We start from the raw sequence: 263364 nt of genomic DNA, 5'->3' as shown, positions 1-263364 counted from the left end.
CAGGTGAGCGAGCAGGAAACGGGAAGCAGGAAGAAGCAGGAGGCTGGCTGTAACAACGTGATGCTAATGGGAAGGCGGCGCTCGGTGCGAAAGTGTTTTATATGAATTATTCGCTGGGAGCCAATTGGGAGCCACGTTTACGAGCACAATTGAAACTCAACACCGTCGTTGGCCATCGAACGGGCGCTCCTCGATTTGCTGCCTGTCGAAATGCCGTAATTTGTTGTAACTGAATGTGGGTGGCACCGCAAGTGTGTGTGTGTGTGTGTGTGTGTATCTTTGCTGGCGCTTTTTAATAGCTGCTCGCTCGCTGCGCTGCCAGCGACTGTTGCTGCTTATTATTGCTGCTGTTATTGTATCAGCCAGCCGTCCCCTGCCACCCCTGCCACCCTCTGCTGAGCGTGCTGCATGGTAATGTGTATTTAATGACGCCATATCATGTACAAGCTGGAGCATAATGCTGCCCATAACTGGAACCCGGGCCCGCTATCCTCAATGGCCCCCAGCTCCACGGCCCAAAAAGCTAATGTCCAGCTGCTTCTCGCAGTCCTGCGACTCCTGCCAGCCCGGCCACTCCGGCCGGCTGGTGCCAATAAAGCAGGCGGGTGCGCCTGCTGCTACGCATTTCAAATTTTTCACTCGTATATATATCTCCTTTTTAATATTTTTTCAAGTGGCCCCCATTAAACGCGCAGCGCTGGCCTAATTGACGCTTCACTCCACTGTCATATTTACCTGAGGTAACGGCGCTAATAGCATTAAGGGATTATTTATAGCTGCCCCAACGAGTCTTTTGCATCGAGTAATCGCATCTAATTGTGGTCAAGTCTGCCTGCAGTTGGCTCTCCACTGAAGTGCTGCATTATTTACATAGAGCTCTCGGCTTAACGAGTTGATGTTTGCCTTCGATTTGTGTGTGGCTTACGTCGCCCCTTCAGCTATGCCTGGCCAATTATACGAAATTTTTAAGACAACAATCGTTTTTAATGGCCATCGGAACTGAAGCAGGCCCTACAGGGGCAGGGGCAGGGGCAGAGCACATAATACGCCTGATTGCCTGGCGGCAGGATACTTGACTTGGCCTGGACGCTTAAGCAGATTGAAACAATCTCCGGTGTGTGGGTGTGTGTGTGGGTGGGAGCTGCTGTTGAAGCGGAGAGGGAATGTTTTTTCTTATGCGCTCGTCGCTCGTCGCTACGCTCCCACTTCACCTGTCAGCCGGATAATTTATAATGAAGCTTCCTTATTGACAGTGGCAGGCGGTGCAAAATGGCGGCTCTGGCACTTCCGCTGCATTGATTTTTGGCTGTCATGCATGCAGCTTGGCTGACAATTGGCATAAATTATGAACAGCAGCACGAGCAGGAGCCGGAGCAGGCGCAGGAGTGGGGTAACTCGCCGCTGAAATTGAAAATTACGTGGCTGGCTAAGTGGAGCGGGCAGCAGACGTCGCTCGAGTCAAGTAAATAACAATCAAAATCACTTTCGACCCCCAGACGATTTATTTGGAGGGACTGAAACACCATTAGAGGAGCGCCGTGGAGGCGGAGTCGCCGGAGACATCTGAAGGCATCAGGAATCACAACTATGAGGCCTTAATCGCTAGGGCCAGCCTCGTCGTCATCGTCAGATCGTCAGAGGTTTTGATTTATTGCTATTTTATTTGCGCATATCCTTATTTGCCTTGTGTCGACTTAGCGAACAGCCATGCCTGCCCTCCGCCCTCAGTCCTCAGTCTTCAGAGCTCAGCCGCTCGTCTGTCAGCTGCGACGGCCTAAGGCTATTTTATTGTTCGATAAGTTATCAGCGGTCGAGCAAACAAGCAGCCGAGCAAAAGCAAACGTTGCGGCTAAAACTTGACTGGGTCGGCATGCCGGACTCTGACTCCGACTCTGGCTCCGACTCTAGCTCTGACTGTTGGCCTGGCAGTGGGACTCGAGCTGGGACTGGGACTGGGACTGGCTCGCACGATATCATAATTTCACTCGCTCTGAGAGTAACTATGTTTATGTTTTGTACGAGCTGCCAGCCTGTCACAATGCGCTGCGGCGCATAAATCTAAATTAAATGCCTTTTGAGCACAACAAAAAAGAAATGAGAGAGAGTCGATCAGACAGACAACGAATAACAGTTACCCTTTTGATAAAGTAAATGTAGGTTGTATGGGAAAAGAGTTGGAAAGATGAAGTGGGATGATGATACATAAATGTTCAAATGTTAATATGTACATATGTATATAGAGTACTTAAAGCAGAATATATGCAAAATATCAACTAAAATATTCTATCAGCCTTTATTGTAAAATATTACTATACAAAAACTTTTTTCTTTCTCTCTGTTTTACAACTCTCTCAAACCACAATAGACCAAAGTAACCCACACAAGTGACCCACAGTCCGTAGAGTATCTGTGAAAGCCTTCAGCACGTTGTCACTCGCTGTGTGAAAAAGGACTTGGACTTGGTCTCTGAATCGGACTCCGAGTTGGACTCGGGGCGGCCACACCCACGCGTTATGGGCTGTGTGTTTGGGCGCGCGTTTCGGGCAGCGCAAATAAATATTAATCATTGTGTAATAATTTTCTGCTGTCAGCTAAATTTAAGCAAAGTATTCATAATCCACAAGTGAAAAACCACTTTTGACAAATCGTTTTGTGCGTCTTCCGCATGCTTAGGGCAACAGCAGCTGCTCGAAGAAACGAGAACGAATAAGAAAGAGGAAAACGAAAGTAAGAGAAAATACACTTTTAAAGTTGTCAAAGCTGATTTGATTGCCCGAATTGTATTTCACACATTTGGAAAGGACCTCTTGGCAGCAGGAGCAGCAACAGCAGCAGCACGAACAGGAGGAGAAGCAGGAGCAGGAGCAGCAAGTCCTTTGCGGCGGTTGCCAAGCAAATGGGTTTGCAATAATGAAAATGTATTAAAGGGCGATACCTTTGTGCGCTGGGCTCTAACTCGTTTGGGTCAAACGAATATGTTGTGTTTATGCAGGACGACGGTCGATGGGAGGCGTGGCTGGGCAGGGCAGACATTGTCCGTGCGGTTGCCGCTGGCTGTTGGCATTCGATGCACGTAGCGCATTGTTTGAATTTCATGGCGACTTTATGAGTTTTGTAATCAAACAAAGGCACGCACACACACGTTGATGACGTTGTTATTGCTGCCGTTGTTGTTGTTGTTGTTGGTTTAACCTGCACATTAATATGTCAGCTGCTTGCAGACGGCATATTTGGGCCAGCTTGGCGCTTGATAATGCTAATGAGGAACGCCAAGCGATCAAATATTAATGCCAGAGACTTGGCAATGTCGTCGACTTTAGTTGCAGCAGCAGCAGAGGCAGCAGCAGCAGAGGCAGCAGCAGCAGCAGAAGCAGAGACAGTGGCAGAGGCAGCAGCAGCCGCCACTTATAGTGTCTGCTGAAAATATTTTATTGCATACTCTCGGGCGCAGACATTACCTGTGCGAGGGAGGCGGGACACACGCAAAAAGAAGAAGAACAACAGCTAGGCAAACGTCGCTCGCCAATGTGATTTATTTGTGCTGCAGCACTTAAAAACTAGACGTACACACAATGCCGGCCACACCCCCAGCGACACGGCATGTGGGCGTTCGACTGGAGTTCGTAAATTGAAAGGCATTGCCGGAGCGCCGTTCCAGGACTTGGTCAACAGACGTGCGGGCAAACAATGGCTGCCCTGGCCAGAAATTAACTAAGCAACAGTCGCTGGCCACCATGAAAAAGAGAGAGAGGGACAGAGAGAGTGAGTGAAAGAGAAAGAGACACAAACTAACAAAAAATAAAGTGAAAATAGAGGAAAGGAAAACATTTGCAGGCACTCCAACCCGACCCACAGAGAGAGAATGAGAGAGAGGGAGAACGAGTGCAAATAGCTGGATGGATGGTCCTTTGCATGCCGGCAAGGAGCATGTCCTGCGGCTCTATCGGTGACCATCTATTGAAGGCCTGCTCAAAAGCATTAAATAAATATTTGCTTGCCTCTGCAGGAATTTTTACAGCACGTACCCAGTAAACGCATAAAGCACAACAATGCTGAGCATAACACGCAACACACACACATACACATGTATAAACATTGATATATGTATAGTTTGTAAATATCATATCATCAGCAGTTTTCTATAGAGTCCTCATTGGTCGGCTTTTTGGGGTTGACTCTCTCCGTTGGACAGTTCAGTGTTTACCATTTATTTTTGATTTGGGTATTTAAGGTGCGGACGGACAGGACTGTAATATATGTATTCATGTGTGTGTGTGTGTGCGTGTGGGTGCAAGCGTGCGTAAGGGCGTGTGTATTCAGGGCAGGGTATTCACCAGGGTGTTGACAGCTTAAGTGACATTTGGCAGCTCGAGCATATCTAATATCTAATAAATTGTGACAAGCCAAATGTAGAAAAATGTTGGCCAAGCACAAATCAATATGCAGTTAAGCAAATAAACCTGGCTCTAAAGCATTGTTAGCTAGCATAGATAGTGTGAATGGAAGTATATAGGCATATATGTTTATATATATAGACATATATAGCAAATATTATTGCTGTTGTGGTATAGCGTTTTATCGATATAATATATATATGTGTGGAAGTTAGTGTTGTATAATTCGCTTGAGTGGGCCTTTAACAACACGAAAGTGGAGCTAGATGAACGTGATTGGATGACGTGGCAGGAATAAAAACACGTATTGAGCGAAATGAATACTGAGAATAAATGAAAAATATATAAGAAAATCTCTACTTTACTACTGTACCCATCTGGCAACCCTACAAGGTTGACCATACGGACCCATTATTATTATTATTTAAAATTTTTTTTTTATATCATGATCATGATTGTGTAATTTAGTTCAAGTATATGAATTGACATCACTTTCTGAACATAATATCTCTCAAATATTAGTGTGTCCTTCTCTGTTAAATGATATAGGGTTGCCAGAGGAGTGTGGAAGGCACTATATGTACAATTATTGATATATGTATAAATATATTACATACCTATTTTTGAAATTTTTATACTTTATCGCGCCGCACCGCTCTATGCATATATGCTAAACCTAAAATATACCTATGTATAAGAATTTTAAATAAGATGCATCACTCTCTCTCTCAATCATAATATCAACTCTCAATTCAGCATCAAATTTTCATTTCATTTCCAGCATCACACTAAAATATGTGCTGTCTCTCCCTGCATTAATTTGCTAAAATATTACCACTAACAGTAGTTTTAATTTGCAACACCTCATTTATTTAATAATCTATTATTCAATTTGTGTGATAATTGTTTCGTTTATGCGAATTGCAGTTGGTTTACAGTAAACGAAAACGTGAGCACAAAAGCATTTGAAATGGATGTTATTATATTCATAATTGGCAAGGCATATCTAATCAATACACACGCACATACATAGATGCAGTCACATAGATGTGTGTATGTATATCTATAAACATATGTCGCAACAATAACAAAATGGTCTCGGCGTGCCAAACATTTGAATTTGAAATAATTAACTCACATGCTAATTAGTTGCATTATCAATACAAAGCTCATTATTGACATTAGTTGCTGCTGCAGCTGCTGTTGGTGTTGTTGCTGTGACAGCAACATGAAAGTGACCTTAAAGAGAGTGGCACAGTTGGCTTTTAGTGTCAAAACGTAGCGCTAATGGCTATTTATGGCAGACATAGATATATTCATATACGATGAATAACAAGTCATCAAAAGCGCAATATCAGCAAGTGCGCGGCAAGTGCAATGAAGGACCTCAACATAAATCATCCAGCACACCCACACACACATTCACACACACACACATGTGCTCACAAGTGTCGCCTGGTGCCTTGGCATGAGTTGAATAAATTTATTGTTGTGCATTATGTTGCCTAGATCGCAGCTCCTTCATGTGCACACACACGCACACTCACACCCACACATACACATGTATATATATTACGTATGCGTAATAAAAAATGTCCATTATGAATATGAAATGCATTGCATTTAACCATGGCAACGAGCCAGTCGCCTGTTAAATAGATGGCTCGCAACGTGTAAATAATGCCAAACCGCGACTCACTTAATAAGTATGAATATTAATTGGTGTGGGATTGCGTGTGTGTATGTGTGTGTGTGTGTGTGTCGTCCCCTGGCAGGCTAATCGCCGACAGCCTACACCAAATAAACTCAAAAACTAATGGCGCAAAAACAGAGTCTATGAATAAATCACAGCAGATTAACTCGCAAATTATGCGAAAAGGGATAAGAGTGCTCACCCCTTCGCCCCTTCTCGCTCACCCACTCTATCGGTGTCAGATCCTAAACAAATATGCGGCACAAGCTAAACCCAATGCCCCAAAACACAAAACATATTCCGAGCTACACTCAAATACAAACAGTTCATGCTCGAATATACATATATATGCATAAAATCGCATCGATTTGCATAGGTTGATATTCGGGTTTGAGCAAAAGACAAAGCAGTGAAAAGCTAGCCAGGGAAGCTGAGCGCTTTAAACTTATGCAAATTATTGATTTATTATAAATAAATAAAGTAAAGTATAAAGTATAAAGTGTAATCAATAAATAAAGTAACGTCTCTCACAATTTGTCCAAAGTTGCTTAAATGAAAAACAGGGTATGTGCTGATGTAGCAAGTCCAACTCAGCACAGTTGCTTGAGTAGAGTAAAGAATATGAGCCAGTCGAGTGTGCCCAACTCTTCAGAGATGGAAGACAGGCAAAGTTCTTAATAATCGCTTAAATCAAAAACAGAGTCGAGCATACCCAACTCCGAGTCGAGTATATCCAACTCCGAGTCGAGCATACCCAACTCCGAGTCGAGCATACCCAACTCCGAGTCGAGCATACCCAACTCCGAGTCGAGCATACCCAACTTGCAGTAGCTTAAATAGTGGTAGCCGAGCAGCTCGTAAAAAACAGGGTATGAGCTGTCTGATCATGGCCAACGCTTCATAAATTCATCATGTGACAGTCGCAAAAAAATGAATCACAGGGTTTTAATAGTTAAGCAAGACCAACCCTCCTGAGCTGCTTATACCGGGTATGTAGTAGTCGAGCATGCACAACGGCTCAGAATAGCCGAACTTGGGTCATAAGTAGTAGTAGTTCTAGCAGAGTTACTTAAACGGAAAAAAGTGTATATGTTAGTCTAGCATGCCTGGTTGCCTACAGTTGATCTATTCACAGGCAGGGCATTTGATACTCCAGCAAAGTCTTCAAAGTTGAACAAATAAACAACAGATGCGTAAGGCGAGCATGCCCTACAAGGTAAATCGATGCTTCAGAGTAGCTGGAATGGAAACAGAGTATATGCTAGTCGAGCATACCCAGCTCAACAGAGCAACTTTACTGCAAAACAGGTCAACATCTCGCAAAGCATGATCAAATCTTCACAGTTGTAGGAAGGGCCATGAGCTACAGCGCCGCTCTAGCAGTAAACAGACTATCTGATAGTCGAGTATACCCCACACTCTGCTGCAATTCATTGCCTTTTGTTTGTCTGTTAATGAAACTCTGTCATTTTTCTGCCAAAGAGCACTCAAAAATTCTCGTTTGCTTCGAGTGCCACATGGCGTATGCGTAATTTTTGCATTTCCATGGCTCTGCCACGCCTTCTGCTCGCCTGTCATGTTCCGCTCGTTGTGTACACTATTTCGAGTGCTCGTTTAGTTTTTAGACAAACTATTTTCACTCTCTCTCTTTTTCTCTCTCTCTCTCTACACATGTATAAATTTAGAATTTGCAATTTATGCAAATTTTAATTGCTTTCGAAATTTATGAGCCTGCTAGAATATATTCGATATGCTCGTATGTATCGATGATTAAGCAAAGCAATTGCTTGTTTATTGCATATGGCTGACATAATTAATTAAAATAATTTCAAGGCAAACAAATGTGAGCTCCCAGAGTTTATTTGCTTTTTGTAGAATTTTTCTTTGGCCTCAAGTTTTGGGTTTAATATTAAAATGAGCTCAAAAGTAAATAAAGACGAGTAAATGTGCATGTGATATGATATGATATGATATGTCTGTATGTGTATTTCTGTTTAGCTGTAAATGTTTATGTATGTCTGCTTGTCTTGTCGACTGCTACAGTCATAAGTCATGCGCCAAGTTTTTGAGCCAATTCAAAAAAGTCATTCCAAAGATTTGTCATCCAGGCGGCGCTGCTTTTGCTTATTGACATCCCAAATAAAATGTTATTAATGTGCGCTCAGCAGGGTCAATAGACTGCGTTAATTTATGCCAGGCCAGAGATACGCAGCCAGATATTGAATGACGATTGGTTTCTTAATGGCTTTCGCTCTTATTTATGTTGCGCTGGATGCACTCTTAACGGTTTTGGCTTAGCTCAATCAACAGGCGAGATACTCATCTATTTATATAACGGCATCTCAGCTTGATTTAGCTCTCGCTGGGCAGTCTGGCGAGCTAAATGACTGCAATTATCGGGGCATTGTCAACGTGAACTCGCTTGTTTATAGTTCATATATGAGCTCTAAAAAATAAAAAATAAAAAAAAAACACTTAGGGGCTCCATAAATCGCATCGCTTGGCACAATAAATTCCATTTCGCGTTGCCAAAACTTGTTAAAATCTCTCAATTTCGATCAGAATTTTTCGTGCTGAGGGGGGCGTGGCTGGCAGCTGGCAAATGTTATGCATTTGCAATATATTTTATGTGCATCGATTTCTGCTATATTGGCAAAATAAAAATTGTTTTTGATCTAAATTTTTTGCTGCTCCTGCTCCTGCTGCTGCTGCTGTTGCTGCTCCTGCTGCGGCTGCTGCTATTGCTGCTGGCAAAGGAAGTCATAAATAAGCCAGCAACTGACGCTGACTGGACAATCAAGCCCGCGTCTTCATTGTCCTGCTGCCCATTCTTGTTGATGCGCACTTTTTGCTGACTTGAATGCGGGGCGTGGCCTTTTCTGCTTGCATCTGCGGCAATTTAGCCCCCCAACCCCTCAACTCTCCAGCCAATTCGCCCGCATTGTGAGCAAATCAAGTTATTACGCCCAGGGCCATAGATGGGTGTGCATGTGTGTGTGTGCGTGTGTGTGTGTGAGGGGGTCACATATGGCGCGCATAAATAGTTTCAGCATTTTCTATTTTCCATTGACTTTGTCGCGCCAGCCATGCGACAGTTGGGGCCAGCTACAAAGTTTCTTTATGCGCTTTCCATGAACATTTCGTGGCAGGTTTATGTATTTAATGGACTTTCCACAAGTTTTTGTTGTTCTTTTTGCTGTTCTTTTTCTTTGCCTTTTCTTTGCATTGCTTTTCTTTTTCTTTCCTTTCATGCTGCTGTTGCGCCAGCAACAACAACAATGTGAATGTGGATGTTGATGACGAAGTCGCATTATGTCCATTCGCAAAAGTTTTGTGACGCCAGCATTTATAACCGTTCCAGCGTCCATTTTGATTATTAGCTGCCCACAAATGCACAAAGGGCGAGAGAGAGAGAGAGAGGGAGAGTGGGAGTGGGAGAAGGCGTATGCCTTTGCTTGCATTTTTGGGAACGGCACATGACGCATTTTATTATTCAATTATTTTCCAGACAGACAACTCGCAAAACCGCAGCTCATTGGCTCCGGGCTAAATCTGTGGCGCCAACTCACCCATAAATAGTTGAATGCCAGAGCGCAGCGCCGCAGCAGTTGCGCCCTTTAACTGGGCCTCTTTCAATCAGCCAGTCGCTAAATTTAAACAAAGCCCTAGGCGCTGCTCTTGACATTTCGCCTGCAAAAGGTTCAGGGCCAAGCGCTCGACTCGACTCAGCTCAGCTCAGCTGGGCACTGAAAGGCAGTCAAACAAATTTGTTGCCTGAAAGGGTTTTCAGTCTAAAAAAACACAGCTCAATGCCAAAGTTCAAACAAAGAGCGTGCGCTATGCATTGAGATGGCCAAGAGGATTGCAGCCGCCATTAACCTGGGCAGAACGAGGCACAGAGTAAGCAAACTAAAACATGTTTACATCTTGCGTGCAACGGGGCGTATTAGTAGTGTGCATAAAAATTGAATGCCCATTGAGCAAAGTGGGCGTGGCCCAGCATAAATCTCAAAGATGCCACTGCAAAAACTTGGCCAGCCTCGAGACAGCTCGAGAGTCGCTCCGACTGCCCGCCCGGCTCCTGCTCGCCCGACTCCTGCCTGCCTGACTCCTGCCTGACTGTCAGATACTTTGACTTTGCCGCCCTTCGCCTGGCAGCTGTAATAAAGTGTTGTCATGCATTCCGTGCAAACAGTATATCATATTTGCAGCAGCAGCAGCAACACCAGCGAGTGGCAAAAGTTCTTTATATATCATTGCAATTCAGGGAATAGCACTGCATAAGCACTTTATGATGGGGCTGAAAACAAGTTGCACAAACCAAAAAAAAGAAGAAAATTGGAGTAAAAGTACGAAATTGTTATAACTTCATTTAAAGTGTGTAAAGTGGAAAAACAAATAAATTTTACTTCGCCAAAAAGGATGCAACTTGGCTAATTAAGGATTTCATTATAACAAGTTTACGCTATACTGAAGGCCCATGGACCCTGCGTTGCATGGATTTTGGGTCTGATGTTGGTATGAAATTTCGAATGAGATGATTTACTTGGCTCGCTCTATTTTGAAAGTGGACTTCACATATTCTTATACTCTCTCGTTTTTATATTCTTATAGTCTTATATTCTTATATACCTATATTCTTTTACTCTAATATTCTGATATTCTTCTACTCTTATGCCATCCCGTTTTTATATTCTTATAGTCTTATACTCTTTTATACTTACATTCTTATAATCTTATATTCGTATACTCTTATATTCTTTTATTCTTATACTCTTATAGTCTTATAGTCTTATATTATTATACTTTTATACACTTAAACTCTTTAAATTCATTCTCTTATACTCTTATATTCTTATACTCCTATACTCTTATATTCTTATACGCGTATATTCCTATACTCTTATATTCTCATGCGCGTATATTCCTATACTCTTATATTCTCATTCGCTTATACTCTAAGATTCATATGTTCTTATCTTCCTATATTCCTATCTATGTTTTTTATCCTGCATAATTGTATAGACTTCCATCGAAGCTTCACTGTACTTGTATTGTCAGGCATTTCAGTATTCAGCTTTCGAGTCTCATCAGGGCTGGCAGACGTTAAACCAAATGCCATTAAATTTGTATGCTTAAACGGAGGTTGAATCTTTTTTGGGCTGTTGTTGTAGTTGTTGTTGTTGTTGTTGTGGCTGCAACTGCTGCAGCTACAGCTACATTTACAGCTACAGCTAATGCAACTGCTGCCGCAGCTGTTGTTGCTACTGCTTCTTCTTCTGCTGCTACTGCACTTGTCTGTCTCACACTTAACATCCGCCTCGAATGTTCCTGTCTGTCGCCAATTTGATTTGTTATTGTTTGCGAGCTGACTGCAAAGCCAACACGTCTGTCCGTCTGTCCGTCTGTCCGACCGGGTGACTGTCTGTCCGTCCGTCTCTCTGTCTATCACTCACTTGGCAAACATTTTATGGCGCTTAATTGCTGCAATTGTCCACAGATTTTCCAAAGTGAAAGAGATAGGCAAATAGCTAAAGTGCCAGACGCTTGGCTGGTCGAGATAAGTGAAAACCATGTGAGCTGAAGTCAAATTGAAAGCAGTTGACAAAATTGAATGATATCCCAGGCATTAAAAGCTCATCAGCTTTAAGTGGAATGCAGATGAATGAATATGTAGACATGTGAGTATATGATAGTAAATAGAGCTACAGTAAAGAAAGAAATACTTTTAGTATATCTAATAATAGATATGAGTATATTATAGTATGGGGAAATAGAAGAAATAATTTCGGGAGAGGTTATTAAGCTACGCAAACGAAGTAAATACTATTTCATCTGATGTACTTATAAATGACATATGAGCATATTATAGTATAGAGAGATAATAGAGTAAATACTTCTGGTATTTCGATATATGGGCGTAGTAGATTATATAGAGCATAAACAACAAAAGAAATATTTTTCGTATACCTCAAGAAAACATGTTCATGCCAGTCTTGGAGCCAAGCCTACTTAATTTTAGATGAAAACAGTTTATTTCTTCTTTCTTTTGGCTAACATAATTAAATGTTGGCTAAAGTGAGTGCATCAACAGTTGACTGAACAGCAAGCGCGCTGGTCATTCAAAACAAATGCGAAATTGATGAGCTAGGCGAATGACAGTCCATGACACGCCCACCTCGCCAATTCCATTACAAGCCGAACGTGCTGTCCTCATCAACAACAACAGCAGCAGCAGCAGCAGCAGTGATGGCAGCAACAACATCATCATCCTCAGCATCAACATCATTATGACGTTTGCATAATGAACACGCGGCGAACTGTGTTCGATAAATTGTCGAAATTCGTTTTGACTAAAAGTCAATAAAAGTCCACTTAAGGCTTCATTGTTGTCCGCAGCCGGAACTCGAAGCAGATCCAAGGGAGCAATGGCTACAAGTTGTCCACTGAATGTTGCTGCTGCTGCTGCTGTCGTTGCTGTTGCTGCTGTGCATAAAAATTGTTTTTTAATGCGCGCACATCAATAGTCAAGCCAAATAGTCCGCAGCAAATTTAACTACCAACATTTTGTTGCTCACTTTTCGCTCTGTTTGGCTGGCATAAAAAACGCAAGCAGGGGTTGCTTCTGGGGCCAGCTTGGGGGTGGCTTTTAGCACCTAGGCCGGACAGCAGCAGCAACAGCAGCAGCGCTGACAGCTACAATAAGAGTGCTCTCAACTCTGGCAGACATTAACATAGTTTCTAGCTAGTTTTCGTGCCTCATTTTTTCCGCTTTGGCATGCATGAGTCGAGCCCTTTTTTGTTTGAAATTAGCTTTCGAAACCTTTCGAGGGCTGGGGCTTATTTTGGCCAGACAAACAATAAATTTAACATGGCTTTCACTTTGCTAAGAGCGATGCGCAGCTCATTAGCCATGTACTCGTATACCTTTAACCGGCTAATGCGACTTTAACAACAAGTTTTTGGCAGCTCAAACTTTGCCTGCTGCCGGCTGTGGGTGGGGCGGGGTCAGGGGCAGGGGCTGGCAGCAGCAGCAGGAGGCGTAGCTGTTGTTGCGCATAGTAGCAGCTCGTATGAGTGTGCGTGTGTGTGTGTGTGTGTGTGGCTAATTAGAACACATTTCTTCAATTTAACCTGAACAACCCGAGCTGACAAAAGGAGCCAAACAGCAGCCAGACGAGGGTGAGGGCGAGGGCAATGAAGCTTGAGTTCGATTTAATGAAACACATTACGCAGCAAAGTGGAAGTTGTGAGTGTGTGTGGGAGTGAGAGTGGGAGGGATGTTGGCATTCATACAGCATGCGCATTTTTGTTAAATCATTTCCAATGAAAACGCTTAAAACTTTTCGCATGAATGTTATTGTTGCTGATGCGGCTGCTGCTGCTGCTGTTACTGCTGCTGCTGCTGTTGCTTCTGCTGCTGCTGCTCTTATCGCTGTTGTTGTTGTTGTTGAATTTGACAAATATTTATGCTAATAAAAGTGCCAACAGTTTTGGCTTGGCAACATTCGAACTTTGTTGTTGCTTCTGCTGCTGCTGCTGCTGCTGCCGGGCCACGTGTGTGGCAAAAACTTTCCGTGTTTCGTTGCCTGAAAGGGTTGAGCGTGTGGGGTGTGGGAGCGGGGTGTAGTGGCCGGGTGCTTGGGTTGTTTTCGGTGGTTCCAACTATCGTTGAAAGCTTAACGACCACTTAGAGCACCACAGCGCTGTGGTGCGTGATTATGCACTTTCAGTTTTAGCACGGCTTTGGCCAGATGAACATATGTGGCTCGGCCTTGTAATCCCTTTATGTAGTTTCGAAGCTTTGGCTTGATTGCCGTTAGCTGGCATTGCGGCATGTCTAGTAAATATAATTATGTTTTTTATAGTTTTTACAGGTGCTATTGAAGTTGATTTTCTTTTAAAATAAGTAGTTTAATTCGGAAAAATGAAATCAGTAAATATACAGTCGGTACTCGGTAATGTGTATCCCGATATATAAAAAATAGTTATAAATCGGAAATTTCTATCGTCCTTGAGAGAATCGCTCTCAATAATTCTCGACAGTTTGAATTTCTGTGTAAAAAAGAAACTGTTCCCCTTGCCATTTCGAGCTATTGGTATTCTACTGTACATGAAAGCCATTATATATTTCGCTCTCTCTCAAACTCTGTTAGTGATTTTTTGCATACAGATTTATTCTTTATAATTTAGAAACTATAATGTCTTTTTCTTTGTTCTAGGCTGTCTACTTTGTATTATTTTTATACCCTGAACCCATTGAAAATGGGAAATCAGGGTATAATGGTTTTGTTAAAAGTATGTAACAGGCAGAAGGAGGCGTGGCAGACCCCACAAAGTATATATATTCTTGATCAGGACGACAAGCTAAGTCGATTTGGCCCTGTCCGTCTGTCTGTCCGTCCGTCCGTCCGTCCGTCCGTCCGTCCGTCCGTCCGTCCGTCCGTCCGTCCGTCCGTATGTATGAACGCGTCGATTTCAGAAGATATAAGAGCTAGAGACTTCAACTTTTTTTTAAAATGTCCGTATATATCACGCGCAGATCGAGTTTATCACTAAAAAACGATAACTCATTCCGATATTTTTTTATCGATAAAAAACCTTATCGAAGATCACTTTAAAAATTATATCTCCTACATCTTTCAAGCTAGAGTCTCCAAATTTAAAATGTATATTAAGATAAATTTTATACAATTTCGGTTTTTGTTAAAATTTACCCCCACCCCTAAATCCACCCCCTCACCCTTATCTTTGTAAAAGTCGTATATCAAATACTAGAGACTTGAGCTGCGGTATACACATACATTTTAACATTATGATTACGTTCTGAAAGTTTCATTACGATCGTACGTCTAGAAATTAAATTATTCAACAAATAAGTTTTCATTATATTGCCAACACTGCAGCGCAACCCAAGCGCAATCGCCTGTATATGTGAGTGTGTGTATATGCGTGTGTTTGTTTGTATGCGTGTGTGTGTGCGTGTGTTTGTTTGTATGTGTGCGTGTGTGTGCGTGTGTGTTTGCTAATTCTTATTGTAATATCAGTTGCTTGTAGGGTTCAGGGGATCTCGTAGTCGAGCAGTCTCGACTAGAGCTTTCTTACTTGTTTAAGATGGTAAGATTTTCAGTTAAACTTGAATACTATATCTTGATTTCTACTGAACTTTCTTTCTAATGATATCTCTCTCTCTCTCTCTCTCTCTCTCTCTCTCCCTCTCTCTCTCCCTTTTTCTCTCTTTCTCTCTTTCTTCCTTCCACCCTATATCCTCGTTACACATTCCCTCTCACTTTCATACAGATTCACTTTCTGCTCTCCCGTTCAATTTCTTTGATTCCTTCTCTCTCTCATTCTCTGCACGTCTCTATTATCTCCACCATTGGATTATCATGCAATGTAATTTAAAGAGATTTAAGATTCACATATCGATTCACATTTCGGCACTGACATTTGTCATTCGTCAACATCAAAGTCTGCTGATGGCTGCTTGGCCATGCTTTTAACTTGGCTCAATTAGAATTGCCAGAGGGCCAACAGCGACTCCCGGCCGACTCCTGCCACGTCGAGACTCGAGAATCGAGAGCCGCCAGCCAGAGCCAGAGCCATAGCCACAGCCACAGCCACAGCCAAGCGGACCGAATTTGACTTTATTAAATTAACGTTTCATGTTCGTTTAATGAACAAAGTAAAGACGAAAATAATGATGCAGTTAGTTAGCCCAGAGGGGGTGGCTGGCTGTGCGTGCGAGACGAGACGAGTGGGCCAGCAGAGGGGTGGGGGAGAAGTAAACGTGTCGCTTACACGAAAACAAAAGACGGCAAAGGCGAAAAATGCCGCAAGATGTTGCCGCATTTTGTTGCGTTGGCAGCGACGTCGGCGCACGGCGCACGGCGCACGGCGTAGCGCTCGGCTGCGGCTTTTTGCGTAACAAGCCACTCTAATGACAATATTGGCACTTACAACAATAACAACAGCAGCCGCAGAACAGCAACGGTAACGGGACCCCCTCAGACTCTGGGCGCTGAAGCTGGCCAACAACAACGGCAGCAGCTCGAACAACAACAAGAACCGTAATAATTTTTGTGGTTATTACCAAGATTACAACAGGCAACAACCAAGGCAATGGCAATGGTAATGGCAATACACACACACACAGGCACAGACACACGCACACAGATACATACACTCAGACGTTAGCTAAAACATGTCGCACACAGGCATGTTGACACACAGGCATACCTACACACACACACAGACACACAATTACATATATACACATATGTATGTGGCAACATTTATGGTCTGCTTAGAATTGGCGACGCTTAGCAGACGCCGTGCGAGCGGTGCGGGGCGGAGGACTTCAAGGCGCAATGTTTTCATTTTTAATGAAAGCACGTAAAATGCGAAAAAGTCTCGCACACAGTCACACACATGTGTGTGTGTGCATGTGGCATTCATAGATTTGCTTTAATTATAATTCTAGACGCGTTTATCACATCAACAACAAAACAAAGCACGCACACACACACACACATGGGCATTTTTTTTGGCAGCAGTTCAACTGCGTACTTGTACTTGAAATATTATACACTCACACACACATGCATGCACACATGTATACAATGTGCTCTAATGCGTGCGTGTGTGCCCACAAAATGTGTTTTTCATCAGCTAAACCAACATAAAAACTAACAGACACACTCACACACACACATACACACATGTACAGTTGCCTGGCAAACAAATTTCTGTTTGCCATTTTTAAATATTGTCTGCATCCGAGCAATTTTTCAATTTACTATACGTTTTATTATCGCATCGTGTATTAAATTCCCAATTCTTGTGCATTCGCCGAATATTTGCTGCCCCAAAAACTCACAAATATTTGAATATTTGAATATTTTGTTAGCAAATATTGAAAAGTATATTAGAAAATTTATGGCAAATGGAATGCATCGATAATTGAATTGCTGCCGCATTCCAGATAGTTTCTGCTCCATGTGGCATTCGGGCTTAAGGTATGTGCTCTTCGAGCATTTGTAGTTTGCATATTTCCGCTCACCATCGTATTTATTTATTTTTTGAACAAATTTGTTTTTATTCTTTTTCCCCATTGGCCTTTGTTGCTGTCAAGTATTGTTGTGTGTCCCTTGTATGTGCCTCAAATATTTATGAAATGTACTTAAAATTCTTGATGGCATCATTTTTCAAATCATATTAAAGCATGCCATACAAAGCAGCATCAAGGTGCCCCAAAAGTTGGCATAAACAATTTGAGTTTTTTGCTTGTTGAATGTGAAATTTAAGATTATGAGCTGAAAAGAGAATTTGTGGCATTATAGAGATAATATAAACAGTTTTATATTTAGGGAATAACTAAATAATTGCGTAGGCAATTTATGTTGCATACTTTTAAGGGCATGCAAAATGGGAATTTCAATGCGAACAAATTACGAATGAATGGGGCTTACATAAAAAGAGCGTGTTCTTTGAGTGTATATAATAAAATATATATAATAAAATATAAAATATATTATTTATTATATAGAGCTTTTAGCCCAGTTAATAAGTTTATTGTTATTTTTATTAAGAGTGCAATCCGTACAATGTACAAATATTATCTTTTTAATACATCTTTAGTGATGGAGCCTGGAGTATATACCAAACCTCATGCAGTTCTCAACTAGACTCAGAGATATTCATCCAATGGGATAGAGAAACTTAATAGTTGGCCCAATCGTTTTTGATTCAAAAAGCATTTCCTTCTTAAAGACCTGTTCGTAGAGGTGTCCAATCAATCTGATTTCGATGCGATCTTCGAATGTATATGTAGACCTTCCAGCTTGTATATAAAAATATGATGGCATGGATCTTTACTATGGTAATAAAACAGATTTTAGTATATCAACAAAATTATAAATATGACCGCTGTGATGACATTGCATGTGGAATGAATCCATCTTTTATTTTAGCAGAACAGACGTCGATGAATTTCAAAATATTTGCTTTGGTTTCAGCTGTGCTTCTAAGCTCTAGAAATTTTAATAATTGTTTCTCTGATATATATAAGAATATGTATTTTAGCCATGGTGATTCAAGCTTTTAGCTGCACAGTAAAGAAACCAAATATGAATTTTCCATTGCCTCCAATATCATCTGAACAAACTTATCAAATGAAACCCAAAATTCTCTTGGCATGAACTCTGATTACAGTTGGTTATCATTGAAACCAAATACTAACAGCAGGTAATAGAGTTTTTAAAGTGAACATTTTAGCTGCTAATTAGAATAGCCGGCAGCTAAGCAGCTTATTCCCCACGCACATGACATCAAATATGACTAATTATGCGAGCTTTGAGTATTTTAATAAAATTTGTATTCGTTGTCGTTTTTTGCTTCATTTTTTGCGTGGCTTATTTAAATGTGTGTAGGCATATGCCAGGGCGAGCGAATAATCCCAATTAAGCCCACTCTGAAACTAAAAGCAGCTGTGCTGTGCCAGGCCCACCTACAGGCGGCATCAGCTATGAAGGCCACATGAGCCGCTGCCTGACGTAGGCAACAAATTATGTGTTTTGGATTAGGGGTAGAGTTTCGCAAATTGTTATAGTATCTGCAGAGATAGCTGAGGTGAGACCGGCAGAGCAACAGCTGGGTCAATGACATGTCAAAAGGTTAATACACTGACAAAAATAGATAGACAAACACAAAGGCTGCTCAGGCCAGGGCATATGAGATATGCAGATAGAGATGTATGCAATGGGAAATGTATATATGTATGTGTGAGCATGGAGAATAATATTTATTTGATGTTTCCGTTATCATTGACAAAAGCAACAGCAGACAGAGAGAGTGAGAGAGAGGGAGAGGAGCAGCACTCCAAGTCCTTTGGCAGTGCATTTGCCCGTCTGTGCTTGGGCATGCAATAATCTAATGTGTAAATACATATGAATTGTAAATGTGGGCGTGGCGCATGCAATATGTTACATGCCACTAAAAGAGGCGCACAGCCAAACGGCAAACGGCAAATGGCAAAAGATTTGCCTTCAGCTGCTAGATGAAGTTTTGCCTAGTTGCTTTTATTGCCCGAATAGCTTCATCTGGTTGCATGCCAACAATTGCCGGCGAGCGGCTAGACGCCGGCACGTGCACTTGACTGTGGGCCCGGACAAAGCGCGACGACAGCTACACACACACACACACACACACACTCACACACATGGGCGGAGAGATGCCAGCGTCGCCAAAAAGTCAATAATAATAGGTTTGAAAGCGAGCGAGGACGAGGGCCACAAAAAAAAAAAAGAAACTACGCAGACAAATTCGTTTGAGAAGGGTTAAGGAATGTAATAATACTTAAAGAAAAAAATTGAAATTCGACGCTGCCAAAGGCGTATCAAACGACAACAACAACTACAACGAAGAAGACGAGGCAAGACTGGAGGCTCAATGCGTGCGGCTCGACACGGGGCGTATGAGTTATATTCAAAGTTGCCGTAAGCCGTTCAACGATCTCGGCGCTGTCTGCTGGGCACGTCTTTGGCTGTTAGTGCTTGCTGCTTGACTTTTAAGTGGTATTTACTCATGTTGCTGCCAAACCACCCCCACCCCCCAGCGCATCCACATATGCGAGCCGTGTCGTGTTGCAGTCAGTTCGTTTTGATTTGTCATTTCGCTGCCAGACCAACAGACAGACGAGCGCGTGAGCGAGTGAGCGAGACAGCAGCAGCTCTCAATTCTTTGCATAGTTTTGTGTGTTGAATTCGAATTCAATTTCTGCTGCTGAAAGGTTTTTAATCTTGTTTTCTGCCCACCCAACCGCCAACACCTTCAGCTCAATTGAAGGCAACTCTTCTTCTAGTCGTGGTTGTTGTTGTTGTTGCTGGCCTAAAGCAACCCTCGTTAGATTTGCCGGCCAGTTGATTAGCTCAACCAGCTCTTGGCCTTGTGGCTGCCTGTTTGCATAGTCGAGCGGAAAAGTCTGTCTGTGGAAAATGTTTTAGATAAATGAAAGAGCCTATTCATTGCCAGGGCTTGATTAGCTGGAGCTTTTATTCATATACATCCGACCAGGCGTACATCTGGCACCTGCCTAACTGTGACATGTCCGAAAATATTCAAGCATTTTAATTGCATTTCGTTTTTCTTCAGTTTTTTGTCACGTGTTTCACAAGCGGATTAAAATCTGCCAAAGGGCGTTTGTCTTCGTTTTATTTTGTTGTCTTTTTCTCTGTGAACTGTTGCGCGATTTTTGGATTTTTGGATTTTTAATTGATTTTTGAACAGTGGCACGAAATTTGTGAGGATTCGCGTGACATGCGTTCAACGAAAAAATGCCCATGCATTTTTAGCACTTTTACGAGAGACAGAGAGAGATAGAGAGAGAGAGCAAGATAAAACCGAAAAAGCAGAAAGAAAAATAAAAGTGAAAGTAAAACAGGAATTTCGAGCAGAACATTTTTTCGGTAACACCAAAAAATGCTCTAGCCGTGCGTGTGTGAGTGCGTGCGTGTGTGTGTCTGTGTGTGTGTGTGCCGTTAGTCTGTGCACGCATTTTGCAAATTTACCACAAAGCAACCCAGCATCCAGCCACAGCGCCAGCTCTCAGCTCTCAGCTCACAGCTCTCTGCACCGGCAACGGCTCAGGCTTTGGTGTAGATTATAAAAGTAAACTGAGGGCCACGTAGCAAAGGGATATAAAGCGTAAACTCACGCACACATTGCGAACAATAAAATAACACACAACAACAGCAAAAAAGAGGAAGCAAATCAAAAGAATACTACAACGGAAGAGACGAGAGCTGCGTCCACGTAACATTTCAACTGAGAAAAAAAAAAAACACAGTGAGCGAAAAAAATCACACGCACCCGAAATAAAACACATTAAAAATGGCAAACAAAATGGCGGACATATTTCTCTCAGCCGTCTGCAGAATGCCGAAAGGTAAACTGCTGCGTCCCGCCTCCCGCTGCCCCCGGCCACCTCCTGCCGCCTCCTGCTGGGCGCACGCGAAAGAGCTCTGCCAAATTTCCACATTTGTTTAGTGCTTAATGCCAGCCGCTTTGCATGCCAAACAGGTGCTATGTAACTTATCAGATTGGCCCGCAAAGCAACACGGAATGAAACTGATTTATGTACTAGCGAATGCCAGTGAGAAGTGCCCCAATTGTGACTGCCATTGCGTATGTCGCTCTTCCATGCATATACCCTGTAATCAGCGGAGTGAGGGGCGGAGGGGGGAGAGAGTGAAGGAGTGAAATATGAATTCTAAATTTGGTGTGTGGTATGACATATATGACATGACGTACTACAATGCATAAAACATTATTATCAAATATTTTAAAAATTTATAGCAAATAAAGAGGAAGAGAGAGAAAGACAGCGAGAATGGGTTAAATAGTGGAATGATGGAGATAGAAATAGGTAGAAGGAGAAGGTTTATATATCATACTTATTATTACTATGTTTAGAGCGAGAAAGAGAAAGAGAATCAGATAGATCAATAGAGGGAGAGTGATATATTGAGGAAGGGTCACATGTTACACAAATCATTTCCTCATATCGTTAGCATTTTCCCATCATAATATTTAAGAGAGCAAAGGCGAAAGAGAGAGGGAGAAAGGCAGATTGAAATAGAGGGCGTGAGAGACAAAAGAGAGCAAAACTAAAACAGATGGAGTAGAAAGCGTATACAGGATACAGCCAATAGATTATAATCAAATCGTTTCATAGTCAATATAGAGACAGAGAGAGAGAGAGAGAGAGAGAGAGAGATATAAACAAACAAAGAAATAGAGAGATAAAGTGGTTCATAGAATGAAAGTCAGAGGACTTATATAATCATAATTATCAATGAATACTTACAGGGAGAGCAGAGACGAAATATATATTTTCCAATTAGCTTTGCTTCGAGTGCCGTAGAAAACACAGAGTATAATATATCAATTGCAGTTGATAATATAATTTTTCATAAATACTTCCCAAGACTCCCTTCCCCTCTCCAGGGTATCTAGCACTCATCAGACCCTAGCCGCTCTCGCCTACCTCACTTTATTCCACTTTGTTTTCAACTTAAGATCTTAAGTAGCCCAGACAGGCAATGCCGCATTGGTTGCGTCTGCCCAGACACCTGCGTGGTCCATTCACCTGCGCCACTCACCCCCTCCCTTCCCGCCCGTTACGAGCTACCTGGCACTGCGAGCTGCAATCGCGATATTTGCCATCGATTTAATAAATAAGCCTGTAAACAGACAAATAAAAACCAGACACTGATGGCGCCAGCGTAATTTGGGTTTATAGTCGCGGATCTGTTAATGCGCTGGCTGCCCGTCGCCCGTCGACCCACACCTCTACCCGCCAACAGCATCAAGAATGACGCCCATAAATAAAAACCAACGAGGCTTGAATTTTGCATGCATTTCATTCAGTTTTTCAGTTTTTTCATTCCATTTTCGCTACCCACGAGAAAAAGCGCGTGAAAATTGCCTCCCTACAAATAATGGGCGCCAATGGAGCACCGCCAGCACCTGCCCCACCCACAGTGTGTGCCGCTGCATTATAGTGTTTACTGTTGCAATTGCCTGTAGTTATTTATGGCTCCGCAAGCACTTATGTGAAGCTCTATTAACAAATCGTTAGCGGAACTAACAGATATTGTATACCCTATCAAAAAGCAAACTTAAAACTGAATTGAATGTTCCACTTTGGTGGCCTTGATATGGCTTACAAATTTTATATATTATACATTTTAGTTTTAAGAATGATATGCTAAATGCATAGCTTGATCATATGCTAATATGACAATTTATCTATCTTTCTCTCTTTCTGTCGCTCTGCCTTTTCGATTTCTTCTCTGTCTGTTGATATTTTTCTTTAACTCTCTCTCTCTCTCTCTCTCTCTCCCTCTCTCTCTCTCTCTCTCACCCTTATACTCGCTTTCTCTTTCTCTCTAGCACCGTCTCTCTATCAACCTATCTAGAGAAATAGATAGAGATCTATACATATATCTCACTATCTCCCACTCACTCAGTCTCTTACTCTCTCTCTCGCTCTGCTTGACTCTCTCGCTTTCTCTTTCTTTCTCTCAGTCTTTTCTAGTTTTTTCTTCTCCTCATTCTATCTGTTCCCCTCTCACTCTTTTTTCTTCCCTTACTCTCTATCTCGTTCTCTTTCTTCCTGTCTCGCTCTCTCTATTTTTTTTTAATTTTCTCTCTTTCTCTTCATCTGTCTCTCTCTCTCTCTCTCTCACTCTAATCAGTCACTCCCTCTATCCCTCTCCCGCTCTTTAATCGCTCTTTAAGTGTATTTGCTATTCACTATTCCAGCAGTTTTTTTTACTCCAACTGCCAGTTGAGAGCTGAGCCAAAAGTTGAAAAGGTTTCATACAAATAACTATGCCCAGCAAAAAGGTTTCATTCAGTTAACTATGCCAAGCGAAAAGGCCTTAAGAATTATGTTAACTATTTAAGTTGAATGCTGCACAAACTTTATTTTAAGTTAAGATCATATTCTTGGCATTCTTTATAGCCAGGCCAGGCCAGGCCAGGCCAGGCCAGTCCGAGCCGGGTCAGACCACGCCCACGCCCACGTCCACGCCCACTCTCACTCCCTGCCCGCACGCAAAGTGGCTGCAATTTCGTTGGCAATGGCCAAAAAGCCCAAAGCCCAGAGACAAAAGCCAAAAACTTTCTTTCTTTCTTTCTTGGGCGCCGCATGAGGCAAATCATCGAAATTGTTAGCTCCACGCTTTTGGCCGCATTCAGCATGGCAGACCACATTTTGGCTCTAATAAATCCAGACAAAGGCTGCCTTTTGGCAAGCACAAATTTATGGCCGGCGCAAACTTGGCGATTTGTTCGGGCTTATAATTCACGCTTTAATTGGTTAAGTCAGTGGGCGCTGAGAGGAGCCCCAAAAACAGTTGCGATTTATTTATTGGACCTTAAATGTAAAATATTTGGCGCAAAATCAAAAGCTGCGTCCCTGCTAAATCATATGAGTTATTTATGTGGCCGATACAGCCAGCGCTAGCCCAGACACTTGGCTAATTATTGCTGGCCAGGGCCAGCAGCAGGAAGCTGGCCTTAAGCGCCTCGCATAGGCTCTCTAAGCCTTGGCTACAATCAGCTCTGCGCCTGCTGCTGTCAGCTCAAGGAACTCTCCCCCAGGGCACAGCGCACAACAATACCAATTAGTCGGCTTTTCGTCTCCGCTGTCCAGTCCAGGCCGAGTCTCAACCCTCATCACAGCCCTAACAGAAAACGTCCACAAAATGTTGCTTAAGCCGCTTCAAAGAATTAGACTTCCAGGGTGCTAGAAAAAAAAGGGAAACTAAACAAATTTGTATTTAAAGCCAATTTCTAAGAGAGTGCAAACCCACTTCGAGCCTACTTAAAGCAGCTGAGGGATAGAGCTTAAAATCCATTCTGGGAAGTCACTGAAAATATTCATTTATTTTTATAACTATTGTATATAATTAAAGAATACATTTGAATTATGGTTCATGGATTGATTTTTCATATAAAAAAAAATTCAAATAAAATACTGCATATCGCAAAGAATATATTCATGATATTTGCTGAGATTCAAGGCTGCTAAAGATTTCTGGGATAGCAGAGCTTGAGGTGTCGATGGGGCAACTTGAAGCGCAAGAATTTTGATAAATTGAAAATCATTCCTCAATACCTCGAGATAGTATATTCTCATCCATAATGCCTGACTAGGCGTTTTTGAACTATAGCCAAGAGATCTGGTAGCCTCAGATTTGCTCCATATATATATTTACATAGGAGTATATCTATTAGGGTTGCTGAAAATATATCAAAACATGCATATATCGATATGTTTTTCAACAAAAAATATATTTATGTCAGAAAATGTTGTTTGCCAAAATATCGATATATTTCCGATATCTTTAATATATTTCCTGTAATAAGTGAACCAATTGCGAATGTACAAAAATTGAATTTAGAATGCGGAAAATAAATAATAAGCCCTCAACTATACCATCCAAACATATTTGCAAAGACTATTCATATTCATATTCCCTGTGTATTGTCTGTTTATATACGTAGAACATTGGCTTTATCAAATTTCAGTTAAATCGAGCTAACTTTGTTTATATTCTTCACACGCTCTGCAACATTTTAATTAAGTTAACTCTAGATAGTTACAAAGCAACTTTGTAGTTGTTCATTCTGCTCAATTCCGCACGGATTTCAGTTTTTAACACTTGAGAAAAAAATCTGATTTTATCTGTCTTTGTTTTACTTTGATTTGGCTGCGAAGGCGGTAAACATATTTATTTTATTTTTTTTTTTTTTTTTTTTTTTTTTTTTGTCACTGCACAAAGTCGGCAAAGGTTGTTGTTATATATATTTTTTTGTTTTTTTCTCGCAGACAAGTGTTTTCGTTAGCGCTCTGTCTCCATCTCTCACTCTCTCTCTCAATGCTTATCGCACGTCAAAGACGCTTTTTGTCTTTGCCCAAATCTGCTTCAATTTGAGCTCTGCTTTGACTTTGGGTAGCGTGTAAAAAGTTCTGTTGTATAAACATTGTGTGATTGTTAGAAAAACATGTGCCGCTGGCATACAAAAACAGTCACACACACACACATACACACCCAAATGGAGACAAAGACAAACTCATCAAATAGCGCCATCTTCTGCATATGCGAATGTCCTGAAACGCCTCTGCTTCTGCTCCTACTTCTGTTTCTTCCTCTACCTCTGCCTCTGCCTCTGCCACTACCTCTTCTTCTACTTCTCTCTCCATCTACTTTTACTCTGCTTCTTTTCATACTCAATGTGCTTTATGACGAAAAATCGCATATTTTTTCTGCACATTTCACTGTGTATCCAACTCATTGAGTGTACGTGTACGTCTGTGTGCGTGTGCGAGTGTGTGTGTATGTTGATATAAACTCGCTTTTATAGTCCTCAGATTAGGTTAATCCTTTCGCTGTTTGCCATTGAGATCTCTGACGGCCTTTTGTTCTAATGATGAGCGCATCGTTAGGGCGCGTGTGAAAAGCCCGGCTATAACTCTTTTAGCCCTGCTCTGCTTGTTGGCCTAATGAAAGCAGTTACAGTTTATCCACACACACACACACACACACATGCAGCTTTGCTGTGCTTAATGAACTCGGGCTGCTGGCTGGCTGGCTGGGGGAGAGCGAAAAAAAGGAGAAGAAAATCAGCTCAAGACTTGATAATCGAGTTGACTGAGGCAGTTACCGCGTTCGCCTGCTGTCAACTTCAGCTTGCCGCGTGGCCTTTTGTATGGCCGCCCGCCCACTTGCCAGCCGCCACCCACCCCCCTCTCGCAATCCACACCGCTGCAGCTGAGTTCAACATAATTTACGATGTATTAAGCGATTTTAAACATAAACTTGTTTTTGTTGCTACTTTTTTTTTTTTTTTTTTTTGCTCAGATAGGCCGAGAGATAAAAAGGTGTGGCACACACACACACACACATACACATACACCTATACACTCTGCAGTTGACATGTGCGTTGATGTTGATTAAATTAATGAAATAAATTATGAGTTGCGTCGCGTCGTCCTTTTTAAATTGAGTGTGCGCCATCTTGAAATTAATAAAGTGACTGAATGGGCGTGGCGGGGGATGTAGGTGTACATATGTGCCAGTGTGTGTGTGTGTGTGTGTGTGTGCAGCCATTTTTGTGTCTTGCGTGTACTTTTTTAATTTCGCATCCAAATAAATTAAGTGCTTAGGCCAGCGACGAGGCGACGACGACGACGACGACGACGACGATGAGCTGTCTGACAGGTGACGTTGTCTGGGCACCTGATTTATGCCGGGCCATAGATGAGCTTGTAACGTTGGCATTATGCATGCCACAATTTATGCACGTGCTTAACGCGATATGCATTTCATTACGCATACGCCACATTGGCCAAGCGACGAGCGAGTGCACACAAGAGGCAGAGTCGTCTGAAAGCTGATGAAGTTTTGAATTATGAATAGAGAGAGAAAGAGAGAGAGAAAGGGAGAGGCAGAGAGTGAGAGAGTTTAGTTTATGCTACAAAGTAATTGAAATCTTTTTGCAGTAGACGAAGCCAGAGAAAGTATTTCACATTTTCAGTCTCACTTTCTATGGGCTTTGAGTGATGCTGCCTAATTGGATCTTTATTTTACAATCCTTCTATCTCTCCACAAGCAATACACGATATTCCCATTTGCAGCAAAAATTGGCTCGATAAGAGAACTGTCACAATGATTTTTCAGGCCGGAATTGTTGTTGTTGTTGTTGCTGCTGTTGTTGTGCTGTCGAGAAATGCAATAAAAACGCATGATGGGAATGCAGGCCGTTTACAGTGCGTAACCCCAACAACAGCAATGACAATCATCTACAGTGGCTGCAATGCAATGCGACTAAGTACGACTTACCACGCCCTCAACCCTGCCAGCCAGCCCTGTTGTCTCCGTGCCGGACAATGTCTCCGCCTCCTGCTCCGGGCCAGGGGAGGTCAACAAATTTTGAATGCTGCAGCCGTGTCGGGCCAAACGAAAGCTGGACATGAACAGTAATGGATGCAATGCAATGTGCAATGTGCAGTGTGCAGTGTGCTACTGCTGCAGCTGAACAATAACAGCAATGCCAGTTGCATCAACAAAAGCCACCAAATTAGCCGACATACAGACGCGCTCCCACAAAAGACTTTGCTGAATGTCCTGCCTATGGCTACGTTCGAGGCGTCCACACAATGGAGCTCTACAAATTGTAAGCTAACATTACAGAGCTAGAGACAGAGGCAAAGATACAAAGAGAGAGATATAGAGAAAGAGAGAGAGAGAGAGAGAGACAAAGAGAGTGAGCGGCATAGCGAGACGAGTTGAAGCCAAATGTCACATATCCTTTAACTGGCAGACAGCTTGAACCGCAGGCTGTTGAGTGACTTTTGTAACCTGCTCAGCAGCACCTGCACTGGACAGGTGTGTGTGTGTGTGTGTCATTGTGTCTGCCGCATTCTCAAACATCCCAACAAAGTGTGTTACCTCGCACCATAAAAACTCACTGCTGCCACTGTCATTGGCAAGGCCCAAAAATGAATGAGCTCGAAAAAGCAGAAAGAGTTGACATCTGAACTGAGCTGTTCTTGGCATGAATGTATAAATAAGTGATGAAATCAGTTATTATAGAAATATATATTTATATACGCGTATTTACAATGTGGATGCTAAAGTCTTCAGCCCATTAACAATCTCAATTTTTAAGCAATGTCAAACGGGAAGGATTATACGAAATGTTTGTGTTATTTATAGGAATTACAACAGTAAATGGAAGGACGAACGAATTCATTGACGAAAGGAAGGACGAATGACTCAACGAAAGGAAGGGAAAATAAACAAACGTCTGGATAGATGAATGGATCGACGGAAGGACAATCAGACAATGGAAGACACAACTTGACAAATAGAAGTACAGAGAGCTCTCAGTCCTGATCAAGAATATATATACCATATGCAGTCTGCCACGCCCTCTTTTATCAGGTTGGGTGGAGAAACAGACAGACAGAAGCATCGAAGAATGGACAAACAGATGAACAGATGAAGAGTCTCAGAGACAGACGAGTGAATAGAAGCATATATAGCTCCTCGCACTGATCAAGATTATAAATACAGTAGAGTGCGGTTATAACGACTCCGCCTAGACCGCACGATGATTGCGACGAAAATCCTGATCCTCAGACAAGCTTATATGAGCAAACGTATACGCTTGTAGCGTCTTCCGGGTATACCGACGGTCCCTTGAACGTCGTTACAACCGGTTTCTACTCTACTTGGGCATGCCATGCCTTCTTCCGCCTATTGCACACACTTTCCCAATCTATATATCTGGAATTCACGATTCACCGAGATCAACGTTGGGCTCCGATCTACAATATCACGAATCATAAAGCCAAGGTTTAGCAAGTTAATGCAACACTTTTGTATTTATCCTCTAGGTTCATTACATAATCATAGTAACAGTTGTGCCATTATTGCATCTGAGCTTTCAATTGGTTCACACTCCCGCTCCCCTCTCCCCCCGCTCTAATTTGGTAACCTTCATTAGCCTTTGTTGCTGACATTCACATTGTTCATCGTTTCTAATCAATGTCCATATATGTATGTAGTATGGAATGCAATATGCCAATCAAGTCGTAACTGTTCAATTGGCCATCTCTGCAGCTGGTTAGCTGAGTATTGAGTGCACATTGAGGAGGGGGAACAACAATTTCAATTAATTCGCAGCGCGTTATGCAAGCTGCAGTGTGACATTTATTCAATAGCAAAATCAGAGTTCTAAGTTAATTACATTCTAGAAATCATTATTCGTCGTCGTCGTCGTCATCGATGATGGCCAGACGACGTCGCTTGGCCGGCTCGGTGCTGGCTGGCTTCTTGCGTGCCAGAAAATTGATATCCTCGTCGTCGGTGTCGGGCTCATCGCGTCGTTGTCCATCCTCCTGCTCATTGTCGCTGCGTGGGCGTTTGTTTGTCTTGTAAGCAGGCATGGCGCCAGCATCATCATCGTTGTCGCTATCCGAGTCAATTACATTAGCACGACGTGTGCGCTGCAAGGACGACGAGGCGACACTCACGGAGGCGGAGGCAGAGGAGTTTGCCTTGATTGTGTTATTCGCCTGCAATGTGGCATTCTCTTTGTCATGCTCCGACTCGGCTGGCTGCTCTTGCTCCTGCTCTTGCTCCTGCCCTTGCTCCTCCTCTTCGAGCTCTAGCAGCCGCGCCCTAAAGCCCTCCGAATTGAACTCGAGTGCATCATCCTGCTCGTCCGGCTCCTGCCCATCTGTTGCCGGCTCGCTCGCCTCATCGAGAACCATATCCTTCAATTTGATTTTAGTGGCGCGTTTAGCTTTCAATTGTTCAAATAAATCATCCGTGTTTGGCTTGCCAGCCAGCTCCAGCTTCTGCTCCTGCTCCTGCTCCTTCTCCCGCACCGTTTGAGCTATCCGTTGTGTCTCCTGCTCTGCATCGGACTCCTCGCTGGACACATCAGGCTGTCGCCTTCTGCGTGCCAATTTGCGCGCTATTTCATTGACTTCCTCCTCGTCCGAGGAGTCCTTTTGTTGCAGCTTAGCCTTCGCTTTGCCCTTCTTGGCGCGCTTGCCCTTGGCCCTTGCTGGCGGCTCGCGCTGCTCGGCCTCGTCGTCGCTTTTGTTGAACGTCAGGCTGTCCAGCTTGCGCTGTTGTTGTTGCTGAACTGATATATTCTGAGCCGCCGCCTGCTGGCGCTCTCGGCTGCGCTTATCCAAGTAGTCCTCCTCCTCCTCCTCCTCCTGCTCGCTGTCGCCCGCTGGCTGGGACTCCTCCTCGCTGTCGTTGTCGGGCTCGACCTCCTCGCCGGCTACAATCTTGGCGCGCATCTTCAGATCTGCCGCATTGAGATAGCTGGGTATGCGCCAATAGTTCTCCATGCCCACAATGGGCGGCTGCATGCCCAGGGCAACGAGTACCTTCTGAAAGTCTGCCTGCTCCATGGCAGCCTTTTGGCTATCGAGCAGCGGCAGCAGCGGCACACCGTCGTCGTCCTCGCCCGCCTCTTCAGCATCCTCGCTGGCATCTTCCAGGCACTCCCTGAGCCAGTCCAGCGCCTCCGCATCCACCTGGGCGATCAGAGCGCGCACCGTGCCTACATCCAAGGGCGTGCGCACACGAGCCCGTGGCTTGGACTTGGACTTGGCCTTTGACCTAGGCAGTGGCTCGCCAAATGTCGGCTCCTCCATGTAATCCTCCTGCTCCGACTCCTCGTCACTTTTGCCGCCCTCCTTCTGTTTAGCTTGCTTTCGCTTGCCCTTGCCCTTGCTCGCCTTGGCTGGCAGTATCTCCGACTTGTCCGCAATCAGATGCAGCTGCACCATTCGCTTCAGTATCTGCTGCTTGTTCCGTCGCTCCCCAAACGCATCCACAATGCGCTGCAGGCAGTCTGTGTAGAGAGACAAGGTTAACTTTTAATTGCAAGTGGGAGGCAGGAAATGGCGCACCTGGCTCCAGGCGATGCTGATCGTATAGGCCGCTCAGCTCCTCATCCTCCTCCGGCTGCCACAGGTTCTTGCCACCCAGCGCCGCCTTCGTCGATCGCTTTGTGGGCGCCTTGAACAGCAGCCCCAGCTCCTTCAGTTTCTTTAGCACGCCGCGTCGTGTGCGTGTCTTGTCTACCAAATTGTCCAGAATCCAATCAATCACATCTGAAAGAACACAAAGCACACACGCACACTCGACTTGATTAAAGCTGTTGCTCTGCTTTTTTGTGGTGTTAACTGGTTTCTGTTTTCTATTTCTTTTTTTTATCTATATACTCTAGTTGAGGTCTGTTGGCTTACTGATGAGAAATGAAATGTTGTATAAACATATGTATTTATATATTTTAACAAAGTCATAGATGTCTAGATCTCTAGACATTCAGCTGTCATTGTATAGGGCTTTATCCATGTCAAGAGTAGTTTTGCTGTAAATCCAAATACATTTTTATATAGGTCAAGAAGTTACCTTTTCTTATTTCTCTACATAGTGAAGAGAATATAACAAAGGAGATATACATATATAGAATATGGATATGGACTATAGCTTATAGTAATACTCTCATATTATCTATCTATCTCTTATAGAAATCTTGACTAAGACTTTTCGCTTAGGTCAAAGTTTGCTACATCAACGAAATATTTAAATAAAATTTGCTAAGTCTTGATTTGTTAAGCTATCTCAACATATTCGTCTCTCTGTATAAGAAATTTTCATCTTTTGTTCCTCTCACACATCATCAAGGGTATTTATCCTTCGCCAACAGGCAGGCGACTATTCAATTTTGTGTTCTGTTTGGCTGTCTTTTTGTGTCCCGCTCTTGTGCCACGAACGTTTTGATTGCTTTCATTCATTTAGCGTAAATTGGGTTTTAATTTACAGGCTGGGGCAGTTGTGGCCCCTAGTCGAGTATTTGTCATAGTTACCCTTATCGGTTTCGGGATTCCGTTGATTCTCCTCGAATAGGAAGCGCAGCTCCATCTCCTGCTCCTCGCTCCAGGCGCCCTTGGTGCCGCTGCAAAGACCGAAATGAATGGAAGGCTACAGAACAAGTTCTTCAAACTGGACGCCCAGCATCATTTATCAACGGTTGCCAGCCCCCCAGTCCCCAGCCCCCTCCCAGCCAGGCTGACTACTGAAACTAGTCGCAGCAGCTAAACGACAGGCGCAGACAGCCTCAGCCAACGACTCAGTCAATCATGTGCCCATTGTGCTGATGGGCCTTTAACCCCAATGTGACAGTGCCACCAAGCCAGAGTCCCCAGTGCCCCTTTGGCCCTTTGCTCCGGCTTTGGCCTTTCGCCCCTTCGGCCCGCCCATCTAGTCCACCACTACTCACGCTTCATAGGCATCACAATAGCCCGTCTCGAGCTCGTTGGCCTCCCGTACGGTCTTGTAAAATAATAACTCTGCATAGATTTTTGGATTAGTTGGTGCCACTTCGACAAATTTGCGGACCACATAGATGCCCAGCCGGCGCAGCTCCTCCTGATGGGCGTCACGTTCCACGCTGAAGACTTGTTGAAAGATCCGAAACAGCTTGGCCTGTTCAAGAGAGAGATAGATGATAGATAGAGAGAGAGAGAGATGAGACGACAACGAACGTCACTTCATATTTAAATGAAAAGTGCCGACAAAGACACTAGCCACAAGTCGAAAGCTTTTGGCCTGGTGTCCTTCAGGGGGTGGCGGGGAGTCGGTGGACGGCGGGCGACTGCTATCCTGCGGTTGTCGCCTGCGGTTCGGTGCCTGCGGCTGCTGCCAAAGCAAGATATCATTTGCAGTCGGCAAAAGTTTATAAACGCTTGCATACCCCTAACCCAAAGCACGCCCTGCTCCGCATTGTGTATCGTTGCTCGCCCTGGCTGGAAGTCGCCCATCCCAGCCGTATTTGAAATTTAATTTATCCTATGATTGCGCAGACCCATTAGTGGTTTTGACTTTGCATATGATGCCACTCTTGTTTTGTCCTGCCTCAGCCAGCCTCAGCTCTAGCAAGACATCTGATGGACACTGGACATGTCTCCCCTCACAGCAGCCAAGGGCAGACGGCAGACGGCAGACGATAGACGGCAGAGCCGGCTAAGCTGGCAGAGGGTATATGCAGAGCCAGGCTGAAGTCAACTCATTCCCCATATGTCTGACGCTATTCGGTTCACATAATGCGCCATTTGTTGGCTACTTTGGTGATCAGGCGCATATCGCTTACAAAATACAGCTTAAGCTGCCAGCCAGCCAGTTATATAATGTTGCCTCTGAGGGCTCGCGACCGCCGCCTGGCGTTGAATGTGATTTATGAACTCTGCTCAAAGAAAAGTTTAATTGCCAGCCGTGAAAAGCAGCAGCAGCAGCCAACGCGCACAAAAGAGCCACACAAAAAAAAAAATAGTATATATAAATATATATATGTAATGTGCCTAACAAAAAGAAATAAAAAAGTTGTTTTAGCAATTCGAATAGCAAAATACTCTAGGAAAAAAAAAAACTTTAAATCTTTTAGTTAGATACCTGAAAGAGAGGAATCAATTTATGTCTAGCGAAACCGATTTATATCGACAGGAATCGATTTATATTGTGATATATTCATTTATATCAAGAGAAATTCATTTACATAGAGAGGTATTGACTATGTTATGAGAAATCGCTTTGTATTGATAGAAATATATTCATATCGAAATAAAACGATTTATCAATTAAGTTATATCAAGGGCATTTAATTTATATCGAGCTAACCTGATTGAGAGAGCTGTCGAATTATTAAGAATTGATTTCTTATAGATATAGATTTGTGTTCGATTTATCGCGTTTCTCGATTATCGAAGCTCGACTGTACATATATAGTATAGTAGTACCTAATGAAAGGTGCTCTATAAGAACATGACACCAAATTATCTTATATCTCATATATAATATATACCTTAACTGTTTAACATCTATATTTGTCTACATAAGAACCGATTCTAAAATATATTTTGGAATATATTTTCGTGAAGCCCTTACCTTTTCTCATTATCAGCTCGTACGACATCTGCAGGCTAAATACCCCGCATACCCTAACTTGTGTTGGCAACACAAACAGGCATATTTAAATGCTTAATTTCCGTGCCGCTCAGCCGCTTACTCCCACTACGGCGACACGCGGCAGTGGCTGAAAAGTAAAACCCAAGCAATGCTGAGGGGCTCAAGGCAGCGCGTAAAGGGCTTAAAAAGTTCAAATTCCAGCTGACAGCAGAAGGGCTTCGAAATGGGACAAACAAGCACCCAAAGTGGGCGGGGCACCGACTGTTGTGGCAACTCGTTGAAAAATACAAAGAAGGCGCAGTAAATATCGTTTGTGGTTGCCACAAATAGAAAAAAGGTTCGCTTAATTTGTACAAATTACCATAAAAACGAAGCCACTGAGCGGAGCAGATGACGAAAATAAAAACCGGGCGCCTTCGAGTTAGACTGGCAACGGACAACGCGAGACTAGAGACTACAGAGCGTGGAGTCTGGAGAGTCCCGGTAGCCCGAGTCATGGCTGCTGAGCCGCAGCGCGGCTTTTTTGCATTTGACTTTGATTTATGTGCCAAGAGCTGCGTCTCGGCGCAAAAACTGAATTAAAAGCAGCAGGCAGCAGTCGGCAGTCGGCAGGCAGGCAGACAGCAGGCGGCAGTCCTTAAACAGTTGGTTCACTCACCTGGTAGAGCATGCCCGGACAGGAGCATCCGTATGCGATGCGATGCAATATGGTGACAGCCGCCTTCAGCGCACGCGTCGGTATCTGGGCCCAGTCCGTCAGGACGATAGTGCAGGCACGCACGATCTTCGGATGCAGCAGTCTGTGTGTGTGTGTGTGGGGGGGATCGATTTGAGTAACAATATATTAAAGCCATGCTGAGATGAGACACCAATTAAATTATGCAAAATTAAGCTAATTATGATTTGAGCGCTTAGCCGCAGCGAAAACTTTCCAAAACATTTCCAAAAGCAACAATAATGATGGCACAATTTAAATACAAGCCGCAGCGCCATTAAATAATATAATTGTTGTTGTTGTTGCTGTTTGTGGGCATTTAGAAGTACAGCCCCTCCCACCGGCAGCTGTGCGCGCGGCATTCAAGTTTTTGGCATCCATAAAACTTTGGGCACAAGTAATTTCTGACGCTAATCCTTAATTAGTAGCCACGAGCTGTGCGTTGCCACTTGCTTGCTGCCTTTCAATTAAAATTACAATTACAATTTTCAGCACGACCATCAATGAAACTTTTCAAATAACACCAATAAAATGTGGCCACAAAAAATAAAACTGAATGGGAATAGAAATTGGCCTGCGGCTGGGACTGAATGGAATTGGGGAGACATTTGTGGCCATTGCTAATTTACCTGCGAGCGAAATCCTCAAATTTGAACGTTTTCTCCGTAAGTCCATTATCTGCTTTAGAAATGGGAAGAAGAAACGGGGCAGTCGATGTGACACCCAAATGCCATTAGTTGCGAAAACATTTCTCGTATATTCACACAGTTTTTCAACACTTGCCTGGCTCGCCAAACTCCTCGTTCTCCACATCCTCCTCGCTGGCATTGTCCTCGTTCTCATTCTCGTTCGGCTCATCTGCGGCTTCAACTGCAAAAGAAATCCGAATTTAATTAAATGAAATCATACAGCTATTGTGTAATATACAATGAGCGATATACCCTAGAAATATGAGATGAGATAGATGATGAAATGCAGATACAGATACAGATACAGATACAGATACAGATACAGATACAGATACAGATACAGATACAGATACAGATACAGATACAGATACAGATACAGATACAGATACAGATACAGATACAGATACAGATACAGATACAGATACAGATACAGATACAGATACAGATACAGATACAGATACAGATACAGATACAGATACCGATACAGATACAGATACAGATACAGATACAGTACAGATACAGATACAGATACAGATACAGATACAGATACAGATACAGATACAGATACAGATACAGATACAGATACAGATACAGATACAGATACAGATACAGATACAGATACAGATACAGATACAGATACAGATACAGATACAGATACAGATACAGATACAGATACAGATACAGATACAGATACAGATACAGATACAGATACAGATACAGATACAGATACAGATACAGATACAGATACAGATACAGATACAGATACAGATACAGATACAGATACAGATACAGATACAGATACAGATACAGATTACAGATACAGATACAGATTACAGATACAGATACAGATACAGATACAGATACAGATACAGATACAGATACAGATACAGATACAGATACAGATACAGATACAGATACAGATACAGATACAGATACAGATACAGATACAGATACAGATACAGATACAGATACAGATACAGATACAGATACAGATACAGATACAGATACAGATACAGATACAGATACAGATACAGATACAGATACAGATACAGATACAGATACAGATACAGATACAGATACAGATACAGATACAGATACAGATACAGATACAGATACAGATACAGATACAGAGACAGATACAGATACAGATACAGATACAGATACAGATACAGATACAGATACTTTTCCGGTCTAGTTCAATCGAGCGTTAAGACAGGCAGCGCTAATTGTGACTGTGGGCCCACTCAGAGATTGGCGATGCGCCCTGTTAATGACTCACTTCAGTTGTGAATCATTTTATGAGTGGCTTGGCTCCACCTCAAATGAATTTGTTCTGATTTAAGTCAGAACAACAAGCGCTTGGCAAATGGCCATTAACAATAATTACGACTGCAGCAATGCACAAACAAGTGCACTTCAAATACACTGCACACACACACACACACGCACGCACACGCACACAGACACAGCCACACGCACACAGTTACACTTGATAACAAGGAAAAATGCGGCGTCTGCTGTAGACAGACTATGAGATACTCTGTGCTTAGGTAAAGATTTTGCAGGCAAACTTAGAAAATTCATAATATATTGTTTGTGTGTAATATATGTATATATGTATATATATATATTTTTGTTGTTTTTATAAAAAATTATACTCTAATTTAAAAAGTCTTGTAAAGAAAGTTATAATCTACAGCAGACGATATATATCGAATTTCTGATCTCTTTGAACTATAAATAATAATCATTATTCAATCATATTTCCTTTTTATCCAAGAGTTCCTAAAATTCCCTTTCATACTAATCAAATCATGCAAATCACAGAGAAAGCTCGTCTGACTTTCCAAATTCAATTAGGGTTTAATATTTCTAACAAAAGAATATAACTTCAATACCCAATATACCTACACTATTTCTCTTTGGGGCATAGGGTATAAAATGCAAAGCTTGTGAAGAGCGCACTACACATAAAGTGGAGTAGTAGCAGCTCAAAGGGATGCAAGCTGGGCTATAGAGAAATAAGAGAGCGGGAGGAATAAAAAGGGGGAGAGCGGGAGCGAGCGAGAGAGAGCAGAGATCTAAACAGTGCAACAATGCAATACAACAATTTGCATGCCAACTGAGGCGGATGCCAACTGCAGGTATGCAGCAGGTGCGGCTGCCATTGCTGCCAGCTGAAGCAGGAGAAGCAGCAGCAGCAGCAGCAGCGCCATAAAATGGCAACAAACCCCCAAAAAATGGCCCTCTGTTGCAAGTACAAGTTACAACTTCATTATGCAGTTGCGTTGTGCGCCAGCAGCCAGCAGCTAGAGCGCAGCCTGCAACGTGTGTCGCTTTATTAACATCTTGAATGTGCACAGCGCCAGACAGAGTGAGCGAGACAGAGGAGAGAGAGAGTGAGAGTGTGGGGTTGGGTGCCAGTCGCTGTGCCCCATCATTAAAATACAATTTTCTGTGTCAGGTTCAAGCTGCGACAGCGACAGCGAGATACGGTGACAACGTGCATGCCTAAAGGACGCCAGGACCTAAGGACAAACGGCACTGAAACGATATTAGTGCATGTCCTTTTCGGTGCTGCCTTTGCCTTTGTTGCTGAACCGGCAAAACAGCAAACCCGGCACCAGGCACCAGTCACCAGTCGCCGGTCACCAGTTACCAGTTACCAGTCACCAGCAGGCGGCAGGCAGCAGGAGCCGGGAACCGGGAACCAGGGACCAGAGACCAGGCGAACAACAAGGCCATTAAACATGAACCTCGTTACGGCGTCAATTTTGATGTTGTTGTTCACGTTGCTTGCTATTGTTGTTATTGCTTAGCTTTTGTATGCGCCCTGCACTTGCTGGCCACACTTAATGACTTTTATGCACACACACACACGCACACACACCCACTCGAACCTACCTGACCTTGTCTAACTCTTGTGCACAGAGAGAAAACTGAAGTAATGCGAAATACAGCTAGCTCATGTGATGAATATTAAATAATAGAAATTCAATGATTATTTTAATTTATTTAAAAAAAATTTTTTTTTACTAAACGTAGCAGAAAACTTTTTTAATAAAATATACGAATTTTCAATCAAAACAATAATATGATTTTTAGATAGGAAATTATAAAAATTAAATGATTAATATTTTTTTATTTTACTTATTTATTTTTATTTTTTTACTAAACGTAGCAGAAAATTTTTGTAATAAAAAAAATTATATGATTTTTAGATAGGACAAAAAAATTGAACCTATTTTGTATATTAGTGCTTTATAGGGTATACAAAAGTCCAACTTCAAAAAAATAACTAAGCTAATTCTAACAATAAAAAGGCTCTCTCTGTTCAACTCTTTCTGCGAGTGTATGTGCTGCAGTTACTGCAGTTGTTGCTGCCACTCCTGCTGCTGGCTGTGGCAAACGTGCTGCTTGTTGGGTTTGTGGTCTGCAGCAGACAGAGTTGTCCACTCACACCATTGATAAGGACTATTTTTCGGCAGCAATTAATTTGAAGTTTAACACGCAGCATTGAGACTGACCAGGCGAGCCCCACCCACGCCCCCTGGCCGGGCATGCCAAGCAAATGCGAGGCACAAGTGAAACATTATTACATAATGTGGTTTGTCTGCCAGAGGCCAGCAGGCGACAACAGCCAAAGTCAATGAGGCAGTCGGCCAGGTGCTCTGCTGATGTGGCCTAAGCTGTCCCGATTGTCTACGCAAAGCTGCTACTTAAGCAACTGCTTCTGTGTGTGTGTGTGTTTGTGTGCTTGTGTTTGTTTGTGTTTGCGTGGACAGGACATAATCCTGGCGCACCACATGCGTGCGACTGCAAACAGTCGACTTCAAGGACTACCCAAATGCAAACAGGTGATGACAACGGCGACAGCAGCGATAAGCGAAAATAATAATAACAAAACAAGCCAGAGAAAAGCGCCAAGGAGACACGCGCTCACAGAGAAAGAGAGAGAGAGAGTGAGATAGAGAGGGAGCGTGAGTGGGAGCTCTATTAGGAAAGACAACCCAGAGCTCGCTCTCTCTCACTCTCGTCTCTCTCTGTGCGCGCAGGCGCTCAAACATATTCGAAATTCGAACTAGCGACTCGCAGGAGTCGTGCCAGCTTAAAAGCCAGCGCTGGCCGCATGCTAAGCTCAGTCTAGTGCTGTATCCGTGAGCGGAAAGGACACGCGTGCAGTGCCTGCGAACAGTTCCAAAAAGTGACTAACAAAAGTGAGGCTCAGCGCTTAAATGGCCTAAAGCCAATTACGAGTGCCCAAAAAAAAAAAAAAAAAAAAAAACAAACAACAACAAAGAATATAATTAAAAAAACAAAAAAAAAAAAAGTAAATATATAACTCAGAGCAAATGCTGGCCACATGTTAAGTGCGTGTGTGTGAGTGTCTGTGTGACTGTGTGTGTGCTTTGTTATGATGCTCGAGCTTGTTGTTGCGTGTGGCAGGCAGCTGCAGACGTCAAACTTTTTGGCAGACATCAGGGCGTCAAGGAAGCTGTGTGACTTTCGTTGTTATGGCCCGCACAGGATGTGCGCCAGCAGCAGCTGAAGGACTCAGCTGGCGATGTTTTCGTTTAGTCATTCATAAATTTATATAGCATACTTCTGTGCGCTGCTAGTTTTATTTCTCCTCTTTTAGCTGCTCACAAGTTTTTCCCTGCATGCCACAGAGACACAACAGCATAAATATATTAAGTTACAGCTCTGCTGTAAGAGTTTCTTAGCTAAATTTCTATTTAGTTTAAATAAGTTTATTTTTATTAAATTTTATTTAAACTCCTTTATTAAAATCTCTCTAGTTTAGATAGCTGCAAACCGTAATTTATGAACATTCAATTTAAATGCAAGCTGCATCAAACTGTAGTGCTTCAACTGTGAAAACAAACCGGAGAGCAAAATAAATTCAAATCCAAAGAAAACAAACAAAAAGCAACGCTGAAGCAAACCAAAACAAACCGAAAAGCAAAACAAAAGCGTAAAGCGCAAAACGAAATTTAAACGTCTGTATATTAATCAGTGTCTGTTGCCCCGTGGACAGTCTCAGTCCCAGCCTCAGCTCTTCAAGCCTCAAGCTTCCTGCTGGACAGCAGGACAACTTATCACCGAGGATTTGGCAGCGGCGAGTGCAAAGCCGCTTAGAGGCGAGGGACGTCGCTGTGCTGGCCCCAAAGGAAAACGCTAATCAACGGCCACAGCGACCAGACGACAAACACAGCTTCTGACACTGGCCACGCCCCCTTCGGCTGTACCAGCAGCAGCAGCAGCAGCAGCAGCTAGAAGAAGCAGCCCAAACATCGCCTCATTTGGCCACTGCGGATTATGTTAATTAGGTAATTTTTGCTTTGATTACGCGTACCTTGAATTCGTGACACAGACAGACACACACACACACACACACACGCACACACAGACACACCCACACGCACTTCAGCCGCCCTCGCTTGGGGCCTGTCCACGTCGCTTACATATTTATGAAATTTTCATGTAAATCTCGCTAATTCATGCACATTTTGGAGCTGCTGCTCCTGCTCCAGCTCCTGCTCCTGTTATACATCCTGTCGCTGTTTTTGTTTCACTTTTTGTATATCTTAATTGCAACATAATTTTCGTTTTTTTCTTGTCCGTTTGCATTGTTCAACCAAATTATTTTCAGCAAGAATTGAAAACAAATGTCAAACGAAAAAAAAATAAATAAAATAAAATAAAAGGGAAAACATAATTAAAACAGCAGCGCAGCAAAAGTTTATGCGTAAATTAGAAAAGTTCTCAAGTGATTTTTTATTTAAAATTATATTTTCATATTTGTCTTTGCTTTTCCACCTGACTTTTATGTACATAAAATATAAAAATACTTTGAGCAGAGCAAGGAATGCATGTTTTATTAGAAAAGTTATGAAATCAGTTAGAGAAATATAGAAGATGGAAAATATATGTGAGAAGTTAAAGAAACAAAAACAAAAAAAAAAAAAGAAGAGATGTGGGAAGATGAAAGAGAGAATAGAGAGAGATAGAAAATTGAATATTGGAGGTACTAAATAGAAGGAAGGAGGCAGAAGAGCGAAACTAGAAAAATGAAGAAACTAGATTATAGAAGGTCGAAGGGAAATCGAAATTAGACTATATGAAAGGGTATATATAAAAGGCCAGATGATAGAAGATGCAAGATAGAACAGAAAGGAAGGTATGAGATATATAAGATAAAAGGAATAGAAAATGGAAAATGGAAAATGGTAGATAGGACTTAGAAAATAGGAAATAGAAGATGGAGAAGAGAAGATAAACGTCAGAATAAAAAATAAAGAAGACAAACGATAGAAGGTATAACACAGACTAACAAAATACAGAGCAATTGGAATAAGGAAGACAAAGACAAGATAATATCAGAGCTCAGCACAATCTCAATGCTAGCCTTAATCATGCCAGCCTCCATATTTATCAATCCCAAAAGCTCTTTAGATATAAAAGCGAAAATTACAAACCAAAAATCTATCACAAAATTTCAGCTTATTTCACTTGAATAGAAAGCAGTAAAACACGTCAAATGGAAACTATTATTATTTTATTTAATCAACGCCATTCCAAATAATAATATTATTCAATTTGAGTCCAAAGATATGAAGTGCAATGAACGAGTTTATTTAGAGAAATCAAAAGGCCACAGGCAATCAAATGCGCAATTTGATTAATTAAGCAACTATAAATGCCACACACACAGCGAGCGAGAGAGAGAGAGAGAGAGAGAGAGAGAGAGAGAGAGGAGGTGAGACAAAGACAGACAGCTGCACGGCTAGAAGAGAAAACTAAAACAAACATTTTGTCCGCATTTGTAGGCAGTGAAAAGTTTTGCTTGTCGATAATTGAATTATAAAATTCGCAAGTTTCAATTGGGAATTACGAGGGTCAAGTCACAAATGTGAAGCCAACTCGATTCCAGGCGGCAGCCCAATTGAAACAAAACATTTATGCAGAGCGAGACCTTTTAAGCCCATTTGCCAACTCCAACAATCGGATTGGGCAGCTCTGTAAATGGAGTTAAGACAAAGTCAATGCTAATGCAATATTGTTTTCTAGGCCATGTTTAGGAGTGGGCCAAAGTCACTAGGTTTATTAGATAAGAACTCAAAGTAAATCGGATAGTTGCTGTAGCTATTTTAGGTAATAATCGATAAAAATCGATAGCTTAAATTTGATAATTTCTTCGCTTAAAGTTGATAAAAAGCAAGATGAAATTGTATCCCAATATATTCATATATTCAATAGAAGCTAAAAAGCAAAAGATATCGAACCTATCGATACCCAACCATTCATTATCCTTTAATCAATAGATATTAGATAACTTATATTGATAACTAATCGATAGTATATAGTAGTAATTTACACAACAATAACTTATTGCTAGTTCCATAGGATATTATTAATTGCATCTATAGATGTACTATCTATAATCTAGCCAATCGATAATATTTGGCAAATATTATTATTCAAGACAATAATTCATCACAAATATATTTTCAAATCAGAGAAAAATCTAACTTCATTATCTGCCTAAATTTCTCTGCACAAAGTAGAGTACTTAAAAGTCACCATGCAATGAAAACAAACTGAAAATTAAATTCCAGTTGGATTTGGCTCTGACGGAACCATAGATACAGTCTACATAGTTGGGGTACAGCAAAAATCTTTTGAAAAAAAAAAGAAAATACAAAAACTTTTTGTGCAGCTGCTGCAGCAGAGAAACAAACGAAGCGAATTAGTTTCGTAGTTGTTATTGTTGTTGTTGTTGCTGCTGCGACTCAGCCTGGCTGCCGTTCAGTTTATGATTTTCAATTTAATTTTATTGATTTTGGAATTGTTTGTGCGCTTCGATATAAAATTCATGTGCACACAAACAGCACAAACAAATGAAGAATGCAAAGCTGCTTTGTGATAAAAAGCACAAATATGAAAATATGAAAATCAAATGAAATGAAACGATGAATATCCTCTGGGCATATTATTTATGTATGACAGCAGAGCAGACAACAAGCAGAATGAGTGAGGCAGAAAAAGGAAGAGAGTGAGAGTGAGAGGGAGGGAGAGATATTTGATGGCAGATAAAGCAATATTCATTTGGCATTGTCTGTGTGGGCAGAGGCGAAAAGTTATAAAGTCCAAGCGTTTGAGCCAATTAAGGTAGTCACAATGTCTAATTAGATGGCGGCAAAAGTGCCGCTAGATGGGCAGATAACGCACACTTACACGCACATGCCCAGCCACCCGCCCAGCCCCCGCCGTTGCCCTATAACGGCTGTCTTCCACATGAACTCAATTAAACATGCCCGGGCGTTGGCCAAGTGCCTCTTAAAGAGCAGCCAAAGCGGCCGCAACATGGCGTATGAGTAATACGGCAGCGCACGCACACAAGCCTCCCCAGTTGCCCCGATTGCCCCAACGCCTGAGACAAACACAAAGCCAAGCAACAGTCCCCACTTCAGCTACATTGTTTACGGTTAGAGCAGAGGGCTGCGACTCCCGCACCCTGCTACAACTCCTGCAATCCGTGAGCATCGAGTTATATGTACATACCAATCAAAATCGTTAGCTCTTACCCACTTGGAGCAGAGTGGGCGATGTGGGCGATGTGGGCGGCGTGGGCGACCTGGGCAGGCAGCTAGTTGAGCAAATGTACAGCCCGTCGTAAGGTAGCATATAATCAAATATTTTTATACACTTCCCCCTGCCCCTGTGTGCGGCATGGCAAGGTAAGCTCAAAGCTCAGGGGAAGCCAGCGGGTGGGGTGGAGCCACTAACCGGCAACCGACAACCGGCAACCGCAGCTAACCACCCACATACAGAGCGGGTGCGTGGCACAATTTGCATATTTATGAAGAAGCAGCGCCCAACTGCAAGACGCTTTAAGCTGCCTCAAATTGAAAAACGCGTTCAAGATACAAATGCAAATGGGCGACTCGCAAGAGGAGCAACAACAATAATCTGCGCTGATTTACGATTTACAGGCGCGAAATAGACACAGACGTCGAGCTGACGTCGCGAATAGGCCGTTTAAGCAGACAATTTGCGTACGCAATTTGCAGTTCATGGGCGGCGCACGCCTCCCACTCACCCTCCATGCCAACATTTTTGCAACACAAATAGCGAAAAGGCAGAGAGAGTGAGAGAAAGAGGGGGGGAGGGGGGGGGACGCGCAAATAAAACACAGATTTTGATCTCCAGTTTGCCGAATCGCAAAGCTCAAATACCAAAATGAAAATGTGTTTCATTTTCTTTATTCTGTTTTTGTTTCGCCATGAAATATGCACAGCCAGCAGAAAAACAGGCGATAGATTTTTGAGGCGAACATCAAGCGCCAAAGGCCCACAATTCATAACCGAAATTGCGTTCAAGTTTTTGCAATAACTGTAAAACAAAACAAAATCTACTTTATTTGCAATGTATTTAGCAGCGGCAAATATTTTATTTTTCATGCTCATATCCCTTTTGATACGAAATTTGCTTTTGTTTTTTTCGTATACTTTCACTCAACAGAAAATGTAAATCTACTTAAAGGGAAATGCATTCGGCATGCAGGAAAAACATGCAGCAAATTGTGGCTCTATTTGCAAACGTCGTTATTCATAAGAGTTCACTGAGAGAAATAGTTTATGGCTTTTGTTTGGAGTGAAAATATTTACTTTGGATGTTCTTTGTGTAGTTTTTCAATGAATGAGTTAAGCCTAAATTCGAATTTTTAGGAACTTTTCTTAGATTTGAGCTAAGAAAACAAACAAGACTTCTGAGTTAAATGAAAGAGGAACAGATATGGAGGGAGTATACTAGTTTTTATATCTCAGATAAATTAAATAAAAGAGGGAGAGAGATGGAGAGAATATGCTTGTACTTAACTCTTAGATAAATTTAGTAAAAGAGGGAGAGATAGAGAGAGTAGTAAATCGAGAGAGTACTTAGCCCTTAGATTAATTTAAGACTCTGCCAAAACTTTTTGCCAGAATTAAGAGCTGAAAGCTTGCACATTTCTCACAGTGTATTTTAAAAATATAGCACAATTACCAATGCCAACTGAAGTGCCATAGGAAGACCGAACAAAACACTAAGAATGGTTAGCCAAATAATTGTCTGTCTCACTCACCCACAGCCTCTGCCTCTCTCTCTCTCTCTATGCGCTCGCCCTTGCCTTGCTTAGGTATAATGCAAATGGCTTGCCATAAAAGCAAGCAGGACGCACGCTGGCAAATCTCACGTTAATGCCTAATCCCTGACATTAAAGTGTTGCGCCAACAAAGTGATTTGTTGTAGACAAAGCGACCGCGCACTATGGAGCTGCCATGCCACAGAGAGACACAGAGACAGACACGCACACAGACAGACAGACGGAGATACGGCACAATGGGGCACAACGAGGCATTGCAAATAATCTTTGCAGTAAATACGCAACAACAAAGCAGCAGCAGCAACAACAACAATAACAACAGCAACACAAATGGCATAGAATGTGTCTGGGGATCGTTATTTGCGCAAGTGGGAAACAAAACGTAGGCAAAAAGCTAGCCCAACCCCAGCAAAAATGTCGCACATGACTGCGACGAATGTGTGTGCGTGTGTGTGCGTGCGTTTGTGCGTGTGTGCGCGTGCCAGCGTGTATTTGAATGTGTAATTTAAGCATTAGAGCTGCGAGAAAAAAACCTGAACTCAGAGAAGCAGCAAGAAGTAACAGCAGCAGCATCAGCCGCAGCAGCAGGAAACCGAAGCCAACACAAGCTAAAGCTCACACACGCACACACACACTCGCATACACACACTTGAAAACGAAAATTGAATAAATTATGCGTGTCATCACATGCCGCCAACTGAAGGGGCGGCTGCTCCTCCTGCTGCTGCTCCTGCTCCTGCTGCTGCTCCTGCTGTTGTTGTGGCTGGAGCAAAGGCAAGTTCTTGCCACCGTTAGCCTAGCCCGGCAATTTGTGCTGCAAAGCAGACAGCGACAACGACAACAACAACAACAACAACAGCAAGCAGAACATGCAACACGACATTTAATTAAGCATTTTGTATTCATCGGAAATGTCATAAAAATGTAGAAACAGCCGCGCTACGAGCGCTTGTGCGGCGCTAGCGACAAAGCAGACAATACACACACACATATATATATACGATTCTTGTGTGTATGTGTGTGTTTGCGCGCTTTATATTCCATTTAATTGTGCAGAAGAATCAACTGCAATGCAGCAATTGCACAATTGACAAAACCGCATTAGAGACTAGCGTGCATTATGCTCATTTCAAATAGAAATTTGAAGCAATTCAAGTTTATAATTATATGCAATTTATTGTGTATTTTAATGTGAATCACCCACAGTTAGCGCAAGAAAGAAAATCCTAAGCAATTAAATACAGCATCGATTAAATATTTTGGTATTTTGCATTTGAATAGTTTAAAAGCACATTTGCTAGATTTACCTTTATATCATATAATATCACAGAATATTCTTATAAATTTTTCATATTTTTTTAATACACTTTTTTATATACTTTCACTTTTTCTAATTTGAAAAAAAAAAACGTTTTTTATATTTATTAAAAGTTTAAAAAATATAATTTAAATTTATTTATACTCTATTCAAAATATATAAATCAAATACACTATAAAATATATATATTTTATTTGCATATGTTTAATAGAATATTAATATATTTTTAATATAATCCTGAAACAAACAGCGAACCGTCATAGATATTTCTCTTTTTCATATTCTCTAATAATATTATGTATGTATTATGAAAGCCTCGAGATTAATTGAAACTGAATGAAAACAAAAGTGCAAAAATTAATTGATTTTCACCTTGGGTAAATAATATGCCTTCAGAATATTGCATTACTTTTGACAAACATAATTTTGCGTACATCATTTCTTTACTCAATTAAAAATACTGTGGAGTTCAATTTGATATTTAATCTAAACATGAATAAGAAAACACTACACAAAAATAAAATAAAATAAAATTTATCATTTTCCTGCTACTATCGCCCCAGAGCAGAACATTTAAATACATGCATAGTCGAATAGCAAAATCAAATATCATATGAAAATCCAGTGGAAAATTTAGTTTAAAGTGAAATTCGAGACGGAAACTTTTGGCAGCCAGCGAAAAAAAAATAAAATAAAATATCAATTTAAATGGGAAACTATGCGATTTCGCTGTGCGGTCAAGAGTCTTCACTGGAGCAGCCACGAGCTGAACTGTTTTTGGCCAACAGTCTCTATCATAAAACATAAATTGATAATTTATTTATATAGCCTGGAACGTTGCGGTTCTCTCTGTGGCTGTGGCTGCTGCTGTTGCTGTCGCAACCTAAACGTAAAGTCACGTAGCTCGGTGGAGCGACCCCTCCGGAGAGAAATAGTGAAAATATGCAAAGCAAGGCGAGGGAGCACAGGGCAGAGTTGGAGCTGATGCTGAGTCTGAGTCTGAGGCTATGCGGGTCGCTGCGTGGGCGTCTCTGACGTATCCCATTTCAAGGTTCAATTGCAAAAGACAAAATGCAAAAACAAAAAAAGGAAATATATATATATATATATATATATATATATATATATATATATATGTATATACATATATTTATATATAGCTAACCAAATGCCAATATCCTTGAAAGTGGCAAACAATAAGAGCTCCAGCGACGCATGGCACTAAACAAAGTTTTTGGTTGCATATACACACGCATACACACACACACACGCACACCCATACACACATAGAAACCTCTAGATATACGACTATTTGTTTGCCTGTGTAGTTAGCCTTGAAAATATTTAGTTGGCACTCAGCGTTGCGTTGCGTATACGCATAGTTAACCTGCCATCATGAAGGCGACACTTACAGGGCACCTATGAGACACCAAGGTGTGCATGTGTGAGTGGGCGTGTGTGTGTGTGTGTGTGTGTGTGTGTGTGCTGAGTGTTAGTTTCCAGCCAGCACTTTGACATCGATTTTTTCTTCTCTCTTTTTCTTGTGATTTTTTCCTACTTGCAGCTGCCTTTTGATGCTGTTTATGTTTATGTTCTCGACTTGACTTTCAGTGCTCCACACACACACACGCACACACATACACGCTACACATACGCACTTAACTAAGGTAACGGTACCAGTGGCATCATCATTTGGTATTCAACGTAGCATTAAGGTCAGGATATCTGGGATTTATAAGTTTTGTCAGCAGTTTTCGCTTTCACATCCTTTTCTGTGCTTATTTATGCAGGTCGAAAGGGCGCTGCTGGCCACTGTTTTGCACTTTGCCACATCATAACCGGCAGCTGTTCGAGAGCCCACTCACTTATTATTTATGCATCGAAATTAAATGCCAAAAAAGAAAAAAAAAACGTCGGCAAGCCAAAGCGAATTTAATACATCACCATTTGCGGCTCGAAATATTCAACATGTTTGCTTTATTTTTCGTGCGATCCTCGCTTAAATTGCTTAACGCTACGTCTAGCAGTGGGCGACGGTGTGGGGTAAAAAGTTATATGCCACGCCCACACAGAATGGCGCACGGCTGCCTGCACTTTCGACACTTTGCGCCTCACGGCCAAACGGTTATGGCTTATAATGAAAGCCGAGCACAAAAAATAAGGAAAAACCAAGAGAAAATACGGAGTGGAAAAGCAAGAGTGAGGGGCGTGGGTGCTCTGCGGCAGCTGTGTGGGCGAGCGGCACAACAAATTAAAAACTTGGACGCAAGGCAAAATGTTTTCCCATTAAAATATGAAAAATTGCGCAATAAGTTTGCCTTGGCCCAAAGCATTTAAAAAATATGCAAAACAGCCAACGAACTATTCCTTAGCTAAAGCCAAAATTATGAATTATATCTGAAGTATTCTATGAACCAACACAGAGAGCAGCATATTCTCCTTATATAGCAAATGAATGAAAGCTTTTCCATTTAAGCCAGCCGCCTTTCATTTCATTTTCAAATGCGACCCAAAGACAAAGATTGAATTGCCGCTCAGGGGCTGACGCTGAGGGGAAGTCGGGTATTCAATAAGCAGAATATACTATTATATGATGAGATGTTAGAACTACTACAGAGCTAAAAGCTGAGTGCTGAAACACAACTGATTTTAGCTTAAGAAATGAAAAAAAAAAAAAACAAATTTTAATTTAATTTCTGTATCATTAAGCGAGATTTTCTCGTACAATGATGTTTTTCTGCTCAAGCATCCTTAATTAAACAGAACTACAGCTCTCTCTCTCTCTCTCTCTCTCTCTCTCTCTCTCTCTCTCTCTCTCTCTCTCTCTCTCTCTCTCTCTCTCTCTCTCTCTCTCTCTCTCTCTCTCTCTCTCTCTCTGATCTGTCAGCGAAATCAAACTCCACTCGAGCTTTGTATTCAAAATGATTTTATTGCGACTTAACAAAGAAAACCTGATGAGTCTGAGCAAACATGGATTAACTTCCATCATATTTGCATCACGCTCGTTCAGTCCTCATTGACAGTTTCTTCTTAAAATTCTTCCATGAGAGAGAGCGAGAAAGGCAGAGAATGGTAGAAGAGAACGTAGCAGCAGCATGCTTCTCAGTTCCAATTGCCATCTTTTAGTTGTGAAAGGCAGAGCGAGAGAGAGAGATAGAGAGAGAAAATAAGACCTATCGCTTGACATACGCCCGAGAATTGCTGAGTGAGAGCAATGGTCATTCTGGAAAGACAGCCTGCTGGAAATTGCCTTCTTGAAGTAAAATTATAAAACGAGAAAGCAAGCAGAAACAAATGGACATAAATCCGACTTATATAACATATTATATAATGAGATTATTGTGGTTTTCAATTCCTACTCAGTACGTCAAACAGATTCTGATGAGGGAAAATTCTTGTAGTTTAAATTGATTGATGAATAAATCAAGTTATTTAAACAGATTTAAATAAATATATAATATGTACAACAGCAATAAACAAAAACCTTTCTGGCTTGCCTCAAAGATTTTAAAGAGGGTTGACTTGATGCTAAATCACTTTAACCTCCAGTTACTGTTTACTCTGAAACTCCAACTTGAACCATAAATACTTGTGCTCGTTGAGGCACAAGGACAGGCGCACCAGCCACAACTTAAGTAAGCCTTGTGTGCGCCTAACTGATCTTAAGTAGGAGTAACTCTTCGGCGGGTCAGAGACACGTCCAGTCATAACGAGCTAGTGCGAGCTAATTGCTGGGGCAACCATCCGACGGCGGGGTGTACAAGACGCAGAGAAAGGCAGAAATTACCGACATATATCATGGGGCTAATGCTTAAGGCGAACGAACCCTTGCTTGCCTCTGCCGCCAACTTTGCGTGTTGAACTTGTGATTTCCGCCACATTAATTTCAATTTCAACATAAAAAGACGCCCAAAAGGAGCGAATCAGCACGGCCCAGGTTGGAGCCGGGGCCAGTTGAGGACACGGCGCATTTGGTAAATGCCTTAATGGCCTTATTTTTGTTTTCATGCCCGAAGACTGCGCGGAGCAGAAGCTCAAAAAAAAATACGACAGTTATGCGTGTAATATTTTTTATATATATATATATATATATATATATATATATATATATATATATATTTTGTGAGGGGCGAATGGAAATTATCATGAAGCTGGAAGTTGGGTGCGGAGAGCGGGTAGCAGGGAGCTGCCAGCATTTGGGCGCTGGCAATTTTAAGGGTTCAACGGCAGCGCTTGTGGGCCATGAAATGATGTCGTAAATATTTAAAGTTTGTTGTCTGCCGGAAGGCAAAGCCTGCAGGGGCTGCCTCTGGGGGAACTTCTCTCTCCCTCTCTCTCTCTCTCGACTGCCTTTACAATAATTTGATACTTGAAAAATGGAGCATAATGTGCGTTAATGTTAATGGCGCGTATTACTGACAAGTGCCTGTCTGATAAATGTTTGCAGAGCAATTGAATGCCGAAACAGATGTGCTAATTTGCAGCCCAGTGCTTGGGGAGTGGCCACAATCTGGTACAGTTGACTCAGTGCAATCAAAACTTGCCTCCTCATATCGATAGCAAAACTTGTTAACAAAACAACAAACGCTTCACAACTCTGTGGGGCAACGGAAGCAGCTGCCCCACGGCTATGAAAATTAAAAGAGACCAAATGCCAAAAGTTAGCCAAAGGAGCACACGACACACAACAATGGCACAGCCCCAAATAAAACAAAAGCTGAAGCGAGCAACAACAACAATAGCAATAGAAATATAGAAAAAAAGAAGAACAACAAAACAAAACAAAACGCAGCCAACGTTGACAACCAGCATCAAAATAACAAGCCAAATGTGCAGTGCTGATGGTGGTGGTGGTGGTGCTTGGGTGGTTCAAGTGCTGCCACTATGCGGCTGCAGGTACTATAAACACAAAAATCCAAATGTTGCCCTATAAAAACTAGGCATAGGATGTGATACGATAGACAGTTAGATGGGATGGATAGATTGAAATATGGAATAGATAGGATAAATAGCTAGATAGATAGAAATGTATAATATATATGGGATATATACATATAAAAAATTGGATATATTGGGGATAGTTAGGATAGTAAGGATAGATAGGCATTTGTGTGTGCGAATTAGCTAAGATATGATAGAATAGATATATGGAAATATAGAATTAAAAGTATATGCAAGTACTATAAACACAAATCCAATGATGACCTCTAATAACTGGGCATAGGATATGATAGATAGATGATGGTATAGATGATAGATGATAAATGGGATAGAGAGATAGAAATATAGAATAATAAGGTAGATAGAAGTATGGTATATAAAGTAAAGATATGAAGGATTGGATAGATTGGTAAAATAGGATAGATATGATAGTTAGGATAGATAGGCAAAGCAAATTTATTTTTATAGAAGTACAAGTTTGTACATGAGTTAACTAAGTGTTCCAGGTTTGCTATCCATAATCAAATTTGACAATATTTCTACTCAGAAGAGTTCGATTTTTGGAGTCCTTGCTTTGCAACAAACAGAAAAGAGATAATTAAGAGATGATAGAAATAATAATTTTTTTCTTACATTTTTAGTTTATATTCAATATTTGTTTTTTTTTTTTTTTTACTATTTTTTAATTTTTTTCATTTTCTTTAAATTATTATTATTTTTTATTAATTTGTTATTTATTTCTTCATACAATCCATTTATTATGTCTTAGACTCTATAGCAAATTTAACACAAAACTAATACATACAACGATATTTTAACTTTTCTCCCCAATTCTCACACAATATACCCCAGCTGACAATATTATGCAGGGTATACCAAATCATAGTACCTTGGTCTTATTTTGTTTAAGCGTTTTGATTGTTTTGTGGTGCAACGCATGGCAACCCAAGGAACAAAGGCGCCAAGCAGCAGAGCAGCCAAGTTGACGACACAAAAACACACAACACAGAGCACACACACACTTACACACACTAACACACACCCACTCACATGTAGAGCACTCTCTGTGTATTTTTTCATGTTTTGGGCAGCGCCTGCAATGTGAAACCACTTGAAGAGCTATCCGAGTTATTGATTTTGCACTAGCCACAGATTTTTCATCTTTTTCTCTTTTTTTCTGCTCTTTGGGTCTTTGTGGGAGTAGCGCAAGAAGTTGGCTTAAAGCGAGCGACTAACAGCTTTAACTATCAAACCACGCACACACACACACACACACGCACTTGGAGCTGCTGTCGCTGTGGTAGCTAAACTGCTTAGCGCTTCCACTCATATCTCTGACAATTTGGAGCACATAATGCTAGTTGTTCAGCCGTTTGTCAAATGTTTGTTTGGATGTGTGCGTGTGCCTAATCTGGCAATCAGGTCAGTCCGAATGCCAGAATGGCCATCAGCCGTAATATCTGAAGCAGACACGTATCACAGATTTAATGGCCGGGGCACAGGCAATTTGGCAAATTATTAGAAAATCATTGTGCCACTTTATGGGGCACCCTAGAAAATATATGACAGAGTGACACCAGTTGAGCAGCCCCAACGGCAGCAGCAGCAGCCGTCGCTCGCGGGAAAACTGTCAGAGGTCAAGCTGTCAAAATCATTTGGCCAAAATGCAATTTGCGCTGTTGCCCGGGAGCTCAATCAGATTCGTAGTCGAGTCGAGTGCTGATTATTGTGCACTGCATAGGCTGATCACAAACACAAACAACAACAAAAACAACAACAACAATAGTAGATGCCGCATTATTGAAAAACTTTTTCAATTTCATAAAAAGCTTTGTCAATCCAGCAAGGGGTTAAAACTGCGAGTAAAACAATAAAACTTAATGTTACCCCATTCGAGGCCAGACAGACAGTCCACAATTTTTTATTAAAATATATCCTCTATTATTATTATTTTTTTTTTTTATTTTGCCTGGTTTTGTATGTCAAGTGAGGCAAATAAGAACGCTGCGAGCTACCGAAATTGGGCTAGTAAAATGAAGCCAGAGACGAAACCAACTGGAAAACATTCAAAGAAAAAATAGTCAAATGGAACAAATAAAAGGGGCAGAGCCAAGAAAGTAGAAACAAGTCGAAGTTCTTATGCTCTTTAAGGCAGGAGTCTGATAGGAAGCTTTCAATAAATTTCAGAATTTGGTGAATTACATTAGGAATGTAAAACTTGAAAGAATCTACAAAAAAAGTTTACATAAATAAACAATTAAATTATAATAACTATAATAATAAATATTTGCAGAAATTCATAAACTAAAGATCAAGAGAATTTTGAGCATTATACCTATATATTATATTATTATAATACCTATGAAACCAAATATCACACAGAATATTATATACACAGGAGTCAAAGTCAGAGTCCTCTATAGCCTCCACATTTCAAGCCCAATTTTAATAATATAAGGAACCGCAAACATAAGAGCCTCTGCGGCTCTTTTCCACAGCCTTGGGCGATTTTTCACTACACATTTTAACAAATAAAAGCAGCACACAACAACAACAAAAACGAAAAAAAAAAAAAAGTAAAGAAAAATCAAACATGAAAATCTACACACAAATAAAACAATAAAATCCCAACACACACACATAGGGAGAGAGAGAGAGAGAGAGTGAGGGCCCAAGAAGCAGCTTGAGCAGGAGGCAGCAGGAGCAGCACAAGTTTATTACGAATTTTACTTATGTGTTTTTGCTTCGGCTTCGGGTTTGGTGGTTGGCTGGCAGCGCGTTTAGCCACAGGGCATTAATAAAGACAACAACTGGGCGACGGCAACGGCAACGGCGACGGCGACCTCAAGTTGCCAGCATATAAGTCATAAGTAAAAGTTCCCAAAAACGTTTCCTGCTACGCTCCATGGCAAATTGGCGCAACTTGTGAAATATGTGAATTAAGCCAGAGTCGTTTCTCATCGTACAGGCAGATATATATCACATTATTATTATTATTGTTATTATCAAAAAGTATTTTTAATGGCAGCCTTAGGGCGCTAGATAATTAAAGCCTTAGCTTTTATAGCTTGATGAACGATAAGGATTTGGCTTACATTTAACTTTATTATGCTCCCATTTGCTCTAAAAAGTATATCTATATATAAAACTAGTTGAATTCCTGCTAGAGAGTCATATAAACTTCATGGTGAAATATCCTTTGTTTCTTCTAGGTCCCTTTCTATATGCGATATATATAATTTAAGTAAAAAATTCCACACACACACTCACACCCGCATATGTGTCGCCGTCCAATTGACAAACATTTCGCCCCAAAAAAAAGTTTAATTTAAAAACTTTTATGCGCACTGCAAAGGCAAAAAATGCCAGACAAAAATAGCGCCCATTGATGGCTGTGCGAGAAAAAATTCCAAAAGAGAGGGAAAAATCGTAAAGGCTGGCAAATTGTTTGCAAAGTGTTGGACACTTTGCTTAAAGATTTCACTGGCAGTTTAAGAGCCACGAGCTCAACTGAAAGTGACAAACTCGCACGTCCTGCCAATGTTGACATTGACACAGATGCAGCCAGCTGCAGGCGTGCAGGACGCGGGACGCGGCATGCAGGACGTGGGCTACAGCTGCACAGCTGCAGTAGAGATCCAATGAAGTTGCTGGCATTGAATGCATGTCAGAAGCAACGGGCGGCAGACAGCATAAAACTTTCACAAAGCGGAAGTTTATTAAAACAGCAGCTCAGGGTAAAAGAAACGGTGGAATGGAAAAAAAAAGAAGAGCAAGAAGAAGCAAGCTCATGCATGACAAATAAGCTGGCAGGAAAGGGGACTGAAAGAGTCATAGATACTCACTACAAGGCAATTAAGTAGCTCTAAATGCAGATAGAGAGATGAGAGATGAGATGGTGAGAAATTTGAGTAGAATTAGACAATAAGAGCTAGGATGTGAGGCGTTTAGAGAGTAAATACTTAATCAGATATGAAATGTGATTTGTAAATGATTTATGTTATCCCATATAGACTTATTGTCACATAACTTAAACTACGATTTTCTCTTAACTCAGAAGTTTATGGTCATATGCAAACAATATTTGTTACGATCGTTTAAGGACATGTCAGCTGCTTATATACCAAGTGTCAGATACCTAGCTGTTACAGTTCCTGAGATCAATGAGGTCAAGTAAGACTATATTGTATATGGGCACAAAGAGAAGTAGATAGAAATGATGAAAACTATAGCAAATGTACAAACAAATATATTTTGCATGATTTTCTATTTCTGCCTTGTCTTAACACCTTCAATATACCCGCTCTACATGCAGATATCACAGGGTATTCAAATGCGCATTACAATGAACGCAAAGGTGGTCACACTGTGTGTAAACTAACTGAGTAAGAATCCAGCAGTCACTACATTTTTACATGAAATGCAAATACATACAATGCACACACAAACACACACACACACTCATACACCCCTTATAGGAAGATACGAAACACTCCATTATGTATGGACCAGACGGGGGCAAAGATACAATTTTGTATTTTGTTGTGCAATTGAGCGAGCAACTGCAGCAGGAAACTGTGTGGAAAAGTATCGCAAGCAGCAGACAGCCAGGAGGCACTCGATGAGCAATGCATCGAGCGACAGCGTTGTCCTTGCCATCAAATGCCATTTGCATTCTGCTGCAGTAGCTGAGCCAACTGATAAAGCCGTGTTGCAGCCACGTACCACGACGCATGCTGGGTGCTGCTGCTGCTGCTCGACTCGGCTGGGACTCGGCTAAATTTCTATAAAATAAATCGTTGACGTATGGCAGCTGCATGCTGCCTGCAGAATCCAATTTCAGTGTCCTGGATTTTTATTAAAGCAACAATTTATAATATATACTTGAACAGATAGAGAGAGAAAGAGAGGGAGAGAAAGCGTGAGCTAGGCAGCATCTTATCTAATCCAAAGGCTCCTTTCCCGTGCCATGGCACAAAGGGCTGCACTTTAAATGTGCTGCATCAGCAGCCATTTGTTTGCCTTTTGTGCTGTGCATTTGATTAACTGGCTGAAAGCTAAGGCAAGCTGAAGGCCAAATGCGAGCTGCTTAGCGCATAAATATTCGTATTTCCTTCAGGCAGGGGCCAGCATGCTAATGCTCAATCATAAAAGACAGACGAGACAAGAGCATAATATATTATCTACGTATAGATGGCATAGCGATTCGCAAATTATTTTCAAGCTGGCATTAAATAAACTGACAACCGCAGCAAACAGCCGGCAAAAAAAAAAAACCCCAAGAAAATATAAATAAATAAAAAACCAAAAACAAGCAGCGTCCCCTGACTGTTGACTCCAGCGGGACTTCGACTGGGGCAGGGTGTGTGCAGGGCAGCAGCAGGGGCAGACTGTCAGCCGTCCTTGGCCATGTTGTTTTAGCTGCTGCTGATATTGCTGTTACATATTTGTTGTTGGTTTGCTGCTGCTGCTGCTTCTTCTTCTACTTCTACACTTCTATTTATTTTTTTTAAATCGAATCTCATGTCAACTGACTTGTGTACATCATCTATCTGTCTGGCTGTCCATCTGTCTCTCTGTCTGGCGTTAAAAGGGGGGGCCGCTCTCTGTGGGGTGTTTTCGTTTTTTTTCTATTTTTTTTTTTTTTTTCAAGTTTGTCGCTAAACTTATGGCCTATATTTCTGCTGTGGCGTAAGCAAACGACAAGTGAAATGAAATGCCAGCTCCTTGATGGCATTTGTCAATAAATTTCATGTGATGCCTATAAATTTGTAGACACACTTGGGTGGGTGCAAGTGTGTGTGTGTGTGTGTGTGTGAGGGTGCATTTGTGTGTGCGTGTGTATTGCTTGTAGCAGAAACATCAACATTTAGGGAATTAACTATTCTACATAAAGAAGCATATGCCCATTTAAATAGAAGTGCTTAGGCTGAAATAATATCATGCTTCATAAGCTGAAAAGCAGACTGGGAAATAAATTTGATTTACATCTAAAGCTTAAACCTGACCATAAATCAAGTTCTTAACTATTTCGTATGCACATTAATGTAATTTATTACTACTAAAGATATAGTCTGATCAACTTGATTATGCCAGTAGATATAATGTCTACTAGCTATCATATACTAAATATCTAATGCATCTAATGCAATGATCAGATCAAGAAATAGCTAAGGATAGATATACAAGATAAAAGACAATAAAAATTAATATAATTTTTGCGATCAAGAAGTACAAACATACACACACACACACACACACACATCTACAGTTTTATCGTAACTAAACAAACATCTCTGAAGCTCACACTCCATCATCTACACCCAAACGCAGTCTCTCACATCTATGAGCAATTTGTGGATTAAGGAACTTCCATATGCCCGTACACATGTACATATGAGCGACAATTCGCATATTACGGCCCCAAACTGCCATTTTGGGTAGCGCAGTGAATTGGCAATTTTGACTTTAAGTAGACATTGACAAATTAATTTTTGGGCAGATTGTCCTAACAGCAGCAAAAAAAAAAAAAAAAAAAAAAAAAGAAGAAGGAGGGAGAAGGGATCTAGACGTACATTCTGGGGCATCATTACGACGACAAGGAGTAAATCAAATTTGCGTCGCTTTCGGCCCGGAGGGTTTGTCTGTTGACAGTTGCTGGTTATGCAGTGGATTTCCTGTCGCTCGTCTGCAACGGAAATGAAATGACCCAGTTAAATGATTTATAGCACACACACACACACAAACACATCTACACACGCACATATGCCTGGGCATGTGGCTGACACGCGGTCAGAAAAGGTGCCTCATGTGGCAAGGGGGCTCACGACCCGGCTGAAATTGCCGCTGCAACCCCTCCGCGCACAGCCAGGCCAAATTATGGCCGGCTGTTAAGCGTGTTGAAATTATAATTTCATTAGCTGCAATCAACATAAAAATAACACTTAAGCCAAAGTGCCAAAGCGCTTTCAAGTCGTAAAGCTCGAGCACAAATTAAAAAGAAACAGGCAGGAAAAACAGCAACAAACAGCAGAAAAGGTATGAGCAAACGAGAAAGTGAGAATGTGTGGCAGGCGAGTTATCAAAGATGGAATACCCTTATTTTAAAAATGAAATAAGGGAAGAGGGGAAGGACAGAGTAGAATAGAAGAAGAAACAAGAAAGCAATAAAGAGTAGAGAGAGAAAACAAAATAATGAAACTCGAAGAAAGAAAATTAGAGCACAGAAATAGCAGAAGGACGATTGGAAAGGGATATATATTAAATATTGATTTATATAGAGGATTTTCTATTTATATATTTATATAAATATATCTGACGGTTATCTATCAGTGTTACATCCTTCACTAAATATTCAATATACCCTCTGCTATGCTCTTCACTGGGCAAACAAATGCAAAATCAAGTGCAGACACAAAGCGAATGCTCAGCAAATTATAAAGAAGTTTGCCTTTTTTTACCTCTGTTGCTTTTTTGTTCGCTTCGCACTTTGCATTCAAGCAGCAACACACACACAACAACAACAACAACACGTACAACAATGACAATTGCAATAACAAACGTAATTACAATTATTTTCTTTTTTTTGCTTGTTGCTTGTTTCATTACAGATTTTAAGCACGCGACGCTGCCAGGGGAACAATCAACGTTGTAATGCGACAACAGACAACTGCAACAACAACAACAACAACAGCAACAATAATAACAGCAACAAAAGCTAGGGAAGCGATGCGCGATTTTTAATTGACATTTGTTGAAGTTAAGCAGCGTTTTGTGCAGCAATTAGCCAAAAAAAAAAATATATATATAAAAGAAAGACCGAGGTGAAGCAGGTGTAAAAGGGCATACGAAAGGGGAGAGCGAGAGCAAAACGTAACAATTGAAAAAGCTGATGGCCAAGTGGATATTTAATTAAAAATTCAGCATATTTAGCAGTCCACGCTGAAAAGTAGGCAACGCTTTTTTCACTTTCCTCTTTGGAGTCCTGCCGCTGTCGCCCTGTAACAATGGCCGTGGCGCCGCACCGGAAGTCCATGCGTACGGCAAAGCTGTCAAACCGTTGACAGTTGTCACATGGTCCAGCACGTGACAAACAAGCCAAGGGACGTACAAGAAGGCCCAGAAATAGGCGCCCTGCTGTACGTGAGTGCATGAATGTATAAATAAATGGCAGGCAAATGAATGAAACGTCCAGAACGTTGCCCATATTCGACAAATTTCAGACGCGGCGCTAAACGTTCGCACGTACAGCGCATAAATTTCAAGTGAAATTAAAGGACGACCCTCACAGGGAGAGAAAGAGAGAGAGGGAGAGAGGGGGAGACAACTGGAAAACGAGCATAAAAAACAAAAAGGCAAACTAGTGCCAAATAAACGAGACGGCCTTCTAAGCACACAGCCACGCCCACACTCACAGCCCACCCGGAAAGATGCTGCTCGGGCTGTGGCTCTGCTTGGCCCTGCTGCTGTGCAGCGCCCAGGCATTATCCTTGACGAATGCTGCCGCCGAGCAGGAGGAGCGCAAGCTGTCGCTGGCGCAGCATCTCAGCTTTCAGGGCGTGCGCCGCATGCTGCGCGATGAGCACGCCCCGGCCCACTATAAGGCCGAGCTGCGCTACCAGCACAAGCGCGAGACGCAGCCGCGCGAGAAACGCGAAGCGGCAGGCGCTGCGCTGCTGAATCTGACGCGCCAAGGGCTCAGCGTCTACGACAGCCAGCAGAACTTTCAGGGCCAGTTCGAGCTAGTGCATCGCCTCGATCTCAGTCACAATCGGCTGAGCAGCCTGCAGCTGCAGAACTTCACGCGGCTGCAGCAGCTGCACGCCTGCAACAATTCGCTGACGGCGCTGCCCGCGCTCAGCGCGACGCTGGTCACACTGGATCTCTCGGGGAACAGGCTGAGCCGGCTCTCGGGCAGCTTCTTCGAGCAGCGCATGCCGCAGCTGAAGCAACTGAATCTGGCGCACAATCAGCTCGACGGCGCCATCCAACGCCAGGCATTCTACAATCTAATGGGTCTCGAGACGCTGCTGCTCAGCTGGAACAACATCACGGACATCGACTACGAAACCTTCCTGGCGCTGCCCAATCTGCAGCATCTGGATCTATCGCACAATCGGCTGAGCGGCTCGGCGATACGCGCTCTCCAGGGCATACCCGATCTGGTTAGCCTATCGATTGCCCACAATCCGCAGGTGGGCGCCGCCATGCAGGAGTTTGTCGCGTCCTGGAGCCTCAAGGAGCTGGACGCCAGCGGCACGGGCCTCTGCCAAGTGCCCGCCGCCCTGGCCCAATCCGTGCGCACGCTCAAGCTGTCGCACAACTGGCTGCAGGTAAGCGACGTGTGAGCGTAATCAATGAATTAGTGAAACCATCCTCAGTCTTCTCCTCACATTTCGCCTTCTCTCCCACTCTCTGTCTCTCTCTCTCTCTCTCGTTGTGTGCACGCAATGAACCGCAATTTTGACGCTTTTGTCGGCAATTAACGGCACATTCGCAGCAGCAACCACCCCCCACACACACCCGTACACACACACAGGCACAGTTTTTCTGAGTTGCCCCTGTGCTGCCATTAATTAGCATCTGTTTTGCGGTCCTTGCCGACTCAGCTCGACTCGCGGCGCTCGAGTGGGCCTTTGGCTCGACTCCGATTACCCACGCACGCAGCTATCCACCCGGGCATATGATTTACACTTTGTTATTTTTAAATTTACGCCGCCATTTTGTTGTTGCCACTCGACTCGCACATCCGGCTCAGGCTCCGGCTCCGGCTCCGGCTCCGGCCAATGTGCCTCGCATTCCATTCTGTCGCCAAGCTCTAAAATTATTTTCCAGCGTAAAAAAGGAAATTTTCCACATAAATATTATTGATTAGAGTGTGGAAGCATTTGGCCATATTTTATGCTGTAATTGATATGTCAGCCATATCTTCAAGACAAATGATAAGAAATGACGCACTTAGCCCTTCGCTGCAATTCCATCGAGTTTATTTATCAAAAAATTTTATTTGAATTTGTTTACGCCTTCTGCTCAAAGGGGAGACTGTACTAAATTGAATGAATATATAATATAATATGAATATAAATCGAATAAATATTTTATATAAAATATATTTTGTATTTATACATACATAAAACTATTTGCTTGTACATTTTAATATTGTAATATATAATATTGCAATTAATAATTGAATTATTTCATATATAAGATATTTATTATATTTTATTTTTTGATTATATTATATTAAATAATTTTTTAATTATATGTTTTATATAAAATTTATTTATTATATATTGTTATTTTATTTGTTATATTTATATAAAATATAAAAAAAAATTATTATATAAAAATTCTTATTTATTTATATTTATATTTATATTTATATTTATTTATATTATTTTTTAAATTTATTTCTTATGTGCAAATTATTATTTTTTTAAATTATAATTTTTTACATACACATAATAAAATTTTTAAAAATACTTTGTATTTATTGTCTTTTATGTGAGATTCTTGTATATATATATTTTTTTAATTTTCATTAAGTGGAGTAAAGTCTCTCCTTTGAGCAGGAGTCGTAAACTACTTGCAATCTCTAAGACGCCTACTTAGACTTAGTTTCAGTTATATATGTATATATGTGCGGTAGGTAAAACATTTCTAAAAGCTTTTCAAGACTTCTGCTATTAGTGCCTTTCGTAAGCCCATTAAAAATTGTTGTTAACTTTATTCAAGCTGCTCTGCGCTCTGCACTGCGCTGCCATTTAGACAGCTCTTAGTCGGGCACTTAGTCAGTGCTAGAGCATAATTAAAATCACAATGCGGCCACACACACCCACACACACAGACTCACAAAGCAAGCACTAAGTGCACTTCACACTTTCCACAAATGCCAGCGAAAACAATGCAAAATATAATAAATTAAATAGCTTCGCACTGTCCCTGACGGACGGCCGGACAGACCAGTTAAGCTGGCGATTAGCGTTCACAATGAGTGGCAAACAAAAAGACAGCATTCAGCTGGCAGCTGACTTCAGTCAGAGGGTTGCGCATTTGCAGAAAAGCCAAGTGTTAAACTAAATATGGGCGAACTCTTAAATACCCTAGGAGGAAGTTGAAGCGTGGACTTGTGGAAGATAATATAAGAATGATAGACAATATTATTTTAGTAAAGTCTTTATAAGTAGAAATTCTTCGAGCTTAATTTACGATCATCTAAGATCATCTCTAAGAAGGATTACAAAAGGTTCGAGTAATGGGAAAAAAATGTATGCCAATTATTTGATCGTCATCTTTCCTTTAACTCAGATAATATACGGCTTCGAAGAGCAATGCAATGAAAAAATCACTTGGGTAAACATTTTTGTATCGAAAAACAAATTTATAGTAGGAATATAAAATAATATAGAATATAAAAAAAAAAAAAAAAAAAAATATATATAGATATATATATATATATATATATATATATATATATATAATATATATATATATATATATATATATGTAAATAATATATATATATGTAAATAATAGGCCCGATGCTCGAAATGACAAGAAATTGAGTTTTTTTCGTTCAACACAGAATCTTAAATCATTGAGAACTATTCAGAACGAAATTCTTTCAAAAGAATAGAATTTTTTCGATTTATCAATATTTTTTATTTGGCTTTAAATTTTTGAGACTCGACTGTTTAATATCTTAGATTTCTCCCAATTTTTTTTTTACAGTGGAGCTAATTTATATAATTAAAATAATAAAGAAACAAATGGAAATTATCATAAGCTCAAATAGAATGGGAATTTTATATGCAAATTTTACAGAAAAGCTAAATTCTATGGGCTCATATACAGCTCTTTGGCATTATTTTATACATTTATAAATAATTAGCCAAGTCAGTCAGTCATAGACCTTTTCACATTGGGCTGACCTGCAGCAGAGATATGAATGAGAATGTATAACGATAAAATGATTTATGACAAACACAACTAAACTCAGACCGTTTTGCATTAGCAGCACAAAGGACGGTCTCAGCCGTTTAGGGGCTTCGTTCGGGTATTAACTAAGCTCTAACAGGCTCGAGTACGTATATATAAAAACAAATGCGGCTTATAAATTGCTGTTGCTGTTGCTGCTGCTGCTCCTGCTGCTCCTGCTGCTGTTGTCGATTATGGCAAATGCCATAAAAGGTGCAAAAATGCCATTCGTAAGCTGCGATAGGAGGAAAAAAGTTGAGGCTAAGCAGGCAAAAGGCGCACGCTCGACGCTGGGCATTAATAAAATAAGGATAATTGGCATAAGCATAATCACGTTTAAGCCAACAGCCAGCGAGCAGCTGAGACGCGCCAAGACAGCAGACAGCCCAACTAGTTGCAATTGCTTTGTGCTCCTTCCATGCAGCGCCACCCTCTCGCTCTCTCTGCCTCTCTCGCTCTCTTTTGTTGCCTGGCAGCAGGCATTTTAATTTGTCTGCCTTTGCCTGCTCCTGCTTCTGCTTCTGCTGCTGCTGCTGCCTTTTATCGCTAGTCAACACGCAGCCTTTTCATGGCAAATTATGGCGTTTAGAGACGTCGTCTTCCACAGCCAAAGCTTCCGCCCGTCTGCCGCAACTGCGCCCAAAGGGCATCGACAGCAGCAGCTGCGGCAGCAGGAGTCGGGGCAGCAGTAACTGCAGGAGTAGCGGCTGTTCGGTTGGTCGCCCGTCTGTGCCGTCTGACTGGCTTCGTGCCTGTCGCTTGTTTCATTTAATGAGTCGCGTCTATGTTTACTTTCTGGCCCCAGACGAGGCACTGCTCGGGGCTAAGGCAACACCAGCCAGCCAGCCAGTCAGCCAGTCAGCCAGCTAGCTTGCAGCTACCGAAAAAGGGGCAAACTGGCATCCGACCAGCCTTTGAAGTAATTATAGCGGCTGATTCAAGTTAATTTTTAAACAATGTCAGCAAGTCACTCGCCTCTCGCACTAATCAAATTTCCAAGACTCTACTGAAAGTTCGTTAAAGCTTAGCCTCGCACAGATTCATACCTAAAGGACACTCTCGTTGGCCTTTCTTTGAGGGCAAACAAAGAGAATGTAAAAGTAAAGCAAAAGGGAAAGCCAAGCGGTTAGCAAAAGTTGGGGAGAGGGAAAATGCAAGAGCTTGAGCTCTCTAAATGTTTATACTACAGTTGGTTAAAAAATATTAAGAAATATTACGAATAAATAGTTGCCATAGAGAATCAAAGAGCTGACCTTAAGAGAAACCTAACGAAATTTGAGACTTTGTAGAATACTTGAATTATAACCATCCGCCAGTCGCTGAACAACTTATCAACCCTTATCTAGTCGTGCATATGCAGACATTTTCATTAATCAAGTCTCCAGTGTTGTAGCTCACACCAACTCTACTCCCCTACTCCCACTACAATTTCCAAACTAATCTATTTCAGCAATTTTAAAGAGTTTGTCAATCAATAATATATACAGATCTTCTAAAAACAAAAAATAAATATTTTTTAATAAATAAAAAATAATAAAAAAAATAAATAAATAAAAAAATAAATAAATAATGATTATATAATTAAATAATAGAAACAAAAAAGATCAAAAATCAATTAAAAAAATAATAATAATAATGTGTGAATATATAATTAAAAATTATAAATTAAAAAAAAAAACACGCAGTCTTATATATAAAATAAATAAAAAATATAAAATCAAATATAATAAAAATAAAAAAAATATATATATATTAAAAATAAAAAAAAAAGATAAAAAATCAATTAAAAATAATAATAAATATATAAAAATTACAAAAAATAAATAAATAAAAATAATAAAAATAAATATTGCAAAAAAAAATAATATTTACAAAATAACCAACATATTTACAAATCTCATATACACAAACTTCCTTAATTACTTGACTAAAATTAAACAAAGTTTCCACAAAAAATTCTTCACTTTTTGCATTATTTGTTTCCCACACTCTAGCTTTAATGTGCACCCTATAAGCAAGCATATCAACTAATGCAAGTCATTTCATATATTCCCTGCTCTCGCATTTTCAGTCCATCAACTGCGGTGACCTGGACAGCTATCCGCTGCTGCAGTACCTGGATCTGTCGTACTCGCACGTGGCGCAGCTGGAGGACGATGCGCTGGGTCGGCTGGAGCTGCTCGAGCTGCTGTTCCTCGATCACAATAGCCTGATGCATGTGCCGAACAGTCTGCCCACCTCGCTGGAGCACCTGTTTCTGCATCACAACAGCATCATGGAGCTGCAGCCGCAGGCATTCGCCGGCCTCAAGAATCTGAAGACCCTGGATCTGTCCAACAATCGTTTGATGTTCCTGCCGGCACTGCCGCTGCCCCAGCTGCTCACGCTCAATCTGCAGTCGGCGGGCATTGAGTCGGTTAGCCAGGCGATTGTGCACACGCTGCCCCAGCTGCGCGATCTCCTGCTGGAGGACAATCCCGTGCGGTGCAGCGATTTGCTGGGCATTGCCGAATGGGCCAGCCCCTGTCGCAGTGTCGATTTGGGCCGCACCGTGGGCCGCATCGATCTGAAGCGACGCTACGTGCAGCTGGCCAACTTTTACGAGAGCTTCAGCCCAGCGTGCGGGGGCGTGGCAAATGAACTGGCCACCGGAGACGAGGAGGCTGTGCAGCAGCTGGCCAAATCAATGCCGCCCACTTGCGGCATAGCAGCGACAACAACAATGCCAGCAACGATGCCAAAAGTGCACAAGTCAAAGGCAGCAGCAACAGCAGCAACAGCAACAACAGCAGCAACACAACCAAATGCAATGCAATCAAGCGGCAACAACATCGCGCTGCTAACCACAAAAACTTTAGGGCCAGCTGAAACGACTTCGTTAGCTCAACTGCAGAGCCAACAAATGCCTGGCATGCCAACAGAAATAACAACAACAACAACAACAGCAGCAGCGACAGCAACAACAATTGCAACAGCCACAGCCATTGGCGTGCCAAGTTTGCAGCGCGCTGCCAAACGCACAAGCATTTTGGCAAGCAGCTCAGCGCCAGCGCCAGCAACAACAACAACAACAACAACAGCAGCAGCAGAAGGAGCGCCGGCCAGACTGGCCCAGCCAACAAACATTAGCAATGTTGCTGCGGTGCCACAAACAATTTTGGCGCTTATAAGCTCTGACAAGGCAAACAAACAAAAACTGGCCAAGAGTGTATTAAAAGAGACAGCAGCAACTACAATAGCAACCACAGCAACTACAACAGCAACAGCAGCAACTACAACAATCATTGCTCAGGAGGCAAAGCCGATGCATAAGCATGCCACGCTGCAGCTGCATATTAAAGATCGCCATCTAATTGGAACGCCGCTGCTGATGCACAAGGGCGACAACCTGCTGATAGATGCGGAGCAATTGCTGCTGCCCGGAACGGCAACTGTGGCGGATGCGGAAACATTGGCTGCCAGCCAGCGGCAGGAAGCGACTGATAAGCGACAAGCGGAAGCAATAAAGGGCGACACAAAGGCGACTGCAGCTCATGCCGAGCAGCAGCAGCAGCTGGAGCTGGAGCAGCAGCTGGAGCATGCCAAGCTGAAGAAGAAGCAGAAGCCCTCGCTGAGCATTAAGAAGATGACCTACAGCACCAAGCATGCAGCAACAACAACAACAACAACAACTGAAGCAACAACAGCAACATCCACGCGACCACAGCATCAACACAGCAGCGTCAACACGCCGAACGCATTTAAGCAGGAGCTGAGCACATTCGCCCAGCTGAAGGCGTTTGTGGAGCTCAAGACGGAAGCCTCCAAGTCCGCCCAGCTGCTGGCCACGCGCCTCCATCCACAGCAGAGCCTGAATGGCAGCCATCCCGGCCTGATGCTGCTGCTCGCCTGCATCCTGGTGATTGTCCTGCTCGCCGGCCTCGCGCACGTCTATCGCTGCGAGCTGCCCTGGCAGCGTGGACCGCGCGCCGGACACCAGCGACCGCATCAGCAGCGCCAGCTCAATGAGAACGACGACGTGCACAGCTTTCTGCATTATCAGGGCTCCGGGCAGACGGATCCGGCACGTCTGAGCGCCTGGCATCACAGCACCAGGCGCGAGGCGCCCTACAGCTCCCCGCTGCACAATCTGCAGGCGCGTGAGCTGCAGCGCGAGCAGCAGAAGTTGCAGTTCTACAGCGCTTCCCTGGCGGACAGCTCAGCCAGCGGCAGTGGCAGTGGCAGTGGCAGTGGCTGCTCCTCCGGCAGCAGTCGCAGCAGTCTGCATTCGCCCAGCAACGAGGACAGCTACTACATAGAGATGGCGCCCAGCAGTCCCATGGCTGCGGCCGGCGGCATGCCCCATCTGCCCATGGAGCTGCTGGGCAACAGCAACAGGAGCAGCAGCAGCAGCTTACATAGAGCTGCCCCACAGCTGGGCAGTGGCCAGACGTCGACGTCGACGTCAGCGTCAACGCTGCGCTCGATGAGCAGCAAGCTGATGGCGCCCAGCACACGCCGGCTGGGCATCTGGTGACAAACCGTTTTTGGACAGCGACAATACGCAACACTCCAGTGAATCAAGGGCAAATAAACAAACAGACACGCACACACACACACATAGAACACATATATACAAATATATATATATAGAAAACATTCTGCATAGTTTTAAGCCACAAAATGAGTCATAAACCAAAGAGGAAGCAGCAGCATAGAAAGAGATATACACGCATACATCTTTATATATATATACTGGCTATTTATTTATATATATCTATGTACACACACACACGTATACATATATATTTATGTTCGCCGAGTCTCGTTTGATTTATGGCTCATCGTGGCCGCACACGTGGCAGGCATCTTAGCGTCTAGGTTAGCAGCAACAATTTGTCATAAAGTTTCGTTACGTATACGCCGCGTGCAGCGGCCAGCAGCCAAATAGCCAAGAGCAGCCAAATAGCCACCGCCAGCTACATTTTATGGGCCATCAGGCAACACCCACCTCACCAGCCCCAGCCCCAGCCCCCGCACTCTGTCGCCCATTCGCAACAAGGCCCTCGATTTGATGTCCATCTTGTGGTTGTATTTGGGTCAGTTTACACCAGGGCTAAAGCCCCAACTTGAGTATCTGTGTGAGCTTGAGTGTGTGTTTCCGTGTGTGTGTGTGTGTGTGTGTGCGTTGGTCAGTTAACTTTATATGTGTGCATAAGTGGCTGTCCGTTGGCCAAGATTAAGTGTTTTGATAGTCATGCATATAAAAATGAAATATATCGATAAAGTATTAAATAACAGTTTAGTTTATGGCCAAAAGTCAGCAGCTACAGGCCCGGCTCGAGCCGTTCCAATCGGCCATAACGAGTTCCGCCTAGAGGAAAAGTCTCAATTTGCTGGTGCTGTTAATTGTGAGCAGATGTCCAGATCAAGCGACAATTTCCATAATTTCACCAAGGACATTTTTATGTGTCTTGGATACCCCCATTTGTAATGTGAGGAGTATCACGGAAGGAAGGGGCTTTCCATTAGTTACCTTTAGGTTCTCTTTATAAATGCATACTAATTTTTGTTTTCTAAAATTTGTGAAAGTATCTATTCTACATGTCTACTGATACTATTAAATATTGAAGTTGATTTTCATACTTTTCAAATAAATATTTGTGCTACAAGGCAAAAATATTCTTTAAATTCACATAGATACTTTTGTACGACCTGAGATACTGCTTCAATTTAAGAAAAGTAGAAAAGTATTATAAAGTATAGTATTTATTTAGTATTGAAAACAAAGACATTTTCATGATTTTATTAAATATTTGTACAATTTTGTATAGTGGCAGATACTTTTCATAATTTTGAGATACTTATTTATACTACAAGATACTTTTAAAAACTGCATACTGATACTTTATAACCCAAGATACCTTTGTACGCCCCGACATACATGTTAATTCTCACAAAATTACAGTTTCATTCATTTGTCATGAAATTTGAAGTTTGAAGTTATTCGTAATTGACTCTCAGATACTTGTTCAATACCTTCAGATACTTTCATTGAACATTTCTCTTTTCATATAAAATCAACGAATTTCGATTTACTTTATATTTATTCGTTAAATTCGAATTCCTCTCAATTCCATTTCTGTATAGGAAATAAACTTCTCAAGGGGCGAAGCAAGCACTTATTGAACTTTAAGAGACGCAACTCTTCTTCTCTTCATCCTTCTATGCTTTGGCATTGCTTCGTGCTCTATATTGGCACTTGAGAAATACTAACTAAGGCTCTGACTAGTGGAGCATGCGGACTAAGTAATTACAAAATGTTGGCAATCCAAGTGGATGGGGGAAAGTGTAAAACGCATTTAGCTTTCACTCGAAATAAAACTCTTGATAGATTTTCATCTTCAGGCAGCGACGCTCTTTGCTAATGGACTTTAAAAGTCAACTGCTTCAGCAGATCTTTAACCCACTTTGAACAATTTAATTAAAATTTCGACTCGACTCGACTCGACTCGACGTGGCTTGGCTCGTCTGGGCTGGACTTGAGCCTTGAGCATCAAGCACACTTGGTCCAGAAAGAAAACTCCTTTAGGATATATTTGATTTCTGTTTTGTATTGACACCCTTAAGAGCTGCCCGGGCAATTGCTTTATACAACATACATACAACCTCGTGCGGCACCCCATTTGCTGTTATTTGGCACTTGTCGATTCAGTCGACAGCCGCCCTCTTAGCCCCAATTTATAAATTGACCAAGAGAGCATATGGTGTAAATCCAGCCAAATGGGCAGACGACTAATCCGGCTCAGCAAATGTGAGATGTTGTAAAACTATTTGAGAGATATGTGAAAAATGCCAAGCAAGTGCGGAGCAAGGAGCACTCACGCCTTGCTCTGGCCTTGCTCTGGCCAGGGCTGGGCCGACATCAAAATAATGTGCCAGCAAATCAAATTACAAGCAACGACTTCATGAGGGAGACTGCGGCAGAAGTGGGCAAGGGGGCGGGAACGGGTTGGGGGTGCAACACAACAATTACATTAAGACACGATAAAAAGTTGTGCAACAATCTTGTGCGAGCCGCAGACGGGGGGCGTGGCGGCAAAACGGGGGAGCGAAAGCCACAGTCATTGCACAGTTTTTCAACTTTTTGTGGCTTTGTAATTGGAATACACAAAGAAGAACAAGAGCCGCAGCAACAGGAAGATAGATAAAGATGCGGATACAAATGTATCTGGGGGTTTGGGCACAGTTTGAGCCACAAGCAGCAGCAGCAGCAGCAGCAACGGCAATGGAAGGCGTTCAAGCGTTTCGTCTCAAGCAATTCAGAAGGATTTATTTTTGGCCACAAAAGCGAAATGTGAAGCAAAGCGGGCTAACAACAATTAAAGTAATGCTGACCAACAAACTACGGACAACGGACTCTGGACTACAGACTACGGACTCTGGACACCGGACTCCGGGCTCCGGTTCGGGGGATTAGGGCAAAAATAAGCAAGAATTGCGTTGAACGCACAAAATCTTAATTAAGGAAGTTCCAGCTTCCAACTTCCAAGTGGGCAAGTGTCAGCCAGGCGGACAGATGGGCAGACAGACGGACGGAGAGACATCCTTTTTTTTATATACGGCCATTTCTGCCAGTAAAGCAGAAAAACTGGACTACAATGAAGGCGGCCCATTGTCAAATTTAATGAAGGTTTTCTCTTGCTTATGACATGCGCAGCTGGCCAAGATTTACTTGCGAAAACTTTTCAGTTGCGTGCGAGCAGAAAATTGTCGCCAGGCAGCCACAACAGCAGCTCAAATGAGTTAATTCGATATTTGACACTTTTTGGGTCGCATTCCGGGCGCCAGTACAACAAAACGGGGGAAAGTTAATAAAGAGACGCTGTCCGGCCTATAATTATTTGCCTGCTAAATGGTTGTAGCTTGGCCATCAAGTGGGGCAGTGGCAGAGCGATTTGGCCAAGTTATGCGAAAATAAGTTGCCTTGGCCGCATAACGGCACATGGCCAGAAATGTAAAACAATCCCGAGCAAAAACATCAGACAGACAACATGAACACACAATAATTAAACTTAATGGCGCTGTACATATAAATAAACAACAGGAAAAACATGAAAAACAAAGGCAAGCAGAATGAGAAAAACAAATTTTGCAATATTAAATATGCATATAAAATATTCTGTGTTTAAATAAATACTAAGATAAAGAGAAAATACAATAAAAAAAAATAAATAAAATAAATAAAAACAGCGCAGATTTGCATTTAGTTTTGCGCATTTTACAAAACCACAAAAACTAATTGCCAAATATTTGATGTAGCCGTAAAAACACATAAATATATAACACACAATCTATAATATATAAATACATACATAAATATTTATGTATATATAAACAGTGAGAAAATATGACAAGAGTTCTAGCTTAGAAAAAAAAAGGAATATTAAACAAATAATTCTATTTACACAGTTTCAATATTTATTCAGTTTAGACAAACGCCACGCCCATCACATGGCCATGTGTGTGTGCGTATTTTGTAAATAAGTAGTTGACCGCAGCTAATTATAAATATTATTATTATTATTATTATGATTATTATTGTGTAGTATTAGCTCTTCGAAAATTGAAACGTTTGCCAACACTGGTGCGAGGCGTTCTTAGATCAAATCAAATCAATAACAGTTTAAACAAATTAAAAAAAAAAAAACAAAAAGAAAATTAAGTAAATTATTTCAAGAATTTAAAACCGAAATATAAGTATTTAATGTATTATGAAATTAGCTTTAAGTGTGAGAAAATTTGCAGCAAAGTCGAGGCAACTAGAACACTGCATGAGTGCGTGCTTCTCAACACTGGCAATTTTCGAAACGGCAGACAACTGTGAAATGCGAAATAAAAATTGAAAATTATTTAATTTAAAAAAATATATACATGAATTTTATTTTATTTAGGGGAAAAGTGAAGAGGAATAAATGGGTAAAGGTGGATAGTCAATCGAATACCTGATTATTATTATTTAACGGGCAGATAGCGCTCATGATCTTAAAGACCTGAAGCTTCATAACTTTTGGAGTTCAAGAAGTGCGTTTTGGCGCAACAGATAAATCACTCCTAAAAAAAACTCTTCTTCATAATCAAATATTCTTTATAATGAAATTAAGAAATCATTGTGCGTCTGTCTATATATAAGATCTTTTTCTCCAACTTTTAACTTTTCTTTTGAGTTAAGCTCATTCACTCTAAATGCATTCATTAGCAGAAGCAAAAATGTTTTCTATATTCAAAATATTTATATAACATGTGCACTTTAAGCTGTCCAATACAATTTCCAGTTTCATAAATTACATCAAACTGCTCAAGTGCGCTACTTGAATGTATTTGAAAGACGCAAAATAGTTTACTCAAAGTTCTAGCATTCAATTATGTTCAATTGACAGCACAAATTAACATTTTGAGTGGTTCAAGGAGAAGCAACAACTGACAGAGAACCAAAGATTAGAGCAAATGCACAAGGGCAATAAAAATAAATGTTAAATTAGTGAGGCATGAGACAGTTGGACAAACGAAATGTGCATAAAAGCTGAACGAAAAGGCCAATAATGGTATAAGCACACATGTGGCTACATATACATACCTATATACATGTATATATATATAAATAATCATTGGTTAACTCAGGTCAAAAGCAAAACAACACGATGAACAATTTTATTTCAAATCCAATTATTTCGCATCGAACTGCAATCAAATGATTGCGTTCAGCAACAGGAAACACGCAGCGCTGTGTGTATGTGTGTGTGTGTGTTTATGTTATGTATGTATGTGTGTGTGTGTAAATTGCTGCGCTCGACAAACGATGCTGTGAAAATTGCCGACAAAATGAAAGTCAATTGGTTTTTTTTTGTTTTTTGTTCTCGGTTCGCCTTCTGCTTGTTCCTTTTGCTCTTGTTCTTGGCCGGGCCACAACACGTCAAGAATATGTGTACGTGTGTGTGTGTGTGACTGTGTCTGGTCAGAGCTGTAAGGCATTCAATATTGCAGCATCAACGAACGCGACATTCAATATTATTAAAATTCACATCCATTTACGGCCCGTCGGAGGACAGCAAATGTCAAACAAAATATGCTCAACGGTTGCGCATAAAAAGGTTAATGAGAATATAACAAACGCAAACAGGAAAGAAGAAGAAGAAGGCTAATAAAAATAAGATGACACAAGACAAATATGTGAGCTTAGGGAGCTCGAAGTGGACAACTCAATTCGTTTGCAGAAATTTGCTTCACTTGAGTTCAAGAAATATTATTAAGGAAATACAAATATATATATTTCTGAAATATTTACTAAAAATATTTAGCAAACCTGAAAAGGCTAAGAAAACGTTTTTTAAGCTCATTTAAGCCAATGCAATTAGCTTAAAATTGAAAAGAATAAATCTCATTAGGCAACTTTCGCTTTGACTCTTCCACATAAAAAAGGCAAAAGGAAATAATTAAAAATCCCCACTGCTGCTCGGCTTTTGCAGAGTTAAGGAATTGGCCGGGCCCCAGAGAATTGAATGAAATAAACCTCTCTGAAAGTTTCGGCAAATGTATAAAAGGTCCTGTAGCCTTTGCAGCCATTGAACTGTTAATTTTAATTTTTATTCAATTTACAGCCAGAGCAATTCAAGGCAAACTATTCAAATGGCTGCACAGCACAGGCTACGCTTACATATATACGTATATGTGTGTGTGTGTGTGGTGCATGAAAAAAATGTTGTCTAATTGATTACGAAGCTGTGCAGCCAAATGGCGCTCCATTAGCAGCCGCCAAGCGGGTGGAAACAGCAAATGGAAGAGCAAAACTCAAGCTTACGTCATTTGCCTCTGTTTTATATATATACATACATATATATATTTGTATATATATAAATATGCAAACAATTTTTGTGGCTGTTTGAGCGAGCGTGTGTCACACACATACCCACTCGCTCCCACTCACACTCACAACTGTAAATTGCATTCATATTTAATGCAGCGCTGCTGGCAGCGCGGCCAAAAGCATCGACGCATTACGTATACGCAACGTAGTGCTCCATTGGGACACATTGCTTAATTTCTGTGCAGCCCAAATGCATGAAGGCAGGCAACCGTGTGTGACACAAACAAACACACACAGACAGGCGCACACACACGCGCGTGGAGTGAGAGACACATGCATATATACATAAAAGCAAATGTCAAATGTGAAGAGCGCCATTCCACCAGCAAGCAAGCAACAACAACAAAAAATGAGAAAAGCGAATTCGCATTACGTATACGCAAACTTCTTCGTTTTGCTACAAAAAAGTACAACGCACACACACACACCCACCCACACCCTGTTGGGGGCGGTAACGATTTCATTTCATGGTTTTGCACTCGTTATGACTTTTGCCCCCACGCTGGCCCCGGCCCAGCCTCCTCGCTTCGCGCTTTGCTTGCTTTTTATTGTCGCCCAGTTGCGCCGTTGCGTCCCCAAAGTGTGCATCGTTTTATGTTTACTATAGGTAAAATACAGCCACACATTGCCCCCACCCCCCGCCCCACCCCCTTGCACCACGCCCAGCGCCACTCACGCAACTACTTCGACAAATTTTATTTAAACACCGCCCACACGAAACGACATTGGGACACCAAGTTTTGTTTTTCAATTTAAACTTTAAACTTCACATGTTTTTCCATTCTCATTTCGCTTTTTCGTATTTTCGTATATTTTTTTTTTTCGCTTTGCAACATTATTCGAAATGTCATCGCCGCCAGCTGTGGCCAGTTCTCTAGAGAAATGCAGCAAGGTGTTTGCACGTTTCTCTTTTTCTTTTTTTTTTTTGGCATGCCTGTCGAGCAGGTGAGCCTGGTGAATTGTGTTCACAAGTTTTTGTGCGCGCCGCAAAGTTAAAGAAAACAATTTTTGGCCACATTAAATATTAAATCATGTTTAAATTAGTTGCAACAAATTATGAGACAGAGAGAGATGAAGAGGGAGAGAAAGAGGGAGAGAGAGAGAGAGTAGAGCAACATAATAAATGAAATGTGTATATTCATTATGCATACATTGTATAGACTTATAAAGGAAATTTGTGAGTAGAAAATATGAGAATTGCTGTAAAGTATTTCTTAGATAAAAGATTAAATCTCTTAGACTTAGTACACAAATTATACATATATGATGCGTTGCGAAGAATATTTAACTTGGAGAGCATAATATATTTTTAAATCGGAATTATTATACAAACAAAATACAAGAATTTTCAAGTCCATAGAAAACGACTAGCAGATATTTCAGTCTTTACTCGTGTCTTTTAAAGATAAACATAACTCTTAACAGAAGCACACATACATATAGTCGTACATGTGTATATGCAGGCAATCACTTTAAACTTTCAAGCCTTTTGATTCTGTGGTTCTCGAGATTCACTGTATACAAACAGAAATACGAACTTACAGATATGGCTATGTAGTCTTAGCATATCCTTGCAATCAAGAAAATCTATAAAAGTCTATATAGACCCGGGCCTAAGAGCTAGAGGATTACATCGTTTACCGAAGTGTAATGCAGCACTTCAATATATTTACTGTAATTAAACAGGTTGTCGACAAGTACATGGTCGACAAGCAACAGTAAACTGTGGCCATGATATGGAGAATCAACAATCTGCTGCAAACGACCTCCTGCTGTATAAATGATTGGCAGACCACAGCACTCGGGCATTGAATGCAGTCGTCAGTGAAACTTCTCATCGCATCAAGTTCAACTTCAAGCTGTCTCCTACAAAGTTAATCAAAAGATTCTTTCAATTTATACTATATATTCAAGCATTCAAGTGCATTTTATGGAAAGGCACTGGCATACTAGTGTTAGAGTGTATATACATATTGAATTTCGAAGAGCGGTACGGCCAGCGCACTCTCACTTATTCACCCCCTATTTATGCACTTCTCGCTTATGCAATCTCATTCGCTTTCAATTTATATCACTTAAATCTGTTGAAAATCTATCGATATTAAGTATTGGCAACACTAAAAACTATAATGCCGATTATTGAGATGTCTGGCAACCTTACACTTATATATGAGCGAGAGTTGAGTTTTAGCACGCGTAACGGAGTGTCGCGCATACATATTATTTTTCTATGAATAAACGTTAATATAATTACAAACATATCTACTGTAAACTTTTAGTATGGGCAGTGAAATTTACAACAAAATCAGCTAAACATAAAAATATCACAGATCATTTTGGCAATCAAATCACAGCCAAGCGAAGTTGTTTTAGTTTTTTACTGCCCATAGAGCAGATTTATCTCTATTGAACCATTTGCAGGTTTTTATGCAATTTATAATCGCAGACTCTACCTATATTTTCATGCTATATTTTTTATGCGTTCGCTTAAAATATTTAAATAGATATCAACTGAAAATCCATAAAAAAAAATTATGAGAATATGGAATAAATATCAGCAAAAATGTTGAAGTTCATTGGGATAAAGCGGAGAGCAAACACAAAGCAATAACAAAAACTTAAATGAAATTTATAGAAACAAGTAGAATATAACAAATAAAAATATATATATAAGCATAAAATAAAGAATAAAAATATATACATATACACTAAAAAAAAATGTAATAAATTAAAAAAAATATATATATACATTTCTTTTAATTTATTTATTAAAAAAAATATATATATACATTTTTTTTAATTTATTATATTTTTTTTCTTTTTTTTAGTGTATATATTTATATATATTTTTTCACTCTAGTAATTAAAGTGCTACACGCGAATAATACTATATAATAAAATGAAAACTGGCATTAACAAAAATTTTAAACATGTTATCTACATATATAGAGCTCGATTTACTCGGAAATATATATATATATATATATATATATATATATATATATATATATATATATATATATATATATATATATATATATATATATATACACATCTATATATAATCAAGACTACGCTTCAGCTGAAATATCATTTTAGCTTAACCTTAAAAGCTGCCCATTCCTTGAAAGTTTGATGCCCTGGCAATTAGCTAACCAAATCATTTAAAGGAGCTTGTTGACATAATTAACGCATTGATTGCCAGCGTGCATACACACACACACACACACACACACACACACACAAAGACAATGGCACACAGAGACCCTTAAACCGAAGATCATAAACAAATTGTAGCTATTAAAAGCCAAAAGGGAACGACATAAACTTGATAGCGGCTGAAAGCCAACTGAGAGCTGAGAGGCAAATCAGTGAGAAGCCAGCGCCAGTTCGTGTCACCTAATTGAGTAAGTGTGCTAGCCGGACTTGCTGACTGGTATCATAGCTATCCTCTACACACACACTCACACGCACACACACACACACACGCACTCACACTCGTATATCTATGCAAGCGAGTAAGTGGCTTTAGCTTTGGCTGCGGCTTCCTTACCAACTGTGGCAACAGCAGCAGCAGTTGAAGCTGTGCCAGTTGCAAATGTACTAAGTGTGTGTGTGTGCGTATGTGTGTTGCGAGTGTGTGTCTTCCGTGTATATTTTATTTGTTTTTATTGTATTTTATTCGCTTTTTTGCCCAGCAACACGCGCTCTTCGCTGTTGTTCTTCGTGAGTTTTTGTTTTTGTTTTTATTTGTGTTCATAACATAAACTTTGTATTTTTATGCGAGACGAACGACAACAGAGCTAAAGGACAGCACTGGCTGGGCAGGACAACGAGGCGACCAACTTGTTTGCGCTGCGAAATCTGTTAAGAGCTTGCCTCCACTCATATATACATACATACATATCTATCTGTATGTATATTCAACACGCTGCTGTCTGCCTTTAACACTCTGCACTTTTTGCTTTACCACTTGAGTGGATTTTTGTGTTACTTCTATATGATTTTCTTTTTTTGGTCTTGGCTGCTGATTTGAGCGAAGTTTGAGCGCGGGCTGCGGGGATTATCATCATTTATTATGCGCGCCACAAATCGAAATCAGGAAGGCAACTTGATTAAGATTTAACTAAGCGTACGGCTCGTCTGGCTTGGACCTTAATAAACATTCATATTCAATTCAATTGAAAATTGAAATGGTAAAGGAAATGGAAATGGAAATTCAAAATGAAACAATGCAAAACTCTCACACACACACACACACACACACACATACTCTCTGACACTCACACGACAATGAGCATAAATAATTTTAAATGCCAATTCAATTTTTTATTTGCCTTGTGCTGAGCAAATAAAAGAAAGGGAAGAAAAAATCGCCAAATAGACACGCGCAATAAATTGAAATAATAATAAAAAGAAAAAAAAAATGTTAATTAAACGAAAACCACTCGCCACATGCAACACGCAGCGTGCACCATGCACCATGCAACATGCAACATGCAGCATGCAGTTTGTGGTCGCTGGTAATTAATAAAATCCCAGACTGAACCGCTCAAAGGACACTTCGGGGAGCTGGCGACGCAGGCATCGCATTAGCTGCAACATTTAATATTTGTATTATTCAAATACCCTAGAGCATTCAGCAAACATTTTATGTTTATTGGCTTTAAATATTTGTCCACTGTCTGCATCGCAAGTAAAGCTGAATGAATCCTTTGCTACTTTTATGCAATATCACGCACGAAATTTGAATACTTTGATAAGGTAAATATTATAAAATAAAATAAATAAATATAAAAAATTAAAAAAAAAAAATCCAAATAATTTATTTGGATTGTTGCAAAGTATATTTTTGACACTTGTGATTTGTATATTAAATATTTATATATTTAGAAATATATAAATTTATATCTTTATACATAAGTATATATTTTCAATAAATTTATAAATTTGTATATATTTTTCGTTTCCTATTTCTTACATATAAATATTAATTTTTTTAATAAAAAAAATTTATTAAATTAAAATTAATGAAGGCGCTCCAACTGCTCATGCAAGTGGACATTCCCTAGTCGAAACCACTTCTCTAATAAGAATTAGTGCCTTTTTTATACGCAACACACACCACGCACACACACACACTCATTCACTCACACACATGGATGTATATTTGGCATTTTTCTTTTTTTTAGACTGGTTAACTGTCAACCGACCATCAATCTATTGGCTGGCCCCGGGGCGCTAAGCTGGCCAGCAAATCCCCAGCGTGGCGGCTAGAAGGAGGTGCGCTTTACGTCTGGGGCTTAACGAGCTCAAAAGCTTCAAACAATGGCGCAGACACAATAAAGGGTTGGCAACGCTTTGAGCTAAACGTGTTCCCTTTCATCTGGACACCGGGACAAAAGCTGGACACGGAGTATATCGGCGCTTCAAGCTACAAACAAACTGACTGAGCGACAGTTGGACAGGAGACAGCAGACGGGAGCAACACAGGCAGCAGCAGCTGCTAAACTAGTTGAAACTACTTCAGTGTAGACGCACTCGCGCCTTTATTAACGCACTCAATATTCAAATAACGCATCGAATTACTTCCGTTGGCTTTAAGTTATGCAAATGAAAAAGACAGGAAAAAATAATGAAGAGAAAACTATGAAGAGCTCTTCGGAGAAAAATATGTTTAACAGGGAATAAAGTTTGTTAATTCGCGGGAATCTAGGCATAAGTAGCTGGTAACAACTTTAAATTATGAGAATCGCAGAGAAGGGTGTTGTTTCATTATAATTTCTACTCAAATTTAACCAATTTTAGCAACCTAGGCTCGCATTAAAAGCAGATTTCCTCAGCTGTATGCTTTTTATAAGCACTTAAATACATAATATATAAATGTATAAAAATGTAATATTTAAAATAAAAACAACTTTCCAAACTTTTGCGCAAAAACTACAATCATAAATTACACTCAAAAAAAGGTATATATATTTATATATATATATATATATAAAAGGGAATAAAGATAATCTGCAAGGTGCAGCAAAGCTGGAAACTTTGCCGTTGCCAAGGTCTTTTCACTCCGCAATGCCCATTAACCCCTAAAAAGTATTATCTGTGTATGACTAGCTGCTGCATATGTGCTCATATTTTAGCAGGAAAGAAAAAAAAAACAGAGAGAAACTAGTGGCAGAAGAAGAAAAGAGGAAAACTGTCAGCCATGGATGTGTTCTAAAACGCTTGTCAGAAACTTTTTCAGTGCGCTGCAAGGTGCATCGACAGCGATAAGTCATATAGAATATACATATATAAATATAAGGGATATATAATATATACATATGTATGTATGTGTGTAGAGATCTGTGAGAGTGGCAGGTGCCAACTTTGAGCTGCAAATAGAATGCAAAAGTTTGATATATATACGTATATAATAAATGGAAAATCACCCGAAAATAGAAAAGTCATGTTGGCATATGAATTGCGTAAGCCAAAGCTAAATAGAGAAAACTTCCCATCGAATGAAGCGACAAACGCAAACAACAAATTTTACAACCCAATGCACTTGGCAGAGCATTCAAAATGAAACAAAAAACAAATACGCGAAAAAAGAAACAATTACGCATTTAATATATTTTCATTTGGCTGAGCAGAGACGCTTTTGACTGCCGAATTAAGGAGTGAAAGGGAGCAGGAAACTGGGTATAGGGCACAGGACACTGGCTGCAGGAGCCGCTGTAGGTTGGCCAGTCGTCCTGTGCTGCCATTTTTTACTTTTAATGAAGCGCAAGAATTTCAGCTGGATAATTTGTTAAGCGCAGGACAGCCAAAAGGCAAAAAGCCACAAGGAGCCAAAGCGCACATAAAATAACTAAGAAACTTGCAATCGGGTCGCAGCCAACTACATAATACTCGTTCACGATTCAATATCAGCTGAAATATGGAGAAAGTCGAATGACTTGGCTTATAGGTCTGTAAGTGTAAAGTTAATGTGAATAGGAGAAGTTGGTAAAATCAGCTATAAAAGTCTTGTTACTTGACTTGCCATGCCTACTTTTTTATATGTAAGATCGATTTATAAAGTAGGTCTAAAGTGATTAAAGTCTACTTTAATATTTAAGAATTTAGTCCCAAGATCTGCCTTTCAATATGTATAAACCCAATATACTCTATACACATCACAGGCGAGTATACTATATAAAAACTTAGAACAGCAGCAGGCACAGTGCAACAAGGCTACAGACAGGCTGAGAGAAAAGGGAAAGAAGGCAGGCGAAGGCAGAGAGACATCTAGGGAGAAAGCGAGAGTGAGCGAGAGAGTAAGTAAGCCGTTGCTGAAACTTTGCGCTATAATTTGGCTTATTTCAAGCCAACAAATTTATAGAGTCCAAATGCAAAATGGAGCGCTACAATTAGCCGAGAGAAACAGAGATAGAGAGAAATAGATAACAGACACATGCAGTCAGAGAGCAGAGAGAAAGAGAGGGCACGAGGGTGAGGGGGGAGCATGCAAGATAAATGACACGCAAATGCCAAGTGGCAGATTTTCATTTTTAATTAAAAGCCCAACCAGCATGTCGCTTCATAATGCATTACAATAAAACATAATTAACAAGCTGAAATCGAGCCGAGCTGAACCGGACTTGGTCACGCTCAGTCATCCTCACACAAAACACACACAGTCACACACATATATATCTACACTCACCTGTTGTAATGTTGTGCATGAAAATCTCGCGTAGCAGCAACAATTCATCCTCCGGTGCGGCGGTATATGAGCCAAAGACATCCTCCTCTGGCCAGACTTCCCTGCAAAATGCAATTTATAATCATAATATATATAGATAAATAAATTAGTATAAATATACATATATAAATATATATATATGTAAGTATATATGAATTTAAAGCTTTAATGTTTCAAGTTACGTTAGAGTTTGGAATTTTATTTTGCAGGCAACTAAATTTAGTATTTAAGAATTTATGCCTGAGTAAGTAACGAATCAAGAATTTTAAACATCTTGAAATATTGAAAACTAGATTTTTGAATCCCAAAGCTGGATAATTATTAAAAACATATGTAAATATTTCCTTTTTTTTTTAATAAACAAAAATTAATAAGATATATTATATAATAATATATGATATATGTATGTATAAATAAATAATTAAATAAAATAATTGTAAAAAAAAAATTGTATATAATTTATAATGTATTTTAATATTGAAAAAAAACATTTCTTTTGTTTTTTTTTTTTTTTTTTTGATTTTATAACATAATAAAACATAATAAAAATTTTTTTTAGAGGTTTACATTTATTTTTGTTATAATTTTTACCATTTATCTTCAGACACATTTAAATATATATATAAGAAATATTAATTACTTTATTAAGTCAGCCTCCCCTACAAATACCAAAGACAATCAATTAAATCAAATGCTGAATATCAGAAAATATTATTAAAACTGCTATGGATAATGACCATGCATACATTTTGTAAATATGCATGTGTATATGCATGCATAAATAAATATGTACATACTCAGTGCAAAGCAATTAAAGCAAAAACATAATTAAATCAACTACTTTCCACAAGACAAAAGGCAGAAGAGTCTGCCGAAACACAGCTGCTGCATCAATCCAATTAAAAACTCGCTCTAAAAGCACACACGATAAAGTCGACCTTAAGCCATGGCCTATATCCCAGCAACAATAACAACATCAACAACAGCAGCAATTACAACAACAATAGCAATTTTTTTGTAATGACAATAACCAGCGTGCACATCATGTTGCACGCTGCGTATGCTGGACATGCAACAAGCGGGGCTTTTAGCTTTCACAAAATGAAATTGATGCGCTTAAAATTGCGTTAAAATTTCTCGTGTTGCACACAGACAGAGAAAGTTAAAGAGAGAGAGAGAGAGAGAGAGAGAGAGAGAGTGTGTGATATTCATACACACGCACAACAAATAGAAAGCTGGTCCACTGGCAATGGCAGTTGCTTGCATCACATGCTAGCTGCCGCACCGTGTTGCACTTGGGGCCGCATTTTTGGTGCAGCACACAAATAATCCTTGCGTGTGGCAGTTGCATGTGTATGCGTGTGTGTGTGCGTGTGCGGGTGGGTGTTGGTGTGCGCGTGTCTGCAGCATACACCAGTTGCAGGCTTTGCAACGTTGTCGTTGCTGTTAATTTAATATTTGGAAGCAGCTTAATATCCAACTACGCACGCAGTTAGAAAGCAAGTAGAACAGAGAGAGAGAGAGAGTGAGAGAGAGAGCGAACGAGAGTGAGAGCGAGAGATTTATCGACTTGCAACATGCTTTGCATCGTTGGCTGCCTCACCACTCATATCGTTAGCTAGCAGGCAGCGTGGCAGCTGCTGTGGGAACAATTCAGTTGGCGCCGCGTTATGTTCTGCTACTGATAGCGCAACTTATGTTTGCCACCGTCAAGCGCCAATAAATTGAAAGACATGCCACACACACACACAGTTACCGCGCTCTGCCGTACACCCTCATAAAAAGTATTTGGTGAACATTTTGCATAACAAATAGTTTTCTGGTTTTGGCCAACTGCTAATTGCCGCTGGCCCTGCATCACGAGTTCATTGGTAACTTATGCCACACACACTCACACACACACACACACACACATTTTAAATATATATTTAATGCACAACTTTTGCACTTGCATCCTGGCTAATTAGCAACAGAACTGGGCACCAAATATGGTTAATTATACAGTTCAGGTGAATCGAATGTGGGTTATTTGCGGAATAACGGGCCAATATGGGACCGACAATGTGGTTCACACGAACACCAATTGCAATCAATAATGCTTGCGATTATAGAGTAAAGTTATATATTATTCATATAAGAGGATATATAATAATACTACTGAAGTGGTTTCTACATAGAGAAGTTAATAAACCAAGCAGAACATATGCAACTGCAACAGAAGCGAATGAATCTATGTATATTTATTATTTAATAAGTATCCAGATTGAAGATATAGTGACTACAATGCATTGTACATAAAATTTGTAAAAATAAAATATTTGCAGTTTTATCTATAACTTTCTTGATTTTTGATATGTACGTATACTCACACCTATTCAAAAGGTCATAATAACGATTCTAGTTTAGAATAGTTTAAGGTAATCAAATATATGTGATCACAAAATTTAGCAAATATAATTTTGTATTTTTCTTAACTCTATGTTGATCTGGCAATACTTTCACAACTTTAAGTTTATATTAAATATTTTTAATTTATTTTTAAAATAAATATATATAATAATAATAAGAATACTTGTAACAAACTAAGAAAAAAAATTCCTTTTATAATATTGCATAGCCCGCGTTTTATTGGATCCTAAGTTATTGCCACATAGCTTGATAAATTGGCTAAACATGCTCTACAAGCCAGCTTAAAAGCTTTAAATGCAAAGCAGCGACTGTCAACATTGCAACATTGCTAAATAAGCGAAGCAGCTGCAGCAACAGCAACAGAAGGAGCAGGAGGAGCAGCAGGAGCAGCACCAGCAATAGAAACAACAACAACAACAACAACAGCAGACGCTGCTGAACATAAGCTTAGTTAAGAGGCAACTGGGCAAACGCTGCGTTGTCTTCGTTTGGTTGGGCGGAGGGTTTGGGCCTCAGCATAGCCGACTGCGAGTTGCAGCTTAAATGAAGTTTGAATAAACATTTTGCGCATTTACTTCACTTAAAAGTTTTTCAAGCTGACATTCCAGTGCTCGACGCTGCCATTAAACCCGCCGCCGGGCGAGAGCAGCAAAAACCAAAACGTTTTCAGTTTCTATTTTATTTTCGTTCCTCTTTTTTTTTACGCTCCCTTTTATTTGGTTATTAAAATGGGGAGGAAAAAAAATAGTATATATACATATATATATGTATATACATGGAGTATGACTTGGCAAGTATCTAAAATGTTGGTAGCCGCGCACAGACTCGGGATCTTGGGGTCTTGGGGGCAAGGGCACTACCACTAGCTGGCACTTACATGCCAGGCCAGACACATATGCAAGCAGACCATTCGCATGTGTGTGTGTGTGTGTGTGTGTGTATGGGCCACACTCCAGTTTATTTTCAATATTTTGTTTACCCAAAAATTCTTCTCGAAGGCAGCAAAAAACATTTACAGCACAACAACTCCCCCTCGACCTCAAGTGCGAAAAAGTTGCAGACAAAAGGCAGTCGAGTGGGTGCTGTGGGTGCAGCGGGTGCGCATTCAGGGTCTATGCATATCGCATTTTAATTTATTAGCACAAAAAGCGTCTAGACCTTTTTAAGCTGCTGCTGCAGCAGCAACAGCAGCAGAGGCACCAACAACAACAACAACAACTACTACCAACTGCCGCTTCATACATTTTAATGCAACAATTTCTTTGGCAACAATTAAAATGCACATAAATTTAAATGAAGCATTACAATGGCTACATTGCGTATACGCCATGTAAGGCAAACGAAAATGCAAACGGCTAGACAATCAAGGGAATCTTTCATTCTATTGTTCCGTTTCAATACAAGTATATACAACTGCGTATTTTAATTGGAAAACAAGACAGTTGCTAGAATAGCTGAATACCCTGTAGGTAGAATAATAGCAATGTAGTGCTTAAGCTGTGATAAGAGATACAAATATTTGAATTAGGTGCGATAGTAAAGAAGTATATAGCCGACTGGAAGCCAATATTTATGGATTTTAATCGACATTTATTAATTTTCTTGCGTTTAATTTATATTTATCTATTTGATCTTATATATATCGATTTGAATCAAACAAATATTTAGATTAGGTGGGAAAGTGAAGTAATATATAGGCGACTATATTAATATATTTATCGATTTTAGTCGATATTTATTAATTTAACGATATATTTTTAGTGAGTTCAATCTATATTTATCTATTTTATCTAATATCTATCGTTTTTAGTCGATATTTGTTGATTTCTAAATATATATTTTTCCAGTATACAATTATAATGTATCGACTGTAGTCTATATTTATCGATTGTAGTCAGCAATGTTATATTGACATTTATATTAATCATTTGTATTCAACACTTATCAATTGTAATCTAAATTCATTGATAGTAATCGACAGATATTGATTATAGTCGATAAGTATCAATAGTACGATATTAACGGTATTAAAAATGTTGAGCAAATAGAAAGCGACCTTTGAATTGTAAACGATATAAGAAAATTTAGTATAACTTGATAATGAAAGTACATTCTATTAGAAATAAGTTTTCATTTCATTTGTCATTACAGTGCCTTCTGCATATTTCTTAGGTACAAGGCGTATAAATTAGTCATACCACCAATTACAGTCATCTAATTGGACGCTCGCAGCATTGTCAACAATTGTTGCGTTGTTTCAAACAGCATGATTCTCGCAATTTAATCCCCGGCGTGCAGCAGGTGGAAAGTTTTAATGATATTTGATAAATAAATGACTTGGAAATATTTAAGCAACATTTCGATAGCTGCTGTCAGACGACAACGGCCTTTGACAGCGAGGACAGCTCGCATCTTGTGTGTTTGTCAGTGTGAGCGAGCGGAGGGAGTTGAAACACGCGACGCGAGCGATGGTAAATTATTTATTTTCACGTAATTTTCCCAGCACAAACAATAAACATTGATAGAGAGAAAGGGAGAGAGAGAGAGTGAGAGTGTGAGAGTGTGAGAGTAAGAGTGAGGAAGGCTTAACATAATTGAGCTGGCAATTAAATCGAAAGGCTGCTCGCCTTGAACTCAACTGTGGTGCGGCGCGACCAGGAGCCAACCAAAGCCACTGACACAAGTTGATGGCGCATAATGAGGAGCAGAAAAAGGAGCAGAAACAGAAGCAGCGGCAGCAGCGACAGCAGCATCAAGAGCTGAACAAGGAATTCCGTGCCCTGGCTGCTATTATCTGTCAGAGCAACCGGAGCCACCTGGGCAGTTGAGTCCCCGTTGCGTGGCTACCTTCGCAATAAATGAAAACTATTTAATTTAAGCACAACAGACAGACAGACAGCCAGAGGGAGAGCAAGAGATGGGCAGACAGCAAGGACAGTTTGAGCCAGAAAATCGCTGCACAAAATATGAAATTCGCATTAACCAAAAAACAACAAAAAAAAAACAAAAAGAAACGCATAAAAACGATATACGAAAGCAGGAAAAGCTCTGCCAAAAATAAGCACAACAATAGCCAAGCGACCCGAGCAGCTCCCACATTTTCTTTTTACCTGACTTAATTTATTATGTGAATTTTCTTTTGTGCACGGCGAACGCTGACGCACAATGGCGGCCAACAGTCAATGTCAAGTTATTAAAGGTAGAAATTTTCCAAAGGATTACGGCAGTGCTGGAGCTTGTTGCTCCATTTGAAGGACACGGAAACACAAGTAAGGACACTCACCTGGCAGCACGCAGCAGGGCAATCGCCGACTCCAATTTAGCGTTGCGCAGCAATTTATTTATGCGCATCATGCAGTCCTCGCTGCAAGCATAAAAAGGATATACATATATATATATTGCATTTTTAAAAAGGATTCTTCCCTTCTCATATACATTAATGCTAACTCACCGTTGATCGTCGATGGACTTCTCCAAGGTGGCATCAAAGGGCAGCGGCTGCTGCTCCTCCGGCAACTGCAGCTCTGTGGCCAGCAGCAAACTCACCTCCGATGCCATTTCAGCCCATTTGGTGGCCAGCTCCTCCTGTTAAGGTAGCAAAAAGGTAGAAGAGCTTTAAAATATGAAAAATAAGCCAATATCCTTAACTCTATACAGTTGCCTTTTCATAAAGTTTCGTCTGCTGCAGCTGCCTTGACGAATATGCTAATTGACTGACATAAAATATAATTTTAAAGAGCATATATATATATATATATATATATATATATATATATATATATATATATATATATATATATATATATGTAGTATATGCCGAAAGTTTCTCCGCTTATCATTATCATTAAGACTTAAATTGTATTAAGATTTTGGTAGATTTTATTATTTTATATTTATCATATATTTTAATCCATTTTTGTTGTAAATAGTTTGTCTAAGTGTTTAATAGAACTCATCTTGGATTATAATCTATATGTTTAGCTATGATCTAAAATAACCGAATGAATTCATATTTATAAGAAACTTTGAGCTATTAATTATAAATGTAAAAAATGCTGAGTAAAACTTGGTTTTATGAAACAGTATACAAATTATGAAACCATATATACCACAAAAAAAAAACTCTATTATATGATACTATGCATAACAAACTTTTCATTTTGCATTTTTCACATTTTTTAATTAATCACAACAAAGTATCTCATAAAAATATCTATACATAGTAAAAAATTCTATATGCATTTATGCAAATAAAAAAACATTCTCTTTTGTTCCATTGATTGCGTTTATAAGCCGATTCTATTCATACCGATATTATTTTGTATATTTAAAGTCGATTTAGACAAATTATGATTATAGATAAATCTTTTTTCATACATTAATTAGTATACATTTATAATAGTTGACTTTATCAATGAAAAGCTAAAAATATGCTTATTCTTGTCTCTCTCAATATAAAACCCAAAAAAATATGTAACAGAAAAAAAAAAATGTTAAACAGCTGCTGTAAAACCCAAAACATTATAGATATTTTAAAAAAGAAAATTCAATTACATTTAAAATGTCATAAATGCAAAGCTTAAATAGTGGAGAACAGACAGCTTAACCACTAGATACCCTACAGAAAGGCAAAGCAAGACAACTTGATATACTACTACTATATTTTTATAATCCAAAAAATATTTATTTCAAATTAAATTGTTAAGCAAGCAAAAAGTCTTAATGGGATTGAAGAGTTATATATTTTTTATAAGGTATATTGTCATATGAATATATTTATATATTGTAAAAAACGTTTTTATGCGCTTTCGTTGCTATTGACAAAATTTGTTGGCCTGTGTTAACATGCTCTTATCGAGCATGTTAACAATATATGCACTATATCGAAAGCAACGCTATTCGCAGCATATTTTCAAATTGTAATCCCATAAACATATATAATATTTATATGTATATATAACATATGTAAATGCGCAAAGCCAACTGTGAGATTTTCATTTATTTTCAACACATTTTGCCATTGTTTTACATATATATAAATATATATAATTTTTATTCATTTTATTTCGCTTGTTATTCTCTTTTTTCTCTACTTTTTTCATGATATTTTAACAGCATTTATAGAATACGGTGCGGACAAAAGCTGTTCAATATTTGTGAATTCGTGCGTTTAACTTGTTTGTTGGTACTTTAACAAATGTCGCACACACACATTTCACAAATTAATTGACGCACAAAATATGTGTATCTATGTGGGTGTGTGTGTGTGTGTGTGTGTGTGTGCGTACAACAATTGTTACAAGGCACAAGCAAAAGCTTGCATGGACTGTACAAATAAATATGTCAGAAATTAGCACAATTGATGTTTTCCTTTTTTTCATTTTTTTGTGTAAAAAAAAAAAAAAAAACATAAAATAAAATAAAAATAAAGTACAAACTGAAGTCCGTCCACACCGTTCGAACCACACAAAATGGCGGCAACAGAACCGCACAATGTGAGCCTTGGCGCAGCTGTGGTTAGGGGCGTGGTGGTGGCCATGGGCTAGCTTGTATGGAGATTGCAGAAAAACGAGCCAAGTGTTGGCTCTGGCCGGAAATCACGCTCGACGGCGCTTGTAACGCGTCAAAGTGTTTAAAAAACACAGCAGCAAAAAGAAACATAAAAACCATGGCACTAGCTGAGTTTATTATTCATGCAAGCAAAACAAAATATAAGCAGCCATAAAGCAACACATAGTAAAAAGTGTTGTTAAAACGCGAATTTCTGTTCTAATTGCTAAGCTCTCTAAGAGTTTTGCAAGCTTTAAATTTTATTATGAATGACATAAATTATAAATAATATTATATACGATATATGCGAAAATTAAAAAATATAATATACCCAGAAATATAATCAATCAAAACTTGGCTGGTTTTTAGCTCTAACTGTGATTTCAAGAAAAAACAGAAATACAACGATCGCTGAATTTGGCTGAACGGGTTTGTGTCTTAGATGACTAGCTTGTTATCATACTATAAAAGAGAGACAGAGATAGAGTCGCAGATCGCTGCCTTTTTGCTGAGCAGGTTTGCGTCTTAGATAATTTCTAACTTTTTATCACACCATGAAAGAGTGAGAGAGAGCGATAGAGACACACGCATTTAACTATTGCTTAAATCATTTTAAGCTCGTTCTCACACCATAACAGCGAGAAAGCGATGGCTGTTGCTGAAAGTAATGTGGTGTGTTGCTGAGTGAGAGCGAGACAGATGAGGTCTTTATATTTGTCAGTGGACTAAAAATTTTCGTTCTGCAAAAGTACATTGTGAGAGACAGCACAGCGGAAGTTTCTTTAATAAGCGCAGTTGTAGAAGTATAAAAAAAAAATAAAGTGAACCCTTATAAAACTTTAAGGTCTCTTCAGCTAAAAATATTTGTCAATCCGGATTATTTGACCTATTTACAACATATTTAATCAAATTTGTTTATTTTTAAATTGTAAAGCAAAGTTGAGTGCACAGAAAACAAAATAATAAATAATAAAATAAACAAAAGAAAAGTCTATAACAAAAGTCGGTTGGCAACAAAGTTATGCCCCCTCTTGATAAAGAACTTTTGCAAGCCCTGCAAGCTGAAAACAGATTTCTAACTTATTTTTAATACACTGTGCAAAAGTTTGTAAACTTTAATTGACTTGGAAATATTTTCGAATCGAATCGTATGGAAGATTAATGTCAATCGGAGTGTGTATAGAGCGCTCTCTCTCTCACTGTACGCCATAATAAATAGTCGAAGTGACTAGAACATAAATAAATAGAGGCGAGGCCAGTAATTAAATGCAGCCAACAGTCGCGGCGTTATCGCGACTTTATTTTATTTCACTTTTAACCATATTTTCAGTCAATTAAATTTCATGATCAAACCTATAAATCTGGCTCGCACTGCCCCCGTCTTTATGCTAGACGACAATTGTTTTTTGACCCCGCTCGCTGCTCGCTGGCTGCTGGTCGCTTTTGGAGCTATTTGTTTTAAATTTTATTGGCAATTTAGAGAATATTTTATGGCGCACACAGCGGGCCAACCAGCAGCTAACAGCCAGTGGCCAGTGTGCCCAGTTCCCAGTGCCCAGTGCCCGGCGGGCAGCGCCCGCAAGCCAAATAATGTCATTTAATGCAGCAATTTATTTATAAGCATTAAAGATGAATTCAATTTTCACCGACTTTCGACTCACCTCCGTTGGCTGTTTGGATGACTTGGACGGTTTGTTGGATGTCTGTTGCTTCTTCTTCTTCTTATTTTTACCACGACGTTTATCCTGAACAACGACTGCATCCTGACAGAAGCGCTCCATCATTTTAATAAACACATTTGCCGTATCCACCACGTCGCGCAGGAATACCCTGTGGACAAAAGCACAGATTGGTTGGTTGGTTACTAAATCAAATTATTGCATACACATGCACTAATTCAATTAAGAAACTATATAAAATAAATATATATGTATATTTATACCTATCTGCATGCTACATTTATACATGCGTATATACATAAATGCGGCCATACATGCTGGAAATTCAATTAAATGAGCCAATTGCATTTTATATGCACAACAATATTTTATCTTATTTCTATTGCTATACAACAACAACACTATGTTGACTTTCCCTGAATCAATTTATTGATAAACAATTTAACTTGCCAATGAAGCTTTGAACAACGTTAGTTAATATATAACAATTAAATAACTAAGAACTTCTGCTAAAAATACACTCACAAATAATATTAATCATGCCTTTAAGAACTTAATTAAGCGCATCTGATACCACAAATCAGCTTAAAGTCAGGCCGAACCCAATCAAGGCAACATTTCCATACACAGCAGCAGCTCTCCCTCACTCCCACACTCTCTCTCACTCACTCTCTCTCTCTCTCCCACTTCTCTCCACATTTATTGAAAATCATCGAGCACATTAAAACGGCCAAGCAACCTTTTGCCTTAGCTTAACTAGCCCAACTCAATTCGAAGGATGTCGTTGACTGATGATGTGGCTGAAGCCGTTGCCTTTGGCCCTGTCAATGCCGATGACGCCTCCAATTAGCAAATTAACCTTAAAAGGGAAATTGCGAGGAAGCAGCAACGTGAAATAAAATAAAAAAAAAAAATTGTGAAAGCCAACAAAATGCCAAAATCAGCTGCCGCATAGCCAGCAATGGGCAAAACTTTGCCATTGTTTTTAGTCAAAACCTAAAATAAAAAACATGAAAATAAAGAAAACAGAAAAAAATAAAATGCTGAATAAAAAGCCAACGTCATTGTGAACGTCAATTTGTTAAAATGATTGATTGCCGTTTGAATAATGAAAATCGCGCGCGTCATAGAAGAGGACAATGCAAACAAGGCAAAATGAGGAATACCTATTGATGATAGGCCATGGTATGCCCATTCATTTGCATAAACTCGCAAAGGACAGAAAGTATTTCATATAAAAGAGCTGGCATGAGCAGGAGTCTCACCTAGCTAGAGCTATCGATATATATCGATAATGTAATCATATATATAAATTCTAGATAGTATTTGCCAACATCATGAAGTATAATCTGCGTCTGGATGGAATTAAGGGTACAGTTGTAAATATTTTAAACATAATAAATACTGTAGATGACTATAGACACCCTTAATCGATATACATTTTCTATATAGAAATAATCTAAATATATCAACTAAATATTTCCTTTCAAAATATACTACATATTGATAGCCAGATAGTCTGTTTCCAGCTAAAAGTTCTATTTTCTGTTTGTCAAAAAAGTTTTATCGATAGTAGTCATCGATTGGTCAGCGAACTCTTCACAAATCAAAATTCATTTTGTCATAATCGATTAAAAAGTATCGACATTGATAGCATTTAGCACTTTTCCCTTTGTGCAGATATGGTAAATAATACAGACCACTTGATACATTGAGGTAATAGTTTATTACCATAATAGAATTCATTGCTTCTCGTAACCCACAATCTCAATATGCAATTTACTCCAACGGCAGTCTAGTGAATAATATATAAACCAACTCAGAAGTTTTTCCCTTCAAGTCTATACGTTACAGGGTATTTAAACTGCCAAATTACCAAACGACATCAAAAAAAAAATTATCGGATAAATGCGTTGAATGCGCGGCTATTGTTGAAATTCCCCTCAAACATGATTTTGCAATATTTGCATATGTGCGGGCATATCCTTGTGCACGGGGTCCTTTGGCGCGCTCTGTAATTGCTAGAGCTGATCGATTCGTGGGGGCCCCACTCCCAAATATAGCACATATAACTAGTGCAAATAGTGTAGAGAAGTGTGCGTAGCCCAAACATACCCTGCATGGCAGACTTGGGAGTTATTTGAGTGTGATGAATTACACGGAATTTTTGTATTGACTTTAAGTCTTAGTTCTGTTGCTTATATATTTAGATTATCATAATACTATTTATATAATTTTGGGCTCATCAATCTCTAATTATCAATACTTAGGGTATTAACAAGTTAACACTGTTTGGTTGCAACATTTATGCAGATTCATTGCGAATTTAAATAGAGCCCGCTAGAAACTCGCAGAATAATCCAAAATGCGGTCAATATGCCGCAGGACGAGCCTCGCAGCTTCTGTCAAGGGAAATGCATTTGTAATGAAATTGGTTGTCGGCACACACACACACACACATACAAACACACCCTTCATGGGACAACCACACTTTGCCCAGAGGTAGCGTTAGGTAAGCAGAAATTCGATGTAAAACTCCGTGAATATTTAGTCAATTAGCAAAGTCAAATATATCAAAGATTTTGTAATTGAACATAGTAAGTGTACGAGTGAATTAAAAACTAATTGAACAAATACCCTGTACAAAATAAGATATATAAACCTTCCTGCATTTCATACAGGGTATACGCCAGCCTAGCAATCCGCATCACTTATCCATTTGTTTACTTAAAGTTTTCATTCAGTTAACATGATTTCGCTTTTAAATTGAAAACATTCCGATTTTCGGGCGGTCCACTTTTGGTCATAGGTAACGCCCGCTACTCGCTGATAATTTGCTGCCTTTGGCTGTGCCAGATAACGTCGACTAGTTGTGCTGTGCTGTACATTAAAACCAACCAATTGCATCGAATGTTCCGTTGATTATAGCTCGCATAGAATGCAATCGATCCAGAGCAATCGCTGCGCCTACCACAACACTGTCAATGGCTGCCGCAAGTGGCAAGTGGCAGCAAATGGTGCAGCAAGTGGAGCATGAAAATGAACGCCCAGTGTTTGGATGTTGAAATTAATGACATACGTGAAATTCTGTACTCATTAAGCGAGCATTAGTTCGCATTACAGCTGTCGATAATTATCGATGTATTGCGATTTATCATTCGGCATAACTAAATGCATTTATGCAATGGCATACACGAAATATAGGACAGTATTAGGATAACATGACATGACATTTGAGTTATAGAAAACTATCGATTTGTTGGCATTTATTAAAAGTTAAAGAGATTATGAGATAATATATGTGAAATAATGCATCTATGTATTGGAATCGCTAAAATCTGAATGTCTAACTGAAATTACAAACTAACACGTGAAACTTTGCTTATATTTCAGCTATCGATAATTATCGATTTGCTGTCAATTATAGCTTAGACTAATTAAAAACATTTATAAGATAAACAAGCTCGAAATAATGTATTATATGACGCAATAGGTAAACATTCAACAGTTATTCACACTTAATCAGCAATTTTGAATTCACTTTAATCATCAAAACGCTTTCAGGCCCTTCAAGCGCAGCTCAATCGAAAGCACTTTCAGCATAATTGTGAAACTCAAATAATCCTTGGGCATGCTCTATATCAATATATTCACAGTTATCATGCTGATGACACCTGTATAGCTGTGCCCCAAGCTAGCTGCAGGGCCAAGCTGGGCGGGGCGGGGCGTGGCTAAAGTGGGGCTGGTCGCATGTGCAACTGCTGCTATTTGCTGACCGCAAAGCCAAGCAACCGCAGTTTGTGGAATGTGGGTGTACTATACATCGTGAAAGTGTGTGTATGTAAACATATAGATATGTACATACATATATATATTGCATAAATGTGTAGGTGCTTGTGAGGTAGCAGAACAAATTGCATGCCACACCAAAACAGTTTACAGCAGGCAACAAATCGATTTCAACTAAAACGCAGCGAAGCGACACTCATGCCACACACACACACACACACACACACACACAGAGTCGCACTCAGTTGCAGCATAGCTCAAACTCATGTGTTGCCAAATGAGACAAAGATAAATCGTTAATAAATTATTTATAATTAATTTGTTATGCACGCGGCTTGTTGCTGCCACGGCTCCTGCTGCTCCTGCTGCTGCTAATACTACTGCTGCTGCTGCTGCTGCTGTAACTGGCCATGCTTGATTTGATATTCGCGTTTACGCTGATTAAATGGACGACAGCAACAACAGCAACAACAACAACAGCTGACAACAATGTTGGGCAGCGCATAGAATTAATTAGAAGGCTACGGGCGCAAACTGTGGTTTGGGTGGGCGCTGTGGAAAAGGGATGGGCGTGGCTTTGTTCAGCGGGGCCAAGTTTGAGCGCATGTTGAATAAATGATAAAATGTAATTGCGCTCAGTAGCGGGGCAAATGGTTAGCGAGCTCGCTGCTCCCTGCCATAAGACGTTTATAATGAAAATATTATTAATTATGACAGCAACACAATAGCAACAACAACAACAACAACGTAAGCAGCAGCAACCACAACAACAACAACAGCAACAACAAACACTCAACAATGAGTGATGGGCGCTGATTGCAGGCGGGCAAAACTCAAAGGCCGACCCACTTTTTGGCTCCCACTTTGTAAATGTGCCTCAGCTCATAAATAATTCATGCGAATGCCGAAAGGCTTCAATTTCTCTCAGGCACTCAAATTGCCCTGATTGCAGCACGAAAACGGCAACGGCACTTGCTTTTATCGCTAATTGCTAAGATTAATTGAATGCAATCTCTAAAATAGATTTGCATAATTTGCAACTTAATATTTAATCGATTCATCTAATTTTTGACAGCTGCAATTGCAACTGTCTTAAGTGTTAATATTAGCGCTTGAATAAGATTGAGATGCAAATACGACTAACAGATACCCTACTATTATTAAAGGTGGCCTGCTTATCCTAGATAACTCATAACTCATAACTCGAATAACATTATCTCCTCTATAGGATCCATGTTAGAGATTTCTTATAAAGACATCTTATATACACATTCTGCTCTTCTCTTCTTTCAGAGTGCTTAGCTCTAATGACTTTATCTTTTCTATCTGATTTACATGAGAGACTTAGCTTCATAGCTGTATTCCATCCCTTCAGTGTTAATCTCATCTTTATCAATGTAACCTCTTCCTATTATTCCTTTTTATTGTATTATCTTAACAAGATTTATATAGGACTTATTTTAGTACAATTTAAGTTTGTTATGAGCATTTTTACATCTCTTGAAATCGATAATAATGTATCGAAGTGTATCGAACTTGAGAGCTTAACCTATAGATTTTAGTTTAGGTATTCTGTTAAGGTATTACAAACAATATTCTATATATGGATACATATATTTTTATCAAAATAGGAAAACCAGCTGCTAAACACACGCTTAGAGGGTATACTTAAAAAAATACAAAAATACTCCTTAATCATTTAGCGCCTTAACTATATAGAGACGATTCTAAATGAAAGATATACAATTCTAATCCTAATTATTAAGGAATTTTTCATTACTCGTAACATTCTCAAATATTTAATGCTCCCATTCAGTTTTCGAGTAACTACAAAGTGTATTTACTTATATAAGTATATGTAGACATCCAACTCTCATCCTCCCTTCACACATATACTAGTCAGAACTAAACCAAAGCCAGCACAGTTCGTCCTTGTTGCGTTCGTCGTGTATTTCGCAACTGCATTTTCTCAATTGCCGCTCGCTGTCAATTTCCTGTTTGCGCGCTAAATTAATTTAGTCAGTGCTTTTGAGTATGCCGACTGCATTGCAATCCATCTAATATCTGTCTGTATCTGTGTCCAGCTCTTCATCGAGACTGACTCATTGAACCCCAGCTATCATTGCCAACCGATTGCCAGCGATTTGTGTGTGTGCGACGCGCACAGTGGAACGAACTAAGCCAAATGGCGATTAATTTATACATATTATTATGCAAATAAATATTGTAAAGTTATTATACTTTTAAAAAATACTTTAAAAAAATGAAAAAGTATTTCCATCACTTTTATAACTTTCTGACATGCAAATAGATATAGCATAAAAATCTTCAGTTTCACGGGTTTCACAGGTTTGAAACTCCGTTGGTAAAGTTCAATCTGTATTTTATTAACTGAATCCTCCTTGCCAATTTCATTTGTAAATATAAATATATGTTAAATATTAAATGCACCAACGAGAGTCAAGTCGAGAGCGAACCAATATTAATACCTAATACAGTTGCAACTCACAGGAGAGTTGAAGCAATACGATTGCGTAGCCTTTGCACTCGACGGAGCAGAGGTAGCATATCGAAAGGATGAGCTGAAGGTTCTGGCTGATGCAATTTGATGAATAACGACGCTGATTTCCCATGGTAGAGATTTGCATTTGTTTTAGTTTGATTTGCAGTCGCTGGCTGTGTGTGACACAAAAACACACTTTCCCGGCATTTATTGCAGGTGGATCGGATCGACAGACTGCACCGCATTGAGCCAGTTTGTTTGACAGACAAATTTGTGCATCCGCTTAGAAATGTGCAAGTGGAAAACGCTTTGCTGAATACCCATACACACACACACACAGGCGAAAAATTGCAATTATCTAAATGGAATGGATTAGTTCGGGGGCCAACAAAGACAAAGAAAACCTTCAAGAGTGCAAACTACGAAAATCTCGTCACAACTTAATGGCAATTGAAAGTGCTGGCACGCATTCGGTCCACAGCTAGATGCCGAGAGGTGCTGCTGCTGCTGCTGTTGCTGCCCCGATCCACAGTCGAGTTATTTAGTGGAGTAACAGACCCAACCAACTGGCAGCGACCGTGTGCTGTGTTAATGAGCGCCGTGAGAGCGAGCTCAGTGCATGCCCACTGCGTGTGTAAGTAACTATGTAAATCAGTTATGGGGTAGATCCTACCTGCTGTCAGCTATGAACTTGCTAATTGAAATGCAGCCCTGGTACGGGCCCAAACCGAAATAGCAATACGAGTACTACAAGATCGACTAGAAAATATCCTGTGAAGGGTGTGCAAGAGAAATGTAGTAGTTTATCGATTGTCTACTCTATAGATATAATACACAAATATGTCAAATCGATATTTATCGAAAATCAGTAAATGTACATTTAACAGAATCGTAACAGCTTAATATCATTACAGATTGATGATTGATGATTATGAAACACTCTTATCGTTGTCCACCTAGAAGTTTTTATAGATGATGAGTCTATATGAGCTGATATATGGTTATAGATAATTAATTCATATTCAAAAGATCAATCGATTATGGTGAAAACTTGTTATGGTACTATCTATATCATATCATCATTCGAGGTATGCCACCATAAGAGCTTTACACAATAATCGATATCTATCGAATCAGCTACGCGTTTACAATCTTATACTTAAATATGTATTTGTTAGTTCATTATCCTCAATCTTTATCGATGTTCATCGATATCGATCGATATTTATCAAGTCCAAATTCTTAAATATTCTTCAAAAATCAACAATAAATATCAGAGCTGTTAACCCCATGTAGACCTTCGCTTAACCTAGTGAACACCCCATTTCTCGATTGTACAGGGTATACAAAACATGTGCTGCGTGCCAGAATCTCGCTTACATCGACGGACCAAAGCCAACCCAATCCACCCAATTGTGTGAGCTGGCAAATTCTATAATTTTAATGCCAGAGCACGCGTGCAGCACATGCTTGTAAAATCAATTAAAGTTTTCGCTGGCTGTCGAAATTCAAAGCGCAACTAGTTCATTGGTTGTTGTTGTTGTTGTAAATGCACACACACCCGCAGACACACACATACACAGAGAAAGAGACAGACAGCTGCGCAAATAGCCAAACAAACATGCCAAGACTTAAGACAAAGGCATGCCGTCAAGACAAACAATGCCTGATTGTCGATTGGGTCGAAAGGTTTTAGCCAAGCACTCAGCTTCGAATGCCAGTTAGTAGCTGCATACATATTTTCGGCTTAGCAGCAGCTCCACTTGGTAATCCTATTAAGCAGCTGCTATCTACTGGGCGTGAGAGCGAGTGCGAGTGTCTGTGTGTTTGCCTTAGTTATTTGTGACTATCAAGGCTCAATCTCCCATCAAACATGCAGCAGCAGCAGGAGCAGCAGCAGCAGCAGCAGCAGTAGCAATCAGGCATGGGCGTCTAACGCCTCCTGCTGGCCGGCTGCCTGTCTGGCATGCCATTCAAGTTATTTCCAATATGTTTTAAGGGCTCACTGATAGTTATGTGCTTGGTTACTCACTTTGTGCTGTGCGCCTCATTGTAGTTCATTAACAAATGCAGTATTGTCTCCCTATACTCCAGCACATAGCACACGTTGTTCAATAACATATCGAACAGTCCACGCGCGTTGTCATCATCCTTCAGCTTCTGCAGGGCCAGCAAGCTCTGCAGCAATTCACGGAATGTCTTTAATTAAGAAACAAGAAGAAAAAATAGAGATGTGAGAAATATCTAAGTATATCCTTATAGCATTAATGTGTTTGTCAACCATTTAAGACATTTGAGGCATGCCTGCAAGTGTGAAATGCATTTGCAATTAGTTGAGCGCAAATAATTCGATTCAATGAGAAATTTATAGATAAATTCTGCAAATTATTTAACCACTTATTTGTCGTTAATGCGTAAATGTTTTAAAGAGACTTCATTGAGTGTAGTTGATAATACAAAATGAATTAATGGGAATTTTCTTACTTACTTCTAAGCCAAGCAAGATATTTTACAAATTTAAATTACAGAAAAGAAAGCGGAAATTCAATCAAGCTTTAAAATAAATCTAAGCACTGCGGGTGTGAAACGTGAGAAATTTAGTATGGGTCAAAAAATACGTGATGTTAGATAGCAATAAAGTTAAGGTGGTTGGGCAGGTATACTGGATTAATCTGCCAAGAGGGATCTGCGAGCATGTGCCTTAGCTTTGACCTACATTTAGGTTAATTGAGGTTATCTGAGAGTCAAATCTTTTAGCATTTTGAGATAGTAAACAGGAGATGAGCCACAGGCATAGGCTTTACTAAATCTATAAAGACAAAATTGAAGACGCCTAAGATCTTATATCAAAAAACTAAGAGATTTAGGAAGTTATTTAACAAGCTTAATAATACATACAAAGTAGGAACAAAAGAGAAGTTTACAAAATATATCAAAAATCCAAAAGCCTTTTCCCAATAGTTTTCACAAACTTGCTCTAGTATTTCACTAATACAAGTATAATACTATACCAAAATAATAATCTACATACATCTTATCCTATTACTACATGGAAACATTCAAGTGAATACAGATTATTTCTACAAGACTACAATGTCCGCTTTAGTTCTTCCCCGACAACATTTACATATTTTAAGCACCCAAATGCATGTTGGCCTTTTCTATTTATTATTTATAGCGAATCAAATGGAAATGTTCTCTTGGCGAGATTTCTGTTGGGGTTAAGCGCGTCCATTATAATCTGCAGCTTATACAAAATATTGTTAAAGTACATGGATTCAGCTTCAATTGGCACAACATGAGGCTTACATTGAGGTAGCCGAAGCCGTTGCCAGTTGCCAGTTACCAGTTGCCTAGTTGAAGTTGGCTTAAGTTTTAAGCCTTGATTCAGGAGAAGCGTTTCAGATTTTGCAAAGTGCACGCAGAAGTGCACTTACATAAGTAACAGCAAACAACGACAAGCTAATACACACACACACTGGCACACTCTACTCAGATTGAAGCTTAGCTTGCATGCATAGCATAGCATTTACTTACCAAAAGGGCCACATGCAGCCGCTTGGCCCAGAGACGCGCCTGCTTCTTGTCGCACAGAATCATGTCCATGTCATGTTGCATGCGTGTCAGTACCCAGTGGAAGCATTGCACGCTCAGCGATTCACTGCAAAATGTGGTAGAAATATTATTAAAAAATAAAACAAGGAAAAAAAAAGAAGAACTATACTCAAATGCTATAGTCAAGAGTGACTGACTAGCTGACGGCGTAAGCCCAGCAAAGAACGCCATTTAAATATTCGAGCTTTGTGCATATGTAAGAGAGTCCAAGATTTGCAGAGAATTTCTGTTAAGTGTTAAGACTCAGGAGGAATGAACAGAAATTATAAATTGTGGTAAAAATGGGACATATTTCAAAAGGTATATGCTAAATACCCAGCTATCCTAACTTAAAAAACTTTGCCCTCGAAAGCTTTCATATTTACCAAGCTCAACGGATAAACTGATATATACATAGATAGATAGATAGATCTATCGATAAATAGATTGATAGATATATCGATAGGTGAATGAATTGATTGATAGATCTCGATAGATTGATTTATGGATAGATAGATACATAGATAAATGGAATGATGGATAGATAGAAAGTTAGATAGAAATATATATATACAGAAACATAGATAGATAGGTGGTAGATAGATAGATAGATTGATATATAGATACGTAGGTGATAGATAGATAGATAAATAGATAGATGGACAAATAGGTACATAAATAGATAGATATATCGAGAGGAGATACATATATAGATATATGGATTTACGGATAGAAAAATAGATAGATAAATAGATATACAAATAAAGATATATAGATAGAAGGGATATGTCATCAACTATAGTTTCAGATAACTCAACTCAGGTCAAGTAGGTCCAGTTTCTCCATCTGCCCGTTACCTACACTTCCACACAACTAATATACCTCCCTTCACCCAATGAAAATGGCTTTCGTATATAAAGCACACTAAAATGGGCAAAAACAAGTCTATCTTGTCTTAAAAACTAAAGACGAACGAATACGAATTGTGAATTGAAGTGGACAGAGCAGCAGCAGGAGCAGCAGCAGCAGCAGCAGCAGCAGCAGCAGCAGCAACAGCTGGAGCAGGAGCAGGAGCAGGAGCAGGAGCAGGAGCTGAGCTAAGCAGGTAAATAGTTTGCCTTGTTGCAGGTTGCAAGCTGGCAGTTTCTAGTTGCCAGTTGCCGGCTTTGCCGGTTGCAAGTTGAAGCACCGTGAAAAACTCATTAACAAAATTAATTTTTAAGTAGCGCTGCAAAATGAGTGGCAGCCCGAGAGGGCGTGGCCACTAGCCGCATCATGTTGTTGCTGCTGTTGTTGCCGATGTCGCCGATGTTGTAAATGTTGCGGCTGCATTTGCCTGCAAATTGGCGAAATTAGCAGCGCGACGTCTGCTGCGACGGCCATTAAAGTTTCTTCACAATTGCAGAAGACGACGGGCAAGCAGCACTCGAAAAGGCATTAAAATCAAATTAATTACAGTGGGCGACAGCAGCAAACTGCAGCTCACTCAACTCAACTCAACTCCACTCGAACCCAAACTCAAAGCAAATAAATAAATTATAAAATCAATAAAATTGTTAAACGGAAAGGAGCAGCAAATGCAGCGGCAACAGCTGCACATTTCTTTTTGTTTTCCGCCAGCCAAACTTGATCAAAATCGAACTTAATTGCCTAAGCTAATTATGCATATAAAATGGTAGGCGCTAAAGCCTAAGCTTTACTGTGTCCAAAAGCAGAAAATTTAAAGCAATTTTCATAATTTTCATAATTCTGATGTGCTTAAAATATTCATGAATAGACTATAATAAGGATTAAATTATAGCATTAATAAGAAGAAAGGGACAGTACTATAGCTAAGTATCGTTATCATTGTAGCAAAGTACCGATAGTTAATTATAGTTAAGTACTGATAGTTATAGTTAAGTATGCCTGAAGTACCGATAGCTAACTATGCTTAAGTAGCGATAGATAACGTGACTTAAGTATGGATAGTTAGCTATGCTGAAGTATCGATAGAAAACTAAAAAACCCTAAAACATCTAAAATTGGGAAAAAAAAAATTAAATTCAATCATTATTTTCATATGTCCGTTAACAATATAATGATACTTTATTATCTAACCCGATATTAGCTGATCCTTTCTAACATTATATTACCATTTTAAATAATATATATATATATATATATATATATATATATATATATATATATATCTATATATATATATATATATATATATATATATTTTCAGACAATCTGATTATAAGTCTTAGCTGCTGTTCAAAAATAATTTTATGGTTTATGCTTCGTATAAAAGGAAACTCTTGGCAACAAAGTTTGCCGGAAAATGTGAGGTCAACGGCAAAGCCTAAGCAAGGCAGAAAACTCGATTTCACTTTTTATTATAAATGCAATTCTTTATGTTGTTGGGTTTGATATGGAGAGAGAGAGAGAGAGAGAGAGAGAGAGAGAGAGAGAGAGAGAAAAAAACAGAGGGAGGTAGACAGAAGTTTTGGCCACTTTAACGGTCATTCACTAGCTTTATATATAGTGAAAAATCAGTAGAAAATGACAGACGATAAAGTAAGTTGGGTAAAGCAGCAGGCGGCGGCGGCAAATTTGTGGAAATAAACAGAAAGTTTTAGACGACGAGAAGTACATGTAGTATATATATCTATACATATGTATATCTATATACAGCTATATATATATATATGTATGTGGAGCAGCGAACGATAAGGAATGGTAAAAAATGAAAAATAGCAGCGGCAAAAACTTTGAATAGTGCGGCGCTACTTTCAGATTTTCTTTTTTTGCTGTCCCTCTCTCTCTCTCTCTCTCTCGCTCTTTTTGGGGCGGGTTGAGAAAAGTTTGCAGCAACGGAATGACAACATTTTTGCAAAGCTTCATTGTTGTCATTCAGAAACTAATTTGAAAGTAACCAAAACAATTTTAAAGAAATTTCCCACCACACAGCACAACGAGCATTGGCCAACCGAGCAACAAAGAGAGAGCGAGAGAGAGAGAGAGAGAGAGAGAGAGAGAGTGATAGAAAGCTAAAGAGTGAGCAGATGACAGGAAAATTTTATTAACAGCAAAGCTGTATAACAATAAAGTGGCCCAAAACCAGAGCCAAGGCGAGTGACCAGCGAAATGCTTCAAATAGTCAAGCGACAATTGGACTAAACACATACATATACATGTACATATATAAATATATATATATATAGCTAAAAATAAAATATATAAAGTATTGGGGCGGGATTTGTTGGCACCCACGCAGCTGTAAAGTGTGATAGGTCAGCGATTGTCGTCATCATTTTGATTTCTGCTTGTCGCTTGTTCTCTTTCAATGTTCGTCCGCACCGCCCGCCCCGCCCCCAAAAGTAATCCAACAAAATGACAGGCAAATTGTCCTGTGGCCAGAGCAATGTCAAATTTTCAACTTCAGCTTTCTATTGCCAAGCAACTGAAACAATTTCGATTCGAATCGAAATGCGAATTGTGCCACATGGAAATTGTTTTGGGCCACAAGCTGCAACATCTACAAATTCTTTTGGCTTTTCGAACAGTTGGTTGGAAAAGTATTTATTAGGCAGTTTATGGGAACTGGAAGCATATTCCATTTTCAATTTGAGTGATTGAAAAAACTGGGATTCATTTGATGGGAAGTCGTGCTGGTGGGCAAAATGAAAAAGCCAAAATTATAGAAAATGCGGACAAATGGTTTAATATCGGAATGCAACTTTATTATGGAATACCGAGTTGGGTTGGGTGGGTTATAATAAGGCGATAAGCTGTACATTTGCTACCTCTCTCTTTCTCTATTTCTCTCTCTCTCTCTCTCTCTCTCTCTTGTGTCTATTTGCTTTAGTCTTTCTTTCGTCACTTCTTTTTACTCTTAAGCCCTCTCTGCCGTTCTTTTAGTCTGTCTCCCTTTCTTGCTCACTTGATCGGTCTTTCTCTCTCTCTCTCTCTTTATCCCTCTCGCTTTCTCCGTCTGTCTTTCTCTTGTTCCCTTGCATTTTCTTTCTCTCCTCTCCTATATTTCTCTGTCATTTCTTCTTCATCTTCCTACATTTCTCTCTCTCTCTCTATTTTTATATATATTTCATTATGTCGCTCTCTCTCTCTCCCTCTCTCTCTCATTTTGTCGCAAATGCTCACTCTCCCTCTTCTACACTTTTTTTCCCGTTTCTAACTTCTCTTCCTCTTTCCACCCCATATTCCCTCATATTCACTCCCCATCCCTTCTCCATCTCAATGCACAGTGTAAATCCTTGCTTTTATCCCGCTCTCACAGTCCGATGTACGATTAGCACCAACACCAATACAGCTTTAGTTTATAGTTCAGCACTTGCATTGTTGGGCAGCTGGGCTAGAAAATAACAAATCGAGTTGGACCCGAGTAAATAAAAATCTCTTATACATATGGGAAAGAGTGTGTGCAAAGTAATTTGATTAAAAGCCAACCCATAGAAAGTTCATCCAAAAGATTTGCATATTCGCTGACGCGAGCGTTTTCAAGTTGACCACTTGGTTGGCTTTTCATTAGAGAGTGGATGCAACTCGGCTCGTTCATCAAAGTCATCAGTTGCTCCTCAATCAACTATCTCTCTCTCTCCCCCGACAACAATGTCTATGTGTTTGGTTTATGGGCATTATCAAAATCATTGGCAATTAATTTGAACGCTTTAGTGGGGCACAGCTCATAGTATGTAACCAAGTAGAGGCAAGATATTTGCTGGCATTTGACATTGGCAAATGTAAGTCACATGCTCATACACTCACACACTCACACACACACATGCACTGCACACGCTTACTTACCTGACTAGCTGCAATTGTAGTCCACTCAAACGATTGAACTCCATGAAAAATCGTATGGCCCACAATAGATAAGAGTCATCGTGACTCGACGAGCCGGCATTGCGTTCCAGGACACGTCGCACCTGCCGCACGAGCGTATTGTAAGCGGAGCGCAGCACCTCAATGCAATATTCGCGCAGGCACAGTCTGCAATGGAGAGGAAAGCCAAGCAGAGGAATCAAATGAAAAATGATTATACCACAATAATATTGATTGAATGCCACTGCCAGTGCCACAAGTACATACACATACATAAACACACACGTAACTACATATACTCTATATGCTACACGTAAAATGCAATTCTTAGCTCGACTTGACTCAGTCAATTCAGTTTTCATTTAATTTAAATTCTAGTTTTTCATGCATTTAATGCACTGCATTTTCTTTTCAAATTTTCAGGCAGTATAAAATAATTAATATCATACAAAACTCGAATGAAATTATTTAAAATATTTAGTCAATCAGTCCATATGTTTACAATATTTCTGTATATTGTTAACATTATCAATATTTAATTATGTTTTACTTTACTTTATATTTATTAATTCTGCTTTAGTTTAGTTTTTAGTGTGTGTGTGTATGTGTTTCTTTTTATTATTGTTTACTTGGGTTTAATGCTATATATTTTATATAATATATGTATATAGTTTCTTATACACTTTTAAGCTTTTAATGCAATTATGCAATTATTTTTCTTCATTTGCTTTTAAATAAATGTTAATATTTATTTATTAAATTTGTTTTTATAAATAAAAAATAATTTGTATTTTTTTTTTATTATTATTATTATTATTTTTATTATTATTTTTATATATTATTATTTTTGATATATTGTTTATTATTTTACTTATTATTAATTTATTTATTATTTATTTTTATTAATAATAAATAATTTGTACATTTATTTTTATTTTTTTTATCAATTATTTTACTTATTATTATTTTATTTATTATTAAAAATTTTTCCTTTTATTATTTTTTTATTGATTATATATTTTTTTTATAATTTGTTTGGTTTATTTATTTAAATTTTATTTATATTTTTGCTCACACTTTTGGTTATATTTATACATTTTTCTTAAACGTGACTTTGCACAAACTACGCAATATATCAAGCTATCGAAAGCTATAATAGTCAGCATCAAAGTCACTCCAGAATCTTATTCAAATGTTGCTCATGGTGCAATATGTGCATTCCTTTCGGGCCCCATTTTTTTCCAGTGTCGGCATTGACAAGTGCTTGTACATAACAAACGGCAATTGGCAGCGTTTATGCAATAAATTTTCGCAGGCCAATTTATTTGAGTAAAGTGGGCCGTGCAGGAGGCACCTCCCAGCAGAAGCATTCATCTCCGAATCTGTGCAGCTCAGGCTCCGACTCAGGCAACTGCCAACCGCAGGATAACACAGGCACGCAGGCGACGCAGATAAATACAGGAGAAGCACAAAAAACACACAAAAGGAGAGCAAAAATGTTGCCGCCTGGCGGCTTATTGCAACATTGCAATACGCGTTGAGTGGCAACAAATTGTTGCATGTCGAGGGTCGACACGTGACATTGATGAACTTTGTCGGTGGCTTTGGGGCACGTGCTCTGCCGAGTGCATCAAATGCTGGCCAAATGCATGGCCAATCTCGTTGCGGTAGCCAACTTATTGATGGTCTCTTTTGGCCAGCGAGTTGTCTAATCACAGTCGCCGTCGCGCCGACTGAGCGAGCAATTTATGGCTACCAGGCCGATTTAGATTTGCCAACAACGAGCGGGCCATAAAACAGGCCAGAAAAGAGCAGAAGTCAGCTGCCAGCCAAGCAGCCAGTCAGCCAGTCAGCCAGCTATGCAGCCACCCAGCCAGCTAGGCCAGGCTAACAAGCAAAAGTGTTGGCCCACATTGCGGAAAATGCTTGCACATTTGCTATGGCCAGCAGAGCTCAGAGGTTTACTACGATGGTGTCGTTGCCGTGGCGCCACCAAGATTACGCTGCCACTGCTGTATTTTTATCTTAGCTCGGCATTTTATGGTTGCCGGACGACAAATCGCAACAACAAGAACTGCCAACTACAGTTAACAATAGTTGAGAGGAAGATGCTCTAAAGGCTATTTACAAACTTCGTTAAGGCAGATAATTACTTCATAATTACTTGAATTTCTGCTTTAAAAAGACTTTAGGCGTAGTTAAACTGGCTTAAGCAGTTAATATATAAATGTTTACATTATAAACTAATATAGTTCATCCTTAAATTCGAATGTTATGAGCTTAATAACCAATTAATTACTTGATAATTATATTTTTAATTTGTAAAGCGCCTTATTTAAGTACTAAGTAATTACATAATAATTTTAACATAGCTTTGTGTTAATCATATCTTACTACAGAATAACTTAATTATTTAATTTTAACAATTTAGAAAATAATCTATATATATAATATAATTATAATAAACAAAAAATCCTTAATTGCTTAATTATTTGATAATTAAATATATTGTAGGTTTTCAATGCTAAAAATTAACACTTAATAATTATATAAGATTTAATGAATAAAAAAAATAAATTATACTACAATAATTAATATTAATATATAATAATATATAATAATTAATAATAATATATAATAATAATTGAATTAATAATTTATAAATTATACTACAAAAATTTAAATAATAATGATAATAATTGAATTAATAATTTATAATTATTTTAGTGAATATATACGGAGCAGTGCAATTATGAATTTAGAAAATTATGACATAAATATCAATCAATCAATTAAATTACATCAATACAAATTTGTACATAGTTGCTGAGTATTCAAATTATATATCAATCTGAAAAAGGAGCTCATAATTTAATAGAAAAAATCCAAATCAGTTTTACAAAAGTATTGTTCAACCATAATAACCCGGCTGCGTTATAGAGTATCATGGCAAATGCATTTTGCCGAAGCCGAAACTCAAGCAACTCGACTTATCCTGGGCAACGTTGGCGCATATCCTTTAAGTAGTTTGTTGGTTCGCAGAAAATCATAAAATAGCTGCACCTGGTGGCCATTAGGGAGTGCGGCGACAGCAAAGATGTTGGCCAACCGGCGCCTCGAAAATGGCCACCTCTTTGTTTCGCTTGGCCCACTCAGCCAGAACCAGAGCCGAGGCAAGCCAACAAGCCGGGCAGCCTCCAGCAGCCTCAAGCAGCCCCAGCAGCCAATATCGTTTGGCTGATTCTATAAGGATAGGAAAGCCAGCGAGGCAGCCATTGGGTGCGAGTTGTCTAAAAGGAAATGCCTTCATTTATTATTGAATATTATTTTATGCGCTCGCTCGACTCCGACTGCAGCGTAAAATCGAAAATCAATGACCGGAATGTGGCCTGCCAGTCGAACCATAACAATTCCGATGCTAATGGCAGACAACATCCAGAGCTGCGCACAATAGGCAACGGCTAAAGTGCAGGAAGCTGCCGCAGACAAATGGAGGCTACTAAGTGCAAGATATTGTCCAATCTTCATCCAAATACATATACATACGTACATATCTGTATACCAAATACATATGTATATGACTCTTTTTGCTGACTCAGCGACTGACTGTCTGATTGATTTGCTGGGTAAACAAGGCAAAGTCACATTTTTGCATTGTTTTCAGCTTTCTTTAACAAGTGTGAAAAATGATTCGATCTCTTTTGTTAATAATAACATTGGTTATACATAAGTAAGTAAATATAATATTATTTACGATCAATATTGTTGTGAACTTTTTTCTCTGAAAATATCTTCACCATACCGAAAACAAAATATATAATAACAATATATAAAAAAGATATATCAGGTGTATATAATATTTTTTCTATGCCTATAATAATATATTTTAATATTGATAAAATATTTTTTAATTTAAGGTAAAATATTTTAAATATATATATATATATATATATATATATATATATATTATTTTTTTTTTTTTAACATAAAGAAAATGCTAAAATTGTCAATTTAATTTAAATCTGAATTATTTATTTATTTTATTAATATTTTAAAATAATTCATTAATAATCATATGATTAAAGCTGAAATGGCTGTGCCAGTTGCTATATATGAATATCTATTCATTATAATGTCTATATAAGAGTCTTACCTAACAGTAAAAGCGCTACGCCGCGTCACCTGCGCCTCCTCCTTGATGTGGCGATGCGATCGCTTCTGCGCCTGTTTCTCGCGATCAAAATCCATAGCCGAAACGCGCTGCAGCGGCTGATGGCAAATGATGTCCCGATCGGAAACGGATTTCATATTACGGATGACATAGGTGCCGCCGAAGCGGGAATGCCGGCCGAGGGGCGGCCGGGCCTGTCGTCGAGCATGCTCACGACGGCGGGCGGCGAGCAACTCCTGCTGATCTCGCTGCTTCTCGGTAAGACTGCGCTGCAGCGAAGCATCCGCCAAGGACTCGGCGCTCTGCAAATGTCAAGAGAGCGAGAGAGAGAGAGAGCTTATATAGATAATTGCCAAGGGAAATTACTAATGCGACTCACCTGTTCGCGATAGAGTAGGCAAATGATTTCGAGTCCGTGCAAATGAAATTGCTCCTCATCTGGCGAGGAGATTATGAAGAGCACCAGGTCGAGCATGCCCGTTTGATGCAACGCCCAAATGACTTGATCATGCAAGCTGGCATCGTTATCCGCTCGACACTCGGCCTCCGGGTTGGCTGGCACTTGGAGCACATTGCGCACCAGGACCAGGATGCGTTCAATCAACAAATTCTGCTCCTCGCTGCGTATGGCGAATGCCTGCAAAAGAGAAACGAACAGGAGAGGGGGGAAGTACATTAAAAGTCAAAATAATAAAGAGAATGTCTTGCGGCAAATCCCAGTGTTAGAATCTAAGCAGCAAATCCCGCGAGTCAACTTAAAATAATCAAATGAAATTAAATTAAATTAAATTGCAAATTTATGTAGCTCGACTGTAAAACGGATGCCCCGAAATAGGGGGGGGGGGGGGGGGGGGGGGGGCCTCCGAGATGAGCAGCGGCAGCCGAGTCGAAGCGATGCTACCACAACAAAGTCAAGTTGAAATCAATTTGTGTGGGTCCAGACGAGGGAAAGACGAGCAGGAGGAAGAGCAGGAGCAGGCACAGCAGCAGCGGCAGAGGCAGCAGTTACTGCTGCTGGCTTACAAATAAATACAACTAATGCGGCTTTTGTGCCTACAAGCCAGCTGTGACTGCGACTCCTGCTCCTGCGCCTGCTCCTGCTCCTCGTCCTCCTCCTACATGCCAACATGGACACAGCAACCGAAAAGCTCAGACCCAGCGCCTTACACAAAGGCCAAAGTTAATAATGACTTCCGCTTTTGGTTACCCTACGCAACAACAACATCGGCAGCAGCAGCAGCAGCAGCGGCAGCGGCAAGCCCCTGGCCAATTCTCGCTCTCTCTGTTGCCCCCTGGCTGTCCACTTGACTGCCACACCAAGCCGCATACATCAAAGCCTGCAAGTCGAAGCCACGCAAATAAGGAAGTAAAGCATAAAAAGTCAGCTCGGGCAACCGACAGCCAAAGGCAGTCGAATCGAAGCTCCAAACCATGCGCACCAACCCACACAACTCACCCACCCACACATTCATTATCAACAACAACACCACCAACAACAACAGCCACAGAGACAGAAATTCGCTAGCATTTAACCTAAAAAAGCGTTTGCTAAAAAATACACACAAAAAATGAAAAAAATAAAAATACAAAAAAAACTCGGGCATAAAAATCTAAAGAAATCCTCTGGCGACTCTTTCGCTGGCTGCGCAGCACCATGAAAATCCTTTGGAATTGCTCCCCGGAGTGTTATGAATGTCGATTCAATCGGCTTTAAATGAATTTATTTCGCTCTGCCAGCACAAGCAGCGCTCAAGGGCAGGGCCAAGGGTGTATCTGTGTGTGTTAGTGTCTGTATGTGTGTGTGTGTGTAGTCGTTGCCATGTTGCATCTACGATTATACAGCATCAGCAACATTTCTGCGCGGTTACTAAAAATTGTACCCCATCAATGCCCGATAATTGCCAATGGAGCTCGCTAAGAGACCAGCGGCAAAAGTTTGTACATTATATATATACAGATATATGTATGTATATGTATATAGTTATATATATTTTATGACATTTATGGCGATTGCTTGATTGCAACTGCACGTTGCATTCCTGCTCATATACGGTCTAACAAATAATATTTCTATAGCAAAGTATCTATAGATATGTGTGATAAAAAAAAACGAGCTTCATAATCCAGAGATAATTTCTATAGAAAAATAACTGTAAACAACGATGTAGTTTTAACTGTGTATATAACATAATAGAATTATGTAACATACTATATTAAAAAATTCCCTCAATTTACGAAATTTCACGTTATAAAAATATGCTTACATGAAATACGTGCTAATAAATAAATAATAAATAAATTGGCCATGGGCTTAGCTTATTTAGATTCGCACTAATTAATTTCAATTGCTTTAAATAATTAAATTAAATTCATTAATGTTCAGGTATTTCAGGATATTTTCTATCAACACACTGTAGATTAGTTGTATATGTATAGGTATAAGTACATATTTACATGAATGTATGTATCTTATTTAGCACTTTACTAATCTATACATAAAATCTGCTAGATCTCTTAAAGCATTTAACCAGCTCCTAACTTCAATCCGAACTTTTAAGGTATTTAACCAGCTTCTAACTGCAATCCGAACTATTAAAGCAGCTCCTAACTTCAATCTGAACATAATACTCGTTCATAAAAAAATTTCAAACTTTTAAACGTTTTTAATAACTGTGAAATTAAAAGCAAAAATTAAATTGAAATAGGTTGCCAAGTCTTTTCCGCAATTTTTCAGGCCACATTCGAAGTTCACGTGAAAAAAAAAAAAAAACGATTTTTACTTTCATTGCTTCCAGGAATTAGACGAAATCCTCAGAATTTCCTTCGTTTATGAGCAAAATAAATGGCAGCTTTTATGCTAATAAAGCCCATTGAAGAGAGCAAGGAAATGCGATCACAGCTTTGATTGAATTGTGTGAGCTGTATACGCAGCATCTATCTATGTATTGATTTTCGAAATACCTTCCAGCTGCAAGTAGATGGAATTGTTCATGTCTGAAATCTTAAGAAGAAAAAACTAAAAACTAATCACTTAGAGAATGCATCTACCAAACAAAAATAGCAAAGTTATTGAGAGTCCTTTTGCTTCCATAGTGTCAATTAAAAGTTCTCGGACTGAAAAGTTCTTCGGCTTTGTTATTCAACATTAAAGATGCAAGTCAAATGATTTTTCTATTTCCTTTTTGCTGCTCCTACACAAAAGTCTTAAACGCAATCTTCCATCTGCTGGGTCTACTTAAGCGCCAGCCGCTGGCTAAAATGTGTGGGAGTTTTTCATTTGCTGATTCCCATTTTTCGTGCTTTTCTTTTTCTCGCTCTTACTTGGGAAATTCATTGTGTATTCATTTCGTATTTTTTCATACTTCTCTTTTTTTTTCTTCTTTTTTGGCTACAATTTAGCAATTGAAAACATTTCATGCTCAGACATATTCATCCACACAAAATACTACAAATTGTAAACAGAAATTTGCAGTTGTTTTTCTTGTGCTTCTTGTTGTTGTTGGTGTTTGGGAGTTTGTGGTTAGCACCCACTGTGACAGTGAGCATGTGGATGACGCCTAGAAAAACCACAGATTTCTTTGCGTTTGATTTGAAGGTGCCTGCTGGCACTTGGCCTCACGCATTTCCCTTTTCACTTTTCTGTTTTGTTATTTTGTTATTTTTATCTCTAAATTCGACTTGTTGCGGCTTAGCCTGGGCGTCAAGCGAAAAAGTTTTGGGCGTCGATTTGATTTCATATAATTTTTGAACGAAATTAAATTTTATTCTGAGCATTTTCGTATTTCGAGCACGTTTTGTCGAAGCAACTTCAAAGAACAGCTAAATTTAAAAACTCACTTGATAATCAACAATCAAGGGTTACAAAGAGAGAAAAAAAAAGAGAGAGATAGAGACACAGAGATGGGAAAGAAAAAAATATCTAGCTGAATGACTTTTAGCCATAGATGAAAAACAGATAGTAAATGAAGTTCAAATTAGTTATGAAACACACAAAGGAAGCCCCGGGAAAGAAGTCCAAAAGTCAGCCTCAGTGCCAGAAACACAAGCCAAAACAAGAAGAGATTGAGCTAGCCGAATAGGAAATGCACTTACAAGATTTAAATATTTTAGTCAATATTCAAATCATACAAGACGTTTGATGTTGATGAAATGTAAGAATTCTATTCAAATTTTAGGTCTAAGCAAATAGCGAAGATCAATAAGAGATTTGCTCATTTGAGATCTAGAAATTTAATATTCATTTTCATACAAGATCTAAATATTTGTAATACAATATTGTATACTGTTTACATAATATCAATATACATATATCTATATCTATAAATATTTATGATTTTAAATGTATTATTATATATTGTATACGTCCTCTTTAAACATACATATATGTATATTTAGATCTTATAAGAAAAACTGTATTGAATGCTTCAACGTTTCAGATATTTAGAAAGCACAAATAAGCCTCAGATTGTCAGGGTTGAGAACAAAAGATTCTACAGATAGCCTTATATCATATCATATTCAGAATCATCATCAGTAATGCCAAGTCCCCTAGAGCCCCTAGACAACATTTACTGCATAGAGCACACACTGCCTAACAAATTGGGAATACCCCAAGCAGCTGGCATTTGCAAAATATTTTCCAACTTCATTCGCTGCTGGCAGCTGCACGAGAGCCATTAAAAAAGTTTTTGCGCAGACCGCTGTTATATTAGGGCTCATGGTCGTCGTAAGGGTCTGCATAAAAGATAACAGAGAAATAGTTGTGCAAATGCCAGAGAACGTTAATTGCCCGAGCCTCATTTAATTGGCATAATTAACAACGACAGCAAAGACATATCAGATACAACAACAATAACAACAACAGCAGGTTCTCGACGAAGAGATTCTATTTAAATAAAATACAATCGCAACTAGATAACAATAACGCGCCACTGACAAGGAGTTGAGTTCGACTTAAACAGGTCCGTCAGCATCTAGATACACGTTATAAAGATAAAATATTATGATCACGATTATGAGGCGTTGATAGATGGATGGCATGACAAAGGTGCGGCGTATTTGATACCGGGACACATCACGCAACAGTTGCGGCGGCAGTGGCTTGATTCGTGGCATCAGCTCCGGCGGCCGTTCAACGTACGCGCCCAAATACATCGATGTCTCTGGCACCGCGGTATACATGGCAATCGTCTCGGCAAAGTGACGATGCTGGGCGATTGACTTGCAGCGTGCAAAGCGCCCGTATGTATGATGTCCGTTCCGGCCGTAGCTGACTGTGATCAGCGTATTATTGCCAACACGCGACTGGCAGTAGGGGCACTTGGCGAAGCTGCCCTGCCAGGTGATCCACTTGCCGATGCAATCGGTACAGAAGACATGGCCACAAAAGGTGACACGTGGCAGACGAGCCGTGCGCATGCAAATCAAACAGGTATAATAACGATTATCTACGGAATCATCCTCCTCTATGTCGCTGCCGCTGTGGGAGCCACCGCCTAAGTTTCTTGCGCCTGCGTTCATAGTTGCTTCTGTTTTGCGTTAGTTTCGGTTCTTTAGCTTATGAACATACAGAATTTTCATATAGATATATCAAAACTCACAAGTTTATTAACTTACAATTTCCAATGCTTGTTTGAGCTTCTCAAACAGGGCTGCCCATATTTTATCCTTAGCAAAGGCTACTTTATAGCCCTGCAAAATGTCAATGAGTTCAAGGAACACTTTTCGCCCGTGATTGTCACTGGGCGGCCCATCACGATACAGCAGCAATGTCGGATTGGTCAATATGACCAACAAACGTATCAACAGATCCGATAGCTCCGCGTCGTGCACATAATCGGGCAGCATATAAACGAGATCCGTCTGCAGCACCTTGGCGCGTCCCAAGTGCCGCCGATACTCATGATTGTCCAGATCGCGACGCAATATCCATATCAAGTGCTAAAATAATGTGCAGCGATGTCACTTTATTTGCTCTCTTCTCTAACATTTGTATGTATTATTTTTTACCTTTAAACCGTCTGCTGCATCGGGCTCCGCTTGGTATCGTTTGCCGTCGCTGACGCCCAGCGCAGCGCAGGTGGCATCTATGTCTGCCAATAGCACAGACATGACTTAAACACACACACACTAACAAGTACACTTAATAAAATTTATTAAATAATTAAATAATTATTTGTTTCACAAACACGCGTAACAAAGAAACCAATTCGCCTAAATTCGCGCGCAAAACTAAACCCACAAAACAGCTGTTCGATCGTCTGGCAGCTCTGCTCACGATAACAGCTCATCGATATCGATAGTTACGCAAATTTGCTCGCAGTGCGTCAAATGGATTGTGTCTTGACTAAGCACTAAAATTTAATGTAAATAAACACTTTTTTCTGCTGAGTGATTTTAAAAAATGTTATAAACAAGCAAGACGAGAACTTATTCGACATTTCAAGCTTTTTGCATGGATAGTAAGTAGCAACTGCATAAAATTAAAGAAAGCTTACTAGCTTATTCCCTTTGGACTTAAAATATACAAATATAAAAAATATAAATATTTTATGACCAAGCAAAGGTCAGTTAGCTGACCCGTGGACATCTAAATGCAGTTGGAGTTGTTCTGCTTTAACTGCCGTTTTCAATTCGATTCAATCGGAAATTATCTTTAAGCACACACACACACACTTAAGCACACACACACAAGCACTCACACACACACACTCAGAGCTTGAGTGCATCTCAAGTAAAGCTTCCATTTGAGAGTTAAATGCAATTTCACGGGTCCAGCATGTGAAGCTGGAGTTTATTTGCGCAAATAGGTGCCAAACAACTGAGGGAACATTTTAAATCTCTTTCAAGGATTTTCATTAAGCATTGAAGCAGCAAATTACACAAGCTTCAGCCAGCTGAATTATGCAATGGGACTTGAGAGTTTCTGCTGCTGCTGCTGATACTGATGCCAACATGAGAAAAATCCAGATTAAATGCAAACAGAATTTGGCTATTGCACTATTTAACTACGATATGAAGAAATACGTTGTGCAAACAGGATATGCCGAGAGCACATCCTGTAGCTGCTGTTCCCTCTGCTGTTCGAATGGAATTTAATTAACTAAGTAAATGAACAGAAAAGAGGAATACTAAACTGCTTAGCAGCTTTTCCTCTCAGGAGAGAAGGTGCTGTTGCTGCTGACCAGCTTCAACTCTGATGACCAAATAGCACAAGGTTCAAGTTTTGGTGTTTGAATTCCCGCAGATCAGCCCCTGATTATAGAGTGTCAAATTCATAACGTTCTGCTAGAATCTTAAAAATCACAAGAGATTACCTAATTTTATTTGCTTTGCTTTACATTTTTAAGTATGCGTTGAACGGGTCGTTGAAGGGCTTTTAACGGGTCGTCTAGTTGCCCAGATCTTTCCATTTAATACAAAGTCGAATGGATAATCTGTATTAAGATCCAAGGGATCAGGCAGAGCAGGATGATCTTGATTTATCCAAAAACAACAATAACTCTCCGGAGGATCCATTGGTCCACGTCCACGTCCAAGTGACCTCACAGTGTTTCGCGTACGAGCTTTGATATATCCCTCATTCAGCTCATCAGATTCGTAGTCCTCCGAGGACTGATCATCGCAGATGACAAGTCCATACAACACAAAGACTGAAAGTTGAGCACAGAGTCAACCAAAATGAAGGTTTTTTTTTTTTTTTTAAATTCAATTTACCGCATATTAATATGGAAAAGCTTTTCATAGCGAATCGAGTGCTATGACAGAACTGAAATATAACCAGAATAATCATCTAAATTATATATATAATAATTCGACATAGTTCTCATTTTCCTTTCTGTTGGGAGAGAGTTATTCTTTCGTATTTCTAAGAGTCAAATAATTGCACTTAGCTAATTTAATTTACCATGGCATTAGAATTTAGCATGACTCTAGTCTAATTTCACGTGGGGTATACTATTTGAATTAGTAATAACAATGACAATGACAATCACAATGACAATGACAATGACAATGACTATTTGAAATCATAACTAAAATTATTATTATTGAAACACTATAAGATTAAGGCCATAAAATTACCTAAAGCCTCATATTGACTTATAAGTATTATATTATATTGTTAATCACTTTAAAGACCTTTTCACACAATCGAAAAATCAGTGAAGCTGAAACAAAGGATTTTGGAAATATTTCCAGCGTTCACTGAAACGTTTTCATGGCTCGGTCAAATATTTCGACAGCTAAAATGTCGATGGAACTGCTTGCGCTAAGGGATCTGACAGTTGCCAGGGCAATGCGGGGCAATTCCGGCGCTTTTAGCCAACAAAAACAGCCAGCACAAAGCCAACAAGCACCTAAAAGTGTAATCCAACAGCAGCAGCACAACAGCGGCAGCAACAACAACAAGGGCCGACGTCTGTTATGCAACACATTTGTTGGCTTTGCAGCCTGCGGTCGCCATTTTGTCAACGAGGCTCGCCATTGTTAAAGGAGTGAAGCCTTCATCTTGCATTCTGATTGCGCGGCTTAATTGCACAGTGGTCTGCCCCGTCCTGTGCCAGATTTCTGCTTTAAAATACGCTGAATATAGTGCATGGGGTATGCTATTTTTCGTGAAATATATTTGTCAGCTGGAGGGAACTGTGGCAAAGAACATAAAGTATATATATTTCTGATCAAGAATCGATGTAGCTCTCTTCCTTCTTCAGCTCGAATATGTTTCAAATTATCGATAACATTTCTCAAAACCTTATCGATATACATAGATGTATGGGTCTACATATACATAGAAATTCTAGATATTTATACACTTCCATATCTGACGCACAGCTCTTCAATCATAGGCAGACCCCAAGTATTACATCGCTTAGCCACTATCTTTGGCTCACCTCGAAATTCAGGATATTTGCTAGTCAGGCATAGCCTGCTACAGCGCTTCGCTGCTTTTTAGTGTGTGTTTTTGGAAAGTGAAAGCTGAGCAGACTTCTATGAACCGCAGTCGAATTAGAGTCCAGGCAACGCTGTAAATGGGAGGCCTGGGTGTTGTTGTCCAAGCCGAAAGGCGAACAAAACACAAAAAAAAAAAAGCATAAAACAATTTCGGAACAAATAAAACTCACACCTGAGACTCGAAATGGGCTGCTCCAGTTTAGCAGCTGCTTGCAAAATGAATCGTTGTAAATCAATTTGTACGAATTGGCGAACAACATGAATACAACAATTACGACGGCTCTGGGTGGACCGAAGCGTAAAGGCTTCACATTGAACAACGACCCAAATTCCCTGTAAGTCTTTAATAGAATAATGAACTCAGTCGAAACGACGAATATATATCCTGGTAACGATTGTATAATGATTCTAGTTCTTCTAGTTCTAGAAAAGGTCCTCTTTAAAGGACATACCCCATACACAAGTCTACAAATGTTGCGGAAGTTAGGCAAACGCTTGCTGGGCGTTAAGTTTTAAGCCCAAACGAACTTGTCGTAGGCCAACTTTTAAAGCCATATCAAATTAATTTGTATTTTTGCTTATTTTTGGAACAACTCACACGCTTCATTTGGTGGAGTTACAAGTAATCAAGTAACGAGGCGGATCTATAAATATATTAAGGGGCGCTCAGGGCTAGAGTGAAAGATAAAAGTGAAACCGAAGGCTAGCAACAGGCAACACAGCAAAAAAAAAATAATAATAAGAAAGGGGAGGAAGAAAAAACAATTCAACCTTTCGCTGGCTACCCCTCGCCTAGCTGAGTTCGTCCCCTTTTTCGATTTTACGAAACAAATCAAAGAGAAATTGCGAACGACAAGTTAATCTCACTTCAAGCATAACCGGAAGCCATTTTATGACCCAATGGACAATGTACAATGTACATTGTATTGAAGGGCAACAGCTTCTGTTACAGCTGCTCCTGCTCCAGCTCCAGCTCCTGCTCCTCCTGCTGCGGCTCCTGCTACTGCTGCTGCTGTTCCTGCTTTGCCAGCTGCTTACGCGTATTTACAATAAAAAGGCGGAAGCGCGGACATCGGCTGCATCCGCAGCCACATTCAACATCGCCATCACAATCGCAATCGCACAAAGTAGCAACTTAAGTAAAAAGAATTTATGCGCCACATTTCGACTGTTGCTGCTACTCCTGCCACTCCTGCTGCTGCTACTGCCACTTCTGCTACTGCTGCTGCTGCTGCACAATGAATTAAAGTTCAATAAAATAGCCCACGAATACGAAATGTGTGGCGAAAATTTGTCTATAGCTCCGCTGTTGCACAGTGGTTTGAAAGTATGGGAAACGTTGATAGACACAGATACAAGTATAATATAAATATCATAAATTATTAATTTAATATAATTAAGTCTTATAAACAAGAAAAAATAAAAATGTGCAGATGTTTACTTGTTTTAATAAATCATAATTTTCAGACCTTGCAGATTTACTTCTGGAGAGCTCTATAGATAGCTCCAACTATACTCCATTTCAATAATTTTACAGAGTCACTTTCATGATCTGTTTTCTAACTTTATATTTGAACACTCGGCAAATGCATTTGGCGAACGATGTGCTTAGGGACGAAATATCGTCAGCCAAGTCATAGCTCTTCAATTCTAAAGAACCATCCATATATCTATATTTCCCGAAAGCCCTAGACTCTTACCGCCTAGCCCTATCTTTTGTCAATTACGCAATCGAAGCTCTTCTTGAGAAAGAAAACTTTTACACTTACTTTACTTACAAAAAATTCCCAGTAAAAATTCTTAAAAATACCTAAATATCAATAAATTGCAACTTGTCTAAATAAACTTAGTAATTGGCCTAATTGAAAGTCTATTAAGTGATTTTCGACCACTGTGCACCTGGTACATCAACCACATGGCCTTTGTCTTTGGGCTGCTTGTTTTATTTTTTGGGCGAATTTTCTTGTTCTTCTGTTTTTGTTCGTGCGCTTTTTTTTCATGATGTTTGCACATTTGCTCCTTGTTGCTGCTGCTGCTTGTCGATTTTGAGTTACAAAGCCAAAATCTCAGCAGCAGCCGCAGCAAACGAAACAAGCAGAGAGATAGAGATTGAGAGAGTGGAATGGGGGCGGAGGGCAGCGTGTGAGAGGGGAGGGGCGGATGGTGGAACGCGCTACGAAAACAGAAATACCTTTTGCATGCTTCATTGGCGTTGCCTTTCTGCTGAGTGAACATCAAATGGGATTTGTCCAGCCGTCGGGGGGGCGAGGGGTGGCGAGGCAGCCCAGGGGGCCACACACATATGTTGTTGTTGCATAACAGTTCAATGGCGTGTTAAGCACAGCCCACACACACACACACACACGCACAGTTGACCAGTTTATGTGGCAAGAACATTATCCAATAACATCGAACATCGGTTTAGTATCTGAAATATGTGCGAAGTTCCCTGCTGCAGCTGTGAAAGACTGCACTTATCCAAATTAAGATTGTGCCAAAGATTCTATTTGGGAGTCAAACATCAAACATTCGACATGAAAAAAAAAGAAAAAAAAGGAACAAACAAAAACAAAAAATTGCCTTTGATGCTGCAAACGGCAGTCACATCAGATTTCAGATTTCTGATTTGACCTCAACACTTGACAGCTGTGCCCACATTAGCAAATGTGTTAAAAGAGTTTGTCTCAGATCTTTGACTTTCATAACTTTGTCAAAGCCAAAATGATTTGTCAGCTGATGCAAATCTGGGTTTCTCTGTGGAGACTCAAATTGATTTCAAGTTGACATTTCTTTGCTAAAAGAGAAAAAAGAGAGAGTGACATTCCTATTATACCAAAATTTTGATTTCTATATACCCTTTTTGCTGAATTTGTAATGCATAGTTTTTAGCTTGTAATCTATAATATATCAAATATTTCCTCACTTTCTATTGGCAACGTGAATTCATTTTGTAATGAATAAATTTGACTTTATTTATTGATTATATTTTTTCGTTTTATGAATTTAATATTATTCAAGATTCAATAATTTTTAAAAAAATTTTCTGACCGATTGACTTGATTATCCTTCATGTTATTAAGGAGTCTAGACGTAGAATTCGAATTGGAAATTTTTTTTTTTGTAATTTCTGTTACGCCAGACTGCAAAATGTGGTCTACTTGAATATCTTGATTTGGAATTTCTTATCACTAAACGTAAATATTTATATAAAACTCGATCGAATTTGCCAATATTTTTTTCTCCCATTCTTAATAATGATAATTCTTCATTTTCTTAGGGAATCTAGACTGTAGAATTCCGTTTCGTCATAGCGAAGAATCTTTTCTACTTTGATTATATTATCTACCAACTTTCGCAATATATGTTTCCTTCCTCTATTCTCTTGTTTCATTTGCCTTTATTAATATTAATCCTAATGACCAGCATCAAGTGAATTATTATGTAGATTTGAATTGCCTTAAAATAATATCTGCCAATACATTTCCGTATTGTATTTTCTTAAGGTAAAAGAATGAAATTAAATATTTGTATAACTTCCCGGCACATACTTTATTTGATCGATAAATTAAGTCGATAATTATTGATAGCGTTTGTTTAACAAACCCATAAATTTTCTTTCTCTTCCTCAGAGTTTTTAATTATGCCACAAAAATAATTTACACTCTTGTTGTGCAGTGTGAAGTTTTTGTTTCATACATGTGTACGAGTGTGTGTGTGAGTGTGTGTGAGTGTGTGGTTATCCCGCCTGCGGCAAATGTATCTTTGTGGCATCTTTATATAACTTTGTGTGTGCTTCGTTTTTCTCTGTCATTTATTTGTGGTTTATGCTTTTTGAGCGTCTGCCGGGCGCATAACTCAAGGTGCTCGAGCATTCGTTGCTGTGCAGATAATGATGCCAAAAGTGTCGCCTCGACTGGAGTTGGGGCCGAGGCTGGAGCTGGGCAAATCAAGGTAAACCAATGCCGCACAAACATACACGTGCGCACAGTCAAATAACATATCGAAAAATGATTTTCATTGAATGCGCAAACAGCGATGGGAGCTGCTGGAGCTGGATAGGCGCTGAGCTTGCTGGAGGGGGATTGGGGTTTGGGCGCGGGGGTGTCATGTAACGAAACATAAGCGTCAGCGAAATCTGTTTCAATAGCTTCACTCGATATGGGCCGCCATGCTGTGGGGCTGAGGCAGCGCTGTCAAAGTCATAAAATCGCGAGAAAGCGGCAAAACATAAAGCAAAACAACAGCAACAACAACAATGGGAACAACAACAATAAGCAGAGGAAGAGCGCTGCCGGCAGCTATAATGATGTAAAATATATCGCTGAGATTTAGCCGACTTGCCTCTGAAGCCGTAGCATAAACCCTTACCAAAACACAAGGTCTGTGCGTGTGCTGATAAAAAGGCAGCTCACAAAAAATGCAAATAATAAGCAGCCGGGTATAAAAATAAGAAGCCAAAAATAGAAAACTTATCTTGAAGTTGACACAGATTGAATACCCTTTTGAAGTGCTTAGCATTTTATAGATCTATGCGGTAATTCGATGGACTGAAAGATATTTCTTGTATCGCTTTGATTGAAAATAAAACGGGAGTTAGGCAGAGCTCAGCGGTATATTAGAAAAATATATATTCTTTTAATTTTTTCAATTTATAAAAACTATATTTGAATGCATATACTATATATTCCAGAATATCAAATATAGAAATGATACATAAATGTATTTTAAAATTCAAAAATATATTTTTTTATATATTATATATTTTATACATTTATTTTGTAATAAAAAATTGATATTTTTGGTTTATTATAAAATATATAAAAAGTTTCCTAGAAACCATCCAGTTATCTAAAACTTATTCCAAAAATGTGCTAATTGTTGACAATTTAACAGATTGAAAGGCAGAGAGAGTTCTCTGAGTTAAGTTTTGCTAGAAATAACACTGGCCAATTACAAATTATTAACATAAGTAATAAATAATAAATAAATAAAATGAAATAAAATTTTGACTCTCACACGAAATAAGTAAACAATGAATCTTTTGCAAGTAGTTATTCCTGCAAACATTATCTATCAATAGATAGGCACTACGAACTGCCCACAGCTGCCAGAAGAAATTAAAGCTGAGACAGGATCTTCCAGAGCAACACTGAGATGAACAGCTAAATTGGTCTATGTAGTCGAAACTGCTCAAAAAATCTATATGCATATACAGCCACATTATACATATATCTATTGCTACATATATACACACGCAGACTCCCCGTTTGACAAAATGTTATTGCCCTTACTCAGAGTGAAATCAAAGTGAAAAAAGTGTTGCCTACTTATTTGCGCGCACTTCAAAGCCAAGTCAAACAAGTGCATTAGATAGCAGCGCACACATAAATATGAGCATGTGTGCTATCACGCCTTCACTCACTCACGCACACGCACACACACATACAGATACACACGCCTCAAATATTATTCAATTTGCTGTAATAGGAACGCTTAAGTTTTGTGCCGGCGTACATGGCGTATGCGCAACATTTAGCACCCGACTGCTGGCTGTCGCTCGCGTCGCTCGCATCGCTCGAGCCTTCACACTTAATGGCTGAAGTATATTGATGATGTCGACACAGTTGCCGCGCCGCAGCCTACTTACCCCATGCCACGCAAATCTGAATCGACGCATTTGAACTTCAATGACGCGCAATTTTATGCGTAAATCTTTTACATAAATTTTGCAAAACGTTTACGTCTGCACGAAAGGATTTGCCAAGCCAAGAAGCCATGGCTGCTTTGCCGCTTTGCCGCTGCTTTACTGGCTCTCAAAGCACTTTCAAAGCCCCTTTCAAATGAACGGCAAAGTGAAGTGCGTAAAAAACGTTAATATGGGCTTTAGCATCCTTTTTTATGACATTCACTGCTACAATTTAGCGAAAAGCCAAACGTGCCCTCGGCACCCTCACCGTCTCTCTCAGCAGATCAATGCGTATTCAATGAAGAAAACACACAAAACACCAAATATTCTTCAATCTACTCGTAATGCATCATAAATCTGCTGCGTAACAATATTCACATGGATAATAATCAAAATCAATTCGATTTTATAACCAAAAAGTTTCGCTTTAGAGCTGCAATAATATTTTGAGGAGTAAAATTTGATGGAGCCCCAACGAGTATTTCATGGAGAGCAAAAACAGTATTTGAATGTTTTGATGAAAGTTCTTTGAATGTCATAATTCTTTGAAATTTTAAAATTTTGCTTTGACTGTCAATAATATATCTAATGCATATGTCTATCTATTATTCTATATATATATAAAATTAAAATATTTTCAAATTCAGAGTTTGAGATATGTTTTACTGCTCTTAACTTATCTATTAAATCTAGTGCATATTCATATATTGACGTAAGTGAAGTAGAAACTTCAAAATACTTCCAGCTGTGCTTGTCATATGTTTTCTCTTATATATTATAAGTATGTTTTCACTGTTCCGCACTTATCAATTATATATACATTTATTTAAAAATGTTGTTTTATACATATATATATTTCAAAAAGGTCCATATATTTTTTATTTAATCCAATTCCTACGAACACGAACGAGCTAGACACGTTTACACTACCCAGACCTTCCCGTCAGCCCTATTAGAAATTTAATTAACTAAAAAAAATTATAGCTTATAGCACCCGCACCCTAAATTGGACAACATCAACATTTATTTCCCCTCATAAAAAACAATTTCAACTGGAGGAATGCAAGATGAAAACTGAGTGATTAAAACTTTTCTTAATCATACTCATTTCATTCATAAAATAATCTCAATGGTCTTAATAAAATTTGTAGCATACTCCATATATTTCTTCCTGTTCTTCTCCTTCTGCCCAAACTCTATAAATATCAATGTTTTGGTTGCTATATTTGGCACATAAACAACTTATACAAACTTTTATTTAGACAGCTTTAATTTGGCCAAGCCACAAATCACATAGTCCATAGATACATAGATATATGTATGCATTTGTACACACAACATAACCATTCCAATTACAATAAGAAATATAAGGAAAAGTAGCCTACAAACGGGTAAAGAAAATTTATTAAGTGATAAATTTTGGGCAATGCGCAAAATGTCAGAAAAGGTCAATTGAAAAGTGAAAGCTCAAGAAAACGATGCTAAGCGCCTTTTGGCACCCACACACGCGGGCACACACACACGGGCACACTCACACACACTCAATCAGCGTACGTTGGTGCTGCGAGCGACTGTCCGTCGTCATCCTTTGTCAATGTCCTTTCGTTTGGCTACCCCCAAAAAGGACGCACAAAACAAAAGCCGCTCAGAACAAATTACCAGAGTTGTCTTTTCTGCAAGTTTTGTGGCTCCATTTTTATTTTCGTTTTTTTTTTTTTTCTTTTTTTTTTCTTTTTCTTCTGGCTTGTCGTTTTCTTTGGCTGAAACTATTTCTAGCATTTGCCAATTGCACTTTTCAACTGGCCCCATTTCGCCTGAGATGCTTGAGATGCTGACCAGCCAGCAAACTACACATACTTAGATCCCTGCCCAGGCACTTTAATACAAACGTTAGTCGCCTATGGTGGCTCCCTTGTGTGTACAGCTGCGTGCAATGAACTGGGGAATAGGACAGACCGTTGGACACACACACACACACAAACACACCAGCACACACACAGCAAGTGCGTTGCAAGCAATACAGTTTTGCTGCCAACTATTTGCCCACTTAAACATTTATGTAATAGGCTTGAAAATTTTCCATTTGGCAGCCACAAAAGCTGGCCAAATGTGTGCCATTCTCCAGGCACATCCTGCCGGCGTATCCTGTCCAGCTGCAGCACCTGCTGCTGCTACGGCTGCTGCTGCAACCTAGCGAGCATTAAAAATTTAAATCGCTTACCATTTCCGTGCCCAACCGCAATGATGCTTGAGCAGCTTTACCCAGAACTCTCGGCCTTGGTCATTGCGGTCCGCTTAGATATGGAAGACGGCGCATGACGCAGCCAAAAATTTAAAAGAAACTGAGCTAAGTTCTATATATAAATATGTATATATCCTATAAAAAAAAATGATAAACTAAAAATATGAACAAAATATTATTGAAAATAATCCATTTAAGATAAAAAATGTTTTAAAAAAATTCCAATTATATTAAAGAGATTGAGAAATATATATTTTTAGCATTCATCCCTCTAAAAACTTTTTGAATATATAGAAAAGGTCTATAATATGGAGCGAAATATCCATATACATCGTTTTAGTAGTAACTTCTTTTAGAAAAAACATTATTGTATTTTATATATTTTATACATACATTGTAATATTTTAAATACAAAAGTTATTTTCCTAAAAAAAAAAAATATATATAATAATATTTTACACAAAAATGGATTTTTAAGCAATGTTTTTTACTTAAAACAATCATTTAGAACAATACTTTTATTTTTAGTGCAGCTTTAGTAATTTGTTAAAGTAAAGTTTTTAGTACATGTACTAAAACTGAAATTTGCAAATGCCAGTTAACAGTTGTTGTCGGGCTGCTCGTAAAAATCAACAAACTGTTCGTAAAAACGCGTTTGGATTGAATCAAAATAACAGCCAAATATCAGGCCAAGCGTTTAGCTGACGTTTTTATTTTGTTGCCTTTGCTTTTTATGTTAACAGAAAACGATGCGTCATAACAAACGAGATTGTTGGAGTTAGAAATGAAATGGCGTAAGAAAAACAAGCACAGCGTTGCCAGCTCGTTAACAGAGTTTTTAGAGCAAATATGCAGTTTGAACGTTTTGCAACACAGGCGGCAGCAGCCACATCTAACTCCCATTTGCAAGAGATAAGAAAATAAACATATAAAATTTTAATGGCTATTTTAGTAGCATAGCAGATTCGTGTTGAGAAACGTATGGATGTGCCATATCTAAGGCCAGTTTGTCGTATTTAATTTAAGTCGAGAACTTTTTTGGGGGCAGCTGCTGCATATATTTAAAATGCGTCACTCGTCGGCCAACCGGCCAACCGGGCATCCGGGCACGTAGAGTCCGACACGAATTTTAAATTAAAATACTTTGCACTTGCACTTGCGTTTAAGACCGAAATTAGGTTTTTGCATTTCTGAAATTGTGCACTCGAATGCTACTCAAAATGGCGCAACTTTCGTTATTAAAGTGCATCTCGGTTTCCACTGCTGTCCGGCGATGCCAGAAGGCCAAAAAGAAATGAGAAAAAAAAAAAGGCACAGAGCACGCACACACACACTCACAACCTCACTGAGACAGAGGAGTAGCGTTGCCAGAGCCGAAACAACTCCCACATCTATTTTTAGAACACTTTCCTAGCATTTTGTTTTTGCATTCATTCTCTTCTTTTTCCATTTTTAATATGACTTCGTTGCCCCGAAGCTGTGTTGAGGCGAAAGTCTGCAAGTTGCGGTTTGGTTGCACTTAAATTATTGCATTAAGGCAAAGTCCTTGAGCAATGGCAGCAGCAGCCAAGCTTTTTTTTCTTTTTTTTTTTTTTTTTTTTTTTTTGAGAGGCGTGGGTGGTTTGGTAGCATTGCAATTAAATAATTTGCGGTCTATGCGAGAAAAGTTTTCCCAAATGCTAACAGAAATAAGTTAGCAATAAGTCAAAGTGAGGCACAAATTGCAGCAAGTCGTCTTTTGTGCTCTGTGGCAATTGAAAAACGACAATTAGCCTCTACCAAAAGAGGTCAGTCAGCCCTTTTATCTGCAGATACCATATCTCTCTTTCTTTCTTTCTTTCTGCCTCCCTTTATCGCTCTCGCTTACTTTCTGGCTCGCAAATAGCCGGCAATAAATCAATGACACTCACACAGGGCCATAGACAGCAGGCAATACGCACAGGACACAGCACAATGACACGTACATGGGCTAAAATGTTTGTTTTGCATTTGACCAAAATGCCAAAATGACCAAAACAAAAGCAAACAAACAAACAAAATTAACTAAACATCAAGTTTGACTTCAACTTGTGCACCAAATTAAAATTTAAATAATTTACAATTAGTTAGCAAAGAAATGATGCGTATGTGGCATGCAGCATAAGTGCCTGAACCTTAAATTAAATATATAATTTAAGACTTGAATTGAAAGTTTCATTAAAAATGACCGTGAGCTAACGTTTGTCGCAGGAGCGCCATCTATGTGTTATATTAACAATAACGCTGCCAGACTGCGTGAAAAAAAGGAGCCTGTTACGAAACATTATCAAGGATAACTATAAGAATTGAGGCATCAAGTGCTGGCATGGCGCCACCTATTTGTCATTTTTCACCATTAAGCTGCCAGACTACAAATACAAGTTAGCAGTCCGTTCAAATTTTTGAAATTGCTTGAAAGCTTGTCTGCTTTAAATATTTATAGTAACTTTCTACAAACTAAATATAAATAAATTTAAATGCTAGTTAATATTTCGTCTTATCTTATATATTTTCAGTGAAAATTGTTTTTGTTTTTATTGTTCACCCACATAATAATTTGTTTATTCAAATTAGAAAATTTTACGTTTACAATTAATGTTACATTTACAATTATTTACGCGACTTATGAAGATCATCATCATAACAGATATTTATGTAAATGAAGAACGCTGCTCGTTTATTTACACATTAACGCATATTTATATACATACGCATACATATATATGTATATAAATAATTGTTATTATAGTAATTTGTTGTATGTATATATATGTATATGGTAAGTACATAAGTTAATTTGTATGAACAGCTTATAGCTAAGAGCTTATAATTACAATTTTGTTTATATATAATTTGTATTTGCATTTGTTAACAATGGTTTTTTATTTTTAGTTTCAAACAAATGTGTCGAAGATTAATAATATTTAATAAATAGATGCTTGCAGTTAAAATAATGCCGAAGAGATAGAGAGAAGAAGGCTTTTGCCGCGTGGCTCAGCCACGAATGGCAAAAGCTTAGAACTGAACTAAAACGCAGAGATGCATTAAAAATAGACGATATATCGAAGCGTTCGATATATCGATAACATTGCAACAATATTTGACTCTTCCAAAACGAACAACAAACGGCCAACGACAACTGCTAATGCTAATGCACAAAATCGTTTGGTATATAGTGCTGCGGCTCAACGATCACGCTCGTGTAGTGGGGCGTGGCAGCAATTGTTGCTGCTGCAGCATTGACGCTCTTAAAGCTTTCAGCAAAGTCGCTAACCACTCGCTGCTGTTGCTGCTGCTGCTGCTGCTGTTGCTGATGCAAGCCATATTGTTGCTGCTGCGGCTGGTATTGCTGCTGTGCGTGTTGCTGTTGTGTGAGCTGCTGTTGGGTCAGTTGCTGCTGCGGATGTTGCTGCTGTTGCACATGCAGTCGCTGCTGCAAATGTTGCTGCTCCATCAAATGCTGTTGCTGCTGCTGCTGCTGCGAACTGTTGTCGGAGAAGTAGCTCAGCTCGAAATTGTGACTCAGATCGCTATACGTGGTCTGCGAGGGTGAGGTGCCGTTCACAATGGACGCATTGCCCGTGGACAGCTGGCGATCGCTCTCCGAGCTGCTCGAGCAGCTGTTTGAGTTGGCCGAGAAGGGACGCATCATGGACGTGGCCACGTCCACGGTCGCATCATAGTCATAGTAGTAATGATTGTTGTTGTTGTAGTAGAGGCTGCCCGTTGTCGTGTCCGGATACTGCATTTCCGTTGAGTAGACGCCGGACGACGAGGCCGATGCACTAGACCCGCTGCCGCCGGCGCTAGACGCTGTGCCTCCACCTGCACTACTGCTCGAGCTAACCACCAGATCATTGAGCGGCGGATAGAGCTGAGTGTAGCTAAGGCTGTCGTGATCCATGCTGCCCGCCTGCTGGTGCAGCTGGGCGTGCTGCTGATGCCACACGCTGTTGCTGTTGCTATTGTTGTTGGCGTTGTTGTTGTTGCTGCTGCCGCTATTGTTGGCGTTGGCATTGACGGGCGTGACAGCATTGGGCGGCTGCGGCAGCACCGCCAGCGGCAGCTCCGGCTCAAAGTACGGATCCAGCTTGGGACTCACACTCAACGTTGGTGTGCTCGAAGCCGGATGTTGCTGCTGGACCTGCGACTGCGACTGTGGCTGCGCCAACGGCAGCGGCTGTTGCTGCTGTGCTGCAACACAGACATTCACCGCCGCCGCCGCCGCCGAGACGCTGGCTGCTGCAGCGGCCACGGCCGCCGCCTGGGCAGCCGGCGAGATGGGCTCACGCTTGATGACGCCCGTCTGGATCTCGTTGAGCACCAAGTCTTTGACCTCTCTCTCGCTGAGCACATAGTTGACGCTCACGATGAAGACCTCGCGGGAGGACCGCGAATTGTGCACCAATGTGGCATACGATTGCACCCACACCCAGCCGCCGCCTTTGGTCAGGAAGCGATAATATTTGGTGGTAACTTGTCCTTTGTACAGCACTAAAGAGATTGGTGAGGGAGGGAGAGAGAGAGAGAGAAAGAGAGAGGTGTTGTACCGTTAGCTTAGTGCACAAGGCTGTTACTGTTATTGTTTTCTTACGGATTTGATGGGAGCAGCGCATGGCCATGATGTCCGCGGCATGGATGTACTGATAGAGCGTCTTCTCGATAAGGTCCTGCGGCTCGTAGCCGGTTAGCTGCGATACGCTGCAAGTAAATAAACAATAAAAACAATTGAGAAAATAAACCCAAGTTGAGGTTATGTACACAGGCACCATTGAGGTTATGTACTCAACGAATTCAACGAATTCTGTGTATTTTTATACGCTCGCTGGAAGTGTGAGCATGTTGACAAGCAAACTGAGGAATTTCACCTATTGGTGATTGGTATATTAGCAGTGTGCATTTATATTATAATAATTTTTATATATTTTCGTATAAGTCTTGCGATACGCAAATTATATATTATAAAAAAAAATATATATATATATATCGAAAGTAAAAAATAAAATAAAAAAATATATAATTAAAAAAAAAACTTTACTAATTAATTAAAAAAATAAAAGCAAATATTTTTTAATGAATAATATTATCATAAAAACAATTTGTATAAATGAAAAAAATTATGTTTTATAATTTCAAAAATTGGAATAAAAATAAAATGTTTTCCATTAAATATTGTTATACATTAAATATTGAAAAAAAATTGTAATAACAATTTAAAAATGTTTCAAGCAAATATTTTACCTAAAATACTATCCTAGTCACAATTTATACGGATATTTTGGGCTCTTCTTAATTTTAAATAAATATAATATAAACGTCAAATAGATACTTTTGCAGCGAAGTGTAAATACATATACACACATTTATTTTATTTTCTATTTTCTTTTCTATTTTCTCTTAACCTCATGCATTCATCGCCACACACAAATGAATATAAATGCGAATCGATATGCCTGTATAGAGCATTCAAATGTCGTCTTTATTGTTCGTTTACACTTTTTATTTAAATAAATGCTGTTGTTGTTGTTGTTGTTGTTGTTGCTGCTGTGTGTTGGTCGGTTTACTTTTGTCAACTTCAATTCAATTATGCAGCAAAAACAACAGCTAGCTTACACAGAGCGAAAAAAGGGCTGTTTCACACTTTTTGGGGTTGCACCACATCCTGCTACCGGGCGAGCAACCATGTGAGAGTGAGAGAGAGGGAGCTAGATGTCGAGAGTGACAGAGACAGAGCATTGCTGCCGCGCCTCATGGCAACATCATGAGGGTAATTGAGTGACAATAATGTCAGACAAAGTGGTCTGGTTGGAGGGCAGCTGGTTTTGCTGGTTCTGCTCGTATAGGCAAAGGCAGGCACTTAAAGGCAACCGCCTTCTGCTTACGCTGCCCCGCCTCCCGCCCCCCGCCTCCCATCTCAGACACCTCCCCCTCGATTTACTGTGGAGCAGCGCACACAAAGCAAAATCAAGCTCAAGAGGGAAATGATTTGTTTTTCCTTTTCTGCCAGAGCGGGGGATTCTCGTCTTGTGTTTCGTCATTTCTTTTTGTTATATTTCTTTCTTCTTTTTTTGCCGTTATCTTTTTGGGGGGGTTGTGTTGTTTTTTATACATACATACATATATTTAACAGTTTCCTTTTTCTTTTTTTTTGTTGGTTGCCTCTCTGTTGCGACCCGTTTAAATATTTGTCTAGTGTTCCTAGTGCTCTAAGCGAAATTGAGCCTTTTTTATGGCGTTGGCAACGAAGAGAGCGCCAGCTTTACTTTGGTAAAGTCCCTTTTCCATTGTTTACGATCGGGTTTCGTTTTGTGTTTAGGAAATGTTTCATCCGTCTGACCAAGAATTGTTCCCATAGCATGATCTAACTATAATGTTTGCTAAGTTAGTTCTTGAATTGAATTAAGTATACGATCTGTTGCAGCACAACAAGCTGGTAAGGTCACCTTAATTCTTATTTATGATACTTAATAATATCAAATTATTCAGTGTGCACTATTACCCTATATAATGCAGTTTGCTGAGATGTTTTTTCAATTAAAGAGCAGGTTTGTTAATATGGTCACCCTAATTACTAACTATTAAATTACTTCAGTAATATCTGCAATCCGTACATAATAGCACTTCCTCATTAAAAAATATTTTGTGTTAATATGGTCACCCTAAGTATTATTTAAGACTATTATCTACTAAAGTAAATGGTTATACTATAGCTGAGTTATCTCATTAAGAAGTTATGTTGATATTATGGCCACCCTAATTTCTAATTTCTCTTGGGAGTTTCCCAGATATACATATATAGATATAGCTTAACTTACCGTGCATCGAAAAAGATGAGCTTCATATCAAGCTTGGCACGGAACATGAACATATTCTGATGCAGTTTGATCTCCGTGATGGCGGATGAAGGCAGCGAGTGACCGACGGCAACCAGGCCGAGATTCTGTATCAGACTGCCCTGGCCATCGCCGCAGTCCGGATAAATGCGCGCCTTCAGGTAGCCGGAACAATGTATCACCTGGCGAAACCAATATGCCTCACAATTAGCACAGATCTAAAGGGGTATTGATCAAGTGTAGCTCACCTTAAAGCCGGAGGTTGTGAGGCCCGCGTTACGCTTGGCCAGAACACATTTCATGCGCAGGAAGAACGTCTTCTCGATCTCGATCGTGTGCGAGCCACGATCGTGGCCATAGGCCGACGGATGCTGCACGCCGTTCGGGCTGCCAATGGGCGTGTGCGTCTGCGCGAGCTGTAGGAAGTTGAGAAAGGCAGCCTGTGGCATGAGTCAACCGTAACAGAGACAGAGGTAGACAAATAGAGACAGCGATAGATATAGAGCTGCTATCGAGCGAAAGAGAGAGAGAGAGGGCGAGAGAGTCTACTCACTGGATGCTGATGCATGTGCGGGTGCAAGGACAATATGGCATTCATCTCATCCTGATCGTAGCTATGTATGTACTCAAATATGGAGTTGCCCGTCAGCTCGACCTGATGGAAAACGAAAAACAGAATGAAATTAATGCCAGTTGCTCGCTTGCTGAGTCCTGAGTGCCGAGTGCCAATTAGTGAGCCGAGAGTATGCAAATTCCGGGCCATTTGATGCCTGCCCCTTGACTTGCAAATGGCGAATGCAAGTGGCGCTGCCAGCCCGGGCCCAGAAAGGGCCAGCTCGCCAGCTCAAATTTATGCGCATAAATCAGGCAAATGATGCCCCACACCCACCTGACTGAGACCCAAATGCACCGAGGCCGTTTCCGAGATGTACATGATTTTGCCATCAGGTGCCACCACAAAGATGAAGCCGTCCAGCGTCTGCAGCAGATGCGAGCCCAGCTCCTTGATGGTTGCGCCACGCTGCATCGCAGGCGAGGAGCCCCAAGCTTCACCGAGTCCTGCAAGGGGTAAAATAAACAGACGATTGTTATATAAGATATATAGTATGAAATAGGTAGTTCAAGTATGTAGTATAAGATGAAATATAAGGCTTGTGGTAGAAAGCCCAACAAATAAGATATGTTATGTCTTATATGGTGTATTCATGTTGTAGAAGACCACGAGTATAAGAAGGAAAACGTGTATAAGATAGGGAATGTAAAACTTTAGTCTAATATTATAATATTGAAATCTAGTGTAAGTCGCGGAAAGAGGGCTTCTGGCTTATATGTACCTATATACATTTATATACATATGTATATACTATTATACACATACATATGTAGTATAATACTTGTAGTCTTACATATATAATATAAGATAAGATCACAGACCTCATATATATAAGACATGTAGAACAATACATGTAGTATAAGACATGTAATACAAAATATATAGAGCAAGACATGTAGTATAAGACATGTAATATAAGACATATATAGCAAGACATGTGTATAAGACATGTAGTATAAGACATATATAGCAAGACATGTAATATAAGACATGTGGTATAAGACATGTAATATAAGACATAAATAGCAAGACATGTAGTATAAGACATTTAGTATAAGACATGTAGTATAAAACATGTAGCATAAGGCATGCTATAAAACATGTAATATAAGCCGTGCAGTATAAAACATACCATAAGACATGTGGCATAAGACATGACGAGTAAGAAGTACTATAAAACATATAGTATAAGCCATGTAGTATACATACTATATAATATGTAGTATACATCATATAGTATAAGATTTACTATAAAAGTATAAGCCATGTAGTATAAAACATGTAGTATAAGCCCTATAATATGTTCTTTAAGATAAAGAATATACGAAAGCAGTATCAGTATAAGACCTAGTATAAAAACTTGTTGTGAAGAATATACGAAATAAGAGTATAAGACATAGAGTGAATATGTAGTAAATTTAATTGTGTAAGACATAAGGCATTTGGTGTATTTGCACATATTAAAATGTTTATAAAGCAGTTCAAGTCTTATACGCCCACAGATTTTTGCTATGTGCTATTAGACAATCTGCGCCTCAATTCCCTATAAATAGTTTATACAAATCAAAATCTTTTGTCAGCATTATGTGAAAAATCCACTTATTAAGATTTACAGCTCAGCTATAAATTTGCCAACAACTAAACATTAATAAAATTCTCACAATGCCAAACTTTTGGCAGCTCATTCTTCACTGACTGCACGAAATTGCGCTGCCTGGCTGTGCCAACTTTCCCATGGCCTCTTTTGAGCGGAGGCTGTCAACTAAATCAGCAGCCGCCGCACGCCGAGACAACAAAGTTCCCCCACCCTCTGACGAGAGGTAGGCAGCTTGCAGCTAACCTGCCCACACAGTTGACGTCTAAATATTATTCCCAATTAAAGTCATCAGCGCCGTAGGTGGCCCATTCACAGCCCACACGAACTGACGCCCCGAATGGGATATGGCCCGGGCGATACACGATATGCATTGCATTCTCATGTCATCTACTCCTTGTGCTTAGTTGTTGTTGCTGTTGTTGTTGTTGTTGTACTGGTCTCATTGTGCGCGCACTTCCTTGCGCGTTGTTTGTTGCCTATTATTAAAATAATTATTTCAATAAAGCAGAGCAAGGAAAAAAAATACCAGAAAAGCACAAAACGCTGCGCACAATGGAACAACAACAACAGCAACAACAACAACAACAAACGCCCTTAACTTGAGCCTGTTGTGCAACCCTCGTAGTCAGCACAAAATCACACACACACACACAGACACACCCACCCACACACTGATAGCTGCGCCACCCAGCGCCAACCACTGGGCATCCACTTCCAGTGAACGTCTCATCTCGTCGCGTCTCGTCTCGTCGCTCTCTCGTGTTGCTCGCTGCTCGCTGCTCTTTGAGTGGAAACAACAGGCCGCCATTGTGTTTTTCCGACTTCGACGCCGACCCTCCCCGCCCTGCCCCCGTCAACCGCACCCCACCTGCTTGTTTATTGTCTGCGCATTGTTCGAGTGGTTTTTCCTTTAAGCATATGCTTTAAGCAAACAACGCCTTTTAAACTTGAAAATTTGTCGTCGTTGTTAAATTAACAAAGGCCGTATCCTGCTGTGTCCTGTCTAACTGTGTATGTGTGTGCCAGCTTAATGAGCGTGTCGGCCGCGTGGCTGTCACCAGGATCCCTTATGCCTCATTTGACGTAATTCCCACACAACGAAGTCGCAAGATGAAAAGCCAAATGAATTCAACTGAACCAATTGGCATTTGGTGGTGCGCACTATGGCGACTTGGCCAACTTGTTGGCCCACTTACCATCGGGAAAAACTTGACGCATTTTCAAATAGGATGTGGTCAGACGTATGACGGACGCCTTGTCCAGCTGCGACGTTATCGCCGCCGGCAACGGCAATAATTTGGCCAATTCACAGAATTCCGTATTCTCCTTTTCACGACGCGTGCGTGCAGCATTTTTGCTTTTCTCCTTCATGGCACACGTTTTGGCTATATCTGCAAAAAAAAGAAGGGAAATTGCCGAAAATGATTTAGTTTATCGATTATATGGGTCTATGTTGGATCATTATAAATCAGTTCAAGTTGCTAATGAAGGTAATGAGGTCTTTGGATGAACAAAGAATATTTCTTTTATTAACAAATAATATTATTATTATATTTTTTTTAATGAACTATGGTTATATGTATGTTTATTATGTATAGGAAATCTCTATTTCGCTTCCAAGATTTTTATAGAATTTATAGAAGTCTTATATAATGAAAGGCATTTTTTAATGAATTTTCAACTCGCTAGATTGAATCATATAATTTTCGTTTCTTACGTTGCCTCATTATTTAAATCAAAGAATCTTTGAAAAAATTGATATGCATATGCCCGAACCTTTCTATATCATACTATACCCATAGAGCACCATTCGAGTATCAAATTCAATTAGAAATCAGTTGGGTATATTCACAATTTACCACATCATCATTCATAAGTTTCTTATCCTATACCCATTCCATTCTTTTTATACCCTGAACCCATTGAAAATGGGAAATCAGGGTATAATGGTTTTGTTAAAATGTATGTAACAGGCAGAAGGAGGCGAGGCAGACCCCATAAAGTATATACATATATTGTTATATACAAGTGTATATACAGTTAACAAATGAACTTAAATTTTAGTTTACTTAAACTTTCCATAAAACTTTACTATATCCATGATACGACATTTGCGCAGGCTAATTTCATTTGTTTTCATTTATTCACTGTGAACTCTTTACACTAAATGATCTCTCAGCATTCCTTCAGTTCTAGTGATAAATTTTCCTTATCAACTATCCTCAATCACACAAACCATGTAATCTGCTCTCATAGCAGTCCTTGCGCACACGACGATGGTTCGTCATTATGTGTTACTAAATTTACTTTTTATTTCTTTCTGCGAGCACACAAAATACGGGAATATCCTAAATGTAACTGAATTCGTTGTTTCGAGCACTTGCTCGTAGCACGACGATCACCTGTTTGCAACTGAGCGCACTTCGTCCTGTGCAGTCAGTTTTAACTGGGAAATTGTCTACCTGAGCTGCAAAGGCTCTAAACTGTAGCAGCCATTGGTCAGCAACGGGAAGGGAAACAGAAACAGAAACAGAAACAGGTAACAGGCCAATTGACTTCTTGGCCATGTTATCGATTTTCCATTGATCCTCAATGGCAAACGGAAGTAATGCAAGTATTGTCCAAGTGTGTGTGTGTGTGTGTGTGTGTGTGTGCAACAGGTTGACAACATTTTTGACTTTTATACATAATGTACAAAAACCTATTTTTGCCAATACCAAACGAGCCCTTAGACAGCTCTCTCTCTCTCTCACTCTCTCGCTCTGTGAGTGAGTTTTTCCCTTTTTTTTTTTTTGGCCAAAATTTTGTACACTGCCTTCTTTTGCCATTGATAAAATAGTTTGGAACGTGATTTTGGCGCAGTTTTTGGCAAATATGCAGCGCATAGCTCCTGCTGCTTTACACACACAAAGATACTTGGATCTATATATATGTATATGTTTCTATATTGGCCAGTTAACAGCAGGAATTGCAAGAATTCGCACGTAATTACAAGTTTATTGACATAGGTCACGTAGCCGCAAGAGTCACAAAGCCCTAAGCTGAATGAAACAAATCTATATATATATGTGTATATATCTATCTCTTTGCATGTCTGCTGAAAGTCTGGCATGATAAACAATTTTGGCTTATGGCAAATCAATTTATGCCAGGCTAAGAGTAACTTTAATGTGAGCAGAGCAAAAAAAAAAAAAAAACAAGGGAACTCCAAGTAAATGGCACATTTGTCAAAAGTCGCTCAGCTGCTGGGTGTGAGTTCGGATGCTTGTTCCGGAGTCTGTGCATCCGCCACGCTCACGCGAGGTATACAAAACACAATATATACATATATACAGAGCTACGGGAGCAACAGATTTGCTAAATGATCATAATCCTAAAAGAGCTACGCGCCGCTAATCCGCAACTCAAATGTGACAACATGCGCGTCTGAAGTGCCGCCGAGGTCGTACATATCCGGCGTGATGCTGCTGCTGCTTCTTCTTCCTTTACTACTGCCGCGACAGGGCAGTTTCATCAGAATTGCCATTGTATCGCGGCTAGCAGTTAGCTAATGATAGTTTATGTTCCCTAAGTGGGTCACAATGGCAAAGGATATGCACACATACACGGCTCATGGACTCCGTATCTGGCATCGAGAATAATTTTGCCATAGCCATAAAAACGAGCGGAAATTAGACAAATTCCCATAAAGCACAGAATCAAACAGCTTTCAAAATTAATAAACATAAAGTTCTATATATGCGTCAATTGGAGCACATTAAATATGCACAATAATATGAATTGATTGGAAGATTGGGGCGAACATTTTTCTTCACCCACAACACTTATCAAAAGATACTCTTATTGATTATTCAATAGCTTATGGAAGGAAATAAAAATAATTAATAAAATGTAACCAAAAGAAATATGAACCAAAGTATTTACGAGTAATAATAATCAGAAGAAATTAAAGAAATTATAAATCTAAGAATATTAAAAACTAAAATACGCAAAAGTCTCTGTAATATTTTAATTTGATATTTTGTAAAGCATTTTTGAAAACCTGAAAAGAAAAGTTGTTCAAAATTCATTACAACTTTAACCATTTCTTAAGCATATTCTATGAGAGTATAAATGTACTATTAAAAGTAAATACTAACATAAAAACATACATAATTATTACATTAATTTTTTTATTTTTGCAATAATAGTAAAAAGAATGAGCAAATAAAATATGTAGCTCCCAAGAACACCAACAATTTTACAAAATACTACAAATTAAATTTGTCTATTTAATGTAATTTTTGTAGGCACAAATTTGTAATTAAATTTGATTTTTTTTTTTATTTATTTATGAAATTTATTTTATTGACAGTTGTTTTTAAGATATATATATATACTTTAAACATCAAAAACTACAAACATTCAACAACAAATTTCTTTTATTAATTTAATAATTTTTTTTTATTTGTTTGTTGTTAAAAATTTTTTATCTATAAACAAAAATTATTTTTTACTAATTATTATTCAAAATAATTTTTTTTTATTATTATCATTTTTTATCTTATATATTTCTTATGCTTTAAAATAATTGTGCAAGTTTATCTCAAATTTTTTTTAAATCTTCACGCATTTGATTCAATTCAAACTGTTCCAGTATTTTCTACAGGAATTAGAGACTCTCTGAAAACCATTGTGGCCTCTACAGCACAGCTAGTCACACTTGACTACACAGCTATGGCACTCTTTACCAGGAAAGAGCATTAAAATAACAAACAGAGATGCGAACTTGCGGAGCTGCTACTTAGCCAGAGCTTGACCTTAATCTGGTTAAAGGCAAATGCCTGAAGACAAAATAAATAGAAATGTTTTAAAAATAAATGCAAACACAAATGTGCGCACTGAACTTGGAATGGCAAATAGGGCAAGAGTTAGAGCGAGAGAGAAAAGAGAGAGAGAGAGAGTAGCGTAGGTAAAAGCAATGCAAAAACTGATTGACAAAGATTCCCACGCTGCCAAAAAGTCTCAAAATACATAGACTCAATATACATATAGAGTTATATATGCTATGTATGTGCGTGTGTAGTAAAAGCAGCCATAAAGCAATTAACGGCACATTTTGAATGCTGCTGCGCCGTGCCGCTGCTAATGTGGGTGTTGCGGCTGCGCACTGCATGCGGCATGCGACAGGTAAGGTGCCACAACGAACCTAACACTACACTCACTATATATATATGCACATACACATATATAGAGAGAGAGATATTTGCTAAAAATCTGTATGAAGTCCAAGCAATTCCCACGCTCACCTCGGACGGGTATTTCCAATGGACCAATTGATAAAGCGGGAAAAAACGCGCAGCACATGCAAAGGCCATTGCCCATTAAGTGTGAGAAACTCAGCGACTGATACGACTTTTCAGGTAGAGTATATGCACAGATTCCCACACAGCAGCCGTGGCAGCAGTCGTAGCAGCAGCAGCATCAGGTCCTGCATATCCTGCGCTATCAGGTGATGGAAAATTCAACATACGTTTTAAATGTGCGTAACATATGACATTGCCATAAAGGATAACGGATAAGACATATATACAGTGCCTGCTGCCAGTGTTTGCCATTGCCAAACGGAATCAACCCCAAACAAACAAGTAACCCACCCCACACCCCCCTCTTAGCTCACCCACACACTTGCGTTTTTCTGTTGTTTTTTCCAACGCACATGAAGTTTTATCTTGAAACAACAGCCAGCATCCCATCAGAGTGTGCGGGGTGAGGAGGGTGGGTGGCAGCAGGGGGGTGGTTGCGGAGGGGTTTTGGGCGCGTGTGAGCTGCGCAAAAATTTTAATGCTCGGGCCGCGCTTAATTTTCGGATTATAACCCGAAAAGTAAACAGCGAACGCATTGTCCTTAGCCAGCCAGCAGCGAGCAGGAGCAGCAGGAGCAGGAGCAGCAGCAGGAGCAGCAGCAGTTAGGAGCAGTCAGGACGACTGCACATTAACCCAATTTCAATATGCTTTTTGATTTGTTTGTCCGCCACTTTAACATTATCAAACAGCGGTTTATGGCGGGTTGCGCGGGGGTCGCCACTGTGGGCGTGCCGGCCGGGGTGTGTGCGTTTTAATTGCCAGCAATAACAAGAAGCGACGGCCATAACAATAACAACAACAACAACAGCAGCAACAACAATAACAATAACATCGAGGCGTTTGCATTTGGTTTAAGTTTGCCCAAATCCCAAATTCAAATCCGCTAATTGCAACGAGTTTTTGTTGTAGTTTGGGTTTAGGGCATTACAGTTAGCCCCCCTAGCCCCCCTAGCCCCCTGCCCTAACCAGCACCCTGCAATTGGGGTTCAAGAATGGCGTATTGATGCGCATAATTTTGTCGTATATATAAGCTTTGAATATATATGTATATATATTTGTTCTATAAGGAGTTCGTATATATAAAGAGTTTGTTTATATACCCCCACAGGCATAGAGAGATTTTAAAGGATTTTCCTGGTATTTTTGTGCCAATAAGACTTATAAAATTTGTGTCTACTTTTCAAGAACTTTCTGGTTAGAGCTCCAAGTGATTTTTCCCACTTAATGGCTATATAATTTTATTCTATTCACTCTAAGTTAAACAATCTATTCCCTAAATAGATAATCCATAAGGAAACTCTTTCAACTTACAATAAATTTAATAAAATATTAAAAATAATTAAAAATTGCTTTACAGATTTTCAGACCAGAAAATCAAATCTTTATTTTATCATCAAAATATCCGAGTTAACGCAAGTAAATAATGCGCCTAGAAACATATTGCCAAATTCAAACAAAGCTGGCTAAATGCGAACATTTGGCAATGGGAATAGCTGCACATAGAACGAAGCTTAAATGCATTAAACATTAACAAACAGCACAAATATCATGTTGCAGCAAACGAGTCTCTAAGAACATAAATAACACATTTTATTGTTCAACTGCAGCACGGCAAATGCAATAGCAAATAGAGCGAGAGAGATAGCAATAAGGTATTATGTGAACTGCATATTGAAACGTAACGATAACACTGGGCAACAAAATTTAGTTCGGATTTTAAACTTTATGTAACTGAATTGGGAATCCGAAACAGGAACAAGAGAGTGAGAGAAAGAATGAGAAGTGTGAGAGTGAGAGAAAGAGATGAGAGTGTGAGGGTAAGTGTGAATGTGAATGTGAGTGTGAGAGAGAGATAGAGACAGCGAGAGTGAGAGAGAAAGACTAAGTGAGAAATAGAGAGAGCTAGAAAGAAATGAAGAATGAGATTGAGATAGGGAGAGAGAGAGATAGAGGGAGAGAGAGATAGAGGGAGAGAGAGAGAGAGAGGGGGAGAGAGAGAGAGGGAGAGAGAGAGATGGGGGGAGAGAGAGAGAGTGAGAGAGAGAAGGAGAGAAGGAGAGATAGAGACAGCGTAAGTGAGAGAATGCAAGACTGAGAGAGTTAGAGAGAGAGCGAGAGAGACAGTAAGAGAGTCAAAGACAGCGAGAGGACAGACAGAGAGAGAGTAAACTTCAACAGAAGCTATCTCAGTGATAAAGATTTTTACAGAATTTATATCCGATCTTTTCATTTTTAGAAAGAGAGAAATTTAAATATGGAAGGAAAGTGTAGTATGGTCTATCTCTAAACTTAGATTTAATTCGATTTGTAGAGAAGGTCAAAAATATATAATAAGCAACGATTTAGCAATAGAACATAAAGAAAACGCCTCGAATGTGAGGAGATCTACAAAATTAACAATTATAATTGACATGAACATGCAATGAGCAATTAACTACTTATTAATATATTTTTACTATATAATTCATGTCTCAATTCATTCTATATCAACTCTCTAGACCCAACAATCTATTGTAGTACTCCATGCTCATATCATTTTAGCACACTTGAGTTTAGTACTTTAGTAAAAATAAAACCTGTTGCCCAGTGTAATCAGGCAACAGCAACAACATTATATGCATTACAATATTTTTGATATATTGAATATTTTTGAAAATTGCAAAAAAAAGGGAAAAAAATGGAAAATAATTACGCATGTATTTGTATATTATTTGTATTTGTATTTGTATTTGTATTTGTGTTTGTATTTGTATTTGTTGAGCAAACATGCAGCGCACTGAGGCGTTCCAAATGCGAAAGTAAACTTTCAAATGAAATAAAAAGCAACAGCAACAACAACAACAACAATGCCAATGGGCAACAAATACGGCAGCAGCAGCCCAACAGTCCAACAGTCGAACAGTCGGACGAGCAGCCCGGCAGCCCGGCAGCCCGGCAGCCCAGCTATAAATACGGAAAATCTCGAAAATATCACGTAAAATCGATCAACAATACAAACTTGCAAACCAAATGGCCATTGGGTAGCAACCAGTCTTAGTTGTCCGTCCGTCAGGCCCCTGCCATGCGAGCCCGGCAAATCAAACAAGTCAAACGCTGGGCGCAATATGGGGCTTCTGTCCGTCCCCACCAAGGGTCAAATCGATAACCATAATTTTATAGCATTGCTCTGTGCATACAGCCAAAGGCCGCTGCTGTTGTTATGCATTCTGATGCCCCTCTGACCCCTCACTCTCTCTGTTACCACTCGCTCGCTCTCTCTCTCTCTCTCTCTCTCTCTCGCTGTCTCTCTGTCTCTGCTATGTCCGGCCTCACCTACGCGTAAATAACCAAACACCTCCATTATCACTTACAGCGCGGCAGACGCATTGTTCGTTTGTTGTTTTTGTTGTCAGTACGTGATGTTCCCTATAAATTTGAATTTGATTTTGAATTTGCTCTAAAACGGCAGCAGCAACACAAATAACAAAAATAACAACAATTATGACTAAAGTATTGCAAGTCGGGCGTGCACGACTAGCAGATGAGCTGTAACAGCATTGGAACTGGGTTAAACAAGATTCTAGTTAAGTCTGGATTGCAATTGAACGCAGTCACAATGGAATTTCCAGTTTTCTTGTTCTTTCTCCCTAAAGTTATTTTATGATATATAAGTTCTCTGGCCTCTAACTATATAGAAATTTAAGCGTTTTACATACCAATGCATAGAGAAATATTTATATTTTTTTAATGAAAAATATTTTTACAATTTCTTTACAAAAAAAATAAGTTAACTTCCAAAGACCTATAAGCTTTATGCCTAAAGTGCCTTAAATCAAGAACCTAAAATTTATCTAGAACTTTAATAATATTGAAATATATTCAAATAAGTCAATGAACATCAATTGGAAAATAGTTTACAATAGAAAATAAGAATGAAAATCAAACTATCGAGAAAGAATTTTTTTGAAGAGGAACGAGATTTATCGATTTGGTAACTCGATAATTAGAGAAGTATACGAAAATTGCAAATACACATATCCCATATTCCCTGAGACTCGGGTATCTAGGCAGAAGTCCAAACAGGCCTATAGATGCTGAGTATAAAGAGGCATAGCATTACTCTAATTTATACCACTCTGTGCTGCACTCGATAATTACTTCATCAGGCCCTCTTTCTAAGCACTTTGGAATAATACAGGGTATCAAATAATAATAATAATACAATCAAGCGTGTTTGGTGTGACTCGACTACCGCACTGATGGCGAACACTGTACAAATACGAGAAATTCAAGAGTGGAAAACAGGTAAATAGGTAAACATGGAGACCAGCAACAGCATCAAAGTGTAAACATGCTACACATTGAGTTGGTAAATATTATCACATACATATGTCTATGTACGTATATGTATATCTATATATGTATATGTATGTAGAAGCAGAGCAAAGCTCTGGATATTAAAATGGAACTTAAGACCTGAAAATCTGTTAAGCAGACAATTTGAGTTTGAGTTTATTTTGTGACAAATACTATTACTCAATTTGAGCATTTTGAGTAGAATATTAAAAGTACTAAAACTAAGAATGCTTGCTTGAATAGATATAATATAAATATTCATAAATATATGATATAAAAATCTATCAAAACTCCAAGTCAAACTCCCTAAGTCATTCAACAATATAAGAAAAAAAAAATTTTTTTAATTAGCTGAAGTTTTTTTTTGTTCTTCAAAATAAAAATGTTTTTACAGTACAATGTCTTATTAGCCTGGGTTATTTCTAATATAACTATAATATATTATTTATAATACATATAATAAAATAATATTCTACAAATAAATTCTATATAATAATAATCGAATATATAAATAAAAAAAATAAATAAGCAAATAATTTCATTTTATTATTATATCATTTCCCTTAATTCCAAGTGAATTTCCCTTCGAAAAAGATTTTTAAATTGCGGGCATTAATTGCGTCTTACATTTTATGATATGAGCAACTGCAACAGTCGTTGCAGCAGTGAACAGCAGCAGTGCAACAGAACAGCAAAACCAAAAGCAACAACAACAATAACAAAAACAACAACATCGACAACTACAACAACTAAAACAACAACAAGAACAATAGCAACTTGAACTCAGTCGTAGAATGAAACAAAAATATGGTTGAAAAAAATCAATACAAAGTCACGTTTAAGAGAAAATCACGTTTCATTAGATACCTACACCATATACTATATATATACGTCTATACGTATACCTTGCACATGCCCTCACACACACGCACACACACACACCCACACACTCATACAATACACTTAAATTCCATTTGTTGCTACAATTTCGTTTTATGTAAGCGAAAACTATTTTACTAAAAATAAAAGCAAGAGCAGACGCCATTTTAAATAGCTCCATTTCGATACGGCAATCCCTACTTTTATAACTATATCGTTGCATGTTTACCTTGAAATTTACGACAAGGCTGACATATTGTGGGGCGGATCTAAATCTAAATATAAATATAGAAGACACCGCAACTGCGGTGCTAAGAGATCTTTTCAATAATGATGGAGGATTGTTGGTTCCCCCAATATAAGATCACTTAATGCTGGGCAATAAGTTGCTCTTTCCAAAATGGTGTTGACAATTTGAATATATTTTCGGTTTAAGCAAGAGATTATTGAAGGTCTTTATGGGCTTGCTTGCCTATAAAGCGAGTCTTTAATGTAAACCCCTTGCAAAGGATATGATATATGATGCATAATTAATCTGTTGAGTTATAGAAAGAGCAGATTCTAATATAGCTAAGAAATCAGCGATGTTGTTAGGGATGTCCTTAAATTTTAAGAAGAAATCAAACACATATGTATACGCCTTGAGATGGAAATCAAGGAAATTATGTCTGTAATAATCTCACATATATATTAGACAAGATTTAACTGGAATGTTTGGGCGGGCTTTAAATTACGTTTCAATAAGGCAAAAATATATACGAATTCTCTAGTCAATATAGTTTAATCTATGTATACTCTCGAATTAGACTCTTAATATATTTTTACAACTATTAAAAATACAAGAAAATAAAATAATATAAGATCAATTATATTTAAATATAATTTAATTAGATATTACAAACGTTCTTTATAAACCAGCCATCTAAAAAGCAATTACGCTTTAAAAATGTATAACGAATGCCAAAAATAAGTTATGAACTTTTACTCGAGGTCATAGTTTAGAAAGCTATATAAAAATACCTACATATGTACATACATATATCCAGAGCGAACAGGAAAATTACAGCATTAAGCGGATTTTGTCACAAGAAGTCAAACACGCACACTAACGTGTAACTCACACACACCCACACATACACATTCAATGCCCCAGACGAATCTCAGTTGATACATCCAAAATGTGGGAGACAAAAGTTAAAAGCATAAATTCTAGCAGCACAAAAAAATAACAAGACAACGAGCACAGGAAGCAGCAGCAGCAGCAGCAGCAGAGAACAGCAACAACAACAGCAGCAAGCACCATAAGCAATACAACAACAAAAGCTAACAAGGGAAAGACGAGAAAAAAAGAAAATGGTGTCTCAGCCAGGTAACATTAGAAAGATATTAGGGCCGCCGTACGGTTCATTCACCGACCATTGCAATACGGCTGCGCCGCTGCCGCTGTCGCTGCTACTGCTGCTGCGGCTGCTGTAACAGGAAAAAAACTGGTTTCCAAATACAAACGCAAACGTAAACACACACGCACATACACATACACATGCCACCCTCTGTGCAGCCAGAGTAACAACAACAGCTGCGAACGCCGCAGTGAGTGCGAGCGAGAGCGGGCGAGTGCAAAGCATTACACAAATACGAGCAAACTGGCAACAACATCTCATTGGCTGTCTCGGCGTGTTTAATGCCCCACGAGCATACAAACAACGCACACAAACAAAGCGCGAGACCTGGAACGACAAACTGGAACTGGAAATGCTGTGTGCGTGTGTGTGTGTACGAGTGAGCTTGTGCGTGTGTATTGTATCTCGCGGGCCAGCTTGTGTATTTGTATCGCGTCCGTTGTCGTTGCCACCGCTCCGCCCACACACACAGGCGCATAATTGTTGTGTGCACGTCTGGCAACGCCTTAATAATTGTTATTTGAGTTTCATTTTGTTGCCGCGGCTGCTCTGTGTGGATGTGTGCATGCGTGTATGTGTGCATGTATTTTATACTCCATTAGCAAAGCATTTCGTGCATTGGAGTGTTTAGCTTTCTCTTTCAGCCCTTTTGGCCAAAAAGATTTTCAGTTGATGATTGATGTGCGTGTGTGTGTGTGTGTCTGTATATATTATTTATTTTTGGGGGGCGTGTGGCAACTCTTCCGGCCGCATGCGTTTGTCAAAATTCAATGTCAGTTCCACGTGCATATATGTATGTATGTATGTATGTATGTATATTGGCATGCGTATGTGCTTAAATGTCTTCTTCTACACACTTGGCCGCCATTTTTGTTATTTTCATTTTATTATTATTCTTATTTGCAATTTACACAAATCTTAAGTATGCACTCGTAAAGTTTATGATTATTTCATTTTTGACTCTGCTTAACTGGTTTTGTGTGTTTTTTTATGTTCAACATAAAAAATTGTAATGAATTTCTTGTAAAGCTTAAATGTGTTTGACTATAAAATTTAATGAAACAATTTTATTGAGTTATTGTTTAAAAGCTAAAGCTTAAAATTTGCCAGCAAATATGCTGGTTCGACACAGTCACGCTTATTCAAGGTCACGCACTAAATTCGAATGTCCTTGCCGATAGTTCGATAGTTTCTGACAGCTGAACCGTTTCTGCCCCACTTTAAAGTACGACAATTTTGTGCACACTTCTCTGGCCGCATGCCTTATTTATCGTAATTCAATATTTTGCAATTAAAATCACACTTTGCAGCAGCAGCAAAAACAACAACAGCAGCAATAGCTGACGACAGGCGCATGTCCAGAACGAGCTCTGTGCTGCAGCCAGTGGCAGTGGCAGCAACAGCCTCGTGCCCCAAGCGCTTGGTCGTGCGGCCAGACAAAACAAATCACAATTTACGGGGGAGTGTCAGCAGAAATAAATAAAAAAAAAAGAACACACACACACACACACACACACTAAACGGAGTATTAACCAGAAATAACACACACACTGTCTGCCGCGACATTGCAAAAACAAACAGTTGCAGCTGCAAGCTTTGGCCTGCCTCTCAGTTAGGGTATCACACAAGGGTTAATTACTTTTGGGATCCATCTCAGAGGCTCAATGATTGAACTGCAGCCTGCATTGCGCGCTGTGCGGCGCGTTCGATTTGAAGGTATTAACTATGCGATTCTTTTTTTTTTGTGTTATTTTTTTAGGGTATTTCGTGCAAGGCGCGCGCGCACACACACTGGCACTGCTCACTGGAACCGAACCGAACCGAACGAACGAACCGAACGAACTCTCGCGCCCTCTGCTGCGACTGCTTCGTTTCTAAACTAAACTAAACTAATTTGCAATTAAAATCACACTTTGCAGCAGCAGCAAAAACAACAACAGCAGCAAACTGACGACAGGCGCATGTCCAGAACGAGCTCTGTGCTGCAGCCAGTTGCATTGGCAGCAACAGCCTCGTGCCCCAAGCGCTTGGTCGTGCGGCCAGACAAAACAAATCACAATTTACGGGGGAGTGTCAGCAGAAATAAATAAAAAAAAAACACACACACACACACACACACACTAAACGGAGTATTAACCAGAAATAACACACACACTGTCTGCCGCGACATTGCAAAAACAAACAGTTGCAGCTGCAAGCTTTGGCCTGCCTCTCAGTTAGGGTATCACACAAGGGTTAATTACTTTTTGGATCCATCTCAGAGGCTCAATGATTGAACTGCAGCCTGCATTGCGCGCTGTGCGGCGCGCTCGATTTGAAGGTATTAACTATGCGATTCTTTTTTTTTTGGTGTTATTTTTTTAGGGTATTTCGTGCAAGGCGCGCGCGCACACACACTGGCACTGCTCACTGGAACCGAACCGAATCGAACGAACGAACCGAACGAACTCTCGCGCCCTCTGCTGCGACTGCTTCGTTCTAAACTAAACTAAACTAAGCTAAGCGACGCGCGCTGCACTTGATGCCGCTGCAATTCGGAGCTGAGCTCAACTCAGCTGAACTGAGCTGAGCTGAGCTTTGCCGTCGCTGTCGCTGCAACCGCTGCGACTGCTGCTACTGCTGCTGCTGCTGCTGCCACTGTCGCTGCTCCGCTTTTGATTGGCTTTCGGGCATTTTCAATGTCGCCCAACAATGTCAACTGCAGTGCGAGTGCGCGGGGGCTGGCGGCGTTCAGCTAGGTAAATAAACAATACTTTCGACGCGGCCGTGACTTGTGCGCAGCTTGCAAAAAAATGAAAAGAAATGAAAAGCAGTAAATTAAATGAAATGAAATGAGAAGAAAAGTGAGAAAAACAGTTGACATTTCACTGGAAACTGCTGCGCTTTCTTCTTACGTCGACTTCGACTTTCTTTTGCCGCTCTGCTGATCTAGGCAGAACAGAAGGCGAAACTCAAAGTTATTTAAGACATTGCCAGTTGACCCCTGAAACAGACACACCAACAAAATATAAAAAATAAAAAAAAAACCAAACAGATAAGCCACAAAAACAAAAACAATGATAAACTTGTATACTTGAATCAGCTTTTTGAAGCTTTTATGCGCTATGCACCCATTGCTAGACTGTTTGCTGGACTAGGGTGTATTAAACATCCGCTTAAGTGCAAATGAGGCAGAGGAGTTTTTCTTAAACTACAAGCTTTAGTATTTAATTTTGCAAAAACATAAGCTTTCACAAAATTTCAATTTTTAGGATTTTTTCATCTTATTACTTGGAGTAGAAAACATAAGCCTCGACATATCCTACTTAGTCTAGCAGTAAATTAGATCAGGAGCACTCACTGAGTTAGTTAATCAGTCTCTCAATCATCTACAGATTGAACTGTGCTAGTGACTTAATAAAAAACAATTTTATCTTTGACGAATTCGAGATCTGAACTGAAATCTTTATTTTCTTAGCATAAATATTTCTGACATGTTCATGCTTGAATAGCCTGTCTCTCAATCAATCAGTCAATTATTTGAATATTCAGACAGTCAGTCAGAGTCCCTGTTATTCCATCAATGATTTCAATCAGTCAGTCATCAGTATATTCAAATAATCAAACCATTTACATCATTCCAAAATCCCATGACTATGTTTCCTTATCATACTCTACTCTTACTCTTACTCTATTAGTATATAAGTCAAATAGTCTGTCAATCGGTCAATCATTAATCATATGTATATATTCACAAATCAAAAAGCTTGGCCCAGTTACAGGGTATACAGCCAGTCGTTCAGTACTTCAATCAACTCAACTCTTCGCGGTTTATTGTTATTGTTGTTGTTGCTGCTGCTGATGTTATTATTTTTTAAACACTTTGTACTCGCTCACTCGGCTCGCTATCGTTTTCATTCATTGATCTGACTTATGGCCGATCACGCGTACATATGTTTAGGCACCTGTGCGCCGTGTGTCGGCACTGTGGCACGTGTGCTCGATATGTGCAAAGCTTTGTTGTTGCTGTTGCTGTTTTGATTGTTATTGTTGTTGCTGATTTTGACTTTTTTTTGTGGCTTGCTTTTTTCTGTGGGTGTTACAATGTTTTGCTTCAATTGTTTGTTGTTGTTGTTGTTGCTGTTGACGTAGATGATGAGCTAATCGCTCGCTGGTGACGTTCACAATTTCTTGCACGCGCTGCAGAATTTACTCGGACTCAACTCAGCTCAGCTGTCGGCGCTGTTGTTGTTGTTGTTGTAATGCTGATGACTGCATAATGCTCTTGTTGTTGTTGTTAATTCTTCTTCTTGGCTTATCAACACATAACGTGCAAAAATGTAAAAGAACTACTTTATATACCTATACTACATACATATCTAGTGGTATATAAACTATATATATGTATGTATGTATATATGCGCTAGCTTAGCCACTGATAGGAGAACACTGAATCATCGTGGCGCCATTTTAAGTCCGATATGCATTGAATGAATAGATAGATAGTAGTAAAATATTGTATGAGCCCAGATGTTTGGCTTTTTTGCTAGACAAATACATTGATTAATGAATTTAAAGCGCAAACACTTTTTGTTTGGCTGGGTCTATAAGACAAGAGTATGAAGATATACATATATGTATGACAAGCTGAAAACAGAACCAACGTTGAGTTAATAAGAAAGTAGAGCTCTTGCTGTACTGCAATATACGACTGGAACGTAAATCTTATGCCATACAGCGCCCATCAAGAATAAATAATTTTTTCAATTGTGAAAAGGACGAAATTATAGATCTATTCCAAAATTATATGTATATATTATGTATATTTTATATAAGAATTCTTCATATACAATAGAGAACCATATTAGTTTGTCTAAGGACCAGATATAATAAGTCCAAAATTTAATTTGCTCATTAATTATACAAAAACAAAAGACTGAACAACACGAGTTTTTTAAGCACAAAGAAAATCATCTACAAGGCGCAGATTCATACGAAACAATTACTATTGTTGCTTATTATTTTCTAGAATGTTTTGTTTACATTTAACAATCCTTAAAAGAACTTGATTTAAATACCACAAAAAACAAACAACCAATTCAGTTTAAAGGGGTCAGCGGCGTATAGTCATAATTTTCCCATGCCTACATGACCAGAGATCGATATCGGACAACATACGATCACACATAGGCAACGAATTATCCCATATTTTCCATAAAAAATGCTTTAACCCTTGTTTACACGGGAGCAAAGAAGAAGAAAGAGGAAAAAAACACAACAGAAACAAAAACTTACAAGTTCTCGCATAAGAAAGATTCAGGCGATGGCAAAATCTGAAACGTGAATGCGGGCGCTGTTATCCGATAGCGGAATAGAAGGATGCGTACAAAGGACATGGGCAGACAGTGGCAGCTCCTCAACTCCTCAACTCCTCAGCTCCTCAACTGTTTAGCTGCTGCTCACTTGGCAACATAGTTGCCTCTGCTTACAGCTACGGCTACAGCTTCTGCTTCTGCTTCTGCTTCTGCTTCTGCTGCAGCTTCTACTCGCGCAGATCGAACAAATTCGATATCGACGGTCGCTACGTGATCCAAACAATGGACGCAACAGGACAACAAGCGAAAGGACAAACTGGGAAAAACTGGGAAAATCCGACAACGTGTTCGAGCATAAATTAGGCCATCAACAAATAGTTGTTAATAATGCATATTGAAAATAGTGTTAAGATCTATTAAGTACCTACATACATATATACATACATACATACATACATATATATTTTATTAGTTGGCTATTTTTAGACTCGGCTCAGCTCAGCTGCGCTGCATGCTCCATTGCTGCTGGCAGCGGAAGCCGGCTTGTTGTTTTTCCGCAGCCGGAAAAGTCGGTGTGAAAACGTTTTTGGGACTTTGCGGCAGACAACGCGACGGCTGTGCGGCTCAATTACATTCTCGATTGGCCGTAAAATTGTAATGCCTGATTTGATTTCACGTGACAAGGCGACACACACGCACGCACACATACAACATACATATATATAGGTATGTGTGAGCGTGTGCGTGTGCGTGAGTGTGCGTGTGTCGCGTCTGTGGCTCGTTTTCCAATTGGACACAGACGCTAATTTGCTTGGCGCGCGACACCTTTGGCCAGCCTCGAGTGGAGCTCGTCATGGTCAGTTCATAGCGCTGGACAGCAACGCATCTCAACGGACTTGCAGCACACACCACCCTCACCCCTACCCCCCACCTCCCGTCGACTCCTGTTACCCCACCTTTATGATCGCTGTCGGCTCTGCTTGGGCTTTTGCCTTCTTGGAAGTATTATTGTAAATTTCTCGCATATCTTCAAGCGTCGTTGTCGCGCCTCGAGACTCCGTTTTTCGTCGCCTTTAGCCAGATTATTAGTTAATACCTTTTTCCTCTTTTTCTTTTCATTGCTGTTGTCATAAATGCAAATTAGCTATGCGCAATTTGCATATTCAACATTAAATACACACACTGCCCGAAAAGTAGATATTTCAAAAGATTTATATATATTTACGACAATGCGAACAAAGGCTCGCTTAGGCATGGATGGCACAAAACAAAAAAGTTGTTATGCATATCGAGAGGATGTCTTGAGAATCGTAGCTCTAAAGTGGGTTACAACAAAGAACAGAAATATATGTATATTCACAACGATTATTTTCATAATACGGAACCAAATGACTTAAAGAGAAAACATAAATAAATATATTTTTATACAGGACAATTTCAGTATATATTTGTAATGAATAATATAATATAGCAATAGATTCCAAAGAATAATATGACCAAGAATTTTATATGTATTTTTATAATAACCATTGTGAAATGATATAATATAAATTAGATAGTAAACCATTTGAATATAATTCACATTTGAGAAAGTTAATAGATATATACATATTCCCTTTGTAAAGCTTTAGAATCTTGAATAATAATACTTTTAAGAGCTGAACAGTTATACGTTGAGTTGATAGATTTAGATCTAGGTCTGACTTTAGATCTGATTTTAATATCACAGTTAATCTCATGATCCAAAATCATCATCAACTGAAACAAAATTTAACAACTTTTCAAGTTGTCATATTGAATAACCTTGAGTCATAAGATATTCAATTAGAAACTGATAGAGAAACAGCACAGATTAGCAAGACATTTGATGCAAACGCCTGATATCTACGGAGCTTGAGACCTTATAAAATGTGATATAATACATATTCTGTTTTCAAGATCATCTGCAAATGGGCCTTATTCTATATTCCATATTCATAGAACTTTATGAAATATAATAAAATTTCAATATTCAAGATCATCTAGCAGTGCAAGGTCTATAAAATTTTGTTCATTGAAAAAGATCAAATTGTACAAGAGTGTCGTTGACTTATACATATACATATACATATACCATATATACATATACATATGTATATACATATTGCATTTATATGTATATAAGTCTATATGTGCATAATTTTATGGGACTGCCAACGGTTTCCGTAGAAAATTAGCCTGATGACCGACATGGTCCGTGCAGGCTGCGTCTGAGTTTTGAGTCGTTGCAGCGGTCGGAGTGGGGAGGGGTACGCGACTCGAAGGCGAAACGAAGCTGAAGTAGTTGGAATGGGTATTGGGGAGTCAGGAGTGAGAGTGAGTGAGTGCGGAGCCAGGGGAGGGGGGGGGCCAGGGGGGGGGGGGTCCTCCTTGGGAGTCTCTTGACTGCAATTCGATTTGCTGTTTTTCCCTTTTGGTTATTATAAAACGTTTTGTTGTTGCTTTTTAATATTTGCATTTGGCAGTCGCGCGTTGCGCTTTATGGTGTTCAGTTGTGTTTTTTTTTTTTTTTGTTCTTTCTTATTTTTTCGGGGGTAGGACGAGGTATTTTATTGTTGCTAAACAATAATTTCTGATTCTTGGTCTTTTAACGGCGTCGTCACCAAACGCCAACGCAGCCAAAGGAATCCGATTACAGAACCGAGCAGAGGGAGCAGACTCTCTCCCTCTCTCGCTCTCTCTCTCGCACTCTCTGTTTGTGAAGCTGATGATGATGTCAATGGCTCGAGGTTCGTTCTTTCAGTGAGTTTCGAGGCGCAATTACAAATGTTTTTCAAATGCGCCCCATGTGTTCGCCTACAATAATTCGCATTGAATTACACTTGTTCACATTTGCACTCGCTCGGTTTGCGTAAAGAGGAGTATATTGGTTTTATGCGGCGATTATCTCTGAAGAAATTGAACAACTGAGACGCAAATCAGGTTTACAAACCCGCGTTGAGCTTTGTTGGATATGGAGATCTTGAGATTTTGTATGACAAATGTGAATTTTCATACCTTATACCAAATAAATAATAAATATATTAGAGAAATCAGAGCTAAACACATTTCTACTTATTATTTTCTGTATATTATCAAACACTGTGTGCATCGTGTAAACTGAATATATCCATATTATAAAGATACACGTATTATAGCTTTACGAATCGAAATAATGAGGTAACTGCATTATCTACGGCTTTACAGCTGGAGCCTCTAAGAAGTTCACTTACCCTTAGGTGAAAAGGTAATAAGTATATACAAACCTATTGGAAGAACATTGTGAATAAGAACAGAACTATAACTATCAACTGTACAGTTAGCTCTACTCTAGACTTTATGATCTCTGATATCAATATTATAGTGCATTGAGCGAGTATTATGCAGTCGACTGCAATGTTCTTATTCCCCATTATTTTGTAGAAGAAAGCAATGCTGTATCGAATCGAGTTTCGCGTCATTTAATGCCGTCGGTAAATGGATATCAAAGGGTAACAGTTCATCATTATATTCTTATCACTATGCAAATGACGTTTTCTCACCTTGGGGCAGCTATCCGTTTTGCCGCTGGGTTATTTCTATAAAATGGCCGTCGTCGTTAATCCAACAAACCAAAGACCAACCAAAACTGAGCAGTTAAATATATATATAATGTATATACATATATTAAATGTTAATAGTTGTTGCAGTTGTTGTTGTTATTGTTGTTGTTAGCACATATTCGCCTAGTTATTGCGAAAATTAACGAAAATACGTTACGCCCGGGCGAGTTTTATGCTCAACACAAATTATGAAGAAACAAAAAACTTTTTTATGAGCGCGAAACTTTTGTTTTCCTTCTTTTTTTAGTATAATTATTTTTTATTTGTATTTTTGTATATTTATTTATATTTTTTTGTTGTATTTTATGGCACTTGAGCTGTTGGCAACATCTTGTGTTACATGCCAAATAGTTGTAAATAGTTTTAATTTAAATATTTTTAAAGCGTATTTTAAGTGTTGTTAGCTCTTTGCGTGTGTACATGTGCTTAGGTGTGCGTGTTTTTGTGTAGGTGTGTGTATGTGGATGCTTGTGTAAATCACGAACGAGCGGCCAGGACGCTTGTGACAACGACAACGACTACGACGGGCGCTTGAGCGCAGCTGAACCAGCGAGCAGGCGGCGAACGAATGAGTGACTACTCAAATGGACCGAGAGCTCAGCTGCAGTAACCAGGGGGAGACAGCAGCCGACGCAGCAGCAGCAGCGGCGGCAGTCGCTGCGAGCAGCGCAGCAAGCAGCGCAGGCAGCAGGCGCTGTCAAAGCGTGTGGAGGCGCATCGAGTGCGCACACGCATACAAGCACAAACACCACTCAAACACACACACACACACACACACATACACTCGCACTCACACGCGCATATGTAAAAACAACTGTTTTGCCTGCGGGCGTTGGAAATTGGTGGTGGATGCAGCATTCCAGTGGCTGACCGTATGTATGTACGCCTGCGTGTTAAGTGTGTGTGTGTGTGTGTGTGTTTGTATGCGTGTATTAATGAATGAAACGCCAATGCCGCCAGTCGCACCTCGCTACCCCTTATACAACTGCTTATTGCTCACGTTTGCGGGCCGCACGTGAGCAACGAACAGAGCAGCGCTTGCTTGCTCCGGAACTGAACACTATTGCATGTGCATGATTGTGTTTACATGTGTGTGTGTGTGTAAGATGTGCTGATAATGGCTAATGCCGTATTTTGATTGGAAGTGCGTAGAGTGTGTGAAAACGCTGCGCAATCGCAGCTTATCGCAAGTGCGGTATCAAATCCAAAAACTGAACCGAACCGGTTCAAGTCGAAAGCTTATTCCTGAACAGCTAAAGTTGAACCAGAAACGAGAGCTGAATAAATACATAAATATATAATTTAGATACTAGGAGGCGAAAGGCGATTCTCTTAGTTTAATAATTGTTCTTAAAAACCATTAAAATACAAAATATCCCTCATTTAATTCAATTTCAAATAACCAAGATATGTCCTTAATAAAAAGGAAATGAAAGCAAAAACCCCGAAAAACTATACCCTCGCTGGCATATGATAGTTGGGATCTAAATTTCAATGACTACATACAGTAGAATCATTTGAGTGAGAAATACGTTATATCAGTTTACGGATATGAATAGGAACTTTACTACATAACACTGCAAGAGTATTCATTTTATTCATTTATACATATATGTATACAGATTTAACCAAATCAGTTATCATAATTTTTGACAAACAATAATAATATTTAAAGTTAAGCACTTTATTCGAATAACAGAACTTTAAAAGCTCGTCAAAAAGCATATTTATATTTGTTTCCTTTTTCTTCTTTTTTTGCCATATATATATAATGAATGTTAAACAGTATATAACTGTTAGTTTACAGATTACATAGCCAAAATCTGTTAGTGGACAATAGAGAGATTTGGATTGAATGGGTGCACGGGGATACATGGTATCGAAAACAAACAGTTTCATCAATTGCCAATATTTATATGAATTAAATACAGCACAATATATTTTATATGGTTCAATGCATGCGCGTCAAATCCTCCACAATCTTGATGACATCCTCCACATCCGCACTCTTCCGTTCACCGTTCAGCGTTAGCTGTAATAAAGGAACCATTAATTATATATCAATTTCGTATATAACTTTCATGATGGGCATTTCTACTTACCTCCAGGCCGGTGACAGCTTCATGCATCTTGTCTCGACTCAAGTCCAAGAAGCTCTCAATTAGGTCTCCATCTATGAAGCCCTCGCTGGGCTCCACCTTGGTATTAATTTGGTAATTCCGATAATAGGTGTGATCGATTTTTCCCACCGATTTGATGATCTTCTTCAGACGCTCTTCGAGACCATGTAGGAAATCGTAGAAGTCCTGTGGTATTTGAGTGACAATGCCAATCGCACCATTGCAGGTGCCATAGAGCACACAGCCGTTGATGGGCGTGGTACGTTCGCCGACATTCTGCATTACCAACGAGCCATGCCTAAATACATTAACTGTATCGCCCAGATGGAACCGAGCCAACTCCGGCAATAACTGACGCTCCTCATCCGTTGTAGCAGCGCTTGAATAGCAAAGCAAAACAACAATTTGTTTAAATTCAATGTGAATTGAGTATCAATCAGCCAGCTCACCTGTCCTTCTGGCACACAAACAAGTTGTCGTGTGTCTCGCAGCCGAGGAAAGTATCATCGTCCAAGATCTCGACGGCACGCATCCACTTCGGCTCGCAATCGCGTGCTATCTCCACAAAGATGCCCTCCATTTGCTTGTGCTGCAGCAGCGTAATGGAGCGCATTAGATCTCCGACTAGGATAAAGTCACCCTTGGCCTTCAGGAATAATGCCGCAATCATGTTCTGTATGTTGCACTCCATGCGTAACTCCTTCTCGTTTGTCCACTCGTACAGACGCACAAAGCTGCCAATACCGGCTAGCACTTTGCCATTGAACTCCACCAAAGCGAAGCAGGTGCCATCGACTTTGGTTTCGGCCACTTGGGTCAGCTTATTCTCATGATAATGGAAAATAATAATGCGTCCCACTTTTGGCTCCGGCTCGTCGGGAAAGACGAGGGATGTGGCCACCACGTAGTAAGTATTGGGATCATCGCCCAGTTTGGCGGACATCAATGCCGAGATGGTCTCCGGCGGCACAAACTGATGCGCATGCAATACCTCAAACGTGTTCTGATCAATAATCAGTAGATTGTGCACGTCAATCTCTTGGCCAACTTCTGCATTGGCCGCCGTTGAATTGCCGCCACCTGGTTTGGGCAGCATATTGGAGCTACAGGTGATATTCTGAGCCTGGGTAGAAGCGCTGTTACGCAACGGCTTAGCTCCACCACGTCCGTGCACATCGATGCGCAATGTGGACACAGCAAAGGTCTGCGAAGCCTCCTGATAGGCAATGCGACGGGGCCCCTCGCCCAGCGGCACTGTTCGAATGTGCAGCTTCTGAATCTCATCAATGGTGCCCAGTATGACAGAGTTTTTGGTGGCCAGCGCCAAGCTGTCCGGATAGGCTTGGGCATTAAGCGAGCACATATGGTTCACCTCCTTGAGATTAACATTGGAGAACACAAGCTTGTGATTGGATGAATAAATCACAGTCGGACGATCCGAACAGGCGAACACATTCGTAGTGGCAAACGAACGGAACGTGCGCAATGTGGTTGGCTGTGTGCCGAGCGTTACTTTCTTCTTGTCGGTCAGAATGCCAGTGGTGCGGTCCAGGATGAAATAATACATGGATCCGTCGCCCAGAGCGCACAGTAGATAGTGAATGTCCTCAAAGGTGGTCATCAGTATGGAGCGTGGTATTATCTCTGTTAAAACAAAGTCAACCGAGATTAGAGAAAATGGAATGTGATTAAATTTAGATAATTTACCACCGCTTAGTTTTTCAGTATAAATTGTCTCCAAATCGGGCAACGACAGTATAACCGCCGATATGTCGGTCCACAGACCCACAGCTACCAATTCGGACTTATTTTGCTTCTCATCCAACGGGGTGACATCCAAGCAGGCCACTTCATAGGCCAAAGTCTTGCGACACTTCTCCACCAGGCTGCCATCCTCAATGGCAATGTAGAATATCTCACGCGCCGAGGCAGCAACAATTTGGGTGCTGTTGCAGGAGACGACGCCAATGGAACGATCACCCTCTGGCTTCCACTCGCCAACCAGCGCCTTGGTGGAGCTCTTGACCAGACGCACACTCTCCGCAGTCACTTGAATGAGCTGTCAGAGATATACAAATACCATATCATTAACATATGCTTAAAGCTCCTTAGTTATTTCCTCACCTGATCGTATTCCACGTTGGCGCAGAGGAACGATTGTAGATCGCTCGCAAAACCGGGTATTTCGGTTTCCTCGACCTCCTCCCCGGACAGAGTTAGGATGCGTGTATGCCCAACGAAGGCCAGGACTAGCGTGTTCTCATAGACGCTGTCATCGATTCCCACCTTCAGGGACCACATGCCCTTGATGCCGGGCAGGTCGATACAAGCATGCTCCTGTATGCCAATGCCAATGCGAATAATGCGAAGCGAGCCATCTTTGAAGCTGCCAGAGCAGGTAATTATCTGACCCTGGCCCTGACGATCCAAGTCCACGACAGCTATGTCCAAAATGGGTGCCAGATTCGTGAAGTTCTCAACCGGTATGACATAGGAGCCATCAATGGGCTCAGAGCTGAGTCGCACCAGCTGCGAATCGCCGTGGCGACTGCCGATGTACAAGAATCCATTATCCAGATAGGTGATGCACTCTGGTATCGAAATCTCGCCTAGCTGTTCGACTTTAATGTCCTTGACGGTAGAGCCTTTGCCGGTTTCGTTGATGCCCAAGAAGAGCATATAGAGCTGCCCGTCCATATTGCCCAGCAAATAACGTAATCCCTTACTGTCCACACGTGCATAGCAATTGATGGTACTCTGCCGGAAGGTCAGCGGCGCTACGGCATGATAATTGCTGCCATCGTGATAAACAATGGATTCACGTCCAATTACAATGACCCCGCCAATAGGTGAAGGCACGGGTATTAGCATGGTAGCCTCTGTCTCTACATTATCTTGCTTCCAGGCGAGCTTCATGAATTCTTTGTCTCGCAAGTTAATTTCATGGGATTTTACATGGCGACCATCGTTGTCCTTGTGTATAACGATGACTGTAGGGTTTATGCAGCCATGTAGAAACTCCACATCATACACAATTAGCTCATCCATGCTGCAAAACGTTTACAATTATAATAAAAAGCTTAAAACCAATTCGATCATTTTTGTCAGCCTACCGCAAGCTTGTCGCCTTCAGCTCACTGGCATCCTTGTCCAAGGGTATAATCGTGAAGAGACCCTGATAGAGGCACATGCCAATCACACGTGCTTTGGGATCAATAGCGGCAATAAAACCGCCTTCGGATAGAATGCCCACGGAGTCGGAGACATTGCCATTGGCCTTTGTTATCACGGTTATATTATCACCCACCATGCGTGCCTCGAGAATCATGACATTGAAGCGTCGCGTTAATATAAACAGTAAGTCCTTGTTACTGTCCGGCGGACGAAAATGTCGCATTACCGTAATTTTGCCATTGATGTTGATTTCCTTCAGAGGCCGCAAACCCTCAGGTGTAACCAAATCTATTTCCACCTGATTATTGCGGGCAATAATCAAATTCAAGTCTGTCGGTGATGTGAAATTGCCTGGGAAATGTGTATATATACAAAAGCATGAGTATATAGCTAAAGAAAATGCAATGCAAAATTGCTTAATAACGCCGGCTACGATTTAGCCACAATATGCACGCTGAAAATTAATTTCGCCATCGTTTACTTACCCGTGAGGCAAGCAACAACCGCTGTTGGCTTTTGTGCAGTCACCACATAGTGATGCGACATCTTGTCAATGTTAATGCAAGACCAGATTAGACAACAATCTAAAAAGCACGCGTTATTTTACGGAAATCTACTCAAAAGCAACTTTGCAGCAAAGCAACACAGACCAACAAAACGCGCTAAAAAAAACTCATCTTGTTGAGTCGGGCTAACTTTTTGTGTGGTCTGGCAACGTCAAAAATGCAAGGTTGCATTGGCGTCTGTGCTGCAAAAATATCAAATGTCTCTCGTTACGCAACACTATTTATTAATGGCGACCGGACGACTTGCTGAACCCTACATACGTGTTTGAAATCATAGAAAAATCATTTTTCAAGCCGATTTACGGTGTAAAGAACACAATATTCTAGTATAATATATAATTGAAAATACGCTTCAAGCATTGTGCTGTGTTTTGTTGCTACAAAGTGCGTCAAAAAAGTGCCTGAAACTGCCATCGTTGGTCTTGGAAAGAACATGGCGAGACTAACTAAAGTATATAATACTGATGAAGATGATTCTAATTATGTGGGCAGAAGGCATTTACCCTTGGTGGCAGGCGATAAGCTAATGGTAAGTGAAAAAGTAGAACAGCATCATGTAGTATCATGTAAAATTAACTCTTGCTCTCAAATGTCATATAAGTTAACAATTTGATGACCCCCTCACAAATCCCATATACTTATGCATTTTTGTATCATATGTGTGTGCGTGTGTGTAATGATGGTTTCTTTGTATGTGTGAACATTGTCAAACTTTCATAACACGTACGCGTGCATTTGTGTATGCCTATGTGCGTAGTAAACACATACAAGTACATAAACATACATATATATATGTATATACTCATTGACTGCACCCATAAATGAGAAACTTTGTTTAATTAAACTTCATATCGAGATAATTCTGTATGCTCCTAGAAGTCTTTACAATAATAAACAGCCGCTTAAAAACAGTTCGGCAATTCTCAGCACCTGCCCGACTCCCCGCTGCACCTTACATAGAGTCGCCATGTTGCTGAAGTGGCAACACCGACAAAAAAAAAAAAAGAAAGAAAAATTTAACAAAAACAGGTTTCAAATGCATTTTTCTTTCTCTTTGTGTGCATATGTGTGTTTATTGTGTATATGTGGTATTATATTTTGCAAGCACTGTTCTCTTACTCGCTTTTAATTGATCTGGATTTCAATCATTGTCTTTATACGTGATCGCCAGATGCTAATGGACCTGAACAGCAAAGGACTTGTCATTGACAGCCCACAGATACGGGGTCGCGAACTGGAGGAATTCTCACGTAAATTTAATCTGCTCACAGAGACGGAACGCAAGCAATCGCTTGTGATTGATAGCACCGGCTTCATTTCGGTGCTCAATCAGTGCGTCCAGTGTGTGGGTTGTCGGCGACGGGTGGAGCGTCTGTTTTACCAGCTAGCTGAGTCCGGACATAAAACGGTTGACCCGCTTGAGCTGCGCAACAATTGCACCCTGGGCATAACGGAGGAGAAATTGAAAACACCCCAAGCACTGGGCACGCTGCTATATCGGCATCACGAGGTACTCAACAATCTGCTCGATAATAAGCTGCGCAACAAGACACGCTGTGTGCTGCATTCGTTAGACACGTTCCGTGCCAAACCGTTTTCGGAAACCTGGCGTGAAGTGTGGTCCGCGATGAAAAGCACTTGCCGCACTGAGGTGACCATCATTGAAACGAAAGAATTGCAGGAAGTGCTCGACAAGTATTTGAAGAAGCACAAGTTTTGCGCCGGCTGTCGCACAAAGGTAAGTAACCAACCACACAATAGGGGATATCATTCGATAATAAAATTATAATTCAAATACAGATCGAGCGTGCTTATAAAATACTCATTGGCGAGATATCCACCAAGGAGAAGGGCTATGCGGCACAGCTGTATGCGCACATCCGCAAATGTGTGCCCGACGAGCACATACATGTGAGCACGAATAAAATTGAGTTCCTTGATGCGCTGATCAAGCGTGCCGAGCCGGAGGTGAATGGAAGCTACTCGAAGCTACGCGAACGCCATGCGAAAACGTTGGAAATCGCCCAGGAGGAGGTGCTCACATGCGTTGGCATGATCATGTACGAGCGCTTGCGTCGCATTTATGTTAGTCTGCGTGAGGAGGAGCGCGCCTGTCAAGTGCTGGCCGCTGTGGGCGTACATGCGCTCTGTCGCAGCTTTCATGAGCGCGTGGAGCAGAAGCAGGGCATTAGTAACTTGGAGCTGCTCTATCAGGAGATCAGTCGGGCCGAGAAGGCCAAGGAGCTGAAGCGCGAGCAAAAGAAGCTCAAGAAGAAGAAGAAGAAGGATGAGAAGAAGAACATGCATCGTCTGTGTGAGAACGATAACAATGCGAACGACGCTGCCGAAACGGACTGCGAGGAGGAAGAGGATGGCGTAAACGGTGAGGCTGAAGCAAACACTGAACCGACTGTGGATGCTATTGATGATGCCATCGACGATGGCATTGTTATGGTTTGTGCAGACGCTGACGTTGATGTTGATGCCGATGCAGAACCAGAGCCAAAGCCGCCGACGCCAAGTGAGAAACCAACGAAATCGAAATCGAAGAAGCAACCGAAGAAAAAGAAGCAAAAGTCTGCTAGCAAAAAGCATAAAAAGAAGTTGTGTGTTGATGAGCACCTGGACGCGGTGCCCAAGGCTACAAAATGCAACGACTGTTTAGCACCCATGCCGAATTGTCCCTGCGAGCAGGATGTGCGCGACTCTGGCTATGGCAGCGATCCACACGCATCGCATGCCAATTCGCGCATCTCCAGTGCAGTCTCGTCCCTGGAAGGCTCCGAAGTCTCCTGCTCGGACGGACTGTGCAATCATCATAATTACGACATGATGGCGGAAGAAGAAGAGGAGGAATCCGTTGTTGATGTTGCGGCACCCAACAGTTATGTCTCCGATTCGGTCTATGGTCAGCAGACGCAATCGGACGAAAAGTTCTCATTGCTGCAGATGTTGGTTAGTAGCAGCCATCATGCCATGACTCCAAGCTCTTTTTTAATTCTTGATTTGTTCACATTCGATTCCAGGACTTTTTCGACGATGAGGACGATGAGAACTGCTGTTACATTCCCCAAGAGGTGGTGCTGGCCTATCAATACCAGCGCGAGCAAGTACAGCGTCAACGCGAGCAGCTGCGCGCCACATTGCGTCGGAATTTCGAGCGCATGTGTCTGCAGCATGGTGTGCCCGTAGGAGGAGCACCCACCAATGCCACCTCAACTGGCCATTAAAACCTGCATTAAACCGTTGTAGTTATTTAGCCGCGAGACGCGGCGATTGCATTCAAAATACATACATATAATTTTTTTTGTTTTTTGAAATAAATGAAGTATAAAGTTATGCTTATCAATATGTTAAAAATATATATATGTATATGTATAAGTGTTTGTGTATTGTTTAGCTGTTGCGGCAGTCCTCGTGGAATGGCTCTAATGTGCGCAAGTCCCTCCACGTGGGCGGCAAGCCGTTCGCAATGTATTTCCCGCAACGCTTGCAGGGCTCCAAAAAGAGCTTGAGGTAACTGTTGAGCCAGGTCATGTAGCTCTTCACAGCCAGATCGGGCAACGTGGGCGAGAAGAAGTGCAGCATGGCAGAGTGGGCGTGCTCCTGCACCTTGCGGAACACCTCATAGCGCGATTCCGCCCACAGATCGTCGTGCTCGAGTATTTCGTCGTAGCCCTTGATGGTCACCCATTCGATGAGCACGCCTTTAAAGACAATCGCCGCCTTCAGCACGTTGCTGATGGAGACGATGGCCACCGCATTGGAGCCAAACGGATGAAATACTTTATACGTTGTGTGCGGCGGATGGCTAATGTCACTTAGCAGCTTATCAATGTGACTAAGCAGAAAAGATACATGTAAACCAATGTAAATTATATTAGTTTTTAGTCACTCACTCCGGATCGTTGTTGAAGGAGGAGAACGGCAAGCGCTGGCGCTTCTGCGAACAATAGTTGTAGGATCGACGTAGCGTGTTCTGATTGAGGTTGTTGAACGCCAACATGCTATGATCGTGCACCTTATCGATCCACTTGTAGCTGTTCACCAGCTGCGGATAAAGCGCCTGACGCTCCTGCGTCGTTTCCTGGGCAAGAAATGTGGTGTTGCCCAAGTGGTAGGCTGACGGCGGCACCTGGAGCCCATTAACAAGCTGCTCCAAGTCACTGTAAGCATTAAAAAACGATCAAATTAGAGTAAAAAATTTACATTTACATCTACTCACCGTATTTGCGAGTTGAGGGATGCAAATCTTTCCTGAAAATCGTGCACAAATTTATTGCGGCTTTCCTCGATAGCTTCGCCATCGGTGCCATCGGCCAGGTGCTCAAAACACTGACGGACACTTGAGCGTAAGTTCTTAACAGCTGTTAAAGTCTGATTTAATTTTTCCATTTGCATTCGAGCAACCAAAACTTGTTATTCTTTTGGAAAATAAAATTTGTTTATATGCCGATAATCACATCACGATTAGATGCCTATCGGTTTGCCGCCACAATTGATGACACGAATCGCAGTTGGCAATGCTAAAGTGTGCATGTTGGCATTCGCGTAGTCGCAATACTCGGTCACATTATAAACCATTCAATTCAGTAGAAATTTTGTGTTTGTGTCGCTCTCATTGGTTTAAATAAGCCGTCAATAATGGGCAATAAGTCTTCGCTCTTTCTGCGGCACGAGGAAATTGCACAGATACAAAATGAAACTGGCTGTAAGTATAATAAGTAATAGACTATCACAGCAATACCTATTACCCAAACTAAGCTAAGGTAGCTAACGTAACCTTGGACTTGATACCCTTCCTTCAGCTGTAAATTTCCCAAAATTTCAGTTCAAAACAAATACGCAGTTGCTAAAAGCTTTACATTGTGTTCGGATACTTTGCACTTAAGTGGCGAAACTAATTATAGCCTTTCCTCGTCGCTGCAATTATTTGCCGTAGTCCAAAATCAATTAGCATATGAACTCTACCCACACCAGTTGGCAGAGAGAGAGCCAGCGAGACTTGAGTGTGATTGAACGTGTAACTGTTCTTCTTGAATGCACTCAAAAAGGCTTCATGCATTTATGTAAGGTATCATAAATTGAGTTTATGACGTCACTGGAGCAAAGGCTATTTACGCGTTGACTTTTGATGTTTCCCCTCCAAGCAATACACAAGCAAACGAATGTTTGTATTTATCAGTTGTTCGAGTAGGTGTAATTCGTGTGTGATAAGGCGCTCAGCTATAACGGTAGATATCCAACGAGTGTTCATATCTCTGATAATGGCTCATGTCACTGTACATTTATTATCAACTGACTGGACTCCAACCTCTTACGTTTTCTCTGCCCTCCACTCTTTACAGTTACACCCAACCAAATTGAGCGCCTTTACTCGCGCTTCACTTCGCTGGATCGCAATGACTGCGGCACGCTCTCCCGCGAGGATCTGATGCGCATACCCGAGCTGGCAATCAATCCGCTCTGCGAGCGCATCGTGCACTCTTTCTTCGCCGAGAGCTCCGACGATCGGGTGAACTTTCGCCAGTTCATGAATGTGTTGGCCCACTTCCGACCGCTGCGGGACAACAAGCAGAGCAAGCTGAACAGTCGTGAGGAGAAGCTGAAGTTCGCCTTCAAGATGTACGACCTGGACGACGATGGTGTCATCAGCCGGGACGAGCTGCTCTCGATCCTCCACATGATGGTCGGCGCAAACATCAGTCAAGATCAACTGGTCAGCATTGCGGAGCGCACAATTCTGGAGGCGGATCTGTGCTGTCAGGGCAAGATCTCGTTCGAGGACTTCTGCAAGGCTCTGGAACGGACCGATGTCGACCAAAAGATGTCCATACGATTCCTCAACTAGTGCTGCAGCACACGCAGCGAAACAATATTTAAAATGTCTTAGTCACTGTGAACCAAATAGTGTTTAGTCCAATTAATATATATACACGCAAATATATATAGTTAGCCATATATATTTATGTGGGTATATATCAAGTCCGAGGCATATTCAATTGTATTAGTAACTTATATACTATGATTATTGTTGATTGCTTTTACGCTAGTTAATTTCATTCCGCTCTAAAGTGAAATTCATGCATTTGTTTAACAGTCAGCCTAAAATATTTATTAACTTCGAGTTTTGGTTTTTTATTAGTTAGTTTTGAGCTTGAAATAAAAACGTGTAAATATGTATGAATGTGGTTTATTGTAGTAGTGGTCTAACCAGGCGGTAACTGCACAAATAGATGTGGTTAAAATATATAATATATATGTATATAACTAATAAGTCTAGCCAGAATCCATGCCAGGTGCTATCTATGTGGTCGATGAGACGGCCAATTTCTTCAGATGCTCCATGAACAGCTGCAGCGAGACATCATCCGTGAGCACGGGAGCGCCGCCATCCTGTTGAAGAGGATTCAAATGGGAATTAGCAAAAGGAATTTTCGAATTTTGATGATCTAAAAAGGGTTTTTCGCTGCAGCAGCGCCAACACCAAAAGCAGAGCAGAGAGTTGTAGAAGAAGCAAAGCAACTTTAAAACCAAACCCAAAGAGGAAATATATATTTAACCAAAGAGGAATAAAATAGAACTGTTTGTGTTTTACTACCGTCGTCTGACCAATTGGCGCCTGCGAGTGACAACAACAAGAAGAACAACAACGAGGGTAGAAGAAGGAGCAAAAGGCAGTTGAGCGGACACAATGAGAAAAGTAAAACAAAAACGAAAACGTAATGTTTCAATAGATTAAAAATCAATAATATGCTCGAATCACAGCTAATGGACGTACCTGGCCATAGGCATACATGTTGTTGTGCGTCTGCGAGGGATTGACCTTGGAGAGCAGGAAGCGTGCCTGCGAGCCGCCATGCTCGGTGTCAATGTAACGGGGCATGGGGAAACGCGTCTGTAAAATCTCCTGGGCATCGTCAACTGGTGCCTGCAGCAGCTGCTTGAAGTTCTCATACTCGGGCATATCCTGATATTTGAGCGCACGCCATTGGGCAATCGTCTCGCCGTGATAGATGAGTATCTGGAAGAAGGTGTCCATCAGCAGTATGCGATCCGCTTGAATCGAAGCGGTATCTAGCAGCACCGGCTCCGGCGGCCCATTAAACGAATAGCTATAAAGAATGGGCTGTATCATGATCAGGGACTGTGTGAGGTCCTCGCGCATTAGCATGTGTCGATAGAATGTGGTCTCATCGGGCGAATTGTTGAAGACCTGCAGGAACTGCGAACGGCGCAAATGGTACATGAACTGCGGAAAGAGGCTGAAAGTGGGCGACAGACGGAAACTGTTCGGATCATCCTTGGAATACTCGCCAAACTTCTGGCACTGCAAGAGAGAAGTCGAAGTGGACATTGAGAATTGATTATGGTTATATTATAGACACTGATTTACCAAGCGAATCAACTGGCGATCCACCCAGCGCAGGATGTCCGGCCCCTCGTCTGTCTCGGCGCGGTAGACAACCATGCGGGCCATTAGCACCGCAGCCGCCTCCTGATCGAAGCCTGCGCTGATGTGCTGTATATTGGTGTTGGCATCCGCCCAGCTTAAAGACAGTAAATAAGAATTAGTTTTATATAGCGAAGGCATATATATGGCTGGGAGCTCTCACTTTCTGGCCAGTGTGGTGACTCGAATGCGCCGCTGACCGCTTGGATGCTGGTATTGGGTGATGAACTGTATGCAGCCCCGTCCACCTTGCGGTATGGGCGCCGCATGCTGGTTGACCACCTCGAAGAAGAAGGCGACAGTGGAGCTGGGATTGAATGCACACAATTTCCATTGCACTGTATTGCCCATGCCGATCTCCACATCCGACACCGACGGGCTCTTCACATTCAGCGACACACACGAGCCGATCCCGCCAGAGATTTTCAGCTCGCGCGAGCACTTCACCTCGAGCGTGGCATTGAATGCCATCTTTAGATCGTTTCGCGCATCGCGCGCAAACACGCGCTGGAATGTCTGCTTGAAGAGCGACGAATTGAATGAGTCGCCCATGACCATGTGACCGCCCGTGGAGTTGCACAACTGTTTCATCTCCATGAGGCCGGTCTGGTCGAGCGCGCACGAGTATATATCGATGCCATGGCCATTGGTAGCCGCCCGCAAGGCCAGAGCATCGTAATGTTTGATCGCTTTCTTCATATATTTGGCATTGTCCTTGTGTATGTCATGATGGGAACGTATGGGATGCTTGAGTTCATCGTCAACCACTTGGCCGGGGCCCTGGGAGCAAGGGCCACCCACAAAGGTCATGATCCGACCACCCGTATTCGGGTACGTGCACTCCAGCAGACCAACCGCAATCGAAAGTGCAGCGCCTGTGGAGCGCAGATAGCGCTTGCCCTGCGGCACCGGCCAAGGGTCGCGTTGCAATTCGCTCAGCAGATCACCCAGTGCCGTGTCACACTGGCTGATCGGCTGCAGGAAGCGATGAGCGGGTGGCAAATGTTGTCCGGCCCCCCCTACGCCCGGCGCATTGGGCATCTGACCCGGCTGACCTGGTTGCTGCTGCGGCTGATGTGGCGTCGGTGCCACCCCACCGCGTCCAATGCCCAGCATATCGTGAACTTGCTTGGCCGTCAGATCCTTGGTGCCTCGGAACACATAGCTCTTGGAGCAGCCATCAGTGCCCAGCTCGTGCACCTGAATCATCTTGCCGAAGGTAATGAGGCCCACGAGAGCATTGGGCGGCAGCAAGCTCAACGACATTTGCAGCGAGTCTTTCAGAGCGTCCAGCTCCTCCTCATCCATGCAAGTATCCACCAGGAATATGAATACAGGCGGCATTGTGGCCGCCCTAGCGATGGTGTATTCGATGGTGCTGAAGCCAGGTATTAGCTCAGCGGGCTGATGTTGCTCTGATATGGCTGCATATTGTGGAGGAAACTGAAATGCCATGCGTTAGGCTACAGTCCGGAAAGTCCAACTGAAATACTCACGGGATTTCGTTGAAAGCAAAAATTGCACACCCAGAGCTTGGCACGATAGTCAACTTGGCACAATGGATTCAATATGGCGCGGCAATTGCTGCGCGTGCACAGCACCGGCTCATATTGTATCGGTGGCAAGTCGGGACGCTCCTTGATGGGTTGATAGAGACACGCAAGCGGGACGACCAGGCGGCTGGCATCGATGCGACTTGATGGCCAAACATTCCATGTAAGGCGGACGCCGTCACGATCTTCGTTTTGCTGGATGAACTCCTCATAGGTAGTCATCGTTTTGATATTCTTTTTTCGACGCTTTCACTGCGATTTATAAACTTAAAATTAATTATAACACAAGCAAGTCTTATTGGAAAAATCGTTTGGCCAGGCCACGTCACGGATTTGACAGTTGGTTGCGTAGCAAGCAGCTTGTCAACGTTGACACACACAGTAAATGAGGCATGCAAACAATAACAAATTTCTTTCTGTTAAATATATATTGAAAAAACAGAAAACGGCTACAGTATCATACCTAATTTATTTGAATTCATTAAATATATGTATATGTATATTTATTGCATCATTTATTTATTTTAATGTGCACACAAAATGTGCAAATAAGTTGGCAGCCCTATTTTCAAATGCAGCCCTGATGCAGCTGTTTACTCGTCGCTGTCATAGTGTGCGTGTGTGTGTGTATTTTTTTAGAGTTGTTTCTAAGATGGCGACGAAAAAAACGCGTCTTATGTGAATGCAAATGCAATCATAACAACTTAAATTTTATGCTAATAAATGTGCGCAAATCTGAAACAAAACTATTAAACAACAGTGCTGAATAAGTGCGGGATATTTTACATGTGAAATTTGGTGCGAAAGTTTTGTGAAAATGGCCACAAATATGTATCGAGTCGGAGGTGAGAAAATTTTTTCCATACTCGCTTTTCTATCATCTTTCGTTATCGGCGCCGTCTCACTGTTTCGCCTGGTCGTTTTATGTGCGTATGATTGTGTGTGTGTATGTGTGTATGAGACTCCCGAATTAAGGAAATAATGAAAGTGCATTTAATTATCAAATATCACCAAATGTCCAACCACCAATGTCTTCAATCTCCTGTTATCAATGATGATGATGATGATGTGAAATGCGTTTTCATGTATGCCTTGAAATTGTGTCGAATTGCCGACGCGAGTTTTAACAACGTAGACGATTTTTCAACACCAACGAAGCGGCAATGGAACATCGAGTAACCGGCCATGGAGAGAGGGGTTATGTGTAGTAGTATGACAACCGAATTGTCGCAGCTGCAGCAAGTGTTTTTAGTACATGTTTCTGTTGCCCCGATAAGCATTAGCACTGATATATATGTGTGTAGATGGTAATGTGTGTGCGTGTGAGTGTGCAAGCTTGTGCTTTAGGGTTGGGGTTACTGATGAAATGAAATTGCATTGACAAATCCGCCTGCCGATCAGCATGTGTGTGTATGTATATGAGTGTATGAGTGATTGTTCTTGCGTGTGTGCTGTGCAATTGAAAGTATATTTTGTGATTTGATTTTTACGTGTCTCTTGCTTTGTTTTTGCTATTGGGATCGCCGTGTTTTCTTATGCTAATGAGTTTGCAATTTTTCTTTGGCACAGCATCTCACGCTCTGAGTAAATTTTCCCTTTTCTTTTTTGTTGTGCCCATTTTACGCACTCATTTTGGTAGCTCGCTGGTTTGCTTGCTCGCTTGCCGATGACGTTATTGTTGTCTTCACCTGCCTTTGATATAGAACAATGGTTGTTCAGCTCGACCAAATCAAATGCAAATGAACTGTAAATAGGAAAATGCAAATATCTAATTAAAGCAATCAAAATAAATAATAAAAATACAACAACAGAAATAAATAAATAAGAAAACCAAACGCATGAATAAATTACAAAATTTTATGGCATTTTCATATAATGTTTCAGTATGTGTGTGTATGTTGGTCTCGCAGTGCACGCGTTGGCTTCGAATTTGTCTCCATCAGCGCTTTTTGTTAGTCACTTTTAATAGCCACACGCACACACACACACACACCTATACACAGCAGCCCAAATGTCGTCGCAGGCTATGGCGACACTTTCTTTTTCATCTCTTTTTACATCAGCCAAATGCAAAAGATACATTTTCCTTTTATAATATGCCTGGCGTGTTTTACCGCTTGATCGCTGCTCTTTTTTCCTTTTCTTTTGTGTCATTTTCTCTCTTCTATCGGCTTTCGTTGCTTCTGCTGCTGCCGCTGCTGTTGCCGTGGTCAAAACCCAAGCAACGGTTTCTGCGACAGGTTCCGCACCGTCGCTCTATGCATGATTGTGTATGTGTGTGTGTATTCAGCCCCTTGCCTCTGTCCATGGACATCGTTGTTGTTTCTGTTGCGCGAGCTGAATGGATGGATGGATGCCCACATTTGTATTTAATTGAGCAATGCGCATACTTTTTCACTGTACTGTGGCCGTAATTAAACGGCGTGTCCACTGCCAGCGAACACTGCTATAAACTGTAAACTTCAAGCAGAAGATTGTTAACGGAACGGACAGGAAAGAGCTTACCAAAACACATGAGAAAATGGGATTATCGATGCTATAAATTATTAATTGCCCATAATTAAGTTAAATGTTAGCACAATAAAAGAGAGGTGACCTAAAGCTTCATGCTGTATTTCTTATTGTTATCATCGATAAATGAATACTTTATGTAAACAAACCATTTATCGATTGTTAAGTGTGCTAATAAACTCGCACAGTAGCTGAATAATTATATATGTATAACAAAAACTATAAATAGAATGATTAGGGCAATTTTTAATTTCTTGTTCACTGTTGTATACATTTGTATATATGTATGAATATATTTGAGAAGTTTAATCTATTTGATTAATTTTTTGATATTATAGTATGTTTGTATTGTAGTTCATAAATATAAATATTTTAGTTCTTGGATATTGGATATATTTTAAACTAAATTACAGGACTTGCTGCTTTTTTTACTTAACTAAAATTCAGGAATATTTGATATGGCAATTAACTTGAGAGTTAAAACGTGGCATTTCACTTGTATTTAATATCATTAAAAATTTCATTCGTGGGCTCGTTCGTTTAGCCACAGATAACCCAAATTATGCTCATCTCTAATTTCTGACGTCTGCCTATATTCATTTGTTTTTTTTTCCTTGCGTGTGTATGGGTATGTGTGTTTGTGTGACTTCATACATACGTTTGTATGTGTGCATGTATGATGAGTCTGTTATTTGAGACTGTATGGGTGTATGAGTGAATGTTTAAATGCGTTTTACCTGATGTTGGCTTTATTGGACGCTTGGTCTTCAATTTCATTTTCCTAATGAATGATTTGCTGCCCCCTCTTATTGGAGGCTGTTGAGCCTGTAATTATGTTTCCAGCAACAGTATATTTAAATTTGTTGTACCGTAAGTGAAATTCAATAATCCCCAATGGTTGATTTTTGCAGACTACGTCTACGTTGAGACAACGCCGAATAGTCCCTACCTGATACGTCGCATCGAGGAGTTGAATAAAAACCAAACCGGCAATGTGGAAGCGAAGGTCATGTGCTTCTACCGGCGTCGTGATCTGCCCAACCCGCTTGTACAGCTGGCCGATAAGCATCAACGTAAGTACGGCGAGGCGAAATACATACCTATTAAGGCAAATATACGTATGTATACAGACATACGCATATAAATATATATGTATGTATGTTTGTATAGAAATGCATAAGTTTTTGGTCAGCGAAGTGAGGTTATGTTATGCGACGAGTCGTCGTCGTGGCCTACAAATAAGTCAGAGAGCCCCATCCATACAGATCCTAAGCCCATTTTTCACCACAAAAACCAAAGCTCGCTTGAAGACGGAAATACACCATGCGCCGCAACCAAAACTGAACCGAAGCTGCTACACGCCCACACACCTCAGTCAAATACCACCCGCCTCCTTTTTCACTAGCGCCCGGCATATGCCCAATGTGTGCAATGTGTCAAAGCGGAGCCCACCCAACACGTACATACACACTCACGCACACCCACTTAGCAGCAGCAGGAGCGACAACAACAACAACAATAATAATGAAAGCCAACATCAAGAGCAACAAGAACCGCAATGACAACAACTGTAAAGCATACAGCCAAAGCAAAGAGTAAACGGAATCCGAGCATCCGTAGCAACAACAACAACAACAACAACAGCAACAGCACATAAACATAATGTGTGTAGAGCTGCACTGTACTTCGATGTTGTTGCCGTTTTTGGTTGCCTCAATGTGGGAATACTAGGCAGCAACAGCAATGGTAGGTAGACTTGCTGTCTACCTCTGTGCCTCTCTCTCTAGGTGTATATGCGAGTGTGCACGAAAATTTTCATGAGTCCTGACGTTGCAGGAGCATCGAAGGAGCCGCGCTTTGCATTTTCTGTATACATACACACACTCACCCACTGTGCCCGGCCAACAACAACTAGCAGCTATCTACATGGACAGCGCCATTTGCTGTATCTTTCTACCAAAAAGTATACATACATACACACACAGAGATATCCATGCACACACACATACACAACCCCCAATCGGTGGGGTTGGTTGTGGCCCACACGAATTCGATACGTGACCCAACGAAAATGCGTTTTTCCAACGCAGCCTTCCATACGCCACCCACCGCCCACCGCTCACAGCCCACAGCCCGCCACGCAACATTTCGTCGACAATGCCCATTAACAGTAACAGCCCCTTTGTTGCCGCCCCCGTTTTCAATAATGCTTCGACTGCTTTTCAACGGCTCCTTTTTCGGAGGTGCTGCTGCGACTGCCGCTGCGAATGCGGTGCGGCGTGCGCTGCCAATTTTGCAGCCTAGCTGCTAATCACTCATTACAAATTAGCACAGCAACAGACAACATTCGACCAAGGAACACATATAGTCTATCAGCCGTGTCATAAACCAAATGAAAAGAAAAAAAAAAAAAAATAAATAATCAGAAAGCTCAAAACTGGCCACGACAACGTTTCAAGCTAAAAAGTAAGAAAAAAAGACAGGTTCAGTTTTATGATTGGCAATGACGAAGCTTAAATACCCTAAATGCCACAATATAAATAGAAATTGCTCTACATGTCATGCGAAAAGTATAATACTTTTTGTTATAGTCCACACTTCAAAACGGCCAGGAATAACTATAGTCAGTCTAGATATCGATTTTGTAAAAAAAAAAAAAGAAAACGATCAGCGTATGCTGTACAGGAGCCCAAAAAAGTCTCTGCTCTAGTTCTTATATGGCCTCAGATTGGCACGTTCGCTCATACGGATCAAGAATTTATATACTTCATGGGGTCGGCCACGCCTCCTGGCTGTTACATAGATCTTAGCAGAACCATTATACCTTGATTTCTCATTTTCAATGAGTTCAGGGTATTAAGAGAGGAAAAAAAAAAGTCGAAAAACGCGAAGCGGAGGCAGACATTGCCAGCAAACAAAACGCACACGCCTCCATCAGGCAAAGCTCGCACTGCGCACCCCACCCACCGCCCGCCTGCGCACTTGCCAGACTGTGCGATTGTGTCCTATCTATGGCTACCGAACAGTTGTGCACCCTCACACCCCCTTTGCCTAGCCGCTGCTGGTGCTGCTGCTGCTGCTGCTGATTCTGCCTCTGCCTCTGCCTCTGCCTCTGCCTCTGCTTCTTCTTTCGCGATACACCTACGCTCTTGTAAATTCACGAATGCACCCACAGTCAGAGAGGGGTCGTTGGTTTGCTTGGCTTGGTCTCAGCTCAAACTCCTCAAGTAGCGCAAAGAGAACCAGCTACTGCTGCCATCACCCGTCACCCACCACCACCCTCCACCCTCCACTGACACCACCATCGATGCCATTACCATCGAAATGACGAGGCCGCGTAGCCTACCCGTTACCATCCCTTCGTGGCTTGTGTGGCTGGGTATTAAAAATAAATTCAAAAAGTTTTGTATTTATTTTGTTGGGCTTTCTGTTTCTGGGCAAACGCGACATCTTTTAGTAAAATTACTTTTCGTACTTAACCTCACTTTGACGGCACTGCAAAGTTGTGTTCAGCTTTCAGCTAGGCTAAGTAAATATAAATTAAGTCTCGCTCGTTATACCACTTTCACATTATATAAGTATAATTGTATATATCCGTGTATTAAATGCATATGTATATTTGTAAAATCAACATTTCCCAAACTCACCCCAATACACTTGACACACACACATACACTCACATACACACACACTTGATGATGCAGTGGCAACCGCCGAGGACTCACCGCTGGCAATGAAACTGAAGAAAACCTGGCTTAGAACACCGGTGGGCGAGGAGCAGGCGGCGCAAGCTGTGCTCGATCCCTCAATAGGTACAAAATGGCAAAGCAGCTCAATAAATAATTACAATAATAATATTAATAATAAGCAATACGACTGTAGTTGAATTCTTCTGTTGGGAATGCATATATACATATATATTTTTGTTCTTTCATTATTATTTCGATTATTTTTGTATTTTCTAATATTCATGATTTAGTTATATTTCTCTTAATTTTAAAGCTATAAAGTAGAGCACCAAAACTTGGTACTGATCTAGACAACATATTATATATTGGATATAAGAACTGTAAATTAACTCTTTGAGCTGAAACGATTAGAACCTTAAATTATTATTGTACAGTAAAATACAGTGAGCACACTAAATGATAAATGTAATTGAATGAAAATAATTAAATAATTAAAAGTGAAGGATTGGTTCATCAGCAGAGTTTTCACTGTATTTTGCTTACACGACTTTTTGCTAAGGTCAGTACCAGTACAATGTAGTCTAGTTACGAACACCGAATTGGTTATGCAATGGTTGTAATTGGCCCTATAACATAGTTCTCTTACTGCTCGTATGTAATGTCTGATATTTCTACGGCTCTATCTTGGACTGCAATGGCTAATATAGTTTTGATTACGTGTTTGCCTTGCAGCCGCACTCGAAGAGGAACGCACCAGTCCGACGCAAGCGTCTGCCGCCAGCGCCACCAACAATTCCAGCACCAATAACAATACCAACAATAATAACAACAATAATAATAGCAACAATAATAACAGCGCTGCGAGCGGCGCTGCGGCTGCGGGTGGTGCTGCTGGCGGCGATGGCGAGAAGAGCGATGCGCTAACCAGCAAACAGCGATACCAGATCAAGCATCGGGAGCTGTTTCTATCGCGCCAAGTTGAGTCGATACCCGCCACACAAATCCGAGGGAAGTGCTCCGTGACGCTGCTTAACGAGACGGAGTCACTGCAAAGCTATCTCAACAAAGACGTGAGTTGAATGAATGAAATAATGATTTATTATTTATTAAAATTGTTTGGTTTTTCCATAGGACACATTCTTCTACTGTCTGGTCTTTGATCCGAATCAAAAAACGTTGCTTGCCGACAAGGGCGAAATACGTGTCGGCAGTCGCTATCAGTGTGATATACCCGCCAAGCTAAAAGATACCGCCACAGATGAACGTAAACTGGAGGAGCTGGAGTCGCTTGTTTGGACGCCGGAGCATAGTTTGACCGATCGCAAAATCGATCAATTCCTTGTTGTCTCGCGTTCCATTGGCACCTTCGCGCGCGCCCTCGACTGCAGCAGTTCAGTAAAGCAGCCCTCGTTGCACATGTCCGCAGCTGCAGCTAGTCGAGACATTACGCTGGTGAGTAGATTAACATAGAATTAATGAAGGGCAAGTCCATTTAATAATATATTTGATTAACCTCTGTTTCTAGTTTCACGCCATGAACATTCTGCACCAGCACAATTATTCAATTGATGAGGCCATGTCCTCGCTAGTTCCTTCCACTGGGCCAGTGCTCTGTCGCGACGAAATCGAAGATTGGAGCGCATCGGAAGCAAATCTCTTTGAGGAAGCGCTAGATAAATATGGCAAAGACTTTAATGACATACGACAAGATTTTGTAAGTCGAAGCAAGTTGTACACAAACTTCTCTTTAGTAATATTCTATTCTTGTTTAACAGCTTCCTTGGAAGACGCTTAAACAGATCATTGAATACTACTACATGTGGAAGACCACCGATCGGTATGTGCAGCAGAAACGCGTTAAGGCTGTCGAGGCGGAACTCAAACTCAAACAAGTCTATATACCGCAATATAATAACAATGGCAAAGGCAACGGTGCCAGCGTGAAGGCAGGCAGTGGCGGCGGAGCTGGTGGCATCTATAATGGCACCACCAATGGCGGGGCTGACTTATCCAACAATGGAAAACCGTGCGAGTCGTGCGGGACAACTAAATCATCACACGTAAGACAGTTGGAGACGAAACTTTTTGATCAACTTTTACTAATTGACTCATCTAATTTGATTACAGTGGAATTCCTTTACCAATGGTCATCTGCCATGTCGATTATGTCAGAGCTGTTGGGAGTATTGGCGGAAATATGGCAGTATGAAGTCTGCGCATAAGGTGGAAGCTAACGATGGCGAATCTAAGAAGAAGGCTGCCATTGCCGCAGCGACTCCAGTAGCAGCGTTAGCTGCAACAGGCGCCACCACCACTGTGGTTGATCTTAACGATGATGACAAAGTTAGTGATCTAAGCAATCGTCAATTGCACAGGTATGATTAACGTGTGTATCCATTTATATATATATTGTATATTAATGTTGCTATACGTACTGTAGGTGTTCCATTGTGAACTGCGGCAAAGAATTTAAGCTAAAGACCCACCTGGCGCGCCATTACGCACAAGCGCATGGCATTGCCATCAGTTCAGGTTCGCCGCGGCCCATCATGAAGACGCGCACTGCCTTCTACTTGCACACGAACCCCATGACACGTGTGGCACGTATTATCTGCCGAAGTATTGTGAAACCCAAGAAGGCGGCGCGGCAGAGCGCATACGCAATCAATGCGCTGTTGGTCAAACAAGAATGTAATTCAAATCCGTTTATTATAATCAATATGTTATTAACTTTAACATTGTAATTGCAGTTACGAATCGTATTAGCGGCAAATCGCCGGCGGATATTAAAAAGATGCTTTTGCTCAAACCCAAGAATCGGGGAAGTGTCACAAAAATTGCAAATCGGTTGGGCGCCCCAGGAAGCGGTCCGCATGAATGGCTGGTGCTGACGCCCAAGGATAAAATGCCACAGCCCAATGTTGTCTCATTCCCTAAACCGCCCAAAGGCCCAGACGGCAGTTTACTCTACGATCGCGTGCCCAATAAAACACCCGATGTGGTCGCCGTGCCCGTTGTGGCTGACAAAGAACTAACTATAATTCCAGCGCAAGCAACATCTACGATACGCAAACGTGCGCATGAGGAACAGCAACTCAATGGCACCGAAGGTGATTTATACAATGAACTCTGAAAATAACGAGAGTTAATATAAATATTGTTGTTTTCATTCATAGTAACTATTGTGCCCAGTGGGCCGCCAGCCAAACGTCCCAACAAGGATCCCATGCCCTCGCATTGCCCCAGTCCGGAGCAGTTTGCCGCCATGATGGCAGCATCTGGCCAGCCCCTCTCTAGACATCACGTAAGTTCATGCCAACTGCAACTATTTCAACATTGATAAATGTCATCAAATATTCTTACAGCTTAATGGCAAGCAAAAGATTGCGCAAATGGCACGTGGTGGCAATGGACGCAAGCAGGTTATCAGTTGGATGGATGCACCGGACGATGTTTACTTTAGAGCCACAGACGTACACAAGTGAGTGCCAATTATTATTTATTGATGCACAATCGCCATCATTTATTTAAACTTTCCTCGTTCCTTGCTCATAGAAAAACACGAAAAATACTCTCAGCTGTGGATCTGCGTCGTGCGGCGCGCAAACCATGGCGTTCACTGCCTATCAAGTCAATGGCCCCAGAGCCGAGCAGCAAACCTATTGAATCACAAATCGTAATACTGGACTGACCGTCTTCAACAGATACATCAGCATCAGCATCAACACCATATGCAGCAGCAGCCGCAGCCGCAGCAGCAACAGCGACAAAGTTGCTGTCCTATTCAGCCAACAGATTTGAACAGCAACAGCAACATCCTCCATTTCCATATACAATGGATGCATTGCTAAACTAGTGACCCACATTCTGTCTTTCAGTGGCTTGCCATGTACATACATACATACAACCATACATACATCCCCCTGCATGCTAAAAACAAAAACCAAGAAAAAAAAACTAACAAAAAAAGCCCAAAAAAAAAAAAAAAAAAAACAATATACATACATACATACATCTAGTGTAGGCAAGTGTTGCAGCATCCACTATACATATGAAGTTGGTAACCATTTCACTAACAGAAAACCAACAACTGACAGCAACAAGAAAACCCACTTTACTAGCGCTTAAATAGATGTCTTTTTAAACAAAACAAAAAATTTAAGAACAAAACAAATAGTAAGATAATAAGTGTTAAGATCGAAAGCAATAGTAAACACAACGCGAAACAAATCAAATATTTATTCATAATTTACATAATTTTTACAATTTTTTTTTAAATCTCACAAAAAGTAAGTTCACTGCAATTTTGGACATGTATGAGAAACTCAAGGAATAATAAGTTCATTGTTTCTATATTAGTTTATGTGTTGTAGGCATTTTATAATAATTTTTAATTATTATTATTATTTTTTATTTCATTGTCCAATTTTCATAAGCGCATACATTTCAACATTATGTACATTGTGTGTACATCACGTATGCCAAATTATTTTAATTTGTCTAATCTATTATTACTGGCTACCACGCGCCTTCAGGTTCCAAAAACAAACAACAACAAAAAATACAAAGCACAATTCCTCGATTTTAATTCTGCTGAGCAAATGTTTGTTGCATCCTAGCTAAACACCAGAATACGTAAATTTGTAATTCAAAGGCCTCCGTAATTTTCAAATATTCTTCATTCAAAATTTGAATATGCAAATCATAGACGAACGATATTTGAAAAATTCATTTAATGCTTTAAGTATCAGAACTTAAAAAAAAAAGAGAAAATTTACCTTGTTAATTAATGTGACGTGCAAGATTATTTAAAAAATTAATTATACGCTGTAACGAAAAGCGGATAACCACCACAAATTGTACAGTAATTGGGATAAAGTTTATAACTTCGAATACAATTTATTTTCATAATTTATATACAATTGCAAATTGATACTTTCAAACCAATGCAAAATAGACAACACAAAAACCAACATAAACACAAATATAGCATATTTTATTTACGCCTATAGAAATACATAAATAACAAATCGAAACCACTTAATATACATTTATAAATGTATTGAGCATATAAATAATACAATAATAAAATAAACCTTTTGGCAGATGACAAGTAAAATCTAAAAGTAGATCAGCATTAAAAAGATTTAAAGAAAAGAAGAAAAAAACAAACGAAAACCCCCCAAAAAAAATGAGCAACCACATTTATATATATTGATTATAAAGAAATTCTAATTGTAAGCCAATCTATGTATTTTTAACTTTACCATTTAAGTAATTTTGTAAAATAAAAAATTCTTTAAATTAAATCAAGATAAGTGACAAAAACAAAAGAAGACGGAGAAATAGAAAAGGGAACGAAAACAACAGCAATTATTGATGTCAGCAAAAACGACCAGATAAAACATATTTGTTTACGATTTATAAAGTAAGCGCGCGTATGCCAGCAACAGAAGCAAATCAAACAGAGCTACATATATACAACATTATATACAGATATATATACACACACATACAATATAATAGTACGAACTCTGCAATACGCATATATACATTTTTACCGAGCAGAATGCTAGAAATCCTCATGGTTTTCGTGGGTTTGGGACGGGGGTACAAGAAACCGAAAAGTTTTCCAAATAAAGTTTTAAAACTTAAAAATTTTTCCTAAAAAAAAAAAAACAAAAATAATGCTAAACTATAATCGATATTATTTATTTACAAGCAACAATTAGGGCATAACAAGTTTTTGTATTTTTACATAAATAGATATTATTTTCCAGTGTAGCTGGCAATGCAGAGGGAGGCATTGGTGCCACCGAAGCCAAAGGAGTTTTTGAGCGCAATGCGCTGTACCGATTGATCCTCTGACCATTTGCACGACTTGGTCACTACGTTTACATCCACGTCTAGGTGATCAACATTGATCGAGGGCGGCAATTGGTTTTCTGCGCACGCGTGCACTACAAACAGCGCCTCCAGATTGCCTGAGGAGCCAAGCAGATGTCCATGTGCACCCTTGGTCGAGGAGACAAACACCTTGGCCAAATGATCGCCAAAGACACGGCCAATGGCATGCGCCTCAATACGATCGCCGGTGGGCGTGGATGTGGCATGGGCATTGACATAGCTAATGTCCTGGGCGTTGACGCCGGCATCTGCGATGGCACGCTTCATGGCCAACGTTGCGCCGGCGCCATCATCGCTAGGCGACGTAATGTGATGCGCATCACCGGACAAGCCATAGCCCAGTATCTCGGCCAATATGGGTGCACCGCGAGCACGGGCATGCTCCAGCTCTTCTAGAAGCAGCACTGCAGCACCCTCGCCCATCACAAATCCGTCACGCGCTTTATCAAAAGGTCGCGAGGCCACGGCGGGGTTATCATTGAACGTCGTGCTGAGGGCGCGTAGCCTACAAAAGCCGGCTATCGATAGGGGGTCTATGCAGGCCTCTCCACTGCCGGCTAGCATGAGATCAGCATCGCCGTTCCGTATAAAGCGCAGGGCATCACCAATGGCATGTGCGCCGGTTGCGCACGCTGTTGACACGGAATGATTTGGTCCCTGCAGGCCATGTCGCATGCTGATGTGTCCACACGCCATATTTGGCAGCAGGCGAGGCACAAAGTAAGGACTGACACGATTGTAGCCGCGCTGCAGCTGCTGAAATGCTCCATACACCTCGGCCAGATCGAACATGCCCATGCCGACACAGACACCAAAACGTTCCCGCTGCTCTTCACTCAGCTCGTTGGGCTTCAGCTTTGCGGCGGCTAGAGCCTCATCGGCTGCAATGATAGCTAACTGCGTGGCAGGACTCATGAGTTTGATATCACTTTTGCTCAGATGTTTGTCTATCTGAAGGCGTTCCTTTGGTATTTGTGCCGCCACCTGACAAGGCAGGCCCTTGAACTCCGCTCCCAGTTTGGAAATTGCGGATTCGCCCGCCAGCAAACGCTGCCACGACTCGGACACATTATTACCCAGTGGTGTAACTGCGCCACTGCCTGTTATAACCACACGCCGGCGTGCCGCTTGCGTTGATGCTCTCCGTATTTGCGATATCAAACGCATGTTATAACGGCAAAAGTAACAGAAAATTTATACGAACAACAGCTGATTAGACAGTGCGGCGCTGCCAGAGTTTTCAACAAATGCCGCATGCTGAGGATGGGTGCGCTCCGTGAGCTTACGTGACACGATGCGTCGTGCTACTTTTATAAGTATCGTGTTTGAATGAGCTTTAGCTAAATTAAGTATAAAATTATGCATATGTATGGAATAATAATTATGTAGGAAAGAAAAATATAGAAATAAATATAAAGTTTTTTAAAAACATTTGATAATTTTTTAAAAAAAATGTAGTTGTAAAAAAGTTAAATACTTTTTGTTTAATAACAACCTGATAATGAATACTAATTTTAACACATTTGTTTTCTCGAATATACATACATACATATATGATGCTTAATCATCATGATGAATCCAATATGGATTAAAGCATATTTATCACTTAATGACGCTACTTAACAGTAAACAACAATATTCGACTTGAGGAAGGTGCTATGTATAAATATTTGATAAGATAAAGAAAAACAAAACATAATAGTAGATACACGAGCATGCTTGAAGTGGTTGTTCTCATATGATAGAGGTAGAGAAAGAGGGGAAACGACAGTGAGAGTGAGAGAGAGCCGGCAGTAAATAAAATTGATCAAATGCAAAGTTCTTTTAAAAACTCACTCAGAACCGGCTGATAGCTTATGCGCATATACCGTATACAAATGTATGTATACATATATGGAGGCAAACACTCTTGTGAGTTCCAGTGCTGTTCTGTTCTTTGATCAACGACGACGTACTTAGAAAAATAGTTTGAAGATGTCGACAGAAGGCAGGGCTCATTATTTATTCCGCTGATAACTTACGTTTATTATTGTTTTATTTTGTATATTTTTGCTAACATTATTCACTCTTTAGCTTGTTGCCATGGACCCGGCTATGCCACACCATTGGATGCCTTGAAAAACGGACCTAGGGAGAAACTACTGTACACGGTGACAATTCAACCCAACTTGGATGAGCCGCATGGCGACTATCTATCAACAATCGATGTGGACCCTGATAGTCCCACTTATAGCCAGGTAAGCAAATAGAATTACTTGTTTGATTTGCTGTTATTGTATTATAAGATTTTTGCATAACTAGGTTGTCCATCGCACTTTTTCGAATCGCAAAGGCAACGAGTTGCACCACTCCGGCTGGAATGCCTGCTCCAGCTGCTACTATGTGGACAACAATGCGAAAAGTGTGCCAAAGAGGAATCGGCTGATATTACCAGCCTTGAATTCCGATTTTATTTACGTTCTGGATGTGGCTATCGATCCGCGTAAACCGGAAATTGTCAAGGTCATCGACGGAGAAGTGCTCAAGAAGCATAATGTAACTGCTCCGCACACGACCCACTGCTTGGCCAATGGAAATATCATGATATCTGTGATGGGTGATGCTGAGGGCTATGCCAAGGGAGAGTTTATTCTGTTTGATTCTGAATTCAATTGTGTTGGTACTTGGACAAAGGGCGATCGTAAAGCACTTTGCGGCTACGATTTCTGGTATCAGCCCTACTACGATGTTATGGTATCCACCGAATGGGGAGCACCTAATAAGTTTAGACGGTAAATTTGAATGGGACATCCATGATCAGTTATGATCAGCTTTATATCCTTCATTTATAGTGGCTGGAAAAACGAAGATCTAGAGGATATGACACAGTATGGCTGTAGGCTCAACTTTTACAAATGGTCCACGCAAACCCTGTACCAAACAGTCGATCTGGGTGTGGAGGGCACAACACCTTTGGAGGTTCGATTCCTACACGATCCGAAGCGTCCGGATGGCTATGTGGGATGCGCCTTGTATGCCAAAGTCTTCTATTTCAAGAAGAGAGCCGACTCTGATGAGTTTGATGTGAAGAAAGTCATTGATATACCCACTAAGCTCGTCGATACGGGCAGTGGCGTCGCCTCCGAGATGGGTGGTATGATTTCAGATATTATAATATCATTGGATGACCGATTCCTATATGTCAACTGTTGGATGCATGGCGATGTGAGGCAATACGATATAAGCATACCGGATCAACCCAAACTCGTGTCGCGTATCTGGCTAGGAGGCGCCATATGCAGCGATCTGCCAAATGTGATCGTAAAGGAAGATAAGGAATTGACCGTATGCCCTATATTTATTTTTAAATCTATGTTCTATATAATGCCTTATATAATTTGATATGGTGCAGGAAAGGCCGCCTCCGTGCATTATTAAGGGTCGTCGTCTGGAAGGAGGTCCTCAGATGATGCAGCTCTCTCTGGATGGCAAACGCTTATATGTCTCCTCCTCTCTATATTCACCGTGGGACAAACAGGTGCAAAGCAATTGAAGGCTTCGCAATTGACAGTTCATTAAGTTCTATTTTTCACAGTTCTATCCAAAAATGGCTTCTAAGGGCGGACATGTGGTCCTTATTGATGTCGATATGGTCAATGGCGGGATGACCTTGAATAAGGATTTCCTGGTTGACTTTGGTAAGGAGCCCTATGGACCCAGTCTTCCGCATGAGATGCGCTACCCAGGTGGAGATTGTACCTCAGATATTTGGCTAGCCAAAGATTCTTAAAAGCAAAAACAATGAAATCCTCTAAGCTGCGCAATAAAAGTATTTTAAATACTCTTTATTCACATAACGTAAAATTAATTGTTTCTAGACGGGTAAACTTAACGATTCTCGCACTGTAATATACATACCTATGTATAAATATGCCTTAGATAATTTTATTGGCTGCGAGAAACTTTTTAATTTAAAAATTAGTTACAGTTAAGTTAAATATGCTTATACTTTTGATAACAGTGTGGCAACGCAATTTGACGATAATATAGTTTAAAACAGTGTGGCAACTACACGCCACCCAACCGGTTCGAAAAAGTATTTAAATCTAATCTTTAACCGTTTTAAATTTGTTACAGCTAATAGCGGGTTAGAGTCCCTCGATCTTTTGATTTCAACTAAAAAAAGAACTTCGGCTGTGGCCCACCTTTAGTCTTATTAAATATTGTTTCCAGGGGAAGCTGTATTAAAGTATATATACGATTTACGCTGGAATAATTTAAAATATAATTTGTCAATGATATGTTTAATTTATGATAATAGGCATACCCACTTTTTATCGCACGTATCGTCCATAAAAGACTTGGCCAAGCCACTTAGCAGATGTTGCTTGTAGAACATGCAGTTCGCCAAATATGCACTCGTAGGCGGGATGAGTAGCTTCGCCCAGGGCATGGATAGCAAGGCAGCGAGTCGCTTATTGTGGCTAACATCGACTTTACACAGCTCTTTATACAGTGCCTGAATGGCAATGACCACGGCGAAGCACATATAGCTGAAGGGCACATGGCTGAACAAACCGTATGAAGCGCCACTGACAAAGGCTGCCAATAAATTGAGGTGCTTCATCTCCAGTACACCCGCGAATAGAACTTGAACTATCTAAAATTAAATTAAATTAAATTAAATTTGAGCAAAATGAAGACTTCGCAGTCAGCTATACTCACTTTGTAAAGCCCTATATAGGTTACAATAAAGCTAGTTGATTTCAGCCTTAACTTTTTAAGCTTCAGGCTCATTAACACACTAAACAAGTCAATGGTAAAACCCATGCCAAAGTATGTTGCCAATTCCAAAGAAGCTTGCTTAAGGCGACGTAATAAAGGCCACTTGCTGTAATCCAAAGTCATCGAGCTAGGTTTGATGAACCAAAAACCAGAGTATAAATGCTTCTGCTGCTGTCGTAGCACCACTAGCGACGACAACATGAATAGCACCGTCTGAGCAGGTCGAGATCGCACCAGACCCGCATTCATTTCACGCAACACGGCTTCCATAGCCTTAAATGAGGAAAGATTATTTAAATGTACACAGCATCAAAAAAAGTGCAGGCCATGGGAACAGATTGTCCATGATGGGAATTAGGATATTTTCCTCCCACATCTGGGACTTTTAAATTTGAATTTTGGGAAATTGTAGCAGATCTTTGAAATTGTGAATTTGAAGTAATTCTTACGCAGGGAAATTTATTTGGCGCTACTTTTAAATAAGGCATAAGGCATTTTGATATGTCCATTATATCATTGTAACAAAATGTACACTTACCGCATGAGTTATGCCCGTGCTAAAGAATTGCAACACCTTGGGTGGTGCCCACCAGTTGATGAGCGCTGCCAGGTAATTTGATAGACCTGGTGTGCATAGATAAACGAAACGTCCATTAAGACGCCTAAAAACGCAAATCAAATAGAAGCTAAGCGCATTCATTATGGAGGCAAAAAACGTAGTTTCCAAATAGTTTCTCGCTGTGGACCACAGCCGACGCTTGGTCAGTCGACGACAATTCAAAAGTAACGGCATTAACTGCAGCGAAATAATATTGAGCATAGCATCCATGTCGGATCAGCAAATAGACATACCACCAATGTTGGCAAATAGTATTTGGCACTGGACACATGATTTCGGTATATGTTCCATAGCAGAGCCTGCGTGCAGCTCTGATTGGGCAGGCTGTGGATAATATTTCCGCAGTGTACATGACTCATCGGATATCCGAATAGCTTGCTGGGAGCAACCATTTTGCCACAGGCACATCTCCAGTGCGACTGACTCCCACACCTGAGACACTCAAACTCCACCCGAGCCGCTGATGCGGTTCAAATAGAAGGTTATTATGCAAATTCCATAGATACATTTATATATATATTTATTTTTATGGCTAATTGCATTATAAATTATAATTAAATCCATTTGCCATGCCATCCAGCCGGCTGTAAATGTTGCAGACGTCTGCTTATATTTCCGGCGCTGCTCGGAACGAAAGGGAAACAAATCTTGAGAAGCAACAAACACAAATTCTCAAACTCTCAGCAAACTTACTAATTGCCCGTCGTGCTGTCGATAATGATGCTCGCAAGAGCGCTGACTCTCTTCGGATAGAAGGCATAGGTGTGTATCAGATACGCCAGCACCAGGGGAAAGACCAGTTCGCTATAGCCAAATCGAGATCTATGCCTTTTCCGGCGATACTTGCCCCACAGCGAGCGGCCCGCCTCCAGCAGGGCATAGCTCAAGATGGTCAACTTCGGATAACAAACAAAGCTGAGCCCACCCAGAAAACTGGACACGATCTGCTGTAGGGTCTGGCTGACATCCGTCCTGCTTGCCATATAGCATAAGCTAGTCTAAATAAATGCAAATCGCATTATTATGCAGTTGCGAATGCAAACAAAGGTGATAAGGTGTCTGGCCTCAGGCCGTAGGAGAAAATAGTCAGCACTTGAATGGGTTGATAGACGGGTGATAAAAAGTATGTCTACATAAGAGCGTTGTGAGCAAAGAAAGAAAAACCCACAGATAGACGGATGAATGGGCATGAGATGGAGGAATGGATATATGAAGGACGGAGCTCAGGCAACTGAATAGGATTCTAGTAGCAGGCATATGCCCTACCAAAAATATCCACATCTTCTACGTTAATAATCTATATGAGAATAATCATGTATTTTACCCGGTAGATGCCCACGTAACAGCCCAGCCAGGCCATAGACTCCAAGCTGAACTGCTTTAGATGCCAGCGACTCGTCTTGATGCAGCTTATCAAGCCCTTGAAAATGTCCAAGGCGAGCCCAATGAGCAAATACTTACGCACGCCCTGAACGACATATTGAATGGGACTTAAGCTCTTTAGCGACTGCAAGCAATCGGGTGCTACGAACCAGAAACCTTTGTGCCACTCCCGTTGCTTGCCCAGCATGATGACGGCGCTGCAGGCCATGAAGAGCAGGGTTTGACGCCAGAGAGATGTGCCCAGCGCCTTGGTCAGCGGATTGGAGCGCTGCAGCAGCAGGCTTTCGATTAGCTGAAAGAGTAGAATGGAGGAGCAGTAGGTCCAGGTGCACAGGTGAGCTGACTTACAGCTTGAAAGAGGGCCGTGTGATGCACTTGCTTCACACGAATGGGCAAGAGCGCATCGAAAGCGCCAGCCAAGACGGCAGGCAGAAACACCACCGTGTTCGGTCGGAATTCGCCCAGCAGATGACTGAAGAGACACAGATGGGATTATCAAGAAAAGAGCGAAGAGCAGCCGATGCCTACCGCAGCAAGCAAATGAAGCTGGCTGACAGCCAACCAGTGACCAGGCCACCGAACACCAACTGGCCGTAATACCACATTGCGTTGCGGAGCGAGTGCAGCAGCTGCTGATTGCCGCGCAACGCCTGCTTCAGCAGATCCAGGACGAACATGGGCAGATAATACTTGAGGTTCGACCAGACAAACCGATAGACATGCTGCCAAGCGGCACGCCGGCAGCTATGCGGATGCAACAGCTCATTGCAGTTGCGCCAGCTGATCTGCTCAGCAAACAAACTACTCGATGCAACCATTGAAAGACAACTGAAGACCGAATGCTAAAGGGAGAATGGGAATGGAAAAGAGAACTCAAATGCCATTGGGAATGGAATGGAAATGGAAATGGGAATGGGAATGGTAAACGGCGAACGCAGCTGACTTGATTGAACTCTTTTATTAGCATAAATTTCAAATACATATTCAATTGAATTGTTCGCTTGGTCAGTCCAGATTAGTCCACCTCCTCGACGGTGGGTCCGGTGTTGGCGGTGCCAGCGCTTGACTTGCCCCTGGGTGCCTGTCCGCCGGCATGCATCTTGGACATGATGGGATTGCAGACGCTTTGGCAATCCTTCAGATGGTGCTCGTACTCCTCCTTTTCGGCCAGTGTATTCTTGTCCAGCCAGGCGCTCTCCTTGTTGCACTTATCGCGCACCTTGGACTTGTCGGCCTCGGTGAGAACACCCGCTGGTGCCTCATCCACGGCCTGTTTGCAGCCATAGATGTAGCCCTCGAGGGAGTTGCGAGATGAGACACGTTCGCGCTGACGATTGTCCTCATCCTTGTACTTCTCCGCCTCGGAGAGCATGCGATCGATCTCGGCCTTGGACAGGCGTCCCTTGTCATTGGTGATGGTTATCTTCTCCAGTTTGCCAGTGCTGCTGTCCTTGGCGCTGACATTTAGGATGCCATCGGCATTCAGGTCAAAGGTCACATCGATTTTGGGTACTCCACGTGGTGCTGGCGGAATGCCCGTCAGATTGAAGGTGCCCAGCAGATTGTTGTCCTTGGTCATGGCCCGCTCGCCCTCGAACACCTGAATGGTGACCGCATTCTGGTTGTCGCTGTAGGTGGTAAAGGTCTGCTGCTGCTTGCAGGGAATGCGTGCATTGCGCTCCACCAGCTTGGTCATCACACCGCCAGCAGTCTCAATGCCCAGCGACAGAGGCGTCACGTCCACCAGCAACAGATCCTGTATCTGGGAGCTGCCCACACCGGTGAGTATGGCCGCTTGGACGGCAGCGCCGTAGGCTACCGCCTCGTCGGGATTGATGGACAAGTTGAGCTGCTTGCCGCCAAAGAAGTCCTGCAGCAGACGCTGGATCTTCGGTATGCGTGTGGAGCCACCGACCAGGACGACATCGTGTATGGACTTCTTGTCCATTTTGGCATCGCTCAGGGCGCGCTGCACTGGGTCTATGGTGGAGCGGAACAGATCCATGTTGAGCTCCTCGAAGCGAGCACGCGATATCTTAGAGTAGAAATCGATGCCCTCGTGCAGCGCATCGATCTCCAGCGATGCTTCGGTGCTGGAGGAGAGCGTACGCTTGGCTCGCTCGCAGGCCGTGCGCAGGCGACGCAGAGCTCGCACATTGCCGGTGATGTTGGCCTTGTGCTTGCGCTTGAACTCCTCCACGAAGTGATTGACCAGCCGATTGTCGAAATCCTCGCCGCCCAGATGCGTATCACCCGCTGTGGCCTTCACCTCGAACAGCGAACCCTCGTCGATGGAGAGTATGGAGACGTCAAAGGTGCCGCCGCCCAAATCGAAAATCAGCACATTTCGCTCTCCCTTCAGATTTTTGTCCAGGCCATAGGCCAGGGCAGCCGCCGTCGGCTCATTGATGATGCGCAGCACATTCAAACCGGCTATGGAGCCAGCATCTTTAGTAGCTTGGCGCTGGGAATCGTTGAAGTACGCCGGCACCGTAATGACAGCATCCTTTACCTTGGAGCCCAGATAGACCTCGGCGATTTCGCGCATCTTCGTCAACACCATGGAGCTAATCTCTTCGGGTGCAAAGCGCTTGCGTTCGCCCTTGAATTCGACTTCAATTTTAGGCTTGCCCCCATCGTTGATGACCTTGAAGGGCCAATGCTTCAAATCCTCCTGTATCTTCTTATCATCGAACTTGCGTCCAATCAAACGTTTCGCATCGAATACCGTATTCTTGGCGTTCATTGCCACCTGCAATTGTATACGAGCATTTTGAGTAATGATTCAGCAATTAGTCAGCAAAATAGCTATTTTTATATGGGCCAACTGTCGGGATGCTCGCATAAATTTACTTGAGTTTTATATAGCATTTATATGCAAACATACTTTTGAACGTATATATAATCGCAATATTAAAATGTCGAATAAAATGCAGTCATATACATATTTGACAATGTACAGTGAATGACATCTTGAATGAGCAAACATGATTTTCCTTAATTTAATCAAATTAAAATTTGCAAGAATTCGCCAATTGGCATTTTGATGCAATACTGGGAAATCATTTTAAAAGAAAGTACGTTACGGGATTTCAAAGAAATTCCCTACTTGAAAGAGATGCCACCCAGTTTGAATCTTAGGCAAGTAAAGCATTCATAATATAGCAATGCTAATACATACAACACACAAGTAAATTATTTGATCAAATTTAACCAAATACGGCTCGCCACATTTGAGCTCAAGTGCAACAGCACATCGGCCACTCACCTGATTTTTAGCTGCATCGCCAATTAGGCGCTCTGTGTCGTTAAAGGCCACATACGAGGGCGTCGTCCGATTGCCTTGATCATTGGCAATAATCTCAACTTTATTGTTCTGCCAAACACCCACGCATGAGTAGGTGGTGCCCAGATCGATACCAATTGCCGGCGTCTTGCCCATGTTTAATGTCTAAATCACAAACACTCCGTTGCCGTTGACGTCACACTGAACCGCTGGCTGTCGCCGGTGATATCCAACTGAATCGTGCGCCCGCACGACTCTCGGATTTTTATGGTGCAATCTTTGCGCAAGTCGCCTTGCCACAGTTTTTGGCAATTCTACAAAACGAGTCCAAATGTGTTTTAATATTTTGTTTGTGTCTGTAATTTTTCTCACGCCGGTAATTTTGATTTCGTTTCGTATTTTGGAGATTTTCTGATGTTTGTTCTAGAAAGTGTTGTTGCTGACGTTCACAATTGAGTTCGATTTTTGGTTCGAAATTGATGATGACAACTTGATTTGGCTAGATATAAATAGAAGCAGAGGTAACAACCGGAATGCTTACATCTGAGTCATATAAATATGTATATGCAATATAATATTTATTTCATTATAAATTATAAATAATTTTTAATAATTATGGCAAACATTCTTCATGTAAATAGTTTGTCATTCGACCATTTTATCAACGCTTGCCCTTCTTCTTTTTCTTTTGCCCATCGGGCCAAGGGAATCCGCGGGTTTTCAGCACATCCTACAAATATTTACAGTAGATTGGTGAAGCATAAGGAAAACTTAGAGTATGTTATTTCACCTGCACATTGTGGCACACATAGTAGGCATTCTCCATTGCTGCATCATTGAATATATCACAGCCAATCGATTTACCAACTCCCCCTTTTTTCTTGCCGCTAATACCATCCTTCTTTTTCTTCTCTTCGCCCTCACCACTGCCCGCATTGCTGGACGTTGAATCTTTACTATTTCGTTTCTTTTTGCTTTTGCCGGCCATTTAAAATGTTTAAAATGTTAAGGCTGCCCCATCGATTAAATAAATTGGCTGTTCCATAGCAACAGCTTGTCGGTTCTGTTCGCTCCTGATTGTAGTTCAGGAACTTTTAAGGATTGTAAAAATGCATTGCCGGTGCTGCCCCATCGCTTAAAAAATATGCGTATATGTTCGCTCCAAATTTGAGTTCATTAGCTTTTTGCGCTTTCGAGCACTGTCACACACCAGCTTTCGTTGCGCGGTAGGATTACGTTATTTAGATGTTTACAAATGTGCAAGAAACAAAAACAAAGGCGACGACAAATGAAGAAATGCCAATTTTGTCCGTAATTATCAGCGTACAATTTATGCTGCTACACATACAGGCACTAAATGGTAATAAAAGTGAATTCATATACAATATAACTGCAATTAACATCCCAAGTTTCCAGCCGCTTTTGAGATTTTCAATTACCAAACGACCAAGTACACGCTTCCAGAACACTGGCCCCAGGAGCCATCTGCAGCCGATGCTGTTCCAACTGAACGGGATCAGCAGGATGAACTTTCGGAGAGCTCTTTGAAATTCGACAATGACGATGAACAGCGTCCAGGACCGGCACGGACGCTGCAAGAGGGCGCCTTTTGCCGGCGAAGCTTTGACGGACGTAGCGGCTATTGCATCGTGGCCTATCAGTGCCTCCATGTTATACGGGAATACCGCGTGCACGGCACGCCCATTGACATTTGCACGCATCGCAACAACGTGCCGGTCATTTGTTGCCCACTGGCCGAAAAGCATGTCCAGTCGCAACGGATCAGCGCCACAAGTAAGTCGAGTAGCAGCATTCGGCCAATAATATAGTAAACTAACCAATTGTGCAGAATGTCAGGAGTACAATAGCGCCACTAAGGGACTGCGCCTGGGCGACACTGGACGCAGTTTCTCGGGCAAGCAGTGTGTGCCCAGCGTGCCTTTGATTGTGGGTGGCACGCCCACACTGCACGCCCTCTTTCCACATATGACCGCACTGGGCTGGACGCAAAGCGACGGCGTCATCAAATGGGGCTGCGGCGGCACGCTGGTCAGTGAGCTTTATGTGCTCACGGCGGCACATTGCGCCACGTCGGGTAGGTGAGTGGCAATGCCCAAGAAGCCCCGACACTACATGGTCTCCTTATATGTATGTTTGTAGTAAGCCACCGGACATGGTGCGTCTGGGCGCACAGCAACTGAATGTCACCAGCCCGTGGCAGCAGGACATTAAAATACTCATCATTATTCTGCATCCCAAGTATCGCTCCTCTTCCTACTACCACGATATCGCCTTGCTGAAGCTGACCAAGCGCGCTAAATTGTCTGAGCATGTGCGTCCGACCTGCTTGTGGCAATTGCCCGAGATGCACATCAAAACGGTGGTGGCAACCGGCTGGGGACGCACGGAATTCCTGGGCGCCAAGTCGAATACGTTGCGCCAGGTGGATCTAGACATGATACAGCAGCAGCGTTGCAAGCAAATCTATCGCAAGGAACGTCGACTGCCCAATGGCATTGTCGACTCGCAGTTCTGTGCTGGCTATTTGCCGGGCGGCAAGGACACCTGCCAGGGTGACTCCGGCGGACCGCTGCACGCGATTCTACCCGAAAACAATTGTGTGGCCTTTGTCGTGGGCATCACATCCTTCGGCAAGTTCTGCGCAGCGCCCAATGCGCCGGGCGTCTACACAAAGCTCTACGCTTACCTGGACTGGGTGGAGAGGATTGTCTTCAAGAAGCATTAGATAAGAATAAGAATACATAAAAGCTCAATTTAGTGCTAATATCTAAGTAGTTATTAATTAAAATGGTGTTTGTAACAAATGCTTAAGCGAACTAAACGATCTATGGCACTATATTCCAGGGCTTGTAGCTGCCCGGCTCTGGCATTTTAATCTGAAAGATGAGAGGATCAACGTAGAATCAAATTCAATCTATATACAATTGGAGCGGACTTACCAGCTGGGTGAATTGGTCTTGGCAAGCCATGCGTATGCGTGCCGCTGTGGCCGGCGCCTGCAGATCGAAGTCCGGACTCAAGCCGCACTCGGCGCGTGCCGCAGCGATGGCCTTCTTGATGGCAAAGAATACCGTGGAGCCTATGAAGAGCGGAGGTTCGCCCACGGCCTGCAATTGGAATATATATGTATCTTAGTAAACATATTCCTGTCCAGGCATGCTCTCTTGCTCACCTTTGATGAGAAAACAGCGCGTGGATTGGGTGCGCCGGTCAGCAGGCTAACATTGAACTCGCTCGGTATATCGGCGAAGCCGGGCAGCTTGTACATGCCCGGTCCGCGGGAGTAGAGATTGCCCTCGGGCGAGTAGATGAGTTCCTCGAGCGTGAACAGGCCGTAGCCCTGCATAAAGGCGCCTTCAATCTGACCGATATCAATGGCCGGATTGATGCTCGAGCCAATGTCCATGACAATGTCCGTGCTGAGCACCTGATGATCGCCGGTCAGGCAGTCGATCTCCACGACAGAGACGCCCACGCCATTCGTATAGTAGCTGTAGGTGCGTGCATCGGGATTCGTTTCCGGGTGATAGCCAATGCCGGGCATGGCATAGAAGCCAGTGGCCGACAGGCTGATCCGGTCGAAGTACGCCTTGGTGATCCACTCCTTCCAGGTGCCCTGGGGCAGGGCCTCCTTAATGGGCGCCAGCCGTTTGTTCAGCTTCTCGCAAGCGTCCAGCACGGCCATGCCGTTCAGATCGGAGCCCACGCTGGCCGCTGTGGGCGAGGTGTTGGGCACCTTGTCGGTGGCCGTCTCTGAGATGTGTATCAGCTCGATGGGAATGTCCAGAGCTCGGGCGGCACACTGCAGCATCTTGGTGTTCAGCCCCTGTCCAATCTCCACGCCGCCATGGGACAACAGCACCGATCCATCGGCATAGATGTTGACCAGTGCGCCCGCCTGGTTCAGATGCATGACGCCAAAGGCGACGCCATATTTGGTGGGCACCAGTGCAATGCCACGCTTGCGCCAGCGATTGTCACGATTGAAGGTCGTGATCTCAGCCTGCTTCTCGTAGAAGCGCGACTGCTGGAGGCAATCCTCGAAGCAGCGCCTAATGGGAAAACGCTCCAGCTGCTGGTTGTAGTGTGTGTAGTCGCCTGTCTTGTAGAAGTTCAGCTGCATCACGTCCAGCACGTTGCGGCCCACAATGCGCGCCACGTCGCGGATGATGTGCTCCCCGGCGAACATGCCCTGCGGCCCGCCAAAGCCGCGAAAGGCCGTGTTCGAGGGCAGATTGGTTCTGCACACCCAGCCACCGACGTGCACGTTCGGGATGCGGTAGCAGTTCTCGAAGTGGTACATGGCACGCTCCAGCACCTGGCGAGGATCACAGAGGGTCATCGAATGATTCAGGCGATAGCAAAGGGCGTACTCACCGAAAAGGACAGATCCATGGACCAGCCGGCGTTGTTGTAGCACTCGATCTCGCAGGCCGAGATCAGGCCCTCCTTGCTGAAGCCCACCTTGTACTTGAAGAGGAACGGATGCCGTGTGCCGGTCATGAGCATATCCTCATCCCGGTCCAGCATGCAGCGCACGGGACGCTTCAGTCGGTAGGCAGCCAAGGCGACGGGCAGCGCCACCATCAGGCCGCGAGATTCCTTGCCACCGAAGCCACCGCCCAGGCGCTTGGCGCGACAGACGATACGATTGGCCGGCAGATTGACCACGTGCGAGACCAGCTTCTGCACCTCCGACGGATGCTGGGTGGAGCAGAACAGCTCCAGTTCGTCGGTGTCGCGAGGCACAGCCACCGCGGCGTGGGTCTCCAGATAGAAGTGCTCCTGGCCGCCCATGCGGCAGCTGCCCTCATGGACGTGATCCGCCTCAGCAAAGGCCTGCTTCACATCGCCCTTCGTCACATAGCGGGGATAGTGGGGAAAGTAGGACTTGTGCTCGATGGCCTGCTCAATGGTGACAATCACCGGCTGCAGCTCCTCGTACTCCACGCGCACCAGTCGAGCGGCGCGTTGGGCCAACGTCTGATTGGCCGCAACTATGGCGCCTATAATCTGGCCATGGCAGTGCACCACGCCGTTGGCGAAGACGTGCTCATCGTGGAACACCGGCCCCACCTCGTTCTCGTGCTTGGTCAGATCGTGGGCACTGAAGAAGGCTTCCACACCCTCCAGGGCCAGTGCTTCGCTGGCATCCAGCTTGGTGATCTTGGCGTGCGCCTTGGTGCTCAGCACTAGGGCCAAGTAGAGCTCTCCATCCATGCGCGGTATGTCATCCGTGTAGATGGCCTCGCCGGTGGCCTGCTTCAGGGCGGACGCATGCACCTTTGGCTTGCCGATCGGATCGTGGCTCGCCTGATCGCTGGCAACACGCTCGAACAGCTGAGAGCTGCGCAGAGCGGGCGTGTGGAAGTTATCGGCGCCGCTGAGCTCCTTTTGGGGCAATGCCTGCGGCGACATGATGCCGGAGTCGCACAGCTTCCGGCTGATGGCCAGGTAGGATTTGAAGAACAGGCTGACAACCAGGGCGCGACGATAAGCGATCATGCCACCCGGAGCTGAGGCATCCAAGGGCAGCTCCTTGCACAGACTCTCCGACACGCGCTCCACCAATGTCTGGCTCCAGGGCTGGCCCACCATCAGCTCCGAGGTGCGCGGCGCCAGCACCGTGGTGGGTGCCATGCCTCCAAATGCGATCTGAATGCGCTGCACCACATTGGAGCCAGCCTGGAACTTGACATTGACTGCCGCATTGACGATGGCAATGTCGTCGTCGCGGCGTCGCGCCTGCTTGAAGGCCACCACATGGTCATCCGGCGTGGTCTTCTGCAAGTGGATGCCCAGCAGAATCTCATCGGCCTGGATAACATTGCGTCGATAGCCAGTGAAGAAGCCGGCGCCCATGTGCACCGAGCGCCTGCCCCCCGCTAGACTGGCCACCTCCAGGCGAGCGCCAGCTGCCGTCAGTATGGGATTCATGTCGGAGATGGGACTGCCGGTCATTATGTTCCCGCCCAGGCACGCCACGTTGCGGATCTGCTTGCCGGCAAAGTAGTGCAGCATGTCCACAACGCACTGGAAGAGGCGCGTCTGCGTCTCGGGCAGCTCCTCGATGCGCTTGCGCAGGTATGTATCGATCTCCATGATGCTAACGGCTGCACCAAAGTAGACACCCTCCTCCGATTCACACACCTCCAGCAGTTCGGGCACTTTTGCCGGATTGATGAGCACGGGGTAGAGAAAGTGCTTGAATTTCACCTCCACGCCCACCTCGGTGTTGCCCACAATCAGCTTGGCCGCCGGATGGTCAGCCTTCAGTTGGAGTAGCTCCTTCAGCTGTGTCGGCCGATGCCAGGTCACTCGATCTGAGCGAAAGACCAGGCTCTCCTCGTCATACGCGGCTGTTAGCTGCAGCTCCGGCGGAAAGATGGGCTCCTGGCTGGGATCGAAGGGCTGGAACTTACTGGGCTTGAAGAGCTTGTGATCTGTGTTGTCCGCCCCGCCGCATGCTTTGCGACTAACTTTGCAGCACTTGTCGCCCATGCCGCAGGCGAACTCCTTGGTGAATGTCTTGTAGCCCTCCAGGATGGGCCGATAGCCGGTGCAGCGACAGAGATTCCCTTGGAAGGCCACCTCAAGGTCGCGCATTGATGGCTTCTCCGCGTTGCGCAGCAGCGCGTACATGGACATCACAATGCCGGGCGTGCAGAAGCCGCACTGCGAGCCGTGCGCCTTGGCCAGACGCTCCTGGACCGGATGCAGCCGGGTGCGTGTGCTGCCTATGCCCTCCACCGTGGTCACCGCACAGCCGTGCATCGCGCAGACGGGCGTCAGGCAGGCATTCACGGCCAGGTGCTGTATCTGATTGCTGCGCCGATCCAGTCGCGAGATCATAACGGTGCACGCGCCACATCCCCCCTCGCCGCAGCCCAGCTTGGTGCCGCACAGACGCAGCTTGTCGCGCAGATAGCTGAGCAGCGTGCATTCCGGATCGGGATTGCTATCCACTACCTAGTACAGAAAGAGTGAATGAATACACTTCACTATGATGGTGTTTAGTTCGTATTGATCTTTATTATTCTGAGCCTGGGTTTATATACCCAGACTCATGTATATCAACCCTTAAATCTAATGTATCTATTGCTGAGTGTGTAAGGCTCAGCATTGGGCTATTACATATTCTTATCTTATCGCTGAGTGTGTAAGACTCCGCGTTGGTCTATTAGCTATTCTTATCCTATCGCTGAGTTTGTAAGGCTCAGCGCTCGTCTCCTTCGTAATCTGACTCTGGGGTTGCAAGGGTTGGTCTTCATTTGTCTATTTATGCAGTCCGTACATGTGGCCCTTATCTCTTCACAGCGCGCTACCTGCTAGTCGCTGAGTGCGTCGGAGGCATGTATACGATCATCGTATATTCATATGTTCATGCCTGAACAAAGAGATTAGAACGCATTAATACAAGCTTGCTAAACCCTGCAAACAAGATCTTATCTCATTGGAGCAACGAACTTTAATGCTGTATAAATTCTTGACTAATTATCAAAACCAAATAAATATTTCATTCACGAGCAGAACTCTGAGTGAGCGCTGACGTCGATGAAATAAAAAATAAAATAAAAACACAAAAAAAAAGTGAAGCGCAAAGTAATTACGAATTTTTGTAGCTACTTATATTTGAGTAAAGTGCTTCAGGCGGGTATGCCAGGACCAGAAGATGCCCTGTTATTCGCCCTATAAAAAACTTGTATAGATTGAATACATATATGGAGCTTGATCAGACACATTTAAATTAAAAACTAAAATTGGAAATTAATAAGAAAAATATCTACAAATAAAGTTCTAATTTTTTTTTTATGTAAAATATACAAAATTTAAAACTAAGCTTTGGTTATTATTTTGTTTATAAATAAATAATAATCATTTTATTTTATTTTTAAGATTAACTTATTTCGAAAAATATAGACAAATTAGGTTTAAAAAAAAAAAATTCTAAAATAATATACATATTTAATTATGTTTTATATTATTTATAGAAATAGTATAGCTTTAAACAAAAATGAATGGAATATACAGACTTTTTTATTATGTTAGCTATAATAAAAATAATAATTATTTATAATTAAACGCCTGTCAATCATAAAATTTTCAAATGATTGCAACTTAGCAAAACAAAGTCTGCTGATGACAGAAAAAAGTGTTCATAAAACAGCTAAACAAACAACCTGTTTACATTTTTAAAGTAAAGCCCTTGTGTGAACTGCGAAATTTACAAAGTTACTGAATATAAAAGTTGTCAAAATAAATTAATCACTATAATAATGTATTATTTACATTATAACTCCTTAATCTGAAACAGTTTGTGTACAATTTTTTTTTTTTTTTCACCGCCTAACAGGTTGAACCTGTTTGGCAGCCCTCGACTAATGCAATTCGTTATTATCTGGCATTATCAGGCGAGTCACTTGAAAAACAACACGCGCATTCTAGATTGCATTTGTGTTTGCCAATTTTATTGCACTGGATGCATATGTTGAGCATATGTTTTTAGTATGTGAAATGTGGATTAGCAGCTACAGTAAACTCTATTTACACTACCGAGCATATGGCAAACAGTGGCACTTGATGAGATAGCAATGCTTGTAAACTTGCAAAAGGGGAGGACCTTATGGATATTATTATATATTATTAGACTGAACTGAAAATTGTCTCTATTTTTCATCTGAGCCGTTACTTTATATTTGAAATTCTCAACTCATATTTAATAAAATCAGTATACTCTCTTTCGCTTCGTGAACAGGCATATGTGGTACTTGTAAATAGAAGATGTTATCATATCACTCAAGGTAGACGCAATTATAGCTCACTCTCGCCTCAAGAATTTGTTGCTCTTTTTATCTATTTATAGAGCACTCCGGTAGATATCACGTGTAGTTATATACGCGTTTATTGTATTCTAAAACTGTTTAAAAATAAAAAAATATGCCCTAATTTAAAATATAATATATTATACGTCAAGAATATGTTAGACTTTGCAGCCCGAGCAATTCATATCTTTATATGAGTTAACTACACGCGCCAGTGCAGAATACGCATTGAGAAAGGAATTTGAAATGTGCTTGATAAGGCGTGACGCTGGCACCCCCCATAAAAGCAACACTGACCCATTATAGTAGGTCAATTGTTATCAGCCAGTCACACAATCGCAATCAATTTATTATAAAACAAGAGATCGCTCGAGCCGTTCAATTGAATGCAAAAAAATAAATAAATAAATTAAATGGGCGTGAAATAAATACGAGTTGTTATTCGAAAAGGTTAAAAACAATTATATTTACTAACTAAATAAGTGGAATAAATGAAAGCTGCTGTGTTATATTATAATATAAAGACATTATCTCATTGAAAACACAATAAATTTAAAAGTTTATTTATATAACTTTACCTTTTTGCCATTGACAAAAAACACTAAAACAGACGTTGCCTCCGCCGCTGTCTTTGACATGTTATGTAAACTTGATTGATTTATCCGTATCTGTCTAAAGTTAGCTCAAAACGTGTTTAGCTATTTGGCTACATGAAATGTTCAAACGTTCTAAAATCAGTTTTAGGTGTTTCCTCAATTCCCACACTCAGCACTCCAACATAAAACACTCAACACTCACACCGTACAAAACACGACCGGCCCGAGCAAGAAACGAATTCGTTTTGACGCTGAGGCTCATCAGTTCTGAGATTAGAGGCTCCACGAATCTACATGAGAGCGAACCGAGCCGAGCCGACGACAATTATCAGGATCGTTTGAGTGTATTTCGGCTGTCTCATTTCTCATCGGTGTGTTCGAGGTTATCATCTACCTACCTGATAGGCTCATTTAAAAGCAATTACGGGTATACCATTTTACAAGGCACGAATTGAGCCTGCTCGACTGGCAGCTGCCCTACCAATTTTGCTATGTGATATATACAATATACATTCGCAATTCGCACTATAGACTTATTTAACTTGGAATTCCGATTTCCGTATTCAACAGTATTATTTATTAAAAAAAAAAACTATTTTACTTTGAATTTAATTTTTAATTATTAAGTATTCTTCAAACTGCTTACTTAAAAATACATAAACTTTTGTTTCTTTTCCACACATATTTCTCATTTACTTCTTATGTATTTCAAAGCTTGATTTGATCGACTCAGTCCGTTACTCTAATTAAGAGCATACATACATAAAATGTACATCATCAAAGAGATCGATACTCGTTATAAAGCTATAAAATCCAGCAAATCAAACTATAATTAAAAGTTTTTGTTATGCTATAGTAACGTCAGCTCTAAATTGATTTAACAAATTTACATAATTTATTGCAATTTAACCTAACTTACATAGTTATTATACAAATACATATATTTATGCTTATGCCGTAAGGCAATTAGTATTTGCATTTTGCACTTAAATATCTTACAATATAATGTTCATTGAAATATATATTTATGCGCGTATGTATACCAGAATAATATATACCACTCGGCGCATTAAACGTTCTCGACAGAAAAGTTTTGAATCTTAAAACAATTTACATACGATAACATCTTATATACATACAAAAAAGGATTCAGATACAATGTATCGCATTAATGTATCTAAAAATTTAGCCAGTTTATCGAAGTAGTCTCGTATATATAACAATATATCCAACGTGTTACGCCGACTTAATATCCAGCTCACGCTCGACTTTTGTGCCCTCGTACATGGCCTGCCGGCGCATGGCCTCGCGCAGTTGTTGTTGCTCGAAGCGCCGCGCCGACCATTGATACCTGCCGGGGGAAGCAGTTGATAAGAATGCATGTCGCCCATAACCTATTGAGACTCACCTGCAGGCCATCCAATAGACTATTGTGCCACAAAAGAAAGAGCCGAAACCAATGTGTGTGGCCAGATGGGGTCGGGAGGTGCCTAAAAATGCCAAAACACCGACACCTATGCCGCCGCTGATGCCATAAAGAAAACTGTTACGAAAGCAAGGTATCTGAGCAACATCGCGTCCAAATATATAGAAGCTCTGCAAGGAATTAAGCACATATCAATCAACATATTTTTATATATTAAAATTGTATGTTCTTGCTTACCTTGCTGGGCTCCTCTGGCACGTCATCTATCATTTTTATTAACCAAATTTAAATTACTTTTTCTACAGTAAAGTCCCTACAAAACGCGGCGAACAGCTGTTTTCGAACAGTGTGTCCATATTGTACCAGAATTTAAAAAAAAATAATTGCATGACAAGCCATTTGCATCATGCAAAAATATGTTTCCCGTATCTATGTAATAAGAAGATATAGAATGGATACAAAACGTTTCCATACAACAATTATTGTACGAAATACTATTCAAAGCTGAAATATATATAAACAAAATAAAACTCAAATATCATGCATATGCATGGTGTGCATTTAAATTAAATTTGAATTTATAGGCAGCACTGGTTCACGCTAGCAAGAAGAAGCGAACGCTCTAGCTCAGTTTGCCACAATCACAATTTCATTCTTTAGTTTTTTGGTTTCTCGTTTAATACAAAACAAATGCAAGCAAGTGCAAAACCACAGCAGACCACTACACACCCAGTTGCATAAATTTTACGTCAATTATAGATCTGCACACAATAATACAAGACTTTCAGGTAAGTTGATGCATTGCCACAAGCATACATACATAATAACCGACATGCCTTTGTGCGTATGTATGTGCATGTACAGCTAGCTGACGAAAGCAAAACAAAGTCAAAATAGTGTCGATAGCAGCTGCTGATAATATCATAAAACACAACCTGAGAGTATCAGATTATTTTCATGTGTTTATTTAAATCCATATGTCAAAGCGACACTAGGCTTTGTATTTAGCATCGAGAAACATGTACACGTACGCAGAATCTTTGAAATTTTAAGTTCGTGATAGGAGGTCGACTGGAATTATCTACTGGTGCCTCTCAGCTGATCTCTCCCTCTCTCATTATATTTTGTTTTGTACACTTACAGTTATTTACCGAATGCCGTACTCACCATAACAAAAACAACTGATGACCGAGCTACGTACACACAAATAAATAATATACATACAAAATTAAATAGATACGTACAGACGTGGATGAAGGAACAGCAAACAAACTGAAACCGAATTTCAATCCGTAACCAATTCTTCCAAGGCAGCAGCTGTGCATACATACACAGACACGCAGGCACACGCACACGCACACGTAGCTCAACTACACACACTATATATATATATAAATATATATAGAAAACCACCGACTGTGCACAAATGGATATATCAGCATCAACTTCAAGCGACTCGACAATGGGAACACCGGAACAGAGGAGCAAATCGTATATTGGCGATAGCACGTTCTACGACAGCGCCCTGGATCATCAACTATCCTCAGCAACGGCAAATTATACATCCTGCAATGGTAAGTTACGTATTAAGCAGCTCAAACTGTACATCGTTTATTGGCAGAGGGAACTATTTGAAAAGTTCAGTTGGCCTTGGCGTTCCATTCGTCAGCTCTACGGCAGTGCCTAAATAACTACACATGCAAACATGAGCGACCCCGACACACAACCTGACCCAGAGCCGCTTGTGTGCAGTCGGCATGAGCAGCAGCATCAGCAGTTGCTGCGGCAGCACAACGAGCTGAAGCTAGAGCACTCATCACTTAAGCGACAGCTGAACACCGTCAAACTTCATCTCTCTACGTTGAGCATTGAGAACGAGTACTTGGAGCAGCAAATCGAAAAACAGGCCCAACAAAATCATCGACACGAATGCTTCAATCGGAACATCAAACAAGAGCTCATCAACTCCACCAACTTGGCGATCAATGCGCAAACGCGCGTCACATTTCCGCACAACTTTTTAGTGCAGATCTTCGCGCCCTTTGCAGAAGATAAGGCCTTGGTGGAGCACTGTGTGCACATCGACGAGGAGATGGCCAAATCCATGCACACGATACGCATGCATGCCTACCAAGAACATGAGCTAAAGCTGAGAGATGTTATAAGTAAAAAACAGGCAGATCTGCGCTCAAAGCTGGTCGCTAAATATGAGCTGAAGCTGGACAAATGTGAACTGTCCCGAAAATGCAAGTCCTCACTGATCAGGCAGAGATGCTTCGATTTGTTCAAGCATTTCATGCACGAACATTGCGCAGACAAGGAATATACATCAGCGTATTTGGCTGATCTGAAAGCCGTATACGAGCAGACGACACAACATTTTTAATTTCCATTCCATTCATTGCAAAACCATTTTCAGATCATCTATATTTTGTATTAATCGACAACACGTTCGTTTTGAATTCACAGAAAGCCTAAACGGAGACTTCAATCAGAGTGCAGGAAACACAAATTATGGCCACAAAGTGCTGAACGCTGAGAATTTCGATGTTCACAACGGAAACGGAAATGGAAATGGCAATTTAGAGGAAATAGCGGCTTTTAACACCTATGGTGTGCCGTCTTCTGTCTCCCATTCATCAAATGCTGCAGCAATTAATGCCAGCATGCTGCTGCTGCAATCCGAGAGCACCGATACAAACACCTCACAGGAGGAGGTCGATCCAAAGTCTCAGCTGGCCAATAAGACAATATTTAAGACCGATAATCCCAATTTGTCAATTATAGAAATAAATGAGAATTCGATTAAGGAGGAGGATCTCGAGAAGGAGGTGGTACTAATTGAGCAACTCTCCACCGACGATAACAATGAGGCCGTCGAAAAGGTCAAAAACATATTGAAAAAGTCGCCCAACAAGGTGGCCGACAATGCCACAGACAAGCGACGCCGCAAAACGGACACCCTGCTGCAGTCCAGCAAACAAAAATTGGACATATCAATAGCTGAGGCATCTGCAGCAGCGGATGGAGTTAACGATCGGCAACTGCAGCTGGCACAGCCGACTGTGGCCATCATCGATCAACCGCAAACTAAACGTGAAATTGTGATCTACGATACTTTGGAGGAATTCGATCAAAATTTACCCTCGACTGTGACCCTATTGAATACACCGTTCGGCAGCAAGGTCTACTTGGTGGGCACGGCGCATTTCAGCGAGGAATCACAGGATGACGTCTCCTATGTGAGAATACCAACAATTACAATTGAGTTAATTTAATCTATGTCAATTGCTATCGACAGGTCATTCGCAATGTCCGTCCAGATGTCGTCATGGTGGAGCTGTGTCCCTCCCGTGTACACATACTCAAACTCGATGAGAAGACGCTGCTGGAGGAGGCCAAGAATATCAATATACCCAAGGCAATTAACCAAAAGCATATGCTTATAATATTTATATTCTAAGGCATTCAAATACCCCGCAGATACGTGGCATTCTTCAGACACATGGCTATATCAATGGCATCTTCTTCATTCTGTTGCTGCAGATGAGTGCACAAATTGCCAAGGATTTGGGCATGGCACCGGGCGGTGAGTTTCGTCGCGCCTTCGAGGAGATACACAAGCTGCCCGGCTGCATTTTGCACTTGGGCGATCGACCCATACGCATCACACTTTATCGTGCTCTGCGCGCTCTGTCGTTGTGGCAGACCATGAAGCTGGTGTGGCGTCTCACTTTCACGGACAGCATTAGCATCGAGGAGGTGGAGGAGTGCAAGAAGCAAGATCTACTTGAGAAACTTATGCAAGAAATGGCTGGTGAATTTCCTGCCTTCTCAGATGTATTTGTGCGCGAACGTGATCTCTATTTGTGTCACTCATTGCAATTGGCGGCATTACCGCAAGCGGCACCCGGTGCCCATCAAGTGCGTCCCGTCCGAGTCGTTGGCGTCGTTGGCATCGGACATGCCAATGGCATTGCCAAGATGTGGGGCCAAGTCGATCCCGAGAAGATACCGGCCATACTAGAAATACCACAGGCCAGCCTCAGTCAGCGGCTGTGTACAAATACATTAAAGTATGGACTACTCGGACTGGGCGCCTATGGGGCCTTTCGTTTCATGCGGCCGCGTCTGACGCGTTTCTTTTAGTTTCCATTCAGATGCATGTTTTTCTATATATATTTGTTGAATTTATTTTCGTTATTAAGTGACAAGCCCGGCAGCACTTGAAATGGGCATTGAAAACATGATAAGTATTGTGAGTAGTACTTGATGCTTTTGATAGAAAGTGTTTATACGCAATCACAAATATAAATATATATATGTATGTACATATATATATATACTTAAAGAAAAGACATTCAAACATATTCCTGGTTTTAAAAACCCAACAAAAATGAAACTATCAAAATGAAAATAGATACGCACAGGTACACGAGATATATATCAATATATATGTATATAGTTGTGTACTGGGCTATAGATATCGCGACTGTGAATACGATTATATCAATTCATATTCAATTGTTTTACAAAAGGACTTAATTTTAAACTGTTGCTGCATAGTTGTTAAAGAAACATCACGCCAAGAATACTTTCTATATATTAATATGATTACTATTAGTTTTTTTTTGACCAGTTAGAAGTCGTAGTTGCAGGATTAAATGGTTTCTGGACAGGCTACAAGAACAAAAGACAAGACAACTCGAATGCTTATTGCATGAGACATAAAATTATTTTTGAACAAAACTCTAAGTGTGAACGTGCCCGAGCCCATAAACAACTGGAAACACTTTATCTTTCGACTTAATCCATATGTATGTAAATGTTATTCATTCCGTAGTAGAAAAACTCTGAAATTTTTAGACACTAAGTGGAAACGTGATGGACCTTCGATATTGGAAGTATGTATGGCCGTGTGTTAAATGTTGCATATTATATTGAGGAATTTTACAATACAAAAAATTAAAAAAAAAAAAAATCTAAACTAAAAACACAACAAAAAAGAACCTACCTAGATGTACTTTACTAACAACAATAACTACAAAAACATATTTGAACTGTATGGTATTACAAATACAAGCCAACTTGTTTTTGACGCTGCGTAGTTTGTGCTAATTTAGAGCCGGTGTTATTTAGCATTTAAAATAGTGAACCACCCGAAAAACACTCAACATCCCACTTTGTGTATAATTGACTCAAATAAAAGTTTACATACAAAAAAAAAAAAAAAAACTTGTTTAATTTAAGGGAAATTCTTAAACAAATTATATATTTAAATTGCAGAAAATTAAAATATATAGTTTATGAGTATATATGTAAGCAATATAGTTATGGATTTTTAGGACCATTTTTATCTACATGTACATTGCCATGATATATAGAAGTCAACACCCTTGTCAAAGAAATACCCTCAATACCCCCATAAAAAGATCTTAACGATAGACGATTCTCATAAAAATTTCCCTAAATAGACCCCTGCCACAAAAACACCCCTAAATGGCTTTGCAAATATCCGTACAAAAAATCCTTATCATGTTAATTTCCCTATATATAATAGAAAACATATAAATACCACTATATATACTGTACCCATATAAATAAGCTTAACTGCACGATTACAATACAAAGAAAGTTGTCATAGTTCTATTTAGATGATTGCCATACAAATACCCCTATTATTTTAAATCTTGCCACACAAGCATTTATAAAATCCCTATATTTATCAGAAAACCAAGGTGCTGGAGCTCTTCTTCTTAACAAAAAAATTACAGATTGACTTGCATTTCCATATACTTACTCTATAAATACAATTCAATCATTATAATGATTAGCTAATTTTATGATAACTCTGATATGATTCGGATTCACATACATCACCATATTCAGTCATATGTAAAAATGTTTTACACATATATGTACATATACACTGCGTTTGTTTTCTTTTTATTATGTACTTTAAACGTATCTTAAGCACTAAACGTCTCTCTTGAGTGTGTGTGTGTGTCTGTGTTTTTGCCATAAATCTTGAGTTTTTACGTCTCTCTTACTATTTTTGTTTTTAAGTTAAAAATTCCAACATCTGTGTTTTTGTTTTTTTTTTAGTTTTGTTTTTGCGCTTATATGTAGATAACATATTTTTTCTCTTACAATTTGCTGCAATACAAATAAAAGTCTTAAATTGTAACTGTAAAATTCTAAATAGTTACAAATTAAATACTAAATACATACGTAGTTAATTTTGAGGTGTGTGCTATGTGTATGTGTGTGTTTGGGAAGGGATTTCTTGTATGTTTTTTAAGTAGTTTTTTGTTTTGTTTTGTTTTTTTTTTTTGTATTTTGTATTTTTTTTTTTAAGGTTGGTAATGCAAATATGTATTGTATTTTAAATTATAACTTAGAAACTTGGAAAAAATTCAAATGAAAGGCTGGGCGCAGTTGTTCACAGAGAAAGCCGCAGTTCCATGTGATTTATGTTTGCTTTGTTTCGTTTGCTAATTTGGGCGATTACAACGAAAAAAATATACAGAATCACATTGTAAGCACACGTTATCCAGTTAAGTTTATATAGCTGTTCGCCTCCCATTTCTTTCGATCTGCTCCTCCCTGTGAGCGCTTCCACTGCCCGTTGTCACACCAGTTTTTGTTGCTGTTTGTTGTTGTTGATTTTGTTGTTGTTTTTAATTAAATTTATTTAATTTTTAAATGTTGTGTGTGTGTGTGTGTGTTGTTTAGGCCTCCAGCTAAGGATGCAGCAGCAGCAGCCAGCCCAGCCTACGGCGTCTCCGTTGACTCGACCTTCACTTCAGATTTAATGCTCGATGACAGATGGTTATTAGGGTCGGGCGCACTCAGGTGCTAAAAGCAAGATGTAAATATCAATTAGAAATGCATTACTTCTCAAAATTACAACAATGATAATACGTACGTACGTACGTATGCATGTATGTATGTATATGATATATACTGGGTGTATATATGTATATGTATTTATATTGTTTATATATGTATGTATAAAACGTAAGAGGTGTTAGTAAACCCTAGCCTAGGCAAACAACAACTAATGACCAATATAATAATAACAAACAACATCAACAACAATAACATGGAACAACAACAACAACACAAGCTAGACCACACACATATACACACACACTTTAACAGTATATGGGGGCACAAACAACAATTTTGGATATTTAAATGGGTTTTCTATTAATTTTGTTGTTTGTACTTATCTCTCTTCTTTTGCACACACACACACGCACACACGCACGCACGCACGCACACACACACACACGCACGCACGCATACAACACTCACTGTTGGCTGGTGGTACCTACCGATTGGCTACTCACAATCCCGAGCGGCAATCCACCAACTTGCGGCGACAAATGCGGCACAGGTGGCACGGCTGCATTTTGTGGTGGTACCGTTGATGGCATGAGCGCAGCAGCCGCTGCCGCCGCGGCGGCCACAGCGACAGCAGCCGCTGTCACAGAGTTGTTGCCGGTTGCGGTCGGTGGCGGCGGTATCAAAGCAGCGCTGCTTGCGCTATTGCCGCTGCTGCCAATGCCGCCGACGACGACGCCGCTGCCGCTGCCGCTGCCAAGATTTGTTGTACTGTGGGGGCCATCGTGCGGTGTGGTGCTGTGTGCCCGATGTTGCAGTGCGCCTGTATAATAGCCGCCATTTAATCCTGTTTTGTATTTCGATTTGTTTGTATTTGATTGGTATTTAGGTAAAGTTAATAATATGTTGCTGTTTATCTTGGTATTATCTTAATATTCTTTTGGGGAAAGAGTTGGGAGTTGAATGTGGGGGAGTTTATCGATTATATTGAATTGTATCTCGATTTTTGTGGTGGCTGCGTGTGGTCTAAGAGAAGGACAAGTGGCGAATAGGAAATAGCTATATATACATACATACATACATACATCCATCTAACTATTTGCGTTATAAATATGTATGTATGTACATATATATATGAGATGCGAATGAGTTCAGAACAGGCGCCTACACAACTAGCTCCCAGCTGATCAAATGTGTTTGATTTTTTTTCTCTTCTTTTCATATTTTTCGCTGTTTTGTTTGCTTGCTTCTTTATGTACAATGCGACCTATATAGACTATAATACGAGCTATCAATTCCGTTGGCCAACGTTCATAAATTACTGACTTTCGATTTAGTGTTGAACAACTAAGTCTAATGTATATCTTATCGATATCTTAACGATATTAATTTAAAGCTTGCTCTGCTCTGCACTCAAATGATGCCATCATCCCGTAAATCGAAAATAATGTAAATATAAATTTATAAAACAAAAAATAAAATAAAATAAAAATTAGATAAATTTAACTAATGAACTTGTTAAACAATTTTGCAACAATGCGCCACACAAAAGCAACAAAAATTGGTTCTTTAAAGATTTTTCTTTTATTTGTTTTTTCTCTCGTTTTTTTTTTTCATCTTCATATTTTCTGGAAAGGTTTTGTTGGTTGTTCTTTTCTTGAAATTAACTTGCTCTGTTTTGAATTGATTTTTTTTTTTTTTTACTTTTTTTGTTTAATTTTATTTAGCTTTCACAGTTATTAAAAATATTTTTTATACATTACAAAATAACAGTATTTTATTCTTTTTGTCTCTTTTACTTTTACTTTTACGCTTAGGCTTATTAATTTCCTTTCATTTGCTCAGTTTTATTTTGTTGCAGCTTGTTTATATACTCGTAGGATCGTGTGTCTATATATATATATATATTATATACGTGTAAGTGTTGAGTGTGTTGGGTTTGTTTGTATATGCGAGTGTGTGTGTGTGTGTATACATATAAATATATATATATTTAGATTTGTGTGTGTTTCTATGCGTATTTATATTTTGTGCTTGAAATTTAACAAATTTTGTCAGCTTGAGAACAAAATCAAGTACATCATTAAAATAAGAAATTAGACTTTTGATGCATTCTTTATATATTATTATTTCATAAGGAATATTGTTTGTTGTATGTTCTGCTTGAATTGGTCTTGAGCGAAAATTAATAAAGAATAATTGTGAAAAATTGGCGTCAATTGCATTAATTGTTTAATTAACTTAAATTGCAAAAATTTTACAAAATTATACTTTGCGCCGTTTTTTTTTGTTTCTTTTTTTTTTTGTAAATATTCTTACATTTTACACGCTAACAATTCTTAGACTTACCGACGACTCGGTTGATCATAATGTGCTGTGTTTCCTTTCTTTTTTTTTTTTATTTTTACTTTTATCTTATTTTCTGCTCAATAATGTAAATCTAAGGTTTTAATAGTATTTTTTTTTTTACTTTGCTTTTAATATAATTTCTGTTATGTTTTAAATGTACATAGACTATGCATTAATATTACTTTTCTCTCATTTTTTTCTGTTCATATTATTAATTTTATATTTATTTATAGATGTGGTTTAATTATATAAACGCGCCGTGTTGTAGTTTTCAATAATTTGTGTGGGTGTCTGTTTTGTGTGTGTGTGTGTGTTGTTGTTGTTGTTGTTGTTGTTGTGTATAAACGTATTTAAATAATTACTTCTGTTCTGGTCTCAGCATATTTAAGATCTTAAGGCAAGGCGAAAATAAACACGGATGATGAGATCATTTTGCATTTTGCATTTTATAGAGCAGTGCAACAAATAATTTTCTATTTTTTTTTTTTTTTTACAAATTTTGTTTTTTAATTTCAAATGGATTAGCAAAACATATATATATAGCCATATATATATAAATATATCTTAACGGAAAGTCAGTAATTTATGGCGCGAAATCAATCGATTCTTATAAATAAATAAAACTTTTTCTCGCTTGATAATTACAAAATCTTTGAGGCATTTGGAAGCTACAGATATTTGTATATAAAAGATGTCTATCGCTTGTGGTTAGTTAGTAAATATTACAACGTATAATACGATATATGTATATATATATATTTATATATATAATGTAGATGTGCTTGAACAAAATCTCTTACATTCGTTTTATAAGTATTCATCTGTTTTTCTTGTTGTTTTTTGTATTGTTTTTGTATTTTGTATAAATCGTTAGTTAGATTAAGTGTGTGAGGCAGGGGTCTCAAAACAATTAACAACAACAATCCATCAAATTGTTTACTTTCACCTTTTGCTGCAAGTAATTATGAATTTTGTATACATATGCAAACATATATACATACATAAATACATATCTACATACGCATATAAATATATGTATATATACATATATATTTATATACATGTACACACATATATATAGGTTTTCATTTTTTTTTTTTTGTACATTCTACAAAGAAATTACAGTTTTAAGCTAGCTATAAACGCTGAAAACTTTTGTTGGAAGTCTGCGCCAGATCATTTCTTTATTTCAATTCTTGGGAGGACAAAACGACTTTATTGTTGTTAATAAATAGCATGTATATGTTCCAATAAAAACCAGTTGGGATCAGTTTTAACAATCATTTTTGATAAAGTTACAAGACTTGTAAAAAAAAAACAAACAAAAAGCAAAAAACAAAAATCGAAAACAAAAAAGGAAGTATAAAAATAAAATAAATTTCCAAAACCTGGTCGCTGTTCTTTTAAGGCCCAACTATGTTCTGCATATCTCAGCGTGATTCCTTTGTATTTCTTGAGTTAGTACGCAAAAGTCGATATTTTGCTTTGCAGATTGTATTGCAAGCATTGCGTATATGGTATGTCTAATCGTCATTAGTGTATGTCTTATCATTTATAGCTTGTTACCCAACAACGGTCGCGTTTCTAAACCTTCTACTCAACATATCCATAATTCATGTTCATGTTGCTAAATATCTATTTATATATATATATATATTTCTGTATATATATATTTATATAGCTTAAACTGTTTAACTTATATATCAACTTTTATAGCACGCGTTCTTGAAATCTTGATTCAACGCGACTCTCTTTCTCTCACTTTCTATATATGTATTTATATGTATGTGTGTATTGAAATGAATCAGAAGAATAGAAGTATGTATTTATGTAGACGCTCGCTGCATTAATGTTGTGTGTGTGTGTGCATGTGTTAGTGTGTGTTTATATGTGTATATGTGTATATGTGTAATTGTGATTGTTTGCTTAAACGATTTCTGATTTCTGTTACTGTTTCTGGTTTTTGTTTCGAATTTTGTTTTTAATTTCCTTTTTCTTCTTTTCTTTTTCTTTTGTTATGTTGTTTGTAACGCTCTCTCCCTGGCATCTGTTTCAGCCTCCCACTACTTTTCTTGATTTGATATCATTTGTAGTTTACCTTCGGGATAAACAGCCGCCGCAACTCCACCGGCTGCAGTGGTTGGCGGCGTGCGCATGAAGTACTCCTTGTTAACGCAATTCCTCAGCACTTCTGGAATATTGCCGACAATCGCTCGTCGTATTTCGGTGGCTGCCATTTCGCGCAGCTCTGTTGCGGATGCATCGCTGAAGAAGGCGGCGTGTGGTGTACAAATTAGATTTGGAGCATCTTTCAGTGCGCCCTGTAAGTCAATGCGAAATGAATTTCAATTAGCATAAAACATATCTGGCACAACTGCGGGCATCGTCTCAGATTGCGTAAAATGTTTCGTTTTACAACAATCTCTTACTTGAAATACATTGTATGGTTCGTTCTCGTGCACATCCAGTGCGGCTGCTCTTATCCGACCCTGTTTCAGTGCCAGCGCCAATGTCTCATCATCCACCAGACCGCCTCGGGCGGTGTTCACCAGAAATGCACCGGGTCGCATCTATATCAATTATAATTAAAATTAATCATCTAATATGAAATCGAATGTTGTCACGTTTAAATACCTGTTTAATTGTGAATTCATTGATTAAGTGGTGATTGTGCTCGTTGAGCGTGCAATGCAGTGAAACGCAGTCGGACTGGAAAAGCAGATCTTGCAGCGTATAGACGCGTGTGAGGCCGAGAGATTTATCAATGCCATCGGGTAGGTAGGGATCGTAGAATATTACATTGAAGCCAAATGCTTTTGCTCTCAACGCGACAGCGCTGCCAATGCGACCCAAACCAACTAAGCCTAAGGTATCGCCACGTATGCGAGCGCAGCCCTGCAGAATAGATTACAGAAATATTAGAAATAACTATCTATACCATATATAATATATATATATGTTCTATACGTACATGCGCCGCTTCTCGCACTTGCTCGGGCCCCGTAAACTTTTTGCCCTCGCGCACCATATTCGCCAGCCAATAGGTGCGCCTGTATAGGTTCAATATCAAGCACATTGTTGTGTCCGCTACTTCCTCGACACCATAGCCAGGGACATTGCATACGGCGATGCCCAATTCGCCAGCGGCTTTGACATCAATATTATCTGTGCCGCTGCCGATGCGCACAATGATGCGTAAAGCTTTGAATTTCTCAAGATCCTCCTTGGTCAAGATGATGGTGTGCCACATTAAAGCGCCAACGGCTTCATTTAGCACCTGCAAAGCAACAAGATATCAATTACAATAATCATGTATAAACTATATTTATTCTACTCACCTTCTCGTGTATTTCGGATGTGCTCTGTGCATCGCAGAAGGCCACCGTAGCCACATCCTTTAGTATGGGCATCTCAATTGAGCAGTCGCGTCCATCCAGCAGCGCAACCAGCGGTCGCGCCTGCAGCGGACCATTGGCGAAGCTGCCTTTGACATCAATGCGCGAACGCTTCGGCATCATAAGATTTTTGTCCATAATTTATTTTGTTTTGTTTTATATTTATATATATATTATAAATTCTTATTCTGTAAGTTTATTATATATATATATGGTTATATATATATATATATGTATATATATATAAATATATATATATATAATATATATATATATATTTCTTCCCTTAACGTTTACTTCTAGTTTTATGGATCTGTGTTATGTGCGTGTGTTGATTTTACAATTGTTTCTTCGTTGCGTGTAGCAGTTGCTTTAATTTCAATCAACTGAAAGAAAACCTTTTTCAAGACGACGATTCACACATTGCAATCATTTTTGGCGCTTCATATTGAAATCGAGAATCCTGAAAGTACACAATAAATATGCGAGACACCATTAATACATATATAGAAACACACACACACACACACACACACACATTTATATGTATATAAATAATACAACTTGCAAATTAAATGGAAAAACATGAAATCCGATGTCAAAAGTACAAACAACAAATCGCTTACGAATTGCTAACAAATCGCGCCAGTGTCAGCACAATATTCACCGATGACAAGTTTTCGTTTGGATTTCGCAATTGTCAGCGATAAAGATACTATTTGTTTGCACACACTGTCAGCCTGCCGCCCCACAGCACCCCTCCCCCTTTCCGCAACACACACCAAACAGTCGTCGAGTGGGCAGAAGGAGGAGGTGCAAGAACATAGAAATTTAACGCTTCGGCCTGGCCTGGGTCAGCGTCGTGTGTTGTTTCATATATTTATGTTATGTATTGCTATCTTTCATTGTTGTTGTTATTGCTGTTGTAGCAGTGGAGCAGCAGCAGCTGCTATCGTCACATTAACAACAAATCTAGATTTAGTATACCACATGGCATTGCCCCCTCGTTCCATAGGTTCCTAGAATTTCAAATGCGCTTATCAAAACCGTTTGCTTTGATTAGACGGACAACAAGGCAACAGCGACAGCGACAGCAACAGCTACATCTATTCAGGTATTTCTCCATTGTGTTTGATTTTTGGATTAGTTGACAAATTTCTTTCCGTCCCTATCTTATCAACAGCAATAGAACATAAATGAATAACGTCGCTGTATCTGTGGCACAGTTCGAGCGCTCGTGATAAGCGAAGTCTCTGTCTGATCGAGTTTTCAAGTTGAGAATATACTTCTTCAAGGTCGCCTTAATTGCAGGCAATATATGTTTCAGGGATTTCAGTGTGAGCTAAATATAAAATTAAAATAAAATAAATAAAGATAAAAACGGAACATAGGGGTTTCAATGTTTTCGTTAGTAAATAAAAAACCAAGTCGAATCGAAAAAAATTCCCCTAGTTTTGCATACTGAAAAAATCAGTTTAGAATATATAAATAAGGAAATAAAATATTTGCGTTGCGTTTTGCTATGCCTTAAACAAGTTTCAATTCTACAAATTTTATAAAATGTTTACAGCGCGTTATACACTTGCAGAAATTATGTGTTTCGCGAGCTTAATAAACATCTATAAACTCGATCACTAAGTAAATGAAAGTTCATTGGTTTTATGCTCATCTGAATAATTCAGATGTATATTAAACCAAAAACTGGATATGACTAACAAAATAAGCTAAATAAACTTAAATTTCATCACAATGGTTATCTCAAAAATTCTAAAAAAAAAAAAAAAATAAATTAAAAAAATTAGTGCAATTAAGAATTGGCTGAGACGATTATGAGGAACACACACACACGGCGATACATATCGCATACATTAACAATATTTATTTACAAAAATAAAAATAAAAATTGATAAGCCATCAAGTGTAGATACAGTTGTATGTGTGTGTGTGTCGAAATAAACAGAACAGACAGATGGGTCGGCTGTCATAACCACATCACATCATGAAGACACATCATAGACTCGTAGACTTCGCAACTGAACAGCATACAGTAGTCGCACGATAAGTGCAACTATGAAAACTATATATTAGCCTTAGCATAGATCTTGTCTCTCTTTGCGTTAAGTAATTATAAATTATAAGCTCAAGATTTGTATTTGGCCTTTGTTCACTGTACACTGTACATACGACCACAATAATAACCATAATCATATTAATAGCAATGTCAGCAAATAAAAATGAACAACAAAAAAAAAAAAAAGTAAAAATGAATTGCACAGATGCTCAGATAATGGCAACAAATGTCTAGCCGACAATTATGACATAAATATATATATATATAAGTATATATTATATATGATATATGCAGTATTTGTAGCATTCATGCAGAGCTCTCGCCATGCTTTGTTTATTTTTAAAACAATTTTCAAGACATTTCTGATTGTTGCTTAAGATTGCGCATGCTATTTTTTTTTTCACTTTTGGGACTGATTACGTTGAAATATATTTATATACATATTTGGTCGATCGCAATTGGTGTGGCAACAGTTGAGCCGTGAACAGTGAACAGTGAAAGGAAGCCGCAGACCGAGAGTCACAACAGATTTGAAAGCGCGCCAAAAACCAGTTCTGCAAGTGAACCAAAAAAACTAGTGGCAACAACTTCTGAGCCGACGCCGCTGCTGATACAGGATGCAGCAACGTGTTCCATGCGCCCACGCAGTCGAGAAAGTCGAATGAACAAAAAACAAAAAAAAAACCTGTTGATGTGTGTATGTATACACACTCAATCAAACACATACACAGATGCACGCATTAACACAAACACTACAGTAAATCATATACGATTATACATAAATCACAGATGAGTGTACAGTAATATCTAACAGATACATTTCACTGCTCAACTATTCATCTCCTTCGTCTTTATGTTATTGTTGTTATAGTTATTGTCGCTACCTGAGCTGAGCAGTCGCAACAGCCGCCGGCTGTCTAACAACAGCAAAAAGTCAAACTAAGAACACACGAGCACGAACTGCGATGGCGAATGGCATTTTGTATCTCATTCTTTCTTTCTTTCTGTCTATCTTTTTTAGCCAAACCAAGCCAAGCCAGCAGTAAACCGGTTTATCAACCCGACAGACGCACGATAACAACGCCAACAACAAACAGCAAAAGTACAATATTAATGTGTGTATGTATTTCTTGATACCCTGGAACCATTAATAATAGACAAAGGCAAGGGGCGTATTTTGTCAAGCAATTAGCATTATTCAGCACATAAATATTTTTTGTCACAAATAAATTTGCAACGAAAATTAAAACAAAAACTTGCATATCAACTTAATTTGTATCTATTTGTCAATAATCGATATTAAAATCAAATATTCAAATATTGGCGAAATTTAGGCACACATTAAAGGGTTGTTTTAGTGAAGGGTATTCTCTAGTTGAGTGTGCTAAATAAAATCAGTGCCCGATGACACTTGCAGCTCAAGTTCATTTGTATCTATCGATATTGATTTGTTTTAATCGATTACTATTGAAATCAATTTAGTCAAACATTAACGAAATGTAAAGAAATATTATGTATTACAGGGTGTTCTCTAGTTGAGTGCGCTGGACTAAAGCACTCTTGATTTTCTCTTTCTTTTTGCCACAATTTTTCAGGCAGGAAAAACTCATGTTGGCTTAAATTGTTTGTTGGCTTAATGCCACAATAACGAAAACGAAGCAATGGCTCGAGCCGACAAGTCACAGCGATTCGAGCCGCGAGTGTGAGTGTATGTTTGGAACACGTTTAAATATACATATTTACAAGTCATGCGCACACTCCACAGACACACACACACTCACACACAGAACAGAGCAAACACATGTATTTATGTACGTGTTTGTGTGAGTCTTGGGGCAGGCAAAAAGTTTTTAAAGTGCTCAATGCTGATGACGCCATTGCAACAGTCAACAGTCATACGCCGAAGAGGAGAGAGAGAGCGAGAGAGCAAACGAGCCGGGAAAGGAAGAAAGAGCATGAGTCTAAGTGTGGGTTGTCTGTGTGCGAGGGAGAGAGATAGGAAAGCCCAACTTGTGTGTGTGTGTGTGCTTTCCGCTTGAGTTGGGGGTCATCTGAAGTGGGGGAGCTGCAAAACAGACACACAAATTACAAGTTGATGCACTTTATAGACTTTACTGTCTACTTTGAAATTGCAATCAATAATAAAGCCAAATTGAATAAAAGGAAAGTTTAAATACCAGTAGGAATATTGCTAGACTGGAAGGTTCTGAAATATTCATTCATGTAAACATGTAAAATGCCATTCACTTTAGCCAAGACCTACTGTACTTAATTACTGGAGTTTGCCAGCAGCAGAGTGTGACAGCAAGTTGTTTTTTTTTTCTGTTTTATTTAGTTATTTATAAATATTCGCTCTCTCGCCTGTTCGTTCGCAACTTGTTTTGTCTTTGAATTAACGGTTACTTCGTGACGTCGCATTTCGCGCGCTTTTTTCTTCCGTCTGCTCTGCTCATGCATTAGCATTGAAGCCGGCAAAGCCAAAGCTGCTGTCGATCCGTTTTAAGCAAAGCTTTTTGCTCGTTCTTCGTTATGAATAAATGCTTGCCTTTTGTCTTGTCTTTTCTATTTTTCTTTCTTTCCTCATTGTGAGTGGCTGGGTAAAAAACGGTTCTATGTGTTTAGATTGAATGACGCAAATCGAATACAACAAAAAAAAACTGCAAGCATTGCAAGTCATTTTGGTCAGCAACAAAAACAAATACAAAAAGTAAAAATCAAAACAATTTATATTGGCTCGCACGCTTTTTGCCATTTGCGGACAGCTGCTGCTGCTAAAAACCATTTGGCACAATAATCAAATTGTGTATTGCGTTGATTTATGTTGTTCTTTTTTATTCAGACCGAAAGCGCGTCAGTAAATTTGGCCGCAGATCGATCGATGATACAAAGCAGCCATTGAGGCAGCACAAGCAAACCTTCCTCCTCTCTCGCATGTCTCTTCATTGAAATATGCACGAGTAAAGGTACAGTAAAGCCTTCCTTATTAGAACAGTATATCAAAATTACTGTAACTTATTCAATTTTATTATTCATTGCAAATAAATATGGTGTATTGAGACTATACTGTACATCTCCCCAGGGTAATATCGCTAAATACAAAATCGTATATTATTTATTATTTACAAGTTGTCAAAAACTATCCCTTGAGCAAATGAATTTTGCTAACGAAAAACTACACAAATAGTGAACAGAGATGTATTTTATATTATAGTTCATTAAACATGTATATTTCTTTTTAAATTTACTTCAAACATTGATAATTCATTTTGTTGCTTTTGAGCATCTGCTTTCGCATTTGTTTTGTTTCCGTTCAAGAGTTTTTACTGTATTTATTTTTAAATGTATTTCATAGGAATTGAACAAATTGTACGGACTTCGTTCTATTTTGGTGATTTTTGTTTTGCAATTTTCAAAGTGTGAAATTCTTGTCGCAGGTGTCTAGTCTTGTTTTTCTTCTATTTTGTTCTTTGGCTTATTTTAAATGTTGGCACTCGGCAACAAACAAAAGGTAAAGCACAATAAACATGAACAAGTGATAAGCGCACGTTAGCTGCAATGCACGCAGCAGTGGAAAAGAGAGAAGAAGAGGTGTTATAAAAGGTAACAACTGCATGCACATTGATAGCAGATATCTATACAAATATTCATGCATACATACATACACACACATCCACACACATTTATTGTGCCTCACTTGAGTGAACTAAAGGAAAATTTTCAAGTGGAATTTTCATGTTCAAAACTCATAGACAACACATATAAAAGTACATATATATGTATGTATGTATATGTATATGATATCTGTATATACACATACGATGTAAAAACAAAGCTAATTCGAGTTTGTCTTGCCCGCCCATCCCGAAAACAAAGATCGTTATATGGAAAAAGAGAAAATTCATAACAATGCAAATATGCGAAATAGACTAAAATTGGATGGAGGCGGTGCCAAAAAAAAAAAAAAAGATGATTACACAGCGCAGACAGGCGAGCACAAGTGTTGTGACGCTACGCTATGTGTTTGTGTGTGTGTATGTTGCTGACGGGTACAGCAGGGGCGCCAGAACGAAACAGCGATGGAAAACATGACAAGCGAAAAAAATGTTGTAATAAAACTAGAAACAAGCGCCAATTTCATTGGCCTGCAAGGGTATGGCTGAAGGGGGGCCATAGAAGGGAGACATAGCCAGTTGTTTGTGTGTGGATGTGTGTGAGTAAAATATTTATGGACATCGACAGCAGCAACGGTTTTATAAACTCTTTTTTTACGTGCGCGCATTTGTAGCTACTTATTTATTTATGTATGCATAAATTGCAAAACAAAAACAATGTACATTCATACACACATGTACACACTTACACACATACAAACGGGACTGGCATCGATACCCCCACCAACCGCCTTCCAATACTCAACCTATGCATGTTTTTCTGCTTCTTCCTTTTTTTCAATCAATATGCAGGCGGTGGCGGCGTTGCAGGCCACTGGGCAAGAAGTCAGTCACAATACGGGGGCTATTTATAGAACAAAATGGGCTGACCGGCCACAAAGGGGGAACCGAAACAAAACTAAACTTTAATGCGCACTCGTATTCGGAGAGCAGCAGGAAGCTTTAACTGTGAGTTTAAAGTGTTCAAAGCTCCGCTCCGCTCTCGTTCACACATTTATTTTGCACGAACTTTTCAAGTAAAACGAAAATTTGATACACTTTCACCCTTTAAAGGACTCGCAAACTCAACTCAACACAACTCTTTGTGCTTAACAAACAAACGCGGCGTTGCTGCAAAACAGCAACCGAAATAATGCTGTTGAAATATGTCATTCGCTTGCTATAGAAGCTGGCCTCTGGCGCTCTCTCTTTCTCTCTCGTTTGTTTGCTCACTCGAACGAAATTGTGGCGGCGGCGGCAAAATAACAACGATGAGACAGAGCAGCGGCTTTAGCCAGCATGTTGCAGCAGTGTGGGGCGCAGTAGTTGAAAGGTACAGGGGCGTTGCGCAGTGAACCTTGCGTGTATATTGTCACTCGGCATCGGCAAAAGGCAACAAACACATACACACACACATTTATTCATGTATAGATGATGTATGTGTAACTCATGTGTGTATTTGTGCAAATATTATTGCACAATATATTTATGTTTTGCGTATTGGCAATAATAAAAATAATTATTGCTATCATTCGCTTTCTCACATAAAGACACTGGCTTACTCAGCAGCGATACTATAAATATATGTATACGCACACACTCAAACATGCACACATACAAGCGCGCATATAAATCGGCTTTAAAAATTCATACGAAATTCTGCACGTTTAAATTTTTTTCTTGTACACGTTTATCGCGCACGCACAGGCAAACATACATATTCACACGCATACATATACACATGTATATACTAAGTGAGAGACACATGAGCATACACACGCTGGTCGAAAACAAGAAGAAGCAATACATTTATCCATATTAGAGATTAAGAGACGATGTATAGCCCGCACAAAATATGTATAGATACATAATTTTTTTTTGTTATTAAATTCTCAGCAACAGCGCACTAGTTTTTCAATTTCTATATATTTTTCATTTCGTTTTTCCTCATTGTGGCGGCGGCGACGGCGACGGTGGCGGTCGCAGCTCTCGCGTTTTTTTTTCTCTTTTTTTGCGATTTTGTAATTGCACAAAATTCACGTGCTAAACACTTTCCCACACGCACAATTAATAGAGAATCATTTACCGGCTAGCTTAATGCACAATTTACATGCATTTTTAATAAATTCTGTGTACTTTTTATATATTTTTCAACAAATTTTTTACCAGCAACGCGTCCAAATTCCACTTTCGACTCGCAGCTTTCAAAATGGCGGAATACGAATACGGCAATTTTTAGTTTTAGTACAGCAATGACGCGATGCTACTCACTGCCGCGATGCTACTCATTTGCCGCGTATTGCTAATGATGTATGTAATTGTATATGAGCAATCAATTGGCGATCTAATTTCACACACCTGACAAATAATTACGTACTCTTTATTGAACGATTCAGCTCGAATTGCACTATTAACAACACAAGTTTTCTTTTTCATCCACTTGCACAAAAAATATTCTCTTTTATGCTTCTTCTTTGCGCGAAAGTACCATTCTCGTGTTTACGCTCCCACGCATACTCAGATACAAGCGCAATAGCAAATGACAAAAAATGTATTCTTGCATATAATTTATTTCTAAAAATGCACACTGCTCTTTAAACTCACATTAATTAGATAAACAAAAATTGTATGCGGCAGTATTAAAAATAAAAATATTTAAGTAAGCCCGACAAACACGCAACGCTCGATGCGAGTTGCGCTGTGTTTGGCCGATACTGTCCCGGGTATCGATAACGATATATACATAATTACTTTGGTTTCGATGCCAAAAGAATGCACACTGCATTTGTATTCGTATTCGTGTTCAGTCATTTTTGCATAAAAAGAAGAAGAGGCACAAAGACAAGTGCGGGCGTGAAAACCGAATTCATCTGGCATATCTAAAACTTCTGAAAGGCAATTTTACGCACATAATAACAAAATCGCCATGTCCGCCAGGAGAGCAACGCACGCAGGAAGCTGGTATACAGATTCCGGTAAAGTTACTTTGATTATATTCTTCTGTTTTCTTATATCGATGTCTTTGACCCTTGCCTTGGTACAACATATTGAGATAATGAAAAATTCGGAGAATCCTAGTGACCTTAAGATACTTTTTTAAATCATATAGAAGGTGTAAAGTTGCATCCGATATAATTATTTTAGTGGAGTTTACAGAATATAAAGACAGTATATTGAAACTATTCTGTTAATATAATTTTATCATGAAGATGGCGTCAACAGATAAGATATATGGGGAATTTGTTAGACATAACAGCATATACATACATACATACGTATATATGTATGACATCTATCAGAATGGATTTTTAAGCTGCTCAAATCATTTGTATATTTTTTTAATGCAGAACATAAAAGATTAAAACCAATTATTAAAGTACGCACGATTAAGCTTAAAAATTAGTTTCTGGCTTATCACCTACTGAATTGCGTATTTCTTCCATGCGATCGTATGCAATCTCAGTGGCCCAACATAAACGCTGTTGCAGCTCGTTGGTACGCTGACGCTGTTGCTTGAGTTTGTCCAGGCCGTGCTCCAGTTGGGTGCATGCTTGGAAGAAGTTGCTCAATTCCGGTATATCACCAAATTCCCCGGGATGCTGGCGGAAATCCTCGCCAACATTTTTGGTCAACTTATCCAGCCGATTCTGTAGAAAGCTGGACTCGAACATTTTCTGTAGCTCGCTGGTCGTTACCTTGCCAAGATCGTTGGCCATATTGTTCATACGTAAGTCGCGTATGCGAGACTTCAGTGAACCAAAATTGATGGACTCGAACTTTTCGCCTATGCCCTGAAACAATTGATAGCTCTGTCCCAATTCCAGCTGCATCTTCTGCATATCCTCATCAATAGACTTGGCACTCTTCGACTCCAGAAGCTCTGCTGATAAGCTATCCTCCAAACTGGCCAGCCTGCTCCTCAACGAGCTGGCACTAGATGTACCTAATATGGGCGAGGACGACGATGACGACAACGACTCTTCGCTAGCTTGTGCCTGGCCAGCAGTTAAGCGTTCGACTGATGGCTTCATGGTAATCGTTTTACCGCCAACTGACGAGCGATGTGACTGCGGATTGTGATATATTTGGCCTTTATTAGAGCTCTTTTTCTTCTTCTCATTCTTATTCGTATGCAGAGTGGGCAAAGGCGTAGGCTTCATAAGGTCCTCATAGGAAATTCTGCGTTTGGGATCATTACTTTTGCTAGAATGGTTGGATAGAATGGATGAATGTGTGTGTATATATGGCTTCTAATCGTACTCACTTCTCCTCCATAATGGCCGTCAACTCATTTCGTATGCGATTCAATAAGTCATCGCTTAGCTTCTCCTTCTGTTTATCCATATTCCTGATCAACGTAAATTTATGTACAATATTATATCAATATAATTTAATATTTTATTTCTAGTGTAAGTGGAATAGCGCAGTTTCATCAAAAACTGAAATTTAATACATTGTAATCAAGGAAACTTGTTTATTTTGTTACTTAGCAACACAACGTCTACTAGATTTCAATAAAAATATTCCTTTGAACAGGAATATTTCCCAATTTTCTCCAATAAACTTTTTGAAGATAATCGTTTGTATTTCCCACTATATTTATAATACATAATTTCCCTAAATTCCCATGACAAAGAAACTGCCTAGCAGAATTTCCCTTGCTGCTATTTCCGTAATAAATAACAATTAATCTAATTTTATCATTATATTTTGCAGCCTCTGAACTCTCCAGACAATTGGATCGTTGGTTGGGCGCTGCCGATTTATCCCATGGACCAGCACGTGCCATTATTGCGCCGTAAGTGTCGGCGTTAATTGAATTAAGAATCTAACTTAATGCACATATATCTCGTATACTTTATAGACATGCCGGCTACGCCTATTGTGGTGCCTGCGGTGCATATGCCTATCGACAAGTGAGCCCCGTTGTTGTGTAAGTGAGACACAATGCAAAATGCCACTGAGCTGATGCCCTTTCTTGATTTCTGCAGTAAACGCATATTCATATTGGGACCATCGCATCACGTCCGCCTGCGCAGCTGTGCCTTATCGGTGACGAAAAAGTATAAGACGCCATTATATGATCTCAAAATTGATACGGAAGGTGGGCAAATGAGAATACCATAGTATTATATACAACTTAAATCTGTATATCTTATTTCAGTCAATGCCGAGCTGGAAAAGACGGGTCAATTCACCTGGATGGACATAAAGACGGACGAGGATGAGCACTCTATTGAAATGCATTTGCCTTACATAGCCAAGGTTATGGAGGAGTAAGTGCCAGCGGATGATGAATTATCACAACAACTGAATCTCATTTTATCCTATTCCTCTTGCAGCTTTAAGGATCAGTTCACTATTGTGCCTATACTGGTGGGCTCGCTGAATCCGGAGCAAGAGGCCCAGTATGGCAGCCTATTGGCCAAATATTTCATGGACCCAACGAACCTATTTGTGATATCTTCCGATTTTTGCCATTGGGGCCAGCGCTTCAGTTACACCTACTACGATCGCTCCTGCGGCCCCATACACAAGTGCATCGAGCAGCTGGACAAGCAAGGCATGGACATCATTGAGACGCTCAGTCCATCTGCGTTTACAGAGTATTTGCGCAAATATAATAATACGATATGCGGTCGTCATCCAATTGGCGTTATGCTGGGCGCCGTTAAAGCCCTGCAGGATCAGGGCTTTAAGAATATGAGCTTTAAATTTTTGAAATATGCACAGAGCAGCCAGTGCCTGGACATGGATGACTCCAGTGTTAGCTATGCCTCCGGTTCGCTAATCTTTGAGAATTAAACAAAACATGCTGACTAAATGCAAGCAATATATGAAGTATTTCCTCTGAAAGTCAAATTTTATAAATAATATTTTTAGCATCAAATTGTATGAAGAATAAAGTCCAAAATTGATTTCCATTTAATTTAATTTGCTTTTATCTTTTGTTTTGTTTTTCGTTTTTCTCTCTGAAACATTGAAATTGACATCTAAGTCATTTTGAATGATTTCATAGGGTATCCTCTTTTGTTTTTTTTCCTTATCAATGAAATGTTTGCGTTACGGCGGATGTACGTGAAGGATCTGTGTGTGTGTGTGTGAGTTAATGTTGTTGACATTGAACCAACAGCTGTCATGGTCATAGCCACTCTACCACCAAGTAGCACCGACTCCAGCACCACCCGCAGTTGCATCTGCTACAGCCGCATCCCCGGCAGAAGCTGCGCTTCCGTTGAGTCGTGCACACTGCTCCGCATCACTGGCTATGTGGAGTGCGTTCATGTTTTGCACAAATGCCTCGAGTACCACGTTCTCGTCCGGACTGTAGGGCGAGGTGCGCTGGCTGTGCGGGCTGCGACGCAAGAACTCATTTAGATCGCTGGCCACGCTGGCGGGCTTGGAGCCAGCCGCCGGCTCAAAGTCATAGCCAAACGGATCCTGCGCCGATGTCGGCGGCGGCTGTGATAAACGTGGCATCATGTTGCCTTGCACAAACAGGTGGGTGGAATCTGCAACGAATGATGTTCATAAGTAATTCGAGGATTTAATTCAATTTGGGGACCAACCACTGCCGTAATCGGAGGCCACATTGTCGCAGTAGCTGTTCGCCTGCGATTGCTGCTGCTGCTGCTGTTGCTGCTGCTGTTCGTAGGCATTCGCTGAGCAGGTGCGATTGCCAAACACGGTTGTTATCTCCACATGATGCGGCGATGGCGATGCATTGTTGCGCGTGAAGTTGGACTCCGATATGTTGTGTATGGAGACCTATAAGCAAGTAAATGTGTAAGTCAAATCTTCAAGCTCTCAATATTTCTAATCCGAAATTTAAAATTAAACAATAAATATTTTCCTTATATGCATTTGCTTACTAATAGCTCCTTTAAATCGATCCGATTCACAACACTGATTATCGAATTTAATATTTTACACAAATTTCCCATTATATTCATTACATATATATATATTAAGTTTCCCATTATGGGAACATGGGAACAGCTGAAAGCTAAATGAGTAGGCTAATAAGAAGTTTATGCTGCTAATCAGATAGGTGTAAGCTATTGCTTTGACATTTTGCTTTCCAATTGGAGCTCTGAATCTCATTGAAATAATTTCTTAAGCTGATTCAAATATCACAAGTGTAAAAGAAAAAGAAAAACCAATTCAATTTGATTGTTTACGTTAATACATTATTACGTTAACAAGAAATCCATAAGAGCCCACACAGTTTAGTATAATTTCATATCAAATGCATTTAGGACGAATAGAATGAGAAATATGAGGGCGACATTTTATGGAATGGCACATAGCCCTTTCGAAACATATTCGCTTGAGTCGGCCAGAGTGGCTCACAGGAACGCACCTCGTTGTTGAGATGCTGGCCCGGTATCAAATTCTTGAGGAATGCCGCATCGTCATAGCGAATGACGCCCGTGTTGGGTATTCCCTCCAGATAGGAATTGAAACCGGTGATGGTTGGGGGCGGCGAATCGTCGCCACAATTATGATGCATGTGGCAGTCTCCTGGGACGGCGCCGGGTCCGTTGCCACCACCACCAGCACCAGCACCACCTGGGAATACCTCGAAGCCATTGTAATAGCTGGACTGTTGGTATTTCTCCTGCAGCGTGGAGCCCGCCGGGCCGGCACCAAACTCCGATGTCGGTTGGCCAAAGCTCGACCATTGGCTCGATGCGGACGAGTGGTTGTCTTTGGTCTTCTGCTTCAGCTCGCTGCCAATGGCGGACAGACATTTCTGCGTCTGTTTCGGACGGGCAATGACGGCCGCATCGCCCACCAGACGACCCGGACTACTGCTGGTCATGGGAACATTTGTGTAGCTAATACTGATATTATTGTGCGTGTCGACCATGCCGCCGCAGGCGCTGAGGCCAACACCACTGCCACTGCTGCTGTTGCTGCTGCCGCCGCCACTGGCTGAGCCACTGGAAAAGTATGAGAAGTTGGTGGGGGCAGCCGGAACTGGTTGGGAGGTGCTGCTGCTGCTGCTGCTGCCGGGCGTGACAACCAATGGTGGTGACGATAGCTTCTGCTGTGTGGCACGCGCCGCCTCAGCCACCGCCTCCTGCGGCGTATAGTAGTTGACATTGCTGCCAAACTGACGATAGCCGCCCATGGCCAGTCCATTGGTTACGGCCTGGTGCAACGCCGGATTGCGTATGGTAAACATGCCGTTCTCATTCTTAATAATCGCGGCCGGTTGGTCCATTGGCAACGAAGCGGCAAGTGGCAGACCAGCGCCAAAGGCTCGAGCTGAAAAATATGTAATTTTAGTAATTTTTCTCAGAGACATTTGCATTTTTTACCTGGCGGCATGGGATTGGGATTGGACAGAATGCCAGCGGGCACGGGCCCATTGTTCACGCCCTGGTGGAACATCGGATTGCGCAGCGTTATAATGTTGCCACCCGCGCTCGCCTCCATAATGGGCGCCGTGCTGAGCACATGCTGTGCCTGCTGCTGCTGCTGCTGCTGGTTGTCCGTGCCAGAGCGCTGCTTGTGTTGCCCCTGGCTGGCCACGGGGCCACTGCCAGCACCACTGCCGCCCGACTTGCCACGATTGCGGCGACGTCGTCTCGACGACTTGCCACTGGCACTGGCCGCAGCAGCGGCGGCAGCCACATTCACATTCCCAACGCCATTGCCAGTGCCAGTGGCATTGCCGTTGGCCGGCACTGCCAGGGGCTGGCACTGGTTGCGGGCACTGGAGCGCGGATTGGCCTCCACCATAATGACGCCACCGGCGGAGTCCATGCCCGTGGCATTGCCCGCATAGTAGCTGCTCATGAGATGTGCCTGTTGTTGCTGCTGCTGCTGCAGCGAGAGTTGCTGCTGTTCCGCCAGCGGTTTGGAGAGCTTGCGTATGGATTCGCTCTTCTGGCGCAGCTGCTCGCTCTTGGCCGGATCCACCTTGGTAAGCGTTATGCCCGGCGGCAGTGATAGATGCTCCACCTGGACGCCACGATTCAGCTGATCCATGATGCTGCAATTGGGCTGCTGCATCTGCTGTTGTTGTTGTTGCTGCTGCTTGCCGGAAGAGCCGCTGCCAATGCGCAGATGCTGCATCTGCTGGGTCAGTGTGCTGGCATAGCTGCCGGCATGCGGCGGCATTGGCGGCGGTGGTATGGCAACTTCGTTGGGATTGAAATAGCCCATGTGACTGGGTATTCCCGAGAGATCCTCTGGAAAATCATACAGATACGAATTGAGATTGATATTGAAATTGGGATTATTGCCAGACGTCGTCATTGAATTGTAATAGATTTTACCCTGCTTCTGGCCACGATGTCCACGCTTGCCGCGCTGCGAACGCTTCGAGGTTTGGCCGCTGTTGCTGCCACTGCCGCAGCTCTGCTCAGCGGTGATCGAGGAGCAGGTGCTATTGCTGTTCGCATGCGGCAGTTGTTGTTGTTGTTGCTGCTGGCTTCCATTGGCTGGCTTCGAGCGTCCACTGCCGCCACGTCCTCCGCGCGACTGCGCTCCGCGATGCCCATTACCGTTAGCAGGCGGCGGGACGCTCTGCAGCTGAGCCTGCGCCTGGGCCTGGGTCTGGGCCTGCCCTTGTACCTGGCTGGACTTGGACTTGCGTGTGCTGGCATTCGATTGCGAGTCGGACGAACGCTGCGATGGATTCTTAGCCTGCGCCGGCTGCTGTTGCTGCTGCTGGGACGTTGATTTACGCTGATTGGGAGCAGCAGCTGATGCGGATTTGCCCGACTGCTGCTGCGACTGCGGCGGCTGAGCAGCTGCTTGGGTACGCGCGGCCTCATTTTTGGACTTCTTAACAGGCGCCGCTGCTGCTGCCGCCGCCTTCTGCTTGGAATTTGGCACAGCTGCCGCCGCTGGCTTGGATGCAACGCTCGTCTTCGGCTGTGATTTCACAGGCTGCGGCAATGGCGGGTCTGCAGCATCCTCCGACTCGCTGCCTGTTTCCCACTCGCCCTCCGAGGAGTCGAGCAGGTGCAGTGTCTTGAACGGATTGTTGTCCAATTGACCCTCATCCAGTCGCGGCTTCAAGCGTTTGTGTTTTTTAACTGGCTCCGGCTTTGGTTCCGGTTCCGGTTCCGGCGATGGCTCAGGCTCCTTTTTGGGCGGCGGTGCTTCGGCCACCGTTTTGTTGGCATTCTTGGACGCCGCCTTTTTGTTGGTCTTCGGCTTGATGCTGCACAAGGAGTTCTCGCGCGTGTTGACGGCGCTGCTTTGCGGCGTCTGCGACTTGGAGCTGGTGCCCGATGTGGAACTGGAAGCGATAGGAGCCGCCGCTGCCTTTTTGTTTTGTTTCTTGTTCTTTGCTGTCTTAGTTGCCTCTAGCTCAGCAGCAGCAGTTGCTGCAGCAGCAGCAGCAGCCGCAGCCGCAGCGGCGTTCGCTGCCGCCGCTGCTGCTGCTGCTGCACGTTTAGCCTCCTTTTTCCTGGCCTTGGCGCTCTTCTCCATCACAGGTGGCGCAGCCGGAGCTGAGCTCTTTGGCGCTGGCTGCGCTGGCGGCGCTGAGGCCACCATATGACCATTGACAAACGTGTAGAGCAGCTTGTCCTCGTCCGGCGAGCTGCCCTTGGCTACCACGGTCACCTGCTGCTCGCCACTGGCGTGCGGCAGCTGCACACGACGTATGGTGACGATGCGCTTGGATGGATCAGCGGTTATGGCATTGGCCGATATGGCGGCGATCACGTCCCGCGGCAACTGCTGCTGCTGCTGCGGCGGCGGCTGGGGCGGTGCATAGCACATGGGTGTATGCGGTGCCCCAATGTGTGGCGGAAAGAATGCGGCAGAGCTGATAAAGTTGGGATAGTGTGCACTGGCTGCAGGTCCAGCCGCAACCGGTGCTGACGGTGGTGCTGCTGCTGGGGCTGAGGCTGGAGCTGGGGCTGGGGCTGGAGCTGGTGGCCGGGGAAAGTTCTCCAGATGGGGTAGCCCCCCTTTCAAGATCTCATCGAGCTGCGCTAGCTTGGCCATTTGCTGCTCCTTGGTGGGCAAGTAAGAGAATTTAAATTCGCTGTTGGCCTGCTTTATGGTTGCAATCAGCTCCAGGATGACCGACTCCACCTTGGCCTTCGCCCGCTGCAGGTTCTTAATGTTGGTCTCCAGTTCGGAAATTCGTTTCTTTTCGCGCTTGCGGCCGCCAGCAGCCGTTAGGGTTCGCATCTCATATTTGTCGATGAACTCCTTGAAGTAGATGTCGAGGAATTGACGGCGCAAATCCTCCAGTTCCCTGATGCGTTTCTCCTCCTCCTTGCGCTGCTTCTGTTTGGCTTTCTTGGCGGCCTTCTTGGGATTTGACGTTTGCGGCTGCTGTGGCTTGCCCTCGATGAAATTCAACGTCTCATTAATCCAACGCTTCTGGTCCCGCTCGCGTGTATAGCTGCCCAAGAATTCCGCGAAGTCCTGCATCATCTCCTCCTTGCTGTAGCTGTTCAGATCGGCGGGCAGGCTGCCGGCGCTGCTGCTGCCACTACCACCGCTGCCGCCTCCAGCCGCATCCGTATGCATCTGGATGCTCTTGCACAGACTGTCCAGGCAGAGCAGACTATTATCGCCATCCTCGATGTTGTCGCCAATCTCATTGAGTGCCGCCGCGGCGGCAGCAGCTGCTGCAGCCGCTGCCGCTGCAGGCATTTTACGTGTGGCCGCCTGCACCTGCGCCGAGGCAACCACCTTGAGTGTGGGCGGCTGCTGAGTGGTCGCCGGCTCCTGCTTGCGTCCAGTTGCAGTTGGCTCCGCTTGCGCCTTGGCCACTGTCTCCTGGCTGCTCTTGCTCTTGCGATCGTTGACAATCTGCGTGAGTTTCTTGCGCAAGCGATCGCGCGTCTCGTTGAAGCGCGCATGATTGCACTCCTTCTTGACACGCTTCTTCGAGTGGTTCTCCTTGCAGGTCTCACCAATGTCCGCGTAGTCAGCACAGCCTATCGAACAAAGAACAACAATGTTAAAGTATATTCCTTACAATATATTTCATGAATTGCAGCTCACATTTACGCATCTTTTCCTTGCACTTCTTAGAGTTATTCGAGTCGTTGCCGGCGCCCGGTTGCGCCGGATCGTTTAGCTTTGATTTGCCAGAGCCCATGCTGGTGGTGCTATCTGGCTTTCCACGTTTGCTGAATACAAAAATTTTGACAATTAATTATTCAATATGTGTATACTTCTGGAGTTACGCTACTTACATCATTTGCGAATCGTGCAGCTTCATCAGATGATCCACGCCAAATTGCATCTTATCAATGTTGGCGTCGCCGAGTGTGAAGCTGGTGAAAAAGAAACCAATTGGGAGTTAGGAAAATTATCAGGCAAATACTAGTTATATAGTATTCAATACAATATTTAGCAAAGTGGCTCGTTTTGAGGGAAGCCAATTCAATTGTGCCTAGTTACACGTTTAGCAAAGCCTAGTATGATGATTTTGATTCTGATTGATTATCGATTTCATCTAACTTTTATAGATTATCGATTTCATTTGACTTTTATTGATTATCGATTTCAGTTGACTTTTATTGATTATCGATTTCATTTGACTTTTATTGATTATCGATTTCATTTGACTTTAATTATCGATTTCATTTGACTTTAAACTAAGTAAGCCATGACAAATGAAATGGTTTTTATGGTAAAATATATATATACTATATATATAGCTGGAGATATCGATAATATATCCAATTCTCTGCATGCATCATGCGTTCATCGTATATTTATTTAACTATGATATATGATATTGCTTGGATTCAGACGTCTCTGACATACAAACTGTTTGGCACTTTAGTGATTCGGAGACATTTGCACTCATACACGTGTGATTCGGAGACATTTGCACTCATACGCGTACACACGTATCTAATGTTTATTTAATTAAGTTATATCGACTCAGCCTTTTCTGATTTATATATAAACTGTTTATATACAAGAATACGGAAACTCATTAGCATGTAAGCAGATCGACAACAACAACTAAATAGTGAATCACACTACTATCATATTAATCTTCAGTGCACCAACATTTGATATCCTTAACCCTTATCATTAGCATATTCATTAAATGATAAACTTACTCATCAGTAATCTTGAAGGGCGAATAGCTGAAATGGAAAATAGCATCATTAATAATGTGTCACAGTCCATATAATACCATTACAACTCACCCAATGACCTGGGCCAAGAACTGCTCGAAGCGGCCATCGTCTTTGTCGCCAACCACGCTATTCGGGCGCAATCGCAAATCGCCTTTGAGTAGCTCCAGATGCCTAAAGTCCGTGGCCGTCGAGTTGAACTTGACAAAGAAATTGGCATAAATGGACAGCACGAAGGTCCAGTAGGTCTTGTAGACATAGTGCTGGTTCTTCAGCTCCTGCAGCTCGGCGGGACTGGGCGCCAGCTTGCGATTGAAGAACATCAGCGATGGCAGCGTGGTGCGCAGCTCCTCGCGGGAAAACGACAATGGCTGGAAGCAACGCAACAAATGCTTAGTCAGCGGCGGCGACAGTTCATTGGCAAGGATCTTGCGCGCCAGCTGGCAAGCGGAGACTCGGCAGTTTTCGCCGCAAAAGTATTGCGGCTCGACGCTGTCGTAGCGATAGCGTTTGCGCGTCGCCAAGTGCTGGAACACAGCCCATGCCACGTGGTAGGTGGTGCGCAGAGCCGTATCCATCTCCTGACGCCGCAACGTCCCGCCGCTCGACTCCTCCTTGGTGACAGCGACAACAGCATCGGACTGACTGCGCTGCTGTGCTGCAGCAGCGGCGCTAGTGCTAGCTGCCATGTGGTGTTTGGCCTCATCGCTGGTGCAGGTGCTCAGGATTTTCGATTTCATTAGCTTGGCGTCCTTCTCAACAATGCCGAGTGTTGTGCACTTGGCACAATGGCCGGCTTGTCGCGGCATCAGAGGTGTGCCAGCAATGGAGCAAGTGATGCATTTGCAGTTCCTGAAACAATGAGGGGGGAAATGCTTAGAGCGAAATGTTCCGATATTTTGAAAATTTTCCATAACTTACTCATTATGGTATTCCAGCATCGCATTACACTTTTTGCATAAGTCCTCGTGCACCAGCTTATTGGGCGGATCGTAGAAACCGTCTGGCCATTTGAGCTTGGTGAACGCCATGATGTTCTTCCAAGCCAGCTGACGATCGACAATACGCTGAAAATCTATGAACTCATCATCACTGATATCCGGCAGCGAGAAGGAGGTGGCATCCATAACGACCTTATCAAATATGTTATACACATCGAGTAGGCCCATGCGACGATCGTGCTCCGTAGGCGACAAGTTGAACTTGTTTAGCTCCACCCAAATGTCCGTCCAGCGGCGCTCAATGGAGTGCATATGCTCATCGAATAGCATATAGCGTTTAATTAATGCCGTTGTCTGGGTCGAGCCCTCGCCCTCCTTCAGCGACAATATGCATGCGAGCATGGTGTCGCCCAGCGGATTGAACACATGTTGCTGAAAGAGACGCTGGCACAGTAGCACCCAGGAGAGCTTGAACTTGCGCAGAAAATCATTCTCGAAAGCGAACAGACTTAGCGAGATCTTCTGTGAGATGCAGTTCAGATCCGAGTAGCCGTCCAGTAAATCTAATGACAGAAATGTGTGGAAAGTATTTTTAACATATAACTAATGTACAAGTGTTTTTGTTTGTTTTACATGCAACAACAATTAATTAATTAATCATTATCTTTAGGTAGTTTACTCTGAGTACTTTTCCAGTTATAAGTAATCGATCTAGGTTATACAATGTAAGTGCTTTGATAACTAATTTTTTCTAGCCGTGCAGCCTTGTGGCAGTTATTTGGTGTTTGTTATTTATTTATTTGTTATATTGGCTCGGCTATTTATGTGAGTCGTTGTAAACTGTTAGAAACATGTGAAATGGGATTCTAAGCACTTTTTTTTTGCTATACAAATTATAGCTACAGTTAGTACTACTCTTAACATTCACATGTTAGTAAAAAGTAAAGGAAAAGCAATCGAGAGTTATCACTATTCATCACTTTTTTGTATATATATGTTAGTAAAATTTCGGTTGGACCTACATGTGAGCATCTTTTCGGCAGATATCTTTTCGTTCTCCTGCACGTTTTGAGCAATTTCGATCATGCCCTCGGAAAATGCCTTGACAATGCACTCAACATTATAGGCGAGTATTTGTAGCAGCAGCATTGGATTGTTGGCCATCAGTCTGTGAAGTGAATGTCGCAATGTTTATTTCGTATCAATTGGATATTTGTATACACGATCGTACAAACAATTATATCAACTTACATGGCGCTGAATAGCACTAATATCATATTATCAGAGATCGCAGTATCATCAATAAAATCCAGATATTCGGCATTTTTATCGTAGAGAAATCCGCTTGTAATCCAATAGATTTGCTTATTGGACTCCAATAGCTTCTCAAATTTGTTGTAGGCAGCATCGTTTCTATAAATATAAATCAGAATTGATTAAATTACATGAGCCCATATACCGATTGGCTTGATTGATTGAGACTAACTTTAACATGGGACTGTATGCCTTGATTAGCACATCGAGCAGCATGACGACCATGTGGGCAGCCTTGAATTGATCCATCATAATGGCCATGATGGTTTCGCGATATTCGAGACATTCCTTGCAGGAACAAAATGTGAAGAACTCCTCCTTTCGATGCTTCACAAATATCAAGGCAAGATTCTGAAAATAAAGCTGCAATGGATTAGGTTTCAGCATGACAGATTCATGACAATAGTAGCACACCGTAATTGCACGCAGCTGTCCGTCGGCATCCCTCAATGGATTCTTTGGATCCTCCGAGAATAAACGCATATTCTCAATGGCCATCTGTGAAATGGAACACATTTATTTATGATGGTGCATTTCACATTAGCTTTATCTACTTACCAAATAAGAGCGCGTCTCATCGTTTGGATCCTGGCTTTTCGACTTACACTCGTGTAGCAGCTTATCGCTTAGCTCCATTTCGATTACATTGTCTTCGCGCAGGCTCCATTGCATGAGTGAAACCACCTCCTTGTAGACCACATCCGATTTGGGCGCTGGCGCGTATGGATCAAACGGCGGCAGCGCCAATATCGTGTGCAGCGTATTTATGATGTTGCCTTCGGGAAAATTAAGCCGCTCCAACAGCTGACAGGGCGGTGGTGGATTGGGTTTGCTGCTGCCATTGCTTTTGCCCGCATGATGTTTAGATTGGAGGGGCAATGGCTTGTTGGCGTTGAGCGCCTCTCGCATTGCGACCAATGCATCACATTTCATTGCTATTGAGTCGCCACAGATGCGCGGCGTGGCCGCGTCAATGGACATTTTCATGCTCACATGATAGCAAGAGGCGGCATCCAGTTCACCATTGACAACGGCCTCGGCTGCAGCCACAACACTCGCATCGATGTTGCTGGCACGGGTTTTGGCTTTGGCTCCCTTGGATTTGTTACTGCCGCTGCTCCCGCTGCAACTGGGACGGGCATCGTCCTCGGTGCTGCAACAGTTCATGCAGGTTTTTGTTGTTGTTGCGGCTGCTACTGCTCTTTCGGAGTCTGGCACCTGTAACAATGCGGTAGCGGGAACTGACTTCCTGTACGTCAATGCCTTCTCCACTTGTTCAGCCATCTTTATTTATTTGATTAAATGAAATTTTTCGATATCTTTTTATATATCGTATTCTTTTCTATTTATGTTTTTATTTTTGTTTCTTTTGTTACACACTCTTTGCAACATTAAGCCACTACGACAATCGGGCTAAAACGCAGCCAGGGCTTTCGCGTAACAAAAATTTGAGTATGCGCGACGCATTATTATACAAATCACAGATGCACTTCCGTGGTGGAGACACTTTCACTCGCCTCGTCTCGGACCGACCGTCGTTTTCGTTGCTGTTGCTGTCGATTGCTTGTATGTGTGTGTATGTGTATGTTTGTGTGTTGTGTCGAAGAAGTCTCTCACATACAGCAAAATGAAAAGAACGCAACGCGTTTTTTCCCAAAACGCGCGCGCCGTCAACGAGCTGTGCGCGTTTCTTGGCGTTTGACAATTTGATTCGATTACCTTGATACGCTTTTAGCCTAATTGGACTGCTGTGCAGTTATGTATATAGATTTATTTAACAAGTGAAATGTTTGGGTTTTTTCGTTTTGTTTCGCTGGTCGTCCGTTCGGTGCAATTGCAATTTTCTGCCTTGAAAGTGTGTGAGCGTGTGTGTGCATGTACGTGAGCGTGTTTGTATTGGCTCAGCGTTGCACTGCTTTCGATCAAACGGAATAATGGTGTATCGGCGATATACATACACAGTAATATGTGTGCATTATCGATAGACCAGTATTGCGCACAAGCAGGTGCCGCTAAGCCAATGTGAAATGTACAATATCAAAATGATTAAATATCCTATATTTTCAACATGATGCTATTAAAACAAACATTGAATTGAAGTAGGTATAAAAGATCTTAATATATTTAGTACTTATATGGAACACATCATTTGGCTCTCAATGCACCTAACACCTAAGAATATGCAAGAAAACTTTGAATTGCCTGAAATGAACAACAAAATTTCCCTTCGCATCGTTAGATATATTTGTGTCAGTTTTACCGATCTTTAAGCATTACATATATAAATATATTAAATCCTACTATTATAGTACAACTTCAACTGGTAATTTTATTTTAGAAAATTATTTTTATAACCAAGAATGAAATTGATTATATTTAATGATTTCTATGACTATACATAAGAACGGATTAGTGAACTTTGAATATATATATATTATCATATATATATACATATATGTATATATAGAACCGGTTTCCGGTTTGTTTGCACGACTCTCACGCAAAGATTTCTTATCAATTGACAATTGAAATTGCCAAGCTTGATTTTAAAGCAAAAAAACGTTCAGTTGCTGTTGAGATCTTGACAAGGAAAGTTTGACTTCTTGCTCTCAGATTATAAGTACTTAGCGCGTATATAAGTAACATCTAAAAAAAAAAAAAAAAAAAAAAAGGAAAACAATTAAAAACAAAACGAATAATTTGAATAAAAATAATGATGTCAAGAACTGTGTTCATGTGTTGTGTAGTATTCTTGATTGCACTTAGTTGTGTTTGTGGAGATGGCTTGATAGAAGTGTTTAAATGGAAACAAATGGATTTTTACAACCGAGGCGATGTTCGAGCAGTTCGACAACCAAATCCCTCAGGTAAAGCTATATATTACGCATACATGTGCATGTTATTCGTTATCAGAAAGTGCACAAGTTCAAGTTCAACATTTAGAGTTGAAAAAATGTTGCTTTCTTACAAGATGATTATTTAGCTTTATAAATAATTTATATAATATAATATTCATAAAATTTAATGAACATGTAAGGCAAAGCTTTAATTGAAATTTAATACTTAAATATGTACATATTAATAAATATATAAATCATTATAAGAGCAGTAGAAAGTTGAAGAGAAAACCATTAAATTGCCTTATTATTTCGATCAGAATTAAAACATATTTATAGCTCGACAACCGACTCACTTTAATTAACTCCATTTATTGGAAAATTTCACTCCATATACTATCTCACTCTCTGTACAACATTTAATTCAATTTCATGTGTTTTGCCCAACACAGCGCCCGTGGTTTTTCCAGGTAAATATGAGCGGAGGAGAATAAAGCGCAAAGTGATTACCTCACGGGATATACTCGACGGCGTGGAGACGCGCAGTGGTATTGATGATGACGACTCTCGGCCATACATACCCTACAACAATGTACCGATGGGCGTAACACATTTTCGTGGGCGACTCTTTGTGACCATGCCCAGGCGACGTGTGGGAATACCCTCGACCCTAAATTACATAGACATGCGACGTGACAGCGCGCAGAGCAGCCCCAAGCTGCACGCCTATCCCAGCTTCGAGATGAACCAGTTCAATAGCAGTGAACTCAATCTAGTTTCCGTTTATCGCACCACTGTGGATGCGTGTCAAAGATTGTGGTTTATTGACACCGGCATGCTGGAGTATCCAAGTGAGTCAGCAAACACAATGGCTTAGGTACACATCAAACTATTTCTAATAATCCCCTATTTACAACAGATAATCGCCAACAAATAAGACGGCCTAGTATTTGGATAGTGGACCTGAAAACAGATCGTCAGCTGATGCGCTTCGACATACCCGAAGAGATCGTGGAGACGGGTCGCGGACTGGCCAGCCTCACCATTGATGTGCCCTCGCCTAATCAGTGCGATCAGGCATATGCCTATATACCGGATCTGGTCTACAGACGGCTATATGTATACAGCCTGGCAACGGATCGCATGTGGAGCTTTGAGCACAATTACTTTAACTTTGACCCTGTGGCCGGGGATCTGCATATTGGTGGGCAGACCTTCCGCTGGGATGACGGCATCTTCTCCGTCACACTGGGTCCCCAGCAGCCGGACGGCAGTCGCGATGTCTACTTCCATGCCATGGCCAGCAACAATGAGTTTGTCGTCTCGAACCGCGTGCTCCAGTTGGAGTCAAATGCAGCACGCTCCGACCATGGCAACGACTTCCGTGTGCTGGGCAGCCGGGGTCAAAATAAGCAGAGTACAATGCATCAGTACGATCCGCGCACCGGCGTCGTCTTCTACGCCGAGATACAAACCAATGGTGTGGGCTGCTGGAACTCGCGGAATCCATTCTCGGCAGCCACCCATGACACTGTGGCAGCCAATGCGGAAACCATGATCTATCCCAGCGACTTAACGGTATGAGAATATGAGTTTAGTATATATTTTACATTACTAATTATGATTAAAATTCGTGCAGATCGATGAGGATGGCACCATGTGGGTCATGACCAACTCAATGCCCATATTCATCTACTCCACATTGGACACGAATGTGTTCAACTTCCGGATCTGGAAACAGGACACCATTGATGCCAAGCGAAATACGGTTTGCGAATAGGTTTATGTATATGGAATTGCTTTAATGAACATTTCGCAATGAAGTTACATAATAATATATTATACTCGTATGTCATAATGTAATAATTGTATACTGACAAAATATTAACACAAATTTCATATGCATACATGTATATATGTATGTATAAAACAAATTAAAAAGCATTTACAAATGTACCTTGAAAAAATTGCCTAAATTTGAGTACTCAGTTTATCACATCTTAAAGTTACATAGATGTTTCCTTTCTTATCATTTCACTTTTGTTATCAAAAACAAATCAAATACAAAATAAAACATATTAACGTAAATTAAACAAAATCAGAGGCACTCTAATATTGCATAAGGATACTAAGTTGCACAGGTTTGTATAATACGTGTGTGTGTGTGTGTATGTGTGTATGTTTGTGTATATATATTCAATTCAATTTACGAATAAAATATTTTTCAAAATATTCAAATTAAATACTTTTGATTATTAAAATATCTTCTTTTTTGTTTTGCTTTGTAAAATTTCATAATTTTGTTTCTATCATATTCGAACAATTTTGTAGTGCATATTTCTCAAAGTGAGAGCATTATATAGTTTTCTATGTAAACTACTTATATAAAATTTGCAAAAATATATATTTATATATGTATATATGTTTTTCCGTTAATGCTCGCATGTATAAAGTTACTACATATAAAAGATGACTATATAGCATTTCGTTCGTATAAGTAAACATGCATTTTTTGTTTTCTTTTTATGTTAATAATGGAATGGTTATCTGGCCCAGTGTTATACAAAAATATACACGTATAACATAGTATAACAGTTTTGAGTTACTACATTGCTATATATCTTCCTATATATGTATTTATATATATATGTGTGTGTGTATGTGTACCTATTTAAAAGCCGACCACTTTTGAAGTGAGGCTGTAGCCGACATTTTACTGTACTAGATAATCCTTGTAGCCGCGCAACGATTTCAGTTGCTTTTTCAATTTGGTTATCAAATCCGACGGTTGCACCAGTATCGAAATATCCCTGCCCACCGAATTGAGGCGATCGCGTATCTCCAAATCCTTGAAAAACAGATTCAACGGCCGACCGTTAATCTCCGTCAGTATCCAAAAGGTCAACGTGCTGCCATCGCACGATTGAGCCTGCAATGAATCAATGAATAGCATCATCAATTGATTGGAAATGATTTAAGAAATGCAATCTCTACTCACCTTGGGTGGCAGTCCATGCCGTGCCGCCAGACTGTTCGGCACCACATCCACAATTGTTGAGGTATTGCCATCACGTATAAGTCCCAAGCACTGACCATCGCGATCCCGGCGTATGGCATAGGCGCGACCAAACGGTATGCGACGCAGCAGCACTTCAACCTGTGAATAAAACAATATATACAATTACGTCAAGTAATGATTTGGGATGTACAACTGGTGCTTTTTTTTTCTTGAGAATCCTCAGCTTGTCAATAAACATATATATATATAGAGAGATTACGATTTGATTTTTGTATATAATAAATGAATATACTTAATACTTAGACTAATAAGTCAACAATTAGCTTACATACAGATATATGTATATATATGTATGTATATTAAAATAGTAAATACTTACGAATAACGTGTTGGTATTGCGTATTATTTTATTTGCCTCGGCGGCGCTGCTGATGCTGACGCCCGCAATGGAGAGCAGCTGATCGCCAATGTGAAGGGCATTATAGAGCACCGGATGCTCCTTCTGCTTCCAGCCCGCAATCCTGCATATGAGACGAAAATGCATTTTAATTATCTGTGGTTTATTTGCAGATATAGGTTCTGTGACTCACCAGACACCACCGAAGGCATCCACCCAGGCAATGGAGCCAACACAATCCTTGCGCCGCAGATTGAGTCGCACGCCACCTGGATGCATGATCTCACGTCGCAACTGCATCACCTGCTGCTCCCTTAACGTGAGTCGCTTATTGCTGCTGTTGGACTGGCTGGCTGCAGCCTGTGGCGGAGATTGCATGCGGAATGCGCCTGCTGCTGCTGCACTGCGTCCTGGCACAAACTCATTGTTGTTGGCGCCGCGCTGGCTGCTCTGCTGCGTGCTTGCACCGACTGTGGCGCCACGCTGCAGCGGCGCTTGAGCATCCGATGTGGAGGAGCTGCGCCTGCGCTGCTCAATGCTGTCCGTATTGGTGCCGCCGGATATATTGCTGGCCGCATCCCGTGTCGCATTGCTGGCACCGGAGCTGGAGCTGGTGTTGGCAGCACTCTGTTCTATATTATTGTTGGCATTGCTCGTGGTCGTGCTCGATGCCTTTGGCGTTGTCTTCGTCTTGAGCGGCGTATTAAGTAGCTTTAGATAGTGAAAGTCCCGGCGACTGGGTCGCGTGCTAATGACCAGCTCGGTGAGGCCGCGCGTCAGCTGTGGCCGGGCGCGTCCATTGCTGGGCGTGGGCGAGGCAATGGCTACGCCGCGACGTGGCAAAGCGGGACTGCCGTTCACGGGTGTCGCCTCCACATTGACCACTGCATTGCTAGCCTGGCCTTGGCTACTCGTGGGGCGCACAGCCGTTGGACTGCTGCTGCTGCTGTTGCTACTGATGGGTATGCTCGACGAGAGGAATACCTTCTCATAGTGCACGTTGCCGCTGATCACATTCGACTCCTGCGCCTGCTCATTGTTGATGCGTATGTTTGTGATTCCCGAGCTGTTAGCGCTCAGTATGATCTTCTTGCTCATCTTCGGGGTGACTGGCTTACTCGCACCACTTCCGCCCGCTGTGGTGGGGTAACAGGTGCCATAAACTGCCACCGTGGTGGCCTCACCATCGGCCAGCACTTGCACCGTTGTCGTATTGGCATTCGCTGTTGCCGTGGAAGCATTCGACGTTGGCGCATTCGGATTGGAAGCATTCGGTTTTAAGGGTATGGTATAGGGATTGCCACTGCTATTGCTGCTGCTCGGCTGGCTGAGCACTTGTATTGTATTCGAATTGGACGGAATTATTTGTACATTGCTTTTGTAATCGTTCTGTGGCTGCGATTTCGTTTTGGCTTTCAAACTGATTTCAGGAAAACGAAAAATATCCGCTATTACTTTATTTTTGGGCGGCAGTTCGGGCGCTTGCGTCGTATTCGTATTCGTAGCATTTGTCGTATTGGACACCTGTATAATCGTTACATTGTTCTCTCCATTCTCCTCGACGGCAGTTGAATTTGTGGCTGAAGCTTGAAGCTTTGGCTGCGGTGATTGGCGTTGCGACCTCTTGGTTTTGTCAGCGGCGCCCGCTGACATGGAACGCGATGTTTGGGGTCTAATGGAGAGAACGAAAAGTAAAAGCTTTAGTTGATATAGTACTGGGATTATAATAAATTGATAAACTAAATTAAAATATGAATCTTAAGTTTCCAAACGTAGTGATTGGATATTGTCCTAGTTTCTTGCCTCACAAAAATCTTGAAATCTAGAAATCTTTGTGAACTTCATAAGCTATTGCCGACAGGATTTAAATAATAATCCGAAAAGCAATTCAACTAGCTTTGAATAATTATATATATTTTCCTAAAATGGCTGATGAATTGGCTTTATCAGATGATACGCTGGACGAGTTGTTCGTCAGGGAAGTGGGCAGCGTAATGAAAATTGTGGAAAAGCTGCCCAGCAATGCCGTAATAGCCACCTGCACGCGTTGGTTCAAGATCTTTCAGGCAGCCGATCCCGAGGAAAGATTTTCACGCAATTGCATGCTGCTATTGCTCCACAAGCAGCTTAACGATGACGAGACACTGAGTTTTCCTTTTACGGATGATCGCAATTATCAGCGCGATCTAAATACATTGCATCAGATGACCCTAATGCTGGATCAGGCAGATGGTAGCATCGACGATGGTACTACAGATGATAACCAAAATGGGGATGCCAATACCGAAGATAGACCCACCGTGGATACGAGTTCGCCATTCAGTTCGCATAGCCCAGATGTGTGTGACGCGGAGAATTCGTTGCGCTTGGAGGTCGCCAACAAGGTGCTGATGGATCAAAACAAAGAAATGCTCAGAGAGCTGGAGGAGCTGGAGGCAGAGAAAGAAAAGTTGCTAACGTATCGTGAGAACTTAGAGGCCACGGTCGAAAAACTGAGCAATCACAATAACTTGTATAGCAAAGAAGTCGGCTGCATGAAGCACATTTTTGCATGCTCGTCTGTGACGGCCCTTAAGCTATTTAACCAGCCAGAATTTATGGATCGTCCAAACTATTTCGTGACCCTATTCTCTGTGCTCTGCGAAGACGCACGGGATCGGGCACACTTTGAGCAAATGGATATTAAGTTAGGGCGTCTACTGCGCGATCACATAGAATATTATGTGACATTAACAACACGAGATCAAATTACCAGAGCATACTATGAAATGCACACTAGTGTGTGTAAACGCTATAAACAGCTGATCAGAATGCAGAAGGAAACGGCGCTGCATGAGCTATCCTTAATGACAATGCGTTATTTGATGACATTGCGCAAACTTTTTCTGGACACCTACAATCGCGACAAAGGTGTGAAGCAGATGGCGCTGGATTTCATACAATATAATTACAATGACTTAGCGAAGGGACTATAGAGTCTTCTCTTCATTTACCTGGGTATTAGACGTTCACATTGCATTTGTTCAAAATTTAATATTTGATCTGTAAAAAAGAAAGTTTAGTTTAATTGAATTTAACGCTTTGACATGTGATGCTTACCCGCAGATATGCGCTGTGCAGATGAAGCTGCAACATCGACTCGCACACCGTTTCGTAGTATGGGTGTTAAGAACTCATCTTCGGAAAGACTCGAATCCGCTGTGGTTGCGCTTGGGGGTTCCACTATAATTGCATGCTGCTGCTCCTCTTCCTCCTCTTCATCCTCAACAGCAGCTGCTGTTGATGCTGTTTCGCTAATTTGTTCGCTGTACGTGCTGATGGGATCCGAAAGCATATTAAGCAAATGTTGTGTTAGGGTATTCGACATTGCTGGCGGTGGCGCTGCTGCAGCTGCAGATGGAGCTGTTACAGCTACAGCGGGTGCTGGAGCAGCTTCTATGACTGGTGCCACCGGTCTGGCTGTCTGTTCATTGCCAATGGTTGCCGGCGGATGCTGATGAGCCGGAATACGCTCGACCCCTGGCACTATGGCCGCTGGTACGGGCGGTGGTGCCGGCAACGGAGATGTTGGATCACGTGTGGGCAGCAATGGGGCTCGCACTTCAGGTAACTTTGTGTATAGGTTTTCACGAGGCGATAGAATTTTCATTTCGCGCAACTTAGCTCGTAGCGTTTCCACCCATTCTTGCATAATCTCCCTGTATTCCGCAATAAAATATTGTTAATTGCTTCGTTTGTGTGTGTTTGTGTTGTGCGCAACTTACCATGAAACGGCATGAAAGCGCAACACTTCATTGCTGAGCGTCACAACAAATTCAAACTCATGGGAATTGGGTATGAGGGCATGTGATATGTGCAGCGTATCCCGCAGCGACACGGCCCACTCAGGTATATGAGCGGCCGCCTGTCGCGGCTCCGCATAGCCCTCCAGGAGGGCCTCGGTGTCATCATGCACGCAGAACACCACCCAACTGCATTCCGATTTCTGCAAATCAGCGGAAGGTAATTATCGTTGCTATAAATTGCTGATAAAAAGTTTACCTTGGGACCCACGGTTAACTTTTTACCATCGGCCGTCAGTCTTTTCAACCACGTATTTTTATGTATTTCACGAAACTGCGCCGAGCTGGCGCTCGCTCCGATTGCAGGTGCATTTGCAGGTGTTGTTGTCGTTGTTGTGTTTGCAGCTGGCACTGCTGCAGCAGCCGCAGCCATCTCTGAAGCCTGCTCTTTGCTCTGCTGCTTGTTGCTACAATGCGCACTCTTCGATTGCACTTAACATATTTCACATTTCACACAATTTATTGCAACTTTTTCTGCATTCGCTTTAATAACAAAAAAGAAGTCAGCCAGAAATTGGCGACGACGCCATGTTTGCTATCAGCAATTTTTTGATCGACTTCTTATCGATATTTCGTATATCGTTTGGTGCTGCCACACTGCTTACAATCGTTAAAGCATTAAAATAAGGGGACATTCTCTAACGTTGCTCCGGTTCGAAATCCCAATATATTCAAACTTTATTTATTTTCTTTTTTTATATGTTAGCTGCTATTCAATAATAAACAGATTTATGCTATAATACTTTTTTTATTGGGATTTTTAAAAATAGCATTTTATATTTTTTTTATTCGTTTTTATCTTTATATCACACAAAACGTAAATAAGATCTTTATAATGCTTTCTTAAGTATCTAACTAACCGAAACACTATATTTTTATTTCTACATCCGAAAACAGAAGAGAATTAAATTAAATTTTTGTTTTTTGTTTTTCATATGCATTTGCAATCGAGCAAATGGACAAGAATTAATTTTAAAGTTTTACAAAAAATATTGGTATTGCAGCGCATTTAATACTAGATATACATATACAGGTGAATATGTATACTGCAAGAGAAGTCATTTAACATTAGTACATAGTTGTATAATTAATTTTAGCATTAGTTTATCTTTTCGTTTTCAACATTAGTTACTTATTTACAGCTGCAGATAACTAGTATGCGAGTCAAAAGGAGGTAAAGTCGCTTCTTTTCTTTCATTTTGTAACATAGACAGAACGTACAACGAGTTAACAATTACTCAAATAAGAAAACTAAATAAAAATAGACAAAAAAAAAAGAGGAAATATTTAAACTTATAGCGAGTTTAGGTAGTGCGCATTTCCATTAAATTAATTACGATTAATCGAACTCACGGTTGGTATTCAAATACAATCGAGTCTTGTAGTGCTTACATTTGCTTTAGCTGGAAATTTATACATTTATATATCCTGATGATTTTAATTTTATGTTTCTAAATAGACGTTGCAATTCACAGTTAGCGTGTGTAAAAAGTCATTTGTTTGTACGTTTATAAGAAAGTTTTGTTCACTAGCTTAAGCACGGCTCGTCTATATAATTGGCTCCAGATAGATATTAAACGCGAATTTGTTGCTCGTAATATTAGTTTTGTAGTCATGGGTCTAGATAACTTCTTCAACTCTTCAATGTATATATATATATATATATAATTGTTAATATATATATATATACATATTGTTATATTTTTTATGATTTTTAGTATGTATATATATTTTTTTTTATGTTTATGGTATTCGTTTGCATTTCGGTTGAGTTGGTTATTATACATATGATAACGTGTGTGTGTATGTGCGCGTAATTTTCATCAAAATTTTGTTCTATATATATTTTTTTTTTAGCTTTTCAACATAGTTGCCTGTTTGGAATTGGCTTGTTTTATGTGTGTTTTTTTGTTTTTAAATGTTGGGTTAGACAAGGGAGGTGAATATCATATATAAACGGTAATCGAGTTCTTGCATGGGATGTTGGAATATCCTTGCTATGATACGTTTCAGATGCACATCTGAAATCGCTGCGGTGTGAGGTTATATAGTTCAGACTATTGGGGGCCGGCGCTTACGAGGCTATAAAATCAACTTGATGGCAGAGTGGTACGAATTCGTCAGCCATGGGATTTAGCACAGATTTCTCAATATTACATTGACTCTTTGGTAGCGCAGATAGGGCCGTATTTTGTTCTTCCGTTCTGCAAAATTAAAGATCATATTATTATAATGTTATTATATAGTTTATGCTTGCTTGACGCACTTGGCTTTTTCCCATTCATTTATTTGTTCCTCGAGCTCATCCTCGATCATGGCTTCGAAACACTCTTGCATGATTTCTTCCTCTTCAAGACGTTGCAATTCCTGCAGAAGGCAAATATGTTTAATTATAAAGAAAATTATTTATTGCAGTTTCCTTCTTACGTTCTTGTCGAATTCCTCCTCGTTCTCCATCCACATATATTCTGAGAAATCTGGCTCATCGTCAAAGTCAGACAGTGATTCGTCGTCGTCCACCACGTAAACTATTTGATCCGTCCAGTCAACAGATGGTACTTTTAACAACATGGTTGTGCTGTAATTAATAAGCGATAAATTTAATTTAAAAACATTTGAAAACGCAAATCAAATCGAGTCGGAAGTTCCCGACAACTATATATACCCTGTAATGAAGAAGCTGAGGAAATATACATACATACATATGTGAATGTATATTACGGCAGACATATTGGTAGAGGGAAGTGGGGAGCGAAAGAAAGGGAGACAAACAGGAAAAAGGAGGAAGAGAATGCTGTTTTTTTTTTCCTTTTTAATTATAGTAAGAAAAGCAAAAATTGAGAGAAAATCGTTAAGGGAGTAAGAGACAACAGAAACTTAAAATGAGAAAAGTTAAATATTGGAAAAATTTACTTATGAATAAAAGTACAATTGTATGCGTGTGAAGAGGAAGGGGCGATACAAAACAAGAAAGGAGCGGCTAGATTCGAAAATTTCATATTTTCTAAGTTTTGTTTCCAATGCTCGCATTTTTTTGAATAACAGAAGGATGGACAGGCCTCAACTTGATCATTAAAATGGCATAAAAAAGCCAATGCACGGAAACAAGGGTTCATAGTAAAATTCATACACTTTAATAGTTTATTTAACACACATGCAAACACAAAATTAATATTTTATTGAACATAGATACTTAAGTATATTGCACTATTGCTTAACTATATTAAACCCTTTCTACGCACTTTTAATCAGGCACATACATATGTACACTATAAATATACACATACAGTAAAGCTATATGAGTGCAATAACTTTATGTAGTATGTAAGTTTGCATGTGTGTGTCTCGACTGTCTGTCTGTAAGTATTCTCGTTTAGTGCCGGCAAAAAGCTGTTAGTTGCGTCGTTCTTATAGAAACCGGTTTATCACCATCGCCAATTGCTTAATTGAGATAAACAAAACACAAAACAAACAACATTACATACTAATGCAGTCACAAATTCAACTACAGAAACACACACGCACTAACACAACTACATGCGTTCGTATGTAATAAAATCTTGTTTATATAAATACGTAACAAATAAACGAAACAAATTTTCTCTTTTCTTTTGTTTTGTTTCGCCCAATATGTGTCTTCACTATTTTTTTTTTTTTGCATTTTGACAGCCGTTGCGGCGTATAAAAATATTTTCAAATACAGAATGACTAAGCTCAAAGCACAAGAGCAAAAGAGAAGACTAGCAAAAAGCAAAAAAGAAAGAGCGCGCACACAAACACACATATGTATGTATTTACATACATAGGGAAACAGGGCAACGGCAATTGTTTATAAACAAGTGGGGTATATAACACACACATATATTTAAATGCACACACAGAGAGACATATATTTTTGATAAGCAGTATCAGGGCATTATTAATTTGTATGTCTGCATATCAGCATAATATATTTAATGGTTCGCTGTTATCACCTGTTTGCGACGTGAACAAACAAAAACACAAATAAAAAACTATAAATAAATTCGACTATGACGTCGTCGTGAATTTATGCAAAACGCAATAAGACACAAAATACATTAGCACATACATACATATGTATATGCGGATCGGCACGGACATGGACGTTGTTTGGTTCATGGGCGTAGTTAACTTTTTGTGCCGTCAAACATATAGCTAGCTGTGTGCGTGAGTGTGATAGACTATGTTGATGTGAACGTGCGGCCCCGCACATAAACATACATATGCAGCAGAAACAAACATTCGCATACACACACACGCATACGCAGAGTATAGCTACAGTTGCCATATTGCAAAAAATTAAAATGTATTTACTTCGTGAACCCAACAAGCACACACACACATGTATGGATAAAATATTAAGCGATCACTGCGTACATACTAAATATATATGAACACACACTTATACGTACTTAAGTATACATTCGCACACACACACACATGATTGAATGAACCTCCCTCAACTCTGAGCGCAAGCAGTTAAAACAACACGGCGTACTCAAGGTAACAAGTGTTTCGAAAAAGTTTATAATATTCCACTAAAAAATCAACATTCATGCTATATTCTTTGTGATTTGTTGTAATTGTGTATAACAACAAATGGCACGTAGCATAAAATCGACTGGCCAGGGGCAGACGTCATCGCTCCGCGTCGTTGAAATTTTTAGCGTTTATTGATTTGTCAAGAAGCATTCACTAGCGGAAATGCTAAACAACAAACAAAATAAAAGCCTGCAATCACAAAAACAGGAAACGTTTTGCCATGTCAGCTTTATGCCTTATGTTTCCGCATTTCTTTGCGCACTTGTGTAACTTAGCCCTAAAGTTAGTTATAGCCACAAACATTTTCTTGTTTATTTACTGTACTCACTTTGCTATTTTACTTGAAGAGCTGCCAAACTGAAGTCTATGTTCTGCTTTTGTTGATCTTCCACTGAGAATTTTGTATTGCAAAAGTATAAAGGGAGACACTGACAATTTATTGTTGCATCCAGATAGAAAACACGCAAATTTTTCTATTGCGAAACCAATTCAAATGCTGTGTGCGGAAACACGTCCATGAACGTCAAGCAAACGAATCGAAAATGATTTATAAAACAAAAACTTACAGACGATTAATTTTGTACAGCTGTTCGGGTTTACTAGAGTACATCGATAGATTTGTACTTTTAATCGATATACCGCAGCCGAATCGATAGTTTGTACAGGCTGGGTTGCTCATCAGGCTGTCAATCGAAATGCGCGCGCAATGTCGAATTTGAATGGAGGGAAAACGAAAATCTGGTGATTATTTGTGTACACATACATGTATATACTTACGTACTAAGTAATTTATCGAGCATGTATGTGTATAAATAACTAGCAAATTACTGCTGATACAATCAGAATACAGTGTCGACGCACACATTTTTTATCAGATCATTTTTGTAAAATGAAATAATTGAATAATTTATATTTATTGATCCACGCTTCAAACTAGATTTGTTGCTGTAAATGTAATGACGTTGTTTACATCAATTTTATTTCTATTTTAAAGTTGGTTAGTGACAATAATAAAATATTACAAAATAAAGTTAAAAATAACTGTTACACCTACATATATAATATAGAAACATACGACATTGGACGGTTTTAATAAATATGTACAACAAATTATTATATACATATAACCAAGCACTCTGCTAGTTGGCCGTTTCACTAGCGGTATTTGAGGGTTTGACTTCGGACTCTGGCTTTTGGCTTCGAGGGTCCCATGGCTGAAGACTTGTACTGCCGAAGGAACCAAATACAATTATGGCCAAGACATTAACAAAAATTAACGTCAGCAAAACATGATTCCATTCTGACTTAAGGCCCTGAAACAGAAAAAAAAAAAAAAAAAAAAAATAGTTTTACTTGCAGATAATATATGTAAGAGGTATATCTATCTCAGACTCTTACAGTTTTCACCAATGTGGCTATGACATGTGAGGCCAGAAAGCCCGATATGTGCCCAACACTGTTGGCCAGGCCTGAAATCATTCCAGCAAACGATGGCGCAAAGTACAATAAAGTCGGCCAATAGCCGCCACTAAAGCCCATATCTGTGGTAACGCCCAATAACACAAACATGACCAACACAAATATCTTTTGCTCACATTTTGCTATAATTATGATCGATAGCAAAATCATATTTGCAAGGGCGCCTATAAATTTAAAGTGAACTCTGTAAACTAAATGATTTAGTTGATACACAATATGCACTTACAGACGGCGTACAAAACACGACGTAGATAGCTACGGTTGGCAAACACACGTCGCTCTATAATGGAACAACTCAAAATACAAATTATCTTAGAGAGCAGGGAACCCAAAAATGGAGCCGACGATAAGAAACCAATCTAGGTGAGAAATAATGTTGAAGGTCAAAAATTAATATCTGGTAATACTCTATTGTAATTTATAATCAACTGCAAATACTATACCAATCTATATATAATCTATAATAATACGGCTTTAATTTATTCTAGAAATACAATATATCATATGCAATATGTAAATTCCTATACCAGCAATATGATTACTTAATATGAGTCATATATACGACTACTTATATGACCTATGTAACTATGCTAATTGATTATTCAAAATGAAATTAAAGCAAAAATGTAAAGAGTTTCTATGTCAGCTATATGATTCTTTAATATATGTCATCTACATATAAGAAATAGCTCAAAGTCTCTAAAAATGTTTAAATAGTCATGTAAGAGCTTCCATGCCAGTTATGATATTATGATATAATAATGATGATATATGATGATAGATATAATGATATATTCTACAATCTACTAATAGTCATATGATTCTCTGATATAGCTCTTAAGAATGTTCAGCTATTATTGTAGTTGTGATAGGTTAGTTAAGCTCTAGTTTCTGCATTCCGTACTTATATCGAGTTTAAATATATCGAGTTTGTCTACCTCTTTCATGTTGAGCTGCATCGCTTCCCTCATAAATCGTGGAATTATGAGCGAGAAGAGCAGAAAGGTGTAGTTGTGAAAGACATGGGTTAGAACGAACGCAAGGACGGGCGGGGAGGTCAACAGCGAACGCCAAGGTAAGCTCAAATTCTGCAGGAATTAAGGAGAATTAAATCACAATCAATGAACGGCTTTTGGCATCAACTCACCTGCGGCTGCTGGGCACATTGCTGCAAATACTCACGCTCAGCGTCCGAGATACGTGGATGCTGCTCCACACTATTGTAAATCAGCCAGTTACAGGTGATGCCATATGCTAAGGAAACGGAGCCGATCACGTAGAAGGGCACGGACCAGCCAAACTCGCTGAGAAAAGTGGTCAGCGGATATATGCATATGGAGCCAATGATCAAGCCGCTGTAAGCAAATGAGAGCATTGCTGTACGCTCCGTGGGATGTGCCCAAACCACGAATAGCTGATAAAGGGGCGGTGTGCCGCAGCCCTAAAGTGCGATAGATGTAAAATTTAGTATTTTCAAATTATATGCACACTACATGCAAATCTCACCGCGAAAATGCCAGCGAATACCAAACTAGTGACTGCTGCCGCATAACTATAGTGCGCTAAAAGGGGCAGTAAAATAAAGGCGACACCCTGCAGAGTTAATGAGTTGATAAACAACACCTTGCCTCCAAACCGATCCGTTAGATGCCCGGCCAAAGGCAGGGCAAAGACGAAGCCGTAATAGAAGGTGCCCGGGAAGGCCAGAGCCTGAGTGCGACTCCATTGCAGATCACCGAACTGTAGAGGGCGAGATGAATCAGAGAAAGATAGAATGAGCAAGGGGGAGAGATACCGAGCTGAGAGAGAGAGAGAGAGCAAAATAGAAAGGAGATAGAATGAGAAGAGGATGTCTGGAAGGTAAAACGTGGAGAGAGGTAAAGAAATATTGAGAGATAGAGGGAAAAAGAGCGAGAAAGAGAGATAGAGAGAGGGAAAGTGAGAGAAAGAGAGCGAGAGAGAGAAGTATACATAGAGTGGGAGAGATAACGATTGAGAGAGTTGAGAGAAGAATTTAGAGACTGACGCAGACCGAGAGATACAGAGAGTGATACAGTAAGAGGAATTAAAAGACAGAGAAAAGGGCAGAGTAGGAGAAGACAGGGACACAGAAAATTTCCGTTCCATAAAACTCACCTGAGCAGCATCCAAGGTGGACTCCATCCATGCATTGCCATTGCCGCCGCAGCTGGAACTTATCGTAATGTTATTTGCGCTGGACTGCAGTGCCTCTCGGGGGTATGCACGGACCATGCGCAGAATGATCAGACCCAGCATATTGCGCATGCCCATCTGCAGGATATTGGCGAGAAAGGCGCTGAGCGTGTAGGTGAGCCGTGCCGAGCCCCAGAGGCGGCAGCTCGACTCCTGGGTGCACAATTTTGGCACATTCCATGACTTATGCACCATTTAAACGAAAATCTATATAAATTTATGTATATAAATTTATTTATTTATTTTTTTTTTTTTTTTTTTTTGAGCAATAAATATTTAGAACTGTGGGGTCGTACGTTGCGCCGCTCACTGACCGAGTGCAACTGAAGTCCGCAACAGATGTGAAATGCAAAATAATTTGCAGTTTGTCACGATTTTTCGTATTTATCAAAGCTCAAAGCGTTTGGCATTCGCTTATCTACACATAAATATGTAACGGATTTCGGGCGAAACACAATGAGAAAAAACAGAAGAAGAGAAGATAAAAGCGATAAGTGAGCCATGCGAAAGATGAAGTTGAGAAAATTAGAATACACAACTACAGCTGATTGGCCAGTGGCTCTCAAACTGTACTGCACTTGCATTCAAAATGCTTGTAAGCCCCTACAAAAGCTTCAAATTAAAGCTCATGTCTAAATTATTAGTAAATAATGTAAACTGTTGATATGAGAAAAAAAATTGTGCTTTTTTTTTAATGATAAATATTATTTTAATTTTTTTTTTTAATTTTTTTTACGTTTAGTTTAATTTGAGAGTGGCTGAAAAATATTTAATAATTTTGGTGGTTAAATTATATATTTATATATTTATATTAGAAATTTTAATAAAACCTTATTAAATGTTTATTAATTATAATCAATTATTAATCCATCATGAAAATGGATTTTCAGTGTAAATTATTTGTCTTGTGGGCTATTTGAGAGGCAGCAGTATTATAAACAATGTATCAAAACTTTATATAATGTTGGCATACCGACGGATATTATTTCTTATAATTTCTCATCCGTCGTTTACAAAGCCCATCTGGGTATTTTCTCACTCCTTACATTAATCTAAAACAGTCTTACTTATAATATTTTTTTTTTTTTTGGTCTTTAATTTAAATAGCTGAAACTTAATATTGTTTGAAAAATAAAACGTTTATAGTTTACTAATAAAATTGCTTTAATTTTCCGATTTTTTATTTGTGATTTCAAAGCTGCAAAGTTTTTATGGGCTGAAGCGCGTTTAATGTGATTTTAGCTGGAAACACATTGTAGTTAAATCAAAATACTGTGTCGGCCATAATGCTTTGCTTGAAGGTTTATTAATAATATATAATATACATATCAGTATATGCATGTATGTCTTTAAGAAATTTCATTCTCTTCTTACATGTAAAAAAGGAATCTTTTTGATATCCAGTATTTAATATATATTTTATAATTGACGGTTTTAAAATAGAAATAAGTCCCAATTGGCTTTATAGAAGACATACATATGTCCAAATTAAAGGTTTACTATTATATTACTATATTCATCACTATCTCTACTTTAGGCAATAGAACACCGTTTCACTAGCATTTATTTTACCTTTTTAGCAGTAGTAGTTTAGTAACTGAAAGTTATTTGATTTATTTAAATGACGTCGGCTGCGCTGTCGCCCCACAATCCCCAATCATAATTAGTCATAAGCGAACTTAATTACGTGACGGGGTGCAGCGACATGCCGCACGCCAAGCGCTAAACATCTTGGCATTTACAAATCCGGGCAAGCCGGCAATTAGTGAACACACACACTCCATTTCCATTTGGTCAAATATTAAATTTGCTTCTTATTATTTTATTTTTTTTATTTTTTCAATTACACTGCTCATGCAGTCTGCGACTATTGGGCATATTGGCTTTGATAGTTATTCAACCTAGAGCTTCATTGTGAAAGCTTGAAAAGATCCACAAAAAAATGTTAGTTATACAAGGTTTCCAGTGCAAACATTAATGCAGAAAAAACATAAATAATAATTATGATGGGATAAATAATTTCATTTATGAATTGTTAATTATTTACCATATTTTGTTTATATAACGTTTTTAAGTCTTAAACTATCTTTCGTGTCACATATAAAAAGCAGAAAATATTTTGTTTTTAATATTCTAAGCTCAGCAAATCATCTGAATACACTCGTCTATTTTTTAAATTAAAAAAATAGAATGAAAAGAAAATAAAAGGTGGAAAAATTAATTTTTGTAATGTTTGTTGTTAGTTCTTTTTAGCTAAACTTCTCAGAATGAAAAAAAAAAAAAAAAATTTGTATAAATATTTATTATTAATATAAGATTACTATTTATGCAAGGCCTCGTCTATTTTTTAATGAGAAAAAATATTTAAATATTATAATTTTAATGTTTAAAAATGTTTCTGTCTATATCTATAGCCGGAATTTTTTTTTAACTACCTCTGTCTCTGATGGCATCTCGTAAACCTAACAACAAGCGAACAGTGTATTTTCCCTTTCTACCCATAGCTATTATTCAGTCGCCCGTTCTTACTCATAGTACATATATCTTGTTTTTTGTTTTAGCTCAAATTGCACACCTTAATGTTTTAGCCAATTAAATTAAATGAAAAATAAGGAAATGAGAAAATGGGCAAAGGGGCAAACATTGCAGCGTGTTTTTTTTCTTGCGTTACGATTTTTGCCGGAAGTGTGGTGTGAGGGGGGATGGTGACTGCGGGCTGGGTTTAGTACACGGCTGACGCGCTTGGCCTGCAGTGTTGCAGCAATTGGCTTTTAGCTTTTAGCCTCAAACATGCTACATAGTAGCCAGTCCGTGTGTGTATGTGTGTGCGCGTATCTATGTGAGCTCTGACCGCATTTATATTCCAGCGTATATTGTTATCTGTTTTGCTGCATCGCTAATAGGACATTGGATGTTGTACGATATTGCGACAGGACATTGGATTCTATTTTTGCTTTCGCTGTTGTACTGGTTATGCCCGCTTGAGTAGCTGGCAAGGGGTATATTGGATTTGTTTGGTATTTAACTGCCTTTGAAATTGGTTGAAAAAGTGGCTTGAGCTCTTGTATAAGTGAATAATGAAAAATTTGATATCCAGTCCTCAAATCAGTCTTTGTGTCGCCTGAGCTGAAGACCCAGTTGCCAATCTAATCAGCATCGCATGCTTGAAATTATGTTCTTACAGGTTTTTACAAACTTTTGATAAATAGATATTCCATTTGATCTTTTATTTTCCTACATTTAATACTAATATAAGATATCTGAAATCAAGATATAACTGATAACATTCTCCTCTGAAGACTTTCAAGTCTTTCTCTCAGTAGTTCTCTGCATAGTGTTATTTGTACCTTGTACCTACACCCTTAGCCAGCATCTGGCAGTCGTGTATGCCCGTTTGCCGTGTACCTAACGTGCTTTGTTGTGGTTACACTATATTTCGATTAAAAATTTGAATTTTTTATAATGTAGGGCTATGGTTGTGCACTCATTTAGAATGCATTTGTGCGAAGCTTGGCCACAGGGCGCTAGACACACACACATACACACACACACACATACACATACATACATACGCATATGCATGCCTAGCTGTGTTTGTATATATTTGTCCTAACTTTTTGATTGATTTTTTGTTTATAGAACGCATATGTCGCTCTGTTATGGTCTATTCCTCTATTTGTTGTCCTAGCTGCTGCTGCTGCTGCTCCTCCTACTGCTGCTCCTGCTCCTGCTGCGGCTGCAGTTGTTGTCGCTGTTGTCGCTGAAAGCGCATATGCCATATAAAGCCTCTCTCCTAGACTTTGAACTGTTTGCATTTGCATGGACAAACGGCTCGCGTGTCAAAATACTTTGTCTCTTGGTCTAAAAATAGTTTGTCTGCTCAATGGGCTGGGGAGTGGCCGGGGCAGGGGCTGGTTTCAGGTGGTAAAGTGTCCCAAATGAATGTACATATATGGTCTAACATAATATTTGAGCTGAAAATAGCACGAACAAGTACGAGAGTTGCAATCGAAGGCGTTACTGACTGACCTATACTCGTTCAGAGCAGATTTAAGTATAAATTGATGTATTTCGATATGCCACGGCCCAAGGGGCATATCATATGGTATAAATATTCTAACTATGGGATTCTTCATAGTTTCAAATGAGAGCGATATGTACTTTGATCTAGATCCCGAGACCCGAGATGAGATGAAATGCGAAATTTCTGCCTAAGGACCCAATATACCCGCACTTCAGTTCACTTGAGCGGCCATTGAAAAGGTAACGCTCAACATAACGCTGCGGCAAACACAAATGTGAGCTTTGATGGTCGCCTTGAGACTTGTAGAAAATAATATTCTCTGTTTGCCTTTGTTTTTTATTGGTTATTAGCCTTGGTCGGGGCTCTTGACTGCATCTGGCATATATCTGCCATATGTTGTAACCATTTTTCCTCAGAAAACAAATTGAGAATCATAAATCAGCTGAAACAACATTCTATCATAACTATTGAAACTAACAAACCGTATGTTTGAGCTGCTTACTTTAATATTTATGATGATTATGTTTAATTACTGGAAGTATGGTAAGTGATACTAGCAGGTATTTTAGGTATTACTAACCTGAATTGTATTTTTTGTACTATTGGAAAACTAAAGAGATATTTATTTATTATATTATAATAATTATTATGTATATTTGATAATACGAATCTAATAAAAGTTATCAATATTATATTATGTACAATAAAATCTGATATGTGAAGTAATACTTAAAGCGTATCGCAATTTCTCTTAATAAAATTTTTACTTGTTTCTGTTTCTGACCTATAAATATTTTATTTACTTGTCTGCATTTTTTTTTGTCATCTTTTAATAATAAATGTAGATAATTGTCTGGTAGATAGACTTCTAGTTAATTCATTAAATTATGCAAATCCTTTATAATTTCTTTATTCCACTTTTGAAAAAAAAAGAAAATAGTATTTCGCCATATCAAAGCAGCACACGCACACACATACAAATACACGCGCTGACAGAGAGAGAGTGAGAGGGCGAAAGTCTGATGGTCAGTAAAATTAGCCAGTCATGCCAGAGGCTAGCTTGTCTTAGTATTAGTGCTTCATAATATGGACAGCATGGATAAATGTATTTCGTGCTCGCTCGCACTTTCAGCATTTTTTTATGTAGTCCATTTCCAACTACACAAACATACACACACACACACACACCGCATATACCTATATTACAGTCTGTTACTTTTTCGGATTTGTTGCATACTTTTGGGTTGGTGTGTGGAGGATATCGTTTGCGGGGGCGGAGGGGGCGTGAAACTTAACCGTGGATTACATATGCAGCTTTGTCGCTTCAGAGCGGCCACTTGACCCAAATTTGGTGACAAGTTCGGGTTCGGGTTTTTCCTTTCAATATTTCAGGCGCTGAGTGAAGGTGAGCGGCCATGCCTAGGCCTAGTTAAGTTGTAAATTATTTTTTGTAACAAATTTGGCATATTTTCTAGCAGTTTATTATTTTGTATGGGATTAATAGTTTAAAGCGCTATATAATATAATATAT

At 40.6% G+C, this 263364-nt stretch overlaps 30 protein-coding genes and 1 long non-coding RNA gene across 48 annotated transcripts; 12 read left to right on the top strand and 19 right to left on the bottom strand.

Annotated features, from left to right (window-relative positions):
- Window positions 1-29337: 29337 nt before the first annotated feature.
- Window positions 29338-117333, bottom strand: timeout (circadian regulator timeout). The gene is made up of 18 exons (XM_018113367.3): window positions 117110-117333; window positions 116717-117040; window positions 111480-111737; window positions 111083-111402; window positions 106912-107097; window positions 102046-102169; window positions 100541-100707; window positions 92199-92367; window positions 88439-88572; window positions 88271-88351; window positions 82540-82640; window positions 35656-35742; window positions 35502-35550; window positions 34816-34957; window positions 32476-32681; window positions 32063-32151; window positions 31100-31303; window positions 29338-31041 (listed from the first exon to the last, which is right to left on the bottom strand). Exons 1-18 carry the CDS (start codon window positions 117209-117211, stop codon window positions 29426-29428), a joined length of 4359 nt encoding a protein of 1452 aa, XP_017968856.1. The 5' UTR covers window positions 117212-117333; the 3' UTR covers window positions 29338-29425.
- Window positions 39690-72677, top strand: 2mit (leucine-rich repeat-containing protein 2mit). Its single transcript, XM_089264308.1, has 4 exons — window positions 39690-39947; window positions 40361-40891; window positions 59578-61299; window positions 66015-72677. Exons 3-4 carry the CDS (start codon window positions 60397-60399, stop codon window positions 68457-68459), a joined length of 3348 nt encoding a protein of 1115 aa, XP_089120434.1. The 5' UTR covers window positions 39690-39947; window positions 40361-40891; window positions 59578-60396; the 3' UTR covers window positions 68460-72677.
- Window positions 115858-116857, bottom strand: LOC108660098 (uncharacterized). The gene is made up of 2 exons (XM_018113372.3): window positions 116717-116857; window positions 115858-116656 (listed from the first exon to the last, which is right to left on the bottom strand). Exon 2 carries the CDS (start codon window positions 116618-116620, stop codon window positions 116054-116056), a length of 567 nt encoding a protein of 188 aa, XP_017968861.1. The 5' UTR covers window positions 116621-116656; window positions 116717-116857; the 3' UTR covers window positions 115858-116053.
- A 2652-nt stretch (window positions 117334-119985) lies between the features above and the next one.
- Window positions 119986-120854, top strand: LOC149092077 (uncharacterized). The gene is made up of 2 exons (XR_016196255.1): window positions 119986-120387; window positions 120474-120854. It is a non-coding gene; the product is annotated as an uncharacterized LOC149092077 (long non-coding RNA).
- Window positions 120855-130648: 9794 nt separating this feature from the next.
- sim (bHLH transcription factor single-minded) lies at window positions 130649-158508 on the bottom strand. Of its 5 annotated transcripts, none has more exons than XM_089261604.1 (8): window positions 157855-158508; window positions 138238-138432; window positions 135721-135890; window positions 135385-135486; window positions 135080-135271; window positions 134814-135013; window positions 132593-132699; window positions 130649-132492 (listed from the first exon to the last, which is right to left on the bottom strand). In XM_089261604.1, the coding sequence occupies exons 2-8, from the start codon at window positions 138410-138412 to the stop codon at window positions 131147-131149; spliced, it is 2292 nt and encodes a 763-aa protein (XP_089117730.1). In that variant the 5' UTR covers window positions 138413-138432; window positions 157855-158508; the 3' UTR covers window positions 130649-131146. The 5 variants fall into 5 exon arrangements, with proteins under 5 accessions (XP_089117730.1, XP_089117725.1, XP_089117728.1 ...); XM_089261599.1 differs by lacking the exon at window positions 157855-158508 and adding an exon at window positions 151244-151571; XM_089261602.1 differs by lacking the exon at window positions 157855-158508 and adding an exon at window positions 150640-150867.
- A 958-nt stretch (window positions 158509-159466) lies between these two features.
- On the bottom strand, window positions 159467-163895 carry pic (DNA damage-binding protein pic). Its single transcript, XM_030383468.2, has 7 exons — window positions 163694-163895; window positions 163148-163559; window positions 162159-163083; window positions 161742-162093; window positions 160484-161678; window positions 160017-160413; window positions 159467-159946 (listed from the first exon to the last, which is right to left on the bottom strand). Exons 1-7 carry the CDS (start codon window positions 163752-163754, stop codon window positions 159866-159868), a joined length of 3423 nt encoding a protein of 1140 aa, XP_030239328.1. The 5' UTR covers window positions 163755-163895; the 3' UTR covers window positions 159467-159865.
- Window positions 163896-164058: 163 nt separating this feature from the next.
- LOC108657009 (gametogenetin-binding protein 2-like) lies at window positions 164059-167113 on the top strand. The gene is made up of 4 exons (XM_030383474.2): window positions 164059-164303; window positions 164946-165512; window positions 165575-166729; window positions 166801-167113. Exons 1-4 carry the CDS (start codon window positions 164208-164210, stop codon window positions 167002-167004), a joined length of 2022 nt encoding a protein of 673 aa, XP_030239334.2. The 5' UTR covers window positions 164059-164207; the 3' UTR covers window positions 167005-167113.
- On the bottom strand, window positions 165383-168325 carry MED27 (mediator complex subunit 27). The gene is made up of 3 exons (XM_018111755.3): window positions 168000-168325; window positions 167674-167940; window positions 165383-167615 (listed from the first exon to the last, which is right to left on the bottom strand). Exons 1-3 carry the CDS (start codon window positions 168173-168175, stop codon window positions 167171-167173), a joined length of 888 nt encoding a protein of 295 aa, XP_017967244.1. The 5' UTR covers window positions 168176-168325; the 3' UTR covers window positions 165383-167170.
- Window positions 168326-168330: 5 nt separating this feature from the next.
- On the top strand, window positions 168331-169957 carry elm (calcineurin like EF-hand protein 1 elm). Its single transcript, XM_030383475.2, has 2 exons — window positions 168331-168485; window positions 169123-169957. The coding sequence occupies exons 1-2, from the start codon at window positions 168419-168421 to the stop codon at window positions 169623-169625; spliced, it is 570 nt and encodes a 189-aa protein (XP_030239335.1). The 5' UTR covers window positions 168331-168418; the 3' UTR covers window positions 169626-169957.
- Sec23 (transport protein Sec23) lies at window positions 169952-173138 on the bottom strand. 2 transcript variants are annotated; one of them, XM_030383472.2, is made up of 6 exons: window positions 172724-173138; window positions 171391-172670; window positions 171171-171324; window positions 170556-171104; window positions 170376-170396; window positions 169952-170170 (listed from the first exon to the last, which is right to left on the bottom strand). In XM_030383472.2, exons 1-6 carry the CDS (start codon window positions 173000-173002, stop codon window positions 170081-170083), a joined length of 2373 nt encoding a protein of 790 aa, XP_030239332.1. In that variant the 5' UTR covers window positions 173003-173138; the 3' UTR covers window positions 169952-170080. The 2 variants fall into 2 exon arrangements, with proteins under 2 accessions (XP_030239332.1, XP_030239333.1); XM_030383473.2 differs by lacking the exon at window positions 170376-170396 and having other exon boundaries at window positions 172724-173136.
- A 250-nt stretch (window positions 173139-173388) lies between these two features.
- Window positions 173389-184289, top strand: MTA1-like (metastasis associated 1-like). 2 transcript variants are annotated; one of them, XM_030383469.2, is made up of 13 exons: window positions 173389-173625; window positions 176203-176364; window positions 178996-179103; window positions 179713-180050; window positions 180112-180432; window positions 180506-180694; window positions 180756-181040; window positions 181108-181355; window positions 181421-181671; window positions 181731-182090; window positions 182157-182284; window positions 182346-182461; window positions 182536-184289. In XM_030383469.2, the coding sequence occupies exons 1-13, from the start codon at window positions 173598-173600 to the stop codon at window positions 182669-182671; spliced, it is 2670 nt and encodes an 889-aa protein (XP_030239329.2). In that variant the 5' UTR covers window positions 173389-173597; the 3' UTR covers window positions 182672-184289. The 2 variants fall into 2 exon arrangements, with proteins under 2 accessions (XP_030239329.2, XP_030239330.2); XM_030383470.2 differs by lacking the exon at window positions 178996-179103 and having other exon boundaries at window positions 173391-173625.
- A 387-nt stretch (window positions 184290-184676) lies between these two features.
- On the bottom strand, window positions 184677-186126 carry LOC108658580 (3-oxoacyl-[acyl-carrier-protein] synthase, mitochondrial). The gene has a single exon (XM_018111243.3). The coding sequence runs from the start codon at window positions 186052-186054 to the stop codon at window positions 184750-184752; it is 1305 nt and encodes a 434-aa protein (XP_017966732.2). The 5' UTR covers window positions 186055-186126; the 3' UTR covers window positions 184677-184749.
- Window positions 186127-186806: 680 nt separating this feature from the next.
- Window positions 186807-189365, top strand: LOC108657172 (methanethiol oxidase). Its single transcript, XM_030383461.2, has 6 exons — window positions 186807-186874; window positions 186961-187124; window positions 187189-187658; window positions 187719-188211; window positions 188279-188404; window positions 188462-189365. The coding sequence occupies exons 1-6, from the start codon at window positions 186862-186864 to the stop codon at window positions 188654-188656; spliced, it is 1461 nt and encodes a 486-aa protein (XP_030239321.2). The 5' UTR covers window positions 186807-186861; the 3' UTR covers window positions 188657-189365.
- On the bottom strand, window positions 187788-190770 carry LOC115562277 (uncharacterized). The gene is made up of 5 exons (XM_030383462.2): window positions 190504-190770; window positions 190190-190447; window positions 189592-189924; window positions 189198-189526; window positions 187788-189133 (listed from the first exon to the last, which is right to left on the bottom strand). Exons 1-5 carry the CDS (start codon window positions 190660-190662, stop codon window positions 189043-189045), a joined length of 1170 nt encoding a protein of 389 aa, XP_030239322.1. The 5' UTR covers window positions 190663-190770; the 3' UTR covers window positions 187788-189042.
- Window positions 190771-190777: 7 nt separating this feature from the next.
- LOC115562282 (uncharacterized) lies at window positions 190778-192511 on the bottom strand. Its single transcript, XM_030383476.2, has 5 exons — window positions 192182-192511; window positions 192002-192125; window positions 191595-191945; window positions 190964-191268; window positions 190778-190891 (listed from the first exon to the last, which is right to left on the bottom strand). Exons 1-5 carry the CDS (start codon window positions 192469-192471, stop codon window positions 190825-190827), a joined length of 1137 nt encoding a protein of 378 aa, XP_030239336.1. The 5' UTR covers window positions 192472-192511; the 3' UTR covers window positions 190778-190824.
- An 81-nt stretch (window positions 192512-192592) lies between these two features.
- On the bottom strand, window positions 192593-195401 carry Hsc70-2 (Heat shock protein 70 cognate 2). The gene is made up of 2 exons (XM_030383446.2): window positions 194922-195401; window positions 192593-194405 (listed from the first exon to the last, which is right to left on the bottom strand). The coding sequence occupies exons 1-2, from the start codon at window positions 195093-195095 to the stop codon at window positions 192669-192671; spliced, it is 1911 nt and encodes a 636-aa protein (XP_030239306.1). The 5' UTR covers window positions 195096-195401; the 3' UTR covers window positions 192593-192668.
- Window positions 195302-196063, bottom strand: LOC108659039 (small lysine-rich protein 1). Its single transcript, XM_018111759.3, has 2 exons — window positions 195730-196063; window positions 195302-195669 (listed from the first exon to the last, which is right to left on the bottom strand). The coding sequence occupies exons 1-2, from the start codon at window positions 195925-195927 to the stop codon at window positions 195601-195603; spliced, it is 267 nt and encodes an 88-aa protein (XP_017967248.1). The 5' UTR covers window positions 195928-196063; the 3' UTR covers window positions 195302-195600.
- Window positions 196064-196129: 66 nt separating this feature from the next.
- Window positions 196130-198013, top strand: snk (snake). Of its 2 annotated transcripts, none has more exons than XM_018111748.3 (4): window positions 196130-196299; window positions 196356-196733; window positions 196789-197038; window positions 197100-198013. In XM_018111748.3, exons 1-4 carry the CDS (start codon window positions 196185-196187, stop codon window positions 197683-197685), a joined length of 1329 nt encoding a protein of 442 aa, XP_017967237.2. In that variant the 5' UTR covers window positions 196130-196184; the 3' UTR covers window positions 197686-198013. The 2 variants fall into 2 exon arrangements, with proteins under 2 accessions (XP_017967237.2, XP_017967239.2); XM_018111750.3 differs by having other exon boundaries at window positions 196188-196299; window positions 196349-196733.
- On the bottom strand, window positions 197714-204794 carry ry (xanthine dehydrogenase rosy). Its single transcript, XM_030383444.2, has 5 exons — window positions 204361-204794; window positions 199338-201929; window positions 198133-199278; window positions 197900-198067; window positions 197714-197836 (listed from the first exon to the last, which is right to left on the bottom strand). Exons 1-5 carry the CDS (start codon window positions 204418-204420, stop codon window positions 197786-197788), a joined length of 4017 nt encoding a protein of 1338 aa, XP_030239304.2. The 5' UTR covers window positions 204421-204794; the 3' UTR covers window positions 197714-197785.
- Window positions 204795-205381: 587 nt separating this feature from the next.
- l(3)87Df (cytochrome c oxidase assembly factor COX20 lethal (3) 87Df) lies at window positions 205382-206164 on the bottom strand. Its single transcript, XM_030383460.2, has 3 exons — window positions 206042-206164; window positions 205787-205974; window positions 205382-205729 (listed from the first exon to the last, which is right to left on the bottom strand). The coding sequence occupies exons 1-3, from the start codon at window positions 206072-206074 to the stop codon at window positions 205615-205617; spliced, it is 336 nt and encodes a 111-aa protein (XP_030239320.1). The 5' UTR covers window positions 206075-206164; the 3' UTR covers window positions 205382-205614.
- A 214-nt stretch (window positions 206165-206378) lies between these two features.
- Window positions 206379-210874, top strand: LOC115562273 (uncharacterized). 2 transcript variants are annotated; one of them, XM_030383447.2, is made up of 5 exons: window positions 206379-206592; window positions 206948-207378; window positions 208274-209046; window positions 209106-209225; window positions 209288-210874. In XM_030383447.2, the coding sequence occupies exons 2-5, from the start codon at window positions 207231-207233 to the stop codon at window positions 209951-209953; spliced, it is 1707 nt and encodes a 568-aa protein (XP_030239307.1). In that variant the 5' UTR covers window positions 206379-206592; window positions 206948-207230; the 3' UTR covers window positions 209954-210874. The 2 variants fall into 2 exon arrangements, with proteins under 2 accessions (XP_030239307.1, XP_089114273.1); XM_089258147.1 differs by lacking the exon at window positions 206379-206592 and adding an exon at window positions 206692-206831.
- Window positions 207386-208267, top strand: LOC115562276 (uncharacterized). The gene has a single exon (XM_030383459.2). The coding sequence runs from the start codon at window positions 207510-207512 to the stop codon at window positions 208188-208190; it is 681 nt and encodes a 226-aa protein (XP_030239319.2). The 5' UTR covers window positions 207386-207509; the 3' UTR covers window positions 208191-208267.
- Window positions 210875-211889: 1015 nt separating the features above from the next.
- Window positions 211890-218579, bottom strand: CtBP (C-terminal binding protein). 7 transcript variants are annotated; one of them, XM_030383449.2, is made up of 7 exons: window positions 218341-218579; window positions 217974-218279; window positions 217637-217897; window positions 217432-217572; window positions 217101-217323; window positions 213145-213500; window positions 211890-212662 (listed from the first exon to the last, which is right to left on the bottom strand). In XM_030383449.2, the coding sequence occupies exons 1-7, from the start codon at window positions 218533-218535 to the stop codon at window positions 212579-212581; spliced, it is 1566 nt and encodes a 521-aa protein (XP_030239309.1). In that variant the 5' UTR covers window positions 218536-218579; the 3' UTR covers window positions 211890-212578. The 7 variants fall into 7 exon arrangements, with proteins under 7 accessions (XP_030239309.1, XP_089118297.1, XP_030239311.1 ...); XM_089262171.1 differs by having other exon boundaries at window positions 213160-213500; XM_030383451.2 differs by having other exon boundaries at window positions 213145-213476.
- LOC108652464 (uncharacterized) lies at window positions 214275-250126 on the bottom strand. 2 transcript variants are annotated; one of them, XR_016197128.1, is made up of 9 exons: window positions 249753-250126; window positions 249476-249696; window positions 248811-249409; window positions 248705-248753; window positions 245905-247383; window positions 245694-245835; window positions 245294-245452; window positions 244450-245224; window positions 214275-215293 (listed from the first exon to the last, which is right to left on the bottom strand). XR_016197128.1 is itself a non-coding variant. In XM_089262163.1 (8 exons), exons 1-8 carry the CDS (start codon window positions 249924-249926, stop codon window positions 245009-245011), a joined length of 3039 nt encoding a protein of 1012 aa, XP_089118289.1. In that variant the 5' UTR covers window positions 249927-250126; the 3' UTR covers window positions 244073-245008. The 2 variants fall into 2 exon arrangements, 1 of the variants encoding a protein (XP_089118289.1); XM_089262163.1 differs by lacking the exon at window positions 214275-215293 and having other exon boundaries at window positions 244073-245224.
- On the bottom strand, window positions 218719-228609 carry LOC115562274 (uncharacterized). The gene is made up of 3 exons (XM_030383457.2): window positions 228383-228609; window positions 226723-228321; window positions 218719-218860 (listed from the first exon to the last, which is right to left on the bottom strand). Exons 1-2 carry the CDS (start codon window positions 228460-228462, stop codon window positions 227511-227513), a joined length of 891 nt encoding a protein of 296 aa, XP_030239317.1. The 5' UTR covers window positions 228463-228609; the 3' UTR covers window positions 218719-218860; window positions 226723-227510.
- On the top strand, window positions 226910-230047 carry LOC115562275 (protein MEMO1). The gene is made up of 6 exons (XM_030383458.2): window positions 226910-227093; window positions 228835-228916; window positions 228983-229051; window positions 229110-229222; window positions 229283-229394; window positions 229461-230047. Exons 1-6 carry the CDS (start codon window positions 227045-227047, stop codon window positions 229921-229923), a joined length of 888 nt encoding a protein of 295 aa, XP_030239318.2. The 5' UTR covers window positions 226910-227044; the 3' UTR covers window positions 229924-230047.
- Window positions 230053-241365, bottom strand: LOC108658623 (uncharacterized). Of its 2 annotated transcripts, none has more exons than XM_030383441.2 (15): window positions 240017-241365; window positions 239873-239956; window positions 239631-239821; window positions 239396-239557; window positions 239167-239312; window positions 238125-238707; window positions 237276-238055; window positions 237186-237212; window positions 236304-236384; window positions 236110-236237; window positions 233409-236042; window positions 232446-233321; window positions 231482-232392; window positions 230688-230886; window positions 230053-230630 (listed from the first exon to the last, which is right to left on the bottom strand). In XM_030383441.2, exons 1-15 carry the CDS (start codon window positions 240740-240742, stop codon window positions 230272-230274), a joined length of 7887 nt encoding a protein of 2628 aa, XP_030239301.2. In that variant the 5' UTR covers window positions 240743-241365; the 3' UTR covers window positions 230053-230271. The 2 variants fall into 2 exon arrangements, with proteins under 2 accessions (XP_030239301.2, XP_030239302.2); XM_030383442.2 differs by having other exon boundaries at window positions 239631-239809.
- On the top strand, window positions 242024-244262 carry LOC115562285 (L-dopachrome tautomerase yellow-f2). The gene is made up of 4 exons (XM_030383486.2): window positions 242024-242325; window positions 242748-243146; window positions 243215-243873; window positions 243935-244262. The coding sequence occupies exons 1-4, from the start codon at window positions 242172-242174 to the stop codon at window positions 244073-244075; spliced, it is 1353 nt and encodes a 450-aa protein (XP_030239346.2). The 5' UTR covers window positions 242024-242171; the 3' UTR covers window positions 244076-244262.
- On the top strand, window positions 247606-249440 carry LOC115562286 (uncharacterized). The gene has a single exon (XM_030383487.2). It carries the CDS (start codon window positions 247637-247639, stop codon window positions 248684-248686), a length of 1050 nt encoding a protein of 349 aa, XP_030239347.2. The 5' UTR covers window positions 247606-247636; the 3' UTR covers window positions 248687-249440.
- Window positions 250127-250545: 419 nt separating the features above from the next.
- On the bottom strand, window positions 250546-254730 carry Paip2 (polyA-binding protein interacting protein 2). 2 transcript variants are annotated; one of them, XM_089259527.1, is made up of 5 exons: window positions 254445-254730; window positions 251981-252131; window positions 251820-251920; window positions 251632-251757; window positions 250546-251574 (listed from the first exon to the last, which is right to left on the bottom strand). In XM_089259527.1, exons 2-5 carry the CDS (start codon window positions 252122-252124, stop codon window positions 251448-251450), a joined length of 498 nt encoding a protein of 165 aa, XP_089115653.1. In that variant the 5' UTR covers window positions 252125-252131; window positions 254445-254730; the 3' UTR covers window positions 250546-251447. The 2 variants fall into 2 exon arrangements, with proteins under 2 accessions (XP_089115653.1, XP_030239348.1); XM_030383488.2 differs by having other exon boundaries at window positions 250546-251757; window positions 254445-254722.
- Window positions 254731-255054: 324 nt separating this feature from the next.
- Window positions 255055-258272, bottom strand: LOC115562287 (sialin). The gene is made up of 7 exons (XM_030383489.2): window positions 257732-258272; window positions 257102-257335; window positions 256743-257036; window positions 256534-256683; window positions 255822-255954; window positions 255515-255759; window positions 255055-255429 (listed from the first exon to the last, which is right to left on the bottom strand). Exons 1-7 carry the CDS (start codon window positions 258002-258004, stop codon window positions 255256-255258), a joined length of 1503 nt encoding a protein of 500 aa, XP_030239349.2. The 5' UTR covers window positions 258005-258272; the 3' UTR covers window positions 255055-255255.
- Window positions 258273-263364: the final 5092 nt, after the last annotated feature.

This window comes from Drosophila navojoa, chromosome 2 (assembly GCF_054131105.1).
Source record: "Drosophila navojoa isolate 15081-1374.11 chromosome 2, UAZ_NAV_1.0, whole genome shotgun sequence".
Taxonomy (NCBI): domain Eukaryota; kingdom Metazoa; phylum Arthropoda; class Insecta; order Diptera; family Drosophilidae; genus Drosophila; species Drosophila navojoa.
Note: the sequence above shows the minus strand (reverse complement) of the source record. Positions and strands in the feature narration are given on the sequence as shown.

Coding starts and splice junctions, on each gene's coding strand:
- 2mit (XM_089264308.1), top strand. CDS start 60,397: ATGCTGCTCGGGCTGTGGCTCTGCTTGGCCCTGCTGCTGTGCAGCGCC. Junction 61,300..66,014: donor TGTCGCACAACTGGCTGCAG/GTAAGCGACGTG, acceptor TCGCATTTTCAG/TCCATCAACTGCGGTGACCT.
- LOC108660098 (XM_018113372.3), bottom strand. CDS start 116,620: ATGAACGCAGGCGCAAGAAACTTAGGCGGTGGCTCCCACAGCGGCAGC.
- timeout (XM_018113367.3), bottom strand. CDS start 117,211: ATGTCTGTGCTATTGGCAGACATAGATGCCACCTGCGCTGCGCTGGGC. Junction 100,708..102,045: donor GGCTGCATGTGGCCCTTTTG/GTAAGTAAATGC, acceptor TCTTAATTAAAG/ACATTCCGTGAATTGCTGCA. Junction 35,551..35,655: donor CGAGGAGTTTGGCGAGCCAG/GCAAGTGTTGAA, acceptor TTTCTAAAGCAG/ATAATGGACTTACGGAGAAA.
- sim (XM_018111744.3), bottom strand. CDS start 139,329: ATGACGAACCATCGTCGTGTGCGCAAGGACTGCTATGAGAGCAGATTA. Junction 135,014..135,079: donor TCACAACCTCCGGCTTTAAG/GTGAGCTACACT, acceptor TGGTTTCGCCAG/GTGATACATTGTTCCGGCTA. Junction 132,493..132,592: donor GCGCTGCTCCCATCAAATCC/GTAAGAAAACAA, acceptor CAATCTCTTTAG/TGCTGTACAAAGGACAAGTT.
- pic (XM_030383468.2), bottom strand. CDS start 163,754: ATGTCGCATCACTATGTGGTGACTGCACAAAAGCCAACAGCGGTTGTT. Junction 162,094..162,158: donor CCAACGTGGAATACGATCAG/GTGAGGAAATAA, acceptor TATCTCTGACAG/CTCATTCAAGTGACTGCGGA. Junction 161,679..161,741: donor TACTGAAAAACTAAGCGGTG/GTAAATTATCTA, acceptor TTGTTTTAACAG/AGATAATACCACGCTCCATA.
- LOC108657009 (XM_030383474.2), top strand. CDS start 164,208: ATGGCGAGACTAACTAAAGTATATAATACTGATGAAGATGATTCTAAT. Junction 164,304..164,945: donor TGGCAGGCGATAAGCTAATG/GTAAGTGAAAAA, acceptor CGTGATCGCCAG/ATGCTAATGGACCTGAACAG. Junction 165,513..165,574: donor GCGCCGGCTGTCGCACAAAG/GTAAGTAACCAA, acceptor ATTCAAATACAG/ATCGAGCGTGCTTATAAAAT.
- MED27 (XM_018111755.3), bottom strand. CDS start 168,175: ATGCAAATGGAAAAATTAAATCAGACTTTAACAGCTGTTAAGAACTTA. Junction 167,941..167,999: donor TCCCTCAACTCGCAAATACG/GTGAGTAGATGT, acceptor TAATGCTTACAG/TGACTTGGAGCAGCTTGTTA. Junction 167,616..167,673: donor TCCTTCAACAACGATCCGGA/GTGAGTGACTAA, acceptor TTTTCTGCTTAG/TCACATTGATAAGCTGCTAA.
- elm (XM_030383475.2), top strand. CDS start 168,419: ATGGGCAATAAGTCTTCGCTCTTTCTGCGGCACGAGGAAATTGCACAG. Junction 168,486..169,122: donor GATACAAAATGAAACTGGCT/GTAAGTATAATA, acceptor CACTCTTTACAG/TTACACCCAACCAAATTGAG.
- Sec23 (XM_030383472.2), bottom strand. CDS start 173,002: ATGACTACCTATGAGGAGTTCATCCAGCAAAACGAAGATCGTGACGGC. Junction 171,325..171,390: donor GTCACCACACTGGCCAGAAA/GTGAGAGCTCCC, acceptor ACTGTCTTTAAG/CTGGGCGGATGCCAACACCA. Junction 170,171..170,375: donor CGCCAATTGGTCAGACGACG/GTAGTAAAACAC, acceptor CCTCTTCAACAG/GATGGCGGCGCTCCCGTGCT.
- MTA1-like (XM_030383469.2), top strand. CDS start 173,598: ATGGCCACAAATATGTATCGAGTCGGAG. Junction 181,041..181,107: donor GGACAACTAAATCATCACAC/GTAAGACAGTTG, acceptor ATTTGATTACAG/TGGAATTCCTTTACCAATGG. Junction 182,285..182,345: donor AGCCCCTCTCTAGACATCAC/GTAAGTTCATGC, acceptor ATATTCTTACAG/CTTAATGGCAAGCAAAAGAT.
- LOC108658580 (XM_018111243.3), bottom strand. CDS start 186,054: ATGCGTTTGATATCGCAAATACGGAGAGCATCAACGCAAGCGGCACGC.
- LOC108657172 (XM_030383461.2), top strand. Junction 187,659..187,718: donor GCACCTAATAAGTTTAGACG/GTAAATTTGAAT, acceptor CTTCATTTATAG/TGGCTGGAAAAACGAAGATC. Junction 188,405..188,461: donor ATTCACCGTGGGACAAACAG/GTGCAAAGCAAT, acceptor TATTTTTCACAG/TTCTATCCAAAAATGGCTTC.
- LOC115562277 (XM_030383462.2), bottom strand. CDS start 190,662: ATGGTTGCTCCCAGCAAGCTATTCGGATATCCGATGAGTCATGTACAC. Junction 189,925..190,189: donor GCACGGGCATAACTCATGCG/GTAAGTGTACAT, acceptor TCCTCATTTAAG/GCTATGGAAGCCGTGTTGCG. Junction 189,134..189,197: donor GACGATACGTGCGATAAAAA/GTGGGTATGCCT, acceptor AAATTATTCCAG/CGTAAATCGTATATATACTT.
- LOC115562282 (XM_030383476.2), bottom strand. CDS start 192,471: ATGGTTGCATCGAGTAGTTTGTTTGCTGAGCAGATCAGCTGGCGCAAC. Junction 192,126..192,181: donor AGCTTCATTTGCTTGCTGCG/GTAGGCATCGGC, acceptor GTGTCTCTTCAG/TCATCTGCTGGGCGAATTCC. Junction 191,269..191,594: donor GTTACGTGGGCATCTACCGG/GTAAAATACATG, acceptor GCATTTATTTAG/ACTAGCTTATGCTATATGGC.
- Hsc70-2 (XM_030383446.2), bottom strand. CDS start 195,095: ATGGGCAAGACGCCGGCAATTGGTATCGATCTGGGCACCACCTACTCA. Junction 194,406..194,921: donor GCGATGCAGCTAAAAATCAG/GTGAGTGGCCGA, acceptor ATACAATTGCAG/GTGGCAATGAACGCCAAGAA.
- LOC108659039 (XM_018111759.3), bottom strand. CDS start 195,927: ATGGCCGGCAAAAGCAAAAAGAAACGAAATAGTAAAGATTCAACGTCC. Junction 195,670..195,729: donor ATGTGTGCCACAATGTGCAG/GTGAAATAACAT, acceptor AAATATTTGTAG/GATGTGCTGAAAACCCGCGG.
- snk (XM_018111748.3), top strand. CDS start 196,185: ATGTTTACAAATGTGCAAGAAACAAAAACAAAGGCGACGACAAATGAA. Junction 196,300..196,355: donor ACACATACAGGCACTAAATG/GTAATAAAAGTG, acceptor CCAAGTTTCCAG/CCGCTTTTGAGATTTTCAAT. Junction 196,734..196,788: donor GCAACGGATCAGCGCCACAA/GTAAGTCGAGTA, acceptor CCAATTGTGCAG/AATGTCAGGAGTACAATAGC.
- ry (XM_030383444.2), bottom strand. CDS start 204,420: ATGTCAAAGACAGCGGCGGAGGCAACGTCTGTTTTAGTGTTTTTTGTC. Junction 199,279..199,337: donor CCATGGATCTGTCCTTTTCG/GTGAGTACGCCC, acceptor GATCCTCGCCAG/GTGCTGGAGCGTGCCATGTA. Junction 197,837..197,899: donor AAGACCAATTCACCCAGCTG/GTAAGTCCGCTC, acceptor CTCATCTTTCAG/ATTAAAATGCCAGAGCCGGG.
- LOC115562273 (XM_030383447.2), top strand. CDS start 207,231: ATGGATATATCAGCATCAACTTCAAGCGACTCGACAATGGGAACACCG. Junction 207,379..208,273: donor AAATTATACATCCTGCAATG/GTAAGTTACGTA, acceptor TTGAATTCACAG/AAAGCCTAAACGGAGACTTC. Junction 209,047..209,105: donor CACAGGATGACGTCTCCTAT/GTGAGAATACCA, acceptor TGCTATCGACAG/GTCATTCGCAATGTCCGTCC.
- LOC115562276 (XM_030383459.2), top strand. CDS start 207,510: ATGAGCGACCCCGACACACAACCTGACCCAGAGCCGCTTGTGTGCAGT.
- CtBP (XM_030383449.2), bottom strand. CDS start 218,535: ATGGACAAAAATCTTATGATGCCGAAGCGTTCGCGCATTGATGTCAAA. Junction 217,898..217,973: donor AAGTGCGAGAAGCGGCGCAT/GTACGTATAGAA, acceptor TCTATTCTGCAG/GGCTGCGCTCGCATACGTGG. Junction 217,324..217,431: donor AACCATACAATGTATTTCAA/GTAAGAGATTGT, acceptor ATTGACTTACAG/GGCGCACTGAAAGATGCTCC.
- LOC115562275 (XM_030383458.2), top strand. CDS start 227,045: ATGTCCGCCAGGAGAGCAACGCACGCAGGAAGCTGGTATACAGATTCC. Junction 228,917..228,982: donor GCACGTGCCATTATTGCGCC/GTAAGTGTCGGC, acceptor TATACTTTATAG/ACATGCCGGCTACGCCTATT. Junction 229,052..229,109: donor CAAGTGAGCCCCGTTGTTGT/GTAAGTGAGACA, acceptor TGATTTCTGCAG/TAAACGCATATTCATATTGG.
- LOC115562274 (XM_030383457.2), bottom strand. CDS start 228,462: ATGGATAAACAGAAGGAGAAGCTAAGCGATGACTTATTGAATCGCATA. Junction 228,322..228,382: donor ACGGCCATTATGGAGGAGAA/GTGAGTACGATT, acceptor CAACCATTCTAG/CAAAAGTAATGATCCCAAAC.
- LOC108658623 (XM_030383441.2), bottom strand. CDS start 240,742: ATGGCTGAACAAGTGGAGAAGGCATTGACGTACAGGAAGTCAGTTCCC. Junction 239,957..240,016: donor ATGAGACGCGCTCTTATTTG/GTAAGTAGATAA, acceptor TCCATTTCACAG/ATGGCCATTGAGAATATGCG. Junction 232,393..232,445: donor TCCCAATCCCATGCCGCCAG/GTAAAAAATGCA, acceptor CATATTTTTCAG/CTCGAGCCTTTGGCGCTGGT.
- LOC115562285 (XM_030383486.2), top strand. CDS start 242,172: ATGATGTCAAGAACTGTGTTCATGTGTTGTGTAGTATTCTTGATTGCA. Junction 242,326..242,747: donor TCGACAACCAAATCCCTCAG/GTAAAGCTATAT, acceptor TGCCCAACACAG/CGCCCGTGGTTTTTCCAGGT. Junction 243,147..243,214: donor CGGCATGCTGGAGTATCCAA/GTGAGTCAGCAA, acceptor TATTTACAACAG/ATAATCGCCAACAAATAAGA.
- LOC115562286 (XM_030383487.2), top strand. CDS start 247,637: ATGGCTGATGAATTGGCTTTATCAGATGATACGCTGGACGAGTTGTTC.
- LOC108652464 (XM_089262163.1), bottom strand. CDS start 249,926: ATGGCTGCGGCTGCTGCAGCAGTGCCAGCTGCAAACACAACAACGACA. Junction 249,410..249,475: donor CGCTTTCATGCCGTTTCATG/GTAAGTTGCGCA, acceptor TGCGGAATACAG/GGAGATTATGCAAGAATGGG. Junction 245,453..245,693: donor GCAATACCAACACGTTATTC/GTAAGTATTTAC, acceptor TTTTATTCACAG/GTTGAAGTGCTGCTGCGTCG.
- Paip2 (XM_089259527.1), bottom strand. CDS start 252,124: ATGTTGTTAAAAGTACCATCTGTTGACTGGACGGATCAAATAGTTTAC. Junction 251,921..251,980: donor AGGAGGAATTCGACAAGAAC/GTAAGAAGGAAA, acceptor TGCCTTCTGCAG/GAATTGCAACGTCTTGAAGA. Junction 251,575..251,631: donor CAAGTTGATTTTATAGCCTC/GTAAGCGCCGGC, acceptor CAGCGATTTCAG/ATGTGCATCTGAAACGTATC.
- LOC115562287 (XM_030383489.2), bottom strand. CDS start 258,004: ATGGTGCATAAGTCATGGAATGTGCCAAAATTGTGCACCCAGGAGTCG. Junction 256,684..256,742: donor AATGTGCCCAGCAGCCGCAG/GTGAGTTGATGC, acceptor TAATTCCTGCAG/AATTTGAGCTTACCTTGGCG. Junction 255,430..255,514: donor TAGCCACATTGGTGAAAACT/GTAAGAGTCTGA, acceptor TTTCTGTTTCAG/GGCCTTAAGTCAGAATGGAA.